This window comes from Bufo gargarizans, chromosome 8 (assembly GCF_014858855.1).
Source record: "Bufo gargarizans isolate SCDJY-AF-19 chromosome 8, ASM1485885v1, whole genome shotgun sequence".
In the NCBI taxonomy this organism is placed as follows: Eukaryota; Metazoa; Chordata; class Amphibia; order Anura; family Bufonidae; genus Bufo; species Bufo gargarizans.
In genome coordinates this window covers 34,204,426-34,448,218 of record NC_058087.1, presented here as the reverse complement: position 1 = coordinate 34,448,218, position 243,793 = coordinate 34,204,426, and the positions used below count along the sequence as shown (strand labels likewise).

Below are 243,793 nucleotides of genomic sequence, written 5' to 3'. Positions count from 1 at the left end.
TTGGAAAAAGTGTACAGCATTAGCTTCTAATTTATCAAAACATTCTGTAAAAAATGTCAGGTTTTATCACCTATCAGTATTAAAGGGGTTGTCCCATTACAACTTATTGGATAAGGGATAAGTGTCTGATTGGGGGGGGGGGGGGGGTCTGACCGCTGGGGCTCCTGATGATTGGAAGGGGCCTGTTGTCCGCTGTTTGAATGGAGTCGCAGTCACGCATGTGCAAGCCCCACAAAACTGAATGGAATGGCGGACATCGATGTCTGATGCTCCATTCAAGCGGAAAGAACGAGCCCCCTGTTCTCACAATTGGGGGGGGGGGAGAGAGATGACTTAATAGTGACGCCCCCATGGAATTACAGAGTTGGAGCTCTATTGTACCCTATAATTTCTGCACACACCCCGGGTTAAATCCTTGGAATGTTCTTCATCCTCTTCAGTGAATCCTTGCAGTATACAGACTTGAACAGACGCAAACACAAGTTTTCTAAAACCTAGGTTTAATAAATTAATAGGTGCATGCCAGATGAAAAATACAAAAATACATTAAAAAAATGAAACACTGCAGCCTGAACAGCCGCCACCACACAAACTGGTCAGTAAACACTGTAAAAACTCAAGCTCTTCGTTCAAAAAAATAAAATAAAAAATAAAATAAAGGAACCTGCCGCATTATGCAAAAAGAAAAAAAAGATCAAAGGGAAAAGAAAACCGTATGATACAAATGTCCTTAAGATAACTGCTTCACAAACCCATTGTCCTAATAGGATTATGCTGAACATAAAAGAGAGAGAATCACAATAATGTCACACCAGGGGACAAACATGCGGATTTACAGTCACGACCCGTTTAGCTAGAAGATATCTCTTTAAGGAGAGCTCCGACAAAAACGGAGACATACATGCAGCCATTTACAATTTCTGTTCCACTGTAAACACGGAGCGTTAATGGCAAAGAGCAGACATTACTGCCTTCACAACAGCATTGATTGCCACAGCTAAAACAATATAAAAAAGGCCTTATCTTCTGTCCTGTGTACATAAAAAGCACTAGTAAAGTGTACCCTTAAAAGCCTTGATAAAGTGGAGGCCAAAAGTGCCTCATGCCTCAGTGATGTGACTAGCTCAGACAGGCTGCATGCTTATAAATTCTTCAGCCCGTAAGACATTCAACCTCCAGTTCCCCATGCTTCTGTGATATTTCTTTTTTTTTAGGGAACCGGGAGGAGGAGATCTACTACATATTGTCTACAAGATGGCAACCTCTAGAAGGTGCTTCATGCCTCATTAAGGTCACTGATTTCTACACTGACAGATGGTTTCCTGACTACTAACAGAGACCAATATACGGTTGCCCCACTACACACAGGTGACGAGTACACTGTAACGGTATGCTGTAGGGGTGTGCATTTCCTTGCTGTAAAAACAACCCTTCATCTTCCGGAATACTGCTTGGGTAATTTCCCCTCTTCAAAATAAAATGTCCTCATTCTTGATGAGCATTTCCACCACAAGTCTCTGATAACGGATGTCGTTTAGTGCTGCCATGGCATCGAGCTCAGGCGCCCGCATTAGAGTTGGTCCAAACACTATGCCAAGGTTCTCGGCGTTCATTAAGTTGTCCTTCTCGTGAAGAGTCACCCTGAGGGGAGATACAATGTAACATCTCATTAAGCCTTTCGCGAATCTAAATGAGGGGTTATCTGTAGGGCATTACCGGTAAACCAGAACATGTGAATACATCCACTTGTGCCCCCAAAAGCATAAAGTACCTTTCAGTTTTAGTTCATCACAGGCGGCGAGGGAAAGACCTATCATGGGTGGCTGGGACACAATCTCATGGCTGTCACACAGATTCCCCGAGGACGTATGCGCGCAAAACAGAGTGACTGTCAGCCATAAAGGCCAAGGCAATCCTGTCTAATGAGATTGCGGTAATAGGGACCGTCATGATGAGGTGTAAGAAAGACGGCATTACTCTAATTTCACATAGATTTACTTTAATAGAAGGGAAAAGCCAAACTAGGCATCTCTGCATTACCGTCCAGAAACCGGTTATCTGGAGAGAGCTGGTCAGAAACATTTAGATATTTGTAGGACAAGGTCAATTATCATCATGTTATATTGCTGCATTTCCTATAATTGTGGAAGCGAGATATCTGCTTGGAACCATTCCTCTTCAGACTGCAGTGGGGGGTTTTGCTGTCGTCAGGAGCCCCTTTAAACACATGAACCAAACAGAAAATGGACCGGAACATGAAGGGGTTGTCCAAAGGGCTGTTCATTGTACCCAGCCTTAAAAAGGGCTGTCTCATGCAGAGTCTGGATTCTCTATCCTCCAGAGATTAGCTTGGAAACCGTGTCTGACCACAAATACAACGTAGCATTAAATGCCCGAAATTCCAAGGAAAGGCCGATCGCATAAATGGGGCAACAGTTCTGATTCATAGAGGGGGTTATAGGAGTGGGATACAGATAGAGGTTGTAGTCCTGAAACAACCCTTCAAAGGGTATTCCGGGATTATCAGCTTGATGGCCTACCTCAGGATAGGTCACCAATATGAGATTGGCAGGGGTCTGACACCTGACACCCCCACCGATCAGCTGTTTCGGGAAGCCGTAGTGCTCACTGGAGTTCTGTTGAGCACCACTGGCTTCCTCACAGCTTACCAAGCACAGTGCCGTCCACTGGATAACGACTGTGCTTAGTATTGCAGCTCAGCCCCATTCATTTGAATGGAACTAAGGTATACCTAGGCCATGTGAACGTGATGTCCCATGGCCTAGGAAGAGGTGGCAGCGCACACTGGAGCACCGCGGCCTGTTCGTACAGCTGATCAGCGGGGGTGCCAGGACTGATTTTGATGATCTACCTTTAACCTTCATAGGCGGTGCCATCAGTAAGGATAAGTCCATGTGGCATAGATGAAGTCTAAGGTAATTTACACCACAATTTATAGAGACAGGGTTTTTACGACCCCCATCTGCACGGAACATGAGCATGCTGTGGATTTTTGCAATGCACAGGGTGAGACCTCTTGTAGAACGCACAAGCAAGAATCGAATTCTCTGCAGATTTGTGGAAATGATCCACTGCATCCAGACTTCCTCTAAACGTAAATGCCATTCATAGCAACATTTACGCAAGACCATGTGCTACCTAGTGTATAGATACTGCCTTCTGTCTGATGGAAACATCCAGGGATCACTCACTTCTGAGTAGAGTGACCCCAAGCTGAGCTATGGGGCAATAAAAACAGAAGCGATTTTTTCATTTTTCTGACGGAAGACAAATATGGAAAACACAATGCTAATGTGAATAAGCCCCTCCAGTTAGAACGATATGGTGCATTTTAGAATCCCCAGAATGGGACACCTGCTTGGCCCAGATAGCAATGAATTTCAATCAATCTGCTACTGACAAAGGCTTGCCAAGATCGAAACCCCCCCCCAAATGAAAGTAATTTAGCTTTTTTTTCACAACACATTTACAATTTTTTTTTTTTTTCAAGGTGAAAGATAGTCATACAATTTTTTTGTTCAATTCTTACAGTAACATGTGCCCATTAGCTGTTGGTCTTGGCTCTATTAGAACACAGGCTAATTCTGTTATCTTGTCCGCAGCACATACTCTACAACGGGACTGCGTGCGATGATAAAGAGAAGGGATTACAGAAAACCTATGGTGTAGCTCAGCGTGACCAAATAGCAGATAAAGCTCTGAGAGCCCTGGGAATCTGGCAAACCGAAAAACTGTTTCACAGCCAGTGGGCATGGAATCGTTTCCTCCTCCTGGGTTAGGACTAAGAAGGGCTTTAAAGCTGAAATACTGTTCAAGTTTAAAAAAAAAAATGTTCCGCCATTTGATGTGCTTAGATGTATTTACCTCTTCAGATGGGCCATGAGATACCGCAGCGTTTCACAGTGTGCAGGAGGTAGCAGCTTCAAAGCTTCATGAAGAGCTTCTAACTGTGCATCCGGGTCCACAGCCTCTGAACAATCAAAGAGAAACTGGGGTTAATGCACAGATGAATCTGAGGCGCTGATGAAAGGTATCTGATAGGGCATATAAATGTTAGAAAGGCGGAAAAGAAAGCAATAGCGCAATGTACACTGTGTGCAATAAAACTCCTCTATATATTCCTCATAAATTTATTAAAGGGACACTACCGTCATTTTGTTCCTCACATAGTAACAGTCTGTATGTGAACAGTCTATCTATTTTATTTTTAACAAAAATATAGGTAGATGATTTTCTGGACATTATTTTAAGTCACTCCACATATTCTACTTTCTGTCCTGGCTCTTTAACACCCTACTTTTTGGACTTTTAGGACGGCAAACAGTCCCTCTTGACACTCCCGGTCCACTGCACATCATATATTAGGTTTTTCCACAAGCAGTCTGTGCATCTAATCTGAATTCTATGGCAGCTCCAAGCTGCTGTAGATTTCTGCCTTCATTGAAGCCAGAAAACTGGCGTAAATTAAGTTAAATGTGCCAGGCCCACTGGCCTCGCCTAATCCCTGCCCCCTTTTCAGAAAGTGGGGAGTGTGACATACGAACGTCACTTGCAATAATATGTTGTCACGCAGCGTTGGCAACTTCTTTCTACCAGAAAACTGGCAGAGGGAGATAATAAATAATTTTTTTTTTGTTAAAGGGAACCTGTCATGTGGATATTTGATTATAATCTAACTAATTATATACAATCATTAACTACTAAAAAGTGCCTTAGATGTATTCACTTACTGGTGTGACAGATGGTTACCTCATAATATACACACAAAGATGCCGCATGCTAATGAGCTGATTCGAGTCCAGCGTGATGTCATTGAGTCCAGCGTATATTTAATTCAGAGCTATAGCCACTCCCCTGCCCACCTGCTGCTGATTCCTATGGAAACAAACTGTCATTCAGCAGCAGGTGGGCGGGGAGAGTCAGGAGCTCATGAATATTCATGACTCATCATTATCAGCTGGAGCTTTTCAATACAAGATGTTGGCAGATTGACTGGGTCAATTAAAGAAAGTGACCCAGCATTTTGCTAAGAGAATCAGTCACTTATTTATGTTGCCCTTGTTAGGACACCATAAAACTGGTGACAGATTCCCTTTAAGGCTCAATTCACCTTAGTGTTTTGGCTTCCATGTCAGGCTGGTGATGCCCAATGGACCCCACTGACTTAGGCTAGTTTCCCACTAGCGTTGTGAGATCCAGCGGGCCGTTTCGGCAGTGAACAGCCTGCCAGGTCTCTCTGGATTGGGCATTGCCAGAAGCCACTGCCGAAACAGCCTACCGGATCTCACAACATTTGTGTGAAACTAGCCATATAATAAGGTCCGTTCTGTCACAGTCTTCGTTGTTTGACGGGAAAAAGACCACTGCATACAGCAAAGCTTTGATGGACTCTATAGCGGGGCCTCTGACCCAGATGCGAACAAAACCTAAGATGTGCCTATCATTTTGAGATCAAAACACCATGAACAATGTGGAAACTTGGAAACAACCCTACAGCAGTGTGGCCAATGTCCATCTATCATATACCGTATGTAGCTGGCAGGATTTATGGGGTTCCAGAGCGAAGGACTTGGTCACAAATACATAGGTTAAGAGCCTTCTGGCGTAAGGATCACAAAGTTAGTATGAGCATGTTGTGTACTTACTTGCAGACTCGAGGAACTTGGGGTAAGCGTCATAGGTTATCAGTGGGATTGGTAATTCCCTGAAGTAGAGTTTCAGTGCACCAGTTATAATGTTAATGTCTTCATAGACATTTACAGATATATCAGCCTTCTCTCCATCTGCAAGGAAAGACAGGGGGTCAACATAATACACTCTTTAAATTATTAACATAATGTAATGCTGAGGCTAAGTTTGCTTTCATAGGCTCTGTTTGGATCATCCATGGCAGATCCCATTCTTCGATGGAAAAACACAGCTGCCCACAGTGCTATTCTTTCCCTCACGATGCCTGACACAATGGTGGAAATCCGACTGACCCAACTGTAATTCAGCGGGATTTGCCAGTCACTGGTAGCATCCATCGCACATTGAATTTGGCCACAAGTTGTGTTCTCCATGATGGAAGCCAAGAAGCAAGTGTGAGCAGAGCCTTAAAAGCCATGTCCCTCTTCACAAGCAAATCATTTAGATGGTCTCAATGAACATGAAGCAACTCCACAACATGTTGTAATTGAATAATTCCTATAGTTTCCACACCTCTTATGCAAACCCATGTGTCTACGTGGTAAGACAAAAACCCTGTGAAGTCTGGTCCCTTCCATGCGTTACAAATTTGCTAACATACATTTGGTGGATTAGGAAGAAGTAGGGGACACGGGGGAAGGAATATATAAACTGCAGATTCTGACTACAGCAGGGCTCTTTCTTGTTGTCTGTTACCATGGAGACAATTTGGTCTGCAGCAACCAAAACAAAAAGGACATTTTGAATGAAATCCTATTGCACAGTTGCTTCCAAACCAATGGCCAGATCATAACCCATACAGTTGAAAGGTCTTCTCATTCTACATAATCTAGAAGCATGGCTACATACAGTGACTGATAATCTACGGCTGACCACTGAAAACATTTAGATTATTCTTAAATCTTACTAGTATTTGTTAAAAAGGAAACCAAATTACCTCTGTCAAAGGCCATTTTGGCATCTTCAATGAGATCAGTAAAACCTGATATTCTGTACAATCCTTCTGAATTCAACCCTGTTGAAACAAATATTTTTGTATTTATTTTATGCACTTATATAGCGCTACTATATTCCGCAGCGCTTTACAGACATTAGCATCACTTTATCCCCAATGGGGCTCGCAATCTAAGGTCCCCATCAGTATGTCTGTGGAGTGTGGGAGGAAACCGGAGAACCCCGAGGAAAAACACGCAAACACGGGGAGAACATACAAAGTAATGTGAGAATAGGGCATTTGCTTGTGGCTTTCATATACTCTTTAAAGCCTCATTCACATGACCATATTTTTGGACCACAACTGATCCGCAATTTTTGTGGATCGGAAGCAGACCCATTCATTTCAATGGGGCCGCAAATAATGTGGACAGCACTCCGTATGCCCATTCTGTGTCCCTGCAAAAAACATGTCCAGAAAACAGATGCAACATGGGCTTTATCCGTATTTTGCGGACCGCAAAATACATGCGGTCGTGTGAATGCAGCCTAAATGTGAATGTTTTCCAGATATGCTGCAATAACGTACAATAAATCATTTCATCATGTATTATTAGAGACAGCTTATTAGGTTGCTTTCACATATAGATTTCTGGTGGCATTTTTCTGCACTTTTAGTTGTGATTTTTGCATCTGCATCTTTTGCTGCAAAAAACACCAGCTCCAGATGTTAGCTGAAGGTCTATAGGAAATATGAAAGGCAGGCCACAAGAATGTTTTATTGCTAAGGGCAAAGTTTTTTTATTTGTCTTCCTTCTTTTCAAAAACGTGGCATGCTGGAGCTCTTGGCGTTTAGAGGCGTTTTAGCCACCACCTTCTCTATAGACGGAAAACGCCAGAACTGTAATTTACTCCTAGTCAGGAGCTGGAATAGATTTCTGGCATAATGTGTGGCAGTTTTTTGTTTTTTTTTTGAAAGTGGTGAAGCTGTCACAAAAAGCTAAAAGTCAAAAACATTGCAAAACAACGTTTGCGACAAGACGTGTGATTTCTTGATGCAGGAAACTGGCGTAGTGCTATGGTAAATGATACCCACTGTGTGCAAAAAAATGGCACAAAAACTAAAGCAAATAATGCAGGTCCGTAATTCCATTACTCGAGGGGGTTTTACAAATAAAAATACACCAGAGCAAAATCATGCAGGTAAAGACCCTTACAGTGGTATACACGCAAATTAAAGGGGTTGTATGGGAATAACATGGCTGCTTACTCTTGTCCATGGGTTGTGTCTGGTATTGCAGCCATGCTATTGATTCTAATCTCATACAACCCCAATAAAAAAAAAATCTTCACAAAATACAATCTAGAACACCTCCTGGTACACTACAGGATGAGAAGAGTCCGCCTCACCTCTAGACTCGATTTCTCTTATACACATGTCCACTACCATCGGCCTTTTTGAGTTGTGGGCTTTAACCAATGTAGTGAGGTCACAGCTGTAAACTTTCTTGACGTGCTTCAAGTCCGGCTTGCAGTCATTTGGAACCATCTTAGAACATTGCTTGTGAACATTCAAACCACAATCTGGAAAGGAAAAGCAAGGACATAAGTGTCTCATTGATTTACATGGGAATCCACACAATGAGTGCACACAGCGCGTCTTTTTGCACAACCGGAATAGAATTCTGTAGCACGGAAAAAGGTTCAATGTCCGTTCTCCAAGGGGTTTCCTCATGGAGACAGAAGTGTGTAGCCACAGACAGATGATCCCCATTAAATGGGGCTAAACTGCATGTGAATTCTACAACAACGAGGGTCAGCCACAGATTCCATAGCAAACACAGATCGGATTTTCCCTGATGAGCATTTCCATCATGTGAACATGCCTTAAAAGGGTTTTCAGAGATCTAAATACTGATGATTCTGGATAGGTCATCAGTATCTGATCGGTGGGGGTCCGACACCTGAGATCCCCCGCCGATCAGATGTTTGAGCAGGTACCGGCGCTCCTGCGAGCGCCCTGGGCTTCTCCATGCTCACCAAGCACAACGCCGTACAGTGTATAGCGGCTGTGCTTGGTATAGATATATAATATATTATAAACAGGATGCTAAATATTTAGGGCTGGTTAATAAGCTTTTTTTTTTTACTGCTGCCACACAGTGCCGGGAAGGCCTTGGCATCCACCCAGTTGGCAGGACACATTGAAATGTCACAAAGTGTCAGTCCCAGGGCTGGAGAGTGAAGGATGACAGCAGATAATTATGAACACTTAACATTTCGTGCAAAGCAAACGCTAGATATGGTTGCTACTAACATGCAACATTTTCCATGACCTATGATGTAAAGTGACTTCACACTGTTTACAGGTGACACAACAAAGAGTCTAAAGGTTAAATTTGGGCATAGAAACAATGGCATCCTAGCTGAAGTACAAAAAAACAAGACAATGGGAAAAGTTGTGTTTTTGACATGACGCTTCACTTGCATTGTAGATGTCCTCAGAGATAAGGCCCTGTTCACATGCCCATTATCTCCATTGTAGATGTCCTCAGAGATAAGGCCCTGTTCACATGCCCATTATCTCCATTGTAGATGTCCTCAGAGATAAGGCCCTGTTCACATGCCCATTATCTCCATTGTAGATGTCCTCAGAGATAAGGCCCTGTTCACATGCCCATTATCTCCATTGTAGATGTCCTCAGAGATAAGGCCCTGAAACCCAACATGGACAACTGGTTATCTCCAGGTCCTCCAAGGAGGTTTTCAAACTCCTCTTCAACCTTGAAGTTCCGAACCAATATAAAGGGGCTGTCTCATGAAGATGGGCCAGCGATCAGCCGATCTCACAGGTTACGCTTCTATAATGCCCAGTGTTATCTCCGGAAACTCGCAGTACATCCGGCTAAAGGTTACCCACCTCAACTTCCAACACTTTCCCATGAAATTCTAATACATCCACAGTATAGTGCAGTGATGGCTAACCTCTGGCGTTCCAGCTGTGGTGAAACTACGACTCCCAGCATGCTCCATTAATTTCTATGGAGTTCTCAGAACGGCCATGCAAGTGTACATTTTGGGAGTTGTAGTTTTACCAAAGCTGAAGTGCCGGAGGTTAGCCATCACAGGTGTAGTGTATGGACTTCTTCTACAGCTCTGTTCACACAACCTTATGTAAACTGCCTGCAGATGCCATTTCAGGTATGATGGGAATAGTAAAGGCTTGTAATGTGTTTATGGCAGTAGATGACCTAAAAAGGCCATGAATTAAATAAAATATATGAGCACATTTACATTACGCACGTGAGTAGGCTGGAGAATTAAAATGCTTCCACATCAGCTGACATTGCTGCTGAACCGCAGGCTGCAGATGGCTCTACAACACAGAGGTCTATGAATAGAACCGAGCTTCAGTCCTATTGAACTGGGAACTAACCATCCCGGAGGCCTTGAGGACTGGAAGGGAGAACGCTTTCGTGGCACGCATCATTAGGTACAGGTTAGCAGCCATGATGTCCTCCTATCCATGGTCACAGACCTTAAAGGGAACCTGTCACCTCCAAAACACATTTTAAACCAACATCATTACCTTACAGTAGCCCCCAGTGTGTTCCTAATCATGTTTTTCATTCCTCCACTGGTTGTTGTATACTTTATAAAATGCTATTTTAATCTGCATTTTCGCTATCCTCAGAGTCAGCTTTAAGTCAAGGGGGCAGCGGCCTCCTTGCTTCAAGTCAAGCTAAGCCCGCTCCTTACACGTCCTCCCTTCACTGTGATTGACATCCTGCTGTGAGGCTGGGATCGTGCAAGTCTCACGCATGCGCAGTGCGCTCCTGGTCACTGCGCAATCCCGACTCCCGCACTCAGCCGGCCGCTTTCCTCTCTCAGCGCATGCGCCCGGCGTGCTCGCGCGATGGAAAAGCCCGGCGCATGCACCAAGAGAGGAACGCGGTCGGCTGAGTGCGGGAGCAGAGATCACGCAGTGACAAGGAGCGCACCGCGCATGCGTGAGACTTGCACGATCCCAGCCTCACAGCAGGATGTCAATCACAGTGAAGGGAGGACGGGCAAGGGGCGGGCTTAGCTTGACTTGAAGCAAGGAGGCCGCTGCACCATTGACTTAAAGCTGACTCTGGGGATAGCGAAAACACAGATTAAAACAGCGTTTTTATAAAGTATACAACAACCAGTGGAGGAATAAAAAACATTATTAGGAACACACTGGGGGCTACTGTAAGGTAATGATGTCGGTTTAAAATGTGTTTTGGAGGTGACAGGTTCCCTTTAAAGAGGTTGTCCGGTTTTCCCATATTGATGTCCTAGCCTCAGGATAGGTCACCAATATCAGATTGGTGGGGGTCCGAGCTTCTGGCACTCCACTTACCCCCTGGATGGTGCTTTTTCTGGTTATTCCCATCTTGTCCATGAAAGGCCGAGATTGGAATAACTCTTTATAGTTATATCATGGATCCTGAAAAAAGTTCTAAACAGCGGTGCAGCCCCTTCATTCTCAGGTTGGGGGGGGGGGCAGAGGTCCACATCCCCTAGGATTACAAAGTAGTGATGGCATACCCTAATTTTACAAGGTGGGAACATGACTTTAAAGTTTTGAACACCGTGAACCCATATAGGGGTGCTGGACTACACTTCCAAGTTTGCTTTCTGTAACGAACTAACCATGCTGTCCAAATAGTGTGAACTCCCATTAGATGAGCCGTGCATGTGTCTATCCATTGAATGTTCTGCACCACTTTCCATAGAAGCGTATATCCTGCCGAAACATTTTCTCAATCTGTTCATTCTCAAACTCAGAAAATGGGATTCAGGATAAAAGTAGATGTACTGTACGCCAGGAACATAAACACAGATGGTGCAGGGAAGATGACATAGTCGGCGCCATCATCCCTTGATCTGCAGCATGCGGTGATACCACACACGGATATGTTCTCTTCTTCGTGGTAGAATCGGAGATGGTCTGTGTCATTGGGACCTACATCTCTTCTCTACACCCTATGCAATTTAGATGTATCAGAACTAAATGTCTTAACTCTTTATAATGATGATGTATAATTCATAAGCAGAAAGTCGGGATAAACTTGTCTAATAATCCTAATGATCTGTGCCAATGATTAACTCATTTCTGCTATACCTGAACATGCACGGTAGGTAATATTCTGTACGGTTATGCAATCTGCAGTGCTGCGTTTTTCTGCGCTGGACCTTTACAGCATCATGGCGGCAGTCTTAGACATAGACATCCATTTTCTATGTGCTCAGGCACTGCCTTAGCCCCGCTTCCCTACAGTCCTGTATGACGGAGAAAGGCTGTACACTGCTCAATGCCATCTTTCATTAGAAGCATTTCTCAGGGTTGGGGAATTTCGTCATGCTGTTATTTTAAAGGTCAATCACTACAATAGGCAAACCTGCTACTTATTTTACAGTTCAACAGCCCAGCAAGAAATTAAAAGACTATATTGTTCCTTGAAATTAACATATAGTCTCAAGGTCTCCTGGCAAATTAGTCTATTGTCATTCAAACCCATTGCTTTTTGGCAGGACCGGCCGACAATCTAATAGTGTGTGTGGGGGTCTCCCAACTCTCACCCGAAAGATGATTCACCAGTCCTGTCAGCAGCCCTCTCCTCTCTCCACATTGCAACAAGCGGGGTTATCGAAGAATCTATAACGGGATTTAGAATCCATATCGGGATTCTTTGATAACCCGACGCCGAACTTAAAACACAAGTTCGCTCAACACTAATGAAGACTTTTGGGACAATTTTTTCAATTGGTTTTTATTAGAAGTTTTCAGCAGTTTTTGTGGTGCATGTGCTTAAAAAACACTCTTTGAGAACCGTCACTAATGAGGAGTGTCAGCCGAAGTGAAGCCTTATCTCTGATCTCCTGACCTCATAAATCCTCATTATAGGTAAACTCTGGTAAAACTGATAAGCAAATGGCTTAAATCAGTGCTTATGAGGTCAGGAGATCAGAGGTATAAGGCTTCACTTGAGGGACAGAATGCAGATAGACTGATTTTTAAACACATGCATCAAAAAAACTGCTGACAATTTTTAATAAAGACTACATGAAAGAAAAAAAAAAAAAAAAAATGACTTTTAGCCCCAATGAGTAAAATACAGTCATAAAAAATGGCCAAAGGTATAAAACTGGACATCCTACTTTGCATATGAAAACCTATTTAGAAAAATATGGCAAACCTAAAAATCTACAGTTTGCCCCGTTAGCCACATATGAGTACCACTGCAGGTCATCCCTTTGAATAACCAAATAAATCCATTTGGGGACAGAAGCAGCACATTCAATGCAAACTCTGTGTTATGCCTAGTCCAGGCCTGAGGGGGGCGATGCATGACCTGCAGATTCAAATAACACTAAAGAGAGGATCCACGTGTCATGGCCCATACTGCTAGAAGTAGGCACAGCAGGGGTCAGCAACCTATGATACACTACCTTTTGTATAACTACAACTCCCAGAATGCTCCATTTACTTCTATTAGAGTACCAAGGGCAGAACATCAAGTGTGCATGCTGGGAGTTGTTGTGGTTGCCGATCCCTGCTCTACATATTGCACCTGTAGTCTTCCTATAAGTTAAACATTAAAGAGGTTGTGCAGGCAGTATATATTGATGACCTATCCTCAGGATAGCTCATTAATATCTGATCGGCAGGGGTCTGACACCTGGGCCCCCCGCCAATCAGCTGTTTGAAGGGGAGGTGGCGCTCTATGCAAGAGCTTCTTCCTCTTCATTACACTGCCCATCGTCATAGAAGTGCAGTGCAAGTACAAGTCCTCGCTCCATTCACTTGCACTGCCGATACACGGGAGACAACGTGTAGTGTAATGAAGAGAAAGCAGTTATTGCATGGAGCACCGCCTCCTCTTCAAACAGCTGATTGGCGGTGGGCCCAGGTGTCAGACCCCTGCCGATCGGATACTGATGAGCTATCCGGAGGACAGGTCATCAATGTATACTGCCTCCACAACCCCTTTAAGGCTGTTTCGAAGCTGCGTTAGAGAGGATTTCCCAATGTATCACTCCAGCCGACGCCATTCTGTAGGCATACAGTGGCATCTGTCGCCCTTAGGCTCTCATCTTACTGGATGCCTCTGTATAGAGGTGCACGGCAGACTGCACTACTGCATACAGCAGGAAATAAGGAATACGGGTGTAGACAGCCTGCCGGTGGCTCTGTCAGGTGAATGGGAGCCTATGGATACACTGGAGGTCTGTGCCAGGAGCTTACGGCAAATGGACACAGCAAAACGCAGTGTGAACGCAGTCTTATTTTACCATGATAGTTATTTTTATCCCATTGCATTTCCAAGAGATGCCGCCATACATACCTGCACATTTCACTCCCTGAGCAATCAGCCCCCACATGAAGTTGGCACAGTATTCACACCAATGAGGACCCCTGAATGTGTGTACCTGGAAAAATGCAGAATATAATTACAGTACAGAAAAGTTCTTTAAATGTCAAATCCTACATAATGTCCCTCAATAAACACAGCGGGCTGCAGACTAAAATCAGTTTCAAAGCTGTGCAGTGAAGGCTGGGAGTAAATTAAAGTGAAGTCTTTGTACGATCACAGTATAGGGGATCATTAGAAATGTCAGTAATAGTCCGGGTCAGGGAGCGGAGAGGGAGGCTGGCTGCAATGTAATATAGACTCATGTAATCAGAGCAAGAACGGCTGCTTACATTGTCCATTCACCCTCCCCCACTAGTGTATAGTCCCTGCTGGGACTGTGGGTGAAGACTGAATAATACCTGACATAAATTCACCGGGGCTTTTTTTTTTATATGTATGATGGCGCATTGGAAATCAAGCCATTACTCCAGCTAACACAGTGCAGCAGAAAATGTGATTATATGGTATATTTTCATTGCTGTCAGCCTCGTGCATCAACAATCAGCAGATTTTCAATCTCCTTGCTGCCAAAGGGAAAGTGAGTGCATTTATATTCATTGCCTTCCTAAAGCCTCTGGCTGTCGAAACCGAAAAAAAAAAGTGACATTCAAGCAGTGAACTCCACTCAATGGCTTCAGACACATGGAAAGTGGCATCCAGGTCGAATGATGCTGACAAAGTAAAATATCAAGATTGCACCGTGATAAGAACACGACTACAATCATTAGAAAGGACACAAACCAACAGTAAACCACGGTCTACATAATGAGCAAACCATAGACAGCCAGGATGACAGTGCCCACCCCTGCAGAGCCAGCATGGAGTAACAAGAGCTTGAGGGGCTCCTGTGTGTAGCTAAATTGTTATGTTGGAAAGTTGAAAAAATAATGTACAAAAAATAATAATTGGGCCACAAAATTTTTGGGATTACATGCCTAGAACAGCATTTCTTGTTTTAGACACCCTTTTTTTGGCTGTGTCCAATAAAGGGGGTATGGTGAAGCGGGAAAGGGGGCCTTAAGAGGAGACAATGTGTGTCAAAATTGCACTGCAAAGTTTTGGCGCAAAGTAAGCCAACTTAGGTAGGTGAGTGACAGCTTATAAAAACCTGTTTTTTGGGCTAATTGAGCCACAAGCAGGTTTAATAAGGGCAGTTTAGGATTCATGTTATTAGCACCGACATGGCCATATGTTTAGCTTATAGGGCACAAATCTGATGACAGAGTCCCTTTAAAGAGCATCTGTCAGCAGATCTGTACCTATGAAACTGGCTGACCTGTTACATGTGCGCTTGGCAGCTGAAGGCGTCTGTATTGGTCCCATGTTCATATGTGCCCGCATTGCTGAGGAAAAGGATGTTTTAATATATGCAAATGAGCCTCTAGGAGCAACAGGGGTGTTGTCATTACACCTAGAGGCTCTGCTCTCTCTGCAACTGCTGTGCCCTCTAAACTTTGATTGAGAGGACCTGGTAGTGAAGAGAACAAAGCCCGATTTAGTGCAGGGCAAGGGAGAGCATCGGAGCTCATGTCAGAGGGGATGAGTGGGGGAAGCAGGGGATAAGTCTGGGTTCTGGGACAACCCCTTTAAAAGTTTTTTTTACAAGATTTTTTTTTTTTTTACTGGTTACCTAACCTCTGAATAGGTCCATCAGTATCTGATTGGTGGGTGTCCGATCCTCACGACCCCTGACGACTAGCTGCCTTCTCGCAGTTCACCAAGCACAGCTCTGTGTATTGTACAGCGGATGTGCTTGGTATGACAGCTCAACCCCATTCACTTGAATGGGGCAGAGCTGCTCCTAGGCCACATGACACATGAAAGTGTCACCACTCGGCCTGGGAAAAGCAGTGAGAAGGCCGCGGCGCTACTGCTAACGCCGCTGCCTTCTCAAACAGCTGATTGGCGTGGGTTCCAGGTGTTGGACCGCCACCAATAAGATATTGATGACCTATCCAAAGGATCATCAGTAAAAAAAAAAAAAAAAAAAAAAAAAAAACCCCTTTAAAGGGAACCTGTCACCAGGATTTTGTGTATAGAGCTGAGGACATGGGTTGCTAGATGGCCGCTAGCACATCCGTAATACCCAGTCCCCATAGCTCTGTGTGCTTTTATTGTGTAAAAAAAACGATTTGATACATATGCAAATTAACCTGAGATGAGTCCTGTACGTGAGATGAGTCAGGGACAGGACTCATCTCAGGTTAATTTGCATATGTATCAAATCGTTTGTTTTTTTTACAGAATAAGAGCACACAGAGCTATGGGGACTGGGTATTGCGGATGTGCTAGCGGCCATCTAGCAACCCATGTCCTCAGCTCTATACACAAAATCCTGGTGACAGGTTCCCTTTAAACAAGAGGGGGAGGCACTGGGCACTGTTATGGTGGAGCAACCGAAGTGGGCCTGCCCACAGTCTACTAAAAACTTTATCTGTATAAAAATAAAAAGAATTTCTCCGCATTAGAGAACTGGATTTTGTCAAGAATGATATGGTTACGTTTTAACGCACCTACCCTACATGGCGTTATTCTTTGAAACTGATTTTGGGGGTGACAGACTCCCTTTAAGTGGCCCTCTTCTTGTATGTGCATAGCTTTTGCACAGGACTATGTCCCTATAGTTTTGTGTTCTGCCATACAGTGCGGTGTACAACATTGGAGGCATACAGAAGTACAGCACAGGCCCATAAGGTTGTATGGGTGAGGTAATACCACTTCCAGCATCTTGAAACTTGTAAGGAGTCGTAATGTGGCAATGTGCATGAAGCCAAAGGAATAGCGGAATAGATTTTACTTCCAACCCGACAGAAGAAAAGATCCCAAGTAATGATATTAATGCTGACTGGGAAATAAGACTGAAGCGTCCACTAGGCCTCTACAGATGCTTCATGGCACGGACTTTGCCTTAAAATTATTCTTCATCTGCGCAGAGCCTGGTAGAGGCATTGCATCCTTTCTGTCCCGCTTGCATTCATCACTGCAGTCCATATTGTACGCCATGTCAATGCATTGATTTCCACTTGGAACTCAATGTGAAGAGGCGATCATCTGGACGAGCTTTACATACAACTTAAACCAACAAAACAAAAATACTAAAAAAAAAAAAAGGGATTAAAACCAACCAGCACCAAATGTAGAAGACTGAGCAACGGGCAGGTCTCTAGATCTGTACATAACGAGGGTCTGCCATTGTACATGGAGACAGAAACATGGAGACAGAAACATGGAGACAGAAACATGGATTATGATAGCTGGACCATCAAGTGTCAGGCTCCAGTGGGGATCCAATATGCTCCATTCAATGGCAGCTGTGTCCTCCGTTTATTAATTCAGATGAAACGCTGTGGCCCATTTACTGTACGACGGACAGAAAAGACCCCAATCTGTCATTTGGCGTGTGACCAGGGACAGATTAGCATAGTTATTAATATGCCGTACACTCACAGATTATGTCAAGGCCCATTAGAATGTGAGAACCTCATTGTACATCGGGAGAAAATGTAATTTACATTACACTAAAGACAGTATCTGCCAGTGTCAACTCATTCAATAGACACTTGTAGGCGACTGAGGACACTTCATTAATCCCCGAGAAAAGCCAGACAAGAGCCCCAGACCATCTGGCAGATCTATGTGGAGCAGCATATGTTATACTAAATGACTGATCTGATTAAAAATGACTAAAAAAAAAATCATTAGAAAAAGAAAAATGATCAAGCCTGAGGAGAGTTCCTGGATAATTGCTCATTACAGCAAATCCGATTATTGATCAAGCTCTATAACATGTAATATATAATCTCACCTATAGATCAATGCATTTTCTACAGTCAGGTTGTAAATTCAATAGGCTGCGTCCACGGAAGCCCTCAGCTCTGCAAACACAACCATGACGTTCTCCTGTCACTTTAAGCTGGCCATACATTTTGGTTAACTGGTGGCCAAACACCTCTCTCCCACATACATGCTCACTCAGTTTAGCCAACTTTTATTTATGGGGAGAGATTGGGCATGTTGAAATCCAACTGACCGATCCTACTCTCCCATTAGGGGAGAGGCGAGACACCCTCACACATAATATACGGCAGGCCGGTCCTGCAGAAATTGGCAGGTTTGGTTGACATTATAACGTCTATGGCAGGCTTTAGGCTGATGAAGAGCACAAAGCCATATTTTTAAAGCTCAAGTCCTGTACAGGCACATGGCTCAGGTAGTTAAGAAGCCCCCGCACCTAGAAAATTCCTGGTGTTACCTTCTCGGGTTTTCTTGAGACTGATGGGCATGGACATTCTTGTGGCTTGGGCAATCAGATTGGTTTACTTACCACCAAAGTCTATAGTAGTTTAACTAGTTATTATATCTCGTCTATGTTTATAGTTATATTGTAGAGCTGAACTCGTATAGCTTTGTGTTGCATTATCATCACTTTCAGACAATGCAGTAGGTTTAGCTGCAGTGAAACCACAGATAACATGGTGCCAAAGTGTAAACTCCACTTCGTGCATGTGGATATGCCTATGAGATTGTATATGGATACCAAGACTCCAGCAATCCCAACAATGCTAAGCCATGAAGGAGGTCTCCATTAATACGCCCCCTGATTATGATTGTTTCTCTACAACCTATACTATTTTGTACATGCGTATAGTCTTCCAATGTAAAGGCTAGGATGGCAACACCTTATAAAATTAAAATTCAACAAGAACAGATAAAGATAGAATAGAAAAATATATGAAAGCAAACTAATATAAAATACAACAAAAGTAGAGAGAAAGGTCATGCTGAAAGTACAACCTCATGCGAAGTGATGTCTTACCTTGAAGTTGTGGACTTTCTCATACTTGGGAACCTGTTCGTTTTCCTTAAGTGTCGCTCTTCTTACGAGAGACGTTAGCTGTGAATAAGCAAACAGTTTCAGAGGTTGCCATAGTGTAGCAGAAGTCTTACGAGAGTTCAGCTTCATGCCCAGCGCAGCCGCCAACAGATTCTGCTGCTGGCTTTCCTGCTTTTTGGGATTCCAACCAGATTTCATGTGTTTTAGGTCGGACTGTGACTCTTTAGATGGCATTTTGAAGAAATGTAAAGGAAAAAAAAAAAATAATAGGAAAAAATTCTCTCTTGTATTAACAAAATAAATATAAAAATCTGCAAAAATACTCTATAGGAGAATAAATGATAAAAAAAATAAAAATAAGACTACAGTGTCTAAGGGCACATCCTGCCAATAGGCTTTAACAGAAAGTCAAGGCAAACGACAGCTTTTCTGGGGTCTTCTCGTGATCTTGAGACAGATGCTTATCAGGAATGAGTATAGGAAGTGTGCATTTAAAAGATGCCAAAGTCGCCTTGTTTCCATTTACGAATCAGATACAAAAATATATGCAAAAACACAATGTCCGTATGGATTCAACAGCCCAGGAGGTGAATTAGAAGTGCAGCTCAGGAGGATGCTCAGGGAGTCTGCAGATATCAGCTTAGTGAATGAGGGAAAGGCGGAGGGAGAAGGGGCTTAATAGTCACGCTGCTTTACACAGACCACAATAAGAGGACATCTAACCAATGAGACTGAGCAGCAGCCCTTATGTATTCATCTACTTAGAATCCCACCCCCGTTTCCCCCCTACGCAAGACTTTTTTTTTTTGATTGCTTAACCAGAACAGAGCTGAAGCACTTGGAAAATCTAACAAAAATATGGACTGGAGGAAGTGTCTGCCATGAAGGGTTAAGACGAAGGACACACAGAACAAGTCGCAGGGATGGTAGTGAGCAATGGATGAGTAATGCTTTCTTGTATTGTAAACCCTTGCTTGCTCTCCATCAATTCTATTTACAGCCATCACGGAAAATCCCAAGAAAAGGGACTAATTCTGGTAATGAAAACACAAAGAGCGATAACCTACGGCTTTTAACCTTGCAAACATCCCATGTTACTATTTAAAGCTGACGGCTTGAGTATGGTCAAGAGCGTCTGATCCAAAAGAAGCCCAAAATTATGCATAGTGCATCTTCGTATATAACATCCAAAGAGCGATCACGGAGGCAGCATGTCCGGTGAAAATCCCTTTATTGGGAACTGCTTACATGCAAAACGTGTTTACAGAAAGGTTGCTACGTTTCGGCTATCAAGGTGCTTGATAAAGGCTATGCTATAGCCGAAACGTAGCAACTTTTCTGTAAACACGTTTTGCATGTAAGCAGTTCCCAATAAAAGGGATTTTCACCGGACATGCTGCCTCCGTTATCGCTCATTGGATTGTATACGCAGGAGCCTCTGTGGATCTAGGGCTCCAGGTGGGCTGCTGCATTCCGGTGGACCGCAAGATCTGGCAAGTGCGACTCCCTATTGATGTATTGTATTCTTCGCATATAACACTAGGAAAAACAGGCAGTCTTGAAGCGGCTATTAAATCTGACTGCAGTTGTAAATTACCATATGCAACATAATGTATACACTCATGTATACAGTATGTAGTGTGCATGATGAAATTTCATGTACAATATAAAAATATATATTAATATTTATTGACTTTGAAAATTTGACACGGTCACTGATTAGCTGTGCCTTTTATCCATATGTTGCGTTTCAGATGTTTACCTGTGAAACATACTTCACATCGTCAGTTGGGCTGAGCCCCATTCAAAATATTACTGTCTTCTATATTGTGATATTGAAAATCTAAATAAAGATTTTTACAAAAAATAAATATATATTAACCTCTAATATATAAAATTGTTAAAGTGAACCTGTCGCCATGAAATGCAGTGCAGTCTACAAGCATCATGTTAATAGAGCAGGAGGAGCTGAGAAGATTGATATACAGTTTTGTAGGGAAAGATTCAGTTAAAAAAAACGTAAAATTTAAATCTTTGCTCTTTCTGGGCTGTCCTATCTGTGGACTGAGGGCAGCATGGTGCCTGGCAGTGCTGGGGTCATAGGTTCGAATCCGACCAAGGACAACATCTGCATGGAGTCTGTATGTTCTCCCCGTGTTTACGTGGGTTTCCTCCGGGTTCTTCAGTTTCCTCCGACACTCCAAAGACATCCTGATAGGGACCCATTGGGGACAGGTGGACGCTAATGTCTGTAAAGTGCTGTGGAATATAGTAGCGCTATATAAGTGCATAAACTAACTAAAATACCTGTGTCTATACACTCATACAGGGAAGACTGTCAATCACTGAAAGGACCGCCCACATGACTCCTGACAGAATCAGTAGACACTGTATCTAAATGAATTAGGTTCGACTGAATCTTTTCCCATAAAACTATATATCAATTCCGCTCAGCTCCTCCTGCTCTATAACCTGCTGCCTGCATATTGTACTGCGTTTTCATGGGTGAAGTTTCTCTTTAAGTTTGCCAAGAAGTGCAAGACATAAGAGAAATAATGATTAACCTGAATTGCAGCTAATGTCTGTATAAGGCAGCAATCTCCCCTCCGGTTCTGGTGCAGCTTGGGGCGCAGCTCTTATTACAAGTTTTTGAGATGACGCCAGAAGTGGATTTATGGGGAATGGGGAATATAAATGAAGGATTTGTACTTCTTCCTGCTTGATCCACTTCTGGCTTTTGGTCAAAAATCTACATTCTCAAACTGCATCGAAAACTTTGGCCCCGATTCATTAGGACCAGCGTCTGGTAGACCGGTCTTGAATGGGGCCTGCGCTGCTGGAGGAGCCATGTAATTTATGATGAGGCATAGGCCGTCTATACGCTGGAACGAAATCTACGGCTATGGCTCGGAGATGCTATAGATTTCAGTAATTATTTACGCCAGTTTCTCATGTAAATAACGATGAAAGAGTTGGAGCTGGACGGTCCTGCCCGCTTTATGTAAAATTGGCGAGGGTCATGTGAACTACTAATTGTCACTTGAAAAATCTTAATGGCATTGAAAAGTCACAAATCTGGTAGATTTGCAACTTTTCTATGATGAAAACAGGCATAGGCCATGTTTTCTGTTCTTATAATCAGTCAGAAAAAAATAAAAATAAGAAAAAGATCCTTTATTTTAAGCATCAGTTGTGCTCATTTTGCATCCATTTTGTCAGAGGTCTGTTATTTTAGATGAGACAAAACGTCCTGCATGCAACAGATGCTCAAAATAAAGGAAGACAAAACAGTGATGTGAACCCAGCCATGGGGGGAATAATGAATGTGTGCGATTCCAGCCTTACAGGACTCCTCTATGCAACATTACTACAACACATATAATTGACACAATGAGATGAAAAAAAGTTATAATATTGTAAGGGCAATCAGTACTTTCATTTCTTAAAGAGGTTTTCTGGGATTCTCTTACCTCAGGATAGGTCATCAGTATCTGATCAGTGGGGTCTGACACCCGGTGCCCCTGCGGATCAGCTGTTGGAGAAGGCAGCCGTGCTCCTGTGAGCCCCGCGGCCTTCTCTCTGCTTTTCCTAGGCTGTGTGACGACACGTTTATCGGTCACGTGGCCTAGCAGCAGCTCAGCCCAATTCAAGTGAATGAGGCTGAGCGCGATACCAAGCCCAGCCGCTATACCATGTACGGCGCTGTGCTTGGTAAGCTGCCAGAAGGCAGCGCGCTCACAGGATCACCGCTGCCTTCTCAAAACAACTGATCAGCGGGTGCCCCGGGTGTCGGATGCCCACCGATCAGATACTGATGACCTATCTGGAAGCATGAAAGCTGCAATATGAATGGTTGTTGTGGGCAACAAGGCCAGCTTTTCTGTTAGCATTGATAAAGGAGTATGTATATATACACATACATAAAATGTAGGTTGTATTGATGTGGAAATACTGAGCAGTTATTTTCATAAAAATGCTGCAAAGAACACAACATAACCCATACACTGCAACGCAGTGCTGTAAAACCAGGCTTAGGGCACTTTCACACTAGTGTCTTTCTTTTCCGGCGCTGAGTTCTGTCCTAGGGGCTCTATACGGGAAAATAACTGATCAGTTTTATCCCCATGCATTCTGAATGGAGAGCAATCCGTTCAGGATGCATCAGGATGTCTTCAGTTCAGTCATTTTGACTTTTCAGGACGGAGATAATACCGCAGCATGCTGCGGTTTTATCTCCAGCAAAAAAAAAAATAAATGAACACTTGCCTGAATGCCAGCATTTTTTCCCCATAGGAATGTATTAGTGCCGGATCTGGCATTTAAATTGCCGCATTGACGGATCCAGTATTCTGGTTCTGCGCATGCGCAGACCTTTGGGGATGCACGCAGGCCTACACCGCTATACATGGTTGCGGTGTATTGTTATTGATACCCTGGGTGCACCTTGCCACATGAGCCCTACTCATCTGATACTGCTTAATTTTGGGGGGATACTCTTATGGTCTGGAGCTCACTCTGTTTTTATACAATTTTTGTAACACTGCCGTGTTCCCATTACTGCTGCTTTTTTGTACTTTTTATTGATGTACTGTAAATGGATGTCTAATAAATGAATTTATTGATTATAATTATTTGTGTGGAAGCTTTTTGAGCATTTTAGGTGATATACGAATAACTCCATGCGAGATATTTATGATAATTACTTTTTTGGTGTTTTAGCGCTTCAGGGTAGGCAGTTGTCACTTTACAGAAGAGAAAATGGAAATGAGCCTCATTATTACACGTAGAAATCTATAATGAGTCTTATGGGAGCAGTAATTAGGGAAGTGAAACATGAAGAAGTGGAGGCACCAAATCCATACAAGGATCCTCTTCATCCAGCCATAATTCTATGTACATGTAGGGATTTTCTATACGGAAATCTGTCTGTATTCTGGGATTTTCAGGGTTCAGCATTTGCATTGGAGAATTAACAGTTTAAAAAACAATTGCACATCATCAAATCATAGCAAAGCGTTGCAGGTAACATCTGTATCCATCACGACACAGTATAGGAGGCTGCATGGAGGCGCGCGGACTCCCTGCAATATGATGGGTTTCCATGCTATTCTTCCTAAAGCTGACTGTGCAATATTCAACAGCTGTCGGCCAAACGACTGAGAGCTCTCTCTCCCGACTCTCCAGCCACATACACATTTAATTTGCCAAAAGGGGGCAAGGAGAAAGCCGCCACTAGAAGTATCTCCTAGGAGAATAAAAAGATCGGGCAAAAAGAATTCACTTCTCTCCCCTAACATCATCGGTCAGGGAAGGGCTGGGAGCTCCCCATACACATTATATAGGCTACTTTCACACCAGCGGTTTCCCTTTCCACTTTTGAGATCCGTCAATACCGGAGGAAAACGCTTCAGTTTTGTCCCCATTCACTGTAAATGGAGACAATAATGGACTGAATGGAAAGCACCAGAATGTATTCGGTTGCGTTCCTATCGCGGACAGAAAAACGCTGCAAGCATGGGGACGGATCCGTTTTCTCGGACACAAAAGAGAACGGTTTTAGTGCCGGATTAGTCATGGCTGTCTCAGGGATAATACAACCGGATCCGTTCATAACGATGCAGCCGGTTGTATTATCATGACGGAAGCGTGTTTTTTTTTTTGTTCTTGTTTTTTTGCGGATCCGCAAAAAACGCAGATATGAAAGTAGCCTTAGGCTATAGGCTGGAACCCTCTTCTTGGCGGGTCGGCCGACAATATACTAATGTGTATGGGGGCCTGAAATGTATCGATTCCAAGGGAGAATGGCCTTGTAACACAGCATCTGATGGAACATGAGAATGTTCTTCATGGTTTCATATAATTCCAGAGGTAGAGAAGAGCCTATACAGTATATCCGGAGCAATCATACTCTGGTCTATCCATTACAGCAAGGTCACTGAGGCCAATATATACTGGTAAAATTGATTACATTCTTTCACACTTGGTTTAGTAGTGCATCGGGTTTTGTCCGGCCGAATCCCGAATCGCACAGCTGAGTCAGGGCATACCATGCTTTTCTCCAAGGTCTCATGGATTCTCCCTTAATTATTACACAGAAATACAGTGAAGATCATTTGTAAATTTTAAGCATTTATAAAGCTTTCTAGCAAATAATTGGCTTGTGCTGCTAATCAATTAAGTGGGAAAATCAATAATTCAAAGCAATAACTAAACTCCTGCCAATTGCACGGCTTCATTGTCGGGAAATGGCACTGCTCCAAAGACGGCTCTCCCGGCAAGGCGTCCAGACGTTCCCCGTACAGCCGGCCAGATTAACTGGATGCAGACCAGCAGCAGTTAAAAGGATAAGATCTCTTGGCATGCTCCCTACAGAAACAAGGTCTGCTCTGATTTCGTGGACATGGTTAGTCATACTTCCTAACCCGCCCTCTATCCGTGCTAACAATCTTTGGGAAACGGCTGAGCGATTGCAGATCGTACAAAATAAGGACGTTCCTTCTTCCCATCAGAGTTCCTTTAAGATTCCATCGTCTTCATGTCTAGTACAGGTCTTCAAAACATATTACAAATCATTCTTCTGGCCTGTACACGCACGGAACAATGAGGACCTGAGATTGGAAGCCCCGGGAGAGGAAGTCTGATCTAATACTTTATACACCTGGACATTGTAGGGTTTCCTAAACGGTATTTTCCAACACAGCATGTTATATTGCTAAGACAACCCCACTCTGGGTAAAGCATAGAGCTTTCTACCTAAATGCTATTTTACAGAAATAAATGGTCTCATGAGTCACAAAAGAGATCACTCCAAAAACAGAATAATTCTATTTAAAAAAAAAAAAAGTTCTAAATAATGTCAAAATGGATAATAAAAATACTTTAAAAGGGGTTGTGTCATGAAACATATTCTACATTTTTCAAACCAGCAACCGGATCCGAATACTTTTGCAATAAAAAATGTAGTATAGCCAGTAAGCTATTCAATAAACTGTATTGGTATAGCGCCACCTGGTGTTTGTTCTTTTCCCTATTTTTTTTTCATCTCACTGAGCTAATCGAAAATGCTCAGTTTAAGGTACCTTCACACTTGCGTCAAAGTTCCGTCCTAGGGGCTCAATACCGGAAAAAAAAACCTGATCAGTTTTATCCTAATGCATACTCAAAGGAAAGCAATCCGTTCAGGATGCATCAGGATGTCTTCAGTTCAGTCCTTTTACGGTATTTGGACGGAGAAAAAAAAAAATGCAGCATGCTGCATTTTTCTCTCCGCCCAAAATACCTGAACACTTGCCGGAATGCCGAATTTGGCATTTTTTTTCCATTGGAATGTATTAGTGCATTAAAATTGCCACATTGACGGATCCGGTAAAAAAATTAATACCGGATCTGTTTTTTTTACGGATGACACCGTAGAGACGGATCCATCTACAAATGGTATCCGTTTGCATACAGATTGCCGGATACGGAACTGCCTGCCGGAATCTAGCAACGCAAGTGTGAAAGTAGCCTAAGGCCCCTTTCAGACGATCGAGTTCCACACTCCGGACTCGCAGCGTGAGTATGCAGCAGCTTCCGTCCTGTCCTCCTGAGCACTGCCAGGGTCGCATAGCTTTATATTGATTTATGATGCTATGTAACCCTTACAGTCCTTACAGCATTATGTCACTGTCATCCAATATATTCCAGAACTGTAAGGGTTACATACCATTATAAATCAATATAATGCTATGTGACCCCATCAGTGCTGGGAGGTCAGGACGGGAGCTGCTGCATACTCACACCGTGAGACTGGAGCGTGGAACTGGCTCGTCTGAAAGCGGCGTAAATCTTCAACTGCCACTAGCCATATGTTCTGATCTTACAGGGAGGCACTGCAGCAGAAAGGACATGTCCCCCTGATCTGCCAGGCTGAAGATTGTGTGAGCTTAATGGGGTTGTCCCACGAAAAACATTTAGTATTTTTCAAACCAGCACCTGAATATAAATAGCTTTTTAACTGCATGTAATTAAAAAATGTAGTATAGCCACTGAGGCCTCATGCACACGACCGTTGTGTGCATCCGTGGCCGTTGTGCCGTTTTCCGTTTTTTTTCGCGGACCCATTGACTTTCAATGGGTCCGTGGAAAAATCGGAAAATGCACCGTTTTGCAGCCGAGGCCGTGATCCGTGTATCCTGTCCGTCAAAAAAATATGACCTGTCCTATTTTTTTGACGGACAACGGTTCACGGACCCATTCAAGTCAAAGGGTCCGTGAAAGAACACGGATGCACACAAGATTGGCATCCGTGTCCGTGATCCGTGGCCGTAGGTTGCTTTCATACAGACGGATCCGAAGATCCGTCTGCATAAAAGCTTTTTCTGATCTAAGTTTTCACTTCGTGAAAACTCATTTCCGACAGTATATTCTAACACAGAAGCGTTCCCATGGTGATGCTGACGCTTCTAGTTAGAATACACTGCAAACTTTGTACAAGACTGCCCCCCTGCTGCGGCACCTAAAGGGGTTAATTGTACTATCATATTCCCCTGTAAGAGATCAGGGCTGCCAGGCAGCAGGGGGCAGACCCCCCCCCCCTCCCCAGTTTGAATATCGTTGGTGGCACAGTGTGCGCCCACCATCGCCCCCCCTCCCTCCCTCTATTGTAATAAATCGTTGGTGGCACAGTGTGCCCCCACCATCGCCCCCCCCTCCCTCTCTCTATTGTATTAAATCGTTGGTGGCACAGTGTGCCCCCACCATCGCCCCCCCTCCCTCCCTCTATTGTATTAAATCGTTGGTGGCACAGTGTGCCAACCACCATCGCCCCCCCCCTCCCTCTATAGCAGTAACATTGGTGGCAGTGTGCGGTCTCCCATTCCCCCCCCCATCATTGGTGGCAGCGGAGTTCCGATCGGAGTCCCAGTTTAATCGCTGGGGCTCCGATCGGTAACCATGGGCAACCAGGAAGCTACTGCAGCCCTGGTTGCCATGGTTACTTAGCAATAGTACAACAGTAGAAGATTCATACTTACCTGCTTGCTGCTGCGATGTCTGTGACCGGCCGGGAGCTCCTCCTACTGGTAAGTGACAGTTCTTTAGCAATGTGCCGCACAGACCTTTCACTTACCAGTAGGAGGAGCTCCCGGCCGGACACAGACATCGCAGCAGCAAGCAGGTAAGTATGAATCTTCTACAATTGTACTATTGCTAAGTAACCATGGCAACCAGGGCTGCAGTAGCCTCCTGGTTGCCATGGTTACCGATCGGAGCCCCAGCGATTAAACTGGGACTCCGATCGGAACTCCGCTGCCACCAATGATGGGGGGGGGGGGAATGGGAGACCGCACACTGCCACCAATGTTACTGCTATAGAGGGAGGGGGGGGGCGATGGTGGGCGCACACTGTGCCACCAACGATTTAATACAATAGAGGGAGGGAGGGGGGGGCGATGGTGGGTGCACACTGTGCCACCAACGATTTATTACAATAGAGGGAGGGAGGGGGGGCGATGGTGGGCGCACACTGTGCCACCAACGATTTAATACAATAGAGGGAGGGAGGGGGGCCGATGGTGGGCGCACACTGTGCCACCAACGATTTAATACAATAGAGGGAGGGAGGGGGGGCGATGGTGGGCGCACACTGTGCCACCAACGATTTATTACAATAGAGGGAGGGAGGGGGGGGGGGCGATGGTGGGCTCACACTGTGCCACCAACGATTTATTACAATAGAGGGAGGGAGGGGGGGGCGATGGTGGGCGCACACTGTGCCACCAACGATATTCAAACTGGGGAGGGGGGGGGGGCTGCCCCCTGCTGCCTGGCAGCCCTGATCTCTTACAGGGGAATATGATAGTACAATTAACCCCTTTAGGTGCCGCACCTGAAGGGGTTAATTGTGCTATCATATCCCCCTGTAAGAGATCGGGTGCTGCCAGGCAGCAGGGGGCAGTCTTGTACAAAGTTTGTAGTGTATTCTAACCTGAAGCGTCCCCATCACCATGGGAACGCCTCTGTGTTAGAATATACTGTCGGATCTGAGGTTCACGAAGTAGCTCATATCCGACAGTATATTCTAACATAGAGGCGTTCCCATGGTGATGGGGACGCTTCAAGTTAAAATATACCATCGGATTGGAGAAAACTCCAATCCGATGGTATAAAAGAACTCCAGACTTTACATTGAAAGTCAATGGGGACGGATCCGTTTGAAATGGCACCATATTGTGTCAACATCAAACGGATCCGTCCCCATTGACTTGCATTGTAATTCAGGACGGATCCGTTTAGCTCCGCACGGCCAGGCGGACACCAAAACGACTTTTTTTTCATGTCCGTGGATCCTCCAAAAATCAAGGAAGACCCACGGACGAAAAAACGGTCACGGATCACGGACCCACGGACCCCGTTTTTGCGGACCGTGAAAAAAACCTGTCGTGTGCATGAGGCCTTAGTCAATAAAATCTATCTGTATAGCGCCACCTACTGTTTCTTCTTTTTTCCTATTTCTCTGTCCACCTCAGTAATATCGCTATGGGGAACCCACATGCTCACCAGCCTAATCTTCTGTTAAGCTAGTTTCACACAGCAACAATCTGCCACGGATATAGTCATGGAAAATGGCTATTTTCCGTGGCGTAATCCGCAATCATAAAACCAACAGCAGCTTCCCAGTGACTTCAATGGGAAAAATGCACATGTGCACATGTGCACATGGTGGCGTTATTATCGGCCACCGATTTGCAATCCGTTTCAGAAGTGGCATGTTACATCTTCGAAGCCGATTTTAGCTGCATTACCCATTTAAGGGTCCTTTCACACTAGTGTTAGAGTTTTCCCGGTATTGAGTTCTGTCACAGGGGCTAAATACCGGAAAAAAACGCTTCAGTTTTATCCTAATGCATTCTGAATAGAGAACATTCCGTTCAGTATGCATCAGGATGTCTTCAGTTCAGTCACTCTTACGGTATGTGGCAGGAGAAAATACCGCAGCATGCTGCAGTATATTCTCCTGCCAAAATTCCGGAACACTTGCCAGAATGCCGTATCCGGCATTAATTTCAATTAAAATGTATTAATGCCGGAGCCGGTACCAATGCCGAATCCGTTTTTCCGGATGACACTGGAGAGACGGATCTGGTGTTTCAATGCATGTGTCAGCCGGAGCCGGATCCGCATCCGGAAACAAATGCTATCCGTTTCGGATTTCCGGATCCGGCAGGCAGTTCCGGCAAGTGTAAATAGTTAGCATTTTTGTGCATGTCTTTGGCAGCGGTTCTGATGGCAAAAATGCGCTGCTCACAGATGCAAATCAGCCTACTGACCTGCCACTGTTTTATTTATTTTTACACAGCAGATTTTTGCCACATTAATATAGGAGGGGAACTGCAGCAGAGAGGGCATGCCCACTGAGAAAGGACATGCCCCCAAAGCTGGCGGCTTGAAATATATATAGTAGAGCTATTGGAGAAATGAATGAGGAGATCTCGGGATCCATGTGAGGTACAGGGCTGGTTCACGGACTGTCATGTACTATATGATGTCTGTTATTTTTCACATTAATCAAAGGATAACCCCTTTAAATGCCAGGCTATTGATATACCTGCCATCAGGTGTAAATGTGTTTTCTGGAAATTAAATACTGATGACCTCTCCTAAGAAGAGGTCATCAATAGGGACTAGCGAACTTCTGTTTTAGTAGTTCACGTTTGGGTTACCTCAGAATTGGGTTATGGATCCCATGACCACGGATCATAACTTATCATGGATCCATAACGCAATTCTGCGGTAACCCGAACTTCTAAAACAGAAGTTTGCTCACCCCACCAATCAGCTGTTTAAAGGGTGCCAGACAAGCAATGTGGCCTCTCTTATGTGCTTGGTATCGCAGCTCAATCGCATTCACTTGAATGGGACTGAGCTGCAGAAAGGCCACATGACAAAGGGACGTGACATCACAGGTCTCACCCAAGTCCTGTGGCCTCTTCAATCGGCTGATCGTCAGGGGTTCAGGGAGTGGGACCCCTATCAATCAGATATTATTGACCTATCCTGAGGATAGTTTATCAATATTCAAGTCCCTGACAACCCCTTTAACAGAACGCAGGGGAACCTCTATTAGGTGCACATGTCCTATCTGTTCTGGATCTTTTAGTGAGATGGTTGGCTTCCCGCGCTGCATAAGTGTCACATGCTGTAAATGAACCATTTTTGTGCCTTGGTTCTGAATACTCTAATTCCATATACTGTCACGGCCTGTCACTGAAGAGACCCACCGATGTAAGGGGACTAAGGGGGCAATCTACGAATAGATATACGCCACTTTTGTGGTGTATATCTGGCGCATATGGTGTTGCACGCCATGTTGCAGCAGAATCTGCGACTTCTTCCTCGCTCACGCCACGTATAAAAAAAGTGGGTGTGGACGGGGCGGCAGGCCAGTATCATTCATCATTTTCTACGCCTGGTTTAGGTGTAGCAAATGGTCTAAATGTCAGACAGCAAGGAAGCTCTTACATTTAGAATCAGTGGTGGATACGCCGCCGAAGTGATGTAGGGGTGCTGGCCACCGCCACCTGCGCAGGGGCTTATTAAGACCGGCGTCTAAAATGACCCTAAATGTCCTTTTACATGGACTGATATATCAGGTAATAATCGGGACAGCTAAATGTTCCCAATAATTGACTAATTGTCAGTGGAGATCAGGGCTGCCTTTACATGCAGCAATCACCTTCGTTGAATGGGGACAAGCAATTGATACAGTAATCACTTGTCCCCATACAGAATCATTGTTCCCAGGCAGCCGGTCACAGTTTACACAGCACAATCTGCTGCACAGGAACAATGACATTTGGTGCCGGTATAATGACGAGATCACCCGAAAAGTCAGCCATGATAAATACATATAATGAACTCAAAACATTACGATGGTTCTTAAATTGTGGCTCAAGGATTAGCACTCTACCCCTGGGCTCAACCCCAACCATGGACAACGTCATTGAGTGTGTAGGTCCTCCCTATGTTACGGTGGGTTCTCTCCAGGTACCACCGCATTCTAAAAACATGCTGAAAGAGACTATCCAACCCCTAAAATGCCTCCCCTACTGCCCGGGCCCCTCACACCGATTGCACTTACCTTGCTCCCCGGCACTATCGTGCGAATAAAAAAAAACATCTAGTGACGGGGGGCAGCCAATAGCAGGCCACGACGCTAGGGAGGCTAGTCCCCATCGTGGCCTGCTATTGGCTGCTCCCCCCCGTCACCGGAGGTTTTCATCCGCGTAACTGGCAGAGGCTAGCAACAGAAGCAAAGCGGTTGCTGGGGAGCAAGGAAAGTACAATCAGTGTGAGGGGCCCAGGCAGTAGGGGAGGCATTTTAGGGGTTGAATAACCCCTTCAACTGGATTTCTATAAAACTGACCTAGTTTATTTTAGATAGGATAGATGGGCATCATTAAAGGGGTTCTGTAGTTTGGTCCGACCCTGGACTCCCGCCGATCAGCTGTTTGAGTAGGCAGCGGCGCTCCAGCAGCGCGGCGGCCTTCTCACTGTTTACCGCAGGGCCAGTGACGTCATGTCTAGTATTACTGGCCTGGTCGGGGCTAAATTCTGTTCACTTGAATGGAGCTTAGCCCCGCCCAGGCCATTGATACTAGTCGTGACGTCACTGGGCCAGCGGTAAACAGCGAGAAGGCCGCGGCGCTGCTGGAGCGCCACTGCCTTCTCAAACAGCTGATCGGCGGGGGTCCTGGGTGTCAGATCCCCGCCGGTCAGATGCTGATGATCTATCCAGAGGATAGATCATCAGTTAAAACAAACTGTAGAACCCCTTTAAGGATCGGGACTAAAATGAATAAAAACTATCTAAGTAATGTGCTAAGGAATAGGTTAATGCTACAAATGCAATAAGTTACCAGTAATAAAAACCTGTGGATTGATATTTCAACCCCCTGCCGTAGTAATCAGCGCTAACATGCAGACATTTTGACATTAAATCATTTGTAAACTAGATCCTTAGTTATCTGATAATATACTAAATTATGTTTTACACAAAAGAAGGTCAAAAGTGACAAAATTTGTCTAAATCTAAAATTACATAGGAAATTCCAATCTTTGCGCCTACAGTCAATCTTGAAAAAAACCTTCAGAATATTGCACAAGCAAAGAATGTATCTTATCAGAAAGGAAGAGAAATGAAATAAGGCTAAGACTTCGGGAAAGGGAGGGAGGTTTTTCCAAGACACTCAGATTGCGATGCCATTTTAATCCACGTTTCGCAAAAATGACTGATAATGATAAACAATAGCTGATAATAATCGACACTATAATAAGAAGAATTCCCTTCTCTGCACTACATGTCCTCACTGAGGCCATCAATCACTCGCTGAATGGCAAGGTAGGGGATCTAGTGAGTAACCCAGCCAGATCTGGAACACTTTGATGACCATGCAGGGTGTGTGCACGGACATACAGACTATGAGATGGTTGGCCACAATATGATTCTAGAGCCAGATGCAACTTGTGGGCCTCTTATTTCATGGCTTTTATCGCCATAACACCATGACCGGTACATTTCCTGTGGATGGCTGTATTCTAATGCTTAATAGATTCTGAATATTATCAGACAGTAGACCAGATTTACTAAAAATCTGTGCAATCTGTCTACAAAGTGGCACAGTTTTGGTGCAATCAGAGTTTCTACACTTCCAAGAAAGAGAACAATCTCACCAGTGCCACATATTGGAGGCGACTCCCTATGAGTCAAGAGCCAACTTTCCAACAAGCCTTGGGAAATAGCAAGGGAATATACCCAGGCCAGATATCCATCTGTAGACAGATGTTTCGGGGTGCTTGCCCCTCATCAGTAGGGGGTAAGATTCTGGCTGGCCGGGTGCGGCTTAGGCACGGTGCTGAATCTTCTTAAAGAGACCAGGTCTCTGTATGCAGAGTTACTGGCAATGCTCCATGGGAAACAACTTGCTAGACAAAGGGTGGGGTTTAGTGGGAAGAGGTGGAGTTTCACAAGAAAGGGGTGTGGCCTAAGATGCAATGTTTTGTGCTACAATTCTATTTCAAAGTAAGCCATCCAATAGTCTGTATAGAGCTAGTGCTCATTCACACGACCGTATGAATGGGTCTGCATCTGTTCCGGGGTTATGCAGACCCATTCATTTCAATGGCCGTTCCAAGGCCCCGCAAAAAAGATAGAGCATGTCCTATTCTTGTCCACAATTGCGAACAAGAATAGGCATTTATTTTTTTTATCAACCGGTGTGCGGTCTGCAAAAGACTACGGCTGTCTGAATGAGCCCTAAGGGTACTTCCACACTTGCGTTGTTTGATTCCGGCAGGCAGTTCCGTTGCCTGAACTGACTGCCTGATCAGGCAAACGGATGTCATTTTTTCTGACTGATCGGGCATTTTTCGGACTGATCAGGAAAAATGTATTGCAATACCGGATCAGTTTTTCCGGTGTAATCAGGCAAAACGGATCCGTTTTTTTTCTTCTCATCTTTAAAGGTCTGCGCATGCGCAGACCGGAAGGACGGATCCGGCATTCCGGTATTTTGAATGGCACCAATACATTCCTATGGAAAAAAAAAGCCGGATCCAGCATTCAGGCAAGTCTTCCGTTATTTTCGCCGGAGATAAAACCGTAGCATGCTATGGTTTTCTCTTTTGCCTGATCAGTCAAAATGACTGAACTGAAGACAACCTGAACGAATTGCTCTCCATTCAGAATGCATAGGGATATGCCTGATCAGTTCTTTTCCGGTATTGAGCCCCTGTGACGGAACTCTATGCCGGAAAAGAAAAACGCTAGTGTGAAAGTAGCCTTTTTAGACAGAAGTGTCTATCCCTGCATCCAACCTGAGCCCCTGTGATAAATTTGGCACAGGTCTAGACAGCCTGTCTAAGTTTTTGCAATTTATAGGATTAGGAAATCTTGGCCAGTGTGTTTTAAAGAGCTTAATATATCGCCCATTGTAAGGGCAGCATATTATGTCTACAGGTTCATACTCCTAGTATCTAATATGGCCCGTTTGACTCCTAGGAGCACCAGATCCATAGCCATGAATCTGGTGTAATTACGCCCCCTCAGGCAGGTGCAGGCTACTAACAGAACAGCAGCTATATTTTACTGCCCTTACATAGGGAGGGGTATAGTAAGTTGACAGATCCACAAATTAGAACTGGAGAGGTATATTGTTACAATAGCAGATAACCGGTTCCTAGGGAGCCATAAATATTTCATGTACGTAGATGTTTTAAAAATTCTGCTGGTTGCCACTGGAAAGACTTCGCTGACAGACATGTAACCTTAGTGGGGCACTGTGTGACTGGTCAACGATTACAACGGCTTTGTAGCAAATAAATAAAAGGCAAGAATGACAATAATAACAGAACGTCTCTTTACCGAAGAATCAAGTTCTGGAACAGTTCTCGGCATGCACGGGCTGGCGGTTCTTAAACAATGTGCAATTTCCACAGTTCTCACAGGTTATCTGGCTGTGCAGCAGTGTTGGGCTACTTTCACACTCGCGGAAGAGTAACCCGGCAAAACCTATGCCAACTGATGGCATTTGTAAGACTGATCAGGATCCTGATCAGTCTGAAAAATGCCTGATCAGTCTGAAAAATGCATTGAAATGCTGGATCCGGCTTTCCGTTGTGTCATCTGGAAAAACGTATCCGGCATTTATTTTTTTCACCTTACATTCCTAAGGAAAAAAATGCCGGCCTTCAGGCAAGTCTTCCGTTTTTTTTGGCCGGAGATAAAACCGTAGCATGCTGCGGTATTATCTCCATCCTGATCAGTCAAAAAGACATCCTGATGCATCCTGAACGGATTACTCTCCATCCAGAATGCATGGGGATAAAACTGATCAGTTATTTTCCAGTATTGAGCCCCTAGGACGGAACTCAGCGCCGGAAAAGAAAAACACTAGTGTGAAAGCACCCTTTACAGGCCAAGATGTTGCTTGAAAACAACTCTCCTCACACTTCACTTCTCTAACTTACCTAGGTACAAGCAACCAGAATCAGGGGTGTGCAATACTCTTTCCATTATGCAACCATTGGGCGCCCCCCCTGCACATCAGAGTTCTGCACCTTCTGTAGGTTACTTTACTCATGGCTGAATCCGCACTTTCTTTTCAGGATCCAGGTTCTCCGTAGACACCCTCGGTCTGCCATTAATACATGTCCAGGCTCCTGAGGTTTCTATTCTCCTAGACAACATGTCTGTGAAGCCCCTAAAGTCTTTTAGACAGCTTCTCTTCACACCTTCACTCAATACTGGAATGCTTTACTTCAACATGTTGGCATTTCTTTGACTGATGTTTATCCAGGGCTGTGTCTTTCTGCATCTGCTCACTACACTGTCTAGACATCCACTGTCTCACACTACTCTCTCTCGCTCTCTGATCTCGCTCTCTGATCTCGCTCCTCCCTATGGGGAGGATGGCACGGCCGCACCTAGCAACTGGTCGCTACGGCCGAACTCTAACTGCCTCTTTCACAGGAAAATGCATAAACACAATAAAGCACAATTGGAAAGCCTTTAGCAGTAGATCGCATGCTGTTATCCTAATTCTACACCCACTATTATACTAGCAGATAACATCTTCCCCTCACAGCAGCAATAAATAGACGGTGGGTTCCCCATCTATACTGGAGTCTAATCTGTCAGTGCTGACCGCTACAGAAGGATAGTATTTTCTGTATTTCATTTTCAATTGCACAGTACTGGCGAAATGAAATAAGAAAGAGTAAAAAAAAAAAAACACCCTTTTCTAACAGGAGTGTTACCTTAAGAATACAATAACATTGCATCTGGAATTCATCATTCTTGAGGTTCCTGGATGTACTGCACAAGGCCGTAATTGACTTCAATTACCAGACCAGTAAAGAACAAAAGGATTTTCCCTTGAAGAAACACAGGCACAGTATTTATTGCTGCTAGTCAACTGGGTTTAACAACATTTCCCAATAGGTTTTTTTACATGACCGGTTACGTTACTGCTGACATCTATAATTCGGAAACCGCTTAACATACACTAAATGATAATGCTTGTATTATATTTACCACAATTAATCATAACGCAGCAAGTCAATTGTAAACCATAGAAATCACATTGATATGAACTGTAATGATAATGTAAGTCTATCTCTCCTACCCCCAACTGATGAGGACAATGTCCCAACAGGATGTCCATGGCCATAAAGGGTGATCTCAGATGTTCTTGTGAGAAAATGAAGGGATTTACTAGCTGCTTATATGGCTCTTGACCTCTTATCCATCAATCTGGAATTTTCATCATTCGAGCCTTAACAGATCCTCTGTTGATGTGGACTCCACTCATCAAGGAGGGCAAATTTTTATAAGCAAAGGCGGGTTTACACAGTCCGAGAAGCAGCCGATTAAGGCTACATGCACAAGACCGTATGCGTTTTGTGGTCCGCAAATTGCAGATACGCCCCAAAAAAAACGGATGACATCCGTATGCCGTTAGTTTTTTTTTGCGGATCCATTGTAGCAATGTCTAAAATGGACAAGAATAGGACATGTTATATTTTTTTGGTGGGGCTACGGAACGGATATACGGATGCGGATAGCACAGTGTGCTGTCCGCATTTTTGCATTTTCTGCGGACCCAATGAAATGAATGGATCTGCATCCTATCCGCAAACTAAAACGGAACGGACAAGGAAACAAACAACGTTCGTGTGCATGTAGCCTAACGAGAAGGAAGCGTTCGTTTCTGAGAACAGGCTGCTCGTTCAGTGGGGGTGAAGCACTGCCTTTACACGCAGTAATCACCTCCACAGTGCGAGAACGAGCGATCACTACTGCAGTCATTCATCCCCATACAGCTGCATTGTTTCTGGGCAATACTGCTTAGATAGCACGATCTAATGGCCAGAAACAATACTTTAGTTGCCTGCATCTTTAGATGGGCAGATTATCGGGAACGTTCGTCCCCGATAATCTGCCCGACAATTGGGCAATGTAACCTTACCATAAATACACAAGGTAATGATTGGGAAATAACTGTTTCCAATTGCTGCCTGCTTGTGTTGGTTGCTTTTACATGCGGCAAGCATCACCTCTGTATGTGGATGAATAATCGCTACTGTGATTGTTCATCCCCATTCAGTTTCATTGTCTGTTGGCAGCACATCGCCCTGACAAATGAGTGTTTTGTTTGTCAAGTGATCGGCAGCACATCTACACGGGCCAATTATGGGGAACGAATACTCGTGGTAACATTTATAGTTGGCCAGTTTCTTAGCCCATGTGAAATGTGTCTTAAAGTTATATTTGTCTGCTTGCTCTTAAATATTAAAGCAGATATTCTGTAGGCTGCAATGCACCTAAGGCTACTTTCACACTCGTGTTTGGTGCAGATCCTTCTTGTATCTGTACAGACCGATCCGCACCAATAATGCAAACGCCTGTATCCGTTAATAACGGATCCGTTTGCATTATTCATTAAAAAAAGTCTAAGTCAAAACAGATCCGTCTTGACTTACATTGAAAGTCAATGGGGGACGGATCAGTTTTCAATTGCACCATATTGTGTCAGTGAAAAACGGATCCGTCCCCATTGACTTACACTGTAAGTCTAGACGGATCAGTTTGGCTCTGCATAGTCAGACGGACACCAATACGCTGCAAGCTGCGTTTTAGCGACCGTCTAAAAAACACAACGGAGACCAAACGCAGCCAAACTGATGCATTCTGAACAGATCCTTATCCATTCAGAATGCATTGGGGCTGAACTGATCCGTTTTGGGCCGCTTGTGGGAGCCTTGAACGGATCTCACAAGCGGACCCAGAAACGCCAGTGTGAAAGTAGCCTGAGACATTCTCAATGTCTTCTATACAGAACTGTGGTCTTGTCCTATACCAGCACCGGTCTATCGAGGAATACAGCACAGCTACTGAACAATACCAGGTCTAGGCCTCGTTATTAATATACCTGCAGAAAAGTACAGGTGTCGCATAAAGTGGAGAAGTTCTATTAGATATGGTGTTTATGGTGGACCTTGTATGCAGAATTATTATGAAAAAAGTATGATCCAACATCTGCAGCCTTCTCCCCGAGAGCCAAATGAACATATGAAAGTCGTGTTTTTTTTTTTAATCTGTTCACTTTTTGGTGGTGCTGTATGCCAGTCTCTATAGCTGTGGGGGCACAGCCTTGCAGCAGGCTGTTATTGGGCTCCCCCCGGCGGGCAGTGTGTTGCAGCGACACTGGCCACTGTGCAGTTCTATACTTTATAGTAGGGACCCACTTAATAGAGGTTGGAGTACAGTGGCAGGTAGGCTTATACAATCTGTTCAAGTGGACGAAGTGGATCAGCATTTACTTTTTGATGCTAATAAACCTTCACTTTATTGCCATAAACAAAATACAGGCAGAGGCGACACGTTTCGGCTAAACTGTTTTTTTCAAACAAGATGCTGGTTTGAAAAAAAGCTGTTAAGCTGAAACGCGTGACCTCTGCCTGTATTTTGTTTATGGCAATAAAGTTATTACGATCAATAAATGAGTGCTGATCCATCACTTGTACTTGGATGTATGGGCCTGCTGCAACCCAGGATTCGAGCACCACTTGCACCGGACAAGACAAATAACCTGGAACTCAAATAGAAGCGAATACATTTTTATGAGCTGTATAAAGCAGACTAAAACTGAGCCATCAAAGGGTTCTAATGAAAAACACAGGCTTTCCCATCGAGGGGGTCATTCATCTATCTGATGGAACCCTTCCTGTTCAACAAGGAGTAGAAAGTCATTTCCCAACAGGTTTCCTGCCTTAGAATTGCCGTTTACTCGCTGCCGTCATTGAAGGTATGGGTGCTTAGTGTGTAGCGTTTCAAAATAAATCTTCATAAAACTTTACCATTTCATTAATAACTAGGCATGAACCTACTTATGCAATGCAATGATTTAGATTTTGAATAACACAAATTAAAGGGAACCTGTCACATTGAACATGGTGTCTGAGCTGCAGGCAGCAGGTTATAGAGCAGATTGATAAAGTTTTATGGGAAAAGATTCAGCAAAACTTGTAATTTATTCATTTATATTCCTGCTCATACTGGTCTTTGAAGTCAAGGAGGCGGAGCTACTGATCAGTGATTGTCAGCTCTCTCTGTATACACAGTCATAGAGGGAAGACTGTCAATCACTGATAGCTCCGCCTCCTGGACTTCAAAGACCAGTATAAGCAGGAATATAAATGAATAAATTACAAGTTTTGCTGAATCTTTTCCCCATAAAACTTTATCAATCTGCTCAGCTCCTCCTGCTCTATAACATGCTGGCTGCAGCTCAGACACCATGTTTAATGTGACAGGTTCCCTTTAAATTACATAAAAAATCAGTGCAATACATGCATAGACATAATGCATTTATTATAGATTTCCTACAGGCCAGGAACCTGCTAAAGGACATGCTAGCAGGGGAAATGAATTATTAAACGGTAAAGTGTATTAGGTTAGGCTACTTTCACACTTGCGTTTTTTGCGGATCCGTCATGGATCTGCAAAAAAGCTTCCATTACAATAATACAACCGCATGCATCCTTCATGAACGGATCCAGTTGTATTATATGTCTTCTATAGTCATGACGGATCCGTCTTGAACTCCATTGAAAGCCAATGGGGGACGGATCCGTTTTCTATTGTGCCAGAGAAAACTGATCCATCCCCATTGACTTACATTGTGTGCCAGGATAGATCAGTTTAGCTCACCTTTGGCGGACAGCAAAACGCTGCAAGCAGCGTTTTGGTGTCCGCCTCCAGAGCGGAATGGTGACTGATCGGAGGTAAACTGATGCATTCTGAGTGGATCCTTTTCAATTCAGAATGAATAAGGGCAAAACGGATCCGTTTTGGACCGCTTTTGAGAGCCCTGAACGGATCTCACAAACGGAAAGCCAAAACGCCCCCATTGTCTTATAGGTGTGGGTTCCAACGCTGGGACCCGCACCTATTTTAAGAACGGAGCCCTGCAAAGTGGTGGCTGGAGTCCAGTCCGGCCACCACCAAGCTGGCTCCCCATAGAAGTGAATGGGATCGCACCTTGCATGACCGATCATCGCTCCCATTTACTTCTATAGGCCCAACGGAAATAGCTGCGCCAGTGCTCGGCCATTTTCGGCAGCCCCATAGGAATGAATAGAGGCCAGCTGCGCATGCGCAGTGCGCCCTCCATCACTTTCAGGGCTCTATTCTCGATATAGGTGCGAGTCCCACAATGAGGGCATATCCTAGTGATATTCCCCCGTTGTCTTAGGCTACTTTCACACTTGCGTTCGGGGCTCCGCTTGTGAGTTCCGTTTGAAGGCTCTCACAAGCGTCTCCGAACGGATCCGTACTGCCCTAATGCATTCTGAGTGGATGCGGATCCGCTCAGAATGCATCAGTCTGGCACCGTTTGTCCTCCGCTCCGCTCAGCAGGCGGACACCTGAACGCTGCTTGCAGCGTTCGGGTGTCCGCCTGGCCGTGCGGAGGCAAACGGATCCGTCCAGACTTACAATGTAAGTCAATGCGGACGGATCCGTTTGAAGTTGACACAGTATGGCTCAATTTCCAACGGATCCGTCCCCCATTGACTTTCAATGTAAAGTCAAAACGGATCCGTTTGCACTATCATGAACATGGTCATGGTAATGCAAACGGATCCGTTCTGAACGGAGCCACCGTCTGCATTATTATGAGCGGATCCTTTCAGAACGGATCCGATCGAACGCTAGTGTGAAAGTAGCCTTAGATGAGACAACCCCTTTAAGCAACGACAAGCATTTTAGGGGAATAAAAGTAGTCACAGACTTTAGAAAGAAATTATGACCATTGAAGGATCTTTCCATAAACACAATTGCTCAAACTGCAGAAAATGCACGTGTATAAAGGGAACATTTCTGGATATCTCAAGTGCTGGTGGAAGCGATATTCATCACTGATCGCTGGGATCTCTAATGGCAGCAATGAACAGGCAGACTAGGCCAATTCAGGTAACAGCTATTGAATAACTATGATATTTACCGCCAGTGTCTGCTGCATGGTGGAGAAATCAGCGCGTGCATCCGATATTGTGCTAGAAATTGAACATGTGATTAACCTCATTTGGATCTGGATGAATTATCATAATGTCATTGTTTTTTTTTTTTTTTTTTTAATTAATACAGGTCTAACCACATCAAAATTACCCAGTAATGCAATTTCTAATCCACAACATTACTCTAGCTTTAATGGTTTGATTCAGGTATGGCCCGTCAATTAGAAATAATCTGCATGCTCCTTCTTCGGCCGCGCTACATTGTGCACAGGTATATAGGGTATGTCCAGACGTAGAGGATGGGCTGGAGATTTCACACAGTGGACTGCATGCAGAAAATCCACAGCGCTATTTCACCCGCTACGTAAGAAGGCAGCAGTGTAAAAACTGACCTGTGTTGCTTGCGGTTTGCCATGGCGGATTTCACACATTGCAATGCAAACTGTGGATCCCATTGCAAATTTTGCAGAAGAAATTCTGCAGGATATGGCTGAAACCGTATGCACCCGTAGACTCAAAGTCATGACTTAGGGGAAGCCTGGGCTATGCATTGTAGATTTTAGTAGCTAGTTTTGACAACTCCAGGAGCATTTTCTTTTTCCCTTTTTGTGTTTATTGGCAGTGGGTTCGCAGTATTTTACAGTAAATTTGTAAAGCAGGGATATTATTATTGACAGAGCTCTGTTATATGTGGATTCGCGTTAGTGTCCGACCCATTTACAATAACTCCACTGCTATCAATGACTCCACTTCCTGGGGTCGGTTGCCCCATACTTGTCTTCATGTGCAGTTCCACTTGGATCTAGTTTTTCCATAGAAGTCAGAACTTTACTTGCTAAATTCTGATTCAGCGCGCTTGTATCCTGTTTAGACTGCCATGGCCCCAGTTATTTATATTAGCGCAGAAACAGTCCAGCGCTTTACAGACATCATTTCCAGTCATTATATACTGAACATGTAAAAGCACAGGGGAATTTATTTATTTTTCCCACACGATTGCAAGGTGCTGAAGGCCGAAACACAACCTGCTCTTCATACGTGTCCAGTGCGGGGTTTCTAAATAATCTTATACTGCCTCCAGGTATAGCATCACATTATCTGAAGTGATGAGCAAAGGATTCAAAATTCGATTCAGCTGCTTCGCCAGATATTACAAAAAAAAAAGAACTTTGTCACGAAGCGCATTTCTTTGTAAGTAGTGGTTGCAATTGCGTCGCTCCCTGTCATTGTACCCTTCAGATGCCACGTTCATACTTGCCCTCCTCCATTTGATCGCAAAGAACCGGCCGCCGCCATCTTGATTGAAGATCTAGCACGAAATCTTGCGCCGGGGCGTGGTGACATCATACGTCACCACACACAGGATTTCGTGCAAAATCTTCAATCAAGATGGTGACGGGATGAGGGCAAGTATGATTTTTTACTGCCATTCAGGGAAAATCGATTTGCTACCACAAAGCACGAGGAAATTCGGCTTCGAATTTTCCCTGAAATTCGGATCGAATTCCAGTTAGTGGAGTTTTATTCGCTCAACACTAATTATCTGTATATAGTCTATAGCAGGGGTAGGCAACCTCCCGCACTCCAGCTGTTGAGAAACTATAGATACATAGATAAACATAGAAATGAATGGCGCATGCTGGGAATTGTAGTTTCACAACAGCTGGAGTGCCGAAGATTGCTGATCCCCGGTCTATAGTAATGAACCAGAAGGTAGAGCCACTGGGTCATTACTGGAATTGACAAGGGCCTAAAGGACTACCAACTCTTCACCTTTAACCCCCACACAGAAATATGGCGTTACCCATAGGGAACACCCAGTCCTTGAATAGTTTCCAATAGCAAAACCTGAACGGACACCACTTTTGTCTATTTCCATCATGTATGCAGCACTCCCTTACGGTATCTAACCAAACCCTTGATGCACTTCTCCTTTCTCTGCCACATCTCCAGCACTGCCCTAACCACGCCCACCTAGTTGATAGCTCCTCCCACCCAGCTGGTTACAAAGACACTCCCCTATCACTGCCCCTGTTGCTGCTCTGACACACCTAGGCAATAAGATAGATCTGTACGGACATGGTCATGTGACCACAGCTCAGAACTGGAGATAGGAGCAATTACGCTAACTTCATAAATGATTATTTTAAAGCATGCTGATGCAAAATGGAAATCCCCTTTAAACCACTACTCAGTCTTCTAAAAAGCAACAAACTTTACACACAAATAGTAGCATTTTAGAAGGTGATGCTGCCAGATACAGATCCTTTGTCAGGTAAGTACTTACAGGCGGGCAATATACATTCAATAGCTCTCGGGCGATCTCCCGACTCCCTCTGAACTCCTTCATATACATGGTGGTGGCTTATCTCCCGGGAGAACAAAAGGATCAGGAAAAATATCCATTCCACCCGATCCTTCTCTCCCCCAACATCATCTGTCTGGCAAAAATCAGGAGCTCCCCATACATAATAAACTGTCGGCCAAACCCGCCGACAACAATACGCTAATGTATATGGGGGCCTTAACTGATGAAGGATCCAGACCGGAAAAGCAATGTCCTCTATGCAACAAGGAGAGAATAAATAAAGAATATTGACCTGAAAATTGAGTGATATGGCTCATTAACCTGGCAGCTGCGCCAAAAGGTATCCAATCGAGATTACTCCAACACACCTACAAGTGCATCTGTCAGCAGTTTTGTACCTATGACACTGGCTGACCGTTTACATGTGTACTTGGCAGCTGAAGGCATCTGTGTTGGTCCCATGTTCCTATGTGCCCACATTGCTGAGAAAAATATATGCAAATGAGCCTCTAGGAGCAACAGGGGCGTTGCCATTACACCTAGAGGCTCTGCTCTCTCTGCAACTGCCACATCCTCTCCAATTTGATTGACAGTGCAAGGCACTGTAATCATTATTACACCTGGACCTGTCAATCACAGTGGAGAGGGCATGGCAGTTGCAAAAGAGCAGAGCCTCTAGGTGTAAAGGCCACGCCCCTGTTGCTCCTAGAGCCTCATTTGCATATAAAAAAAACATCATTTTTCTCAGCAATGCGGGCACATAGGAACATGGGACCAACACAGATGCCTTCAGCTGCCAAGCGCTTGCACATGTAACAAACCAGCCAGCTTTATGCAGGTGACATCTCTGGAAGAAAGCCGCTGACACTCTAGAGTTGTGCGCTTGCTATTCTGGCTACCCATAGGCATCTAGTAGATACATGTACCTACCTGACATTTAAATGTCTCATGACAGTGGTACTTAGAAGTGAATGCTGCCTGTATTATGAACTGTATTTTCTGTTCATGGAATTTCCATACTACAAATAATAAAATGTAAAAAGTCATAGAGAATGAGGTCTACTTCAAGAGGGTCTCAGCCTGATACCCTTCCCTAGTTCTTCTCCCATGGTTACAGAGTCTTGCATAAGGGGTTTCTGGACAGGAAAAAGTCTTTGTTCTACTGCCCTTATTTCTTGGAATCTGAAGTGTACGGACTGCCATGTGTTATCACTTTCTTATAAACAAAGAGCCAATTTAAGGCTTCTGCCCTTAATACATTGAGGCATAAAAGCAGAAATGTACTTTAGCAGACACAGAAGACAAGGGAGAGCTTTTCATCTGGCTTACATAACCAGTTCTTGGAATGTGAAGTCTTAATGGGATAATGTTAGTAAATAGGGCTTGGAATGCTATATACAATATGTGACTGCAAGCGAGCGGTCCCTGCGTTATCTGCTGGAAATACAGTAACCTAACCGAAGATCGAGACCTCGTTTATATTTCATCAGTCTTTCAAAAGATGGGGCTACTCAAGAGTATTTATTGTTACAAACTCCTAGTTCACAAAAACGGCAATAACTTATTTAGTGGCCCATTCGTTCCAACCACCAGTAGTAGGTGGTGGGGTCTTCTAGCTTTCCAGTTGGTTAACCATCATCTACGGGGTCTTCGGGTACTCAGAAAATGATTACATATCCTCTCGATAGGTGTTCAATATCAGATCAGTGGGGGCCCACAACACCACCAATCAGCTGTTTTCGGGACCCTGCTGGCGGCAGAAGGTCGAGGCCATATTGGGGTACTGCCGCTCAACTCCCATTCAAGTGAACAGGAGATGAGTTCCACTACACTGGCACCAGAAAGTATACACTGAACAGTGCCAGAAAAAATAAGGTTATGCCCACTGTGTATTGGCCATGCAGGGGTACTGCAGCTTAGCTGTGATTCAAATAAATGGGAGCTAAACTGCAATATGCCAGCTATGGACACTGTATAGTCAGCGCCTTCAGTCCACTGTAAATGATAAAGTACATGGAAGATAGACTATATTGGACTGTAGTATTCAGGGTAAATTGCCGTGTTGGCACTTTGCAGTAAATAAGTGGGTTTTGGGTTGCAGTACTTTGGGCACTCGGTCTCTAAAAGGATCGCCACTACTGACCTAGTAGAACATACGGACAAGTTGCACTGCCCCAATAACTGGTCCATGTGAATGGACTGTGGATATACAATTTGACATTTCATTTAAGATACAGAACACGTACCTCCGAAGCCTAACAACCCAATTACATCCTAAGTTGTTTTGATCAATATCAAAAATAAAAAGTTTACAATTTTATATTTTCTAAGCTGCCAGGTTCTGACAGTCGAGAACTAGTCATGTGAAAAGATTTCTCGTTTTATATCCATAATGAACAGAATAATTTATAAACTGGTAAACTTTTCACTACTGCTAAAAATATCCAGAGACAGTAGATGCTGCAAAAACCAGAGATGTCAACTTTTCCCCAAAATGCTTGGCAAATCTTCCGTACCTTTCATGTGCTACTTGACTGGAGCCAAGCAGAATATAAATGGGTTGAACTCCGGAATCCGACTTCAAACGCAAAAATGGACATTTGTCTCTATTTAAAGGGGTTGAGGCTCAACATTAAAGGAGTTGTCCTGTCTCACGATACTGATGACCTGGATAGGTCATCAATATTAGATCCGTGGGGGTCCAACTCCTCCCCCCCCCCCACAATTATCTGTTGGAAGAGACTGTGGCTCTTGTGTGAGCACTACATCCTCTTCCATCGTTACCAGCACGCCGTCTAGATTGTACTCAGGAAGTTGTAATTACACTGCACTACCACCAGGAGGATGCAGTGAGCCGTGGCCTCTTCAAACAGATAATCAGTAGGATTGCCGGGAGCTGGACCTCCACCGATCTGATATTGATGACCTATCCTGAGCATAGGTCATCAGTATCATGAGACTGGACAACCCCTTTAAGGTATCACTTAGCCACAGGCTGGTGGATAAGCATATGATCGGTGGTGGTCCAGTCTGCTCTTATGAATGGAGCTGCATATCAAGCATCTGTTCCATTCATTCTCTACGGAGCTGCCAAACACAACACTAGGAAATCTCTGTCAGCGGCAAAATCCGCACCAAAAGCAGATGTTGTTGCAGATTTCGGTGAGAAAATACTGCAGATTTGCTCAACCTTTGAATTGCACTTGACATGTCAATTTATATGGTGGGTTTCTAGTGCAGATTTCTTTGCAGAGCAGTCTCCACTGAGTGTGGATGAAACCTGTAAATCTCCTCTGCCTCGCTACTACCGTATACGTTATAAGCGTTGCACTGCACATCAGGAATTGAAAGCGAAACCTCTACAGCAGGCGCTCATAACTGGCACAGTAGGCGAGGATAAAACATACACCTCAATATGGAGGTACCTTCCTATGATTCACTGATCCTAACTAGAATTCAGAGGGTCGGTCTATCACAAGCTGTAGGTGTTACCATTCTAATTAAAACACATATTTTAACAAATATGGGGCATAAGTAGCAAAGTAACAATACCATACATATTTATTTAGTTAGTTTATTTTACACTGGTATTAATAGGACCGGATTGATGCAGAATTATCATATACCATGGTTTATGGGACACCTACATAAAAGTATACTGCTTGTGAGGGTATGACCACATGGCAATACGGCACAGTCCTAATCAGTTATTGGAGCCCGCTGCAGCTCATATGACTGCGCGTCCGCATCACAACTGCGTCATTTTGGCACTGTGGGGTCATACCTTTAGGGCAGTGATAGCTAACCTCCGCCACTCCTGCTGTGGTGAAACTACGACTCCCAGCATGCCCCAATGATTTCTATGGCGTTCTGAGAACAGCCAAGCAAGTGTACATCTTGGGAGTTGTAGTTGTATGACAGCTGGAGTGCCGGAGGTTAGCCTTCACAGCATTAGGGCGCATTCACACGAACATGGTTTGGTTCCGCATCCGAGCTGCCTTTTTTGCAGCTCGGATGCGGACCCATTCACTTCAATGGGGCCGCAAAAGATGTGGACAGCACTCAGTGTGCTGTCCGCATTTATTGCCCGTTCCGTGGCCCGCAAAAATTATAGATCATGCCCTATTCTTGTCTGTTTTGCGGACAAGAATAGGCATTTATATAATGGACCGCCCTTTCCGCAAATTGCGGAACACACGTGGCCAGCATCCGTGTTTTCCGGATACGCAATTTGTGGACCGGCAAAATACGTCACGTTCGTGTGCATGAGCCTTAGGGTGAAGAAACTTCAGGAAGAAATCCCAAAAACAAATATGCTACCATAAAACTTTTTTAAATCTTCCTAACTGGTTGGCTCGATCTGTGTTCCATGTGTTCTATTCCTCATTATACTGCAATTCTATTCTCCTAACAAGTGCTGGATTATTAGATTTTTTAGGATTATGAGATTACATGGGGTTTCCTGGCTTTATTTTTCAGCACCCTTATTCATGAGAAGCATGAAGCCTTTTCAGAGATGCGTTTCAAAAAATCCTAATACAGTTTAAATACTGTAAGTGGTGCCCGAACCCTTACATCATTTACCGCCGGTCTTGTGTAATATATGGTGTCCAGTACATAGCACAGACAGGGAAGAAGGGGGAAGCCATGTCTAGACATGAGCCTTGCTTACAAGAACCTTCTCAGTTTTTTTTTTTCAACCTTGGACATGATGAGATGATTTTGTGAGCGATAAGTGCACGGTCAGATCACAATGCCCCCAAAAATAGAAGAGACATTAGATCATAAATGTCAATGGCGGGGAATCTCGGCACTTTAGAATTCATTAGACGGAAAATAACACCCTGTCAGGAAGCAGCCGAGTTGATAACCTTCTTAAAACTAAACAAAAATCTAAGTACATGGAGACTAAATACCCCCAGATAAGATTTCACATAATCAATTACTCCACTTTTTTCAAAAAAAGTTAATACAAGACTTACCCTCTTCTCTACTAGAGAGTCTTCCCCTGAAGACTCCCTCTCGCCCTGCTCTTCTTTCACAGCCGGCATTTGTTTCTTATGCGTCGGCTCTCTGTTTAACGTGGTGTAGCCTATATGTTCGTAAATTGGATTTATTGTCATCTTGGCGATGTACTCGGCTGCTTTCGTCTCAATGTACAGAGTGATCAAGCCATCAGTCACAAGGTCATGGATGGATTCAAACCTCTTCTCTCCCACAAAATGTTTCCCGTCATAGTAGAGCCTGAAGTTTCTGGTCTGGTTTCCAAATCTGCCTCGATAAAGAAAGCATTGTAAGATTTTATTTTGAGACGTGACTTTTTACCATTTTTCAACTCAGAAGATCTTTTTCCTTCTAAGAATGTAACACTCTACTATGGGATCTGGAGCAAGCCTGGTAACTAGAGAAGACCGTGGAGTCGTTTGAACAAGTCAGTTCAGTAAATGTGTCAAAAAAAAACATATCAGTCCATCGGAGGGAACTGTGGCGTCTTTTTAACAGTCTGAGCTGAAGATGCTGCATGTTCTTACAAAAAAAACGGTACTATTGCAGTCAATCAATACAGTGAACTGTTGCAGACCGAGAGCTCAGCGGTCTGGTCATTTACTAGGAAAAGCCTATTCAGGGTTCAGCTTGGCTCCCGTGCCAACAATTACACTGAAAAGCATCTGCTGCCAAAATCTCAGCAAAATGGGACAGAACGGCACAAGGGTAAGTATTCTTTATTTTTGGAGGGAGGCCAAGCGCTAACTCTTTGGTGTTTGACAAAAGGAGCTCTGTGGTGAGCCTGCTAAAAATCACGCTGTTTTTCAGAAACCTTTCATGTCCTTGCTGAAAGACATAAGTAGTGCGACACGGTGGCTTCGACATCCTAAAAATCTATTTTTCTAAAAGGCCACGAGTCTTCAAATGGAGCAAACAGCTCAAAGAGCGACGATATATATCCCTGATTATCATTTATAATAAATCGGAGAAAATGTGCCCCTTGTGGACATTCACCCCCTGAAAAGCCACTAGGGCGGCCATAGGTTAAGTACTACTAGACAAGTAAAGAACATTTACCGTAAATTAATGTTTTAGTCAAATATTTATATACAGCTCTTCACAAATTTGGTAAAAATGCAGTGGTCCACCATGCTCCCCGACACCTCTGTGGAGAACTTGGAGGCTGCTGGACTTAAAAAAAAAATGAAAATACATAAATATTATTTTATAATATATTCAGAAATACCTTCATTACTTAGAATGGCTCGTTTTGTCTAGAGGGCAATTATTAGGAGAAATAAAATGGCCGCCGTCCTATCAGTACACACAAAACCTGTCCTAATCACACAGGAGGACAAGTTTCTTCACCACAATGAGCCATAGTGCTGCCTCATCCTCCTCTCTGCTCTGCTTGTCAGGAATCATGATCCTGAATACAGGTGAATCTCTGTGTGAATGGAGAAGATGAGGAGACATGAGAGGAGGGTGAGGTGTGGATAATGAGCAGCACCACTTGTTTACAGTCTCCATTACCACAGCCTGTCCTGTCCATCCTCTCTGTACTTCATGTCTCCTCATGAACTAAATTCCCCAGAGATTCAGCTAAAGTTCTTATCATCTGTATTCAGGATCATAATCCCTGACAAGTAGAGCAGAAAGGAGGAGGAGGCAGCTCTTTACCTCAGTGTTGTAAAGTAACTTGTCCTCATGTGTGATCAGGACAGATTTAGTGTGAACTAATGGGACAGCGGCCATTTTGTTTCCCCTGATGATTGCTCCCCAGACAAAACAAGCCATTATAAATAGTAAAAGGTATTTGAGAATATATTTATTATAAAGTAATATTTAAGTATTTTCTTAATTCCCGAAGAACCCCTTTAAATGGGTTGTCTCACTTCAGCTAATGGCATTTATCATGTAGAGAAAGTTAAAGGGGTTATCCCATAACTAATGTAAAAAATGAAAATCAAGCATCAACCTCTTTCTAAGAAAGCTAGAACCAGCCCTGTACCTCACATGGAATCAGAGATCTCCCCATCCATTGCTCTATTAGATTTATATCAAGTGTCCTTTCTGCTGCAGCTCAGGGGCGTGTTCATTCTGCTGCAGTTCTCTCCCTATCACAGCTCAGGGGCGTGTTCATTCTGCTGCAGTTCTCTCCCTATCACAGCTCAGGAGGCGTGTTCATTCTTCTGCAGTTCTCTCCCTATCACAGCTCAGGAGGCGTGTTCATTCTTCTGCAGTTCTCTCCCTATCACAGCTCAGGAGGCAGTTGATGGATGAAACTGAGCATGTGCGGCCATCTCAGCGAGCAGGACAAAGAAAAACAACTGCAGGTAGTGCTATACAGATACATTTTATTGAGTAACTCAAATTTTTCATTACATGCAATTACAAGAGTATTCAGATCCAGGTGCTGGTTTGAAAAGTGTAGAATATTTTTCATGGGACAACTCTTTTAATACAAGGCAATTACTAATGTATTGCGATTGTCCATATTGCCTCATTTACTAGCTTGATTAATTTTTCCATCACATTGTACACTACTCGTATTCCAGGGGTTACGACCACTCTACAATCCAGCAGCAGTGGTCTTGCTTGCACACTATAGGAAACTGCGCCGGCCTCTCTGGTGGCAGGGACCGTGGCAGCACACAAAGGCATGCATGAGGAGCAGCAGCTCGTGTCGTGGCCACCTTGTATCAGTGTTGCAACGGTGGCCGTAACCCCTGGAAGCAGTTTATAATGTGATGGAAAAATTAATCCAGCCAGCAGAGGAGGCAATATGGACAATCACAATACATTAGTAAGTGTCTTGTATTAACTTTCTCTACATGGTAAATGTCATATGCTGAAGTCAGACAACCCCTTTAATAAAGACATTTTTGTTTTATAGCTTGTAAAAAATTTAAGGAGAGAACAGATGTAGCATTGCACATGGAATCTGCAAAAGTGCAGACTGAGGCAACATGGTAAACATATATATCTGTATATAAAACACAGCTGTATGCCGTCTGCATACATGATTTACTTTCCGAATAAATACAGGAAGCGCATTAATAAAACAATAAAGCACGAATGTAGCTGAATCAAAAATATGTTGTGTCCAATCAACCAGGACAGGTTCTTTAAAGAAAATGACATCTACATTACAGAACACAGCACTAAATCTAATATAGAATATTCAAATCCATAAACTGGAAAACAATGGCTTGCATACATGAATTTTATAGAAAACACAATGTAATTAGGTCTGGAAGCAGAAGCAAATCCACAAGGGTACAGGATCTTAGGAAACCAGCCAGTCCATATACTACCTGCAGACGTCAGGCACAAAACAGCTGCTGGTCACCCAATGACATATTATGCTTACAAGGCAAGGTAGTGATGGTAGAATAAATTTTATTAAAGGGCATCCTGTCAGCAGATTTATACCTATAATGGTACTTTCACACTAGCGTTTTTCTTTTCCAACGCCTGAGTGCCCGTCCTAGGGGCTCAATATCGGAAAAGAACTGATCAGTTTTATCCCCATGCATTCTGAATACAGAGAAATCCATTCAGGATGCATCAGGATGTCATCAGTTCATTCACTGAACGGCGTTTTGGACGGAGGAAATACCGCAGCATGCTGCGGTAATATCTCCGTTCAAAATTCTGGATCAATTGCCGGAATGCTGCATCCGGCATTAATTTACATTGAAATGTATCAGTGCCGGATCTGGCATTAAAATACTGCAATGCCGAAAAAAAAAAAAAAGAACTGGGTCCGTTTGTCCGTATGACAAACGGAGAGACGGATCCGTTCTTTCAATGCATTTGTGAGACGGATCCGCATCTGGATCCATTTACAAATGCTGTCCGTTTGCATGCAGATTGCCTGATCTGTCAGGCAGTACCGGCGACTGAACTGCTTGTTGGATCACTCTGCCGCAAGTGTGAAAGTAGCCTAAAACTGGCTGACCTGTTACATGTGCATCTGTGTTGGTCCCATGTTCATATGTGTCTTAAAAATAATGTTTTAATATATGCAAATGAGATTCTAGGAGCAATGGGGGTGTTGTCTTTGCACTTTGACTGACAGGGCCAGGCAGTGTAATCATCATCCCGCCTGGGCCTGTCAATCACTTTATGATCATCATATCATCAAGGACACCTTCTAGTAAGGATTGTCCAAAGTAGGCAACCCGTGTAACTTCTGCATTGGTGCAAATGCATGCTAAGTGCATAAGGGTAAGATGGTGTTCCTCTAGAGCAGGGATGCTCAACCTGCGGCCCTCCAGCTGTTGTAAAACTACAACTCCCACTATGCCCTTCTGTAGGCTGATAGCTGTAGGCTGTCCGGGAATTATGGGAGTTGTAGTTTTGCAACAGCTGGAGGGCCGCAGGTTGAGCATGCCTGCTCTAGAGTTAGGCAGTGAAGGGTGTTCGTTAATTTCATTTATTGTATGTTGATTTGCAATAGAGTTCATTCTGGATGACTGGAGTATAGAACATATATGTTAGAGGTATTCCTGTGAATTTTCTTTACTTAGTTTGTAAGCAATCAAAATATTTTAATATTTTAATGAAAAATCCAAAAGAAGAAAATGTTAAAATTTCACTCCCAATTTCTCAGTGAACTACAAATAATAGGGAGTAGAAACCATGGTAACATGAGACTGTGATAACCACTGAAGGAAGAAAAGAACAAAATGATCTGGAACACAACAACTACTTTTTGAGAACACAAATAGTTTTTTTTCCTCCTCCTACCAACAGAACTTTGAAGACTCAAACAGAAATCTTAAACATTTCTAGGTGAGCATATCAATCCTTCATTAAATGGATCTGTCAGCAGATTTGTCCCTATGACACTGGCTGACCTGTTACATGTGCACTTGGCAGCTGAAGGCATCTGTGTTGGTCCCATGTTCATATGTGTCCACATTGCTGAGAAAAATCAAGCTTTAATATATGTTAAATGAGCCTCTAGGAGCAATGGGGGCGTTGCCGTTACACTGAGGATCTGCTCTCTCTGCACTTTGATTGACAGGACCAGACATTATGACGTTTACACTGCCCGGCCCTGTCAATCAAAGTGGAGAGGGTGCGGCATACTGTGAATTCGGTAGTCCAAGACACCCCCTGCTGGCCTCATGCAGGGGTGGATTGGCCATAGACCTTAGAGGGAAATTTCCTGATGGGCCGATGCCCACAGGGCCGCCCAAGCCCCCATCTCTGCCGCTGGCTGGGTACATAATAGGCTGGTGGTAATTAACTCTGTCAGCTGACATGTCCTCCTGAATTCAACAATGTCCCGCATCTCCCCTCCTAAGCACCCTGATGGCCAACTCAGGAGGACAGCTTTTGGGGCAATATATTGTGCGGCACTGTGGTATGTGTATTTTGCTCTATCGTATTGCTGACCGCCCTACTTTTGTTTCTCTGCCTCCTGTCTATTTAGACCCTCCTACAATGTGGGGCCACTTTTAGGTATTTTTTTTCCAGGGCCATCTTAGGCCCTCCCATCTGCCGCTGGCCTCATGTGAGCAGTTCCGGCCAATCCAAGACCAGGCTGGATAAGCAGCGAGCGTCTTGAACTACCAATGCACAGTACACACCAGGTAGTATGGGAATCGATGGATCTGCAGTTAAAAAGATGGGCACCAGTGGGGTGCTAAGTTCTGCATTTAATGGGATTATTATTATTTTTTTTAACCAGAGGGTCAACTTTAAATTATTTCTGATTGACAAAGGACAATGTGACAACTTTCTATATGAAGCTGTTAAATGACAATATATTACACATTATAGCGGGCTGTCTTAGGTCCCATGCACATGACTGTATCCTTATTGCAGTCCACAGATCTGCAAAATGCAAATACCTCCCTTGTGCTTCCACATTTTTCTCACTCCCATTAGTAGAAATGACTATTCTTGTCCACAATATGGACAAACGGATGCGGACAGCTCATGGATGACATCCATGTACTGTCCATTTTTTTTTTCTTGCAGACCCATAGAAATGAATGGTCTATGCGTTCGATCAGCATAAAATGCGGATCAGACAAGGATGCTAAATATGGTGGTGTGCATGAGCCCTTAAAGGGGTTGTCTGAGGACAGAGAATGGGGGCATATTGCGAGGATATGCCCACCATTGTCTTATGTCTCTATAATCGAGAATGGAGCCCCGAAAGTGAAGGAGGGCGCACTGCGCATGCGCAGCCGCCTTCCATTAATTTTCTATGGGGCCGGCAAAATAGCCGAGCGCTGGCTCCACTATTTCCGTTGAGCCCATAGAAGTGAATGGGAGCGGCGGCCGGTCATGCGCGGTGCGCTCCAATTCACTTTTATAGGGGGCCGGCTTGGTGGTGGCCGGACAGGAGTCCTTCAGCCACTACCTTGCGGGGCTCCATTCCAGATACAGGTGCGGGTCCGCACCTATAAGACAATGGTGGCATATCCTAGCGATATGCCCCCATTGTCTATGATGAGACAACCCCTTTAATAGGATATTACATACTGCCAAATGTCTAAAATTGGGTGTACTGATAATGCCACTGGTTTACTTTTTATTATACTTGGCATTGGTGACATATTGTGCTACAACCAGGTATGAAATGAATTTTCTGAACTCTTCAACTCTCCAGCTTACTGTCCATTTCATAACCATTACTTTTATATAGTGAGACTGTGGACAGTTTTTCATTTATAGCTTCACTTGCTCTGAGGAAGATCATAATTTAATTTTAGTGCTTGGGTCAAAGAAGGGGAAAACGTAAAGTTTCCAGCTTAAAAATCAGCGTCTTCAGTACATTATAAAAAGTTGATTATAGTCCGTGCTGTTAACTACAAAGCATCTAGCTGAAATCCTTAAAGAGCACCCGTCAGCAGGGTCCATCCTAATAAACAGGGCATAAAGCTTGGTAATGTTGCTCCTTGCTGAGTAAAGCAATACCTTAAAGGGGTTGTCTCATCTCAGACAATGGGGGGCATATCACTAGGCTATGCTCCCATTGTCTTATAGTGAACGGAGCCCCGCAAAATGGTGGCTGGAGGACTCCGGTCTGGCCACCACCAAGCGCTCTCCCTGTAGAAGTGAATAGGACAGCACCGCAGCCTATTGTCAGGCAAGGTTTATCCCTTGTAATAGAAACTCAAGGGATATGGGGGCAAATCAGAGCTAGCTGAGCTTGATAAAAAAAACTAACAAAAAAAAACAACCCTGCTTCTAAACATCACAGGAGAGTCCTGCTTTTGCTCCATATCGACTTTTTCAGTTTTCTAGAAGAAAATAAATATAGTGGGAAGTAAGGTCAGTGCACACATTACTGGCAGACTTCCATAGAAGGGATACACCGCCCTGCTTCTGAGTGAAATGCATCTAGCTGTGCAGCTGAAACAGGGAATAATATGGCTGAAAGAGACTTTAGGAAAGCCCAAACATAACTGTTCCTTCACAGTTATGATTGCACAAAGCAGCATAGCCATTATGAAAATGTTTTTTGAAAACTCAGGTAAGTTTTAAGGGACATTTTTGATGGTGAGATTTTGATTTAAGCTGGGAATCTTGACTGCACTACAAACAAAATGCAAAAGCTCCTTCCCATCTGCCCACTTCTATGTACAGAACACTCATTACTTGCTCTGTATCCTATGCCTTACACGATCCAGCAAATCACGACTATTTGCCTGTACAGATCTGAAACATTAAGGTGGTATTACACTGCCCGATGTTCGGACAGCGCGAGCACTAATGGATGATAGCGCATTCATCGGTGCTCGTTTGCAGTGGCCTGATTACACAGGCCAAAGCAAACCCAATGTGGAAGGTATGATTGCTGTCACAGTCGTTCATCAATTATTCTGCTCTATTCATTATAGAATTAGGACTCCCTAATCCTGATAAAAGATGGTCAACCACCGATGAACAAGCATATGTGCGTTCATCGGTTGATCAACTGCTCAATTATATGAGGCAATTATCGGGAATGAGAGTTCCTATGAAGGCTTGTTCCCGATAATTTGCCTGGTTATCGTGCACTCTGATCGGGGCATTAGGCACAGTACTCAGTTCCTCGTAGGGGCCGTATACATGGCTGATTTTGTCCCCGGAATTTTGGAATACACACAATTCCGGTAGGTGGGCATGTGGGGTCCGCCCCCCACTGCTTTTAAATCGGAGGCTGCAACGCAGTTTGCGGCCCAGCGGTTAAAAGTAGGGACAGTGTCAAGAAGGGACCGTCACCATAAAATATAGCTAAGCCGCGAGCGGGTCAGGTGGCATCTGAAGGGAGCAATCGCTGATCTGCGGCAGTATATGCCTGTGTGTACGGGCTCATATAAACGCAGCACGTACTTGCTGGCTATAATTGCATTATAAGCAGCCCTCCAGTCAATGAGCTGGTCAATGCAGATGACACATTACCCATGGCAATACTTCCAGAACCATTAACATTTGATGTGTTTCAGAACCTTCTACAGTGAGGAGCTCATATTATAGCAGCGTGGGCAGAATAATACATGCATTACTTGTTACATCGTATTACAGTACATTCCACTGTCTTTACAGAGCGAGCCTTGGAGATGCATTACATGTGATGAACAGGAAAGACGTGAGTGTGGCTTATGTTTTTCTATATATCCATGTGACTGAAGAATCACGCCATCACTTCTGATCCAGCTAGTCTGCCATTCCCAAGCCACTGCGCTTCTTTAACAACTGCTAGATCCTATCGTCACGTAGACAGTTTTCACGTAATGAACGGCGCTACTACTAGCTTACAAATACACTGACAGAAGGTCCTTACTGAATTTGCATACTCGTTACTCATTAATGGGCCATAGACAGCTTGTCGCTGCAGCCTGATGGGACAGTGTGAGGTCAGGTGAGAACTGGGCCAAGTGTGGCGGAAATAAAGAGGAGATGTCCATGTGATAAGGGAAGGAAGCATTCGCTACAGCGGAGCACAGACCGATATTTCACAAGCCAGTGTGCGATATATGAACTGCTGCTAACTTTTAAGTAGAGATACTGAAATTGGAAACATAAATGAGAGGCAGCACTAAATTTGTCCTCAATATCCTTGACATTGGATACACCCTCCGGCATTTGACTCCCGAATAGAGCTTACAACCCTCATCATCACAACCCAAAAGGAATAGAGATCCCGAAATCAGAGCAATCCACCCCACTAAATAAATAAAGAAATCCAGACAACGTGTAACAAACATGACATAAAACATCAATAGTAACAGAAATCGCATTTCTTACCTCAAAGCTAAGGTATATGTTCCAGGTTGTCGCTGACTTTCACGAATTAGGTAACTGCCTTCTGCAACGCTCAGTAATTGGTCGGTTTCTTCCCTTGAAATCATACCAAAAAACCTAAAGACAGCAATAAACACGAGAGATCCCGGTCAGCCGACGCAGCTTTTCTGTGCTCCACAATTCAGACCTTGCATTATCATACAGCGGCCACTCGGGTGACAATGGCCGCAAAATACAATATTTTCACCGTACAATGGCCTCTACTGGGACATTATAACGGGAAACCATATATAACATACAATATCACATTCATGTCTGATCGACTGGAAGATTAACTGGCAAGACACCTGTATCACTGAGGCCCTGACTGTCTAGTACAGGGATCAGGCAACCTTCGGCACTCCAGCTGTCGTGAAACTACGACTCCCAGCATTCACACTTGCTTGGCTGTTCTCAGAACTCCCATAGAAGGGAATGGCGCACTTCTCTCTACAGTACAGTACGGTACTAAGTGTTGTGTACTGGTCTTTACCTGTCCCAGGACACCAGGGGAGGACACTCCATTTATTTTTTCCTGATATACTGTCTACTGTACCGGACCCTGAAGAAGCTCCCGCCCTCATTATAGAAGGTGATTTGCAGCTTCCAGCTATTTTTGTTGACTGTTGTATAAGGAGCAACTAGCTTGTCTGAATTATAGTTCTGCAGCACGGTGGCTCAGTGGTTAGCACGGTGGCTCAGTGGTTAGCACGGTGGCTCAGTGGTTAGCACGGTGGCTCAGTGGTTAGCACGGTGGCTCAGTGGTTAGCACGGTGGCTCAGTGGTTAGCACGGTGGCTCAGTGGTTAGCACTGGAGCCTTGCAGCGCTGGGGTCTTAGGTTGGAATCCGACCAGGGACAACATCACCTGTACTTTGTATGTTCTCCCCGTGTTTGGGTGGGTTTCCTCTGTGTTCTCCAGTTTCCTCCCACACTCCAAAGACATACTTATAGGGAACTTAGATTGTGAGCTCCACTGGGGACAGAGAGGGATGCTAATGTCTGTAAAGAGCTGCGGAATAGGTCAGTGTTAGGCCTCATGCACACGGCCGTTGTGCGGCTGTTCCGTGCAATGGGGACCGCAATTTGCGGTCCCCAATGAACGGGCAACATCCGTGCAGCCGGCCGGACCCATTCAAATTGAATGGGTCCGTGGTCAGTCCGCACCGCCCAAAAATATAACATAACATGTCATTTTTTTTGCGGTTCAGAATAACGGAAAGGAACACCACGGAAGCACTCCGTAGTGCTTCCAGTTTTCTGTTCCGTGACTCCGTTCCGCATCTCCGGAAGTGCGGACCCATTCAAGTGAATGGCTCTACATCCGTGATGCGGGGTGCACACGGCTGGCGGCCGTGGATTGCGGGACGCAATACGGCCACGGCCGCACAACAGCCGTGTGCATGAGGCCTTATAGACGTGCGTTAAATAAATTAAATTAGTTGTCTGCCTAATTTTCACTTAATTATTCAGAATTGAACACCTTGAGGGAGATTTATCAAGATTGGCGTTTTTTGTACCTGTCTTGATATTCCCTGCGCTGCCGGAGAATGCGCCTAAGCTATGACAAGGTGCATACCTCGGTCATAAATTAAGTGCATTCTCCTGCAGTTTGTGCCCCTAACCAGAAATCTACGACAGCTCAGGTGCACAGGGAGTGATAAATCTCCCCCTTGCGTTTTGAATTGAATAACTACAAATAGGCCGCCATACAATGCCACAAATGTCTATCTGCCGCCTCTTCCCCTGGCCGCAGAGAAACTTATAAAGGAGCCTCATCCTGCTGACAGTTTTTTTTTTCTTTTCCTTTTTTATAATACAGTGTTACTACGACTGCTTATACCGTCAGGCAGGGCGCGCTCTCCCTGCTGTACCACACCGCAGGTGATTATAGCTATATATATATATAGACAGTAATTATACAGCAGAATCCGACAAGAATAGGGACCTGATGGGTGTCGAGATAAGGTTTAGCAGAAGGTCTTAGAAAAGATTGTACAATTCAGGCTATGCTCACATCTCCTTCGCATCCCGCAATATTTTCCCATCAGAGGCGCCTGAACACAACCTTAGCCTTGGCCATGAAAAACGGACACACTGTCAGCATTTCATGGCCATTTTCCAAACATTTTTTAATCCGATTTCTGGCCGTTCTGCATCCGTTTTTAATGGCCTTTAAAAAAGGCCATTAAAAATTGATGATTTTCATTGGCTTTTTTTATTTTATTCAAATCCGCTGGGAGCGCAGGTCCTTCAGCATCAAGTGAGGAGCGCCTGTCCATGCACGTGCAAGTGGATGAGGTGAGCATTTTTTTATTTTTTATTTTACCTCCTAAAAGGCCATTTTCCACTAGTGTACCCGTTGTAATGTCCGTTAGATGGGTTCACTCTTGTCTAAGCAGCCATTAAAAACCATTCAATTCAATGAGGTCCGTCTGGACGTGAAAACGGCCAAAAATAGGACATGTCCTTTTTTCTGGCGGTCGCTATTCACTGGCTGTTAAAAAAACAGCCATGTGAATAACCCCATAGATTGCAATGGTTCTGAAAATTGTCGTGTAGATGCAATGCAATGGTCCTGTGAATGAATTCAAAATGGACAGGCAAAATTTCCACTACTATAAAGAGCAATACAAATTAATTATATATAAATAAATAAAAACTATGAAAAGCAACTTTCACATGTATTTCGGAGTGGAATATTCACTAAAATCCATGTGAAAATGTCTTATCTCGCTTCTGTGTTTACAAGAACCCCGATCATCATGCAGTCCTGTGCCACACAGAAGCGTCGGATTATTTGGATCAGCGGTTACATAGAAGAAGGAAGGTCTACTCACTCTCGTCCATAATACTTTGGTCTGTTTTCCACCTGCAAAATAAACACATGAATAAATTCTGATGGTCTACTGAACGTGGGTTTTCATCTACTGGTACCATTGTCAAATATCACCTGGAGCCCTTAAAGGGATTAGATCACCTATGTTTTATTTACAAATTTACTAATTAAAATCAGAAACTGAGACATATTTTTTCTAATCTGCTTTTATTTTTGATTGTAGATTTTTATATTATATTATCCGAACAGGATTATGGGGGCAGCCATCTTGTCTGAGCTGAGCTTCAGAGATGTAGCTTTCCAGCAGCCACGTGGACCATAGAAACCCGTAGACTTCAGATGACTCAAGTCTGTTTTTGTCACCTATAGCGAACACTTAGAGCTCAGATTTCGTTTCATATTCTGCTTCTGATAAATTAAATCTATGTTCTCATTAATTGCTATGGACAGCAAAGACGTCCGTGCCCTCTGCTAGGTCCAGTCAGTGTAAAGCTGGATATAGACGATTGCGCAGCCGACTGTCTGGAAGGAAGCGTTCCTTCCCGACAGTCGGCTGCTTGTTCAGTGAAGGAGAGCGCTGCATTTACATGCAGCGATCTCCGTCACTGTACGAGGATGAGGGATCGCTATAGCAATTGCTTGTCCTCATACACAATCATGGTTTCTGAGCAGCAGATCACTGTTTAGACCACACAATCTGCTGCCCAGAAACTATGATCGGTGGCGCCTGCATGGACAACAGGGTCACTTGATGAAGGAGCGTTTCGATCGGTGGCACATTTATACAGGCAGATTGTCGGGAAGGACCATTCGACAGGAACGATCATTCCCGATAATCTGGATGATTATTGGCTTGTGTATATGCAGCTTAAACATGAAGACACCTGGGAGACCCCCACTGATCAGCTGTTTGAGAAGGCACCAGCTCTCACAGCAGCACCGCAGCCTTCTCTCAGCTCACCAAGCACAGTGCTGTACACTGCATCACAGCTCAGCCCCATTCACTTCAATAGGACTGAGCTGCATCTAGGCCTTGTGACCGATGAACGTGTCGTCACCGGCCTAGGAAAAGCTGAGAGAAGGTCGTGGCGCTACTGCGAGTGCTGGTGCCAGCTAATCAGTGAGGATACTGGGTGTCAGACCACCACCAGTCTTACGGAGATATGAATGGGTCACTTACAAGAGAACTCATTCATCGGTACCACTAGGATTTCTTTGCTCTTTACTAGAGATGCTCTCATCTAGGGCTGCAGTAAACGATTATTTTAGAAATAGAGTATTTGATCGATGATTTTTACGATTAATCGAGTACTCTTATAAAAACTCATCAAACCCCCTGCCATCAGTCCCCAACACTCTTCGTTCCCCCCTGTGTGATCAGCCCAAGTGCTTCAGTTCCCCCGTGCCATCAGCTCTGTTCCCCCAGAGCCATCCGCTCTCCACCACCCCAGAGCCATCCGCTCTCCACCACCCCAGAGCCATCCGCTCTCCACCACCCCAGAGCCATCCGCTCTCCCCCACCCCAGAGCCATCCGCTCTCTCCCCCACCCCAGAGAGATCCGCTCTCTCCCCCACCCCAGAGCCATCCGCTCTCCACCACCCCAGAGCCATCCGCTCTCCACCACCCCAGAGCCATCCGCTCTCCACCACCCCAGAGCCATCCGCTCTCCACCACCCCAGAGCCATCCGCTCTCCACCACCCCAGAGCCATCCGCTCTCCACCACCCCAGAGCCATCCGCTCTCCACCACCCCAGAGCCATCCGCTCTCCACCACCCCAGAGCCATCAGCTCTCCCCCACCCCAGAGCCATCAGCTCTCCCCCACCCCAGAGCCATCAGCTCTCCCCCACCCCAGAGCCATCAGCTTCCCCCCCCCCCCCCCCCCACCTTGTGCCAGCAGCTCTTCCCCCTTGGGAAATCATCTGCCCCCCTGCTCCTCCTGACACCGGGAGTGCACAGCGTCATTAGTTGCTATGACGATGTGCACTCCAGGCGCCCAGCCTTAGTCGGACCAACTTACCTTTCCAGCAGGGTTGCCACCGACACTCCATCGTTCCGCGCTGCTCTGCGTCTGACGTCACACAGCGCGCCAGGTCACGACGTGCGTACGTCAGGAGGTCAGTGCAGCGCGGGACCATGGATGTGCTGTGGAGTGTCCAGAGGCCCCTGCTGGAAAGGTGAGTATTGCGGGCCAGAGAGACCACGGAGCGGGAGTAATAGCAAGCGCTTCACTCCCGCTCCGTGGTCACGTGATACAAAATGTATCTTTAATGCAAAAAATTTGCATCGAGGATTTTTTTGTGTGTAGAATTACTCGATTCAATCGAGTAATTGTTTCAGCCCTACTCTCATCAGACATCAGCTTGCAGTGAAAGCTGCAAGATGTCAGAATGATTTTTAATATAGATAAGGACATGGAAAAATAAAAAAAATACACCACCATAAATATGTTCAACATAACTTGACTGACACAACGGGTCATTTTCTGATGTCGCATTCCCTTTTAGATCTGTCGACCTTATATATAAGATTATAATAACATTATAACCAGATAACACTTTTCCCACAGCTCATGCTGGTCTCTAGGGCTCTGTACATGTCAATATGTGTTGGTGTGTCTCCATGAAAACATAACAGATGTAAAACAATGAATTATATGCAAGAACCAAAAATTCCAAATGGAAAATGATTTTGTTTTCCACGGCAAAAATCTGTTCTGTGCAAATTACTATACATTCGTTACAGGAAAATCCAGGAAATATCGACGGATACATTTTAATTTTAAGGGAAACAAATTAGATGCACAGAAGAGAATCACTACTCATTAGTAATAAAGCAGGACAGCCACTTTTTAGAAATATTAAAACGTTTCTTTTAAGGTATTGCTTATGGAGCTGTAATGGTAAATGCACAAGAAAAATCCTTAACATATTACAGTACCCGCCATGTGGACTATAGCAGGTCTCATCAACATGCAGTCTAAAAATCCTCAGCAAGTCAATTTCTACCGAGAATTTTCACCATGAATTTCTTCCCCTTTAAACGTAAAGGGCTTAAAGGGGTTGTCCAAGATTTTTATACTGATGGCCTGATATCGGTCAACAATATCTGAACGGTGGGTGTCTGACTCAGCTGCTATATAAAATGTTCTGGTGCGACGTGGTCTCTTTCTAAACCAGAGATGTCACGTTTATCAGTCACATGGCCTAGACACAGCGCAGTCCCATTCAAATGAATGGGCCAGAGCTGCAGCACCAAGCAAAGTAGCTATACAACGAATGAAGCTACGCTTAGTATGCTGCGAGGAGGCCGAGGCGCTCACCAGCCTCTTCAAACATTTGGTTGGCGGGGGGTGCTGGGAGTTGGACCCCCACCAATCTTGAGGATAGGCCATCAATATCGAAATTCCAAGCAGTCCCTTTAAATCTGCACGTTATACGTTTTGCAGTATATTTAAGGCAAATTCGGCTGTAGGAATTGCGTTGACAAAAATCTACTACAGGTAAGAGGTGGGCGATGGCCAAAAGTCTGGTGGCTATATTTGTTAGTCATTTCAGTATTTTTCTGTTTCTTGGCAGCTGCTATTTTATCAAAAAGTGACAACAGGAAGTCCAGTCAAATGATAGGTAAGCTTGTAATTTTTCATTATAAAATTCTGAAAAGCAGAAAAAAAAAAAAATATGACAGTTTATTAATTTCTGCAACTATAAAAGTGACGACTATAGGGTTGAATTTTACCATAAAAATAAAAAAAAGACGCTACAAACAATGAACGTCAGTATCTATAGAAGTAAAACATAACGCCCCACATTTTATAAGCTGCTTTACCATCTGATTCACTAATTTATGGTCTATTTTAGTTAACTCTAAGAAGATGGGCAAGATGTTGCTTGGCAGCCGGCATAAGCGGGGCGTTACTGAAAGCATAGCCTCTGAATATGCCGGCATCTCCTGCATTTTCATGTAGGCATGTATTGTCGTTTAAGGTGTTCATACACATTAGTTTAATGTTGATCAAAATTGATGATTTCGACCAAGACAAACGTTTGGCTGGTGAGCTTTTAACAGTGAACGATCGGTTCAGCCGAATGTGATTATCGTCTGTAAAAAAAGTCGTCTGCGTTTAATATTTTTGTCGGATAGTTAGACAAAAGTTATTCCATTCAAAGATCGATCATTCATGGACAAAATAGCCTTCTTTGACAGAACGTTCTCAGAAAGATCTTTCAGCATCGCCTGGTCTCATTGGAGATGTACGGGCAATTTGAACAACTGTAACGGCCAGTATGGAGTAAAATGCGCATGGCCATGTCTGCAAACAAGTCCTTCACCAGATGACGGTATGTTCAACCATCAACCAACTGCTATCTATGTACAGTACAGACCAAAAGTTTGGACACACCTTCTCATTCAAAGAGTTTTCTTTTTCATGACTATGAAAATTGTAGATTCACACTGAAGGCATCAAAACTATGAATTAAGGCTACTTTCACACTAGCGTTCGGCTGTCCGCTCGTGAGCTCCGTTTGAAGGGGCTCACGAGCGGACCCGAACGCAGCCGTCCAGCCCTGATGCAGTCTGGCGGCGTTCAGCCTCCGCTCCGCTCGCCTCCGCACGGACAGGCGGACAGCTGAACGCTGCTTGCAGCGTTCGGGTGTCCGCCTGGCCGTGCGGATCCGTGCGGATCCGTCCAGACTTACAATGTAAGTCAATGGGGACGGATCCGTTTGAAGATGCCACAATATGGCTCAATCTTCAGGCGGATCCGTCCCCCATTGACTTTACATTGAAAGTCTGGACGGATCCGTACGAGGCTATTTTCACACTTAGCTGTTTTTATGCTAAAATAATGCAGACGGATCCGTACTGAACGGAGCCTCCGTCTGCATTATTATGATCGGATCCGTTCAGAACGGATCCGATCGAACGCTAGTGTGAAAGTAGCCTAACACATGTGGAATTATATACATAACAAAAAAGTGTGGAACAACTGAAAATATGTCATATTCTAGGTTCTTCAAAGTAGCCACCTTTTGCTTTGATTACTGCTTTGCACACTCTTGGCATTCTCTTGATGAGCTTCAAGAGGTAGTCACCTGAAATGGTTTTCACTTCACAGGTGTGCCCTGTCAGGTTTAATAAGTGGGATTTCTTGCCTTATAAATGGGGTTGGGACCATCAGTTGCGTTGTGGAGAAGTCAGGTGGATACACAGCTGATAGTCCTACTGAATAGACTGTTAGAATTTGTATTATGGCAAGAAAAAAGCAGCTAAGTAAAGAAAAACGAGTGGCCATCATTACTTTAAGAAGGTCAGTCAGTCCGAAAAATTGGAAAAACTTTGAAAGTGTCCCCAAGTGCAGTCACAAAAACCATCAAGCGCTACAAAGAAACTGGCTCACATGCGGACCGCCCCAGGAAAGGAAGACCAAGAGTCACCTCTGCTGCGGAGGATAAGTTCATCCGAGTCACCAGCCTCAGAAATCGCAGGTTAACAGCAGCTCAGATTAGAGACCAGGTCAATGCCACACAGAGTTCTAGCAGCAGACACATCGCTAGAACAACTGTTAAGAGAAGACTGTGTGAATCAGGCCTTCATGGTAGAATATCTGCTAGGAAACCACTGCTAAGGACAGGCAACAAGCAGAAGAGACTTGTTTGGGCTAAAGAACACAAGGAATGGACATTAGACCAGTGGAAATCTGTGCTTTAGTCTGATGAGGCCTCGGAGGTGTACATCTGCGGCAGTCATGCAGATTTAGGGAACACTATCACTGTAACAATGTAAACAAAGACCAGAGAGGCCCACCAGAGCAGCACTGTTGGAGCAGTGGAAGATCTAACAGGTGAGTTTTGGTTACTTTATACCATTTCCTTCCTCTGGCCAATTTCTTACCATCCTGGCGAGCGGATGGATAAGAAAAAACAAAACAAAAAAAAAAAAAACACAACAACATGATATTGACCTCCCAAATCAAACTAACATCATGCAACTGATAACTAACCATGGTCTGTAATGCATACATCTTATAGCAGCTGCTGCTTGTGTAGAGCACTTTGAAGTTATAGATATTCAATGTTTCCATCCATGAAGGTTCAGCAGTTCAGTATATGAGGGATGAATGCAGGAAAACAGCTGTGTTTACCAAACATCGCTACATTAACAAATCAATATGGCAACAAGTATCCATGAAACATACACAGTTATGTCCCACTAAGTAAAGATGTAATGGCTGCAGCAAGGGCCTGTATAGGGCAGTAACATTCATCACCACAGGTACGCGCAGCAGAAACCACTAAAGCCTAGACCAGGGGTACTCAAGTACTTTTTGTAAAGGTCCACATATCCGAGTATGCCGTAGGATGAAGGTCCGAGCTGCAAAACAAAAAATATATAAAGGAGAGACAACACCATTGGCGTGCAGCGCTGCATTATTTTTATTTTTTTACAATAATCCACACCTCCAAGCCCACCTAATCTCCTTTCTGCCGACCAAACAGTAAGAATGTCCTTTCAGTGCCCGCTAACAATAATGATGCCCCTTAGACAGTATGATATCCCTTTAATGCTCCACAGAGTGTGATACCCCTAAGTGCACCCTCACAGCAGGGTGATCCCTTGGTGCCCCCACACATTATGATGCTCCTTAGTGCCCTTGACACATTGCGATGCCTCCTTAGTTCCTCCCCACAGAGTATGAATACCCACTCATAGTAGTAATGCCCTCTCTTTGCCCCTTTCACAGTAGTAATGCCCATCTGTGCCCCTCCACAGTTGTAATGCCATTTGTGCCCCCTTCATAGTAATAATCCCCATTGTGCCTCCTTTACAGTAATAATGCCCCTTAATAGTAGTAATGCCCATTGTACCCCTTCAAAGTAATAATGCACACTGTGCCCCTTAATAGTAATAATGCACACTGTGCCCCTTAATAGTAATGCCCACTGTTCCCCCTTAACAGTAGTAATGCCCACTGTGCCCCTTCACAGTAATAATGCCCTCTTTGCCCCCTCCATAGTAGAAATCCCCATTGTGCCCCCTTAATAGTAGTAATGTCCTCTGTGCACTGTGCCCCCTCCACAGTAGAAATGCCCATTGTGCCCTCTTCACGCCCCCTCCAGAGTAGAAATGCCCATTCTGCCCTCTTCACATTAGCAATGCCCATTGTGCCCCCTCCAGAGTAGAAATGCCCATTTTGCTCTCTCTGTGTTAAAAAACAAACAAAAAAACACAGTAACTACTCACCTTGTCCCATTCCTGAAGCTCACAGTCCTCTCTCCGCTGCAGACACAGATCGCTCTGCAGCACTGTGTGGGCGGAGCTTATGTAGATTTCCAGACCGCAGGCTCCGCCCACACAAGCCAGCCACACAATCTGTGCCTGCAGGCTGAATGGGGGAGCAGGAAGAAGTCTTCCTGCTTCCCCATTCAGAGAGCCGCCGGCCTGAAGGAGGGGAAAAGCGCGGGGAGCCGAGCGGTGAGTGACAGGACTGCAGCTCCCTGCGCTCCAGCAATAAGCGCTTCCGTCTGTATTGATGGAAGCGCTCATTGCTTCTGGACTGTGGCACCCCCTGAGAGCTGGCACCCGGGTGCATGCAGGGGTCCGGACAGCTGGCAACCACAGTCTGGATTCGGACCACGGTCCGCCAGTTGAGTACCCCTGGCCTAGACTGATTAAAGGGCATCCGTTAGCGATTTGTACCTATGACACTGGCTGACCTGTTACATGTGCACTTGGCAGCTGAAGGCATCTGTGTTGGTCCCATGATCATATGTGTCCGCATTGCTGAGAAAAATGATAATTTAAAGAGGACCTTTCACTAGTTTAAAAACTAAAAACTAACTATATCAGTGGGCAGAGCGGCGCCCAGGGGTCCCCCTGCACTTACTAGTATGTCTGACTCCCAGGCTATGAGCTGTGCGCTACAATTGGCAAGCGCTGCAGCAAGGGACAACCCTAATACAGAAACTCCGACCAGTACAACAGAGGGAGCTGCAGACACCGGAGCCTATACCGGGCGAACGGAGCGGCACCCAGACATACTAGTAAGTGCAGGGGGACCCCTGGGCGCCGCTCTGCCCACTGATATAGTTAGTTTTTAGTTTTTAAACTAGTTAAAGGTCCTCTTTAAAGGAGTTTTTCAGGATTTTGATACTGGTGTTTGTAGTGCAGCACCCACGGACGCAAACGGCCACCCGGCAATGCACCAGCCAAACCACGACCGCAGATCCTCAAGAGTCAAAAAGGCTGGGATACAGCTGAAACGTTGCTGCTTAATTTTATGGCACACTTTCTGTAAAGTCCATCCAATAAAGGATTCACCGGAGATGCTGCCGCTACCTCCTTTACTTGCTATCCTCAGGATAGGTCATCAGTATCTGACTGGTGGGGGACCTCTGCTGATGAAGAAGGCGCCAGCTCTCCTGTGAGCGCTGTGGCCTTCTCCGTGCTTACAAAGCACAGCGCCGCACATTGTATAATGGCTGTGCTTGGTATTGCGCTCACTTCAATGGGGCTGAGCACAATACTAAGCACAGCCGCTATACAATGTACGGTGCTGTGCTTGGTAAGCACAGAGAAGGCCGCAGCGCTGTGAGCGCCGGTGCATTCTCAAATAGCTGATCAGCTGAGGTCCCAGGTGTCGGACCCCCACTGATCAGATACCGATACTATCCAGAGGATAGGTCATCAGTATCAGAATCCCAGGAAACCCCTTGTATATATGCAAATGAGCCTCTAGGAGCAACCTTGTCGTTACACCTAGCGGCTCCACTTTCTTGCGATTGACAGAGGAAATCATTCAGGTCAAGGTGCATTCATCCGGCTGCGTTTTCTGCCTCTGTTACATCCGTTATTCAATAAGCATAATGATATTTCAAGGATGAAAAATGGATGCGCCTATCCCCAATTCTTTCCCAGCAGGGAGCTGGCTAAGACACCAGTCCGATAGGAATCCTTATTAAACACAGATCCTTGGTTAAAATACACACCAGCACCCTGCAGGGCGTTCATGACAGATCTGTGAGAACAGGGAGTACTTTTAATTGTAATTGAGAGTGCTGCTCTCTAGTCCATCATGTCCAGTACAGGTTCCCCTCCGAGCTCTTAAGCCTTAAAATCTGTCCAAAACAATTTGCGTTTAGCAATCGTGTTCAGAATTTACAATGCAGATAACACAGATACATTAGATTTTGAAGTGCAACCATCATTTCAACATTTTTCCCTCCCAATACTCCCGTTCACTGCTGGACCCCACAGACTATAATGGGATCCGGCCACTTTCAGTCATGAGTGCCGGGTTTTGGCCACACAAATACTGTCGCACGCCACGTTTTTTTGTCCGGCCGAAACCCAGCACTCATGCCGGGAAGCGAGCAGATCCCTGCTGGATCCCATTATGATCTATTGGGTCCAGCGGAGAATGGCAGTATGCTGGACTCATGCTGGAGAGCAGCCAGATCCCATTATAGTATAAGCAGTCCAGCGGTGAATGGCAGTATCCGGCAATGCCGGAGATGCGAACTTAGCCTTATTTGTCCTATCACAGAAAACGCCTCTTTCTTCACTTTGCAGAATCAACTCCTCATTTCTCCTGCACTGATCACCCACTCTCAATTCACCGGTCCAATCCAAACACATGAGGCGGAGATAAACAGCTTGGAGAGACAGCAAAGAGTTGTATGAACTTTTGTACCGAGTGACATCACAGTGCGCATTAACCCTGCGCTGTATGGCATCACAGTGCGCATTACCCCTGCGCTGTATGGCATCACAGTGCGCATTGACCCTGCGCTGTATGGCATCACAGTGCGCATTGACCCTGCGCTGTATGGCATCACAGTGCGCATTGACCCTGCGCTGTATGGCATCAAAGTGCACATTATCCCTGCGCTGTATGGCATCACAGTGCGCGTTACCCCTGCACTGAGTGACATCACAGTGCGCGTTACCCCTGCCCTGTATGGCATCACAGTGCGCATTAACCCTGCGCTGTATGGCATCACAGTGCGCATTAACCCTGCGCTGTATGGCATCACAGTGCGCATTGACCCTGCGCTGTATGGCATCACAGTGCGCATTGACCCTGCGCTGTATGGCATCACAGTGCGCATTACCCCTGCGCTGTATGGCATCACAGTGCGCATTACCCCTGCGCTGTATGGCATCACAGTGCGCATTACCCCTGCGCTGTATGGCATCACAGTGCGCATTACCCCTGCGCTGTATGGCATCACAGTGCGCATTACCCCTGCGCTGTATGGCATCACAGTGCGCATTACCCCTGCGCTGTATGGCATCACAGTGCGCATTACCCCTGCGCTGTATGGCATCACAGTGCGCATTACCCCTGCGCTGTATGGCATCACAGTGCGCATTACCCCTGCGCTGTATGGCATCACAGTGCGCATTACCCCTGCGCTGTATGGCATCACAGTGCGCATTACCCCTGCGCTGTATGGCATCACAGTGCGCATTACCCCTGCGCTGTATGGCATCACAGTGCGCATTACCCCTGCGCTGTATGGCATCACAGTGCGCATTACCCCTGCGCTGTATGGCATCACAGTGCGCATTACCCCTGCGCTGTATGGCATCACAGTGCGCATTACCCCTGCGCTGTATGGCATCACAGTGCGCATCACCCCTGCGCTGTATGGCATCACAGTGCGCATCACCCCTGCGCTGTATGGCATCACAGTGCGCATCACCCCTGCGCTGTATGGCATCACAGTGCGCATCACCCCTGCGCTGTATGGCATCACAGTGCGCATCACCCCTGCGCTGTATGGCATCACAGTGCGCATTACCCCTGCGCTGTATGGCATCACAGTGCGCATTACCCCTGCGCTGTATGGCATCACAGTGCGCATTACCCCTGCGCTGTATGGCATCACAGTGCGCATTACCCCTGCGCTGTATGGCATCACAGTGCGCATTACCCCTGCGCTGTATGGCATCACAGTGCGCATTACCCCTGCGCTGTATGGCATCACAGTGCGCATTACCCCTGCGCTGTATGGCATCACAGTGCGCATCACCCCTGCGCTGTATGGCATCACAGTGCGCATCACCCCTGCGCTGTATGGCATCACAGTGCGCATCACCCCTGCGCTGTATGGCATCACAGTGCGCATCACCCCTGCGCTGTATGGCATCACAGTGCGCATCACCCCTGCGCTGTATGGCATCACAGTGCGCATCACCCCTGCGCTGTATGGCATCACAGTGCGCATCACCCCTGCGCTGTATGGCATCACAGTGCGCATTACCCCTGCGCTGTATGGCATCACAGTGCGCATTACCCCTGCGCTGTATGGCATCACAGTGCGCATTACCCCTGCGCTGTATGGCATCACAGTGCGCATTACCCCTGCGCTGTATGGCATCACAGTGCGCATTACCCCTGCGCTGTATGGCATCACAGTGCGCATTACCCCTGCGCTGTATGGCATCACAGTGCGCATTACCCCTGCGCTGTATGGCATCACAGTGCGCATTACCCCTGCGCTGTATGGCATCACAGTGCGCATTATCCCTGCACTATGTGACATCACAGTGCGCATTATCCCTGCACTATGTGACATCACAGTTTATATTATCCCTGCACTATGTGACATCACAGTTTATATTATCCCTGTACTATGTGACATCACAGTTTATATTATCCCTGTACTATGTGACATCACAGTTTATATTATCCCTGTACTATGTGACATCACAGTTTATATTATCCCTGTACTATGTGACATCACAGTTTATATTATTCCTGTACTATGTGACATCACAGTTTATATTATTCCTGTACTATGTGACATCACAGTTTATATTATTCCTGTACTATGTGACATCACAGTTTATATTATTCCTGTACTATGTGACATCACAGTTGATATTATCCCTGTACTATGTGACATCACAGTTGATATTATCCCTGTACTATGTGACATCACAGTGTGCACAATGCCTGTATTGTGTGATATTACAGTGCGCATTCTCTCTATGCTGTGTGATATCATAGTGAGCATTACCCCTGTACTGTATGAAATCAATGATAAATATGTCATTAGGAAATTTTAACGTTTTCCTATAGGGCCACTTAGTTACTGGTTATACCCATGTATATAACTATAACATAGTATAATCAATGGACAGCTCATGGTTACAGAGAAAAAAAATTGTTTTGCACAATTCCAAGTATGGCAAATGACAGTGAATCACAAAACTCGCTCATAGAAAGCCATATTCCAGATATATGGGTGAATTCATTACAGCCACACAGAACTGAGATGAGAGCAGACAACTTTACCTTAAAATAGAGATAAGTCTAAAAAACGCCTCTCAGTGTCATAAGAGAATAGTGAGAGAATATTTCTAGGTATACTACTTTCAGCATATTCAAGACATTGCATCCATGGGGAGGGTATTTGCACATTCACAGCTGTCTTAAAGGGGTTCTCCAGGAATTAAAAAAAAAAAATGAAAATACTTACATTTTATTTTATAATAAATATATTCACAAACACCTTTCATTTCTTAGAATGGCTTGTTTTGTCTAGGGAGCAATCATTAGGAGAAATAAAATGGCCGCCGTCCTATCAGTACACACAAAACCTGTCCTAATCACACAGGAGGACAAGTTACTTCACCACAATGAGCCATAGTGCTGCCTCATCCTCCTCTCTGCTTGTCAGGAATCATGATTCTGAATACAGGTGAATCTCTATGGGAATGGAGAAGATGAGGAGACATGAGAGGAGGGTGAGGTGTGGATAATGAGCAGCAGCACTTGTTTACAGTCTCCATTACCACAGCCTGTCCTGTCCGTCCTCTCTGTACTTCATGTCTCCTCATGAACTAAATTCCCCAGAGATTCAGCTAAAGTTCTTATCATCTGTATTCAGGATCATAATCCCTGACAAGTAGAGAGGAGAAGGATGAGGCAGCTCTTTACCTCAGTGTTGTAAAGTAACTTGTCCTCATGTGTGATCAGGACAGGATTTGTGTGAACTAATGGGACAACAGCCATTTTGTTTCCCCTGATGATTGCTCCCCAGACAATACGAGCCATTATAAATAATGAAAGGTATTTGAGAATATATTTATAATAAAGTAATATTTAAGTATTTTCATTTTCTTAATTCCTGGAGAACCCCTTTAAGGATATAAAATCCATATTTCAATCATGATATAGATGTTGGACACCAAGAGTGGAAATCCTAGTACCTGGTTATCTCCTGAGGGGGAAAAAAAGTTGTATTAAATGCTATAGTTCTCTCTGCCACCACTAGAGGGAGCTCAGTGCTAAAGAATGTATTGTTGAGCTCAATGACAGCTGTAAACATCCCTATGCAGTGAGCTCCCCCTAGTGGCAAGTGAAGGAAGATGGGGGGTTATGGAGCTCCTTATGAAAAAAAAGAGAAAAGACCTGACATTTATAATAATTCTGTCATTATTTATTAAAGAAAATTATAGGCATACCTGACTGAGACATCCAATATAATTATATAAGAGAATTACAATAAATGGTTGTCTACCCGTAAGGCACCATAGACCACCGGGAATTTCAGATATTGACCCATAACTCTCCTGTATAGATTAGATTAAGTAAATACTTAAAGGGAACCTGTCACCGGGAATTTGTGTATAGAGATGAGGACATGGGTTGCTAGATGGCCGCTAGCACATCCGCAATACCCAGTCCCCATAGCTCTGTGTGCTTTTATTGTGATACATATGCAAATTAACCTGAGACGAGTCCTGTCCCTGACTGATCTCACATACAGGACTCATCTCAGGTTACTTTGCATATGTATCAAATCGTTTTTTTACACAATAAAAGCACACAGAGCTATGGGGACTGGGTATTGCGGATGTGCTAGCAGCCATCTAGCAACCCGTATCCTCAGCTCTATACACAAAATCCCGGTGACAGGTTCCCTTTAATCTGTGTAGATTAAGTATTTACTACTATACCACTGTAAATCACCAGGAGTAGGATAAGAACACTAACCTCATTCATACACCCTGTACAATCCGGGGCATTTTGCCACCTTAAAGGGGTATTCTCAATGACATGCCATCCTTATTATAACTGGTGGCAGTCAAACCTCTGTGGCCCCCACTGGTCAGAGCTTATTTAGCACTGCATCCCCAAGTTCCCAGTACGGCCTATTCATTCTGATAACACGGCCTGCAGGAATACCTGGGCCATCCACAGAAATCCTTGTAACTCCAAGTCAAGCTTCAAAGTCCATATTTGGGTTTATTATGCTATTACTAACCATAAAAACACCACCATCGCTATACTTACATAGGAAGCTCACATCCTACTGATAGAACATCACTTTATAAAATGGGAATAGCTCTTTAAAATGCCACCAAATGGAATGTCATTGCTGGTTTACACAAACTCCTTTTGATTTTAAAGGCTTTTGTGAACTGGTAATTATCTGGTTAATAAAGTGGTATTTTTTTTTTTTTTATGGAATTTAGATTCACTTTTTTTTTTTATTAACAAAAAACGTGCACAGACCAAAAACATGCTTTTAGATCACGGTATTACTGTCAAGAAACACAAAGTTCCATGATGGTAGAGAAAATTATTTTAGCCTATACTGCCACCTACTGGCAGGCTAGAAAAATAAATCCCGAAAAGACTCACATTTCGATAAAAATGTACGGATCCCAAGGCGGGGTGCCATAAACTGGGCTCCTGCAATCCTGCTGCATACATAATAAAATATTGCTTCCGGCCAGCCTAAGGTGATTATTATGCATAATCCAGGGCCGACCACAATTATAGGTGCTTATATACTGCCAGAACTGCCATCAGGAGTCCCCACTCTCCCTTGACGGTCACGATTCTGGGTACCTACCTCACGTGTGCAGGTAATTCTTCGGGGGTGAGGAGCTTCTTGCTGCAGCTGATACACTAAGGGAGGAATAACACAGTCATTTACATTTTTATACCCAAACCTCAGACTCAATCAAAACATGAACTGTACCTTGTAATGATGACAAGCAATAAACCTGAGTACACGTTTATGGATAATTACTTATAGGGGCAACATCCAATGACCGTCACAGCCCCTCCCAATATCATCAAATGAGGACTTGTGATGTGAAGTCATGAAATAAAAATATCTTCTGTTCCAAGATGACCTATCGCCTCCTCTGACGTGTCTGTCTTAGTAAAGACCTGTATTCCCCATGAAATAATTCTGGGGTATCTTTATCTTGGAACCCTACATTGTGCCGTTCCTCTGTTATTCCTAAAGAGAAATTTAGAAATAAATTCAGAAATGGGTGTTACTATTACTTTAGACGATAAGTGGGTCCCTACAAGTCAACCACTGCTAGAATCTGTCAAGTGGAATAGTAACACCAAGCTGTCAATGTATTCATACATTGCCAGGAGGGATAACAGAGGAGGGGCCCATGAAAAAGTTGCTCTGGAAATATTTTATAATGAATTCAAGCATTAACCAAAACAGACAAGTCAGGGGTGCTGCCAGGTCCTCATTTAGAAGGCAATGCTGCATTTTACAGGGATTCATAGGAGAGATTTGCGTTACTTATGCTCATCGGCTTTATCGTCATCATCATGTTTTACATTTAGCTTCTGGGAAAGAAATAATGGAATAGAGATCCATTACTTAACATTTCCACAAGTTCATCCAAAATATTATCGCATCATTATAAAGTTTTGATAATAAAAAGAGGACCTGTCACCACAAAATGCATTGTAATCTGCAGGCAGCATGTTATAGAGCAGGAGGAGCTGAGCAGATTGACGTATAGTTTTAAGAGAAAAGATTCATTAAAACGTGTAATTTTTACATTTATATCTCATGTTCACAGGGAAGGTGTTATCAGTGATTGATAGCATGCCATGTGTAAAGGTGCATTTAGAAAGCCCAATTATCTGGCAGATTATCAGGAATTAATGCTCCAGCCTTGTACAAACGCTTATTCTAAATAATCTGTTCATGTCATTTATATCTGCTTTTTTCTGACTTCAGTTGTATACGGGGGAGGTGTTATTAGTGATTGATAGCATTCTCTGTGTAATGCTGGTATTACACTGCCAGATGTTCTATCCATCAGTTATTATGAAAGCTGGTTCCCGATAATTTGTCCGATTATCGTGCAGCCTAATAGGCGCTTTTGTGTGTACACAAAGAAAGCTGTCAATTGCTGATAACACCTCCCCCGTGTACAATAAAATCAGAAATTGTTTATAAAAAGGTTTTTCATTTTTTAAACAAATTTGGTTTTGCCGTAATCATATTTAGCCGCAGAATAAGGATGTCATTTTTAGCACACATTGAACGCCGTAGTGTCAAAACCCCCCAAAAAACTTTGGTGGAATTGTGTTTTTTTCTTCCAATTTTACACCAAAGATTTTTTCCCCATTTTCCATTACAAGACATGGTACATTAAAGAGGTTCTCCGGGCTTTTAATACCGATGACCTATCCTCAGGATAGGTCATCAATATCAGATCGGCGGGGGTCCGACACCCCTGCCGATCAGTTGTTTCAGTGTGCACATGCCTGCTCGCTGCAGTATGTCTATGGGACAGTAGCAGACAGGAAGAGAGAAGGGAGACGGCACGTGCGCACTTCAGACGCCGTCTCCCCATAAAGTGGATAGGCAGGGTGCTGGGTGTCGGACCCCCACCGATCTGATATTGATGACCTATTCTGAGGATAGATAGCCAATTCAGTATAATAGAGTTGTTTTTAATTCTATTGTATATATTTTTTCCTTTTTTAGATGGGGAAGGAGGCTTTCGGAATGCCTGTCATGCATGGGTTAATCGGCTATAGCGATGTGAATTCTTACATTACATGTAACATGTACCCCTGGACCGCTCGACATATGCCTTCGGAGTACAAGGAATGACTGAACAAGGTTTGATCTACCGACGATCCTGGTAGATCCCGGTATAGATCCCTTGTCAATGTATGTGGTTGGTTTCTATAGCAATGGAGATGCACCGCGCGGTCACATGGGTGTTGATTGACCTGGTTTCTATAGTGATGAAGATGTACTCGGCAGCCATGTGGGTGGTGAGGGATTACGTTGTCAGGACACATGTCCAGTCAGGTGATTGGGTTTGGATGACGCGTTCGGTCAGGTGACCACGAATGGGACATGTGACCATTACGTATCCCTGTGTGGATAGGAGGAAATCTCGGGCATGCGCATTTTAATGGAGGAGACGCTAGTGTGGATATGCATGGTGCAGGTGTTCCGCAAGCAACCTCCAACTTTCAGGTAATGAACTGTGGTCTTTTTAATTGGGTAATTGATGTGACGGACACGGGAATAATACACTGTATTGGTGAATTTCAATGAACAGGTGTTTGTCTGAATAACGGTGGATCACTATTGGTTGAAGCCGCTTAGAGGCGGTGCCATGTATGGCATATGTATTGTCTTAATGCACTCTAAGTATGCTTGATGAAGGCTACTTGTTAGCCGAAACGTTGCACATTATTGGCGATTTTTGCACATGTTTTTCATGGACCCACTGAATAAATTTCACTTCTGGAGATGCTGCCGTCAATTTACTTTTCTTCATTGATCGAGGAACCAAAGTGGATCTGAGGTCGTGATGGATTTCAGTTTGTGTCTCTACGGTATTGAGTGCTGCTCTGAATATTGTTATTGCTATTCTGAGGATAGGTCATCAATAGAAAAAGCCCGGAGAACCCCTTTAAATGGTGCCATTAAAAAATGCACCTTGTCCAGCAAAAAATAAGCCCTCATATGGCCATGTGAACGGAAAAACAAGATTTTTGTATAACTTACCAGTAAAATCTCTTTCTCGCTCTTTCCTTGGGGGACACAGAAGACCTTGGGTATAGCTCATCTCCATAGGAGGCGTGACACTAAGTCAAAACTGTTAAGCCCCTCCTCCACAGCTATACCCTCAGCCTGGAGAGAGAGGCTGCCAGTTGCGTGTCCAAGTAGTGAAAAAAGGCAAAGTCCAAAAGTGGAACCAACAAGCCAACTACCCAACGGGTAAAACAACTCGGAAACCGTGTAGAGAAAAACAAAGAATGGGTGGGTGCTGGTCCCCCAAGGAAAGAGCGAGAAAGAGATTTTACTGGTAAGTTATACAAAAATCTCATTTTCTCGCCCAGTTTCCTTGGGGGACAAAGAAGACCTTGGGACGTTCAAAAGCAGTCCAAAAGGGGGAGGGACCACAGCACCAAGGCGAAGCACCCGAAGGCATCAAGAAACCGCCGCCCGCAGACCAGGCGGCCCAAGGCAGCACCTGCCGAAGCCAGAGTATGCACCCTGTAGAACGCTGTAAGGCAGACCAGTGACCGCCTCGCACAGACGCATGGCCGAAGCCAAATGCCTCCGGCCCAGGAGGCACCGACAACTCTGGTGAAATGAACGGAGACACCAAAAGCAGAACCCTGCCCTTGGTGCGGTAACCACAGCAATAACCACAGTGAGAAAGCAGAGGAAAGCGGAGGAAAGCCACCCCGGAGGCCACCAACCCGTTGCGCGGACCTCCTAGAAAACCAAGTGACCTAACGTCGACAAGAGCCGGAGATCTCCAAGTAAAAACCGCAAGGCCCAAACAACTCCCAAATCGGAAGAAGTGTCCGTTCCCGGGGGTGGGAAGGGGAGGACGAAAGCCTCGTCAAAATGAAAGACAAACACCACCTTCAGAAGGAAGGAAGAGACGGGATGGAGAACAGCCCTGTCCTGAGGAAAGAGAAGGCCCGGAACAAGAAGGGCCGCCACCCAGGCACCCGCCAGAGACACGACGGCTACGGAAACATAACCGTACAGGACAGAAGGAGTAGAGAGAACTTCTGTAACGGCTCCAAGGGAAAGATTGGAGTGCCAAGAGCCCAGAATGCAATGCCCAGGGCGGTACCCAGGGGCAGTACAAGGGAACCCCAAAGCCGCTCCATGGAAGAGGGTCCTGACAGGCCCAGAGGGCCGGGGAACGCTGAAAGGGGAAGGACAGCGCTGACACTTGACACTTCAAGCAACAGAGTCCCAGTCCCAGATCTAGGTCGGACTGGAGAAAGACAGAACCATTAGGAGCGAACACTAGCGAGCCCGCAAGAGTCGCCTGGGCAAGCGGGTGAAAACCCAATGCGAACAGGCGCAGACCCGTAACACGGGCAGAACGGTCGGCAAAAACTGGTCCCGTCGGCCCCCGAGCAACGTTGTCCTGTAACCACCCGGAGTGGGGGAGCAGAAGGACAGACGGAAAGGAACCGAAGGGTCCGCCCAGCAACCGCCAGAACAAGACAGGCTAAAGTCCATGTCGATGTAGCCACCACAGGAAGACGTCCTACAGTCCCGGTGTGGGAGATCTAATGACAATCTCGACCGAATGGGGGTTCCTCCCAAGTTACAGCCAGAGTGAACAAGGGAGACAGTACGAGGCCAAGAGGAACATCAGAACCATCCACATGAACAACCAAGCTCTCCCCAGAGGGGAGGGCAGTAAAGGAACCGCCACTGAAGCGCGGCCGGGGCAAAAGCCACACCGGAGGGAGCCGAGCCGAACGGGAGCCAAGCAGAGCCGGCGAGAAAAGGCAGTCGAGACAGAGGCCGGCATAACACCCTCCAACCGAAAGGAGGAGTGGGCAACAGGGAAGCCATAGGACAGCTCAAAGGCAGAACCCCGCTCACTGAGACGCCCGGTTCACTGCCACGCAGAAGGCGAGTACCCTGAAGAACCCAAGGTGGAGGTCCTACGGACCTGGGTAAGCGAGCACCCAAGAGAAGCTGGGTGACCATCCCGAGAAAAGCGGCCCGAACCCGGTAGCGGACCAGCCTGAAGCGCAGAGGGGGCGCCAAAAGAAAAGACTCATACTGCACGACACCCGAAGAGGAGGAAACAGTAGCAGGCGAGGGAACAGCAGCCCCGCCAGAGCCAACGCCGAAATCGAGTGGCACTGCAAACGGCACTCTCGACCCAGTGACCACTTGCGCCGGGAAGCGAGTGCACGGGAGAACGAAAGGGCACCTATCAAAGAACCACGAACACTCCCCAGGTGGAAAGGCCAACGGACATGGTGGATGCCGACCAACGGGACCACAATATACAGGCCAAACCAGAGAACGAGCACCACCCAGCTCGGCGAAGTAGAGAGCAGTAGAGCCCATCTACTCATATCTAAAGAATACACCTTTGAATACAATGGCATTCTTTAATGCTTGTATGACAGCACCCAAGGGTTATACAGGTGGACAGAATGATCTCTTTAGAGAAGAGCGCAAGGCCCGTGACAAGCACCACATCCCAAGAGAAAAAAAGGGAATGTCGCAGGAGGAAGTGAGGCATACGTACGAGCAGCCCCGCAAGCACTGAGAAGGCCAACCCACCTATGGGAGGAGAAGGCATACACGGCCCAAACAACGGACAGAGCGCACCAGAAATACCGCTCACTGCAAAAAAATAGTCACCCAGTGAAGGGGATCAGCCACAGAGTCCAACAGTATCAACGGAAGTGCAAAGTGCAACCTGAAAGGAAGTTATGCACAAGACATCAGTATGGCATGCGATGGAAACGCAGGCAGGCCCCCCAGAAAAGGGGGAAACGTATCTGGCAACACTGCAGCTGGTAAGAATGCAAAGGCCCGTCCCAAAGGGGGGATGCCCAAGGCCAGTAACAACTTCAGAGAAGTAGAACATACCATAGTCTGCCCAGAAGGTGACCAATCACATGGCCGCACAGTACCCAGCGGGAATGCAAGAGGTCCGCCCAGTGAAAGGGGGACATGCACGGGGTTATCCAACCATTAAGCGAGTGCGCAATAACCCACCTAACACCGAATACTGTGAGAGTGCAACTACTCCACAATGAAGGAGAACATGCAAGAATCCCGCACAGCATATCACGGACAGCCATGGGTCACGTGAGGGTGCAAATTTTCGCCCATGGATGAGGAGGGCCGTGTATGGCCCGCAACACATCCGGCGAAAGAGCAGTATTCCACCCAGAAAGGGGCGGGGTCACCGCATCCAGCAAAAATGCAAGCACCCCGCCAAGGATGCGGGACATGCACATGGCCAGCAACGCACTGGCGAGAAAACAACCACAGTCAGCGGTGTTGTGCGTATGCCGCCTGAGGAAAGGATACATGCTCATTGCTGGCAGCGATTCCAGTGAGTGCAGCACACCACCCAAGGAAGGGGTCGTGCACATGGCCGGCAGCGAATCCAGTGATAGTGCAGCAATCCACCTATGGAAGGAGTTCATGCACATGGCCGGCAGCAAATCCAGAGAGAGTGCAGCATTCCGCCTATGGACGGAGGTCATGCGTATGGCCGGCAACGAATCCAGAAAGTGCAGCATTCCGCCTATGGAAGGAGGTCATGCACATGGCCGGTTCATGCATATGGCCGGCAGCGAATCCAGCGAGAGTGCAGCGTTCTGCCTATGGACGGAGGTCATGCATATGGCCGGCAGCGAATCCAGAGAGAGAGAGCGCAGCAGTCCTCCTTTGGACGGAGGTCTTGCGTATGACCAGCAGCGAAGCCAGAGAGAGTGCAACATTCCACCTATGGAAGGAGGTCATGCATAAGGCCGTAGCGAACCCAGCGAGAGTGCAGCATTCCGCCTATGGAAGGAGGTCATGCATAAGGCCGTAGCGAACCCAGCGAGAGTGCAGCGTTCCGCCTATGGAAGGAGGTCATGCATATGGCCGTAGCGAACCCAGCGAGAGTGCAGCGTTCCGCCTATGGAAGGAGGTCATGCATATGGCCGTAGCGAATCCAGCGAGAGTGCAGCGTTCCGCCTATGGAAGGGGGTCAGGCATATGGCCGTAGCAAAGCCAGCGAGAGTGCAGCGTTCCGCCTATGGAAGGGGGTTGTGCACATGGTCAGCATCGTATGCGGTAAAAGGGCAGTATTCCGCCTACAGAAAGGGGGTCATGCACAAGGCCAGCCCGCAGCCAGAGAGAGTGCAGTATGCCGCCTATAATGGGGGGTCATGCACATGGCCAGCACCGCGACTGGAGAGGGCGACTAATTCTGCCTATAGAAAAAGGCGGCCTGCACCTGGCCAGCGCCGTACCCCAGGAGAGGGCAAGGGTCCGCCTAGAAAGGGAAACATGTATACCTGGCCAGTGCCACGGAGCGCAACATGCCACCTATAGAATAGGGGCAGGCATACGGCCAGCGCTCTAAGGTCAGGCTGCAGTATCCTGCGCAGCCAACATAAAATACAGATATTTCATATATATGATATATATTCACACTTCATTATTAGTATTATTATATATATATATTTTTTTTTTCTATTTATTATTGTAAAACACAGCCTCTTTTAGGCAGGAAGGGGCCACCATATAAGAGCACAGCCTCACTGAGAGGCTAGCCATCCTAGGGTCTCCTCCAGATTGCAGCCGTCAGCGTCCAAGAGGTTAATACAGATCGGACCTGAGGGCGGTGCAGCGATCCCCTGGGGGCGGGGGGACCTCCGGCGGGAAGAATTCGCGCCTGCGAATGCCCGCCCCCTCCAATCGAGGCCGGAATATTGCGGCCTAGTAGGCCGCGAAGCCGGGGCCTAAAGTTTGCGGTGCTTGGAGGTACCGGCCGGGATCTGGAGGGAGCGAAGCGGCGCATGCATAATACCGGCCGCGGGAGCCCACCCCGCGGGCCGGAGAATCAGGGGGCCCGGAGAAGGAGCCCGGGACAGAACCTTTCTGCGGCGCCCGACCGACCGGAAGACAGCCTCTCTGAGAGCACCTGCGGTCGGCCGGGGTCCGCTGAACACCGCAGTCATGCCGGCCGCGGGAGCCCACCCCGCGGACCGGAAACAAGGGCCCTACGCCGCAGCAGTCAGGAGAGGGCCCTGGCCCTGAGCCGTCTCAAGGAGGGATGCCTGCGCACCGGTAAGGCGATAGGGGGGGATGGGGGACCCTGCAAGGAGAGAGGCAGCTCCCTGGGCGGCATGATAGGGACGCCAGCATAACCCCTCAGTGGATGCACCTATAGTGGAGGGGAGGAGAGGGAACTAATAAAACAAACTAGGATGGCCAGACCAGTATGGGGGTCAGTCAAGCAGGAGACCGGGGTGGGGGGGAGGGGGTCGTAGGGCTGGAGAAGCCACTCTCTCACCACAGCCGTCTTCACCCTCGGTCCGTTCCAGCAGGGTCGCCCCTTCAGCTACTGCCACCGTAGTGGCAGGACGCTGGAAGAGGGACTTGGCGTGCGGGCGACCCTTACGCTGGCGGGATGCAGGGGAGCTGGGCTGCCCTGGTCCACCTTGCCTTCTGTGGGGGAGGCAGCAGTGCGGATGCCGGCACTGGCGCAGCTCAACCCCGGGAGAAACAGAGAGGTCTAGTGCGTCTCTGTTGTCCCGTATTCTGGAACAAAAGAAAATAAAAAAGTAAAAATCAAAAAATTTTAAAAACAACAAAGGAGAAAACAGCCCTGCAGTAGCAGGGAGTGTCTTGCCTCCTTGGACACTAAGCACTGGCAGCCTCTCTCTCCAGGCTGAGGGTATAGCTGTGGAGGAGGGGCTTAACAGTTTTCACTTAGTGTCACGCCTCCTATGGAGATGAGCTATACCCAAGGTCTTCTGTGTCCCCCAAGGAAACTGGGCGAGAAAATACAAAAGCTATGGCAATTGGCATGTGGGGAGGAATGCATAAATGAAAATAGGCTTAGTCCTTAAAGGGGATGTTCAGCGCTGAACCCGGATATAACCATGTATGAGTGGAGAATTGGAGCATTTCCTTGCGCTGCATCACGCAGGGCAAGGTCTGTTTGTTTACTGCCAGTGATGTACTGGGCTTCTCCTCACTATGCTAGGCGGAGACTTCTGCCTAGCAGTGAGCCCGGTGATGTCACCAGCACAAATGAGCGGTCTGTAGCGCTGCCCTAGGCTGTTTTAGATGCGTCTGTTTGTGCTGGTGATGTCGCCGGGCTCACTGCTAGGTGGAAGTCTTCGCCTAGCATAGTGAGGAGAAGCCCAGTTCGCCACCAACAGTAAACAAACAGACCTTGCCCTGCGTGATGTAGCGCAAGGCAAGGGGGGGCATCACAGCAAGGAAATACTCTGATGCTCCACTCCTACATAGTAAATGTTAAGAAGAGGTTATATCCGGGTTCAGCTCTGAACCTGGACAACGCCTTTAAGGGGTTAAAGGGTCTTCTATCTGACAGCTCATTAGTTATATCGGTTTCTGGGACAGCCGACTATCACCAGCTCCTCTTCTGTGATATCTCTACAGGAGAGATGATGGATCTTGTGACATTCTGTGCCACCCGTCACCCTCGCAGTGTTACGAGCCAGGAAGGGTGTTGTCTCTTACAGGCTCTAGTGCTCCTGGTATTATACTTCTGTCTCCTCACATTATTCCATGGAACTCCTGGCAGCGCACATTATCATGACAATAGGACGCCATCGTAATCATCACATCTACGCTTATAACAGAAGAATCTATTCAATTATTGAATTCCTGATTTATAGTCAGATCTCATTATAGATTCCCCAAAAATTATGTTTCCTATTAAGGCCGTGATTTTTAAATTAAGTCCACCATGGAAAGCAAAGACTGTCAGAAGTATTTAGATATTTAGAGTATTTAGATATTTCGATCCTCTTTGTGACAGGGTTTCTACGAGAGCTAGGAGTGATAGTCCGCTCCGGGGGTCCCCCCTGGCACGGTTCTGCATGGAGATTGGATTTGAGGATGCTTGGGAACACCTGAGACAGGGGAAAAGGGCTTTTTCATGCTCTAGCAAAGCAGGTAAATCATTGTCCAGAATAGATCTTGTATTGATTAACAGTAAATATGTGAAACTTATAAAGCGAATGAAATATGAAACAAGGTCAATATCAGATCACTCTCCGATACTAATTGAACTATGTCTATCTCAGGAAAGATATATACCAAAATCTCTCTTTAGATTAAATCCCTATTGGTTATCAGTTATAAAGACGCATGAAGCAATTCGAAATGACATAGGCCGATTCTGGGATATTAATTATGGCTCAACAAAAATTCAAGTAGTATGGGACACCTATAAGGCGTATATGAGGGGATTGATGGTTAGTAATATCACGTACCTTAGAAAGGAATATGGAAAAAAACAGAAAAATCTAGAAGAACACGTAGTGTTGGCGACAGAATCCTTCCAGATGCATAAGACGGAGAAGAATAGGGAAAATATGCAAAGAGCTACACAAATATATGCTAAGTTTTTATTGGATAAGGCCCAACAGAACCTTTTTTTTAAGGGGCAAAAATACTTTACAGAGTCAGGGCGACCTGGTAAACTCCTCGCTAGAGTAATCTCCAATCAACAACCTAAAAAACATATAGATAAGGTTCGATTGAGTGATGGTAGGATAGTCACTTCACAGGGCCTGGTGGAGAAGGCTTTTCTTGACTACTTTGTTGATTTGTATAAAGCTGACTCCAACATTACAGATGATAAGATAGATCTTTATTTAGATAGGATCAAGTTTCCAACAATTACCGAGATGCAAAGGAAAGCACTAGAAATGGAGGTCTCAATTCAGGAACTTGAGGGAGCTATTAAATTATGCTCAACTAACTCCACCCCTGGCTCAGACGGGCTTCCATATGAATTCTATAGTAAATATGAGGACTGTATTCTTCCCAGACTATTGGAGGTCTTTGCTGAATCAACAGAGGAGGGGATGCTTCCAGACTCAATGATGGAGGCCATAATAATATTAATTCCAAAAAAAGGCAAGGACCCTTTAGATTTAGAATCCTATAGACCAATTTCACTGCTTAATGCAGATGTAAAGCTTCTTGCGAGGGTCCTGGCCACAAGGCTCTCCAGGGTCATTTCCTCCATTGTGCATCCTGATCAGAGTGGCTTTATACAAAACAAGGGTACACACCATAATTTACACCGACTCTTCTCTAATATCCAGGCCCCGGGGGGGACTGCCCGCTCCATCCTGTCATTGGATGCTTCTAAGGCCTTTGACAGGGTGGAGTGGCGCTTCCTCTGGAAGGTTCTTGCTAAGATGGGCTTTGGGGAAAAATTTATACGTACTCTTAGGCTGTTGTATAGATCCCCAAGGGCAAAACTGAGTCTCAATGGAATTCTGAGTAGTAGTATTGATCTAAACAGAGGCACCCGACAGGGTTGCCCATTATCTCCCCTGTTATTCGATATTTATATCGAGCCCCTTGCGTTGGCCATTAGGCAGGATGACCAGATTAAAGGATTTGGTACCCTAGGAACACAGGACCGCATCTCACTATATGCAGATGACATCCTGTTTTTTATAGATCATACGGAAATCATTCTTCCTAGGATTATTCAAATGGTTAACGCATTTGGTGAGGTATCTGGTCTCCGAATAAACTGGGCAAAAACTAGTCTGCTCCCAATAGATCCCCTGCCACAAAAGGAGGTTCCTGCTACACAGTTGGATATTGTTGATACTATTCAATACTTGGGTTTGACTATATCGCCTCGGGTTGAAAATTTTGTACAACTCAATCTGATCCCCATAATGGTAAAGATCAGAGCTAAAATAGGAATCTGGCTGAAACTTCCCCTATCCAGAGCTGATCGAGTTTCACTAGTTAAAATGGTGATATTACCACAATTTCTTTACGTGCTCAGGAATACACCTATTTGGATACAAGACAAACATTTTAAACTCATGGAAAGAATAATTAATGATTTAATATGGGGAAGAAAGCGAGTGCGAATTAAGCTGGAATACTTGTATAAATCAGTGGAGTGCGGGGGTTTAAATCTCCCCTACTTTAAAGGGTATTTTATTGCAGCCCAGCTATTGAGGTGCTATGAATCAGAGGACAGTGCACTCCTGGGGAAGCTGGTAACTAGCCACGCTCATAACAATATTTTTACCTTGTTGGAATCCGGGCTTTTGAAGAGCTATGAGCAAGGCTATAAAGAGACTATAAATCTACTTCTGAAAGTGTGGGGTATAACTAGGACATGGTTGAAGGTTAGGGGTTCACTCACATTTACGCCTCTTTGGCATAATTTCTATTTACATAGGTTAGATGATATTGCAGCTGACACTTTTTGGCAGAAGAATAAAATATTATATATTTCACAGGTAGTTAAAGATAGAGAAATTAAATCCTTTAGAGAAATGACACATAATATAAGAAATCTCTCATGGTTTAGGTATTTTCAATTGCGATCTGTACTATCCAGTTTGGACGATAAACGTCTGCTGGAAATAGATAATTTATCTTTTTTGAATGATTGGGTAGGGGGTACACCTTCTAGAATAAAGATTTCCAATATATATAAGTTATTAATTAAGGCACGGTTTAGCGATACACAATCACCAGGACAAAAAGCATGGGAAGCGGACTGCCCGCACTTGCGAGTAGAAGGGTGGGAGAATATTTTTGGGAATCTGACTTCAGTATCCCAGAACTTTAACCATGTCCTAATACAATTTTACATTTCCCATAGACTATACATTACTCCCCTATGGATGAATAAATGCGGGTTGAGAGCCACATCTAACTGCCCCAAATGTGATATTGTAGGAGCAGACTTCCTCCACATGGTTTGGACTTGTCCAGAACTTGTAAAATACTGGAATAGTATTAATAATTGTATTATCCATAAACTAAAAATTCGAATTCCTTTTGAACCTCATGTATTCGTGCTTAACGACTTTTCCAAATTAAAAAATCACAAGTATCAAAAGATCTTTCTGAGCAGAATATTGATGGTGGCTAGAGTTCTGATTAGTCGGACCTGGTTTGCCCGATCCACTCCAGACATAAATATATGGATAAATTTAACTGATAAGGTAAAAAATTACGAGAAAATCATATATAAACGGAGGGAAGTTGAGGACCAGTGGAATAGGATATGGGGTGGCTGGAAGATTGACTAACTGAGGTCATGTTGGTTTGTTTATGGGGGTCCTACCTTGACGCACCACAGACTAGGGGGGAGGGAGGGGAGGGTTTTTTATAAATGCAACTAAAAGATGAACTAACTATATTTATATTTATCTACATTTGGTTGGGTCATTAATAATTGAGGGGTTGTAAAAAATTTTGCTGTTAATGTTTTGTAATTTTCCCAATAAACTTTAAAAAAAAAAAATAAAAAAAAGATATTTAGAGATTAACTAAACCTTTATATGAACTTTTAATATGTTGTCCCTAATGCCCTAATAAAACTAATTTCTAATATACTTTATTAATCAATTTTGTAATTTTATTATACTTTTACTTCCCTAAAGCGCAGCATTCTCTGTGCACTTAAAGGGATCCGGTCATCTGTACTATGCTACCCTCACTGAGCGTATCTAAATGTTCATTGTTTTACCCTAAACATATAAATTACACTTTAAATTTCATTTGCAGACAAGTTCAATAAGTATTATGCATTTTTGTACTTCCCGCCTTTTATGCCAATTAACATAAAAGGGTCCTATCTTACTTGTGTGACCAGAGAAGAGTCATATTTTCAAGCTCTGACTCATCTCGGGGTAATTTGCATATGTATCAAATCGGTTTTATTACACAATAAAAGCACACAGAGCTATGGGGACTGGGTATTGCGGATGTGCTAGCGGTCATCTAGCAACCCATGTCCTCAGCTCTATACCCAAAATCCCGGTGACAGGTTCCCTTTAAAACTCAGTTCTCCGTTCACACAAGGTACTGGGCCCCCTTTTCACGATCAGCATTCAGACCACCACAAATCTGATAGTAATCTCTATCCTGGGGATAACGTCTTACAACCAGATCTCCCCTCTAACCCCTAAAAAACATAGCAATTTTCCAATTTTTTTGTCTTCATTTTTTACTCCCTGCCTTCCTGGAGCCATAGCTTTTTTTTATTTTTCCGTTCACATAGCTGTATGTTTTTGCCCGATAATTTGTACTTTCTAACGGAACCATTTCATAATGCATACAACAAAAATCCAAATAGGGTGGGAAAAAAAAGCTATTCCATCATAGTTTTATGGGTTTCGTTTTTTACAGTGTTCCCTATGTGGTGAAACTGACCTGTTAAAGTCATTCTCTAGCTCAATATGATTACAGCGATACCAAATTTTTATAATTTTTCTTGTGTTTTTTTTTATATTGTGACCCCAATAGCTTTTTTTTTTATTTACGGTATATGTGTATGTGAGGACAATTTTTTTGTGGAGCAATTTGTTGTTTTTATTGATACCATTTTGGAGTATGTGAATCGTCCGTTTAGATTTTTTTTGTAACGCCGTTCACAGTACGGGATAAATATTTTAATATTTATAGCTTGGCCATTTTGGGACATGGCGATGCTAATGATCTTTATATTTGTTATTGTTTAATTTTATATTGGGAAAGCAGTTGATGTTTATCTTTTTTATATATTTAACTTTTTTTTTTTAACACTTACTTTGAGTCCCCGTAGGGGAATTTAACATGTGATCGTCTGATCGATTTAACATTGCAGCCTATAGGAGATTAAAAGGAACCTGTCACCGGCATTTTGGGTATAGAGCTGAGGACATGGGTTGCTACATGGCCGCTGGCACATCCGCAATACCCAGTCCCCACAGCTCTGTGTGCTTTTATTGTGTATAAAAACCGATTTGATAGATTGCAAATTAACATGAGATGAGCCAGAGCTTGAAAATATGACTCTTCTCTGGTCACACAAGTAAGACATGACTCTTATGTTAATTTGCATATGTATCAAATCGTTTTTTTTTTACACAATAAAAGCACACAGAGCTATGGGGACTGGGTATTGCAGATGTGCTAGACGCCATCTAGCAGCCCATGTCCTCAGCTCTATACACAAAATCCTGGTGACAGGTTCCCTTTAACTGCGCTCCTATCAAGCCCTGCCACAGGCATGGCCTGATGGGAACTTCGCTATGGCAGGTCTCTGAGCCTTCAGAAGACCCAAGGCTGCAATAGCAATTAAATGGAGTTATCGCCCATCACAGACTCTGCACCCAGGTGTCTGCTGTGCAAAACAGCAAGCACCCAGTGACTACAACGATCGCTCAGCTCCTCAGCCGGCACCATCTTTTAAGTCCCATTTTGCACTGTACATGTCTTGCGCAAGTCATGAAGGGGTTAAAGAGGGCCTAAAACCTCTTCTGACGCACCGGTTTTGGTAACTACTTGCATTCCCCATGTAATAACAATTCTGAAACATATATTCTTATGTGTTGTGCCATTCTTTTATTTTTCATTCTAGAAGTTATGAATGAAATGCTAACAGTCTAAAATGAAGGTCCAGATGGGCGTTATCAGTTTGGGGGTGTCCCTGCACAGCCTGACACTAGCAGCACTGATTGGATAGTGTAAAGCTGTGCGGCGACACACACCCCAACTGGTAACATACAACTGGACCTGCATTGCAAACTGCTAGTAATTCATTGATAATTTCTAGAAGGAATAATAAAGGAAGGGCACATCATAAACTCATAAGAATAGATAAACAAAATTATTACATTGTTGCACGTACGATAGTTACTAAAACAGACATATCAGGAGCGATGGGTATAGGTTTTCTTTAAGTCACTTTCCTTCCTCTTTTTGAAATAGGAACACGCCTTTAACTGCATCTACATCTGATCATTTTGTCGGTTTTCTCCTTATTCTTGTAGCCTTTACAAAGATTTCCTGTTTGCCTCTGATTAGATCACAATGGCAGCTGCTCCAACACATGTAGCAGCCGACGCGTCAGACCTCGTTTGCTTTCCAGCGTGTGTCAATGTGTTCTTCCCTGGGGCAGAATATCTGATAGCTGGAGTTCACCATACTGAAGCATACTTACAGTAAGATTTCCACACAGGAGGCCTGTACTCATCATTGTCTAAAAGAAAAACAAAATTAGGAAAATCATCAGTTAATCACAGGTTACAATGGTAAGCACATATTAATCAGAAGATGACACAACGCGTTCTGGTAAAAGAGAACATATCTATCTAATGGTGGCAACACAAGACTTGCTTGAAAGTCTCCCATCGGGGTGCACAAATACTCTAGATTTTTGGGACCAGGGATACCTCTCCAGGGGCCCCTTTTTTTTTTTTTTTTTTTTAGAGTGTTTCTTAAGGGAGGAACAAAAATAACAAAACGTCAAAAAAGCTCAATTTAGCCAACTAAGAGAGACCATAGGTCTAACTAACTGGGACAAAGTCCTCAAAAATAAAAAATACAGCCACAAAATGGGATATTTTTAAAAGCATCCTAAAATCTAATTGTGAGAGGTACATACCGTATGGGAATAAAAGGTTAAGGAAAAAACAATGTGGATAAATAGAACTGTAAAGAAGGCAATAAATGACAAAAAGAAAGCATTTAAAAAAAATCATTAAAACAGGAGGGTAGCGAGGAAGCACTGAAAAACTATAAGGAAAATAATTGAATATGTAAAAAACAAATAGAAGCAGCCAAACTAAAGACCGAGAGATTAATTTCCAAAGAGAGTAATACTAACCCTAAAATGTTCTTTAATTATATAAATGGTAAAAAGTATAAATCTGAAGGTGTCGGCCCTCTACAAAGTAATGAGGGGGGAGTTGCAGAGAGCGATGAGGATAAAACAAAACTATTAAATATTTTTTTCTCCACTGTAATCACTGAGGAAAATAAACAGTCAGATGAAATGCAGAATGTAAAAGTAAATTCCCCATTAAAAGTTCCCTGTCTGACCCAGGAAGAAGTAGAGCGGCCTCTTAAAAAGATTAAAATAGACAAATCGTCAGGACCAGATGGCATACACAGAATTAAGTAATGTCATAGCCAGATATTTACAGACTATATACTGACAGGGAATTTCCCACAGGATTGGCGCATAGTAAATGTGGTGCCAATATTCAAAAAAGAGAGTCCAAAAACAGAGCCCGGAACCTATAGGCCGGTAAGTTTAACATCTGTCGTGGGTAAACTGTTTGAATGTTTTCTAAGAGATGCCATCTTGGAGCACCTCAATGAAAATAAGCAAATAATGCCATATCAGTATGGCTTCATGAGGGATCGGTCATTTCAAACTAATTTAATCAGTTTCTATGAGGAGGTAAGTTCTAGACTTGACAGCAGTGAATCAATGGATGTCGTGTATCTGGACTTCTCCAAAGCATTTGACACTGTACCACATATAAGGTTAGAATCTAAAATGAGAATGCTTGGACTAGGAGAAAATGTCTGTACGTGGGTAAGTGGCTCAGTGATAGAAAACAGAGGGTGGTTATTAATGGTACACACCCAGATTGGGTCACTGTCACTAGTGGGGTACCTCAGGGGGTCAGTATTGGTCCCTATTCTCTTCAATATATTTATTAATGATCTTGTAGAAGGCTTGCACAGTAAAATATTTGCAGATGACACTAAACTGTGTAAAGTAATTAACACTGGAGAGGACAGAATACTACTACAGAGGGATCTGGATAGATTAGAGTCTTGGGCAGAGAAGTGGCAGATGAGGTTTAACACTGACAAATGTAAGGTTATGCACATGGGAAGGAATAATGCAAGTCACCCGTACATACTAAATGGTAAAACACTGGGTAATACTGACATGGAAAAGGACCTAGGAATTTTAGCGAACAGCAAACTAAGCTGTATAAACCAGTGTCAGACAGCTGCTGCCAAGGCCAATAAGATAATGGGTTGCATCAAAAGGGGCATAGATGCCCGTGATGAGAACATAGTCCTACCACTTTAGAAATCACTGGTCAGACCACACATGGAGTACTGTGTACAGTTCTGGGCTCCTGTGAACAAGGCAGACATAGCAGAGCTGGAGAGGGTTCAGAGGAGAGATGGGTGGACTACAGTACCCTGAAAGATTATCAACATTAGGGTTATTCACTTTAGAAAAAAGACGACTGAGGGGAGATCTAATTACTATGTATAAATATATCAGGGGGCAGTACAGAGATCTCTCCCATCATCTATTTATCCCCAGGACTGTGACGGGGGGGGGGGGGACAGACGGACATCCTCTGCGTCTGGAGGAAAGAAAATTTGTACACAAAAATAGAAAAGGATTCTTTACAGCAACAGCAGTCTATGGAACTTTATGCCTGAGGAGGTGGTGATGGTGAGTACAATAAAATAATTCAATGGGGAAGGGGGGGGGGGGGGGTCTTCTACCTCACAGGGTTGTTTTTTTTGCCTTCCTCTGGATCAACTTGCAGGATAACCGGCCGAACGGGATGGACAAATGTCTTTTTTGGCCTTATAAACTACGTTACTAAGTAATATTAAATCTAATACATATGAACAAAAGCAAGGTAGAGATCAGTAACATAAAAAGATGGTCTCAATGGACAAAGGTGAAAGAAGGTCCCTGTATTTTTATCCTATGGACACATTTAGGACAACCTAATATAATGAAGGGTTAAAGAGGACCTGTCCCCTCCCTCACGTGTCTGTTTTAGTGACTACTTGCATTCCCCATGTAATAACAATTCTGGAGCATCTATTCTTATGACTATGTTGTGCATTTCCTTTATTATTCCTGCTAGAAGTAATACAAGAATTACTAGAATTTTGTAGTGACTGTCCAGATAGGTGTTACCAGTTAGGGGTATGTCCCTGCACGGTCTGACACTGCCAGCACGCCGCCCCAAACTGGTAACATCCATCTGGACATTCACTGCAAAATGCTAGTACTTTGTTCATAACTTCTGGGAGGAATAATAAAGGAATGGTACAACATAGAGTCATAAGATTAAATGCTCCAGAATTGATATTTACATGGGGAATGCAAATAACTAATATAACAGACAGGTCAGGAAAGGTGACAGGTCCTGTAAGTACTGGTGCTCGAAGAAATACAGACTGACGGGGGCATAGCTAGAAGTAGGGACCAAGAGATGCAATCTTAGAAGGAACCTCAACGACTGCTAGAATAAAGCGGTTGCGGCTACCTACCTGCACAGTGCCACCACCGTCCAGGCACTATGCTCGTAATACAACTCAGTGCCATTCAATTGAAGGCATAAGTAATAAGTCTCCTGCCTGTCCCCATCATCCTACTTTGCCTTCCTGAGAGGAGACCCCTATCTATCCCTTACAAGCACAAGTGATGGCTGCTGCATTGGGGGAAGGGGGGGGGGGGTGTCACTGCTGCTGTAAGACTGTGCCAGCGTGTGCGCGCTCTTCCTCCCTGCAGTACCGATACGTCATGGGGGATGGAGCCGTCCAGTGCCATGCATTCAGCAGCGGGTGGAAGCAGCTGGCTGCCCAAGAACCATTCACTGCAGCAACAGGGTTTTGTCCAGCTCGTCACTGCCCTGAAATCCTGAAAGCGGGGGCCACACAAGCATGTGCCATACAAGTGATAATTAGTTATGGACATGTGACTAACGTACAACTTCTGTCATTGGCTACAGGATGACGAGGAGGGAAGAATTTAAAAATCACAAGGGAATACAGTCCAGGTGCATCCAAGTGCTCAGCCATAAGCTCAGAGCAGTAAGCTCCTGCGCTGCCCCTACTGGACGGAGGTAGCCAGAGTCTAGAGACCGGAAATGCTGTGGTCAGTCCGCCGTCTCATGCACACGCTGCCACCGGTCAGTCCGCCGTCTCATGCACACGCTGCCACCGGTCAGTCCGCCGTCTCATGCACACGCTGCCACCGGTCAGTCCGCCGTCTCATGCACACGCTGCCACCGGTCAGTCCGCCGTCTCATGCACACGCTGCCACCGGTCAGTCCGCCGTCTCATGCACACGCTGCCACCGGTCAGTCCGCCGTCTCATGCACACGCTGCCACCGGTCAGTCCGCCGTCTCATGCACACGCTGCCACCGGTCAGTCCGCCGTCTCATGCACACGCTGCCACCGGTCAGTCCGCCGTCTCATGCACACGCTGCCACCGGTCAGTCCGCCGTCTCATGCACACGCTGCCACCGGTCAGTCCGCCGTCTCATGCACACGCTGCCACCGGTCAGTCCGCCGTCTCATGCACACGCTGCCACCGGTCAGTCCGCCGTCTCATGCACACGCTGCCACCGGTCAGTCCGCCGTCTCATGCACACGCTGCCACCGGTCAGTCCGCCGTCTCATGCACACGCTGCCACCGGTCAGTCCGCCGTCTCATGCACACGCTGCCACCGGTCAGTCCGCCGTCTCATGCACACGCTGCCACCGGTCAGTCCGCCGTCTCATGCACACGCTGCCACCGGTCAGTCCGCCGTCTCATGCACACGCTGCCACCGGTCAGTCCACCGTCTCACGCACACGCTGCCACCGGTCAGTCCGCCGTCTCATGCACACGCTGCCACCGGTCAGTCCGCCGTCTCATGCACACGCTGCCACCGGTCAGTCCGCCGTCTCATGCACACGCTACTGTTGGTCAGTCCACAGTTTGGTGCATATGTGGCCATCAGTCAGTCCACAGTCTGGTGCACACACTGCCATCGGTCAGTGCACAATCTGGTTTGCAGGTAGACTGCTGCTGGAGATACCTAATAATGGCCACATAAAAATAATACCTGGCTCAATTGTAAGATGAAGAAGCATGATCAAAATTTGGAGCTGGGATATTACTACAGGCAGGCAAAGGGGCAGCTCAGAGAGAGTTATAGGCAGTTATTCTCCAGCTTCCATGGCACAAATCACTGCATGCACTGACCCCCCCGGCCGTTGTATCATTCATACTTATATGTATGGGCAACGTTATGGCCGTTTCTGACAATCAAAAGATTTTTTCCATGGCAAACTGCATGTTCGTTCTGCTCTTTACAGCATTGCTCTGTATCTAATCATAATGATAATGATTTTTTGGAGGCTGCAACCCATTATACTTCCTACCAAACTCTGGAACATCAGGAACAATTCCTGCATTTGCTACAACAAAAGGACACCAAAGAGAGAGACACTTCGCATCAGCAACCATGACAGGAGGATCAGTGTCACTTGTGGAAAGGAAGGTGCATTAGAGGTCAAAGGAGAAGTCTCCCACTGCAAGGGTCCCCGAGAAGGTGGGCTTTGGGAGAGGGGAGGTCTGCTCATCTTACAGCCCACAAGCAGCTGTCACCAGGCAAAGGAATGGTTGGTCCTCAAATGATGTATTACATGCAGAATTGTAGCTTGAAGATCTTGGGCCCCATGCAAAACGTTAAAGGGGTATGTCTGGTTATTTATATTGACGACCTATCATCAGGATAGGTCATCAATATCTAATCAGCAGGGGTCCGACACTTGGGACCCCCGCCGATCAGCTGTTTGAAAAGTGCGAGCTCCACTTCCTCTTCATTCCACTGCACTTCTTCTCGGAAGTGCAGTGTAATCCCAAGTACTCGCTCCATTCACTTGAATGGAGCGAGTACTTGTAGTTACACTACACCGCCGCGTAGAGTAATGACGAGCAGTGCTAGCATGGAGTGCCGCCTCCTTGTTAAACAGCTGATCGGCGGGGGTCCCGGGTGTCAGACCACTGCCAGTCTGATACTGATGACCTATCCTTATAGTATTGTGTGTTGTGTGCTTGGGGAGTTTCTGGGGGCGATGCCCCAAATTTACTAACTAAAACATTGGTAAGTATATTAAAGGGAACACGTCACCATGAAAACGCGAAATAAAAGCAGGCAGCATGTTATAGAGCAGGAGGAGCTGAGCAGACTGATACATAGATTTATGGGAAAAATGTTTGCAAAACGTATAATTTATTCATTTAAATTCCTGCTCATTCTGGGCTTTGCAGTCCAGGAGGCGGTCCTATCAGTGATTGACAGGTCTCTCTGTACAGTCATAGAGGGAAGGCTGTCAATCACTGATAGCTCCGCCTCCTGGACTTCAAAGCCCAGAAGGAGCAGGAATTTAAATTAAAGTTCTACTGAATCTTTTCCCATACATCTATATATCACTCTGCTCAGCTCCTCCTGCTCTATACCCTGCTGCCTGCAGCTCAGACACCATGTTCACTGTCACAGGTTCCCTTTAAAGGTTATTACTCTGGCTAATAGAGGAGGGTCCTGAACGCAGAATGCCCTTCTTCTACAGCCATATGCCCTAATATAACAGATATGAGTTGTCCAAACTGGAAAATCCCTTTAAAAACGTATACTGCAATTTTACTACAACGGCTACATGAAAGCGAATGTACTACTGAAGAGAAAGGTAGAGAAAAGTAAAGCAGCGGATGTAGAAGCAGAAGGAGACATTGTAAGATAATAAAATACTGCTCTAGGAATTGACCTTTGTCTTGAGAATTCATAAAGTAGGCTTCGAGGGAAGTTAAAACATCCATGAAAATGTGTTTTCATGGATAAAAAAAAAAAATTATCCATGAAAACACACAAAAGCAGACAACATCATCGCTCAGCTCTTGGCTGCCGTCCACTAAGTGAAACACGGAGCACAAAGCCTTCTGTCGACGCCAGTGATCTCAGAAGATCTGTAATTAACTCTGGTCACAACGGCAGAGGATACGACTCAAGCATGAAATGAAATGGAATTAAAATAACTAACTGTGCTACATCACATAAAGCCAGAAACACCCCAAAGAGAAGGCATGGCCCTCACCGAACACAAAGCCGCGCGGCCGGCCAGAGTCATCGATTATTCCAGACAACAAGACCCTTCAATAGCGGCGACCTTGTACAACCCTCCCCCCCTTAAAGAGACCCTGAGACGTCTATAATGAGGACATCTAATGGAGGCTGTAATTACTGGTGAACTAGCGAGCACTAATGCACCCACTCAATGCAAGCCCCCCGTCAGAAAGCACCTTGCACGTCTGGGCTGACTGACATGACGAGTGTAACCTGAAATGGCGGTACATTACTATACGGCTGCTGTACGATGTTACATAATATAATGTTATCAGTATTGCCTTCTTAAGGTCCCTTTAAGCGGACGATGTACAAGCAGTTCCTTCCCGATAATCTACTGATCGCTAGCGGAGGGGACCGGTGAATTTACATGCAGCGATCTCCTCCAGAGTATGGGAGCAGTGATCGCTAGTGCCATTACTCGCCCCCATATTGTCACGTTGTTTGCCGGCAGGAGATAGTGTTTACACGGCACAATCTGCTACCGGGAAACAAGGATTTTTTGTACTGCACAAACGATCCAATTTCCCGATGAACCTGCGTTTCGCTCGTTCATCAGGTAGTCAGCGGTGCATTTATATCGCCAGATCGTCGCTAACAAGCGTTACTATGAACTCTCGTTAGCGATGATCTGTTCAATTCTCGGCCCCTGTAAAGGGCCTTTTAACAAGGAGATGCCTTCTTATAATAAATTAGAGACATTAAAGGGGTTTTTCCAGCAGTTAGATATTGATGGCCTATCGATATCTGATCGCTGGGGGTCCTACACACAGTACCCCTGTCACACAGCTGTTTGAAGAGACTGCGGTGCTTTCTAGGCCAATGATGTCATGTTCATCTGTCACATGGCCTATTTGCACCTTAGTCCCATTCAAGTGAATGGGCCTGGGCTGCAATACCAAGCACAGCCACTATACAATGTATGGCGCTGTGCTTGGTACGCTCTGAGGAGGCTGCAGCACTCAACTGAGCACCGTGGCCTCTTCAAACAACTGATCACCAAGGATGCCAGGTGTAACGATCAGATATTGATGACCTATCCTGAGGAAAGGCCATCAATATAAGGCCTAATGCACACGACCGTATGTATTTTGCGGTCCGCATAAAATACTGATGACATCCGTGTGCATTATGCATTTTGCGGAACGGAACAGCTGGCCCCTAATAGAACACTACTATCCTTTTCCGTAATGCGCACAATAGGACATGTTCTATTTTTTGCAGAACGGAAATAGAGAAAAACTTCCGTTTTTCTTTTTGGCGGACCCATTGAAATGAATGGTTCCGTATACGGTCTGCAAAAAAAACCTTCCTGTCAGCTTCTTAGAGGGGTTGGTTGGGTCCTCATGGTAACTCATTGTGGTGATGAAGCCAGCCCGTCCGATTGACAGTCAGACTTTCATTTTTAAAGGTGGTTGTCATAAGTGGCAGCTGGCCACATTTGAAAAAAAGTGGATCTCAGACAGAAATGGCTAAAACGAATGCAAAATGTTCATAACGGATGCTCAGAATCCGTTTTTGTCACAGGATCCGTTTTTTTTTTCTTTCTGTTCTTCTAGGGCAGGCATCCTCAAACTGTGGCCCTCCAGCTGTTGTAAAACTACAACTCCCACAATGCCCTGCTGTAGGCTGGATACCTGTAGGCTGTTTGGGCATGCTGGGAGTTGTAGTTTTGCAACAGCTGGAGGGCCGCAGGTTGAGGATGCCTGTTCTAGTGGATGAGAAGGATGGAAAATGAAGAGCTGATGTGAACCCAGCCTAACCCAGACATGTCAGCAGAACTCCACAGGCTGCTGTGAATGTCTGCCTGCAATCTGCTGACTGAATGACAGGCACTGAATAATCTGGAATCCCTGCCAATTTATTATGGGACTGTCCTGGGAGAAAACGGGATAAGTATATATATGGGGAATGGCTGTTTATGCAACTTCCTAACAAACCTGATAATCACGGCCAATCTGACAATGAAAAAAAATATTCACAGCTCCCTGCAGGACGGAAACTGGAGGAAATAATCTGATTTACCGCTAGATTATATAACCTCCCGCCTTGTGCTCGGGGTCTGTTATTTTTCAGCTTGCATCAGCACTTCCTTTCCTGTCAATTCAATACAACCTGAAAACTTTCACTCGCCCTTCCCTTGCGGGGTGAGCGGAGAGCAGAAAGGGAAACACTAAGGAAGCCGCAGCAAACGAGAGAGAAAAACACACAACCTAAAGATGGATTTCAGAAACTGTCAGGCAAAAACATCCAAATAATTAGATAAACCCAAAAGACCTTGAGGAACAGGAGGACGCTGCGAGGAGAGGAGGAGAGCCGTTGACCATACGTAAAGGCCTGGAGACCACCTATTATTCTGAAAGAACCTCAGGTTGTGAGAAAGCATAGTGGTAGCCCAATATGGACACTTATAACACTTCCACATTGACTATTCACCTGCTTTTCTAAAGTCCTAAGTAGTAAGTTATGACCCGAACCTTGTACGCCAAACTTGAAACCACAAGTTCGCTCAATACTAGTCCTAAGGCTTCGTTCACATTTCAGTGAATGATGGATGTGTGCTGCCTGTCTTCTCCATGGAGAGCACACGTACCCATTGACTTTAACGTGTTTGTGTACACATCATGGTTTTCCGGTGACTGTGGAAGGACCATGGAGACAAACAATTTTGGTCCGTGGTGTAGACTAAACATGCTCCGTGAAGCCTGTGGGTCAGCAAAAACCACTGACACAACATGGATGGCATCTGTGTTCTGTAGGTGATTTTTCACGGACCATTGGTAGCAGATGCTCTAAAAATTTATTTTCAGCTGAGCCGTGTCCGTGGAATACGGATGACACAAAGAGGACAAAAAAACTAACAGATTTCTTACCACAGAAATATGCCTCTTTCTCCACAGAGATAACATTTTCTGTCTTGCGACAATAAGATGAACCATCAGTTCACTTCTTCCTCTATAAAGTTCTATGGTCAACATGTAATCGATTCTTTAGTGATCCAACAGACCACCTTGTACATTTGGAAGTGGGGGCGGGGGGGGGGGGCTGATAAGTAGAGAAAGAGGCATTTTCCTCTGATAAGATATATTACAAAGTTTCTTATGTTTACCCATACTATCGATTTATGCAAGCTTTGTTAAAAAGCTAGTGACTATTTCAAGGTCGTAACACGAGTCTAACTATGAGAGAAGCAAACAGTTTTCCAACTATAACTAGCAAACCTATGAAAAAAGAAAATGCCCTTCTTACTCCCCAGTAAACTGTACAATACTGCACACTAACCTAACATAATACTCTGACCATTTCAGCACATCTAAAACAAAACAAGCCTTAAGCATCTGGAGTAAGATCCGCACAAGCTATGGCACATATGCCACAAGCTGGTGACATCTGTGCATGAGATAAGGATCCATAAGGATATCTTCTGTATCAGAAAGGACATGTTTGGCTGAATTCTCATTTCTAGATTAATTGTAAGACACGACTCACAGAACAAGTGCTCAACAACTACTGTACAACCATACGTTTCGAGTGGCATCTTACTCCATGAGACCACGCTGCTTTCTACTAGAAACACCAGACACACTGGTGAGTGAAATAAAGAATTGGATCATGAAACGCATTACCAACAGTCAGTCCGGTACAGAAATCAGTGGACATGAGGTTGCCTAAATGTGCTTTCCTGGATATACAAAATCAGATCGTTGGGGGCTCCTTTGGAAATCAGCTGACTACAGGGGTCGTGGGGTTTCACCACGTGAATGGAAATGATCTTCACCACCGGCGAGCAGCCACAACAGTGTATGGTGCGATGGTGCTCCGGCTGCATACACTGCTTACTTCCAGAACCACAGCTGCCGCTAACAGCAGATGGGGGTGACATGTATTGGACCTCCATGGATCTGATATTGATGACCTATCCTATGTTAGGTGGCCTGCAAGCTGGCCATACGATTCAGACCATTTTGCACAATCATCGTTGCAAAATCATCCTTGATGACCAACGCAGGCTAGTATCTGCCGAAAAAAGTGATCTTTTGTTATACGCCCCAACTATTGGTCTGATTGGACAGAAATTGGTCAAATCTGTTGGTGCAATACAGGCCTTAAGGTGAATTTACACAGCTCGATTTTCAGACAGATCATGAGGAACGACAGTTCCTACAAATGCTCGTTCCCGATAATCTGGCGATCTGAATTTGGTGCCGATCGTCCGCTCATTGGGCGATCCCCTCGTTCATGCATGCAATCATTGTTTGTGGGCAGCAGATCGTGCCGTGTAAACAGCGATCTGCTGCCCAGAAACCATGATTCTGTATGATCCCCTATCCTCATACAGTGAAGGAGATTGCTGCATGTAAATGCAGCGCTCTCCTTCACTGAACGAGCAGCCGACTGTCGGGAAGGAACGCTTCCTTCCTGACAATCGGCTGTAACATCGGGACATGTAAACCCGCCTTTAGGGTGACTGCACACACGGTACAGATTTGTGTGCAGAAAATCCACAAGAAATCTACACCTAAAACACACATAAATCTGCACTATTTATTGCACTTTTGCTGTGTTTTTTTATGCAGTTTTTGATGCGGATTTGATGCAGATCTCACCCTTCCATTGAAAAGGGCGAAATCTGAAGACTGAAAACGCAACAACAGCTGGCATGCTGCAGATTTCAAAGTCCGTAGAGCAGGTCAATTTCAGTACCCAAGAAAAAAGCAAAGTGTACATGATCTCATACACTTTGCTGGTGCTGTATTACACTACGTTTTTTCCGCATGAAATTCGCAAGCATTGTGTGCGGTCAGCTGTAGTAATTTATTTAGGAGAAAACTGGGGAACCACCAACATGGCTGATATCGGAGCTCCCACACAGGCTCACACCCAATTTTGCAAGACGTATGAACAGAAAATCTACATACGGTAGTTTTTTAGCTAGTTATGGAAGAAGTGAATGCATTACCCCATAAATAAGAAAATCTGACATTCAGGGGGCAGGGAAAGCTGAGTGGCAATCATCATGGGAGCTGTAATGGCCATAACCTTATCTCCAAGCTTTCCCCCAAAACAATGAACAATGGTTTTCTGGTGCAATTCTCTTCGATAAGCCCCTTATTACTGCGCTGTGGGGCTCTGCCGCTATATAATTAAATATTCAGCAGTTCCTTTTCTCAGCCGACATCTGCCTGTGCATTGATCTCTAACCCCTAAATGGAATCCCATTCATCACAGCAAAAGTCTAAACAGATAGAGTTCCCTTCTAAAATTGCACTTCTATAAACTGCATTTACTCCATAAACCGGACAGCCTGTTATATAGGTATAATATGGGCGTCATGTAATTTATATTCAATTAGCCTGATTCAAATGTAAATCACATGTAACAAACATCCCCCGACAATACCTGTCCACCCTAATGACACGGGTACTAAAGCAATATACAGCATGGGGGTCATTTTATCCTCATTATCAAAGTCTGGTCTACGTAAGGAGCTCTCGCCGTATAGCTGGTGTCAGAGGGACATAATACTGTCCATATTACAGCTGCAACACCCAGACCCCCCCCCCCCCCAGCGAGTCAACGGAGAACGTTTGGATTAGTAGATTCACAGCAAGTCTGGGGGGCACATTTACTAAGACCGGCTTTTTACGCCAGTCTTAGTTTACCCACTGTGCCAACGCAAGATTCGTCTAATTTTAAATTCTAATAAATTAGAGCGGTCCTTCCACGTAAGAGTTAGTAAATTTGGCGGGCTTGGAGTCCCGGCGTCCAACATGCCCCTGTCCCTCACAACTGGCAAACATGGTGTAAAACCAGCCTTGCGACTAAATATTGTCGCACGGCCAGTTAAAAAGGGGTATTGCGACTATTTTTAGGCTAAAATAGTCACTTAATAAATGTGCCCCTGGGTGTTAATCAGCTGAAAACAGACCCTAAAATGCAGCCACCCGCCCGCAATAAAACTTCGTGAAATCAGCTTGGTTTCTCCAATGATGCAGATTCTTAAAGCGACGGTCCAGGCATACTCTCCCACCTGATCTGACCTCAGGGGCCTCATTTATAAAAACTGCCTAAGAGTAAAACGGTCTTAGTTGCCCATAGCAACCAATCAGAGCTAAGCCTTCATTTTTTCAGAGAAATGAACTGTGAGGTCTGATTGGTTGCTATGGGCTACTAAAGCAGTTCTACCAATGCACGGCACGGGCGGCGCATGAGGCCCTTAAAATACGGACATAACCTAATAATAATTACACACTCAAAAGGGTTTTTGACTGCTGGCACCCCACCGATCAGCTGTTTAAAGCGAGCGCTGCCTTCTTCTGTTTATCTGCTTCACTTTTATAGGAGCTGTCCTACTGAAGTGAATGGGGCGGAGGAGCTGTAATTACACCTGCTCACTGCCGCCATGTGGACGGCGAGCAGGTGTTCGCACGAGCGCTGCATTCTCTTCAAACAGTTTATCGTGGGGGTGCCCGCAGTCAGACAATCCATTGAAAAGTAAAAAACAAAATTAGGTGCTTGCATTTTTTGCACACAGTGGATCTTTTACTAAAGACCAGCGTTTCACATGCAAGTCTTAGGGCTGTTTCACACGAGCGGATGCCGTGCGTGGCATCCGCTCCGTGAAAGGGTGCCAAGACCCGATGCAGACTGCAGAGGCACGGAGCATTATCAGTCATGTTAATGCTCCGTGCCTCTGCAGTCTGCATCGGGTCTTGGCACTCTTTCACGGAGCGGATGCCACGCACGGCATCCGCTCGTGTGAAACAGCCCTTAGTAAAAACAATGTTGGAGGAAGAGCTGACCAGTTAATTCAAAGGATTGCGCCTCAATAGGGCTACATGCACACAACCGTTGTGTGTTTTGCGGTCCGCAAAACACGGATGGCATCCATGTGCGTTCCGCAATTTGCGGAATGGCACGGTCAGCCATTAGTATAACTGCCTATTCTTGTCTGCAAAACGGTTATTTATTTATTTTTGCGGACCACGGAACGGAGCAACGGATGCAGACAGCACACGGAGTGCTGTCCTAATCTTTTGCGGCCCCATTTAAGTAAATGGGTCCGCATCCAAGCCGCAAAAACTGGCGGCTCGGATGCGGACTAAAACGACAGTCGTGTGCATGTAGCCTAAATCTGTCACATCTCCCTCTGTCCATGAGACAGATCTGAAATCTACTCCAGCCACGAGCTGGAGTACGTATATGGTGCAATGTGCGCCAATTTTCTATGAGTCAGTCTGTGCCGCTCCCGCCTGTGGCCTGTCTTCTCTTGCCTACAGCAGACCTATTTTTTTGGAAAAGTGGCGTGGGTGTTGGAAAAATAAAAAGTTGCAAATCTGGTTGCAAAACAGCACTTTTGCAAAGTTTGCAATTTTTCTACATGGAGCTACGGTGACTGACCCCCTGTGTGTCTCACCCCTAACGTTTTCCTTATGGCTGTTGGTAAAAACTGCTAAAGGCAGGCTGCATTTTTTAATTGAAGCAAGAAAGACAAAAAAATAAAAAAAATCCCACCTAATGAACAAAAACACCAGTAGCAAAAAACAAACAAAAAAACACTTCTATGTCCTGCAAAAATGCAGATGCAAAAAACACAAAAGAGCAGAAAAATGCCACAAAAAACAATGGTGCGTATATACTAAGACTCACGTTACAAACACCAGTCTTAGCATAAAGTCAGTTGGCACAGGCCTCTTAATTAATTTGGCACAGTTCCAGGCAGTCTGTGCGCCAGACTTTCAAATCTACCCAAGCTATGAGCTGGCATAGATGTACACCAGTTTCTGGTGTAGATGATAGTAAGTCTGGCGGGTCTTGGGTGGCCACGCCCCTCCCGCTAAGCCCCATCTACTTTTCTTGTCACTTTTCAGGTTCTTTCAGATAACCGTGTCCAGTGTGGAAATCGCGCTCCGTGTGCGAGTGTGGCTCTCCGTGATGGATACTGCTCGTTTCTCAGGAGCGCACGGGATTATACTGAGTGTCTCTGCATGGCCTGTATCTACAGAATTATACTGACAGTTTTATGTCAGTATAATTGTTTAGAAGCAAGATTGGGAAGAGACACACAGCATTATAAATCAGTATAATGCTGTGCGCCCCTGAGAAACAAGCAGTGTCCATAAGGGAGAATCACGCTCACACACGGAGCGTGATTTCTGCACAGGACACGCTCATCTGAAAGAGCCCTTAAAAAGTGAGGAGACAAGTGAAAAAAGTGACAAATTACTTTTTTTCAGCCACAATAGTGGAGGAAACACTTTAGTCCCCCTGTGTGAAACCAGCCTAAAGGATGAAACAGGATAAGGCCTCTTGCACACAAGCGTCGTGTGCCCGTGGCCGTATTGCGGACCGCATACGGCGGGTCTGCAATACACGGGCACCGGCCCGTGTGCACTCCGCATGAATGTGTGGACGGATCACGGACCAATTCAAGTTGGAACGGACCCACAACCGCCGTGTGCAAGAGGCCTAAATCTTTATACTCCCCGGTTTTTCTTTTGGATACAATCTTAGTTCTGAAAAAAGGGTGCAGCGAATAAGTCACATCACCCGTCTTCCGTGGCTCTGTCCTACTAATTTTAGGTGGTCAGAACAGCCTAATTTGCTACACTATTTTACCAAGAATGGAAAACTTGTGGACCCAGCATAAGTAATTAGGGGTCACGACAGAGCTTTCCTGGGTTCGTTTTAGGGTACTTTTCGGATCCGTTTTCCCGGAACACTTAATGCTGGACACTTAATGCCAGTGAATTAATGCCGGATCTGGCGTTCCGGCAAGTGTTCAGTATTTTTGAACTGATGCTTCCTGAGCAGAATGCTCTCCATTCAGAATGCATTAGGATAAAACTAAAGCGTTTTTTCTGGTATTGAGCCCCTATGACGGAACTCAATACAGTACCGGAAAACCATAACGCTAGTGTGAAAGTACCCTAATACCTAGTTGGTATCTAAATAAATACATAAAAGTATCCACAGACAATGAGACTTGTTACAATCACAAACATTCCGACACTGACGCACTGGCAGAATTATTGCGACAGTCACAATATCATTTGCCGATTAAACTGCCCATGGGCTACAAATGAAGTAATTTACGTTTTGTGATTCTATCGTAATGTCTTTCACACTTGCGTTGTTGTTTTCCGGTATTGAGTTCCGGCAGAGGATCTCAACACTGGGGAAAAAAATAATAATTCTGTTCCGTTTAGTCCTCATGCATTCTAAATGGTAAGAGATCCGTTCAGGATGCATCAGGATTAGTGTTGAGCGAAATTATGTTTTAAGTTCGGCGTCTAAAGTTCGGGTTATCAAAGAATCGCGTTATGGATTCCGCTACCACGGACCATAAGTTATTGTCGGTGGTAGCGGAATCCATAACGCGATTCTTCGATAACCCGAACTCGAACTTTAGACGCCGAACTTAAAACACAAGTTCGCTCAACACTAATCAGGATGTCTTCTGTTCCGGCAGCATTCCGTTTTCTGACCGGACACAAAATCGCTGCAAGTTGCAGTTTTGTGTCCGGTCATAAAAACGGATCTGTCACCCTTTGACTTTCAATATATTTAGTGACGGATCATTTTTTTTCCGTTTTGATTTCACACAACTGCAACCTAATGGAACGGATGCATCCTGACATGCAAAATCAAAACAGATCCATTCAATTGCGGTATTGAGATTGTAATTCCGGTATTGGGATCCGGTAGACAAACGCGTGTGAAAGTAGCCTTATACCTCTATCTACCCCAATGCACACAACCGTATCCGTTCGCAAATTGAGGATCTGCAAAACACTGACACCGGCCGTGTGTCTTCCACATTTTCCTGTTCCACACGTCCCATCCTATGTTAAAAATGCCTATTCTTGTCCGCAAAACGGACTTTTTTGTGGAATGGCGGAAAGGACACGTGGTGCTGTCTGCTTTGCAGATGAAATGAATGGGTCCGTATCCGATCCACAAAAAATGTGGATCGGATAAGGACCAAAAATAGTCGTGTGCATGGGCTTATGCGAGAAAAATAATAAAAATGTAGCAGCCATGTCGCAGACTGTGTCTTGCACAAATTACCGTATTTTGCATCTGTGTCCGATCCACTTTTTTTTTTTGTGGATTCCGCATCATCCCTATGTTCGTTCCGCAAATTCTAGAACAAATCCTATTCTGACACGAAGAGTCATTTCTGGTACCGAGAGTGAAGAAAATGCAGAGCGCACATGGAGGGTATCCGTATTTTGCGAATCCGTGGTATAAGGGCTCATGCACACCAACGTATTTTCTTTCTGTGTCTGTTCCGTTTTTTTTTTTGTTGCCGACTGTAAGCAGAACCATTCATTTCAAAGGGTCCGCAAGAAAAAGGAAGTTACTCTGTGTGTATTCCGTTTCCGTATGTCCGCTACGCAAAAAAAATATAGAACATGTCCTATTATTGTCCGCATTACGGACAAGGATAGTACTGTTCTATTAGGGGCCAACTGTTCCATTCCGCAAAATACATACGGTCGTGTGCATGAGCCCTAAAACGTGCAATACGGACGCGGTCGTGTGTAGGAGGCCTAAAACTGCGCAATGATTAGTCCATAATTCAGAAACGGATCATCCTCTGACCGTCCGGAGGTATAGATGAAGCTCATCTCTCCATACAGAGATGGCAGGTATAATAAGTGGGGCGTTATATGAACTCGCGAGGTACGTAACCTGTGAGCGCGGTCACCCTAACCCAGCGATCACTGACCATTAATGGGCCTATAATAACAGATCAGACAAATTGAGGCGCACACGCCCATAGGCAGTGCCTGGAGAGGAAACAATAGACAAGCATGTCTGAAGGATCCCCTCAGCCGGCATTACTGATGGCACCAGCCCTGACCACAAGAAATCCCAGTCCACTCACCAAACAACGTGATCGCCATTGTCAGGCTTGGTCGGGATCCAGTCTTCGGATCTTGGGCTGTTTGCAGGTTTTAGTGCAATGTAACTCCTTCAAGTTGTGCTGGAAATCACTGCAAGACATAAAAGTTACAGTGCAGCAGGGCATCCATCATCATAGCCAGGTGACACATGCCCCGTGCAGGGGAGCAATGGGCAGGGCTGCCTGCAGCGCGGAGGGCACGGGGCGGTGCACTGTTCACACACAGCGGCGACGCGCGATCTGCATAAAGGAGCTAAACAGGGAGGAGGGGGGGACCCGGTGCGGCTCGGGGGGGGGACTCACCCTCTGAATGGGTGACCCTATAGGATCGCAGTCACGCCGCATCCCTCTGGTTCCCGGCCGCCATCTTGCCTGCTCCCCCCCCACATGACCAAGCTTCACTCACCTCCTCAGACAGAGGCGGCGGTCAGGCTGGCGGCTGCCTGCGTTGTCCTGGCAACAGGAAATCCTCGCTCCCTCTCGTCACGTATAATGTCCAGTCTTCTCTCACCTATTGATGTGTAGCCCCCTCCGGGGGAGGACATGGATTATTATTTTTACTACGTTGTATGTGTATATTGTAGACAACTGCTTAAATAGCAATTCCAGGTGGACGCATAGATCAAGCCTGGTGCAGGGCAGTTGCCCATAGCAACCAATCAGGCTGCAAATTTCATAGTTGCAGTGAAGGTTAAAAAAAATACAAACAGCGATTTGATTGGTTGCTAGGGGAAAACGCACCTCTTGGTTTTAGGCTGGGTCTACACAGGTGGAGACATAGATCGAGCCTTGTGCAGAGAAGTTGCCCATAGCAACCAATGAGGTTGCAGCTTACATGTTTGCAGTGCAGGTTAGAAAATTAAAGCAGTGTGATTTGATTGGTTGCTATGGGAAACCGCGCTTTAGTTTCTGACTGGGTCTACACAGAGGACCCACGAATTGACTTAGGCCTCATGCACACGACAGTTGATTTTTGCGTCCGCCCAAAAAAAACGGATGCGGCATCCGTTTTTTTGAGAGGATCCGTTTTTTCCCACAGATCCCTTGTAATAAATGCCTATCCCTGTCCGCAAATGTGAAAACAGTAGGACATGCACTATTTTTTTTGCTGAAGGGAAACACGGACAACGGACGCGGAACACAAACGGATGAACTATCAGCATTTTTTTGCTGACCCATTGAAATGAATGGGTCCCCATCCTATCCGCAAAAAAAACGGAACGGAGGCCAAGAAAAACAACTGTCGTGTGCACAGGGCCGTTTGAAGGAATTTGGGGGCCCCAAGCAAAATAGACATGGAGGCCCCCCCCCTCCACACCTTACGCACGCAAAGCCTACAGGAACCACAGTATAGCCAGTTAAGTTCACCCACACTTTATATAAACAGTGCCATCCACAGATCCCCCCTAAACAGTGCCATCCACAGATCTCCCCCCCTAAACAGTGCCATCCACAGATCCCCCCTCCCCTAAACAGTGTCATCCACAGATCCCCCCTAAACAGTGCCATCCACAGATCCCCCCTCCCCTAAACAGTGCCATCCACAGATCTCCCCCCTAAACAGTGCCATCCACAGATCTCCCCCCTAAACAGTGCCATCCACAGATCTCCCCCCTAAACAGTGCCATCCACAGATCTCCCCCCTAAACAGTGCCATCCACAGATCCCCCCTAAACAGTGCCATCCACAGATCCCCCCTAAACAGTGCCATCCACAGATCTCCCCCCTAAACAGTGCCATCCACAGATCCCTCCTCCCCTAAAAAGTGCCATCCACAGATCCCCCCTCCCCTAAACAGTGCCATCCACAGATCTCCCCCCTAAACAGTGCCATCCACAGATCCCCCCTAAACAGTGCCTTCCACAGATCCCCCTCCCCTAAACAGTGCCATGATGGCACTGTTTAGGGGAGGGGGGATCTGTGGATGGCATTGTTTAGGGGGGGATCTGTGGATGGCACTGTTTAGGGGGGATCTGTGGATGGCACTGTTTAGGGGGGATCTGTGGATGGCACTGTTTAGGGGGGATCTGTGGATGGCACTGTTTAGGGGGGATCTGTGGATGGCACTGTTTAGGGGGGATCTGTGGATGGCACTGTTTAGGGGGGATCTGTGGATGGCACTGTTTAGGGGGGATCTGTGGATGGCACTGTTTAGGGGTGATCTGTGGATGGCACTGTTTAGGGGGGGGATCTGTGGATGGCACTGTTTAGGGGGGGGATCTGTGGATGGCACTGTTTAGGGGGGGGGATCTGTGGATGGCACTGTTTAGGGGGGAGATCTGTGGATGGCACTGTTTAGGGGAGGGGGATCTGTGGATGGCACTGTAGGGGGATCTGTGGATGGCACTCACTGAAGTCACGCGCCTGCACCGCCTAGTGGGAGGAGCAGGCGCGTGACGTCGGTCAGTGAGTGAGCGCCGCCTGCACTGCCTTCTATTACCGGAGCTAAGACAAAGTAAGATATCCAAATAATCCAAGTAAAGAGCTCAACAATGAGCAATGATTAAAGTTAAAGTAGTTACTGATTAGTTTATAAATATACTGCTGTGAGCGGCGTGGCCCTGTATATTCTAGCCCCCAGGCAAGCGTCCCCGTCACCATGGGAACGCCTGGGGGTTAGAATATACCATCGGATTTGAGTTTTTACGATCTCACTGAGCTCGTAAAACTCAGATCTGATGGTATATTCTAACCCGCAGGCAAGCGTCCCCGTCACCATGGGAACGCCTGGGGGTTAGAATATACCATTGGATCTTCTGAGTTACTCAGCTCTGCTTGGCCCCGGGCCAGCTCGGGGCCCCAACCAGCTCGGGGCCCCAAGCAATTGCTTGTTTTGCCTGTTGGGTAGCGACGGGCCTGCGTGTGCATGAGGCCTTACTCGCAGCGGGCAATTGTGGCAGGAATTTGAAGGTAATACTTTCATTAGGCCTCATACACACGACCGTGATATCGTGTCCGCATTTTTTGCAGGTCGGATGCAGACCCATTCACTTCAATAGGACTGAAAAAGATGCGGACAGCACACCGTGTGATGTCCGTTCCGCGGCCCCACCCAAAAAACAGAACCTGTCCTATTTTTGTCTGTATCATGGACAAGGATAGGACTGCTCTATTGAAGGTCAGACATGACATGATCCAGGAGGTCTCTATACCTCTGTATGACATGGTCCAGGAGGTCTCTGTACCTCCATATGACATGGTCCAGGAGGTCTCTATACCCCTGCATGACATGGTCCAAGAGGTCTCTATACCCCTGCATGACATGGTCCAGGAGGTCTCTATACCTTCGCATGACATGGTCCAAGAGGTCTCTATACCCCTGCATGACATAGTCCAGGAGGTCTCTATACCTTCGCATGACATGGTCCAGGAGGTCTCTATACCCCTGCATGATATGGTCCAGGAGGTCTCTATACCTCTGCATGACATGGTCCAGTAGGTCTCTATACCTCTGCATGACATGGTCCAGTAGGTCTCTATACCTCTGCATGACATGGTCCAGTAGGTCTCTATACCTCTGCATGACATGGTCCAGTAGGTCTCTATACCTCTGCATGACATGGTCCAGTAGGTCTCTATACCTCTGCATGACATGGTCCAGTATGTTTCTATTAGTGTTGAGCGCGAATATTCGAATTGCGAATTTTTTTCTCGAATATCGCAATTTCGAGATTTCGCGAATATTTAGAATATCGTTCTATATATTCGCGAATTCGAATATTCGTTTTTTTTTTTTTTTATTATTATATTTTTTTCTTTCCCACTTCCCTAAAGTTGTTCTTACCTGTCCTTTGGTTTCCTGGCTGCTCCAGTCAGTGGCGTTTTCAACTTACTGCTATATTCCATATTAGCTAAATTACAATCTAATCTATATGTATATTTTACGAAATTTCGCAATAGTTGAAATTGCGATGCGAGTAATATAATACGAAATAAGCGCATGAAGATTTCAACTTAGCACTGCTACATCCCATACTAGGCTAGAATATGGAATATAGTAGTGCTAAGTTGAAATCTTCATGCGCTTATTTCGTATTATATTACTCGCATCGCAATTTCGGCTTTTGCAAATGTTCTTAATATTGCTCTAACTTCGTCTTTTAGAATATTCCGAAATTTCATAAAGACGAAGTTAGAGCAATATTACGAAATTTCGTAAAATACACATAGATTGTATTTAAGCTAATATACTGCTATAGTAATATTTTTTAATAGTGTACATATTTTACAAAACTTAAGTTCAGAAGAGGCAAAAAAAAATTAGAGGAAAAAAAAGGGATTATAGCACTATATTAGCTAAATTACAATCTATATGTGTATTTTACGAAATTTCGTAATATTGCTCTAACTTCGTCTTTTAGAATATTCGTAATATTCTAAGAGACGAAGTTAGAGCAAATCACGAAATTTCGTAAAATACACATATTAGCCTAGCCATAGTCAATTAGCATAGGAACGTTGCCTTATACTATCAAGATAAATAATCGCAATACGCGAAATTTTTTTTCGCATATTATTCGCGATAATTGGAAAAATTACGAATATTCGATTTCGACGAATATAACACGAATATTCATTCGAATATTCGCGAAATATCGCGAAATCGAATATGGCACCTCCCGCTCATCACTAGTCTCTATACCTCTGCATGACATGGTCCAGTAGGTCTCTATACCTCTGCATGACATGGTCCAGTAGGTCTCTATACCTCTGCATGACATGGTCCAGTAGGTCTCTATACCTCTGCATGACATGGTCCAGTAGGTCTCTATACCTCTGCATGACATGGTCCAGTAGGTCTCTATACCTCTGCATGACATGGTCCAGTAGGTCTCTATACCTCTGCATGACATGGTCCAGTAGGTCTCTATACCTCTGCATGACATGGTCCAGTAGGTCTCTATACCTCTGCATGACATGGTCCAGTAGGTCTCTATACCTCTGCATGACATGGTCCAGTAGGTCTCTATACCTCTGCATGACATGGTCCAGTAGGTCTCTATACCTCTGCATGACATGGTCCAGTAGGTCTCTATACCTCTGCATGACATGGTCCAGTAGGTCTCTATACCTCTGCATGACATGGTCCAGTAGGTCTCTATACCTCTGTATGACATGGGCCAGGAGGTCTCTATACCTCTGCATGTCATGGTCCAGGAGGTCTCTATACCTCCATATGACATGGTCCAGGAGATCTCTATACCTCCTTATGATAGGCCAGGAGGTCTATACTATACCTCCATGTGACTGTGTCCAGGAGTTCTCTGTACCTCCATATGACATGGTCCAGGAGGTCTCTATACCTCTGGATGACATGGTCCAGGAGGTCTATATTATACCTCTATGTGACATGGTCCAGGAGGTCTATATTATACCTCTATGTGACATGGGCCAGTAGGTCTCTATACCTCTGTATGACATGGGCCAGGAGGTCTCTATACCTCTGTATGACATGGGCCAGGAGGTCTCTATACCTCTGCATGACATGGGCCAGGAGGTCTCTATACCTCTGCATGACATGGTCCAGGAGGTCTCTATACCTCTGCATGACATGGTCCAGGAGGTCTCTATACCTCTGCATGACATGGTCCAGGAGGTCTCTATACCTCTGCATGACATGGTCCAGGAGGTCTCTATACCTCTGCATGACATGGTCCAGGAGGTCTCTATACCTCTGCATGACATGGTCCAGGAGGTCTCTATACCTCTGCATGACATGGTCCAGGAGGTCTCTATACCTCCGCATGACATGGTCCAGTAGGTCTCTATACCTCCGTATGACATGGTCCAGGAGGTCTCTATACCTCTGCATGACATGGTCCAGGAGGTCTCTATAGCTCTGCATGACATGGTCCAGGAGGTCTCTATAGCTCTGCATGACATGGTCCAGGAGGTCTCTATAGCTCTGCATGACATGGTCCAGGAGGTCTCTATAGCTCTGCATGACATGGTCCAGGAGGTCTCTATACCTCTGCAAGACATGGTCCAGGAGGTCTCTATACCTCTGCAAGACATGGTCCAGGAGGTCTCTATACCTCTGCAAGACATGGTCCAGGAGGTCTCTATACCTCTGCAAGACATGGTCCAGGAGGTCTATACTATACCTCTATATGACAGTGTCCAGGAGTTCTCTGTACCTCTATATGACAGTGTCCAGGAGGTCTCTATACCTCCATATGACATGGTCCAGGAGGTCTCTATACCTCCGTATGATAGGCCTGGAGGTCTATACTATACCTCCATGTGACTGTGTCCAGGAGCTCTCTGTACCTCCATATGACATGGTCAAGGAGGTCTCTATACCTCTGGATGACATGGTCCAGGAGGTCTATACTATACCTCAATGTGACAGTGACCAGGAGGTCTCTATACCTCTGTATGACATGGTCCAGAAGGTCTCTATACTTCTGTATGACATGGTCCAGAAGGTCTCTGTACCTCCATATGACATGGTCCAGGAGGTATGCTCCACATTAGCATCAGCAGCAGAGAGTGTACAGGGCAGGGGTCGGCACTATGTGCATCTTGAGAACATCACTATTAGGGCTCATGCACACGACCATAAGTATTCTGTGGTCCGCAGAACATGAATGCCGGCCGACTGCATGCCGTTATTTGTTTTTTGTGCTCCTACAGAAATTTCCTATCCTTGTCCTTGTAACGGCTCTCCTGGCACCCCGACCGGGTACCTCTGTTGATAGATGCTCCCAGTGCCTCCCGAGGACTCCAAGCACTCCGCTCGACACCGATATCACCACAGGAACCAGGAACAGCTCTTACAAGAGCTAGGAGTAATAGCCAGGGGAGTATACACGTATAGCAATCCCCACAGCAACAGCAACTCTTTATTGAGGGCTACCTGCCCGTATTTATGCAGGTCCCCATCTGGTGGACACGCCCCTAGGGGACCAGAAGGAAGACTGTGACACAGGACAGATATGCAGCAATTCAAGATACACAGACACAATACATCCCCACAATGCATCATGGTTTCCTCCTCTCTGCCCTGGAGACACCCGAGGGGCAATTCAATTATCTCTCAGGACAAAGGGAAATCGCCAATACACATGTGGAGACAACAGGACAGAAATCACCATTTAAACATACAAGGTCACAGCCTTACAGTAAACACAGACATTTAACACATCCCCAGAAAGCTCAAGTCTGAGTGCATATTATTAGGTGAATGGCACTCAGACTACACGAATACAATTAAATTAGCTATCTGGGTACCCTCACATAACATAAAATACAATTCCAAAGACAGATTTAAGCTGTGCGGCCGGTCTGTCTTCTCCTTTAAAGTTAGTATGGGCCATAATCCTGAGGCAAGAGGCTGGTAAACAGGCCCCTCCAAAACCCAGTGGCGAGGTTGGTTTCGCCACACATCTCCCCCTCCCAGGGAAGACTAACCAGATACCTGACCTCACGGTCAGTACCTGAGTTAGTCTGGCAGTCCAACCACAACCCAATACTGGACCTGTTGAATCTTGGGGCCTGGCTCTGTTCTGTATGTCCCCAGCTGTTGATTGGGCATCTGCGACTCCTTGCTTCCTTGTGGTTCTCTAGCTTGGAGCTGTAGGTACTTGGTGGGCAGAGGCCGACTGCGCTCTGCCCAGATGCCAGCTCTTCTGCTGGGGTAGCCTGTGGGAAGTACGGCTCTGAAGAAGAGGATGGGGGGGGGGCAGAGGCCGACTGTGTTCTGCCCAGATGCCAGCGCTTCCGCTGGGGTAGCCTGTGGAAAGTCAGCCTCTGGAGAAGAGGATAGAGGAGGGCAGCTCTTCTGCTGGGATGTCGTCAGGGAATCCTATCCCCAGGACCTTGTTGCAGATTGGCTGTGGAGAGGAGGAATCGCTTACCTCCTCCTCCTGGCATTCCTGCAGGGTTGGTGGGGGATCTGAACCAGCCGTCCAGCATCCCGGTAGGCCTGGTGCAGAGACCGCGATCCCATCTGCACCATTGAAGTTAGGGGTGCTGTCCCCCTGTGGTTGGGGATAGAGACCGGTTGTCTCTTCTCTCTTTACAACACACTGCTGCTGGGGAGTCAGACCGACTGTCTCAACTCTCTGTAACGCTGCCTGGTGCTGGGTAGTGGGTGCGACCATCTCCACTCCTAGTAATACTGGTTGCTGCAGGGACGGGGGACTGACAATCTCCTCTCCCTGTGATCCTGTCTGCCGCTGGGGAGAGAGACCGGTTGTCATCTCTCCCTGTAAGTTAAGCTGCCGATGGGGAGTCAGACCGACTGTCTGGACTCCGGGTAACGCTGGCTGTAGTTGGGGATCTGGGCCGGCTACCCAGCATCCCTGTAGGGCCGGTGGAGAGACTTCGGTCCCATCTCTACCTGCCGTCAGGAGGTCTTCCCAGAACCAGTCAATGAAGTTCCCTACCTTGGGAGTTGGTAGGGAAGCAGGGGGTATCGCCGGCAAGTCTTCCCATTTGTAGGAGGGCAGATCTGGCTCTGCTTGTCGAGTAGGTTGGGGATGAACTGAGCTGAGCAGGTGTTGGTAGGTCTGCTCCAGCTCCCACTCCCTTGTTACCAGGTGGGTCATATCTTTGCTCACCTCCCTTTCGTCAGCATAAACATGCATGCCCATCCGGTAGTCGTAGATGTCCCAAAACCTAGACTCCTCCGTGCTGCCAAGATCAATGTCCTCCTCCAAGGCATCCCATAGTAACCCAGGTCCATCATAATCCTCACCCTCGGGTCTGTCGTGCTCAGCCATCCAGGGGGAATGTTGAATGACATGCCACCTTAGGGCCTGGTAAGCATCCTCTAGCCAAAGCTCCTTTCATACCAGGTTCTGGAGCTCTGTTACCCAGTCATCCAGGGGCTGCTCTCCCAAGAGACCCATCCGCATCGCGACACGCTTCTGTAGCCGCTGCTCATAACTGGGGAGACTCTCACCTCGCCGCCGCTGGGCATTTTCCAGGGCATCATACCAGACTTCCTTTCTGTCTGCATCCCTGTAGTATGCGGCTGCCTCCTCCCCCTCATCATAGAACGCTGTCCGAAGACTAGCCAATTCCATCCTGCTGTAGCCAGGGGCGCTGTACGGATACTAGCATTGCCCTCAATATACTCACTGAACGGTGTCTCCGAGCTGCTTCTCCTCACACAAGGACGCCATCCCACTGCTTGCCACCAAATGTAACGGATCTCCTGGCACCCCAACCGGGTACCTCCGTCGATAGATGCTCCCAGTGCCTTTCGAGGACTCCAAGCACTCCTCTCGACACCGATATCACCACAGGAACAGCTCTTACAAGAGCTAGGAGTAATAGCCAGGGGAGTATACACGTATAGCAATCCCCACACACATGAGACGAGGCTCTATGTTGAGTGTAAAACAGCAACTCTTTATTGAGGGCTACCTGCCCGTATTTATGCAGGTCCCCATCTGGTGGGCACGTCCCTAGGGGACCAGAAGGAAGACTATGACACAGGACAGATATGCAGCAATTCAGGATACACAGACACAATACATCCCCACAATGCATCATGGTTTCCTCCTCTCTGCCCTGGAGACACCCGAGGGGCAATTCAATTATCTCTCAGGACAAAGGGAAATCGCCAATACACATGTGGAGACAACAGGACAGAAATCACCATTTAAACACACAATGTCACACCCTTACAGTAAACACAGACATTTAACACATCCCCAGATAGCTCAAGTCTGAGTGCATATTATTAGGTGAATGGCACTCAGACTACACGAATACAATAAAATTAGCTATCTGGGTACCCTCACATAACATACAATACAATTCCAAAGACAGATTTAAGCTGTGCGGCCGGTCTGTCTTCTCCTTTAAAGTTAGTATGGGCCATAATCCTGAGGCAAGAGGCTGGTAAACAGGCCCCTCCAAAACCCAGTGGCGAGGTTGGTTTTGCCAAAGTCCTCAAAACAGACAAGAATAGGACATGTTTTATTTTTTTGCAGGACCGTGGAATGGACTTATGGGTGTGCACAGCTCATGGATGGGCTGTCCACATCTTTTGCGCCCTATTGAGATAAATGGTTTTTTTTGCAGATCAGATGCGGACCAAAACTACGGCCGTGTGCGTGAGCCCTTCGTTAAAGTCCTGACATGCAGGTGTTTATTTTGATCTTACTCGTTTTGTGCTGTGGCTTCACTTAAGTGACAAGTTAACTTGGATGCCCTGTTTTGTGCTGAGTGAAAAATAAAGCACCGTTTGGACTTTTAACCCCTGAATTATGAGTCTGTCACTGCTGACCCCACCGCAAGTACACAATACCTTATAGTACATCATAATTATATCTTTAGAAGTCTTTCATAATTAAAGGGGTTCTGCAGTTCTTTTTAACTGATGATCTATCCTTTGGATAGATCATCAACATCTGATCGGCGGGGGTCCGACACCTGGGCACCCCGCCGATCAGCTGTTTGAGAAGGCAGCGGCGCTACAGGAGCGCAACGGTCTTCTCTCTGTCTCCCTTAGGCCCAGTGATGTCACGACTAGTATCACTGGCCTTGGCGGGGCTAAGCTCCGTTTACTTTAGCCCCGCCCAGGCCAGTGATACTAGTCGTGACATCACTGGGCTTGAGGGATACAGAAGGAAGGCCGCGGCTCTCCTGAAATGCCGCTGACTTTTCAAACAGCTGATCGGGCAGGGGTCCCAGGTGTTGGACCCCCGCCGATCAGATGTTGATGATCTATCCAGAGGATAGATCATCAGTTAAAAAGAACTGCAGAACCCCTTTAAGCATTTATAAGCTTAAAATTAGAAAACAAATTACAATAAAATCACGTTTATTGATCCTATGTTGACAATGGAAATGTGTACCTGATTTATTCTGTGGAAACCGCACAGATTCATGGAGGTTAGGCTGGTTTCATACTAGCATTAAAATATTCTTTTTTTTTTTTTTTTTACAGGATCCGTTGTTTTTTTCCTGTTCTTCTGATGGATCAGAAGAAAGGAATATGAAACTGAGATGTGAACTCTCCCATAGTTTATGGCAATTTGTTTAGTTTTAACCTTTTATTAAAAATAAATAAATAAATCATTTACATTACGTCATATTCCATAGTATTAAGTACAAGAGCTTACATTATCAGTCTCTTTGTGAAATTAAAATGGAAGTAAACCTTTTATAGGATAAAGGGCAAATATCCTTTTACCGGTAAAGATGTGCAGCCGCTCTGTTGATAAATCCATGCATCACTACAGTCAGTCTATATGACATTCAATATGTATACAGGTCTAGACTTTTATGACATGGCTGCAGTAAAATAATTTTAATAGCAATGAATGTTGGAAGATGATACTGTGGCTGCTCGTATAGAGAGTGACACATTTTAAGGGCCACATGAAAAGCTAGCCTGGTCTTTAAGGAAGGGAGGTAACCATTCCCAGGAAAATCACTGTAAGAACAGTGACCATTGCCAAAGAGATTGTATTTAAAGTCATCAGAGATTAGGAAAACATCTATTCATAACAGCTTTTGAATTACATATTCTTGAGCAGAGTACAATAGTGGGTGTGGGGCTTTGTTCATGAATGGGCTAAAAAATCCAATACAGAAGATAAAAGGGGTTGTCCAGGACCTGAAAACTGTTTGAGTATAGCATAGTGTGTGAGGGGGAAAAAAAACCACCCACCTGCTCTGGTTGTCCTGGTTCCTGTGGCTCATCTTCATCCCTGCTGCTTCCGGTCCCTTGTCTGGTGGGGCAGTCCCATAGAAGTGAATAGTGGCGGCCGCGCCTGCACCGTGCACTCCATTTACTGTATTTTTACGGGAGTTCTGAAAATAGCCAAGAGCGCCATTTTCAGAAGTCCCATAGAAATGAATTGAGAGCATGCAGCTGTCCTTCACTTTTCGGAACCTGTTCTGGAGGTGCGGGTCTCAGAGATAGGACCGGCACCTATCTGACTTTGATAGCATATCCTAGTGATATGCCATCAAAGTCTGAGATGACACAACCCTTTTAATATGTAGACAAAGTACTAATATAACACCCAGGGAATTACATTATCATGTCAATGAGGATCAGGACTGGGAAAGATGACTCGGTCATCCACCTTATATTATGGAATCAACTCTGCATCTGTTCTGCTCATCTTTAAACCGGCTCCTATTTCTTATGTCACTTTTTAGTCAGTTTTGTCACTGAAAACTTGCAAAGTAGTGTTACAATGTATTATTTTTGTTCTTATAATTTATTATTTTTGCTATTCTTATTTTTATTTTTAGATAGAACCTTAGTATACTGCATTATTATATGATCAGCCAAGATCTCAATAGTGGATCCACATTGACCCATCTGGACAATGTATGAACTTTGAGTAAATGTATCACTCACTTTCTTCTCTTGTTCTTCGTCGTGAAACACATGAGGTTCATATCCATCCTTTCTTATGTGACTTTGATTTTGACGCCATTCTGAGTCAGAAACCTGAGTATGTTCCTGGGCCTGTGTTGGATGAAGACACCAGTAATTCTGACTCTAATTAGAGAGAAAATATACCTAGACCATGCTCTATATATGGAGGTGAAGATCATTGCTGGTAACTGTGGGGCGTTGAGTTTTAGGTTAGTTCCCAGCTGAAAGAAAAAGTTGTTTCATTTGGTGATCATTTTCCTCCATCCGAGGATATCCCTGATAACCTCTGAATATTTATGACATTTAGTTCACTCTGAGAAATATCTCCTTATGGGTTCAGAGGAAGACACAAGTGAGGATGTTGAGTATGTGGTATTCACATCATCCTCAAAAGGGTTTTCAAAAGTCAGTCTATGCTCTACAAATCCATAAAACAATATGGGTACTTGTCACGCTGGACAGGATACAAGATACACAGAAGACTACCAAACAAGTGTCTAGGCAAGAAGCTGGGGATTAGGGTCACCTCCTGACAAATCCCTACCAGCTTTCCCTAGACTTCTATGCCCACGTTCAGACCCTAATGGTGGGAATAAACGTGTCCCCGTGCCTAATGGTGGGAATAAACGTGTCCCTGTGCTTAGGCTGAAGATTCCCTAAAATCGCTAAGATGGTGAAAGGCAGAAAGAGGCAGCCTGCTCCCTCAGGACTTGGAGGGGGCGGGCGTCTCTCTAAAAGCTTAGACAGAAAACCACAAGAAAAACAAAACCAACTTATCTTGTTACTGAGCAGAAACAGCAAATCCTTCCTTCCTTCCTCTGAGCAAGACAGAAGCTATAACCCGCACAGGACACTGGGAGTGGGCGTAATTTAAACTCATACCAACGACCCCACCCAGTGCACCTGAAGGGAGGCGGATACAGCTTAACTCCAAAACAAAAACAAAAGGCTACACACGTGCTGCTAACCTGGCAGACCTCCGCACATAACCTGAGCAGGGCATGACAGTACTGACCTCCGGACACCCCGGCCCAACTTTATCCGGATGGGATCTGTGAAAAGCCCTCACCAGTCGGCTGGCACTAACATCCACAGCCGGAACCCACATCCTCTCCTCAGGGCCGTATCCCCTCCAGTGTACCAGGTACTGAAGGGAACCCCGAAGAACTCTTGAGTCGAGAACCCTAGAGATCTCGAACTCTAAATTTCCATCAACCAGAACAGGGGGAGGAGGCAATGGCGATGGTTCCACCGGTTTTTCATATTTCTTCAGTAAAGACCTGTGGAACACATCATGGATCCTCCAAGTCTGCGGAAGATCCAGACGAAACGCTACTGGATTGACCACCGCAGATATTTTGTAAGGTCCAATAAATCTTGGACCCAGTTTCCAAGATGGTACTCTCAGTTTAATATTTTTATTAGATAACCACACCAGATCACCCACACAGGTCCGGACCAGTCATACGTCTCTTGTCAGCCATTCGCTTATACCTCTCACCCATCTTCTCCAAATTCACTTGGATCCTCCACCAGATAGAAGACAAAGCAGAAGAAAATCTCTCCTCCTCTGGCATCCCAGAGGAACTAGTCCCACAAAAGGTACCAAACTGAGGATGAAAACCGTATGTGCCAAAAAATGGCGACTTACCCTTGGACTCCTGCCTACGGTTATTCAAAGCAAACTCTGCTAGGGATAAGAATGAGGACCAGTCCTCCTGATTCTCAGCCACAAAGCACCTCAAGTAGGTCTCCAGGTTTTGATTAGTACACTGTCTGCCCATTCGACCGCAGAAGAAAAGCCAAAGAGAACGAAAGTTGAATGCCAAGCCGAGAGCAGAACACCCTCCAAAACCTGGAGACAAACTGCGTGCCCCTATCAGAAACAATCCGAGGGAATGCCATGTAATTTCACGATATTATCAACAAAAATCTGAGCAAAAGTCTTGGCATTGGGCAGACTAGCTAACGATACAAAGTGAGGCAATTTACTAAAACGGTCAACAACCACCAAAATTACTGTTTTCCCGGAGGAACTCGGCAGATCCGTAATAAAGTCCATAGAAAAGTGCGTCCAAGGACGAGACGGAATAGACAAAGGAAGAAGTGAACCAGAAGGTCGAGTGTGAGCAACCTTTGACCGTGCACAGGTTTCACAAGCTGCTACGTAATCCTCAACACTCTTACATAACCCGGGCCACCAGAACCTCCGGGAAACCAGATCAAAGGTGGACTTACCACCAGGATGTCCAGCAAGGACAGTATCGGGATGTTCCTTGAATACCTTGTATCGCAGTCCATCAGGAACAAACAACCTCCCTGGGGGACAAGAATCAGGAGCCCCCTCCAGGGCTCCCAACACCTCCATCTCCAATTCGGGGTACAGAGCGGAGACCACCACCCTATCAGCCAAAATCGGAGCAGGATCCTCTGAATCACATCCCCCAGGAAAACTGCGAGACAACACATCTGCCTTGACATTTTTAACCCCCGGCCGAAAAGTAACCACAAAATTGAACCTGGTAAAGAATAGTGACCATCTAGCCTGTCTATGATTTAGACGCTTGGCAGATTGCAGGTAAGCCAAATTCTTATGATCAGTGTATACCGTAACAGGATGAGACACCCCCTCTAACCAGTGACGCCATTCCTCAAAGGCCAATTTGATGGCCAGCAATTCCCTATCTCCCACATCATAATTACTCTCGGTGACCGAGAGCTTCTTGGAAAAAAAAGCACACAGAACCCATTTGCCAGGAGATGAACCCTGCGACAGCACTGCTCCAACCCCCACTTCTGATCCATCAACCTCCACCACGGATGGCTGAGACACATCGGGCTGCACCAGAATGGGAGCAGACGCAAAACATTCTTTAATAGCCGAAAAGGCCTGCAATGCCTCCTCCGACCAGACAGAGACGTTGACGCGCTTCTTAGTCATATCGGTCAGAGGTTTTACAATGGTAGAATAGTTCAAGATAAATTTTCTATAATAATTAGTAAACTCCAAAAACCGCATCAAAGCTTTCTGATTCTCCAGTCGGTCCCATTCCAGAACCCTCCGGACTTTTTCAGGGTCCATACGAAAACCAGAGTCAGAAAGCAGATATCCCAGAAACGGAAGCTCCTGCACAGAAAACACACATTTCTCCAATTTGGCATATAATTTATTCTCCCGAAGGATCGACAAAACCTGTCTCACGTGATCCTGATGGGTCTTCAGATCAGGAGAGTAAATTAGAATGTCATCCAAGTAAACTACCACGAACCTCCCCACAAAATGATGGAAAATGTAATTGACAAATCGCTGAAATACCACTGGCGCGTTAGTTAACCCAAAAGGCATAACCAGATTCTCGAAATAACCCTCGTGCGTGTTGAAGGCCGTTTTCCACTCATCCCCTTCCTTGATTCTGATCAGATTGTAGGCCGCTCTTAAATCCAACTTAGAGAACACCTTGGCTCCAACAATTTGATCAAAAAGATCGGAGATCAAAGGAAGGGGATACGGATCACGGACCGTAATACGGTTCAATTCCCGGAAATCCAAACAAGGTCTCAGCGATCCATCCTTTTTCTTTACAAAGAATAAACCAACTGCAACCGGAGACTTAGATGGCCTAATATGACCTTTTGCTAAACTCTCGGCAATAAACTTCCGCATGACCTCTCTTTCAGGTTGAGAAAGATTGTAAAGCCGAGACTTTGGCAACTTAGCCCCTGGGATGAGATTAACTGGACAATCATAGTCACGATGAGGGGGCAATTCCTGAGCCCCATCCTCCGAAAAGACATCAGCAAAATCTGAGAGATACTGAGGTAAAGCCGTAGTAGACACACCAGAAATAGATGTGCCAAGACAATTGTCCGAACAAAATTCACTCCAACCAATGATCTGTCTTGCTTGCCAATCTATAATTGGGTTATGTTTTGTCAACCACGGTAAACCTAAGACTATAGGAGCGGGCAAGTCCTTCATGACAAAACAAGACATGATCTCAACATGTGAATCACCCACCCTTAACTGGATACCATGAGCAATATGAGTGAGACTCCTTTGAGAAAGAGGGGAAGAGTCAATTGCGAAAACCGGAATCTCTCTTTCTAAAGTGCAAGTACTTAGACCCAGATTTTGAAGAAAAAGAAAATCAATAAGGTTTACCCCAGCACCACAGTCAATGAATACTTCAACAGCACATTTTCTTGAGTCTAGCGCCACCATAGCTGGAAGGAGAAAACGAGTATTACAGGGAGCTTGCATACCTGCTTGCTCCACCACCCCATTCACACTACCAAGAGTCAGGGATGTTCTTATTTTTTTCTTTAACCACCTCCCGACCGCCTAACGCACGGATGCTTTACGGAAGGTGGTTGATTCATTCCTCCTGGACGCATCCGTGCGTCATCTCGCGATAGCCGAGATTTCCTGTGAACGCGCGCACACAGGCGCGCGCGCTCACAGGAACGGAAAGTAAGCGAGTGGATCTCCAGCCTGCCAGCGGCGATCGCTCGCTGGCAGGCTGGAGATGTGAATTTTTTAACCCCTAACAGGTATATTAGACGCTGTTTTGATAACAGCATCTAATATACCTGCTACCTGGTCCACTTTTTTGCCGCCTAGGTGGGCAAAGGGGCACACATTCCAAAGAGCACCTTTAGAATTTTACAGGTCATTTTTTACACATTTTGATTTCAAACTACTTACCACACATTAGGGCCCCTAGAATGCCAGGGCAGTATATCTACCCCACAAGTGACCCCATTTTGGAAAGAAGACACCCCAAGGTATTCCGTGAGGGGCATGGCGAGTTCCTATAATTTTTTTTTTTTGGTCACAAGTTAGCGGAAAATGATGATTTTTTTATTTCTTTTTTTTCTAACAAAGTCTCATATTCCACTAACTTGTGGCAAAAAATAAAAAATTCTAGGAACTCGCCATGCCCCTCACGGAATACCTTGGGGTGTCTTCTTTCCAAAATGGGGCCACTTGTGGGGTAGTTATACTGCCCTGGCAATTTAGGGGCCCTAATGTGTGCGAAGTAGTTTGAAATCAAAATCTGTAAAAAATGGCCGGTGAAATCCTAAAGGTGCTCTTTGGAATGTGGGCCCCTTTGCCCACCTAGGCTGCAGAAAAGTGTCACATATCTGGTATCGCCGTACTCAGGAGAAGTTGGGCAATGTGTTTTGGGGTGTCATTTTACATATACCCATGCTGGGTGAGATAAATATCTTGGTCAAATGCCAACTTTGTATAAAAAAATGGGAAAAGTTGTCTTTTGCCAAGATATTTCTCTCACCCAGCATGGGTATATGTAAAATGACACCCCAAAACACATTCCCCAACTTCTCCTGAGTACGGCGATACCACATGTGTGACACTTTTTTGCAGCCTAGGTGGGCAAAGGGGCACACATTCCAATGTGCACCTTTCGGATTTCACCGGTCATTTTTTACAGATTTTGATTGCAAACTTCTTCTCACGCATTTGGGCCCCTAGAATGCCAGGGCAGTATAACTACCCCACAAGTGACCCCATTTTGGAAAGAAGACACCCCAAGGTATTTTTTGATGGGCATAGTGAGTTCATGGAAGTTTTTATTTTTTGTCACAAGTTAGTGGAATATGAGACTTTGTAAGAAAAAAAAATCATCATTTTCCGCTAACTTATGACAAAAAATAAAAAGTTCTATGAACTCACTATGCCCATCAGTGAATACCTTAGGGTGTCTACTTTCCGAAATGGGGTCATTTGTGGGGTGTTTGTACTGTCTGGGCATTGTAGAACCTCAGGAAACATGACAGGTGCTCAGAAAGTCAGAGCTGCTTCAAAAAGCGGAAATTCAAATTTTTGTACCATAGTTTGTAAACGCTATAACTTTTACCCAAACCATTTTTTTTTTACCCAAACATTTTTTTTATCAAAGACATGTAGAACAATAAATTTAGCGAAAAATTTATATATGGATGTCATTTTTTTTGCAAAATTTTACAACTGAAAGTGAAAAATGTCATTTTTTTGCAAAAAAATCGTTAAATTTTGATTAATAACAAAAAAGTAAAAATGTCAGCAGCAATGAAATACCACCAAATGAAAGCTCTATTAGTGAGAAGAAAAGGAGGTAAAATTCATTTGGGTGGTAAGTTGCATGACCGAGCAATAAACGGTGAAAGTAGTGTAGTGCAGAAGTGTAAAAAGTGGCCTGGTCATTAAGGGGGTTTCAGCTAGCGGGGTTGAAGTGGTTAAGTAAACCTCTTTGTGATTCTTTCTCATCAACATGTGGTTTAACAAAAGGACAAACAAAAATAAAATGACCACTTTTTCACAGTAACAACATAGTTTATGCAACCTCCTAAAGTTCCTACTACCAGAACGGATAGACACCTGACCCAGCTGCATGGGTTCCGCCCCTACCCCAGAGTTACATGTCATATCACCCTGGGGAGCAGGTGAGACAAAACCACTCACAGAAGGGATCCCTTGCGCGGAGGGAACCTTACACCTCTCTATAATACGTCTATCTAACCGTTCTGCCAAAGACATAGCATTCTCCAATGTATCCGGGTACTCATGAAAAGCAAGGGCATCTTTCAATCTCTCAGATAACCGCTGACAAAACTGACTACGTAACGCGGGGTCATTCCACTCTGACTCAGTATACCATCTCCTAAACTCAACGCAGTAAGCCTCTGCAGTATGTTCACCTTGTAATAAATTACGCAATTTAGATTCCGCCATCAAGACCCGATCTGGGTCATTATAACTTAATCCCAAGGCTTTAAAAAATTCCTCCACCGACCGGAGGGCCAGAGAACCGGACAGCAGAGAAAAGGCCCAGGATTGCGCGTCCCCTTTAAGCAGGGATATGATTATCCCTACCCTCTGACTCTCATCACCAGATGAAGATGGACGCAGACGAAAATACAGCTTGCATGACTCTCTAAAGCGGATAAAGTCATCCACACCCCCTGCAAATCTATCAGGGAGAGCGACTTTAGGCTCCCCATAAATTTGACTTCCTCCTATTGCACCTGATGTCAGAGCATTCTGACACCGTGTGACCGAATTACGCAGATCAGCAACCTCTAGGGATAATCCCTGCATGCGATCAACTAGCGCATCAATTGACTCCATATCAAAACAGCTGAGAAATGGCAGTCTAAGTATTGGCAGGTTATAATGTCACGCTGGACAGGATACAAGATACACAGAAGACCACCAAGCAAGTGTCTAGGCAAGAAGCTGGGGATTAGGGTCACCTCCTGACAAATCCCTACCAGCTCTCCCTAGACTTGTATCCCCACGTTCAGACCCTAATGGTGGGAATAAATGTGTCCCCGTGCCTAGGCTGAAGATTCCCTAAAATCCCTAAGATGGTGAAAGGGGGGAAAGAGGCAGCCTGCTCCCTCAGGACCTGGAGGGAGCAGGCGTCTCTCTAACAGCCTACTCAGAAAACCACAAGAAAAACAAAACCAACTTATCTTGTTACTGAGCAGAAAAAGCAAATCCTTCCTTCCTTCCTTCCTCTGAGCAAGACAGAAGCTATAACCCGCACAGGACACTGGGAGTGGGCATAATTTAAACTCATACCAACGACCCCACCCAGTGCACCTCAAGGGAGGCGGATCCAGCTCAACTCCAAAACATAAACAAAAGGCTGCTAACCTGGCAGACCTCCGCACATAACCTGAGCAGGGCATGACAGTACTATTTATGGAATAATACCCTCCCATCAATATTATATAAGGTAATCAGACAAATTTTTTGTCTGTCATGGACTGAGATGACCCCAGATAGAACCACAGTCCACTACTATATAATAACACACAAGGAATAAAGATATTAACAGATGATGTTTATTTTATTACTGTATTATATCTGGACTCCACTCCAGTCTGCTACATCTTGGAGTACTCTCTGTTCAGTAGACTCCTGGCCCAGGAGCACCGAGAGATCAGGCAAAACCATTACCATAGTCAGAGACAAGCCGAGGGCAGGGCTCATAGAGTTTGAGCAATCAGTGTGAGGGACAGGGCAGGCAGCTCAGCATCAGTACAAGGTACAGGCAGCAGGCAGGTCAGTCAGAGAAGGGTCAAATATAGAAACAGGCAGACTTCAGTATGTAGATAGATAAAATAATAATAGCACACCTTAGCAGTAACCAAGACTACTAGAACCTATTGCTCAGGAACTTTCCCACAGGGAAAGGTGCCTAATATACTATGATATGCCTAATATACCTTTAGGTAGCAGCTATTGGCTGGGGAAGACTGAGGTACAGGAACCCTGGCCCTTTAAGAGCCAGACAAGGTGTACGGGCATGCCCCATGGGTGAAGGGAGACATTGCAGGCAAACAGCAGCTCCTAGACTGCCTAGCGTGGATGAAGCTGCACTGTTCCAGTGGCCATACCTATCAGGGGAAGGCAAGAGGATGCCTATGAACAATACAGGAGGCAAAGTGAACACCTTGGAGACCGTGGTGCTGGCAGAAGAGAGGCAGCAGCGAGCATAACCATTAGCTTAATGTGCAGAATGGGACATTTACAGTATATTATTTTGTATCGCTTACACTGTAGTCTTGGTTTGGGGTCATTTTTCAACCGCAATTTTTAATTTTCTTTAAGCAAACAGGCAGGCTGAGTCATTCTCTTTCAAAGCTGAAGTATATGCAACTTACCCTCCAGCTCTACAGTGCCAGGTATATAAAGGTCCATGGCATCTTCACCCACTAGCTAGACCCCCAGGGGCTGCTAATATAAAGGAAGGACCATCATTACCACGAGTTGACAATCATTACCGGTCAGTAGGTTTTATCATTTGCTTCCTTAGGGTATGTTCACACAATGAATTCTTGGGGCAGGTTTCAGAGTGGATTTGGTGCTAAAAACGTAATACTTTTCAATGGAAGGCCGCGCCACAGTTCACGTGGCCGAGAATTTTTCAACAGCAGTTTTTCAGACTGCGACAATAGTGTACATATCCATTTTTCGTGCGGTTATCGTGTGGACACCTCAGAAAGCTGTGGTGGGAGCCTGCTTGTGGTTTAGTTCCATTCAATGGAGCTAAACCGAGACTGGGACCAAAGCATTCAAAATGAAAAACCACAACAGAAATTTTTTAGACCTTATGTCCGATTTCACACGAATGAGTTCAACGCATTGAACTCGCAGTGTGTCTGCGGACGCTCCTGCCTTGACCTTCCTAGCACTGAAGGGGTCACATAGCATTATATTGATTTATGATGCTATGTAACCAGGGGCGTAACTGGAAGTGACTGGGCCCCACAGCAAATTTTTGTATGGGCCCCCCCCCCCCCCAGCGTGCTTCGCAACTCCTCCCTCCTGTGTAAACCCCACTCCTTTGGCTAGTCACGATCTAGACCAGACAAAGCTGCCACGCCATCCTTTTCCTATAATATATATATATATATATATATATATATACATATATATACACACACACTGTCATATAGTGTCATTGAATAATACTGCTGTGGGGTCCCTTGCTAAGTCTTAAGGGGGGGCAGACAAGGGCCAGGGACGGGGCACAGATAAAGGCCAGGGACGGGGCACAGATAAGGGCCAGGGATGGGGCACAGATAAGGGCCAGGGACGCAGACAAGGGCCGGGGCAGACAGGGGGGGGGCAGACACAGAGGCCAGGGAGGTGCAGATAAGGGCCAGGGGCACAGACAAGGGCCAGGGACGGGGCACAGATAAGGGCCAGGGCCCAGGGGCGCAGACAGGGGCCAGAAAGGCGCAGCTAGTGGCCTAGGGCCCGGGCCTCAGGCCAGGGTGGGCACAGACAAAGGCCACAGGGGCACACATAATGGTCAGCCTCTTCTCTCCTGAAAGAGCCAATGTCACGACCCATGGTTATGGTCGTGACTCTTGTGGCCGCATGCAGTTGCCTGCGGTCTTGGTGTTGTTGTCAATCACAGGTGAGGGCTATAGTATGTTGCCTCACCTGTGGTTGCCATTGGTGGCAACATTGGGTATGTGGCAGCAGAGCAGCCTGAGCGGTTCTAGGCAGCTTGCTGCAGTAGGCATGCGGTTGCACCTGGCAACCTCTCCTTATAGGTGTGCCTTTTATCAGTATGCACGGGGTGTTATATGTGTTGTGTGCACTTCCCCTTTAAGTTGATGTCTTCCCTTCCCTGGTGTTGGAAGGGTTAACTTCCTTCCTAGTGTGTGTGTGCACTGGGTGTGTCTCACTGTGGGTGTGGCTACTTGGCCCTATAAAGCCTCAGTGGAAGGCAGTAGTCAGAGAGGGTGCTTCAGCCATGCTTGCTGGAGACATCCTCCTGGTTATTTACCACCTGCCAGTGAGGGCCACCCTGGTGGTCATAAACGTTATGTCTGGTCTTAGTTAATGGTTTATGTGTTATTGCAGCATATGGTTTACTGGGTTCCCGTGTGATGTCTGTTGTGTGCTGTGTCCTTGGTGTTGGTTGTGGATAGCAGCACTTGCATGTGGGTTCCAGGTTGTGTGTCTGTGGCAGGTAAGTGTGGTACTAGTCTCACTTACCTGTCATTTCCATATGTCTGTTTATGTTCCCTTTTCTATGTAGCTTGGCCAGTGAGACTCCTGTTCCTCCGTGTCTAGGAGGAACGGGTCGTCTTACCCAGCTCCTAGCTTAGGGACCTGCGGATGGTTAGTAGGGACCCGAGGTTCCGGAGCATGAGTCCTCCTACCTTCAAGGTCGGCTCATGCCGCTAGGAGTTAGGGTCAAATTAGGGATGTGTAGGAGGTGACCAGCTCCCTAATTCTCTGTCCTGGCCTTGCAGCGACTCCATCTGCTGATACCGCACGGCTGAGGGTTTTCCCCATCCGTAGCCGTGACAGCCAACCAGCGAGGCACAGGGGCCAAGCAGGGCTGCGCATCTGCGCTGACAAAGGCAACTTGGGCAAAGGGGGCACACAGGCAGCGGGCACAGGGGCCACAGGCCAGGGCGGGCACAGACAAAGGAAGCCCACAGGGCCCAGGGCACACATAATGGTCAGCCTCAGCCACTGCTCTACTAAAAGAGCCAACCAGGGAGCCTAAGGAGGCACAGGAGTCAGGCAGGGCAACTTGGACAAGGGCGTCACAAAGGCAGCGGACACACAAGGACAAGGGCGCACAGACAGGAAGCCGGCACACATACCTGACTGAAAAGTCCAGTGAGTCATCAGTCACTGATGTGCACTGCCGCTCTGTGCTGCTGTGCCGCTCCTGAGTGTAGGGAGGCACAGTCACAGGGGCCAGGCAGGGCAACTTGGGCAAGGGGGGCAAAAAGGCAATGGGCAGAGGGCACACATGGGCAAGGGGGGCAGACAGGAAGTGGGCCCACATACCTGACTGAAAAGCCCAGTGAGTTGTTAGTCACTGATGTGCGCTGCCGCTCTGCGCTGCTGTGCCGCTCCTGTGTGTTGCTCCTCTTGTCGCTGAGCTTTTCTCCCGCCTGCCTGCTGCTTCCTCTGGTCAGGAGTCGGTGGGCGTGCCCGACTGTGCTGTCTGTGCCTAACTAGAACAGAGTAGGAGAGGCCCAGGAGGGATAGGATGATATTGATGATGGACAGGTCACACCATGGTGATGGACCATGTGATAAGCGCAGTGACGTCATCAAAGGTCCTTTAGCCAGGTCCTGAAGAAAGTAGAAAGAAGAGGAGATCCGCGACCAAGTGGATGGGGTGAGTTCAATTTGTTTATTATTTTTAACCCCTCAATGGACATTTTACTAAGCATTCTGTATTAAGAATGCTATTATTTTCCCTTATAACTATGGGAAAATAATAAAATCTGCAGAACACCTAACCCAAACTCGAACTTCTGTGAAGAAGTCTGGGTACCAAACATTCTCACGCACATGCAAAACGCATTAAAACGCTTTGCACTCACGCTGAAAAATTGTGCATTTTCCCGCAACGCACCCGCATCTTGTCCGGCCCTCACACGCGATGCCCGTGTGAAAGAGGCCTTCGGTTTACATAGCCTCATAAATCAATATAATGCTATGCGACCCCATCAGTGCTAGGGAGGTCAGGACGGGAGCTTCCGCAAACACATTGCGAGTTCAATGCGTTGAACTCACTCATGTAAAAGCGGCCTATAACAAGCTTCTCAAGATCAAAAGAAGAGAATGACATTTACCCAGACAAGGCAAAACACTAACAAAGAGCAGAGAGAGGCGAATGAGAAGTAAGTGTGAGCAATGCCTGCAATCATCTGTAATATGAGCCTAAGTAATGACTTATAATCAAAATGGGTAAGGTGTGATCGTCTGTCCGAACATACTGGTGATAATTGCTCCATGTAAATGGAACTAAATGAGCTCTGACCGACTTGCTATATTGTTTTTTGGCGCTCATTATGGGCGGATGATATGCTTGTGTAAATGAGCCCTAAGAATACGATAGGGAGCATGCGTAAATAAATGCTACCTACATACAACACTCTCTCCTGTTACTGTGCGTGTAACATAGGGTAATGTTACACGCACAGTCAATTATAAATTGTTATTGTCAATGTAGGAGATGCAATTATTGAAATCATATTCAGTCCTGGCATTTCTTCCTGGACTTGTAGTTCTGGATTCTGAACACTAGATGGCAGACTTGTACGCAGGGCCACATTTCTTAGCACATAGAAGAGTTTCACTGCTCTGCATCTGTTTTAGGCAGTTCAGTAAAGAATGTTATCCTGTTTTTGAAACATTTTTATGCAACCTCATAAAGTAAAGCCAATGTACTTTCTAAAAATGAATACGGACAGTGAGAACCATTACACAGAGTCATGCTGTATCTGAAGTCAATAGAGATTAATCTGTACCTTCTGTTAAATCAGAAAATTAAAATAACTCTGAAATCATCCCTATATGTATTTTATTTCATGGTATCTGTTCCTAGCTGGTTTTAGTTTTACCCTGTGTCTGATTACCTGGTATACATATTCAGTATGGAAACTCTTGCTTCACTACGAGGAACAAGTTTGTTTTTGTTTACATTTTGAACCATTAATAAAAGATAGTCCTGGTAAAAGAAAAGACAGCAGAAAATGTGATAATAAAAAAACAAAAAACCCTCTCCTCTTGGGTGGTCCCCTGCCCAACTTCTATGCAAATAATCAACAGTTAACAAACAGAATAAGCACCTGCGGAGATGCTGCTCCGAGGCAGAGCCTGTGATCTTGCTTTGGTAATTGGAAAAGCAGTGCAGGATGGAAATTGTGAGGGTCAGGCTAAATTTCCGGCCCTGTCAATCATGTGGCTGTACTTCTTCACCTGCAGAGAAGCCCTGCTGATGAGACAAATTGATTCTTTAGTATCAATTTGCTCATCTCTAATTTATACTTCTGAACACAATATTAACTTATACATCTGTATGTAAGGAGCTCCCCCTAGTGGTGGCAACAGGCAGAGTGTATTTTATCATTTAATTCTGTGGGCAGCACGGTGGCTCAGTGATCAGCACTGTTGCCTTGCAGCGCTGGGATCCTGGGTTTGAATCCGTCCAAGGACAACATCTGGATGGAGTTTCTATGTTCTCCCCATGTTTGTTTGGGTTTCCTTCTGATAGGGAACTTACATTGTAAAACCCAATTGGGACAGAGTGATGCTAATGTCTGCAAAGCGCAGCAAAATATGTCAGCACTATATAAATATAAGTGAGTATAATTTGCATACTGGGATAGTACGCCCATGATGTTCTGGTTCTGCGGTCAGCCTTTGTCCCCTTTAGTATGCTCATGGCTTCTACAGCTGTGTACATAACTGTGAGCTGCCCTGGATAAGGGTGGAGGATAATGGTATTACAGGGGTTGAGGGGGCCTCTGTGGGGTCGCTCATTGCAGAGGATTGCTTCCAGAGATGCCGGACACTTCTGTACATCTAGCAGGTTCTGCACTTATTATACATGGGATATAAAGTTCCTGTTGTAAATTCTAGGAATTAGAAGTCAGAATTCTATAACCAGGTATTCCTAATTTAAGTGTGAAATCCTTATAATGCACACCTCAGCTGCTGCAGGACATCTTTTTGAAGAGGAAGTAGAAGTTTTGGTAATTACTGATTGAGTAACGCAAACTGTTTAACGCAAACAGGATTAAAATACTGAAAAATGTGTTATGATAAATAAACTCTTAAATGCCTTTAACCCCTACAGGACACTGTTTATCGCAGGCCCAGTGACGTCACGACTAATATCACTGGCCTGGGCGGGGCTAAGCTCTGTTCATACTAGTTGATACTAGTCGTGACATCACTGGGCCTGCTTTCTCAAACAGCTGATGTCCGGGACCCCCGCCGATCAGATGCAGAACCCCTTTAAGGACCAGACCATTTTTTGCAAATCTGACATGTCACTTTATGTCGTGATAACTTTAAAGCACTTTTATTTATCCAAGCCATTCTGAGATTGTTTTCTTGTCACATATTGGATTTCATGACAGTGGTAAATTTGAGTCAAAATATTTCATTTTTATTTATAAAAAATACCAAATTTACCAAAGATTTAATTTCTCTGCTTTTAAAACAGATAGTGATACCTCCGAAAATAGTTATTACTTTACATTTCCCATATGTCTACTTCATGTTTGGATCATTTTGTATATTATTATATATTTTTTTTGGGGACATTAGAAGGCTTAATAGTTTAGAAGCAAATCTTAAAATTTTTAAGAAATTTTCAAAACCCAATTTTTAAGGACCAGTTCAGGTTTGAAGTCACTTTGTGGGGCTTACATAATAGAAACCTCCCATAAATGGCCCCATTTTAGAAACTACACCCCTCAAGGTATTCAAAATGGATCTTACAAACGTTGTTAGCCCTTTAAGTGTTCCACAAGAATTAAAGGAAAATGTAAATGAAATTTCAGAATTTCACTTTTTTGGTAGATTTTCCATTTTAATACATTTTTCATAGTAAAAAAGCAAGGGTTAACAGCCAAACAAAATTCAATATTTATTACCCTAATTCTGTACTTTACAGAAACACAACAATTGTGATCATAAACTACTGTACGGGCACACGTCAGGGCACAGAAGGAAAGGAACGCCATACGTTTTTTGGAGGGCAGATTTCACTGGGATAATTTTAAGTTGCCATGTCACATTTGAATGCACCCCAAGAGTAGAAAATCCAAAAAGGGACCCCATAAACTACTGTACGGGCACACGGCAGGGCGCAGAAAGAAAGGAATGCAATATAGTTTTTGGAGGGCAGATTTCACTGGGATAATTTTAAATTGCCATGTCACATTTAAATGCACCCCTAGAGTAGAAACTCCAAAAAAGTGACCCCATTTTGGAAACTACACCCCTCAAGGTATTCAAAACTGATTTTGCTAACTTTGCTAACCTTTTAGGCGTTCCACAAGAATTAAAGGAAAATGTAGATGAAATTTCAGAATTTCACTTTTTTGGCAGATTTTCCATTTTAATCCATTTTCTTCCGCTAACAAAGCAAGGGTTAACAGCCAAACAAGACTGAATATTTATTACCCTGATTCTGTAGTTTACAGAAACACCCCATTTATGATCGTAAATTGCTGTATGGGCACACAGCAGGGCATAGAAGGAAACTTTTTTTTATTATGAAAAACACTTTTTTTTTTACATTTTTTTTTTGCCCCACTCTGGGACCTCAACTTTTAGGTTTGATCCCCTCTACAATGCATTACAATACAACCTGTATTGTAATGCATTGGCTGTCAGCTTTTATGCTGACAGACTGCCTGTGAGACCCAGCCTAAGGTGGCACCTGATGGAGATGCGGAGGGCACCGTACTCTCCGCAAACCCTCTGTATGCCGCACTCAGCTTTGACCGCGGCATACAAGGGGTTAATACGCTGGCATCAGTGTTTCCACCGATGCCGGCGTATGCAACAGGGTCCCGGCTGTCCGCTGATCAGTAGATGTACGGCGCTGGTCCATAAGTCACGTCCGCCAGCGCCGTACATGTACGGTGGAGGTCCTTAAGGAGTTAATTATATGTAATGGCTCGTTTTGTCTAGGGGACAATCAGTGGTGGAGTTAAAATGGCCACTATCAGATTCCTGGACATGGAATCTGTCCTCCTAATAACACTACTGGACGGCCTGTATAAGAAAGCAGAGTACAGGCTCTGTTCTCTGTCTGTATGGACATTGTGTAGCATGAAATTTGCAGATGACATCTGAAACAAGCGCTTATCTGTCTGCCTCAGACCACAGCTAATTCACCTCACCTCGAACACACAAGCTGAAGTGTTTTCTAATGACACTCCTCGCCCACAGCAGTGTGTGTCTGGTCCTCATTCCTACACTTCAGCTTGCCAGAACGAGATAAGGAGAGCTCCGAAGCACAGGGACACAGCTGACCATGTATCTCAGCTGTCATCTGCACATAATAGGGAGCTTCACAGTGCTGATGCAGGCAGAGAACTGAGTTTACATAGGGCTCCTGCTCTGTGCTCTGCATTCTCACACAGGCCGTCCTGCAGTGTAATTAGGAGGACAGATTCCATGCTCAGGAATCTGACAGTGGCCATTTTAACGCCATTGATTTTCGCTTGGAAAACAGAGCCATTATAAATAATTAAAGGTTTTTTTTGAGACTTTAATACTGATGACCTATCCTGAGGATAGGTCATCACTCATCAGTTATAAAATCCTAATTTTTTTTCTTTCCTGGAAAACCCCTTTTAAGAGTCTGCAGCAGGAAAAACTAAAATCTTGCATTGACATAAGTATTCAGACCTTTTACTCAATATTTTGTTGAAGCACCTTTGGCAGTGATTAAAGCCTTGTGACTTCTTGGGTGTAATGACACATAGTTTACACACCTGGATTTGGGTATTTTCTTCTATTCTTCTCTGCAGATCCTCTCAAGCTCTGTCAGATTGGATGGGGAAAGTCAGTGAACAGCTATTTTCAGATCTCTCCAGAGATATTCTTAGTTGTGTGCTTAGGGTCACTGTCTTGTTGGAAGGTGAACTTTCTGCCAAATCTGAGGTCCAGAGCATTCTGGATCAAGTTTTTATTAAGAATATCCCTTTACTTTACTCCATTGAGCATTCCCTCAACCCTGACCAATGTCCTTGCCCCAGCCCCTGAAAAACATCCATACAGCATGATGCTGCCACTGCCATGCTTTACTGTAGGGATGGTATTGAGCAGGTGATGGCAGTGCCTGGTTTCCTCCACACATGACGCTTAGAATTTAGGCCAAAAAGGTCAATCTTGGTTTTATCAGACCAGGGAATCTTGTTTCTCACAGTCTGAGTCATGTAGGTGTCTTTTTTGCAAACGCCAGGTGGGCTTTTATGTGTCTTACTGAGAAGAGGCTTCTTTCTGGCCACCCAGATTGAGTGCTGGAGGTCACTGTGTTTTTGGGAGCTTTCCGTGTCCTTCTCCAGATCTGTGCCTCCACACAATGCTGTGTCTGAGCTCTACAGGCAGTTCTTTCCTCCTCATGGCTTAGTTTTTGTTTTCATATGCATTGTCAGGTGTGAGACCTTATATAGACAGGGCTGTGTCTTTCCAAATCATCTTCAATCATCTGAATTTACCACAAGTGACTCCAATCAAGGTGTAGAAATATCTTAGTTGTGATCAAGAGAAATGAAATGCCCAGAGCTAAATTTCAAGTGTCATAGCAAAGGGTCTGAATACTTATGTCCATGCAAAACTTTTTTCTTTTTTAATAAATTAGCAACCATTTCTAAAATTCTGTTTTCCCCTTATGGGGTATTGAGTGCAGATTGATAAGATAAAACCTTGAATTTTTTTTATTGCATTTTAGCACAACATAACAAACTGAAAAAAGTGAAAGGGTCTGAAGACTATCCGAATGCATTGTACATACTACATGTGCATGTGTATTGTGCAAATTATACACACATTAAGCACATATATACATGACATGTATACATACAATATACATACATCACACACATAAAATACATTAAGCACACATACATATACACAGACACAGTGTATACACATTACACACATATACACTTATATTGCGTGTGGTGAGATGAATCTCTGACCTCAGAAAGTAGCACAGGCCATTACTTCTCTGCCTACTTCTAGGAGAAAGATATGATTCAGCTGGGGTCTAATGAGATCTCTGACTGGGCCCCTGTGGCAAATGCCCCTCTTTTGAGTTTGCCACGAGTACTTGGAGAGGACTACTTGCCAGCCTCTTACCATGTGATTGCGGTCCCATGTTGAATGTACCTGTTTTATGTAATAGCTGCATAGTTATATACGTTCATGTATTTTGCTGTCTTTTGCTACCATGTGGCTAATGGAGTCTGGCCTCTGTCCTTGGAAGATAAGTGGATCACTTCTCAAGGGTCTCCAGGATAAAAGACTGTGTAGTAACGGTTTTGGGCAGAAAAACCATGAGTACAGCCAGGCCAAAGATACTTTTACTAACTTTTGAACCCCTGGTCTAATTCATGCCATTTTGGGACGTTAAATGTCTATGTGTACTATGAAAGGTGGGACATTGTATATTTAAGTAGTGATGTCTGTCTTATTGTCTCCCCATGAGTATTGGCGATTTCCATTTGTCCTGAGAGATAATTGAATTACACCTCGGTTGTCTCCAGGACAGAAGACATTGTGTATGTTCCTGCCTATGATAATCATGTTAACCATTGTGTGCCATAATTATATCACAGGCAGAGGGGAGGATTCTATGTGGGGTGTAACCTTTGTGTTATTGGTTAATGTATATTGGTTGTGGGTGTCTCCCTTGCATGGGAGCAGGGCATAAAAGAAAGTGTAGTTATGAATGCCTGTGTTGCTTCCAGTAAAGTCTTGTTCCAGCATTCAGCTTTGGCTCATGTATGGACTTATTTGCCGATACCAGCGATATCGGCGATACTAGCGATAATAGCGTTTAATTGCTCTGTGGATTATTTGGCTGTGCTTATATAAGGGAAGAAGGGAATACTAGACGGTGACACGGATGATACCGTCACAGCCCCTGTGTAGTATGTCCGCTCCTGTTTCTGGGGCAGGGGCTTAAATGTCCTGATTTTGGGGGGTTAAATGTTGGTAAGGGCTCACGCACGTATTGCAGCCCGCAAACAGCGGGTCCGCAATATACAGCCACCGGCCGCATGTACTCCGTATCACAGATACGGACCCATTCACTTGGAGGCACATTGCTGAAGCCCAAGGAAACACTACTGAATCTTGCGGATCACGGACCCATTCAAGTGAATGGTTCCACATCCACAAATGGCGGCCACACGGGCGGTGCACGGTGTGCACACGTTTGTGTGCATTAGCCCTATATGTGAGGAAAAGCCTGAGTAGCCTGTCCATGGTATGCTCAGCTCCATCTCTGTGTCCCAGTCATGGAGAGGGTCTTCTTTCTATCAGTCAGTCAACCTCACTAAATCGTTGCGAGAGGGATTGGAGCCAATTATTCGGTACTTTAGCAGTTTTGAGCTGTGACATCAATGAGGGGGGAAGTAAGTTGCTGCTTTTTCTACTTTGAGCAACCAAATAGCTGTTAGCCTTGCACATAACAGCGTCTAAAGAAAGGGGAGATGTGAGATGTTTAGCGGTTTTAATGCACATTCAGACACAGAGCTTAAGCAACATTTTGTCTCTAGATATAAGCTATAAATCACTTCACCCTGAGAGCAAAACACTTTTCCAAGATTTGGTAATACGAGATTAGCAAACAGTTTGTCATTGTCACTGCCCAGCATTGTTAGCAATGATCATCTCCTGTCCTTGTGCCCACACAAGCAAAGGTAAACCAATGGATCTCTCTCAATACTTCCATACATATACATGGGGGACAATAAAACATGGCCCTTCTGTATCCTATGGGGACCAATTAGTGCACAATTGACAGGTTAGGTAAAAGGCTGAAAGTGAACAATTATTTTTATTTTTATACCAACTCAACGTTTCTGAAAGGTGTATTCTGGGAAAATATAATCGAATTGTTAAATCAGTGGGGGTTCAACCACTGGGACCCCAAACGAGCCTCACCCACATAACTATAGTGAGGAGTATGTACAGTGCCTTGAAATAGCATTCATACCCCATGACTTTTCCACATTTTATCATGTTACTCCCACATCATGTTACGTCCTGCCGGCGGCCCTGCTCTTCTGGGTGGACGCATATACGCGTCCTCCCGCGATACCCGAGATTTCCTGTGAACGCGCGTGCGCTCACAGGAACGGAAGGTAAGAGAGTGGATCTCCAGCCTGCCAGCGGCGATCGCTCGCTGGCAGGCTGGAGATCTGATTTTTTTAACCCCTAACAGGTATATTAGACGCCGTTTTGATAACAGCGTCTAATATACCTGCTACCTGGTTCTCTGGTAGTCCCATTTGTTAGGATCGACCACCAGAGGACACAGGTAGCTCAGTAAAGTCGCACCAAACACCACACTACACTACACCCCCCCCCCGTCACTTATTAACCCCTTATGAACCCCTGATCACCCCATATAAACTCCCTGATTACCCCCCTGTCATTGATCACCCCCCTGTCAGGCTCCGTTCAGACGTCCGTATGATTTTTACGGATCCACGGATCGGATCCACAAAACACATGCGGACGTCTGAATGGAGCCTTACAGGAGGGTGATAAATGACAGGCGGGTGATCACCCATATAGATTCCCTGATCACCCCCTGTCATTGATCACCCCCCTGTCATTGATCACCCCCCTGTAAGGCTCCATTCAGACGTCCGTATGATTTTTACGGATCCATGGATACATGGATCGGATCCGCAAAACACATGCGGACGTCTGAATGGAGCCTTACAGGGGGGTGATCACCCATATACACTCCCTGATCACCCCCTGTCATTGATCACCCCCCTGTAAGGCTCCATTCAGACGTCCGCATGTGTTTTGCGGATCCGATGCATGTATCCATGGATCCGTAAAAATCATTCGGACGTCTGAATGGAGCCTTACAGGGGGTGATCACCCATATACACTCCCTGATCACCCCCTGTCATTGATCACCCCCCTGTCATTGATCACCCCCCTGTAAGGCTCCATTCAGACGTCCGCATGTGTTTTGCGGATCCGATCCATGGATCCATGGATCCGTAAAAATCATTCGGACGTCTGAATGGAGCCTTACAGGGGGGTGATCAATGACAGGGGGGTGATCACCCATATACACTCCCTGATCACCCCCTGTCATTGATCACCCCCCTGTAAGGCTCCATTCAGACGTCCGTATGATTTTTACGGATACATGGATCGGATCCGCAAAACACATGCGGACGTCTGAATGGAGCCTTACAGGGGGGTGATCAATGACAGAGGGGTGATCACCCATATACACTCCGTGATCACCCCCTGTCATTGATCACCCCCCTGTAAGGCTCCATTTAGACGTCCGCATGTGTTTTGCGGATCCGATCCATGGATCCGTAAAAATCATACGGACGTCTGAATGGAGCCTTACAGGGGGGTGATCAATGACAGGGGGGTGATCACCCATATACACTCCCTGATCACCCCCTGTCATTGATCACCCCCCTGTAAGGCTCCATTCAGACGTCCGCATGTGTTTTGCGGATCCGATCCATGTATCCATGGATCCGTAAAAATCATACGGACGTCTGAATGGAGCCTTACAGTGGGGTGATCAATGACAGGGGGGTGATCACCCATATACACTCCCTGATCACCCCCTGTCATTGATCACCCCCCTGTAAGGCTTCATTCAGACGTCCGCATGCGTTTTGCGGATCCGATCCATGTATCCATGGTAAAAATCATACGGACGTCTGAATGGAGCCTTACCAGGGGGGTGATCAATGACAGGGGGTGATCAGGGAGTGTATATGGGTGATCACCCCCCTGTCATTGATCACCCCCCCTGTAAGGCTCCATTCAGACATTTTTTTGGCCCAAGTTAGCGGAAATATATATATTTTTTTGTTTGTTTTTTCTTACAAAGTCTCATATTCCACTAACTTGTGTCAAAAAATAAAATCTCACATGAACTCACCATACCCCTCACGGAATCCAAATGCGTAACATTTTTAGACATTTATATTCCAGACTTCTTCTCACGCTTTAGGGCCCCTAAAAAGCCAGGGCAGTATAAATACCCCACATGTGACCCCATTTCGGAAAGAAGATACCCCAAGGTATTCCGTGAGGGGCATATTGAGTCCATGAAAGATTGAAATTTTTGTCCTAAGTTAGCGAAAAGTGAGACTTTGTGAGAAAAAAACAAAAAAAAAATCAATTTCCGCTAACTTATGCAAAAAAAATATATAATTCTATGAACTCGCCAGGCCCCTCATTGAATACCTTGGGGTGTCTTCTTTCCAAAGTGGGGTCACATGTGGGGTATTTATACTGCCCTGGCTTTTTAGGGGCCCGAAAGTGTGAGAAGAAGTCTGGGATCCAAATGTCAAAAAATGCCCTCCTAAAAGGAATTTGGGCACCTTTGCGCATCTAGGCTGCAAAAAAGTGTCACACATCTGGTATCGCCGTACTCAGGAGAAGTTGGGGAATGTGTTTTGGGGTGTCATTTTACATATACCCATGCTGGGTGAGAAAAATATCTTGGTCAAATGCCAACTTTGTATAAAAAAATGGGAAAAGTTGTCTTTTGCCAAGATATTTCTCTCACCCAGCATGGGTATATGTAAAATGACACCCCAAAACACATTCCCCAACTTCTCCTGAGTACGGCGATACCACATGTGTGACACTTTTTTGCAGCCAAGGTGGGCAAAGGGGCACATATTCCAAAGAGCACCTTTCGGATTTCGCAGGCCATTTTTTACACATTTTGATTGCAAGGTACTTCTCACACATTTGGGCCCCTAAATTGCCAGGGCAGTATAACTACGCCACAAGTCACCCCATTTTGGAAAGAAGACACCCCAAGGTATTCCGTGAGGGGCACGGCGAGTTCCTAGAATTTTTATTTTTTGTCACAAGTTAGCGGAAAATGATGATTTTTCTTTTTTTTTCTTTTTTCCTTACAAAGTCTCATATTCCACTAACTTGCGACAAAAAATAAATAATTCTAGGAACTCGCCATGCCCCTCACGGAATACCTTGGGGTGTCTTCTTTCCAAAATGGGGTGACTTGTGGCGTAGTTATACTGCCCTGGCAATTTAGGGGCCCAAATGTGTGAGAAGAACTTTGCAATCAAAATGTGTAAAAAATGACCGGTGAAATCCGAAAGGTGCACTTTGGAATATGTGCCCCTTTGCCCACCTTGGCAGCAAAAAAGTGTCACACATCTGGTATCGCCGTACTCAGGAGAAGTTGGGGAATGTGTTTTGGGGTGTCATTTTACATATACCCATGCTGGGTGAGAAAAATATCTTGGTCAAATGCCAACTTTGTATAAAAAAATGGGAAAAGTTGTCTTTTGCCAAGATATTTCTCTCACCCAGCATGGGTATATGTAAAATGACACCCCAAAACACATTCCCCAACTTCTCCTGAGTACGGCGATACCAGATGTGTGACACTTTTTTGCAGCCAAGGTGGGCAAAGGGGCACACATTCCAAAGTGCACCTTTCGGATTTCGCAGGCCATTTTTTACACATTTTGATTTCACACTACTTCTCACACATTTGGGCCCCTAAATTGCCAGGGCAGTATAACTACGTCACAAGTCACCCCATTTTGGAAAGAAGACACCCCAAGGTATTCCGTGAGGGGCACGGCGAGTTCCTAGAATTTTTTATTTTTTGTCGCAAGTTAGTGGAATATGAGACTTTGTAAGAAAAAAAAAAATTAAAATAAAAATCATCATTTTCCGCTAACTTGTGACAAAAAATAAAAAGTTCTATGAACTCACTATGCCCATCAGCGAATACCTTAGGGTGTCTACTTTCCGAAATGGGGTTATTTGTGGGATTTTTCTACTGTTTGGGCATTGTAAAACCTCAGGAAACATGACAGGTGCTCAGAAAGTCAGAGCTGCTTCAAAAAGCGGAAATTCACATTTTTGTACCTTAGTTTGTAAACGCTATAACTTTTACCCAAACCATTTTTTTTTTGCCCAAACATTTTTTTTTATCAAAGACATGTAGAACAATAAATTTGGTGAAAAATTTATATATGGATGTCGTTTTTTTTTTGCAAAATTTTACAGCTGAAAGTGAAAAATGTCATTTTTTTGCAAAAAAATCGTTAAATTTCGATTAATAACAAAAAAAGTAAAAATGTCAGCAGCAATAAAATACCACCAAATGAAAGCTCTATTAGTGAGAAGAAAAGGAGGTAAAATTCATTTGGGTGGTAAGTTGCATGACCGAGCGATAAACGGTGAAAGTAGTGTAGTGCAGAAGTGTAAAAAGTGCTCTGGTCATGAAGGGGGTTTCAGCTAGCGGGGTTGAAGTGGTTAAAGGGGTTGTCCGGGATTTTTTTTTTACAAAACAGTTTACTCACTATTAATAGCTGTTTCAAGGTTCCCCCCAGATGTTTTTATGTATTTTTCGACATCAGCAGGGCACCGACAGTCCCCCACTGATTGTTGACATCTATGTTTATGTGTGCGGTAACTTCCTGCCGCACTGCCTTCTGGGTCCCAGCGCAGAACAGTATTGCGTGGTTTCTGGTGTCTGTCTGCTCCTCCGTGCATCCGCCCCCCTGCATGCCGCCTCCTGCCGCACATATTCCTCCCCCTTAGTTACGCCCCTAAACTCTGCCTCCTTCACTGATATCAAAGCGCCCTGCCCGGTGACGTCACCGGACCTGAGGGGCGTGGCTTAGCGCGTTTTGTTGCCGCCTAGCTACCGCCCATCCATGCGCTCTGAATAATTACTTTGGCTGACGGTGAGGTCACCGGGCGCCTTGCGAAGCGGAAGAAGAGGATTCGATTTGCAGAAAGGGACCCGGTACGTCACTGACTCTTAGAAAAATGGCACTTCCGGCTGAGATTTTGTGAATTGCAAAGGGGGCATCAGAAATGTCTGGTAAATGAAGGACAGGCATTAATGTAATATTTAGAGGACTGTTGTACACATACAACAATGTCCCCAATCCCGGACAACCCCTTTATGCTCAGTCCGATTGCATGGAGAGCGTCTGTGAACAGCAATTTTCAAGTCTTTTTGCTACTCCTGTTATTTTTTGGTATATTTTTTGACATATCTCTGGTATTGTGCATCTGCAAACGCTGTATATGGCAAAACATTATTCTTATTGCTATTTTTATTTATGAGAACCTCACCCTTTGGACCTCCATATTTTTAGAACCTCTACCTCTTTATTTCCCACTCCTAAAAAAACGTACCCTTACAAAAATAAATACATATTTTACTATCCCACATACTGCCTCCCTAGCATTATTGATAGATGTAGAGTGCCGGTTTTTCCACTATATACTTTTATTGTTATAAACCGCCTCCTGATTGGGTGAATCAGTCCAGAACCAGAGCACCTACACATTGTACTGACCAGGTGAGCCACCAATAACCTACCTTCTCTCCTTAAATTTTCAAGTCTTGCCACAGATTCTTAATTGGATTTAGGTCTGGACTTTGGGCCATTCTAACACATGAATATGCTTTGATCTAAACCAGTGATGCTCAACTTGCGGCTCTCCAGCTGTTGCATTGCAAAACTACAACTCCCAACATGCCTGGACAGCCTACAGCTAATACGGCATGCTGGCAGTTGTAGTTTTGCAACAGCTGGAGGGCCACATGTTGAGCATCCCTGATCTAAACCATTCCACTGTAGCTCTGGCTGGATGTGTAGGATCGTTGTCCTGCTGGAAGGTGAACCTCCGCCCCAGTCTCAGGTCTTTTGCAGCCTCTACCAGGATTGCCCTGTATTTAGCACCATCCATTTTCCCATAAACTCTGACCAGCTTTCCTGTCCCTACTGAAGAAAGCATCCTCACAGCATGATACTGCCACCACCATGTTTGGTGGCCAGATTTGTGGAGCACACAACTAATAGTTGTCCTGTGAACAGATTCTCCCTCCTGAGCTGTGGATCTCTGCAACTCCTTTAGGCTGGGTTCATACCTGAGCGTTTTACAGCGCGTTCAAACGCGCTGTAAAACGCTCAACACATGAAAACCAATGCTTCCCTATGGGAATGGTTCTCACCTGGGCGTTTTACAGCGCGTACGATCGCGCTGTAAAACGCCCGACGCATAATCAAGTACTTGAGCTTCTTTGGGGCGTTTTGACGCGCGTTTGTGGCCATAGGACACTGCAGTCAATCACACAAACGCGCGTCAAACGCGCGTTTACTATTACAAAAAACGCGCATAAAAACGGGCGACAAAAACGCGCGTAAAACGCGCGTTTGAGAAACGCTCAGGTGTGAACCCAGGGTCAGAGTGACCACTGGCCTCTTGGCTGCTTCTCTAATTAGTGCTCTCCTTAATACAGAGCCCAGATTAGCCCCAAATTCATACAAACCCTGAATAAGATCCAAAATGTATACAGACCACAAATTCATACAGACCCCCAGATCATGTGGCCCCTATAACCTTTCCCGTAAATGCAGACCTCAGATTAGACCCCAAATTAATGTGTCTCTCACCCCACCATCCCTTAGAGGGCATCTCAGATCAGTGTGCACCCCATCCCTCCCTCAGCTTTCTGCAGACCTCAGATCAAACCCAAATATGCATGTGCCCCTTACTTCTGATGCTTGCAGACCTCAGATCATACCCCAATATTCATGTGCTCCCCCTCCCTTGCTCAGATGCTTGCAAACCTCAGATCAGACCCCAATATTTGTGCCCCCCTCCCTCCCTCACATCTCTGCAGAACTCAGATCAGACCCCAATATTTATGTGCTCCCTCCCTCAGATCCCTAATGAGACCCAATATTCACGTGCCCCCCTCCCTCAGACCTCTACAGATCTCCAATCAGACCCCAATATTCATGTGCCCCCCTCCCTCTGATCTCTACAGACTTATGGTCTAACCCCAATATTCATGTGCCCCCCTCCATCCCTCAGATCTCTACAGACCTCAGATCAGACTCCAATATTGATGTGCCCACAAAGTGTTCTTTTCAGTGCCCAGAATACGCCCCCATCTACAGGTAGCAAAGTGGAAAATTTGAGATTCTTGGCAAATACATTTTGTACAAGATTATTTGGGCCCGTCTGCCAAACGTCAAGGCGATCTCTGTAACACGGGAACCTGACACTAAATGCTACCTGTAATGTGCCATTACGGCCACCATAAAATTCAGGGAGTGCAGGTTCCCCATGCATGCTGGATCCACTCTGCTTTTTCTCATTCTTGGTGCCAAAATGGCCTCCATTAAATTCAGGTAATGCCGGTACCAACATGCATGCAGAGCCCACTCTATACCTCTCCTGATGCCAGATGGCTTCCAATGAATTCAGGGAGAGCAGGCTACAGCTTTAGGCTACATGCACACAACCGTATGTGTTTTGCGGTCCGCAAAAAATAACGGATGACATCCGTATGCCATCCTTTTTTTTTTTTTGCGGAACCATTGTAACAATGCCTAAAACAGACAAGAATATGACATGTTCTATTTTTTGGGCGCTGGCTACGTTCCTTCATTTTATAACTACTTGAAATGAAGGAGTGTTTTTGTGCACACGAACGTTGTTTATTTCCGTGCCCGTTAGTTTTTTTTTGCGGATAGGATGCGGACCCATTCATTTCAATGGGTCCGCAAAAAATGCGGACAGTACACCGTGTGCTGTCCGCATCAGTATGTCCGTTCCGGACATACTGATGCGGACAGCACACGGTGTACTGTCCGCATTTTTTGCGGACCCATTGAAATGAATGGGTCCGCATCCTATCCGCAAAAAAAAACTAACGGGCACGGAAATAAACAACGTTCGTGTGCACAAAAACACTCCTTCATTTCAAGTAGTTATAAAATCGAAACTTCACGGGTGGGGCGCACATTGAGTGTGTGTGATACCAACCAATACCACATGAAATTGAGTTGATGCAACTGTAGCCACCAGTGTGTAAGAATATTCCAATAAAGTCACATTCTATATCTGTTGGAAACCAGGAGCAGTTTCTGTGCACATCCCGTATATGTGTATGTGTTATTTGCAATTTGTACTTCTGGCCACGAGATGGCACATTACACAAACCTACTGCACATCCCGGAGATTTACTCTTTGGCTATAACATTAAAAAAAGTAGCTTAAAAAGTAATTTTTTTGAGGGGGTTTTATTTTTGTTTTGTAATAAAGCTGTAGCCACAAAATGAAAAAAGACAAAACATTTTGCCATTGTGCATAATTTTCCAGTTCTCGAAATATCTTGGCTGCTTTCATTTTAGTTGCTATGGCGAATACATAAGAATTAAAATGATTATGCCGTATAATGCCGCTGGTCTGTTTGGGTCACTGTTGGCCTGAGAGAAAGTTCCTTCAGTCATATTGAGCACCTCTATATAGAGCTTCTGGAAATGACTGGGCACCACAGTAAATTTGTGAACAGGCCCCCCTCCCCCCCAGCAACTTCTTTGAAACCCCCACTCCTGTGGCTAGTCAAGATCATGCTCTCAGATGAGGGCCGGCAGCCGCTCGGTCCATTTTCTACAGTGTCACTGTATATAATATCATTGTATAATACTGCTGAGTGGGCCCCGACAATAAAATCTTTTAGTCCTCATCCTGGGTGAGCCCCTTCTGAGTTTGGGCCCCAAAGCAGCCTCTTCCCTTATAGTTACGCACCTGAACAGGCATACAGAAGAGGGTACAACTACTGTGTCTGCGCTTACAGCATTTAGTACTGCTCCCACTTGCAAAATGACCACTAAATTACACTGGGAAAGATATTCAAATTAGCTTTCTTAAGCCTATCTGATGCCATCAGATGTAAAACATGCTAATTTTCATGTATTTTTCCTAGAAATCCAGAGGAACTTTGACAGGGTTACAATACTCCTCATGCATACTCGGCGCCCTCCGTAAGAAGAAACAGTACCCCAACCAAGGCCTCTCAGGCAGCCAAGCACATCACTTTATAATGTGTTTTACCTGCGGCTTTCCCCCTTTGTAAATGATGGCGTTATGATTAACTAAATGAAAATACAGTAAGAAGCTGTTACACGGAAAATCCCCATAAGTCATAAACATTAATGGTCATGAAAATGGGTAGACGTCTGGCTTTTCACTCCCCTTGCACCTCTATGCCAGCCCTATTGCAGCTTAGTGCCCTAATTCTGGGGCTGAATGGTGACTTTACTGAATGATAGATGGAGTACACAGGAAAATTCCTTGAACGCCATCTGTAGCTTAAAAAAATTGGATAGGTATGCTAAAGTCTTCATGTGACCCCGGCCTAAAGGAATCATGCACAAGGCTATATTATGGCTCAGTTTTATTATGGATCCATGGAGATGGCTTCCTAAGAGGTGCGAGATGGAGCCATGGAGATGACTTCCTAAGAGGTGCATGAGCCCTCTTCTACTGTACCACCATAGAATGGCTTCTAGGGGACAATACCTTTGTACACAAGGAGTCCAACGGATCCTTTACACCAGAAGGCTACATTTAAAGGGGTATTCCAGCTTTTAGATATTAAGGACCTATCCTCCAGATAGGTCATCAGTGTCAGACCCTCACCGATCAGCAGGTGATCGTCTCAAGTGAATGGGAGCTGAGCTGCATTACGCCTCTACTACACAATGCTTCTGGCTCAGTCCACTGTCTTTCGGTACCGATCTGATGTTGATCACCTATCTGGAGGATAGGTCATCAATATCCATAAACTGGAATACCCCTTTAAGGGACCAATATGGCCTCTGTGCACTGTTGTGCATGAACCTTTAGCATGTTCTGCTAGGCCTTTCATCAGAAGCAATGCCAATCTCTGAGAAAAAAATAATCTATTTCAGTTTCACAGTAGTTTGGTCACATAAGCAGCTTTTAGTTGTCCTGGGCTGCACACATTCCCAGGAATATAAGAGTCATGGAAAGTCAAGCCTAGAGATGCTTCTATCAATCAGATAGTTGTCCAGCACTAAAACAAATTAAAATGATGCCATTTAGGCTACTTTCACACTAGCATTTGGTGCGGATACGTCATGGATCTGCACAGACGGATCCGTTCAGATAATACAACCGTCTGCATCCGTTCAGAACGGATAAGTTTGCATTATCTTTAACATAGCCAAGACAGATCCGTCTTTTACACCATTGAAAGTCAATGGAAGACTGATCCGTTTTCTATTGTGCCAGATTGTGTCATAGAAAACGGATCCGTCCCCATTGACTTACATTGTGTGTCAGGACGGATCCGTTTGCCTCCGCATCGTCAGGCGGACACCAAAACGCTGCAAGCAGCCTCCAGAGCGGAATGGAGGCGGATCGGAGGCAAACTGATGCATTCTGAGCGGATCCTTATCCATTCAGAATGCATTGGGGCAAAACTGATCCGTTTTGGACCGCTTGTGAGAGCCCTGAAACGGATCTCACAAACGGAAACCAAAACGCCAGCGTGAAACCGCTACGAGGCTCATTTATTAACTGCAATAACTTTAAGTGAAGCATGAATATCTGCTAGGAGTAGCAGTTGACAGATGAAAGAAGTAGATCCCCTCCATGAAAATAAAACTGCGCACGAGTTCTTAACACAACTTCGCTGTCATCATATTCCACATACTGCCAAACCAGCGTGTCATCCTTCAAGTCAAGTGACCACAGAGACAGCCTCAATCTTGGCAGGGCACACGCCACACAGTCTATGACCAGCACCATAATTTACTTTCTGGAGTGTACGCTGAGGAATTATAGTAGACTAAAAGTATATGACCTCATTCAGTGCAATGGTGAAAAATAATACGCAAGCCATCTCATAACACTAAACTATGATATTAAATCCGACCTCGGTATGAAGTGCTCGATTGATTTCTTCTATTAAAACAGATTACAATATAAATTCTGTACCCAAAAAAAAGTGAACAGGAAATTGGAAATGTGAGACTTGTATTTTCTTATTATAGCCCAGGAGAGAAAAAAAACATGGTGACTATAAAAAGGACTGGTGCCAGAATTATGATCAATGCAAGATGAATGCAATGAGGACATGGCGCTCAATATACTGCATAGACCTCCTTGGAACCTGGAGGGATGACTTACCCCATGGATACCCACTAGGTATTTATTAATCTGTTCACCAATCTTGACAACCAGAGATGCTAGCATAACCACTTCATAACCCTAGACCACCAGGGATGCTGGCATTAAGGTGGGTATTCCCATCATACATGTTTATAGTATACAACAGGATAGAAGTTGTCCCACTGTGGTGACCATCAATAGCCATCCTAGAGCACCCGGACTAATATTATCAATATCAGAAATATTCAGTTAAACCCCCCCCCTTGCTGCCAGGTAAGTATTTCAGTAGTTTTAGGCTGGGTTCACACCTGAGCGTATTACAGCGCGTTCCTACGCGCTGTAAAACGCTCAACAAGGAGAAACCAATGATTCCCTATGGGAATGGTTCTTACCTGGGCGTTTTACAGCGCGTTCGATCGCGCTGTAAAACGCCCGACGCCCCAAGAAGTACATGAGCTTCTTTGGGGCGTCTTGTCGCGCATTCCCGTACATAGACTTTCGGGAACGCGCGACAATGGGCGTTCGCTTGTCTCTGTATGCGCGATTGCAAACGCCGGTACAATCGCGCATACAGAGCGCTCCTTTCAGAACGCTCAGGTGTGAACCCAGCGTTAGAGAATGGAGTATTACAGTATTCAGGTGGTACTGTGACAAAGAGAATGCCATATCTCTCCATACAAGCAATCACGACTGAACATGTGCCTATCACCCCCTGCAATAATAAGACAATGATTGTGAATAAATGCTTTGTTCCTAAAAACTCACTGTGAACGGGCCTGCATAAATTTGCCTTAAAGAGGTTATCCCATGAAAAGTATTATTATACAATGAATAGGGCATTTCAAATAAAGTATTATTCCAATATACATGCACTAAAAATATTGTAATTTTTTTCTGTACGTTTTCCTCTCTGGTAGCGCCCCCTGCTGTTTATTCTTCTGGTCCACCTTTTCCTGCATTCAGAGGTGGACTGACATGCTCAGTAGCTTCCCTGCTAATGTCTCCTCCCCTCAGTGCCGGTGTACTGATCTCATAGAGAGGAGGTGAAGTGGTCCAGACACCTTCCATCCTTCATCCCTACTTCTAAATTCATACACGTATAAAGCTATATCTCTCTCTAGACAGTGGAGAGGGAAATTTGGGAGGTGTTACATAGCCTATGTATCTCTGGGGCTATATGTGATGGAATATTTTGTATGCAGGGGGGAAACAAGAGCAAACTGCAAGGCGTCCTGGAAAATGCAGGTACTCCATGAGCTGCTGCCCACCACAGAAAGGAAACAAACTCCTCCAAATATGTGAGTTAAAAAAAACTTACATTTCTGTAAATTTTTGATTTTATGATTGCAGAGATGTAAGAGGTAAACATTTTGCTCAAACATAAATCCTTCTCATCATAAAATCACAAAAATCAACTAATAACAACATTTTTAAAAATATTCCAAAAGAAGTCAATTGCTTTTTAAAATGTTTATTTCAATGTACATTTATGTGCTTGCCTTCTAGACAGATCATAAAGACATTATGTAAACAATGGAAATACAGTAACCGAATAAGATTATTAAAAATAAAAAAACAATCTTAAATAACGCATTTATTTTATACATAATTTACTCATGCAAACTGTACTAAAAAATGATGGCGTACAGTTTGTGAAATGTTAATTAAATTCAGCGATTAGAAATTGCTACGCATGGACTTGTCGACAAGTTGCAAAATGGATTTAAGAACAAATCATTTACTCGCAGGACACAGATGAACATTGTTTTTCTAATATTGAAACTAACACCATTCACCAAATACATTTTCTCTCCATACTTACAGAATATCATCTTAATTTACAGCTGCGACAATTGTATAATACAAAAAAATGAACTGTGTCAATAAGAGTGTCAAGTGAGACGTGTCCGCGGTAGAGATTAAGAACCTTCACAAATTATCTTTAAATTAGACAACAAATATAAAGCTTTCCTGCAGAATTCACATTTGATGTAGCTGAGGTTGATTGGCATTAGAAGAAAAAAAACAAAAAACATTGTGTATGCCCCTTCAGCTGGAAAATAAAAAAAATGAACAATAAAAAAGGTAGTGCATTGCCTTTACCCTGGATTACTGCAGCTTCATCCAGTGCTTAATGCGTATACATATTCCCTAAGACAAGACAGATGAAAATCAATAAAGTGTAGTTTTGGACCTCCTCAACCTCCTCCCTATCACAGTAGTAGGGCTGTCGTCTTTATTCTGGACCCCCCATAACTGCATTATTGTGGCTATGTAGTCTGGACCTCCCCTTTAACAGTAGTCTGGACCTACCACTATAACTGTAGTCTGGATGTATATTCAGAACCCCCCCCCCTCCCCCGATAACATCAGTAGTCTGCCTGTGTAGTCTGGACCTTCCCTCATAACAGTGGTAGTCTGGTTGTATATTCTGGACCCCCATAACTGCATTATTGTGGCTGTATAGTCTGGACCTACCACTATAACTGTAGTCTGGCTGTCTAGTCTGGACCTACCACTATAACTGTAGTCTGGTTGTATATTCAGGACCCCCACAATAACATCAGTAGTCTGGCTGTGTAGTCTGGACCTTCCCTCATAACAGTGGTAGTCTGGTTGTATATTCAGGACCCCCACAATAACATCAGTAGTCTGGCTGTGTAGTCTGGACCTTCCCTCATAACAGTGGTAGTCTGGTTGTATATTCTGGACCCCCCATAACTGCATTATTGTGGCTGTATAGTCTGGACCTACCACTATAACTGTAGTCTGGCTGTGTAGTCTGGACCTACCACTATAACTGTAGTCTGGATGTATATTCAGGACCCCCACAATAACATCAGTAGTCTGGCTGTGTAGTCTGGACCTTCCCTCATAACAGTGGTAGTCTGGTTGTATATTCTGGACCGCCCATAACTGGATTATTGTGGCTGTATAGTCTGGACCTACCACTATAACTGTAGTCTGGCTGTCTAGTCTGGACCTACCACTATAACTGTAGTCTGGTTGTATATTCAGGACCCCCCCCAATAACATCAGTAGTCTGGCTATGTAGTCTGGACCTTTCATCCTAACAGCGGTAGTCTGGTTGTATATTCTGGACCCCCCATAACTGCATTATTGTGGCTGTGCAGTCTGGACCTCCCTCTTAACAGTAGTCTGGCTGTGTAGTCTGGACCTACCACTATAACTGTAGTCTGGTTGTATATTCAGGACCCCCCCCCCCTCCCGATAACATCAGTAGTCTGCCTGTGTAGTCTGGACCTTCCCTCATAACAGTGGTAGTCTGGTTGTATATTCTGGACCGCCCATAACTGCAGTATTGTGGCTATGTAGTCTGGACCTCCCCCTTTAACAGCAGTCTAGCTGTGTAGTCTGGACCTCCCTCATAACAGCGGTAGTCTAGCTGTGTATTCTGGACCTACCACTATAATAGTAGTCTAGCTGTGTAGTCTTGACCTACAACTATAACAGTTGTCTGACTGTCTATTCTGGCCCCCTCCGTTTAACAGTGGTAGACTGGCTGTGTAGTCTGGACCTCCCGCTATAACAGCAGTCTGGCTACGTATTCTGGCTCCAGACTGCTGTTACAAGAAGGAGGTCCAGACCATATAGACAGATTATTGCTGTGATATGCGTGGTCCAGAATAACCAGGTAGTCCCTAAAAGCAGTTTGGCCGTGTAATCTGCCCCATCACTCCATAAGTGCAGTGTGACTGTTTCATCTAGAATTGTCTGGAGTTGTGATATGTCTTTCCAGCCATTTTAGGTCACTTTTACAGGTAACCTACACTTTAAGTCTGATTTTCATTTAAAATACAATAAATTATTTTAGGTTAAAATATTTCATTTAAGTTGGGTCCGCATTCAAAGTATGAGGAAAAAAATGATGTAACCACTATTTGTCGCAGGTATGCTGCTAAAGTAATCATTTTATATACATAAAAATTGTGAAAAACTGATTCGAAGTCAAGTAAACACTTTCAGTTTCCTAGTGATCCTGGAAATATTGCATTGTGAATGAAAATACATAATGGCACATTGAGAGGACTCAATATCCTGCAGGCAACCTCGATAATGAGAATGTGTACTTTACAATCATCTCCTCCAACACAAACTACCTTACATCATGGAATGTTAGTTATCAATCATCACAAACATAAATATATATTTATATACATATACTTCTATTTAACCTGCAGTCTTCTATAAGCCAGCATCACATTGAAGGCATCATAAAACATTCAGGCATAGATTGCTGGCAAAATCTATGGGCTCCACTCTCTCGCCTTAATGTTTCCTTGCACTCCTGACTCACACATTAAAATAAAATTAAAGGGGTTCTTCAACAGTATATAAATATAGGCAAATAATAGGCAAATAAAACACTACGTTGTATACAACACAACATCTTAATTTGTTGCATCTTTAACCTTTTTCCTGCCAAGAACATCCACACAGAGTGGCCCTTCAATAGGCAAGGATGTATGAAATATGTCCTTGCTACTACTGGCTCTATCGCAGGTGCTATAGCAGCTAGAGAATCTAAGCTTTAAAATAGGACCAGAATCGCTGTGCTAGCCGTGATATAGCCAGAGATACAGTTGGGTAAATTGGGAACTGCATATACCTGCAAGTCTCGCTCATGATCCGATTTCTAAAGGTTTCATCTCTGCCTGTTTCTTAGCTAGCTTAGACTCTCAGCTTTAAAACAAGACTTCTGCTATACAGCCTGAGATAGAGCTTTTAGAAGCAATGATGTATCTCATATGTCCTTGGCTACTGAAGTGCCACCCTGCGAGAACGTATGAGATATGTCCTTGGCAGTGAAAGAGTTAAAAGGAACTCCAGTATGATGAGATCTTCCCCCTTTTCTATAGGCTCCCTAATGTATGCAATTGACTTATGTGCTGTATCGGTCAGGCAACATGAGAAAATATCTGGGCTGCTAGTCTAAAAAAAAATACACAGGAGGAAGCAGGAAAGAATATGGGCAAGTTACTCCACCCCAAGATTTCGCTTAGGAATATGGCCTCCAATTTTTGTTTTGTTTATTTGTAGAAGAGGGCACAAGTAAGGTTGGCTGGCAGGAAAGGTTTTGTGCCATCATGCAAACACACAGCACCCCTGCTCCTGGAGGAATGATTCCCATGATTTATTTTCTTATAGTTATACAGCACCAACATATTCTGCTCTCTGCAGAGGTTGCCATCCCTGTCCCCAGTTGGGCTAATTTTTGTCATATGTCTGCCACACATGAACTCGGGAAAGTTTCATAGGAAGCCAATTAAAGGGCACCTGTCAGCAGATTTGTACCTATGAAACTGGGTGACCTGTTACATGTGCACTTGGCAGCTGTTGGTCCCATGTTAATATATGCCTGCATTGCTGACAAAAATTATGTTTAAATTATTGCAAATGAGCCTCTAGGAGCAACGGGGGCGTTGCCGTTACACTAAGAGGCTCTGCTTTCTCTGCAACTGCTGCGCCCTCTCCACCATAATAGGCATGATAATGTTTTCACTGTCTGTCAGTAAAAGTGCAGAGGACACAGCAGTTGCAGAGAGAGCAGAGCCTCTAGGTGTAACTGCGATGTCCCCGTTGCTCCTAGAGGCTCATTTGCATAGATTAAAACATAATTTTTCTCAGATATGAGGGCACATATGAACTTGGGACCAACAGATATGCCTTCAGCTGCACATGCAACAGGTCAGCCAGTTTCATAGGTACAAATCTGCTGGCAGATGCCCTATAATCTATCAGCATGCTTCATGAGTGCTGGAAGAAATCAGAGAATCCAAAAGAAACCCATGCAAACACACAGAAAAATATTCAAACTCCCTGCTGATGTTTACCTTAGTAAGATTTGAACCCAGGACCTCAGTGCCACAAGGTAACGGGACTAATTTTCAACATAGTACATTAGAAAGCTAGAGTACAGATATAGTAGCGTTAACACACATGCTTTATGAGACGTGTTACCTAAACTAAATGCGTTAAGCAAACACCTTCAATTGGTTTTCAACGGCTTTTGTTTCAAGATAACACGATGAGTTAAGAGTTTGTGTGTTAACCCTGCTACATATATTGCCAAAGAACTCCATCCCAATAACTTAATGGTTTGTCTCTCCACGAGAAATGTATGAAAATTCTGTTACAGGATAATGATCGCGCTTACACAAGAGTTAAGAACAACTCAGCAAATACAATGAAAAATGCAAGTTGTAAAGTCGTCGAAAATAGGTCTTTAGGCTCTTCCTGGCCTTCAAATACAGTAAGTAACAGCTTGGGGAGCACATACAGAGGTGTTGTTCCTGAAACTATCCTGCTTGTTTCTAATAAACTAGCACTCTATGGGATTGGGGTGAGTTTCTTTTGACTATTTTCAGTATGTTTGCCAAAAAGACAAAAAAAAAAAGGCAACTAAAGAAATATTGCACTTAGACTACAACGTCTGCAAATAATGAGCAATCATTTTGTACATTTCAAATGTGATGATGTCCAAACCACTAAAAATTTGTGCAATTAGAAAGATAAAAAAAAAAACATAAATAATGAAAAAAGTATAAGTAATATCCTCCACTATTCTCTTTTCCAGCTGTGCAAATAAAAAAACGGCAAAAGATTAAAAGCAAAATCGATTTTGTCTTTCTTTCTCACGCCTAGTGCATTACGACCTTAACAATCAAGATCAAACGGGACTATGCAACTTTGGTATAACGGTGACATTAGCATAGTTTCTGCCCCCGGATCTCATCCCCGTATTGTTTACACAAAAATAGGGTTACAATTTCTTTTTAACCCCCTAACGTAGGTTTTTACAGAGAAAGGGGTCACATTAATTGATTTGAAGCTAAAAAGTAACTTTAAAACGTTAAAAAAGGGAAATGAAGAGACACTTGCTCCTGAAGAAGGGCAGGACTTGTTCCATAGCGGCTACAACGTAAAACATAAAATGAGAGTTTTTACATTATTTTCACCTCTCAAGACTGGCCTTTTGCTCTTTTCCCCTCTGAAATCGCCAATCATCTGCTAAAACCTGGAGTGGAGCGTGTTCCTAATCAACTTCCTGAAGGCTGCACGGGAGGAGGAGCCAGATTGACGCGGGAGGCAGCTGGTTCTGTACTCTGATCTGCCATCTGGGTGAGAACAGATGTCGCTATTGCTTCTGCCACGGAGGTGGAGCTCACACCATTGGAAGTGCTGATTGAACTGTGCTGGATCGCTTCAGTCTGTGGGCTGCCAGGCATTGAAATGTCTTCTGAGCTTTCGTCTTTTTCTGGATCTACTAAACACACAAAGATACAAAATGTATGTCAGTGTCCATATATACGAAGCACTTACACTATTGTATCTGCCATAGGGTCTATGTACATGAAATTCAACTATTGCATTTTGCCTATTTGCCAAAGTCATCATTCATGCTCCATCATCTAGACAGAACATCTCTCTCTCTTTGGAGGACCCATTATATGGATAGCTCAATGGGAATCATGTAATGCTTCATCTCTCCTGTGGTGGTGCTGCAGTGAACTTGAGTGCTTGCTACAATAGATTACAGATGATGGTTGGGAGTCCAAGCAACATGCCAATCCGTAAATTCACTTATCTTGGAGTGACCTTTATACAAAAAGGGATTCCAAAAGATAGACAACAACTTTATTTCCATATATAGGGCTGGACGTGCCGCCAAAAGCTATCTCCTCTGATTTACAATAGCAAGTCAGCTGAATGGTCATAGGATTTTTGTGGTGAGAACAGGAATAAAATCGACAGAAAACACTTGAAAATGAACCCATCTGATGTTGCTTTCCTACAAAGCGGTTTGCCCACTCGCTTACTAACAAATGGATAATTCACACTAAGTGGTGTTGTCCAGTTTAACGCTACGGATACAATTATGTGTGCTCCTTGCCTAAAAGGATTCAGCTGTTTCAAAACAGCGGTTTACAAAAAATGGTCAAAAAAATTAAACGGGTTATCCAGGAAAAGATATTGCTGACCTATCCTTAAGATGTAGAAGAAAAGAGAAATCCAGCTTCCAAACGACCATATAAATGCTTTAAAGAAAAAACGTGCTAAAATCCGGACATGTACACCAGGTCTCATGAGTAAGGATCTGAATTTGTGGCTCTCAAATGCGTAGACCTGGTGTACATGTCCGGATTTTAGCAAGTTTTTTCTTTAAAGCATTTATATGGTCGTTTGGAAGCTGGGGGTCTGACACCCTGGGCTCCTGCTGAGCAGTTGTTAGAAGACACTGGGCACTCAATTAGCGCCACAGCCTCTTCCTAGGCCAATGATGTCACTGTACATCAGTCACATGGCCTAGTTGAAGCCCAGCACCATTCAAGTGAAAGGGGCTGAGCTGCAATGCCAAGCACTGCCGCTATACAATGTACGGCCCTGTGCTTGGTAAGCTGTCAGGAGGTCACAGTGCTCACCTGAGCTCCAGCTTCTTGGCGGAGTGCGGAGTCTCGGACCCCTGCCGAATTGATAATGATGGCCTATTCTAAGGATAGGTCATCATTATCTTTTCCAGGATAACCCCTTTAAAAGGCACTGTCTCAAGTAGACATCCCCTGTCCATATGTCCTATTAGAGAGACATATAGAAAGAGGTACACCACTTATCCCCCCCCCCCACCCCCCAATTAGCCAGATTTAGCAACTGAGGTGTGGCTAAAACAATAAGACCATAAAAGGTTTAACCTAATCTCAACTGCTATGTCTGGACTTACTCTAAGAAAGGTTTCTGTTGTGGTAGACTAGAGCTGTTCATGTATTACACCAAAGGCCATTCATCTGGCTTTCCCCTTTAAAATCAGCTGCTTGCTATGGGGACCAGGAGCCCGATCTGCAGAGATCTGATAAGCCCTATTGGGAAATACGGACATCATGGAGGGGTACCCTGCTCTCAGGCCTCCTCTCTGAGCCAGAATAGAGAGCCACTGTGAGAGAGGCTTGCACTCTGGCAGACTCCAGCTGCCCAGGTATTTCTTAGATGGCCATTCCGCTGGCTTCCCCTGGGTGATCCTGTTGGTGCTGGGAACTGGATCTGTGGCAGCTTTAAAGAGCATCTGTCAGCAGATTTGTAACTAGCTGACCTGTTACTTGTGCCCTTGGCAGCTGAAGACATCTGTGTTGGTCCCATGTTCATATGTGTCTGCAGTGCTGAGAAAAAGGATGCTTTAATAAATGCAAATGAGCCTCTAGGAGCAACGGGGGCGTTACCATTACACCTAGAGGCTGCGCTCTCTCTGCATATGCCGTGCCCTCTGCAATTTGATTTACAGGACCAGGCGTTATGATGTTTTCACTGTCTGGTCCTGTCAATCATAGTGGAGACAGTGCAGCACTTGCAGAGAGAGCAGAAGGTGTAATGGTAACGCCCCTGTTGCTCCTAGAGGCTCATTTGCATATATTAAAACATCATTTTTCTCCGCAATGTAGACAGATATGAACATGGAACCAACACAGATGCCTTCAGCTTCCAACGGGTCAGCCAGTTTCATAGGTACAAATCTGCTGACAGATGTCCTTTAGGCCCCATGCACACTGCCGTGTTTCACAGCCGTGTGCGGGCCGTGGAACCGCGGCCTGGATCCCTCCTGAGAGCAGGAGCGCACGGCGTCACTGGTTGCTATGACGCCGTGCGCTCCCTGCTGCCGGCACAGTACAGTAATACACTGGTATAGATCATACCAGTGTATTACTGTATTGCGGCGGCAGCAGGGAGCGCACGGCGTCATAGCAACCAGTGACGCCGTGCGCTCCTGCTCTCAGGAGGGATCCAGGCCGCGGTTCCACGGCCCGCACACGGCTGTGAAACACGGCAGTGTGCATGGGGCCTTAATCGGAAACCCCTTTAACATTATAACCCTCCTAGAGAAAACTACAGACCCCACTAGTCTCCATCCCCATTTTCCAATCAGCCACAAGCAGCACGTGTCTTTAGGATGCCAGCTAACTAAACCATTTGCCACGCAGCTTCATTAACGTCCTGCAGCCTCCGACATTTTCCCCTTTCAGATTCGGATCAAATCCAGAAGAAAAGCAAAACACGTCAACCTTTCAGAGATGAATCGGGCGATTCATGTTGTTCTTGAAAACTTCTACTGTAAATTGGTTTAATGGAACTAATGCTGCCTAATTCTAGAGGTGATGTAAACACACCTCGCAATGATTCGATGGCAAATAAAGATTATTTTTCACATTTATGGGGATGCCTTTCCATTAAGTGCAGCGAGTGATGATGCCGGCACCTGACTGTAATGGTGTGCACTCAGGAGAATAAGCAGTATTTAGAGCCTAAATGCCACCAGCTGTTCCAGAGATGCACAAATTAATTGGGCTCAGGGCACCGAAAACATCCACTATTCCGCGCGCTGCATCTAATAATTTAGTCCTTCTGAGCGGATCCTAGAAAGATAATTAAGAAGCCAATGAAAATACATCACTGTAAATTGTAGATGGCAAACGTGCAAATTGCTGTGCTAACCAACAAACATTTTTAAATGGTAAGGTAATGATGATGATGTTTTAACACATAAAAGAGTTAAGGCAAGCGCTGCTATGTTGTAAAGAGACCGGCAATCACGATCCCAGCTGATAGAGCTAGCTTATTTGGGAACAGATTTTACACTAAATCCACTGCAAGGACGCCCCAAAGTAACTTTGCAAACATGTTTTCACTAAATTATTGTTTGGAACTGGAGCGGAGTAGGAAATGATTGTCAGACGGAAACATTCACTTTATTTCAATCCCCAATTTGTACATTTGTTGCCTTAGTATTTGGGAATCGCCATTTAAATGTATATCTGTGGCTTTTTTTTCTCTATAGAATACATATAATATTATTCACTAAATTTAGCAAAATAATTCAAACAATAAAAAAGTAATACATAAATGCTTGATTCTGGCGAATCCTAAGGTTTTGGAACACATCGTAAAGGGGTTCTCCAGGAATAATTCAAAATGGCCACCAGCAACCTGTCTTAGACTGTGAGCAGGGCTGGTTGCCCCCACTGGCGGGTGAGGGGTCGATGCCTCACTACACTCTAGCACTTGCCTATACTACATAGTGGTGTGTGTTCCTGTCGGGCTGCTCAGCCATGATGATATACCGGAGGCAGGATCAAATAATTACCATCTACTGTAGAGCAATGAAGGCAGCTCTACAAGTGGTGGCAACCAGTCCTGCTTAGATTCTAGGACAGGTTATTGGCAGACATTTTAAACTATTCCAGAGGAACCCCTTTAAGCTGGCCATGCACATTAGTCTTTTGTTGGCCGTAACCAGAGAGAACGGAGGGTTCGGCAGACACACTAATGTATATGGGAAGCTCCAAACTTGACCCTGACAGATGATGTCGGGGAGATAAGGATCAGGCAAAATTAATATTTTCACTCAATCCTTTTGTTCTCCAGGAAAATAGGCCGCTGCCAGTGTCGAACATGTATGTGTACGGGGAAGCCGGGAGAGAGTTGAGAGATAGAGCTGTCAGCTACTGAATGAGTATGGGCAGCTTTATTGTGTGAGGGGAAGATGCAGCCATCTATATACAGTGATCCCTCAAGATACAATGGCCAAAAATCCTCAAGTGCAGAGCTTGACATGAGGACATTTTTGTATGGGTACAGCCACATGGGGTGACTGCGGCTGAATTTCCATCATGGACATTCAGCAATGGGTCTCTCTGAAATGCACCTCCTCAAAAGTCACCTGAAATGGGCTGGTTTGTGTGGTGGCATTGGTGCAGGAATCGCTGCAGGTCTTATGCTGCTTTCAACCTTTGCATTGCAAATGTTGAAACCCACATCATAAACTGACAAACTCCGGATTGTGTGGGCCTGTTTCACGCTTGTATTGTGGCTTTCTGGTTTTGAGATCCGGCAGATGATCTCAAAACCGGAATTAAACGGATCAGGGCCATTTAATACATTCTGATGCATCAGTTTCAGCCGGATCCGGTTGTATTAAATCTAAACTGAACAATGTGGGTCAATGGGCGCCGGATCTGTCTTTTACAGCTTTTTCCGTTCCGCAGAACGGACGCAAAACCGATTTTGTGTGTAGTCAAAAAATGCAACAACAGAACGGAATGCATCCTGAACAGTTTTGACCCCATTGACAATGATTGGGGACAAAACTGATCCATTTTGGCCCCGTTTTGAGATCCTCTGCCGGATTTCAGAACTGGAAAGCCACAACACAAGTGTAAAACAGGCCTTATGCTGCAGTTTTTTTTTTTTTTCTGAGTATGGAGGAGATTTCTGAAAATGTGACCCACTTTACTGGTATTGTAAATGCTGTGGATTTTCTGTACACAATTCCACTGTGAAGAATCCGCAGTATTTACGCGACATATACTCTACCAGGACCTTTCTGCCGTGTGATCAGGATCTTGAGAGCTCTACACTGCACCACGTTTTCACTAGTTCTCTGCCTTGTTTGTTGGGTTCCATTGCTGGGACATTGGAGATAGGGTGGATAGATAGATAGATACTTTCTTTTTCTAATTGACGTCCATGTTGAATGAGCACATTTCAGGAACGATTATCTCATACAGCTTAGGCAGGGTGCTGGCTCTTCCTTAAATCCTATGTATGGAGACTTTTTAGCAGTGCTCCATAATATGGAGACCTATTGGCAATGCTCCATGAGAAAACAAATATGCAAAGACTCCCAGGGAAAAAGAAACGTCTCGCTAGCGCCACCTTCTAGAAGTGGCTCCCTAGGAGTCAAAATCTGACTTTTTAACAAGTCCTGGAATATGACAAGGGTAACTAGCCAAGCCAGATATCCATCCGTACACAGCTGTTTCAGGGTGTTTGTCCCTCATCAGTACGGAATAAGAATCTGGCTGGGTGCGATCCCCTGAACGCAGACTAGGCAGGGTGCTGGCTGTCCTTAAAGAGACCAGCTGTGCATGGAGGCCTTTAAGCAGTGCTCCACGGGAAAAAAAATATGCAGAAAGATATCTCCCAGGCATTGCATTCAGCCAGCCAGAACCCTACTGTCACAACCAGACAGCTGAGAAGCTCTGACAGAGGCCTTTCAGAACCTCCTCCTTGAATTTCTGTGTTGTGGTATTCAGCTCCTCCTCTCGTCAGCCTCTCTCAGCTGTCATGTGTTAATTGCTTCCCTTTAAATGCCTCCCCAGAATGCTTTTCTGGGCGGCTTATATTACTTCCTGGAGTGTGTGTGCACGCTGATCTGTCCTCCTGTTTGCTTCAAAGCTAAGTGTACCTTTATCTGTTAATATCTGTTTGCTGGATCCCAGGTGACCCTGACTCCCTCCGTGTCTTGTGTAGGGAGCCGGTGGTCGTGTCCCCTCACTATTGTAGGGTGCTCAGGGCTTTATAGTCAAGGTTCGTGGATATACAAACCTCCACCATTCGGATCTTTGCATAGGCTGAGCAGCCAGGGAAAGTGCCAGGTCTTCTGCAGGGGTCTCCCTTGGTTCCTTAGCTTCTGGATCCAGCGAGTCATATATGCATGTTGTTTTGCCTTGTTTCCTGTACACCGTCCGTGACATTATAAGCCGCCATAACCGTCTCAAGCATGGATCCGGTTTCACTTTTGGCTGAACGCCTTCAGGGTCTTTCATTGGAGGTAGCTGATCTCCGCAGGACTTTTTCTCAGCTTCAAGTGACCGGTTCAGCTGGCGTTCATGGAGTTTGCTCTGAGCCTAAGATCTCGCTCCCGGATACGTTCTCCGGGGGTAGTGAGAATTTTGTGCGTTTTAGAGAGGCTTGCAAACTCCATTTTCGCCTTCTTCCCCATTCTTCTGGTGATGAGGAACGGAGGGTGGGGATCATTATATCGCTGCTCAGGGGTAACGCTCAGTCCTGGGCCTTTTCGCTGCCGGAGGGGGCACGGCCTCTCCGTTCAGTGGATGAATTCTTTTTAGCCCTGGGTCAGATATATGATGATCCGGATCGTATTGCTCTGGCGGAGTCTAGATTACGTCTCCTATGCCAGGGTAAACAATCCGCAGAAATATACTGCTCAGAATTTCGGAGATGGGCAGCTGATACTGGTTGGAATGATGCTGCACTCCGAAGTCAATTTTGCCATGGTCTTTCAGAGGGATTGAAAGATGCATTTGCCTTTCATGAAAGGCCTATTTCTTTGGACTCTGCTATGTCTCAGGCCGTTCGTATTGACAGGAGTCTTAGAGAGAGAGGAGAGATCTCTCCTTCCTGTCATACTCGGTCCCAGGACTGTGCAGCGGTCCCATTCTCTGCGCAGGGGTCTCAGTCGCTGTCAGCCCCTTCTGAGCAGGAGCCCATGCAGCTGGGGTTGATTGCTTCTGACAATAGAAGATTCAGCCCGCATGGGAGGGTTTGTTTTTGTTGTGGAGGTATTAATCATTTGGCAAATATTTGTCCCTCTAGGAGATTCAGGCAGTTCTCTGGGTATAATAAAGAAACAAAGAGGAAAAAATCTTTGAAAAATGTTCCGTCTGTTACTATTGGCAGGGTTGAGGCGGAGATTGAAGGTTTTCCGTTTGCTTGTAGTTCCCGTTTTGTCCTGCCGGCTAGGGTGGCGCTAGAGAGCAAGAACATTTTTTGTGAGATTTTTGTGGATAGTGGAGCAGCGGTCAATCTCATTGATAATCACTTTGCGATAACTCATGGTTTCCAGGTGTGCGCTTTGAGAAAGGATATTCCTGTGTTTGCTATCGATTCCGCTCCACTTTCTCAGAAGTCATTAAAGGGCATAGTTCACAATATCCGTTTAATTGTGAGTGATGCTCATGTTGAGGATGTGTCATGTTTCGTCCTTAGCGGTTTGCCGACTCCTCTAGTGTTGGGGCTACCCTGGCTCACTAAACATAACCCCACCATTGATTGGCAAGCGAGGCAAATAAATGGTTGGAGTGACTTTTGCAGAGAGAATTGCCTCACGACATCTGTTTCTGAGGTTGCTACTAAGACTGTACCATCTTTTCTCTCTGAATTTTCAGGATGTCTTCTCTGAGAGTGGAGTTCAGGATTTGCCCCCGCACAGGGAGTACGATTGCCCTATTAATCTCATCCCAGACGCCAAGCTGCCTAAATCTCGTTTATACAATCTTTCCCAACCTGAGAGGATCGCTATGCGTGCTTATATCTCTGAGAGTCTGAGAAAGGGACACATACGACCCTCAAAGTCACCTGTTGCCGCTGGTTTTTTCTTTGTTAAGAAAAAAGATGGTTCTTTAAGACCTTGTCTGGATTTCAGGGAGCTGAACAATATCACAATTCGTGACCCTTATCCGCTTCCTCTGATCCCGGACCTAGTTTAACCAGGTTGTTGGGGCTAAAGTCTTTTCCAAATTAGATTTAAGAGGGGCATACAACCTGGTCAGGGTCAGAGAAGGGGACGAATGGAAGACGGCCTTCAATACCCCTGAGGGCCATTTTGAGAATTTGGTTATGCCTTTTGGTTTGATGAATGCCCCAGCCGTTTTTCAGCATTTCGTGAACAGCATTTTTTATCATTTGATGGGAAAATTAGTATTGGTGTATTTGGATGACATTTTGATTTTTTCTCCCGATTTCAAAACTCATAAGGAACATTTACGTCAGGTCTTGCTCATCCTGCGGGAGAATAAATTATATGCGAAACTGGAAAAATGTGTGTTTGCGGTTCCAGAAATTCAATTTCTGGGGTTTCTCCTCTCCGCTTCTGGTTTTCGCATGGACCCCGAGAAGGTCCGCGCTGTGCTTGAGTGGGAGCTTCCTGAGAATCAAAAGGCGCTGATGCGTTTTTTGGGCTTTGCCAATTATTACAGGAAGTTCATTTTGAATTATTCTTCTATTGTTAAACCACTCACTGATATGACCAGAAAGGGGGTAGATTTTTCTTCTTGGTCAGTAGAGGCGCGTAAGGCTTTTTCTGATATCAAGGAGAGTTTTGCTTCCGCTCCCATCTTGGTGCAACCTGATGTTTCGTTACCCTTCATAGTTGAGGTTGATGCTTCTGAGGTGGGTGTGGGGGCGGTCTTGTCTCAGGGTTCCTCTCCTGCCAATTGGCGACCGTGTGCCTTTTTCTCAAGAAAACTCTCCTCCGCAGAGAGAAATTACGATGTGGGAGATAGGGAATTGTTGGCCATCAAGTTGGCTTTTGAGGAATGGCGCCATTGGCTAGAGGGAGCCAGACACCCTATTACCGTATTTACTGACCATAAAAATCTGGCCTACTTGGAGTCAGCCAAGCGTCTGAACCCGAGACAGGCCAGATGGTCGTTGTTCTTTTCTAGGTTTAATTTTGTTGTCACGTTCCGCCCTGGAGTTAAGAATGTGAAGGCAGATGCCCTGTCACGTTGTTTTCCGGGAGGCGGGAATTTTGAAGACCCGGGTCCCATTTTGGCTGAAGGTGTGGTGGTCTCTGCTCTTTTTCCTGAATTGGAGGCAGAGGTGCAGGCAGCCCAGTCAGAGGCTCCTGATCTTTGTCCTCCTGGGAGGTTGTTTGTGCCTCTCGCTTTAAGACACAAGATTTTTAAAGAACACCACGATACGGTCCTTGCTGGGCACCCGGGGGTAAGAGCCACACTGGATCTCATCGCTCGGAGATTCTGGTGGCCTGCGCTTCGTAAGTCGGTTGAGGGTTTTGTGGCAGCCTGCGAGACTTGCGCTCGTGCCAAAGTCCCTCATTCACGGCCATCAGGTCCTCTCCTTCCCTTACCCATTCCTTCCCGTCCTTGGACACATCTGTCCATGGACTTTATCACGGACCTGCCTCGTTCCTCGGGGAAGACTGTGATTCTGGTGGTGGTGGACCGTTTTAGCAAAATGGTGCATTTCATCCCTTTTCCTGGTTTGCCCAATGCTAAGACGCTGGCGCAGGCATTTGTTGATCACATTGTCAAATTGCACGGTATTCCTTCAGACATAGTCTCTGATAGGGGCACGCAGTTTGTTTCCAGATTCTGGAAGGCTTTCTGTTATCGCTTGGGGGTTCGGTTGTCATTCTCTTCTGCTTTCCACCCGCAGTCGAATGGCCAGACAGAGCGCGTCAATCAGAATCTGGAGACATATCTGCGTTGTTTTGTGGCGGAGAATCAAGAGGATTGGTGTTCTTTTTTGTCCCTTGCTGAGTTTGCTTTAAATAACCGTCGTCAGGAGTCCTCTGATAAGTCACCATTTTTTGGTGCATATGGGTTTCATCCACAGTTTGGGACTTTCTCGGGAGAGGGGTCTTCTGGTTTACCTGATGAGGACAGATTCTCCTCGTCTTTGTCATCTATTTGGCAAAAGATTCAAGATAATCTAAAGAGCATGAGTGAGAGATATAAGCGTGTGGCTGATAAGAGACGTGTGCTTGGTCCGGACCTGAATGTTGGTGATCTGGTGTGGTTGTCTACCAAGAATATCAAATTGAAGGTTCCCTCCTGGAAGTTGGGTCCTAGGTTTATTGGGCCTTACAAAATCCTGTCTGTCATCAATCCTGTTGCATACCGTCTTGATCTTCCTCAGACTTGGAAGATCCATAATGTTTTTCATAAGTCCTTATTGAAACCTTATGTTCAACCCATTGTACCCTCGCCTTTGCCTCCTCCTCCGATTATGGTTGATGGGAATCTTGAATTTCAGGTCTCTAGGATTGTGGATTCTCGTATTGTCCGCGGTTCTCTTCAGTACCTTGTTCAGTGGGAGGGGTATGGTCCTGAGGAGAGGATGTGGGTCCCAGTGACGGACATTAAGGCCTCTCGTCTCATCAGGGCTTTTCATAGGTCCCATCCTGAGAAGGTGGGTTCTGAGTGTCCGGAGTCCACTCGTAGAGGGAGGGGTACTGTCACAACCAGACAGCTGAGAAGCTCTGACAGAGGCCTTTCAGAACCTCCTCCTTGAATTTCTGTGTTGTGGTATTCAGCTCCTCCTCTCGTCAGCCTCTCTCAGCTGTCATGTGTTAATTGCTTCCCTTTAAATGCCTCCCCAGAATGCTTTTCTGGGCGGCTTATATTACTTCCTGGAGTGTGTGTGCACGCTGATCTGTCCTCCTGTTTGCTTCAAAGCTAAGTGTACCTTTATCTGTTAATATCTGTTTGCTGGATCCCAGGTGACCCTGACTCCCTCCGTGTCTTGTGTAGGGAGCCGGTGGTCGTGTCCCCTCACTATTGTAGGGTGCTCAGGGCTTTATAGTCAAGGTTCGTGGATATGCAAACCTCCACCATTCGGATCTTTGCATAGGCTGAGCAGCCAGGGAAAGTGCCAGGTCTTCTGCAGGGGTCTCCCTTGGTTCCTTAGCTTCTGGATCCAGCGAGTCATATATGCATGTTGTTTTGCCTTGTTTCCTGTACACCGTCCGTGACACCTACTCTGTACTGATGAGGAGCAAGCACCCCGAAACAGCTGCCTACAGATAGGCCATATTGCTTGGCTATTTTCCCTTGTCATATTCCAAGGCTTTTAAAAAGTCAGACTTTGACTTATAGGGAGCCACTTCCACAAGGTGGCGCTGGCGAGAGGGTTCTCTTTCCCTGGGAGATAGCTCTTTGCATCTCATACAGCAGAATTTTGCAATATGACAGCACATTTAGCCATCATAATTGCTGAACACGGGGGCCTCATTTACTGTGCAGATGAATATACATGTGGCATGTTTGCAAGGATATTGGGAAGACATTCAAAGGCAAACGCAGCGCGCAATGCCAGACACTGGGAGCGCCTACATGACATTATGTGGGTTTATCAGATGTAAAGGATAATAGCCTCATCCTCCTCGCAATCATTGTTAATACCAGTCTCCAACATATGCCTATGCCGATCCAATTTGCTGCAAAATGTTATTCTCTAGCCCTGTCAAATGACTGCGCCGCCGCCGAGTAAGATTTATCAGCTCAGAAATGACAAAATCAGCTCCCTAAATATATATGGCAATGGAAAGTTGCCTTTACCGCTCGATTCTTTTAAATTAAAAAATATTGCCTGTTCTGATAAAACCGCTTAAAATGACTACAAGTAAAGATGGAGGCTATTAAGTTTTATCGCGAGCACCTGAGGAACTGTTTGCATGCAATTCCAAATGTTTCTTTATCCTCCTGAATTACTGACACTGGCAAATTAAAATGAAGTGGCTGCATATGGCAGAGACAATCTTCACATTTACAAATATCCCAGAATATCATTAAATCATAAAGGAGAAAGCTGTGGGTTATATATTATGAATGTTGCCTAATGCATTCCCAGCTTTGTTATTTGTTACAAATTTGTGTACCAGGGACAAAATTGGCCATTTACTCCTCGGCAGCAGCTGGTTGGAGCGCCGTATATCACAGCCAAAAAAAGAGGGAGCGGAGGCAAGGCTCAATTAACCTTCCAAATGCCAAAGAGGTGACTTGTCACATTCTGACGGACAGGCTTTCCAAAGCGTCTACTGCCTTCGGTATGTCTTATCGTCGTCACATTTCACAGTGAGGAATTAGGAGCCGCCAGGATTCATATGGAATATAGGGACAATTTTTCAAATCCCAGGTACAGTGGAGTTTTTTTATCATTAGGACTCCGCTGACATGTTTTACAGCCGCGATGTACAATCACATGGAAAATCTAGTTTAAAATTTAAAAATATGTTCTTCCCCTTTAAAATCAATGGGAGGCTATGGATAAATACATGAAATCTGCATTTTATGTATTTTATTGATTTATCTAGCGCGGTGCAGAGAATGTCCTCACTCACATCAGTTCCTGTCCCCATCGGGGCTCACAATCTAACTTATAGATTAACCTACCTGTATGTTTTCGAGGTGTGGGAGGAAACTGGAGTACTGCGAGTTGAACCCACAAAAGCACAGCGAGAACATACAAACTCCATGCAGATGTCGTCCTAAGTCAGATTCAAACACAAAGTGGTTTTCCGAGATTTTCTTACTGATGGCCTATTCTCAGAATAGGTCATGAGTATCTGATCGGTGGGTGGTCCGGCACCTGGGACCCCCCGCAGATCAGCTGTTTGAGAAGGTAGTGGGGCTCCTGTGGGCGCCGCAGCCTTCTCTCTGCTAAGCTTTTCCTAGGCTAGTTACAACACGTTCATGCGTTACGTGGCCTAGAAGCAGCTATCCAAGTGAATGGGGCTGAGTGCAGTCCCAAGCATATCCGCTATACATTGTACCGCGCTGGGCTTGGTGAGCTACGAGAAGGTAGCGGCGCTCACAGGACTGCCGGTGCCTTCTTGAACAGCTAATCAGCGGGGGTCCCGGGTGTCGGACCCCCACCAATCACATAGTGATGACCTATCCAGAGGATAGGTCATCAGTAAGAAAAATCCTGGAAAATCTTTTTAATCACATGGTCCTTATTTTTTATCAGCCAGTGAACAAATTGCTATAAAAATATTAGATATGTCCTATTTTGGGCCATTTTGGCCATACGGACCCCACTGAAATCAATGGGCCTGTTTCTTAACGGCTGTTTAGACAGAAACCCATCTAACGGCCAGGCGTACATTATGAAAATAAAATATCTACCATCGGCCATAGGCGCTCACGGGAACACTCACCCCTCTATGGAGGCAGCAGGACCTGATAGCGTCGTCATATCACATGATCTCAGGTCCTGCTGCCTCCATAGAGGGGTGAGTGTTCCCCATTACTGCCTGTGGTGAGGTGAGTGTTTCGTTTTTTTTTGTCTGCGGTTGGGCATTATACAGTATATATGAGGGACAAAGGGGGCCATAACATATTCTGGGGGCACTATAGAGGGGCATTATTTTTACTGGGTGCACTAACGGGGGAACTAAGGGAGCCTTAATATATACGGGGCACTTTATATACTGGGGGCAGTATGGGGCAAAACTAGAACAATATAGGGGAGTTATTTATACTGGGGGAATTATACGCTCTGAGGGCGGCATTATGTATACTGGAGGCATTATATAAATTCAGGGCAATGCACAGGCTGTAGTTTTAAACTACTAACAATGAAATTCATCGGTTTTTAATGGCAGTTAACGGATGCAAAACGGATTAAAAGCGGACATAGATGCCCAGGAAATGGATGCATACATGGATGCAAAAAGCCATTAAAAGCTAACAGTTGGTGTATTTTAAATTTTTTTTGTGAATGTATCCTAGGAAGGTTTATAAATGAATATTACCTCCATATTCCAAAGAGAAAAGCCTAATTTACTGAAAATTAAAATAAACTAACCTTATTGCCAACAGCATACAGAGCCCAGCTTACATTTCTTAAAATGCCCTGGAAACATGAAAGCAGTGCTGGGATTTATTGGTAGAAAGCTGTGATAAAGTTCTATGGTTGTTATGCTTGTTCGGGAACTGATCCTGATATTGTTGATCATCCCAAATGAATTCAAAGAGTCTAATCTTTAATACTTAGCACAGCCCTTTGCAAGATTGGTGCTGTTTTGGGGGGAAAATCCTTGACTTTAAAAGTCTCTCTTACCATGAAAGGGACTTTTCCCATAAAGAACACTTATCCATAGGACAGGGGACCACCGTTCTAGTGATTTGTGGATTCCCCAGCAATCAGAAACTTGTCCCCTACCCTATAGATAGGGGCTAACATATTTTGCAGTGCAGTACACAGACCACGATTACTCACTTCAGTGTTCACTAACATTTCAATAAACTCTGCATAAATCAATAGCACAGGTGACTATAAGAAACTTTGTGATATATCTTGATGATGAGACATGCTGTCAGCTTACTGAAGGATTAGATTACATGCTGCCCCTAGAAGTATATACAGAGGTTAGGGGGAGGAGGAGTAAGCTCACAGTCTTGCTCGATCTCTCAAGACAGAGACTGTTAGTTGGGGGAAGGGGGGTTGGCCAGGAAAAAACCCTGATAAGTTGAGAAAGAGGCATTTTTCTCTAATAAATTACATTACAAAGTTTATTATATGCTCCTGTACTACTGATTTAATCAAATTGTGTGAAAACACACTATATGGCTACATGCACATGACCGTGCCGTTTTTTTTGGTCCGCAAACCGCGGATCTGCAAAAAACTGAAGCCTCCCGTGTGCCTTCCGCAATTTGCGGAACGGAATGGGCGGCCCATTGTAGACATGCAAAACGGACAAGAATAGGACATGCTATATTTTTTTGGCGGGGCCTCGGAGCGGAGCAACGGATGCAGACAGCACACGGAGTGCTGTCCGCATCTTTTGCAGCCCCATTGAAGTGAATGGGTCCACACCCAAGCTGCAAAAACTGCGGCTCGGATGCGGACCCGAAAAACGGTCGTGTGCATGAGGCCTAATGCTGTCACTGTGACATGCTGCTGGAAACTCAAAGGTAGACAACCTGTGCTGAACAAGTCCCAGTATGAATACCATGTATGTGGAATAAAAGCCACATTCAGATGCTGTGGATCGGCATAAATCGGCAACTTATTACAGTACAACATTCACACACAGAGGGAAAACATGGCACAGATGTTAGAGCATACTGCAGAATTAAAGGGGTTTTCCCATCTCAGACAATGGGGGCATATCGATGGACCCGCAGCTACACTGAAACACAGAAAGTTGTGGAGGATGCACTGCGCATGCGCAGCCGAACTCCATTCACTTCTATGGGGCCGCCGAAAATAGCTGAGCCAGCTGGATCGGCTATTTCTGTCGGCCGCATAGAAATGAATGGGAGCAGTGGCCCCGCAAAGGCAGTGTGCTCCGATTCAGTACTATGGGGAAAGCACTTGGTGGTGGCCGGACCCTGGGAAATCCGGGGTCCTCCAGGCACCACCTTTCCCGCTTCGTTCTCAGTGTAGGTGCAGGTCCCAGGGGCTGGACCCGCACCTATTAGACAATGGGGGCATATCCTAGCGATATGCCTCCATTGTCTTAGATTTTATATCCACAGCATGTATTACTTGCCTTTGCGACCAAACTCTGCAATTACAGTAGTGACAGAGAGGCCACGCTGAGACTTTTAGTCCTACAACAGCAGCAAGCAGTCCATTCTAGGACCTGTGAATCACGACCGTCTATCTCCGACGCGGATTAACATTCGAAACACAAGCCGCCAAAACAGAAATATTAGACATTTAATTCAAGATGCGGAAATCAATTCCGTGTGCAGACGGAATAAATCCCATTACAATAAAATCCGTCAAAACATACATACATATAATTTTTTTATGTGTTTATTTCACACGCTGGAGAAACTTACTCAAGCCTTTTGCATATGTTTATTCTAGTGTATGTGCGGAAACAGGAGCACAATAGCTTTAGGGATTTTTTAACATACAGTACTAATTAAACTACGCTTGGAAGGGGGGGGGGGGAATCTGCAAAATGTTTTAAAGCTTTGAGTGCCAGAGAGACTTACACTGAAGTTAATCATGTGCAGCAAAAAAATATTTCCTGGAGAGCGGCGTGGAGATGAATCCTATTGAGTCGACATGTAAATGCAGCCAGCGCTAACCTCCCCTTATTTTCTATAGTCGATGTTAAACACTGGAAGCGCATAGGAGCTTTCCTATATTGGCAGTATTTCACTATGTAGCCCAAGGCCATGGGTAATGGAACATTACTCACTATGATAGCCAGATTTCTTCTGCATGGCGGTTACAGGGCAATCTTTATGAGCCAGAAGAAGCTGTTTCAGCTGCGCCACTTCATTTCTCAGCAGGGTGACTTCATTCTAGAGGTAAAGGGGAAACTTTCTCTTTAGAACCAAATGAAATAAGTTCTCAAAGTTCATAGCAAAGTAATGGCACCCACACAGGGTTCTGACAGCACCGGAGGAGAACTTCACCCAATGTACAAAGGAATACCTGACAAAATGGACAGACGTCAATTACAGAGGAAGGACATGAAGTTAGAACATACAACTCATTACTGATATTACATTCTATCCATATACGTGAATATGGATCTGCATAGAATGGGCACAGGTCCGCTCTAATATTCTGCCATCTGGCAACCAATACTAACATATACACATGGAGCAGATTTACTAATCGGTCATAGTCTGATTCGTCAAATGATGGTGCACGCCACATTGGCGACTTTTCACTTCTCTCGCCACTTTTCAAAAGTGGGCAGGGCTTATCAGGAGAGGACGTGGCAACAGATTTCCTATCATGTACGTCAGAAATTGGCATAAATGATGAATGAAGCTTTGAATTTCTGGCTCATGGACTGCATTGAAATGCGCCAAATTTATTAAAGGGCCTGTGCTTCTTAAAGGGAGCCTGTCACCTCTTAAAACCATCCCAAGCCGCCAGCAGTACCTGCGAGTAGCCAGCAGTGTGTTTCTGATGATGCCTTTCTTCCTGAAGGCAGATTCAGCAAAAGTACTGAAAATGTTGTTTTATCCCCTGCCCGGCGCGCTTCTCCACACAGGCTTGACGTCAAGGAGGCAGTGGCCTCCTTTTCGTCAAGTCACGGTAACCGCGCCACCTTCGCTGTGACTGACAGCTGGCAGTTCGGCTGGCTTTGCCGAACTCTCTGAATAAGCGCTGTCAGTCACAGGGGAGGGGCAGGGAAGGGGACGTGGTTACCGTGACTTGAAGCAAGGAGGCCGCTCACTCCTTGACTTCAAGCATGTGTGGAGAAGCGCGCCGGGCAGGGGATAAAACAACGTTTTCAGTACTTTTTCTGCATCGGCCTTCAGGAAGAAAGGCATCATCAGAAACGCACTGCGGGCTACAGGCAGGTACTGCTGGCGGTTTAAGATGGTTTTGGGAGGTGACAGGTTCCCTTTAACAAATTTGGCGCATTTTGCACTGATGGACTTTATACAAATGCCAGTCTTAGTATATCTGCCCCATATGTCCAGAGTATTCTCTGAACGCTACTATTAACCAAATAGCAGGATATTTTTTTGCATCGTCTTGGCTAATAGGACCTGTCCGTAAACCTTACATACGGCATTAGTCGGATGACAGATCTACTTGAATCAACATAGGGAATAGCTCCTCGTTCACATCTGCGTTTTTCTTTTACTGTCAGGGGTTTCCGTTGTTTATGATGGTGACTAGTTCCGTATGCAATGCTATTCTCTCCAGCAAAGAGAAGGAAAACTTGACAGAACCATGAAAGCCTCCCAGATGTGAACAGAGCCGTAACCCAGGCCTCACAACCACATGGTGTTTATTTCATAGTCTGCATTGACACGGCCGGACTAGGGGTTAACCCACGATTGTGAACCAAGAGCAGACCCCATCCAAGGAAGCGTTCAATAGGAAAAAGGGCACAAAGAGATGGAAGGTTATGAGCTGGATTAGAATATTAAACTGGAGACGTATACAGCCTCATATGACAAGCAGACGCCAGCGGTTTAGGGAGAGATTCCCAAAAGAACCATCGGCAAGCAATATCACAAGGATTTTCCAAAATTTGTAAAATCTCTATGCTTTATGTCAGATCATCCCCTTATACCCTTTGGACCAATGTAATCATCTTGGCATTTATACATGGCCCTCACTTGGACACACCTTTTAATGATGTGACAGAGGAATGGTATAATATTTTTTTTTCAGTTTTTGCACTTTTTTTTTTTATGTGAACCCCAGCCAGCTGTACCTGTTGGAAAAAAAAACTTACTCCCTGCCGCTCCATCACCTTGGTTCTCTACTGCAGTCTATGTCCTGTAAACTTCAAGTTGGAAGGGGTCACATTTGTCGAGGCAAGCAATGACTGGCCTCAGCGGTGACGGGTCCTCAAGTGGCATGTGACACCTCCAAAGGTTTACAAGACGGGAACCTCTGAGTCCAGTCACTGGATGCAGCAGTGTATGTGACCCCCGTCCACAGGTTTACAGAACGGGAACCAGAAGACCATAGAAGAGAGTCATAGACCCAGAAGGCTGGAGTGAAGACGCTGGGTACAGGGGAGTATGTTTTTTTTTTTAACAGGTGCAGCAGGAAAAACAAATTAGAAGAAATTAGAAAAAACCTGACCAAACTCAAATTTTGTCGGGATCCACCAATGGTCTAATGTGTATGGAGGCCATCTGACTCTCCCAACAGTAGATGTCATGAGAAAGAAAGATCTAGCATTCTGGATTTCAACATGCATGATCCCATTTTACTATGGGAAGAGTTTGACACCCACTTATCCCCTTCTCCCAGTTGAAAAACGTTTCCGGCTGAGTGTGCACGTAAATGAAGGGGATGGCCGACAGGTATTTAATATGTATGGCCACCTTTACCCTATACTAGGGGTATCCAAATAGCGGATCTGGTCCAAATCTAAAAAGTTGACATCAGCTGTCTTGGCGCCCCTGTTGTCCAGACCATCACCACGTGGCCACTATGAACAAATGATAAAATATTCAATATCAAAAATCTACAGAAAGAACCTCCCTATGTAGTAGACATGGTTGTTCATACTCGGGACCATAATAAGTAGTAATTCTAAGTAAGAATCTGAACTAAGGATCACCCATAAATTCCATGCTGGTTAACACCTTATGAGCCTACACAGCACACATTGCAATGCAATTTATACAGAGGTTTTCAAAGAATAGGCATTTTTAATAGGGCAAATATGGCTCTGCTCCAATGGGTTAATTTTCACATAAAATCTTTATGAGCTGTTGAGAACTGGCTGCAAACTGAAAGTAAATCATTAGAGAAGATGGCAAACGCATTGAAAGTGGAGTAGACGGTATAGGCAGGGCAGTAAAACGAATGCATTAAATAATTAGGTTTAATCATGGACAGAACGTTACAGCATGAATTATAGTTCTGAACCCAAAAGGTTTTGTTTAAGGAGGCAGAAAATGTCCCGAAATTGTTTTCAGGGAGATAAAACAGATGAAAGAGACTGCAGAAAATGGATGCATAAGTCCCACCTTCAAATACTCTGGCCATACCTTTCAGTCTGGGGCTACATGGCGACTTTGGCCATGCCATAAATCACACTGCAAATGGTGGTCATGTAGCCCAGCTTGTACCGCAAGTAATGAAGGTGAATAGGGTCGGGCTGCGACTTGCAGGCTGCCACGTCTGCAACCTGGCGGCTGCAAGAAGTCAAGCAGGGTTGGATTTTTGCAACCGTAAGGTCGAGGAAAATTGCAGGTTGCAAAATGACATCGTAAATCAGGCTGTGCTACATGACGATCTTTGGTTGTGTGAAGTGACATTCATACTGCACCCAAAAACATTGTCAGTCAGAAAATCTGCTTAGTGTCACCCAGACAGTGTGTCCACAAACAGTGTCAGCCAGAGAATGTGCCCACAACCAGTGTCAGGCAGAGAACATGCCCACAACTAGTGTCAGCCAGAGAGCGTGTCCACACCCAGTGTCAGCCAGAGAGCAGGCCCACAAACAGTGTCAGCCAGAAAGCATGCCCACAGTGTCAGCCAGAGAGCATGCCCACAAACAGTGTCAGCCAGAAAGCATGCCCACAAACAGTGTCAGACAGAAAGCATGCCCACAAACAGTGTCAGCCAGAAAGCATGCCCACAAACAGTGTCAGCCAGAAAGCATGCCCACAAACAGTGTCAGCCAGAAAGCATGCCCACAAACAGTGTCAGCCAGAAAGCATGCCCACAAACAGTGTCAGCCAGAAAGCATGCCCACAAACAGTGTCAGCCAGAAAGCATGCCCACAAACAGTGTCAGCCAGAGAGCGAGCCCACAAACAGTGTCAGCCATAGTGTGCCCACAGTGTCAGCCAGGGAGTGCGCCCACAAACAGTGTCAGTCAGAGAGCGTGCCCACAAACACCGTCAGCCAGAGTGTGCCCACCTCAAGTGTCAACCAGAGAATGTGCCCACAACCAGTGTCAGCCAGAGAGCCTGCCCAAGCAGTGTTAGCAAGAGAGCGTGCCTACAAACAGTGTCAGCCAGAGTTTGCCCACAAACCGTGTCAGCCAGAGAGCGTGCCCGCAAACCGTGTCAGCCAGAGAGCATGCCTGCAACCAGTGTCAACCAGAGAGCATGCCCACAAACAGTGTCAGCCAGAGAGTATGCACACAAACCCTGTAAGCCAGAGAGTATGCCCACAGTGTCAGCCAGAGAGCATGCCCACAAACAGTGTCAGCCAGAGAGAGTGTCCACAAACAGTGTCAGACAGAAAGCATGCCCACAAACAGCATCAGCCAGAGAGCGTGCCCACAAACAGTATAATCCCGAGAGAGTGCCTACAGTAGCAGCCAGAAAATGTGCCCACAGACAGTGTCAGAGAGGACACCCAGGTGTCAGCTAGAGAGTGTGCTCACAGTAGCAGCCAGAAAATGTGCCCACAAACAGTGTCAGACAGAGGACACTCAGGTGTCAGCCAGAGAGTGTGCTCACAAACAGTATCAAAGAATGTGTTTACAAATAGTGTGAGCCAGAGAACACACTTATTAACAGTGTCAGCCAGAGTGTGCCTAAAAACAGTGTGAGCCATATAGTGCATCCACAGACTCGTGTCAGCCAGACAGTGTACCCACAAACAGTGTCAGCTATAGAGTGCACCCACAGTGTCAGCTATAGAGTGCACCCACAAACAGTGTCAGCTATAGAGTGCACCCACAAACAGTGTCAGCTATAGAGTGCACCCACAAACAGTGTCAGCTATAGAGTGCACCCACAAACAGTCAGCCAGAAAGTGGGCTTCCAAATATTGTCTGCCAGAGACTGGGCCCATAAAGAGTGCCAAGAGAACATGCACATAAACAGTTCCAGTAAGAGCGTGTACATTAGCAGTACCTGCCAGAGAGTGCTACCATAAACATGACCAGATAATACTGTAGGAAGGCGCAAGGGTCCGTCGTTGACGAAAGGTATGTGTCACCGAGGTTCCTGGCCTCGGTGAAGTAAGAGCCGGTATTTTCAGGTGTCAGCGGCAGCTAATGCTGATTGACACTTTACTATTTTAGTATGGCTGTATAGCTGATTCGGGACGGCTCTTACTGGGCGTAGGCAAAGTGCTGGGTGGGTGACTACTCCCCACGTTCCAGGCCAGGTCTTAACTGGCCTTTAAAAAACCCAGCCGTCAGTGTCAGCTGGAAGTGATTACCGCTCTCTGACAGAGGAGCTCTGGCAATCGCTGGTGTGGGAACTGAGCTCTGTGCTGGGCTGGAATGTGGAGACCTGTGTCTTGGGAAAGCAGGCCACCTTAAGCCTGCATTTGGACTGCTGGAGGCAGAACCGTCGACAAGGTGACTTTTTTTATGCACAAACTTTCTACTCGATGTGAACAAACACCAACCTTGCAAAGAGTGTTTTTTGTTTGACCTTATGTGTGAATAAATACAGACATTTGAATTACAAACTTGTACTTTGCCTCTGTACTGCACCCGCTTATCCCAACTACCAGGGCGAATCCCCACAAGGAAGGCTTGCAAATATATTGTAGGAGAAACCTATCCAATAGGTCCCAATAGTTGTTACTCAAGAGGTCTTTATATATATTTAGTGCATGTGTACTGTATATACTGGTAACTAGTATTACAGCAACCATTTTCTAGCACATATTAAAATGCCCAACCTGTTTCTATTACAACTGGTAATTTCCACAGCTAAATATTCCTAGATCTGTTGCACCGCAGGGAACTTGAAAAAATACTTTAACCTCCTCAAGACCCTGCAATATTCCGTTTTTTTTTACTCTGTGCTTTCCTGGAGCCATAACTTTTTTATTTTCCCGTTCCATAAGAAGGAGTGGGGCTGCCAGACATTGGCAAGTGCCATACTCAGCTATAAATGAAAGAAGCGGCAGAGCGCAAGATTGACTGGCTGCCATCAGTCAGACCAGAATACTCCTTAAAGGGAACCTGTCACCGGGATTTTGTGTATAGCGCTGAGGACATGGGTTGCTAGATGGCCGCTAGCACATCCGCAATACCCAGTCCCCATAGCTCTGTGTGCTTCTATTGTGTAAAAAAAACCGATTTGATATATATGCAAATTAACCTGAGATGAGTCCTGTCCCCGAGATCAGTCAGGAACAGAACTCCTCTCAGGTTATTTTGCATATGTATCAAATCGGTTTTTTTACACAATAAAAGCACACAGAGCTATGGGGACTGGATATTGCGGATGTGCTAGCGGCCATCTAGCAACCCATGTCCTCAGCTCTATACACAAAATTCCGGTGACAGGTTCCCTTTAAGCCATATTTACATAACTTTAGAAAACCCCTTTATGCTCTTTGATCAAACTTTTTTTTTAAACATTAAGAAAGTGCAAATCTCTTAAAGGGGTTTTCTGACTTTTTTTTAACTGATGACCTGTCCTCAGGGCCGAACAGGTCCCCCACTCACCCGTTGATCAGCTGTTTATGGATGCCGCAGTGCTCACCGGAACTCCTTGTAGCTTACCAAGCACTGTACCGTACAGCGGCTGTGCTTGGTATCGCAGCTCAGCCCCATTCTATTGAATGGGACTGAGCTGGGTCTAGGCCATGTGACATCAGTGGCCAAAGCTAAATTGTGAGAAGGCCAAGGTGCTGATTGGCGCAGGTCCCAGGTGTTAGACCCCACTGATCAGACACTGATGATCTATCCAAAAAGTCGGAAAACCCCTTTTTTATTTGTTAATTTTTGCGCATCACCAATCCTAAATTGGCATAGATATCTGCTAAAAAGTATGCAGTTTTCTGGAGTAAATTATAGTAAATGTGCCAGGGCAACGTGGCATGCCCCCCTCCGGCAATGCTCATTAAAGAAAAGAAAAAACAAACAAAAAAAAAAAACGCTGTACGTGGCATAAAAAGGGGAAAAGTCAGAGTTTTGTGACTTTTGGCTTTCAAAAGTCACAAAAACGTGATGTTCATCACTTTTTTAAGACAAAAAAAAAATCAGGCCCTCAATGTTTTCCAGTTTGAAGTGTGGCTTCTTCATCCTGACTCTAAAACACCACTTGCATCTTGTTCTATATTACCAGGTATTACTGCTGGTGGTTGGAAATGGCTCTGAATAAGCTTTGCGATATTATGCAGATGAAGAGCTAGTATGATCGAGCTGGCGCACCATTCTACTAGCTAGGTCTGTACCGGCGGATGATTTAGATTGAAGGATTCAGTAAATCAATTATATTAGTGGAGGACACAATCATTCCTGTTATGGTCTACTGCCTCAGTAATATAAATGAAAAAAAAATCTATTATCAATGTCGTCAAAACGAAGCTTTAGCATTTTTTCTTATCTATGGATAATGTTTACCTAGAGCAGACTATAGAACTATGTTCTACTAGGGGTGGGCGATATAGACGATATGCGATATAAACTATATAAATTTGGCCAACCATAGAGATTTGATTTATATCGCCATATTGCGGTAGAACATGGCATGCGCCGCTCTCGGCACGCACCATGTTCTCCTGAGCCGGCACAGTGGAGAAGGAGGGAGTCCATCCCTCCCCACTGTGTGCGGCTGCTGCTGACCACCAATGAGAACAGACTAGGAGGAGGAGGAGGGGAGGGACGGTGGCCACTGCGCCACCAATGAGAACAAAGAGAAGGAGGAGGGGAGGGACTGTGTCCACTGCACAGCCAATGAGAACAGACTAGGAGGAAGAGGGGAGGGACGGTGGCCACTGCGCCACCAATGAGAACAGAGAGAAGGAGGAGGGGAGGGACGGTGGCCACTGCGCCACCAATGAGAACAGAGAGAAGGAGGAGGGGAGGGACTGTGGCCACTCCGCCACCAATGAGAACAGAGAGAAGGAGGATGGGAGGGACTGTGTCCACTCTGCCTAGCCTGCATGTGCCGGCCATATCCCAGGTCCACCGCAATTAACTCCTCAGGTCCTGAGGGGATAATTGCGGCGGATCACGGCGCGCAGTAATAGAGGCCAGGTATGGGATATGCCAAGCACATGCAGGTAGCTACGTTTGTATTCAGGCATATTAACTATATTCATCGGTGGTGCAGTGACCACAGCCCCTCCCTTCTACCCCCCCTCTTCTAAGTATTATATTAATTGCGGCCTCCACACGATTAAATCATTGGTGGCAGTGGCCCCAGGCTGGCAGCTTCTGATCGGAGCCCCAGCAGTGTAATCCTGGGGCTCCGATCGGTTACCATGGCAGCCAGGACGCTACTGAAGCCCTGACTGCCATAGGCCTCTTTCACACTTGCGTTGTCCGGATCCGGCGTGTACTCCACTTGCCGGAATTACACGCCGGATCCGGAAAAACGCAAGTGAACTGAAAGCATTTGAAGACGGATCCGTCTTCAAAATGCTTTCAGTGTTACTATGGCAGCCAGGACGCTATTAAAGTCCTGGTTGCCATAGTAGTAGTGGGGAGCGGGGGAGAGGTATACTTACCATCCGTGCGGCTCCCGGGGCGCTCCAGAATGACGTCAGAGCGCCCCATGCGCATGGATAACATGCCATGCGATCACGTCATCCATGCGCTTGGGGCGCCCCGGGAGCCGCACGGACGGTAAGTATACTGCTCCCCACTACACTTTACCATGGCAAACAGGACTTTAGCGTCCCGGCAGCCATGGTAACCATTCAGAAAAAGCTAAACGTCGGATCCGGCAATGCGCCGAAACGACGTTTAGCTTAAGGCCGGATCCGGATTAATGCCTTTCAATGGGCATTAATTCCGGATCCGGCCTTGCGGCAAGTGTTCAGGATTTTTGGCCGGAGCAAAAAGCGCAGCATGCTGCGGTATTTTCTCCGGCCCAAAAAACTTTCCGGTCCTGAACTGAAGACATCCTGATGCATCCTGAACGGATTTCTCTCCATTCAGAATGCATTAGGATAAAACTGATCAGGATTCTTCCGGCATAGAGCCCCGACGACGGAACTCTATGCCGGAAGAAAAGAATGCAGGTGTGAAAGAGCCCATAGTCAGCTCCCTGCTGCTGTGTGCACTATGCACAGGTCAGCAGGGAGAGTGTGAAGTCCCATTTACCCTAATAGAGCTCTATTAGGGTTAATAGGACAAGGGTTCTAGCCCTTAAGGAGGCTAATAGTTATTAAATAAAAAGTTTAAAAAAAAGTTTAACCCCCCTGAAATATAGAATATATTGCGATATATATCACATATCGCACATGCTTAAAATTATATTGCAATATAGATTTTAGGCCATATCGCCCACCCCTAAAGTGTGCCTTATATGTTAGAGGTCGTCCAGCTTTCACTAAGTGATGGCCTATCCTCAGGATAGGTCATCACTAGCTGATCTGCGGGGGTCCGACATACTTCACCACCCCGGATCAGCTTGAAGTCAGTGGCGATACTACACAGTACTGTCATCTGTGCAGTGGAGGGAGATCGTTACTCCAGCGCTGCTCCCATTGTGGTGAATAGGAGCAGTGCTGCAGCGTCTGCTCTGTCCACTACACAGATGACAATGTAGACTTCCAGCGACGGAGCTGATCAGCAGAGGGATGCAGGGTGCTGCAAACAGCCATCACTTAGTAAAAGACGACAACCCTTTTAAAGCTACTTTCACACTAGCGTTTTAGTTTTCCGGTATTGAGATCCGTCACAGAGGCTCAATACCGGAAAAAAATAAACGCTTCAGTGTTGTCCCCATTCATTGTCAATGGGGACAAAACTGAACTGAACAGAATGGAATGCTCCAAAATGCATTCCATTCCGTTTAGTTGCGTTACCATACCGCAACATGTTGTAGTTTGCTTTCCGTCCTGGGATGCGGAGCAAGACGGATCCGGCATGACCCCCAATGCAAGTCAGCGGGGACGGATCCGTTTTCTCTGACACAATAGAAAACGGATCCGTCCTCCATTGACTTTCAATGGAGTTCATGACGGATCCGTCTTGGCAATGTTAAAGATAATACAACTGGATCCGTTTATAACGGATGCAGATGGTTGTATTATCAGTAATGGAAGCGTTTTTGCTGAACCCTGCCGGATCCAGTGAAAACGCTAGTGTGAAAGATAGCCTAAGATGGATGTACCAGCTCTCCTGTTTTAGTATACAAAACATACAATTCTGGAGCATCTTTCCTTAGTAGACTGCATTTTGCCGTTCCTCTGTTATTCCTCCTGGAAATACAATAACAAATTATTAACTGCAGGTTACCATTTCGTTTGTCGATGGTGTGTGTCCCTATATAGTCCTAATGAGCCGAATCTTCCTAATGACATAAGGATAATATAGCAGCACAGGCAGGTATAGTCAAATAGGCGTACACGATATGAGTCTGGTGAATGGCTATAACTAGTAGTTAGAATTTTTTTTTAATTTCTAACATTAAACTGAAGAGAGAACCAAATTACCTATAGGTACTCATGGGGGGGTGGCTTACACAATGGAGAACTGGCTAAGCCGACTTTTACATGGCTCCCCAGGAATAATGATAACTAGGTTTCGAGGCAGGGGTACAACGTATGGAATACATCAAATGTCTTTCACCTATGCCAAGCACAGTCCTGACACTAAGTACAATGCAAGATCATCCAAAGGAAAAAAGCAGCAGCTCATGGTGTGAATTGCCATGTGAAAGGCAGACCTCCAAACATATTACTTTTACTATTAAATGCAACGTAAAAGTAATCATGGGTCATTACTGCCCACTATGCTCATCAGCTCTGCCGGCACGTCAAGTGAAGAGTTATTAAGGGGAGCGCAGGATTGATTAATGTGCTCACATAAAGAACACTTTAATTATTTCTCTGACATTCAATTTTCTTTACAAGTCATTCTGTTCTTCACAGCCGAAGGTTCTGCTGTTGGCAGACAGAAAGATTTCATTCGCTTACAATCACCGCCAGGGTGGGCATTTTAACCCCTTGCAGTGAATCCATGATTCTAACCTGTAGTCACTTGTGTATGCGTCAGCTGTATTATAATAAGCGGGGATGGAGCAGTAAGGCCCCTTTCACACGGGCGAAATGTCCGTTCGGGTGCAATGCGTGAGGTGAACGCATTGCACCCGCACTGAATTCGGACCCATTCATTTCTATGGGGCTGTGCACATGAGCGGTGATTTTCACGCATCACTTGTGCGTTGCGTGAAAATCGCAGCATGCTCTATTTTGTGCGTTTTTCACGCAACGCAGGCCCCATAGATGTGAACGGGGCTGCGTGAAAATCGCAAGCATCCGCAAGCAAGTGCGGATGCAGTGCGATTTTGAAGCATGGTTGCTAGGAGACGATCGGGATGGGGACCCGATCATTATTATTTTCCCTTATGACATGGTTATAAGGGAAAATAATAGCATTCTTAATACAGAATGCTTAGTAAAATAGGGCTGAAGGGGTTAAAAAAAATTATAATAATAATTTAAATCACCTTAATCCACTTGTTCGTGCAGCCCGACTTCTCTTCTTTCTTCTTCTTTGCTGTGCAGGAGGAAAAGGACCTGTGGTGACGTCACTGTGCTCATCACATGGTCCATCACATGACCCATCACCATCACAGAAGTTCGGGTTTGGGTTCCACACGTGCGATTTTTCTCACGCGCGTGCAAAACGCATTAAAATGTTTTGCACTCGCACAGAGAAATCGCGCATTTTCCTGCGACGTATCCGCATCTTATCCGGCCCAAATCCATGACGCCCGTGTGAAAGAGGCCTAAAGGATTTTTCACGACTTTTTCAAGGGGCGTTTTTGACGGGTGGAAAATCTGCAGCGTTTCACAGGGGCAGCAAAGTGGTTGAAATTTAAAGGGGATGTTTCACTTAGGCAAATAGTATTTGCCATGTAGAGAAAGTTAATACAATTCACTTACTAATGTATTGTGATTGTCCATATTGCCTCCTTTGCTGGTTTGATTCATTTTTCCATCACACTGCTCATTTCCAGGTGTTACGACCACCATTCAATCTAGCAGCGGTGGTCGTGCTTGCACACTATAGGAAAAAGTGCCGGCCTCTCTGGTGGTTAGGTCCCGGGGAAGGCGCATAGGCACTTTTTCCTATAGTTTAGGGGGTACGGCTAACTAACCCGTCTGTCCCATAGGCTGATTTTAATTAGTGCAAGTATTAAGTTGTAGTCTGCTCTCCCTGCATTTATTGGAGGTCATTTGGCACCAGGAGAGGTAAGATACAGTGTGGGCTCAGCATGCATGTGGAGCCCGCATTCTCTGAATTTAAAGGTTGACTAACCTCCATTTTCTTCTTTGCAGTCATGACTTTAGAAATACTGATTCCCTGTAGTGACATTAGGTGGAGGAAGGGAGGCCGTTATAAGCCTCTGTTCACACTTGCATCATGCTTTTGTGGAATACAATATCTCTTTATGAAGAGCGCATTACACAGTGTGAGGAGTCTTATGGGCTAGGCAATGCTCCTCTGGAATTCTGGGAAGAAGGGATGCAAATAAGATCTTAGCAAGGTCTGCGTATTATGCCACCAGATGTAGGGCAGCTATCCTATTAGTCAATTTTCGACCTCTAAAGAGGCCTTGAGACATGAGTCGGATATTAAATAAGCCAGCACCTCATCTGCAGACAGCTGTTTCAGGGTGATTGTCCCTCATCAGTGCAGAGTAGAGAGTACTGGCTTAACCGGGTGATAGGCCTGAAATACAATACCTCCTTATGGAGAGTGCCTTAAACGGCGTGATGAGTCTTATAGGCCAGGCAATGATCCTCTGGAATTCTGGGGAAAAGTGATGCAAATTAGCTGTAAACAAGCTCTGCCTCTAATGCCACCAGATGTAAGGCAGCTATCCTATAAACTGATCTGATCTGTTGTCCAATGGATCCATATGGTCAATTTTTGGGATTCCATTGTCCCTGATGGCAAGAAAAGCTCTGAAGGTTCAAAATACGGTAAAGGCCAGCTGAACCCCTACAGATCTGTTACATGGGGAGGTTGTGAGCTGTGACCCTCCATGAATCGGACTTGTTTTTTTTTTTTTAGCACATCCCATAGATGCTCAAATGTATCGCGATTAAGGGAATTGTCAAGCCAAGTCACCACCTTGAACTCTTTGTTACATTCTCCAAACCATTCCTGAACAATTTTTCAGTGTCGCAAGGAGAATTAGGCTACTTTCACACTAGCGTTAATATTTTCCGGTATTGAGATCCGTCATAGGGTCTCAATACCGGAAAAAAACGCTTCCGTTTTGTCTCTATTCATTGTCAATGGGGACAAAATGTAACTGAACAGAACGGAAAGCTCCAAAATACATTCCGTTCCATTCTCATACCAGAGAGCAAACCGAAACATGCTGCGGTTTGTTTTCCGTCTTGGGATGTGGAGCAAAACGGATCAGTCATGACCCACAATGCAAGTCAATGGGGACCGATCAGTTTTCTCTGAGACAATCTGATACAATAGAAAACGGATCTGTCCTCCATTGACTTACAGTGGAGTTCAAATCATAACGGATCTGTCTTGGCTATGTTAGAAGCGTTTTTGCTGAGCCCTGCCGGATCCAGCAAAAACGCTAGTGTGAAATTAGCCTTAGCCTGCTGAAAGAGACCACTTACTACAATGTTTAGGTAAGTGGTACCTCCCTCTGTCTAACCCCAAAGATGCCACATTTACTATTGGCAGTGAGATCTGATGGGTTAAATGACTAGGATACGAGTTACTGTAGCTCTGATGCCGATAACTGCCGGTGGGTGTCTGCTGTATTACACAGCCGACACCCGCTGCATAGGGAACTAGCTTAGTACGCGAGCCCGCTCCATACTACCGCTTGATGCATATGACGTTCAGCTACATAATATTCCAGTAAGGGATTAAGGTGACAAGACATCCATAGAGGTAGACTATACTTCTAGTTACAGTTTGTCTCTAGTCAGGTGGAACCGGTATGAATCAGAAAAGTACCTATCCCGAAAAGAGGAATTCCTCTGTTTGCTGGGAATCACAGGGTTAACACTTGTAGGGCTCTTAGGTAACCATATGGCTCTTACAAGATTTCCACATTGCGCTAGAATTTTTATTGGCAACAGCTTGTCTATTTTACTCCTTAAGGTTTCTACGACTTCAAAACCGCAAGATTTAAATTAAAAGTTCACGCTTCTCTAAAAAATGTACCAGCCCCCCAAGAAGATAGTGTGACCAGAGCTGAACTCCCTGGTTCTTCCCATCCAATGCTCACACAAAACAATTGTCCTCAGTCGGCACCATCGATGTATACAAATAAGCAGGGACTGATAAACTCCACTTTTAGACCTTGTACAAGGTCTCAGTTGAAATGGTCTCTGTACTTTTACAAAACTTTGCATAAATCAATAGTACGGTACTTTGTAATATATCTTAGGCTCCTTTCACACCTGCGTTCAGGTGTCCGCTCGTGAGCTCCGTTTGAAGGGGCTCACAAGCGGCCCTGAACGCAGCCGTCTGGCCCTAATGCATTCTCAGTGGAGGCGGATCCACTGAGAATGCATCCGTCTGCCAGCGCTCAGTGAGCGGACACCTGAACGCTGCAAGCAGCGTTCGGGTGTCCACCTGGCCGTGCGGAGGCGAGCGGATCCGTTCCGACTTACAATGTAAGTCAATGGGGACGGATCCGCTTGAAGATGACACCATATGGCTCAATCTTCAAGCGGATCCGTCCCCCATTGACTTTCAATGTAAAGTCGGAACGGATCCGCTCAGGCTACTTTCAGACTTAGAAATTTTTTCTAAGTTCTAATGCAGACGGATCCGTTCTGAACGGAGCCACCGTCTGCATTAATATGAGCGGATCCGTTCAGAACGGATCCGATCGAACGCAGGTGTGAAAGTAGCCTAACTCTCTCTCTCTGAAATTTGGGGTGAGGAGGAGGGAAGAAGTGCAGAGAGAAACAAGCAAGAGTCAGGCAGACATAATTCAGCAGATTCAGCAGCTAATAGTAAGTGTTATATCTTAGCCCAAGTGCTTTATTCACATCTATACTGCTCAGTTCTTCTTTATAATGTCCTATATTGCCTCCGCTGTCTCTGTGTGTAGTCTATGGGATCAGCTAGTCTACAGCCAACAACTCACAGACAACTGAGAATTAGAGATTCAGCATGCTCAACCGTCCCTCTTTTCAAATATCTACAGTCAGAAGAAAGTGAGGACTTAAGACCCCCTGTTTAGCGATCATGGCAGTTCCAGCAATCAAACATGTATCACCTATCCTGTGGATAGATGATAAATGTCATTTGTGGGAAAACCTCTTTAAAGAGTTCATTCAGAGGCATAAGTTACAAGCTCCTGGGTCCCAATGCAAAATATCTAACAGCACCCCCTGCCTTTTATGTTCCTTTTGAAAAAGTGGCTTTTGGGCCCCCAGTTTTGTAAAAATAAAAAAATGAAGAAAAAAAGATTGCGACAAACAAATGATTCTTTTTACTGTTTGTATCGCCAAGTAGCAAGTACACAATGAATTCCATGACGAATGATAAAAGTGTCAGCATTTTATACCATCCCTGTGAGGCATGTCTCTGTTTGCTTTAAGGACTGTAATATGTTCTTATAATGAATGGAATAAACAACGCAAACTTTAATTGCTTTAAAAAAAAAATAAAGTATTAAGAGCATTCATTACTGTATGTGTGTGCAGATTCTCTTCCTACACTGGCAGTACCACAAAATAAGTTGCAGTCGGTTATGGGTTGAATTAGCATAATGATCCCCTATCCCAAAAAATACGGTCTCCGAAAGACGGGCTGCAAATAAAGCACACGAGCGAAATGACAGCTGTCATTGGCCCGCCATCTAATTGTGAGATTCATCCTATAAGGCATTTTATTAAACTGCAAACCATTTATATCCTGTCAGCTTTACCAATAAAGCTTTCAGATTCAATGTATTAAACAGTCATTTTTCATTTTTTGCAGGAATTTTAAAAAGAATTCCACTTTACATATGGGAGGGAAAAACATAAAAGGCAGCTTCCTCTACTTTGAAATTATTACCCGTTTATGAGCCTGAAAACACATTACACTGGAATGAACATCCACGCAACGAACGGAAAAATGTACAACTTCACCCTTAATGCGGCAAAGTTTCTTTCCAGGTCATCCGTACCTGTAGCTGCACATTAAATGAACTCAGGTCCTCTGCCTTCTTTTCCAAGGATTGCACCCACACTTTCCTCTTCTGCCTGCACCTGGAAGCGGCAGCGCGGTTCCGTTCTAAAAACTTCCTCCTCTTTTCATCTGGGTCATCGCTTGCTGCTTTCCTCCGACGCCCCCCTGTGCTTTGAGGTTGTGGTGCGGGGGGAGCGGGAGATGCCTGTAACAAACGAGGACAAAGTAGTTTGGTGTCTGGCTGATTTTTTACAGACAACTTATCTCTCTGCATTGGATTAGAAAAAAAAAAGCGAAAAGCAAAAAAAGGAAAATGTGAACATTAAACACCGGAGAGAACAGCTGGTGAAGCAATCTCCCAGAACAGCCTTCTGTTCAGGAGATGTTGAGGAAGAGCACAGAGCAGGAGCGCAGGATTGCTCCTTCACTGCAGAAAGACAGCGTGTGCGATTACAAACATCATAAAGCCACAATAACATATAGCACGCACATTAATGTAGAATGTAAGTAATGCAAGCAATGCTCCCGAAACTGCACGCTTCAAAGGAAGGTGTGTCTCCAGACTGAAGTCAAAGAAAAAGAAACTCAGCAGCAATAGGATCTTAAAAGGGATATGTCAGCTGCATATGCTGCTGAGGAAATTACAGCTAAAGGTTTGTACAGCTGGCAACCAAAGGCACAATAAAATGTTGTACCGTTTGGCTACCAGAAGTGCCTTAAGTCAGTTCATGCTTCTGGTGCATCTATAAGGCCCAGCCTATCCCCACCCTTCAGGCCGGTGTTCGACAAATTGCTGTGCGTGCAAATGTCCCGAACGGCGGGAGAGGACTGTCCTGATGAATGCACCGGACTCAAACTATAAGTCTGTTGTATTCTATCTGTGCTTTTAGTAGCCAAACGGCACGATTTTCAGAAGATAGAATTCAAATTTCAGGACCGAGGACATCTACACTTTCCAATTTCTGAAACACACCAACCAAATTAATAGCTTTATAAGACGTTCCCACCCCAAAAGTGGAAGAAAAATGGCAATGCATCTTATAAAGTGAATCCTAATGAGCATTTCCATTATGGAAGAGCTCATTAATGTGTAGGAGGTGCAGTGAGTGTAGTGCTGCTAGCACTGGTTCCACTCACCGCTCCTTGGTCTCCCTCCAAACCCTGTACTGTGTCCTGACTGTCTATAGTGTCAGGAAGTAATAAACTAAGGCATGCACTATTACCTGATGGTGCGTCTTCAGGTCAAAGTGCAGCACAGGGCTTGGAAGAAGACCAGGGAGCGGTGAGTGCAGGAAGAGCCCACTAGATCAGCAGAGTGGCAGTGCCACCCTGAGCAGGAGAGGTAAGAAAAATTATGTATTTTAATGTCTGATCTGTGGTCTAATGAGGATTGGGGGTCTGATTTGAGGTTTGATCGGGGGTGTGATTGTGTCACGGTAGGTGAGGGAAGGGAAGCAAACCAAAACTAAAGCAACAAAACACAAGGCTAGGCCCCAAAGCTAAGAAACAGAGAAAAGTCACCACCTGACAATCCCTGAGTCTTTCCCTGACTGCTGACAACATGAGCAAATCCTAAAGGTGGAAGTGCTCATGCGCTGGATCCTAAACCTAGCTGAAACTGAAACAAACCCTCAGCTAGGGAGCTGGAGATAAGACAACCAGTTCCTAGCGCTTGGTGCAGGAACCAGCGTCTTCCTGAGGCCTAGCCAGAACACACAACAAAAGGGAAGGAATAGGACTTAACTTAAGACGGACAGGGAGCATGAGATCCACCAAAAACCAGCTGAGAATTCCAGAAACAAATATAAACCGCAAGGAGTATAGTGAGAGGTGGGTATAAATAGCACCACTAAATAGCTAATGAGAAGAACCTGTGGAGAGGTGGGATCCTGCCTAAAACCACAACAAAGAGAAACAGAACAATCTGTCACATAGACTCACGTGTAGTAAGTCAGATTTTCTAAGGCCTCTCACAGGGCAGGGCGTGACAGATTGGGGGGTTTGATCTGAGGTCTGATAAAGTTTGGGGGTGTGATTGGGGGGGTTATCTGAGGTCTGATAAAATTTGGGGGTTTGATCTAAGGTCTAGTAAAGATTGGGGGTCTGATCTGAGGTCTGATAAAGATTTGGGGTCTGAACTGAGGTCTTCTGAAGATTGGGGGGTCTGATAAAAAATATTTTTTCTGATTATCCTCCTCTAAAATCTATGTGCGTCTTATAATCAGGTGTGTCCCATAAAACTTAAAATACGGTACATACCGGTGTTTCAGTAGTTGATGTGGCAGGTTGCTGTAGTGACTGTGGATGAGCTTCCTCTGGCTGAGACTTTGCAGTTCCACTCGTCTGTCCATTGGTGGTTTCACCATTGGTTACCTGAGAATGCTGCTGGGTCAGGGCAGCTTTTAGTCTCTAAAAAGAAGGAGAAAAAATGCTGCTAATAACAACACTGTAAAAATCTAAAGGCTGAGGCCAGTAGGAGTTAAAACATTGATTACATAAATCAGATTATTGCTAATTAATCAAAATATCTTACAATTATTAGTGATGATTGCTTTGCCTATGATACTTAAAATAACTGGTTTCTGAAATCTGCCTCACTGGTCAGACCACTTAGAAGAGAACCATTTGAATATTTGTTACTAGGGCAACATTTGTGATGCCAGACCAGACCATAGGAAAATAAAAACTAAAATCAGCATTTTAGCACTGAGAAGAAAGTATGAATGATACTGTTTTACCCGGCTGTGTACGGTCCGTGAAAAACGGTCTGTGTGATGGCCCTGTTTCCTGGACCGTGGATCATGTGACTCAAACTCACAGCATCATGGTGATTTATGATGCTGTAAGTTCTTGCCCGACCACGGGTCTACTGTACTGTACTTACATAATGCAGTGATTTCAGGTTAGACAGACCACTGTCTATTCGAGCATGCGGCTATCACACAGACCGTTTTTCTCAGCCCGTACACAGCCATCTGAAACAGTATCAGTCATGCTCTAAGATTTTTCTTCTCAGTGCTAAAATGCTGATTTTAGTTTTTATTTTCCTATGGTCTGGTCTGGCATCACAAATGTTGCGCTAGTAACAATTATTCGAATAGTACCAGATGCAGTGGACTGAAGAGATGTCCAGTATGTGCATGCACTATCCTTGCCATCAAATCTAATGGAACGGTTGATAAAGGCTCTAATAGAAGGAACCAACGCTTGTATGAACTCAAGCTTAGGCAGCTTTTACTGGAAAATCTGATTAATAAGGCAGGAAAAGATAGGTGTGCTCTAAATTCTGCAAAAGTCTTTTTTGCTCTTTAGTCTCAATTCTGCCTTAAAAGAAATGTCACAGCTGAAAAATGCCTTACCTATACGAGGACTGGCTGGTGATTAGCTGATCCGGCAGATGACACCTACAGCAGTCAACTGATCTGGTAACCGAAACCTACCATGATCAGCTGATCTGACAGTAGAAGCCTACTGCTATCGGCTGATCCAGCAACTAAAACCTATCAGGATCAGCTGATCTGGAACCCGAAAACCCACTAAGAGCAGCTGATCTTGCGGCATAAACCTACTGCGATCAGCTAATCCAGGCATGCTCAACCTTCGGACCTCCAGCTGTTGCAAAACTACAACTCCCAGCATGCCCGAACAGCCTACAGCTATCAGCCTACAGCAGGGCATTGTGGGAGTTGTAGTTTTACAACAGCTGGAGGGCAGCAGGTTGAGAATGCCTGAGCTTATCTGACAGCGTAAACCTACTGCGATCAGCTAATCTGACAGTGGAAGCCTACTGTTATGAGCTGATCTAGTAACTAAAACCTACCATCATCAGCTGATCCAGAAGCCAAAACCTACTATGATCACCTGGAAGTCCAAACCTACTGCGATCAGTTGATGCAGCAGCTAAAACCTACCGCAATCAGCTTATCTGGCAGCTGAAACCTACCATGATCAGATGATCCAGAAGCCAAAGCCTACCACGGGTTTACCCTAATCGGAAAACGCCATCAAGTTTAAGACAGACTGGTTGCTAGGGACATACTACTGTGTATCTGTAGTAACCAGTCTGTCTCAAATGAATCAACTGTTTGGGGACTTATCAGGCCTCATAAATCAAAATGTCCATACAGAAGAACCAGATTTGTTGCCCATAGAAACCATTAAGGGTTTAGCTGTTATTTCTCAAACCGCTCTGGGAAAAAAAAAATTGAAAAATAGCTGCTTTTGGCAACAGGACACTGTAGGTAGGCACTTTTTCCAAAAACTAACAGGGTGGAGATGCCAGTTTATGTTTTAGGAAAGAAAGATGAAACTTACAAACACTTTACAATGGACCAGCAGACTGAAGAGTCTAAGACCCCTTTGGTTAATAGTACTACAATTGTATAGCAGTAGAATTTGCATAAATGGCATTTCAAAGTAGACTTCAACCTAAATGTCACCAGCTGAAGCCAGCTATAAAGCCCCAGTGTCCTTGCTATCAAGTCCCAATTACAGTTGTTACGAGGCGGCACTAAATTTTACTATTCAATTAGAGTCTGCAAGCACATGAAAACATTAAAAAGCGAACCACGAAAAGTTTACTTAGGGGAAATACATGATCAGAAAATCCTATTGTTTGAATCAAGTTTTTTCTGATAAAGGTATTTTTAAAAATGTTGGAGCATATGTTTTATCTATAAAAGAAAAAGAAAATAAATCTTCCCAGGAGTTATCTCATTATTATAACAGGCAGGATTACAATGAAACAATACCTACATAAATATACTATAGGGTCCACCACTGACAATGTCACAGCTTATCTACTTCTCCTCCCTGCACAGGTCACAGTGCATGCTCACAAGACTTTACCATAGAAGACCATGAGTCACCTCCAAACTTCAGTTTGCTATGTCCAAGTGCTCAGAGATGATGCTCAGGAAAGATGGCTGCCCATTGTTATAAAGCAGATGTGCATCCGCTCTGCCACTAGAACAGATTTGATTTAAAGGGGTTATTCAATTTCTCAAACAGCCCCCCCATCTGCCGGGCCCGTTACAGGTAATATACTCACTCCGTTCCCGGTACCAAGGGATCATGCAAAGCTGTAGTCAGGGACAGGCCAAGGTAAGGGCAGGCAGAGATTATGCAATCTGATAAACAGTCCGAGGTCAGGGCAGGCATCTCAGGGTCAGTATAGACATCAGGCAGTGAATAGTTAAATCTGGAATTCATCTTTTAAATGGCCGTTAAGTCCATTCTATGAGTTGTACATAGTTTAGAACATAATGTAGGTCATCTTCTTTCATCAGAAGCAGTGGTAGCAACAACACATTGAAATATGCTAAAAATCTGATCTACCTTGCCTAGTCTAGATGCTGATAGCAACAACGCCACACAAAAGTTATCATGGGTTTAATCTTGGTTTAGGGTTAGCGTGTTTTTTTTTTTACCTGTTACAGATTTGTCACTTGAACAGATTTGGGGCTACTCCTAAGTGTGTTATCTAAGTGGGCCTTCTGGTCTTCACCTTTTAATCCCTGTGTAGGGGAACTAGCAGGCCGCTACCTCTGCTGATCCACAGGGACCAAGAGACACCGGTATGGAGCACTGAGGGATCAGGAAAAAACCATCGTCATAAACAGGCTGAGGTCAAGGCAGGCAGAGTTCATGAAATCTAATTAATGGTTTGAGGTCAGGGCAGGAAGCTAAGGGTTTAGAACCGAAATCAGACAGAGGTCAGGCAGCGTGTTTGTTGGTAAATGGCAGATGAATGTAGAAATAGCACACGTTTGCAGGACGTTAGCAAACTAGAACCTACTGCTCAGGCACCTTCCCACAGCGGAGGTGCTTTAAGTACCCCAGAGTGACCAGCCATCACCTGGAGAAGATCAAGGTGAACGCTTTATAGGCAGAAAGAGAAAGTGCAAGAAGCAGGAGGGAGGTGATAATCACTGCCCCGGCAGCCAGATCCAATGGGAATCAGAAGAGCAAAGCAATGGGACTGAACCTCAGGAGAATCAGGAAACCGGTGAATACAGCAGCAGCCGTGCAGGAGCCGAGTGGCGACTCTCATGTGCTATTGCTATAACACTACCCAGATATTGTGGTCAAGTGAAGACACATCTTAGTTTATGTGTCTATAGATGCTTTGGCTTGGTTCAGATTTATAGCAGATGCTCTGGCTGGAGCCTCCATCACAAGTTTTAGGGGAAAAAAAGAATAAAAAACTGTTGACTGCAGCAGTATTTTGACCAGCAGAATGCCAGAATCCATAGAGAAAACCCAACAATCATAGTCAATGAGATGCTTCGGGAGGCATTGACATCTCTGATCATACCGCCATTCAGTTGTAGACATAAAAGAAAAGTATGTCAATGCTTTCAGGCCATAAGAATGCCCAAAAAAAACACTCTTGGCATATGTGTGTAACATTATAGGCTGTGTATAGGTTAGCCATATATCCAAACATACTTACCAAACATGGTTTGAACACAGCCGTAGTAATTCAAGAACAACCCATGCTATGGATAAATGGTGTTCAGTTAACATTCACGTAAGGCAGTGAACCCGTTGTTGAATCATATGTTGTAGAAGGACTGCAGGGTGAAGCTGTAACCTCATGCAAGGAAACAGCAGCCATGATTTTTCATCATCTCCTCATGTGCCCGGATCACCCAGCATATACCGTATGGTGCTGCAGACATGAGCTATATGTCACAGTCTCGCACAGTTTAAGAGAGCTGATTAGGTGTGACTTAGCACTGTAGGGCAAAAGGGAGAATAGTAGGTTCTCCCATAAGATTTGTTAAATTAAATAAATGTACACAATGAGATTTGCTTAATCTTTAAACCCCTCCAGTGCAATATTTTGCCGGCCCTACTGGGAACAGTTGAGGGTTAATGGGGCTTACAAAACTCTGCTTACAGTATAATACAAGCTTTAAAGGAGGTGTTTTTTATTTATTTTTTTCAAGTTTATTCGCTCAACAGACTTGGAGAAAAATCATATTGATAAAAGTGCACAGTGGTATAATATTACATACATGGAAATTTTCAGATTATGCACTGTGGCAAGATGGCCCTGGATCACGGGGAAAAACTGCATAACGGCAGTCCTGTATCCATACCCATATCCATACCCACTATGCTAAAGAGATGGCATCAAACATAAACATTAGGGTACGGACACATTGCGGCAAGCATATGCAGCTGAAACCCTGCCCACCCATTGTAGTTGGTTTTTTGGCCACTTGCAGTTGCCACAATATGCGCCTATATTGCGTTTTACTCATTTTGGGCTAAAATGTTCAGCCGTTTCTGAGATACAGGGTTAAAAAAAGCAGTCTGCAGGTTGTCAGCTGTTCTCTGACCTCATACACACTTATTATAAAATCATAAGAATATAAGAATATGGCTTAAATAAGTGTTTATGAGGTCAGGAGATTAGAGATAAGAGCTACACAAGAGTCGTCAAATGACGGGATTCAAAGAAAACAGACTGTGACAGCTTGCAAACAGACTGATTTTTAACCCTGTATCTCAGAGATAGCTGAAAATTTTTAATAAAGACCTACTGAAAAAATAATTTTTAGCCCAAAATGAGTAAGATGCAATCATGAAAAAAAATGTCTCAAAAGGTGTACATAGCCTTTAATGCACCTGAAAAAAGCCAGGCTATTTATTCCTGATGCCTCACAAGAGGTAAGTGACTCCAGGTGTATGGTGGTTATCCCCCTTCATGGCAGTAAAGATACACAGTCAGCTGTTCCAAGCATTCTGTTCACATCTGATGGCGTCCATTGTTTTTAACGGGAGAAATAGTGCTGCATTTATCAGTGAAACCCATTCTACGTCAATGCAGTGCTCCAGATGGCGATCAAAATGGTCACCAATGCGACTTAGAATTAGCAACTGGCGACAAGACTTTTTATTCTTGTCATCTGTGACTAGACCCGCCGCTGTGCTGCAGTTGAATACTGCGGCAGGGCACAGGAATCAATAGTTCCCTGCCCTGCTGACGATCACCTTCATACGACTCAGGCCTAAGCGGTAGTAAATCCTGGCGCAAGCGGATCTGATGACGTCATCGCACGCGCCTTTACCGGGACGCAGCGCAGTGACGTTTGTGTGTATGTCCAGGACACAGGCATTCGTTTTTGGCTTTTTTTCAGTGCCCAGAGGGGCACTGTGGGGGACATTGTTATTAGGGGGCACTGTGGGGGACATCTGGCAACATTTCTGGGGGCACTCTGGGAATTTTTTTTATACTGGGGCACTATAGGGGGCATTACTAAGGATTTTTTTAATATGAGGGCAGTGGGCACTATATGGGGCATTACTGGAGGCATTTTAATACTGGGGCACTATAGCAGGATTTTTTTGTACAGGGGCATTATTACTGGGGGCACTATAATGGCATTTTTAACATAGGGGATATGCCTGCTGGAGGCACTGTAGGGGCATTTATATTACATATTAGGGGGCATTATTTTTGGGGACACTATACAGGCATTATTACTGGGACCACAATGTAGGGTCTTGTTATTACTGGGGGCATTTTAGCCCACACTATTATTACTGGGGGCATTATAATTGCTGAAGATACTATAGGGACATTATTTCTACTGGGGTCACTAGTATTTCAGCAGTATAGTATTTGGGGGCATTGAGGAGCACAGTATTGGGAGTGGCAGCAGGATGACATTGTTGGGACACCAGGCTAGGGAGTTGGGGACACCAGGTGGGGAGTTTTAGTTGAAAAGGTGGGGAGGTTGATGGAAACATTTAGAAATCTAACATGTCTTTAAAATAAACTCTGCAGAGACAAGACGTGGCTGAAAGAATTTATCAGTCTGGGTCAAACGGAGGAGATGAGGAAAGAGAATGTCTAGATGACAGGAGATGTCACTGGATGTAAGAGGTATGCGGTGCTGTATTCTCCTATAGGTTTCTTAGTGCTGGCACTACTGTGACCTATGTCTCACCTCCTCCTTCTCCAAGTCTTTCATTATTATAATTATATGGATTAAAAAAATTTCAGTTTAGGAGCCAATTTTACCTAGGTTTTCTTTTTAGTCTGGAGCACTGCAATAGGGTCCATTGGACACCGCCTGTTGTGTAAAGGATCCAGCACAGCGCTGTGGTTTCCATTTATAATGACGAAGATGTGAATATAGTATTAGGTGTACAGACACGCTTTGACTACTAAGTCACAGACAGTACTGCCCTTTTACACCAGGTATGTTTGCATATTGCAAATCCAACAAATATTTTCATAGAAGATCTGGGGCTATGAATTCTGCTGCGGGATGTGCTGCAGATCTGAACGAGGATCAGCCCCCATCATCATTCCAATTTACTGTATCTATGAAATGATGCAGGCTGGCACGTCCATTGGGGATGGGCTGCTTGTTTGGTTGTATCTTAATTTCTATACATGAATGGAAAGAATTGCTCTTTCAATGCATGTACGGTGGAAATAGGTTATTGAAAATACACCATGCATATAAAATGCTTTTTTCATTAGCGCTTATACATGGAGAATATTCCTACGTATCCTTGAAAACAAACCCCTCAAACATCTGTCAAAATTTGGTAAGGATAGGTCGCTCCATCATCAGCTTACAGAACCCAGGTAATATTCTCCAGGAAGAACTGAAGAAAAAGTCAGATCCATATTTCATATCTGCCACAAAAGCTCATCAGGGTAATAACCCTCCTCCTCCTGGGTGTTATCCGACCATCTGCTGCTCTATTACTTATCTTTATTTTGCAACTAATTAACAGCATAATCTTCTAAATTCAGCAAGTTAATTATCATTATTGTGGTCTTTGCAGCATCATCAGTCCTCATGAAGTCTTGTCTCTCCTCCCCCAGAGGACACGGGAAAATGAAGTAGGTTGGGAGCTGGTCTGTGTGGAGGGGGGTTCATTAGGTGTTTGCTGATGAGCCTGGCATGTGGAGAGGCAGGTCAGGAGAATTCTGCTGAACACAAGCTTCCATGCCGGGCTCAACCAAGGTAATCTAGCTTTCTGAAGAGTTGCCAAGATGCCCTCTGTCAGCTCTCAGTAGAAGCCTCCTGCAGGAAACCTACTGGCATCACACTGTGTGGAAAGATAACTCACAGTTTGTCACAGACGTCTTTACATGGTGGATCCCACCGGGCAGAACTTCATTTCATGTTCTATTGATTGTTCTTCCCTCCCTTCCAGCTCTTTCGGTTAAGTAGAGCACTCCAATATAAAATGCTGAGATGTGCACCTACCGTCACTAACTGGTAAATGACACGCATGACGCCAGGAACTGTCTCAATGTTTTCTCCCTGTGCTGATGGAAAAACCTATAGGTGGAGGCGGATGCTGAAGACTTGGATTTAGATTGATGCTCACCATAACGTCTACAATACCTAAGAGCTAACAGGGTTAACAGAGAGAAGCCTCAAAGGACCGGTACCAATTTTAATCAGACCTAGAAGAAGAATATCTTGCAATAAACAGCAAAACTGATGTTTCCCTGACACAATCCTGAACCATTACACTGGTATAAAGGGAGACGGAAATAGTGATTTTGCTTCCTAATTATGTCTACAGCCTATAAAGAGATTAACCGTATTTTGTCCTTAAAAGGGAACCTGTCACATTAAACATTTAGTTTGATATGCGGGAGCTAGGTTACAGAGCAGGAGGAGCTGAGAAGATATATGGGGGTAAAATTCAGAATAACTTGTAGCCATTTGTTTTAAATTCCTGTCAATAAGAAAAGAAAGAGTCAAGATTAAAATGAAAAAATTGTAAGTTATACAGAATTGTCTTTGAATCCAGAGGAAAAAAAAGCAGACTAGTTTGAGTGCTGCATTTATAAAAGCAGGCAAATAACGCGAGTTTGTTAGCGTTCGCGTGTTTGAGTTCAAGTGCGTGTTTGTATTAAGTGTGTGACTTTAGATTACGTCACTTGAGATTTAGGGACTTTAGGAGGGGACTACAGTAAATTAGATTCTTATCACTGCACTATTTTGCATTTTTCTCTTTTCTTGCGTAATCCCCACTTAGTATGTGTTCCATTATTGACAGCGCAGTCCAGTGCACATCTTGTCTAATGTATGCAGTCCTGGAACAGCCGTTTGAGGGTGCATATCTTTGTTCAAAATGTGAGCAAATTGACAGTTTGGAATCGCACATCGAGTATCTAAAAGGGCGAATTTCAACACTGAGAAGCGTTGACAATTTGGAAAAGAGTTTGCTGCTCACTGAGCAAGCACTCTCTGGGGTAGATGTGGGGGAGGGTGGTAGCGAGAAGGCTCAGGAAAGTGAGGTAGCTAGCTAGGTAACAGTTAGAAAACGGGGTAGAGGGAAGAGTGCCAGGGAGGCTAGCCCGGATCTGACACACCCCAACAAGTTTGCACGTTTGGCAGATGAGGAGGATGTCAGTACAGAGAGATCACTGCTGCAGCCAGACACTTCCTCTGACAGTCAGGGAAATGTAAACTCTAGTAAGCAGGGAACCAGGTGAGCAGGGCAGGCCAGACAGGTGCTGGTAGTGGGAGACTCATGGTGTCAATTATTAGGGGTACAGATAGGGAAATCTGTCACAAAGGCTGGAATCGTTGAATGGTGTGTTGTCTTCCTGGAGCTCGAGTTGAACACATCGCAGAACGGGTTGACAAGTTACTGGGAGGGGCTGGAGAAGATCCAGCAGTCATGGTTCATATCGGAACCAATGACAAAGTTAGAGGTAGGTGGAGCGTCCTTAAAAATGATTTTAGGGATTTAGGTCAAAAGCTTAGGGCAAGGACCTCAAAGGTAGTATTTTACAAAATACTGCCTGTACCACGAGCCACACAAGAAAGGCAGCAGGAGATTAGGGAGGTTAACAAGTGGCTCAAGAACTGGTGTAGGAAGGAGGGGTTTGGGTTTCTGTAGAATTGGGCCGACTTCTCTCTTGGCTACAGGCTCTATCGTAGGGATGGGCTGCAGCTCAATGGGTAAGGGGCAGCTGTGTTGGGAGAGAAAATAGCTAGAAGGTTGGAGGAGTGTTTAAACTAGCGACTGGGGGAGGGTAAATATGTTATAGGATGGGAAGATAGTGCAGATAGCGACTGGGGCAAGGTAATGGGACTGGTGGAGAAATGGATAGAGGGACTAGAACAGTTCAGAAGGAAAGGTGTAGGGTACAAAATATACATAAACATCTTAAATGTATGTATACTAAAGCCAGAAGCCTGACTTATAAAACTGGGGAACTGGAATTAGTGATGTGTGAGGAGGACTATGACATAGTGGGAATAACTGAGACATGGCTGGATGATAGCTATGACTGGGCGGTTAATGTACAGGGCTACAGTCTGGTTAGAAAGGATCGTCAAAACCGGAGAGGGGGAGGGGTCTGCCTTCATGTAAAGTCCTGTCTAAAGCCCACACTCCGGCAAGATATAAGTTAGGGAAAACATGTGGAAAACAGGTTATTGACAAAAAACCAAAGACAATTACCTTTCCCAACAGGACCCAACTAGAGGGACAGCCATACTAGATTTAGTATTAACCAATAAACCTAACAGAACAACAGATGTGCAGGTCGGGGGACACCTGCTAAATAGTGACTATAAAGTAATAACCTTCCAATTATCATTCAAAAGAGTGTTTCGTCAGGGAGGAACAAAAATACCAAACTTCAAAAAAGCTAAACTTAGCCAACTAAGAGAGGCCATAGGCCTAACTGATACAAAGTTCTCAAAAATAAAAATACAGCCACAAAATTGGATATTTTTAAAAGCACCCTAAAATCTAATTGTGAGAGGTACATACCTTATGGGGATAAAAGGTTAAGGAACAAGAAAAAACAATGTGGATAAATAGAACTGTAAAGAAAGCAATAAATGACAAAAAGAAAGCATTTAAATCACTAAAACAGGAGGGTAGCGAGGAAGCACTAAAAAACTATAAGGAAAAAAATTGAATATGTAAAAAACTTATAAAAGCAGCCAAACTAGAGACCAAGAGATTAATTGGCAAAGAGAGCAAAACTAACCCTAAAATGTTTTTCAATTATATAAATGGTAAAAAGTATAAATCTGAAGGTGTCGGCCCTCTACAGAGTAATGAGGGAGGAGTTGCAGAGAGCAATGAGGAGAAAGCAAAGCTATAAAATATTTTTTTCTCCACTGTATTGACTGAAGAAAATAAACTGTCAGATGAAATGCAGAATGTAAAAGTTGATTCCCCATTAAATGTGTTCCACAGTATTGCTGCATAGCAAATGTGGTGCCAATATTCAAAAAGGGTCCAAAAACAGAACCCGGAAACTATAGGCCGGTAAGTTTAACATCTGTCGTAGGTAAACTGTTTGAAGGTTTTCTAAGAGATGCTATCTTGGAGTACCTCAATGAAAATAAGCAAAAAACGCCATATCAGCATGGCTTTATGAGGGATCGGTCATGTCAGACTAATTTAATCAGTTTCTACGAGGAGGTAAGTTCTAGACTTGACAGCGGCGAATCAATGCATGTCGAATATCTGGACTTCTCCAAAGCATTTGACACTGTACCGCATAAAAGGTTAGTATATAAAATGAGAATGCTTAGACTGGAAGGAAATGTCTATACACTACGTGCAGAATTATTAGGCAAATGAGTATTTTGACCACATCATCCTCTTTTTGCATGTTGTCTTACTCCAAGCTGTATAGGCTCGAAAGCCTACTACCAATTAAGCATATTAGGTGATGTGCATCTCTGTAATGAGAAGGGGTGTGGTCTAATGACATCAACACCCTATATCAGGTGTGCATAATTATTAGGCAACTTCCTTTCCTTTGGCAAAATGGGTGAAAAGAAGGACTTGACAGGCTCAGAAAAGTCAAAAATAGTGAGATATCTTGCAGAGGGATGCAGCACTCTTAAAATTGCAAAGCTTCTGAAGCGTGATCATCGAACAATCAAGCGTTTCATTCAAAATAGTCAACAGGGTCGCAAGAAGCGTGTGGAAAAACCAAGGCGCAAAATAACTGCCCATGAACTGAGAAAAGTCAAGCGTGCAGCTGCCAAGATGCCACTTGCCACCAGTTTGGCCATATTTCAGAGCTGCAACATCACTGGAGTGCCCAAAAGCACAAGGTGTGCAATACTCAGAGTCATGGCCAAGGTAAGAAAGGCTGAAAGACGACCACCACTGAACAAGACACACAAGCTGAAACGTCAAGACTGGGCCAAAAAATATCTCAAGACTGATTTTTCTAAGGTTTTATGGACTGATGAAATGAGAGTGAGTCTTGATGGGCCAGATGCATGGGCCAGATGGCTGGATTGGTAAAGGGCAGAGAGCTCCAGTCCGACTCAGACGCCAGCAAGGTGGAGGTGGAGTACTGGTTTGGGCTGGTATCATCAAAGATGAGCTTGTGGGGCCTTTTTGGGTTGAGGATGGAGTCAAGCTCAACTCAGTCCTACTGCCAGTTTCTGGAAGACACCTTCTTCAAGCAGTGGTACAGGAAGAAGTCTGCAAGGTAAGAAAAACATGATTTTCATGCAGGACAATGCTCCATCACACGCGTCCAAGTACTCCACAACGTGGCTGGCAAGAAAGGGTATAAAAGAAGAAAATCTAATGACATGGCCTCCTTGTTCACCTGATCTGAACCCCATTGAGAACCTGTGGTCCATCATCAAATGTGAGATTTACAAGGAGGGAAAACAGTACACCTCTCTGAACAGTGTCTGGGAGACTGTGGTTGCTGCTGCACGCAATGTTGATGGTGAACAGATCAAAACACTGACAGAATCCATGGATGGCAGGCTTTTGAGTGTCCTTGCAAAGAAAAGTGGCTATATTGGTCACTGATTTGTTTTTGTTTTGTTTTTGAATGTCAGAAATGTATATTTGTGAATGTTGAGATGTTATATTGGTTTCACTGGTAAAAATAAATAATTGAAATGGGTATATATTTGTTTTTTGTTAAGTTGCCTAATAATTATGTACAGTAATAGTCACCTGCACACACAGATATCCCCCTAAAATAGCTAAAACTAAAAACAAACTAAAAACTACTTCCAAAAATATTCAGCTTTGATATTAATGAGTTGTTTGGGTTCATTGAGAACATGGTTGTTGTTCAATAATAAAATTAATCCTCAAAAATACAACTTGCCTAATAATTCTGCACTCCCTGTATGTGGGTAAGTAACTGGCTCAGTGATAGAAAACAGAGGGTTATTAACGGTACACACTCAGACTGGGTCACTGTCACCAGTGGAGTACCTCAGGGGTCAGTATTTGGCCCTATTCTCTTCAATATATTTATTAATGATCTTGTAGAAGGCTTGCACAGAAAAATGTACATTTTTGCAGATGACACTAAACTGTGTAAAGTAATTGACACGGAAGAGGACAGTATACTAATACAGAGGGATCTGGATAGATTAGAGGCTTGGGCAGATAGGTGGCAGATGAGGTTTAACACTGACAAATGTAAGGTTATGCACATGGGAAGGAATAATGTAAGTCGCCCGTACATACTAAATGGTAAAACACTGGGTAACACTGACATGGAAAAGGACCTAGGAATATTAGTGAACAGCAAACTAAGCAGTATAAACCAGTGTCAGGCATCTGCTGCCAAGGCCAATAAGATAAAGGGTTGCATCAAAAGGGGCATAGATGCCCGTGATGAGAACATAGTCCTACCATTTTAGAAATCACTAGTCAGACCACACATGGAGTACTGTGTACAGTTCTGGGCTCCTGTGAGCAAGGCAGACATAGCAGAGCTGGAGAGGGTTCAGAGGAGGGCAACTAAAGTAATAACTGGAATGGGGGGACAGCAGTACCCTGAAAGATTATCAACAGTAGGGTTATTCACTTTAGAAAAAAGACGACTGAGGGGAGATCTAATAACTATGTATAAATATATCAGCGGTCAGTACAGAGATCTCTCCCATCATCTATTTATCCCCAGGACGGTGACTGTGACGAGGGGACATCCTCTGCGTCTGGAGGAAAGAAGGTTTGTACACAAACATAGAAGAGGATTCTTTACGGTAAGAGCAGTGAGACTATGGAACTCTCTGCGTGAGGAGGTAGTGATGGCGAGTTCACTAAAAGAGTTCAAGAGGGGCCTGGATGTATTTCTGGAGTGTATAGGTTCTGTTTCTCCCCAAAAAAATTAAAAGTTTCAAGTAAAAAAACAAACAAAAAAACATCATTTTCCTCAAAGTAAAAAAAATTGGTAAAAAATAGGAAAAAAAAGAAAAGTAGACATTAGGTATCGCCGTGTCCGTATCGACTCTACAAAAATATCACATGACCTAACCCCTCAGATGAACACCGTAAAAAAATAATATAAAAAAATAAATGGTGTAAAGAAAGCAATTTTTTGTCACCTTACATCACATCACAAAAAGTGTAATAGCAAACGATCAAAAATTCATATGCACCCCAAAATAGTGCCAATAAAACAGTCATCTCATTCCGAAAAAAATTAGCCCCTACACAAGATAGTCGCCCAAAAAATACATAAAACTATGGCTTTCAGAATGTGGAGACACTAAAGAATAATTAAAAAAAAAATTTTTTATGCTTTGTTATTTAAAACGGAAACAAACAACCAAAAAGAGTTGTCATATTTGGTATTGTCGTGTCCGTGACAACCTGCTCTATAAAAATACCACATGATCTAAACCTGTTAGATGAATGTTGTAAATAACAAAAAATAAAAACGGTACCAAAACAGCTATTTCTTGTTGTGTAAATGTAAATAGAGCAACCAAAAATGTACCCTAAAATAGTACCAATAAAACTGCCACCCTATCCTGTAGTTTCTAAAATGTGGTCACTTTTTGGAGTTTCTACTCCAAAAACCACATGGCATTCCTTTCCTTCTGCGCCCTACCGTGCGCCTGTACAGCAGTTTACGACCACATATGGGGTGTTTCTGTAAACTACAGATTCAGGGCCATAAATATTGAGTTTTGTTTGGCTGTTTAACCCTTGCTTTATAAAACTGGAAACAATTTATTAAAATGGAAAATCTGCCAAAAAAGTGAAATTCTGAAATGTCATCTCTATTTTCCATTGATTCTTGTGGAACACCTAAAGGGTAAACAAAGTTTGTAAAATCCGTTTTGAATACCTTGAGGGGTGTCGTTTCTAAAATGGGGTCACTTTTTTGGATTTTTTTTACTCTAGGGGTGCATCAGGGGGGCTTCAAATGGGACATGGCAGCTTAAAATTATCCCAGTGAAATCTGCTTTCCAAAAAACCATATGGCGTTCCTTTCCTTCTGCGCAATGCCGTGTGCCCGTACAGCAGTTTACAACCACATATGGGGTGTTTCTGTAAGCTACAGAATCAGGGCCATAAATATTGAGTTTTGTTTGGCTGTTAACCCTTCCTTTGTAACTGGAAAAAAAATATTAAAATGGAAAATCTGCCAAAAAAGTGAAATTTTGAAATGTAATCTTTATTTTCCATTAATTCTCGTGGAACACATAAAGGGTCACAAAGTTTGTAAAATCAGTTTTGTATACCTTGAGGGGTGTAGTTTCTAAAATGGGGTCACTTTCGGGTGGTTTCTATTATGTAAGCCTCACAAAGTGACTTCAGACCTGAACTGGTCCTGAAAAAGTGGGTTTTAGAAATTTTCAGAAAAATTTCAAGATTTGCTTCTAAACTTCTAAGCCTTCTAACGTCCCCAAAAAATAAAATGGCATTCACACAATGATCCAAACATGAAGTAGACATATGGGGAATGTAAAGTAATAACAATTTTTGGAGGTATTACTATTATAAAAGTGGAGAAATAGAAATTTGGAAATTAGCAAATTTTTCCAAATTGTTGGTAAATTTAGAATTTTTTTATAAATAAAATTATTATTTTTTGGACTCAATTTTACCACTGTCATGAAGTACAGTACGTGACGAGAAAACAATCTCAGAATGGCCTGGATAAGTAAAAGCATTTTAAAGTTATCACCACATAAAGTGACACACGTCAGATTTGCAAAAAATGGCCTGGTCCTTAAGGCCTCATGCACACGACAGTTTTTTTTCACGGTCCGCAAAAATGGGGTCCGTGGGTCCGTGATCCGTGACCGTTTTTTCGTCCGTGGGTCTTCCTTGATTTTTGGAGGATCCACGGACATGGATCGTGCGGAGCCAAACGGATCCGTCCTGAATTACAATGCAAGTCAATAGGGACGGATCCGTTTGACGTTGACACAATATGGTGCAATTGCAAACGGATCCGTCCCCATTGACTTTCAATGTAAAGTCAGGAGTCCCTTACTTTCACACTTGCGTTCATATAATGCAGACGGTGGCTCCGTTCAGAGCGGATCCGTCTGCATTATATTGTTAAAACATTTCTAAGTGTGAAAGTAGCCTCAGACGGATCCGTCCAGACTTTACATTGAAAGTCAATGGGGGACGGATCCGTTTGAAAATTGAGCCACAGTGTGTCATCTTCAAACGGATCCGTCCCCATTGACTTACATTGTAAGTCTGGACGGATCCGCTTGCCTCCGCACGGCCAGGCGGACACCCGAACATAACTTGAAGCGTCCCCATCACCATGGGAACGCCTCTATGTTAGAATATACTGTCGGATATGAGCTACATCGTCAAACTCATTTCCGACAGTATATTCTAACACAGAGGCGTTCCCATGGTGATGGGGACGCTTCAGGTTAGAATATACTGAAAACCTGTGTACATGACTGCCCCCTGCTGCCTGGCAGCACCCGATCTTAGGGCCGTGATCAGCACAATTAACTCCTCAGGTGCCGCACTATCATATCCCCCAGAGATCAGGGCTGCCAGGCAGCAGGGGGCAGACCCCCCCCCCTCCCCAGTTTGAATATCGTTGGTGGCACAGTGTGCGCCCACCATCGGGCCCCCCCCTTCCTCCCTCTATTGTTATAAATCGTTGGTGGCACAGTGTGCGCCCACCATCGCCCCCCCCCTCCCTCCCTCTATTGTAATAAATCGTTGGTGGCACAGTGTGCGCCCACCATCGCCCCCCCTCTCTCTATAGCAGTAACAACATTGGTGGCAGTGTGCGGCCTCCCATCTCCCCCCCCCGATCATTGGTGGCAGCGTAGTTCCGATCGGAGTCCCAGTTTAATCGCTGGGGCTCCGATCGGTAACCATGGCAACCAGGAAGCTACTGCAGCCCTGGTTGCCATGGTTACTTAGCAATAGTACAATTGTAGAAGATTCATACTTACCTGCTTGCTGCTGCGATGTCTGTGAACGGCCGGGAGCTCCTCCTACTGGTAAGTGACAGTTTTTTAGCAATGCGCCGCACAGACCTTTCACTTACCAGTAGGTGGAGCTCCCGGCCGGACACAGACATCGCAGCAGCAAGCAGGTAACTATGAATCTTCTACTATTGTACTATTGCTAAGTAACCATGGCAACCAGGGCTGCAGTAGCGTCCTGGTTGCCATGGTTACCGATCGGAGCCCCAGCGATTAAACTGGGACTCCGATCGGAACCACGCTGCCACCAATGATCGGGGGGGGGGAGATGGGAGGCCGCACACTGCCACCAATGTTGTTACTGCTATAGAGAGAGGGGGGCCGATGGTGGGCGCACACTGTGCCACCAACGATTTATTACAATAGAGGGAGGGAGGAGGGGGGCGATGGTGGGCGCACACTGTGCCACCAACGATTTATAACAATAGAGGGAGGGAGGGGGGGGCGATGGTGGGCGCACACTGTGCCACCAACGATTTCTAACAATAGAGGGAGGAAGGGGGGGCCCGATGGGGGGCGCACACTGTGCCACCAACGATATTCAAACTGGGGAGGGGGGGGGGGTCTGCCCCCTGCTGCCTGGCAGCCCTGATCTCTTACAGGGGAATATGATAGTACAATTAACCCCTTTAGGTGCCGCACCTGAAGGGGTTAATTGTGCTATCATATCCCCCTGTAAGAGATCGGGTGCTGCCAGGCAGCAGGGGGCAGTCTTGTACAAAGTCTGTAGTGTATTCTAACTAGAAGCGTCCCCATCACCATGGGAACGCTTCTGTGTTAGAATATACTGTCGGATATGAGTTTTCACGAAGTGAAAACTTAGATCAGAAAAAGCTTTTATGCAGACGGATCTTCGGATCCGTCTGTATGAAAGCAACCTACGGCCACGGATCACGGACACGGATGCCAATCTTGTGTGCATCCGTGTTCTTTCACGGACCCATTGACTTGAATGGGGCCGTGAACCGTTGTCCGTCAAAAAAATAGGACAGGTCATATTTTTTTGACGGACAGGATACACGGATCACGGCCTCGGCTGCAAAACGGTGCATTTTCCGATTTTTCCACGGACCCATTGAAAGTCAATGGGTCCGCGAAAAAAAACGGAAAACGGCACAACGGCCACGGATGCACACAACGGTCGTGTGCATGAGGCCTAAGGGGAAAATGAGCCCGGTCATCAAGGGGTTAAGTGCGGAAAATTGGCTTCTATCTCACAGTTTTGTTTTTTTGCCTTTATCTGGATCAACTTGCAGGATGACAGGCCGAACTGGATGGACAAATGTCTTTTTTCGGCCTTATGTACTATGTTACTATGTATTTCCCACAAAACTACATATCAATCTGCTCATCTCCCCCTGCTCTACAACCTGGTCGCACTGCATTTTCATGGTGAAAGGTTCCCTTTAAGTCTACCTGGCCAAAAGCATACATAATCTATGGCATATGATTAGATCGTGGTACCAACTTACCTTAGGTTCATGCACAAGAGAATATGCGTGCCGCCTAGATAAAACAGCGCAGCATTGATATAATCTCTTTATGCACATATTTTGGGGAGAACAATTCATCTCAAACTGAATGTACAGTTGACAAGGGAGAAGAAGACATGTCTCTGTGACCAATAAGGTAATGCATTATATTAGGCCTTTATAGCCACGTTTGGTCATGTGACTGTCACGTTAAAGAGGACCATCCTAAGTGTTTCCGTATGGGGATAAAATGTCAGCAAAAATTGCAAGAATTCTGACATGATTGGGTCGTGGTGCAATTGCCATGGTTTTGCAGTGTGGTTGCAGTAACTTGTGATTTTACTGCAACCAGTAGTCAGTGCTCGGCCCTAAGCTTAAAGGGTTTGTCCCACTAAAAATATTCTACAATTTTCAAACCAACACCTGGATCTGAATACTTTTGTGATTGCATGTAATTAAAAATGTTGCATAACTACTGAGTTATTTAATAAAATGTGTATAGCGCCACCTGCTGTTTGTTCTTTTTCCTATTTCTTTGTCCTGCTTACTGAAAAGGCTGCACATGTTCAGTTTCATCCTTCAACTTCCTCCTGAGCTGTGATAGGGAGAGAGCTGCAGCAGAATGGACACGCCTCCTGAGCTATAATAGGGAGGGAGCAGGACACGCCCCCTTAGATGCAGCAGAAAAGAGATTCCCCTTGAGCTGTCAGCTTGATATAAATCTAGCAGAGCAATGAATGAGGACAACTCTGGATCCATGGGAGGTCCAGGGCTGGTTCTAGCTTTGTTAGAAAGAGATTGCCATGTACTATATGATGTCTGATTTTCATGTTTTACATTAATCATGGGAAAAGCCCTTTCAGGTCAAATTCTACTATACGTAGCTGCCCATATAATCTATGATGCTACAGACATCAGTCAAATCCTCCAATGTCCACAACTGTCCGTGCTCAAACTCAGGGAGATCTACCCAAATCTCAGGTTATTTCTGGCTCCACGGCAGCCTGTCTGTGTCATGGACAGATGATCACATACACAGACCACATTTTGCTGTACTTGCTTTACAGCAGCACATACCTGTCACATCCAGGTGACGTCTCCTCGGATGTAGATCTTCTCCATTTGGTCCGGACAACTTCTCTCAGCCTCCTCATCTCTGCAGAGTGTGACACTCTGACATCTTAGCTTCCTTACATTACTATCATCATCCCCCAACCTGGAGTCCCAACAGTGTTATCCTGCTGCTAGCTGTGCCCCCAATACCCCCAGATACTACCCTGAAGAAAAATTAGTGCCGCAATAGTAATACTGCCCCCTACGAGTGCCCCCATTAGTAGAAGAGCCCTCCAGTATTAATAATGCCCTCACAGAGCGCCCAGTACAAATAAGGCCCCCCCCTATTGTTCCCCAAGTGGTAATAAAGCTCTCTACAGACCCCTCAGTAGTAATAAGGCCCCCCCATAGTACTCTTAGCAGAAATAAGGTGGATCTATAAGTCCCTCCTATAGAGCCCTCAGTAGTAATAAGAACGCCTAATGTCCCCTGGATTTGCAGTGCCACCTGTTGTTATATTCCTGCCTCCACCATTCAGCCCCATGTAAATAACATCACACCATCTCTCCTGCCCCCTCCAACATACAGTCCCGTGTAAATAACACTATTTCCCTCCCTCCGCCATACAGTCCCATGTAAATAACATCACACCATCTCTCCAGCCCCCTCCAATATACAGTCCCATGTAAATAATATCCCTCTCTATCTACAGCCCCCTCCAAAATACAGTCCCATGTAAATAACATCACCTCCTCCCCAGCCGCCTTCAACATACAGTCCCAAGTAAATATCACCCCCTCCCCAGATGCCTTCAACATGCCTTCCCATGTAAACATCACCCCCTCAACATTCAGTCCCATGTAAATAACATAAGTCCCCCCCACCAGCCACCTTCAACATACAGTTCCACGTAAACAACATCGCCCCCCTGAACATTCAGTCCCATTTAAATAACATCACTCCCTCCCTCAGACCCCTGTAACATTCAGTCCCATGTAAATAACATCAGTCCCTCCCACAGCCGCTATCAACATACAGTCCCGTGTAAATAACATCACTGCCTCCCCCAGCCCCCTTCGACATACAGTCCCATGTAAATAACATCACTCCCTCCCACAGCCGCCTCCAACATACTGTCCGATGTAAAAAACATTCCCCTGCCCAAGCCCCCTCCAACATACAGTCCCATGTAAATAACATTATCCCCTACCACAGCAGCCTTCAACATACAGTCCCATGTAAATAACATCACCCTGCCCCAGCCCCCTCCAACATAAGTCCTATGTAAATAACATCACTCCCTTCTACAGCCACTATCAACATACAGTCCCATGTAAATAACATGACCCTCTCCCCAGCCACCTACAACACACAGTTCCATGTAAATAACATCCCTCCCTTTAGCCCTAACATACAGTCCCAGTTAAATAACCACAACTCCCAGCATTGCTCTGCCTCTCCCTTTACTTACCTCTCCTGATGTAGCAGACATCACCTCAGCTTCTTCCCCTCTTCTCTGCCGCCCTCTCCTGCACTGGTCACATAATGGTAACATCATCGCAGGTCCTTCTCAACCAATGATTGTTTTACTGGTCACATGACCTGTGATGCCAGCCACAGGTCCTTCAGCTCTTCCACCGCATTAGGTTCAATTGTATTGCCATCCTGTGGATGGCAATACAGTTATATCTAGCAGGCAGGCAGGACATTCGGGCCTGGGACAAAACATCAGGGGCCCAGACCACAAATGTTTTAACCTAGCAACGCCCCTGAATTACACAGTCCAAAAACCAGACACAACAGTGTGCCAGCCTGCCAGTGTAAATGTCTGCACCTCTGCCAGTGCCACCATCTTGCTGTTTTGGACACTCTGGCTTATGCAAGAAACATTTGCAAATATGATGAGAAAACAAACCAACATGTCCTTATAAGGCCTCATGCACACGACCGTATGTGTTTTGCGGTCCGCAAATTGCGGATGACGTTCCGTATGGCATCTGTTTTTTTTGCGGATCCATTGTAATAATGCCTATCCTTGTCCGCAAACTAGAAAAAAATAAGACATGCACAGTTTTTTTTTGCGGAGCAACGGAACGGACATACTGATGCGGACAGCACATGGTGTGCTGTCCGCATTTTTTGCGGACCCATTAAAATGAATGGGTCCACATTCTATCCGCCAAAAAAACGGAACGGAAACTAAATACGGTCGTGTGCATGAGGCCTGAGAAGCCGAATCCAGAGATCTCTCTGTAAGTCTAACAGGACAGATATTTACCCTGATATAAGAGTTTTCAAAGTGAAAACTGGTGTTCAGTGAGTTGAAGGGTATGATAAGGGCTAATGTTCATACAAAATACCCTTTTATCCTTTAAAACGTCAACTGGGTTTCTGGGTCTTTTATACAGGATAGGCCACCAATATCAGACTAGAGGGGGTCTGATACCCAGCACCCCTGCTGATTAGCTGTTTTGGTGTAGCTCCACCGTGGGCAATAGGCGCCATAACTACGCGGCTTCATCCCCTGTGTAGTGGACAGAGCTGGTTATTGCAGCACTGCTCCTGTTCAATGGGTGTGAAGCTACAGTAACCAGCTCTGTCCACTACACAATAGGTGGTGCTGTGCAGTTCTAGTGCTACTCCCGAACAGCTGAGTGGCAGTGGTGACGGGTCGGCATCACTGTCCTCAGCAATAGACACGCTGCGGCAGGAGGACCAGACCAACGCCAGAGAGAATGGCACTGAAGAAAGAGGTGAGTATGGGACAATTTTCTATTCTGGGCTACTGCAGGGTTGAGATTTTTGATTATCTTGGACAACCCCTTTAATAAACCTCTTGCCTGAAAGTTGCATTATACCGAGACCTTATTATATCGAGGTGTACGCGCTTACTTGCACTTCCATACCGCTATTCTGCTCCATGTTCAAAGAGGTCTATGAGAATCCACGGACTCATTGTATGGACATAAAACGCACACATCTCAATACAGGCAGTCCCCAAAATCTCAGCATACATAGGAAAAATACAGTATACAACAGTTACCAGTTTTGCCTCTGACTGAACAGGTGGTGGAGATGGAGGGCCTGGAATCCCTGGGATCGTAGGCACCACGGTGACGGGTCGGACAATCTATAAAACAGCAGAACATTGAAAAATGAAAAAAATAATCTACAACATTTAGATTTTATTACACAGGCAGCTAATGTTCTAGAGGTTCTTGCAACTTTAAAGCGCAAGTCAGGCCACTCAAAAATCCCTATTAGAACAACCCATTTCCATGTGGGCATATGTCTATCAGAGAAGGGGAGGTCCCCCACATGGGACCGCCTTCTAGTAATCCAGATCAGTAACCTGCTACAATAGGCCACTCCCATTCTGGAGGGTTTAATATGTTGTATTACATGTTCACTCATTTATTTGAATGGGTACTGTGCAATACTAGGTATCCCCACAGCAGCAAGGTTTAACCCTAGTGGGTCTGCATTAAGAAAAGAGATGGTCCTGATAGGACGACCCCCTTAAAAGGAAAAAAAAAGGAAAAAAAAAACACTGCCTTTAAATAACAATTTTAAGACACCACAGTTATACTCATCGGGTTGAGCAAATGTCGTAATGTACTCATCTTACACCGATATCGAAGTGCACATCCTTCTCCATTTATATCTAAAGCTAAATTTTGAATTCGCTTGGCTTCCTGTTATCTCAGCAATGGTGGCAACAAGGCATTCAAGTGCAGAGAGGAGCTAAACTGAAGTCTGTTTCCAATGGCAACCAAGAGAATTTGGAAAAATTCTGGAAATAAAGGAAATATTCTATCCGTGTTATCCAAGTGTATAGGGGGGCATCATTTTGGGGGTTTGCACTTTAGGTCCTTCATATATATTCTCCATTCCTTGTAAATTCACTTCTGGTTATGGCTAAAAAAAATGCATGTATGATTCCGGCCAAACACTCCAACTTAAGGAGCTGTCCCATCTTGTACATTGGGGGCATAATGGCATATCGCTTCGAAATGAAGGGGAAGTACACTGCCACTGCTCCATTGACTTCTATGGGGCTTACAGAAAAACTGAGCCAGAGCTCAGCCATTTTTCGGCAGTCCCATAGAAATGAATGGAGGGGGGCTGCACATGCATTTTGTGGGCTCCGTTCTAAGGATAGGTGCAGGTTCCAGAGGTGGGATCCGCACCTATCAGACATTGGGGGCATATCCTAGCGATATGCCCCCAATGACCAAGATAGAACAACCCCAGTAAGGTCTTTCAGAGAGAACTATTTTGGTCAGGCTTTACAGAGTTTAATGGGTGTACACAGCCTGTAACTCCTACTAATTCAGAGACAAGCCTAATGATATGCTTCAAATGCTACCTATATTAATATGGCTCGATATGGAAAGTAGAAATTAAACATATTCAACATTTATTAAAGTGTAGCTCCGCCTAATGATACCGTATTTTCGGTGGACTCTACATGGCAGCCTGTTACTGACCTCTGGCTGCTGGGGTGGCACAGTATATGGTAGGTATACGAGTATGTTATGTATACTATATTGACCACAGTGTATAAAATCATGGAAAGTGCCTGGTGCCCCTGTCATCAACAAGTATTCCAAGTCACTGATGGTAAAGTGGTGATTTTGTAAATGGCGTCATTTTATGACACTGTGCAGAATCATATTTACAGTGGATATAAAAAGTCTACACACCCCTGTTAAAATGTCAGGTTTCTGTGATGTAAAAAAATGAGACAAAGATAAATCATTTCAGAACTTTTTCCACCTTTAATGTGACCTATAAACTGTACCACTCAATTGAAAAACAAACTGAAATCTTTTAGGTGGAGGGAAGAAAACAAAAAAAACTAAAATAATGTGGTTGCATAAGTGTGCGCACCCTCTTATAACTGGGGATGTAGCTGTGTTCAGAATTAAGCAATCACATTCAAAATCATGTTAAATAGGAGTCAGCGTACACCGGCCATCATTTAAAGTGCCTCTGATTAACCCCAAATAAAGTTCAGCTGCTCTAGTTGGTCTTTCCTGAAATTTGAGGGATCTCCTTGTTAGAAGGTATCAGTCAGGAGAAGGGTACAAAAGAATTTCCAAGGCATTAGATATACCATGGAACACAGTGAAGACAGTCATCATCAAGTGGAGAAAATATGGCACAACAGTGACATTACCAAGAACTGGACGTCCCTCCAAAACTGATGAAAAGACGAGAAGAAAACTGGTCTGGGAGGCGACCAAGAGGCCTACAGCAACATTCAAGGAGCTGCAGGAATATCTGGCAAGTACTGACTGTGTGGTACATAAGACAACAATCTCCCGTATTCTTCATATGTCTGGGCTATGGGGTAGAGTGGCAAGACGAAAGCCTTTTCTTACGAAGAAAAACATCCAAACACACATTTTGCAATAACACGTCGTAAAGGGAGTCTGTCACCACATTTTAGCATGTTAGACCGTTAAAATAGGGTTATGTGATCCAGCCAGAACATAAAAACGGTACCTTTGTGGTAGAAAACGGACTTTTCAATTTGCAGAAAACGAACTTATAAGATTATCTTCTGAGCCCTCTCAAGTGCCCAGGGCGGTCTCTCAATCCTCGGAGCCCCAGGCAGGCACCTCCTAAACGGCTCATAACCCCGCCCTCCGTGCGCCTCTGCCCACCCGTTTACTCCCCTCCCCTGTCCCTTTCCACTGCGGCTGTGCGGTACAAGTCGTAGCGGGCGCATGCGCAATGCGATGCCCGCTCCTGGCAGGGCATCGCAATACCTATTGCTCATGCGCCCGCTACGATTTGGACCGCACAGCCGCAGTGGAAAGGGACAGGGGAGGGGAGTAAACGGGCGGGCAGAGGCGCACGGAGGGCGGAGTTATCAGCCGTTTAGGAGGTGCCTGCCTGGGGCTCCGAGGATTGAGAGACCGCCCTGGGCACTTGAGAGGGCTCAGAAGATAATCTTATAAGTTCGTTTTCTGCAAATTGAAAAGTCCGTTTTCTACCACAAAGGTACCGTTTTTATGTTCTGGCTGGATCACATAACCCTATTTTAACGGTCTAACATGCTAAAATGTGGTGACAGACTCCCTTTAAGTCTCCCAAAAGCATGTGGAAAAAGGTGTTATGGTCTGATGAAACCAAGGTTGAACTTTTTGGCCATAATTCCAAAATATATTTTTGGGAAAAAACAACACTGCACATCACCAAAAGAACACCATACCCACAGCGAAGCATGGTGGTGGCAGCATCATGCCAAGGGGCTGTTTGTCTTCAGCTGGAACTGGGGCCTTAGTTAAGCTAGAGGGAATCATGAACAGTTCCAAATACCAGTCAATATTGGCACAAAACCTTCAGGCTTCTGCTAGAAAGCTGAACATAAAGAGTAACTTCATCTTTCAGCATAACAACGACCCAAAGCATTCATCCAAATCAACAAAGGAATGGCTTCACCAGAAGAAGATTAAAGTTTTGGAATGGCACAGCCAGAGCCCAGACCTGAATCCGATAGAAAATCTGTGGGGTGATCTGAAGAGGGCTGTGCACAGGAGATGCCTTCGCAATCTGACAGATGTGGAGTGTTTTTGTAAATAAGAGTGGGCAAAATGTGCCAAGTCAAAATGTGCCATGCTGATAGACTCATACCCCAAAAGACTGAGTGCTGTAATAAAATCAAAAGGTGCTTCAAGAAAGTATTATTTTAAGGGTGTGCACACTTATGCAACCATATTATTTTATTTTTATATTTTTTCTTCCCTCCACCTAAAACATTTCAGTTTGTTTTTCAATTGAGTGGTACAGTTTATAGGTGACATTAACGGTGGAAAAAGTCTCATTTTTTTACATCACAGAAACCTGACATTTTAACAGGGGTGTGTAGACTTTTTAAATCCACTGTATCTGATGAGTTCTACCTTAAAGCGGTTGTCCACCTTTCTTGTACTTTTTTTTTTTTTTAGAACCCCTTCCTCAACGTGATCAGACCTGCAGTGGTGAACATACTTACCTGATCCCCACCGTTGGTTTCCAGCTTCATCGCCCCACCTTGTGCTTCTCTGGTCCGGTAGCTACCCATATCAACATCCTGTTTCATGTGGTTCACATGACCGCTGAAGTCAATGACTGGCTGCAGCGGTCACGTAACAGCGGGAATCAGTTAGTATGCCCACCATGAGGGTCCAGCCACACTCGGGGTGTGGGGATGGGGTCAGAAAAAAGTACAAGAAAGGTCGACAACCCTTTTAAAATTAAAATATGTTCAATCTGAAAAAATATACCAATAATCAGATCATTATTAAAGTTATTTGGGCAAAATACTATCTTCAGTTCCATTTTAAAGCAAAAATGCAGGGACTGGCCACTAGAGGGCGATCTTTACAATGAAAATCTGAAACGCAATTACAAGGGAACTCAAACAAACGATACCGGTATATTATATAGATATGTATAGATAGTATATACAAAAAGACAGATCTGCGGGGACTGGATTCAGGACCATCAGTGGTTATAGTCAGTAATATTATATATTGTGGATACTAAATAAATTCTGCTGCTGCAGCATGGAGAAATTAAGGGGTCCTTCTCTATAGGTGCCGGGCAACATAATTGGAAAACACTAGTAAAGGAAATTGTGATCATCTAGTATAGTGCTTATTCACACAACTGTATTTTAATTAAACAGGGCAGAGGATGAACCTGTCCAAGTCATTAGGGCTATTGTGACAACCTTTTTTTTTTTAAACAGAATTTTGTGCCTGATCCGAGACGCTCACTGCAGATCCTATTCTTGTCTATGATTTTGCAGATCAAAATAGACATTTCTATTCATGGGAATGAGAAAAATGGGATGCACACGGGAGCTACTGCTTTTCACGGATCCAGATTTCTAATGGAAAATCGGACCCCCAGTTATCAATATTCTCTTAGGTGTATATTAGCAAAAGTTCAGTTCTGAGCTATGGAAGCTCACTGCAGTGAGTACAAAAGTCACGTGCAGCAACACATATATATATATATATATATATATATATATACACATACATACACAGTCTTTTTAGTAATGATCAGAATTATGTGTTTTTACAGGGAAGAACAGAACTCGCTGGATTCAGGGTAAAAGGCCCCGGTTCTGCTGTAGTATCCAAACCTCTGATCAAAGTGACCGAGGGGACTGCCGCAGTACTAGGACATTATCACCAGTCACCACAGTTTTCCAGTTCTCGGTTTTCAGCCAGTACAAAAATGTGACAACCCGTCAGCTGTTGCAGTGGCCACACACACTGGGTCACATCCTGTATGATCCCCAGCCATGTCTGCCACCCCCCCCATATGTAGAGCTGCTCGCTCGTCAGTATTCCAGAGCGGAAGAGATGCTTGTGTTTGAATGTCGCCCTCTCTACTGTGGTTTATGGGGATGTGAAACATTTGGCTGTTTTTGTAACTCTCGTAAACTACAGCAGACATAGGCTTGTGTATTAACCCTACACTCTTTCCCTGGAGTGCCAAATGAGGCAGCAGGGGACCCCAATCTCCAAATAAGAGCAAGTTTCAGAAATGTAATCCTTTCATCAAATATTTATGGCATATACTGTCGATATATATTATTACGTTTTATTGTGGCCCTTAGGAGTGGTGCTATCTAACAATGTGGCTCTGGGACCAAGAAAGGTCGTGCAACTCTGCATTAGATGAACATTGGGCTGACAATTCCGTCTTGTTTTACAGAACTGTGAAATCGACTTGGCTTGCCCGCCGTGTCACTAGCCCGCCGCATCACTAGCCCCGCCTGGCGCATCACTCCCTTGCACGCCCAACCTGCTGATTTTGGTGGGACAAGATATCCATCTGATGTCTAGGCTGTCCAGATTATCCCCAATGGCAGATGTCGGGAGAAAGAAGGACTGAGCATGTTGGAGTTCAACATACTTTGCTCTCCAGGGAGATAAGCTGCACACTCACCCTCCCAGCAACTATCTAAAGGTGTAAGCCCACCTTGAGGGTGGAGGAGACACATGGAAGTTGCATCAGCCTTACACATGTCACCAACACTGACAGCTACTGCTCATTCTCAGACCTTCTCATGTGCCCCCATGAGTACCAGGAGATAAAGAAAAGCCATTCGGCTATGTACAACCCCCTCCCCGCTGCTATCTCTGAGGCATTTGCCATTTTCAGACAGTTTTTGATGCCATCTTTTAATGCCAGCGTCAGGAGTGGAGCATAAAGTTTTATATCTACTCTTTTTTTTTTTTTCTTCTAAGATCTGCTCTGAATTAAAAAAAAAAAACATTAAAACTGAGTGTGTGCAATGATCCTGGCACTGAGAGAAGGCAGGGTAAGAGCAGAGCCGACACAGCCAAGAGCAGTGCTGTGTGAGGAATAGCAGGGCAGTCATCTACGTGAAGGACTTACACACGTTCTACAGCAGCAAAAGAGTTAGGAATTTTTAATGACGACTATTTGGAATGTTTCTTAAATTTTCAAACTAGAAAGCAATTGAATAATAAAAAAGAAAATTAGCACAAAGGCGTCAATAGCCTTTGCTAGCAGTAAAAGGCAAGGTATACAATAGAAGAAAACTGAAAATTCATATAGTGAAGGTAATCACCAATATAGCGAAGTGATCACCAATTCATATGTTAAGCCACAGAGAGATTTGAAAAACCGAATGCGCACTGAGCACTGAATGCTTGATTCATGGACATCCTGTTAATTAATACCAAGCACAGCGGCTATGCAATGTACGGCGCTGTGCTTGGTGAGCACTGAAAAGGCCGTGGTGCTCACAGGAGCGCCGGTGCCTTCTCAAACAGATGATCGTGGGGGTCCTGGGTGTCGGACCCCCACGATCAGACCGGAGGATAGGTTATCAGTATTTAAATCTCAGAAAACCTATTTAATTCCTGGAAAACCCCTTTAAGCAACTCCAATGAATTATTCCTTGTACCTTTGATGTATTGTGGTATATAATTTCATTTCTGGCATGCCGAGAGAGACGGTTAGCCTTTAACAAAAACTGCTCCATGTCAACCCAAAAGTATATGTACATAATGACATCAACGCAGCAAGAAAGAAAGAAAGAAAGAAGCACTAGAGTCATTTCCGTGGTGCACTTTAAATGGGAATGGCATGGTGTGATGGACACGAGGGAAATGAGAGAAGAATAACGTGAAGACCGTTCTATCTACACAGTAAGACTACAAGGAGAATTCACACACATACAGACTTACTGGGACTGAAGCAGGTATGTGTACATTGGAATTTGTGATTGAGGCAGGAATAGCAACAGGCATGGTTTGTCCATTAGGTAGATGTAACAATAGAGGAAAAGGTGCTGGAACTGGTCTGAGGATAGAAAAAAGCAGGGTGCCAACCTTAAGAAAACAAGTCAACCACAGACTTGGCAATTTAGAAAATTTGGGCATATTAGCCACGATCAGGCGAAATTGAACAGAACATTTGTCAAGTGAAACACACTTAGAAATCGGCTTTATTCCAGAGTTTATCAACCCTTCCCCCGTTATACTCCCCTCGTTGGCACAGACCCTCAGATCCCCTGCTGCCTCAATGCAGACCTTCAGTGTAGCCTGCTGCATTACTTCATTGCCAAGCGGTGACAGCCATAGGCTTCCTAAAAACCTGCACAGTGCCGAGAGTTATTTCCTGTGCAGGTTCCCGGGTGGCCTATAACAACTACTGCTTGGAAGCTGACAGAAGGAGTCGTTTTTAGGAGATGCCAGGGGATCTTTCCATCAGCAATGACCTGGGGGTGCTAAAGCAACTAAACTTCAGGAAAAAGCCGATTTGGCAACTTTTGCCCACAAGTTTACTTTAATAATTCCAAAGATACGAGACGAATACTAATGTTTGTCTACTACAGCAGTTCAACATAATAGTTCAGAAGAAAAGAACATGTTCACAAAACTCTGCAGTCAGATTACTATCTTATCTCTAATTTAGGGGAGCAAGAACGTCATATGGGGTTATTTTTCTACACCTTGAATTTTATGTGAATGCAGCCTTTGAAGGGCTTGTCCCACTAATAAATATTACATTTCAGACACTTTTCATTTGGAATAAAAAAATAAAAAATCTTCAGTGTCATTGCTTTTACATACTTATGGCGCCCTCTACTGTTCTTCTGATTCACTCTCAGAATGTCCACTAGACGTGTCCAATGCTGGTGGCCACACATGCTCAGTAGCTCAGTCCCACCCCTTTTAAAGTACAAACCAGCCAATAAGAATCAGCATGCTAGAAGCGTCTTGTCCTCACCAGCACTGGACACATTAGGCGGCTGTTCTGTCAATGAATCAAAGGGACAGCAGGGGGCGCAATAACAAGTATGTAACAGCAATTTCTCAATTTCAACTGGTTCTGTTTTGCATATTCTATCATTAACCATCTCGTTAAAATAGCCTGAACTTTTGATATTTCCTTGGGACATCATTCCTGATCCTGATAGTTGAACGCCCAGCGGGTCCTGGAAATCCAGGACTATCAGAATTTTGTTTCATAAAATCTTAAAATAAATCAGTGACTTTAGATTTTCCATTTAGATTTTCGACATGCTAAAAATACTGGAGTAAATGTAAGGCTACTTTCACACTTGCGTTCAGAGCGGATCCGTCTGAGACGGATCCGCTCATATAATGCAGACGGTGGATCCGTTCAGAACGGATCCGTCTGCATTATATTGTAAAAAAAATTCTAAGTGTCAAAGTAGCCTCAGACGGATCCGTCCAGACTTTACATTGAAAGTCAATGGGGGACGGATCCGTTTGAAAATTGAGCCATAGTGTGTCATATTCAAACGGATCCGTCCCCATTGACTTACATTGTAAGTCTGGACGGATCCGTTTGCCTCCGCACGGCCAGGCGGACACCCGAACGCCGCAAGCAGCGTTCAGGTGTCCGCCTGCTGAGCGGAGCGGAGGCTGAACGCTGCCAGACTGATGCATTCTGAGCGGATCCGCATCCACTCAGAATGCATTAGGGCTGGACGGAAGCGTTCGGGGCCGCTTGTGAGCCCCTTCAAACGGAACTCACAAGCGGAGCCCCGAACGCTAGTGTGAAAGTAGCCTAACAGTCTATGGTGTCTGTTAACAGTGCCACAGTTTCAGTACTGGGGACGATGGTAGGGCATTGAGGGTACTCACACTATGGGTCTGTTAGAAGGTGGCGCTTGGGTTATTACAGTGCTGGATGTTGGTGAAGGTACCGCTGGTTGAATAATAACACTTGAGTCTGAATTTGTAAGCAGCACGTTAGGAACTTGAAGTGATGGAGGCCGGACTATGGTGGATGTGGGCTGTGCGGTTGGCAATGGCACTTCCTATCAAACAGAGAGGACAATTTAATAGAAGATAAAACGACTGCAGCTTTACAGATCAACAGGGAAAATATCTGGATCATTTAATTTCAACAGAAAACAGATATACAAAGATAATTATCTTTCATCTCATTGGTAGGCAATCACAATAAAAATGGAATTGTCAAGTACCATGTCCCTACCAATCAGTTTGTCCTCCGTTCAATCTTTTACAGCTCTAGTACCTCCGCTGTGGTGGTCCCCACTGGTCCTGCAGCAAATACATTCTGTGCATTCTTCATGTCAATGCTACCTGGTTTCAGCGATGATGCCTGCGTGCAAGGCACATGACCACTGAGACCTTTATTGACTGATATGACATCATCCCTGCAGGAGTGGCTGGAGATTGAATGGGTGAGTATTGTTTTTTTTTCTTATTTTAGGGTCTGGTGCCACAGGCCAAAGTTTGACTGATAACAGGTACCAATCCTAAGTCGATGATATGAAAGAGGATCAGAGCTCAGAAGGAAACCGGACAACACTTGGGGCTTGCCTGAAATAGAAAATAGACCATTACTTACCAAGCAGATCTGGTGTTAAGCGGTGCACTGCCAGTGATACAACGTGTTGTCAATGTGACGTCACCGCTGCAGCTGGGTCAGTAGAGCCCCTCCAGGAAAATCGGACTGGCGGCGTGGGACCTGCTAGGTAACTAATCGTCTATTCTTATTTTGGACACACCCTGAGTGTTGGCAGGTTTCCTGCTTATATTTTAAAGTGTCCAATGCAAAGTGAATGAGGCCGAATGATCGTTATGACAATCATGCGTCGCCCATTCAGTTTGCAAATTGTGAGCAGAGCATTCCCTGTTTATAAAGTGCAATGTTCTCCTGTAAAAACGTTCACCTAAGAAACAAACATTTGCTCTTCTGTTGGACATCAGTGGCACCTTTACATAAAGGAAATTACTGGGAACTTACTGTAAGTTTTTTCGAAGGTTCCCTTGTTTTTGAAAATCACAGACAACCCTTCAAGCAGTTATGAGCACAAATTTTACAGAACCTTGTAGACGATTAACGTGGTTGTGAAGCTGGTAAATACTGAAGACCTATCCTCGAGACAAGTCATCAATATCAGGTCGGCAGGGGTCTGACTCCCGGCGATCATCTATTTTAAGTAGTAGCGGCGCTGGTGCAAGCATTGCTTCTGCTTCAAAATGACCTGCATGTTGTCTCGCTTGCAGAGGCAGTCCAGTTTAATTACAACTGCTCATTCCGTTCAAGTGAATGGGATGATCAGTTGTAATTACACTGCGCCACCTCTGCAAGTGAGAGGACATGCAGGTCATTTTGAAGCGGAAGCAGCGCTTGCACCAGCGCCGCTACTACTTCAAATAGATGATCGCCGGGAGTCAGACCTCTGCTCTTGAGGATAGGTCATCAATATTTGTCCACTGCAAACCCCACTTAAAAGAAAATTGCATGCGTTCAGGTCAAATACTAATAAATCCAAGGCTTTGTAACCTTTTCGTCACTTGTCGTAGACTCTGGATGAGGTAATGGACTGTCCTGATGTGTGGTTTCAACAATAACTGGTTCCTCAATCTTGCTTCTTATAACAGGTGTTACAAGAGGGGAAAGATCCAAAGGCATCTACAACACAGATTGACAAACCTGAAATCTCTTACATACAATTGAGCAATTAAAAAATACAACAACCTGGTGCAGTTACCTGTACGATCTAGCTTGCTCTCTGACACAAAGATTAAATGGGTTTTCTGAGATTTTAACACTGATGACCTATCCTCTGGATAGATCATCAGTATCTGATCAGTGGGGGTCCAACACCCGGGACCACCGCCGATCAGCTGTTTGAGAAGGCACCGGCACTCACAGTAGTGCCACGGCCTTCTCTCAGCTTTTCCTAGACCAGTGTTAACACGTTCATCGGTCACATAGCCCAGGCGCAGCTCAGCTCCATTGAAGTGAAAGGGGCTAAGCTGCGATTCCAAGTACACCCGCTATACAATGTACGGCGCTGTGCTTAGTGAGCTGAGAGAAGACTACAGCACTACTGTGAGCGCTGGTGCGTTCTCAAACGGCTGATAGGCAGGGTTCTAGGTGTCAGATATTGAGGACAGGTCATCAGTACAAAACTCCTGGAAAACCCTTTTAAGCATTACCTAGAATTCCTAGACCTCGGCTAGACTCCATATCCATCTTACCTGCAGCACATCTAACAATGGCCAAGTCATGGAAGATAAATACTAATATACAGTTAGTGATAACAATAGATCATAGTGAATGATCTAATGTACCTTAAAGGGAGTCTGTCAGCAGCTCTGACCATGCTAAACTGCTGGCAGCACTAGCTAGGGGCCAAGGAGGGCAGGACCAATATACTTTTTTGTTGACCTTTCCTTATCAGAAGTAGTGAGAACTTTCATTCTGTCGGGTTCTTTTTTCCTTTCATTCCTTTCCTTCCTTTGGGCCTCTTATTCTTATGTACAGGTGAAACTCAAAAAATTAGAATATCGTGAAAAGTTCATTTATTTCAGTAATGCAACTTAAAAGGTGAAACTGATATATGAGATAGACTCATTACATGCAAAGCGAGATATTTCAAGCCTTTATTTGTTATAATTTGGATGATTACGCCTTACAGCTTATGAAACCCCAAAGTCACAATGTTGAGGTCCCCTTTGCTCAGGGGGTATGGATTAATTAGCTGACGAGAGTGTGACACTTTGAGCCTAGAATATTAAACCTTTTCACAAAATTCTAATTTTAAGCTGCATTAATGCAATTCTTTTTAATTTGCATTACTGAAATAAATGGACTTTTGCACGATATTCTATTTTTCGAGTTTCACCTGTATACTGTTCTGGGGGTGTTTGATTTGTCCAATCCTTATGGTTTCCTAACTGTATAATGTAAGTTTAAAAGTAGCACCATGCCATCTTACTTCAAAAAGCATCTCTATGGTTTTGTGGTTCGAGGCCCTATTAGTTAGAATATGCCCCCCTTGCAGCACACTTAAAATGTTGCTTCAATAGTTGATTCAGTAACTATCTGCCCCCTGCGTGTCTCTACGTCTTTAATTAAAACAATTGTGATTAAAAAAAGGTAAAAACTCCCTACATTCTTTTCTATAGGAGAATTATGCTGCCTATATGAGAAGACATTGATGTGTAAGGACAGACATACTTCCACCAACTGCATCTCCTCTTGTGTAACAGCACAGAACGGTTGAACCAGAGGACACAGCTTTGCGATCTCTCAGATGTCGGTGTGCCCCGGCTCCGAGATACTGGAAGTAATAATTTATGTACCTTCTTAATGTCATCATCCGATGCCTTCTTAAAATCATTTTCAAACGGACTTGCGAGCTCATTAAACAGACCAACTTCTTCACAGTTCTTCAGGAACCGAGTCGGGGTTGGGGTCTGATCTATAAATTAAATGTAACAGAAATAAAGGATTTAAAAACAGCTCTACTTTTGTTGTCTTTGGCTACTTTCACACTTGCAGCAGAGGATTCCGGCAGGCAGTTCCGTCAACGTTGCCGGATCCATCAAAACGAATGCAAACTGATGGCATTTGTGAGACGGATCAGGATCCTGATCCGTATGATAAATGCATTGAAATGCCAGATCCGTCTCTCCGATGTCATCCGGAAAAACGGATCCGGCATTTATTTTTTCCCCCATTTTTTGCAGTCTAAGCATGCGCAGACCGCAATGCCGGATCCATTTTGCCGGAACACTCGGGGCCGGATCTAGCATTAATGCATTTCCGGCAAAACGGATCCGACAAGTGTTCCGGAATTTTGGACGGAGATAAAACCGCAGCATGCTGCGGTATTATCTCCGTCCAGAAAAGTCAAAAAGACTTAAATGAAGACATCCTGATGCATCCTGAACGGATTATTGTCTATTCAGAATGCATTAGGATAAAACTGATTAGTTATTTTCCGGTATTGAGCTCCTAGGACGGATTCTCAATGCCGGAAAATAATAATGTACCAATGATAATTTAGATGAGGGATGGCTCTATTGTTGGAGGAAATGGATACGGTGCACTAGTCGTGACTTAGCTCCCGGTCACTAAAAAGTAATTGTATAGTATTACAGACTGGCACTCGGCAACTGGTGTCACTGCGGAGTGAAATATTTTATTTCCGTAAAACACAGTTATACATATAGATAACGTTAAGAAAGCCAAACATTAAAAATTAACCTTCAAAGATGACCTTAAAAACATAACAATCTGTGGTATATTATAGCTGAGTTGTCCGTCCAGTATCCCGCAGATCGTCACACTCTAGTATTACTATTGTCAGTGTGGCGCTCTCAGATCTGAGCAAACCAGCCATAACCCAACCCCCAGGACGGAACTCAATGCCGGAAAAGAATAATGCTAGTGTGAAAGTATCCTTACTCTCTGTAACCCGTGAATGCATAAACTTAGAAAAACATTGCAAGTCCCAAAATCCACACTTTTAGAGCTATATGGAAAGAGCAAAAATAAAATCTTGGGGTGGGTAGGGCACAGTCACCTGGATCATCCACCCTTTAGTGGCACCAATTGACGGTTACCATAAGGGATGAGCGAACTTCTGTTTTCAAGTTTGGCGTACAAGGTTTGGGTTATCTAAGAATTCCGTTATGGATTCCACTACCCCGGACCATTCTCGGATCGGTGAGGGTTTCACATCCTCCACGAATCAGCCGTTTCAGACTGCTTTGGCGCCGGCGGCTAACAGTGCATTGAGTGGAAGCAGAAGGCTCTGTACACAGTGTCGTTTATGGCGCCGGCATATTATAGCTCAGCTCACATTCAAGGCCACTACACCATGTACAGAGCTGTCTGCCTCCATTTCTGCACACCGTAGAGTTCTCAGCGCTACAGCAGCCCAAAACAGCTGAGGGTGCAGGGTGTCAGTAGGAAATATCTCAGTCATTACCTTGTTTAAAAATAAAATCTGCCCTAAATTCAGGTTTCAATCTTTATTCCTTCATTTATGTCTCAGTAATACATGCTAGATGTGAGGTTTGTGTGTCCAGGATGATGCAGCCTTCACTAGCTGTCATACATCAGTACAGCTTCATTCTTAGACTGTTCTGATTCCTTTTTCCACAGCTTATAAGGGGGATCTTCTCCCTTGTGCTTCTAACAACGATGCTAAAGAGTGTGTGATTTACCCCGTCATCCCCCATGCAGAGTAGATTCTTTCCTCTTACTGTACACTGATACCTAGGCTGTATGATTGGCCCTCTTTCCCTGGAAGACTGCCTTTTGGGCTCTAAGTATCTACACTCTGATACAGCACAGACTGTAGGTCCCTCTACTCTGATATGCTGTGTACAACCTCATCGCTCCCCCTGAAGGTAAGGACCTTTCACTTGTATAAACTATGTGAACTGAGTATGCTGCCATATAGAGCGGCACCCGGGGATCTCACTGCACTTACTGCAGGGAGTGCAGAATTATTAGGCAAGTTGTATTTTTGAGGATTAATTTTATTATTGAACAACAACCATGTTCTCAATGAACCCAAAAAACTCATTAATATCAAAGCTGAATATTTTTGGAAGTAGTTTTTAGTTTGTTTTTAGTTTTAGCTATTTTAGGGGGATATCTGTGTGTGCAGGTGACTATTACTGTACATAATTATTAGGCAACTTAACAAAAAACAAATATATACCCATTTCAATTATTTATTTTTACCAGTGAAACCAATATAACATCTCAACATTCACAAATATACATTTCTGACATTCAAAAACAAAACAAAAACAAATCAGTGACCAATATAGCCACCTTTCTTTGCAAGGACACTCAAAAGCCTGCCATCCATGGATTCTGTCAGTGTTTTGATCTGTTCACCATCAACATTACGTGCAGCAGCAACCACAGCCTCCCAGACACTGTTCAGAGAGGTGTACTGTTTTCCCTCCTTGTAAATCTCACATTTGATGATGGACCACAGGTTCTCAATGGGGTTCAGATCAGGTGAACAAGGAGGCCATGTCATTAGATTTTCTTCTTTTATACCCTTTTCTGCCAGCCACGTTGTGGAGAACTTGGACGCGTGTGATGGAGCATTGTCCTGCATGAAAATCATGTTTTTCTTACCTTGCAGACTTCTTCCTGTACCACTGCTTGAAGAAGGTGTCTTCCAGAAACTGGCAGTAGGACTGGGAGTTGAGCTTGACTCCATCCTCAACCCAAAAAGGCCCCACAAGCTCATCTTTGATGATACCAGCCCAAACCAGTACTCCACCTCCACCTTGCTGGCGTCTGAGTCGGACTGGAGCTCTCTGCCCTTTACCAATCCAGCCATCTGGCCCATCAAGATTCACTCTCATTTCATCAGTCCATAAAACCTTAGAAAAATCAGTCTTGAGATATTTCTTGGCCCAGTCTTGACGTTTCAGCTTGTGTGTCTTGTTCAGTGGTGGTCGTCTTTCAGCCTTTCTTACCTTGGCCATGTCTCTGAGTATTGCACACCTTGTGCTTTTGGGCACTCCAGTGATGTTGCAGCTCTGAAATATGGCCAAACTGGTGGCAAGTGGCATCTTGGCAGCTGCACGCTTGACTTTTCTCAGTTCATGGGCAGTTATTTTGCGCCTTGGTTTTTCCACACGCTTCTTGCGACCCTGTTGACTATTTTGAATGAAACGCTTGATTGTTCGATGATCACGCTTCAGAAGCTTTGCAATTTTAAGAGTGCTGCATCCCTCTGCAAGATATCTCACTATTTTTGACTTTTCTGAGCCTGTCAAGTCCTTCTTTTGACCCATTTTGCCAAAGGAAAGGAAGTTGCCTAATAATTATGCACACCTGATATAGGGTGTTGATGTCATTAGACCACACCCCTTCTCATTACAGAGATGCACATCACCTAATATGCTTAATTGGTAGTAGGCTTTCGAGCCTATACAGCTTGGAGTAAGACAACATGCATAAAGAGGATGATGTGGTCAAAATACTCATTTGCCTAATAATTCTGCATGTAGATTATTATCCCCGGGCGCCGCTCCGTTCTCCCGTTATAGGCTCCGGTACCTTTGCTCCTTAAGTTATAGTAGGCGGGTCTTCCCTTGTCCTGTGGGCGTCTCCTTCTCCTAGGCTGCAGCGCTGGCCAATCGCAGCGCACAGCTCACAGCCTGGGAGGTTTTTTTCTCCCAGGCTGTGAGCTGTGCGCTGCGATTGGCCAGCGCTGCAGCCTAGGAGAAGGAGACGCCCACAGGACAAGGGAAGACCCGCCTACTATAACTTAAGGAGCAAAGGTACCGGAGCCTATAACGGGAGAACTGAGCGGCGCCCGGGGATAATAGTAAGTGCAGTGAGATCCCCGGGTGCCGCTCTATATGGCAGCATACTCCGTTCACATAGTTTATACAAGTGAAAGGTCCTCTTTAACACTGAGAGAAGGGAGTGGGAGAGAGGAGACCTGGCACAGCCAGAAGCAGTGTGCTGTCAGATCTACGTTAAAATCAACAGAACAACCAGCTATGTACAGAAGCTGCACAGACGCTACAGAAACAAAATGGTAGGAAGTTTCAATGAAAACTATTTAGAAAATAAACATTTTGCAATTAGGAAACTTCAATTCAAAGGTATTCATAGGCTTTAATGGTCAAATGTGCAGCGGACTGGGCCATACCTAATTGATACCAAGAAGCCAAGGGCAGTCCAATCAAATTATTAGCGTACAAAAGAAGCACTAACCTGCAACAATTACACTGTCGTTTCGGGCAGGGCCAAATTTCAGTGTCATCTCATGTTTATGCTTATGCACGGCCAAATGATCTTCATTAGTAAAACGCTGTTAATTAAAAACAATATATAATATCAATATAAGAAAATGTTTCCATGCAATTTTTGTTATTTTAAGACACACAAACAGTTCTGGCGGTCACTTACAATTCTACAAATGTATGAGAAATGTTCTCGCTTCCATAGAAACCAGTTATATAAAAGTCTATGTCTGTGACGGCTAACCTCCGGCACTCCAGCTGTGGTAAAACTACAACTCCCAAGATGAAGGGAGCATGCTGTGAGTCGTAGTTTCACCACAGCTAGAGTGCCGGAGGTTAGCCGTCACTGGGTCTAGGTGAATATTCCTTAAAAACATAAAATCCGAAAATATATATATTCACATTCATTTACAGTCAACCCTGCCCCGCTTACATAATGTGTCCTCTCCATAGGGACGATGGGCCTTCACGAAGAGCAGTAAACAGAGATGTGGTGTGGGAGCAAGGAATCTGTGGGGAATTCTAAAGCTAAGTACACTGAGAAGATAAACAGCCCCTTTAAGACATTCTGAAGACAATTTCCAGGGCCTTGGATGTTAGGTCGACTACCCCATGTTCTGCTGCTCGGTGTCTTACCTGGCCGCATCCAGGGGCAGTGCATACAAATGGTTTGTCATCACTCATATTCTACAGGTCCTCGGGATTACCTGTGAGAGACAGAGATGTATTATAAGCACATATGATGACCCACAGTTTTATATATTCAGAAAAACTATAACTTTTAGCACTGTATACATTACAACTTCTTCATTCAGATTTACTTCTGGCTCCTGGATGTGGGAGATTACAATGTGATCATTCTTGCCAAGGGGGTAAGAAAACGACATATACTGTAAAGGGCAGCGGAATATGTTGGTGCTATATAATGCTAATCATTATTACATACGTTTGCTGAACTTGCTATATACTATACTTCTGCCATCTGGTTCTGACCACAATTAAACCTCCAAAAGGTTCTGTGGTCCGCATAAAATAATTCTGGAGCATCCTTTCTCAGAACCGTGTATTGTGCCGTTCCTCCGTTTTTCCTCCTGGAACTGTGGCTATAAATTGACAACTAGGTGTTACCATTTCCCTAATGAATAGGATTAAATCCTATGTCCTCTGTTACTGTTAGTGTTGGCAATGTGAGAATGTGTAGGGGTGCGCCCTGTTAAAAAGGGGAATGGTAACATCCAGTTGACAATTTATTTAAACATTTCCAGCAGGAATAACAGAGGAATATTACAAACAGAAGTCTAAGAAAAGATGTTCCAAAGGTGTTATTTTATGGGGAATACAAGTAGTTCCCAAAACAGACAAGTCAGAAGAAGAGACAGGTCCTTGTTTGTCGCTTATCTTACATAACAATATCTGATACGTTTTAAAACTAGCCCCCAAGGACAGAAGTTGGAAATCTGCTAAAAAGCAGTGTCTTTGCAACAGTTCTTTTCCCTCCTATGCATGTAAAATATAAAAAAAAGCTGTTTCACGATTTGTCTTTACTTAAATATTTGTGTCTACAACTCCTAAGCTGACTTGGGGTATATTCACATGCGGCAGATTTGTTGCAGAAATGTCTCATTCATCTGATTGGTGCTGCCGAGCACATGGATTTCTATAAGCCCTATTCAGATAAATGGAATAGCTGTAGACATTTCTGTAGCAAATCTGCTGCATGTAGAAAAAAATATACCCTTATGTGTCTCCACGGTAACAGACTACAAAGAGACCCTGTGTAGTCTGATCATGCAGTCAATTACTCTTCTATCTGTGCACTAATTACCTGCCAGAGACGCTAACCCATAGGGTGCTTTTTAATCAAGACAATTTGCAACGTTCCTCTTTTTTAAAATTTTAGACGAAGTGAAGCACTTTTTGGTTGCAAAGATGCTATTTTCCAATCACGTTAATCTATCATGTCTCAAAAGCATTTCAGAGTAGAATCTTGGTTGGCCATTTGAATAGTACATAAAAAAAAAATTGCTTCACTGCTGATGATTCCTCCATTCTGTTTTCACAGCCCATTACAAGGAAGGCACATAGGGCGTCCGGTCTTAATAAGCCCTATACCTGGCAGTGGATCCCTCAGAGTCATGAAGAGGCGTCGGCCTCTCCATAACTTCATTGTATCCACCACCACTTCTAAATGTAAGACAGCTTCCTTGATTTCTTACATTTAGACCATTTTTGACGGCCTAATTTAGGCGTATTTCTGTTTAATAAATGACCCCCATAAGCCTACTAGCCCACTTAGGGCTAATTTATTTTTATTTTTTATCAGATAATTTTTATTAACGATTTTCCATTTATACAAAAATAAACATGGAATATCAGCGGCGGATACAATAATGGGTACAAGTAATCTATTTGGATCTGTAGAAATTAATCTAGACATTTTCCAGAAATAATAGTACAAGTGTCAAGGCCCATTCATCCATATTTAATATTAACAGTAACTACCCCACCCTTAAACCATCCCACCCACCACCCTGGCGATGAAACGGGCACAGCAGCCACAATAAAGGTATATTGTATTGGAACACCAACAAACTCTTGATACACTAAGTATGGGCTTCATGTCCAACCGCATCAAGACAGTGTTACCTATCCACCTCCACGCCAGGTCTACACACCTATTCTCCATTCTACAAACCGGATTCCAAAAAAGTTGGGACACTATACAAATCGTGAATAAAAACTGAATGCAATGATGTGGAGGTGCCAACTTCTAATATTTTATTCAGAATAGAACATAAATCACGGAACAAAAGTTTAAACTGAGAAAATGCACCATTTTAAAGGGAAACATATGTTGAATCAGAGTTTCATGGTGTCAACAAATCCCATAAAAGTTGGGACAAGGCCATTTTCACCACTGTGTGGCATCTCCCCTTCTTCTTACAACACTCAACAGAGGAACGCGCTGTAAAACGCTCAGGTGTGAACCCAGCCTTAGCTATAATATCCTGCCGACATACAGTGCGCTGCCTGTGCTCTTCATACTGTGCCCTGCGCTGTTCAGAGCACGTCCTGCGCTGATGAATGGCAGGAAAAGTCTAAGGCATATTGGAACACCATAGACTTTTTCCAGGATGTGGGTGCTCAAAAAGAGGGCTCCGAGTGCCACCTCTGGCACCCGTGCCATAGTTTCGCCACCACTATATTAATCAGGGAGGGTTGGGTCTTTCCCAGGCGTTGGTAGTACAGCCACCACTGCCTCCTTCATTGAAGCTGGCAGTTCCCCATTTTAAAAGGCATCATTAAAGACAGATAGTAGTTGTGGTAATAATAGTTTGGTATATTTTTTAAAACACTCCGCTGGTAAACCATCCATCCCGGGAGCCTTTTTATTCGGGAGTGATTTAAGCTCCGAATCTAGTTCGGTTACTGTCAGGGGTTGGTCTAGATAGGTCGCATTACCCAGCGTCAGTCGTGGCCAGAGAACCATCAGTTCCCCGTATGGACAGAATTTTTGATGGGCCATCCTGTGCCCTGACGACCCTGGCCAATGGTCTGCCAGAGCTTTCTCCAGCCTCAAAATATTTTTGTTTAAGAAAGAAACATCTACGATCCGCATTACGGAGTAGATGTACCTTTAAATCTGTCTGCGCCTTCACAAATGACGCCTCATGTTCCTGCGAGGGATGTACAACAAATCTCTTTTCCGATTCCCTGACTAGGCCCTGAAGCTGTTTTTGAATTTCCCTGTTTTTTGTTTTATGGCGGCTAATCCGCTGAATGTATAAACCACGGATGAATGCTTTACATGCATCCCACGCCACAGATGCCGATCCTATATTATTAGTAAAAAACTCCCTAATCTCCTCTATAATGCCCTCCTCCCCATCCACCAGCTGCATCCAAAAAGGGTTAAGTCTCCACGCACCAACCACAAAAGATTTCCCCACACCCAGCTAAAGAACTACATGTATAGGGAGTGGTCAGATAGGTGTCTTGGCAAATATGTGACGTCTGCTGCAGAGACATCAGATCTGGGGATCCCACAGCTAAATCAATTCTAGATAATGAGTGGTGAGAGCTAGAAAAGCATGAAAACTCGGGCGTTCTCGGATTCCTAACCCGCCAGATATCATGTAGGTCTAGTTCCCGTAATACAGTGGCAAAGTTAGTTTCTCTATCCGTACTCGACCCTCCCATCCTGTCCATCTTTGCAGAAGGACCTGTATTAAAGTCACCTATTATTAAAATGGGACACATAGACAGCTCCTCAACAAAGACCAGGATCTCTTTCAACACTACACTGCTATAAGGAGGAGGGATATATACCGCTACTAGGACAAAGGTGATGTGGTGACAGGTACAGTGCAAGCACACATATCTCCCCATAGGGTCTATACGAGATGAGTGACATATAAAAGGTATAGATCTGTGCACTCGGACACTCACTCCCCTGGAATGCGTGGAAAGTGTGGAGTGGTAAGAGCGACCCACCCATGGTTTCTGTAATAAATGAGTAGTAGTGGAAACCAGTCTCTGATAGATCACTGCAGGCTGATATTGTTGTAACGCTAAAAATATCGCAGCTCGCTTGGTTGTGTCTGCTAATCCCCTTACATTCCACTCTACTATTTTAATTTTATCAACCATAATCCCCACATTGGTGTTCCCTCCGCCATCTACCCCAATCCCACCCGATCCCAAACCCCTAATAACATCTTAAAAAAACTAATATTCAGTTGTCTGGAGCATATACCAAACAGTTAGCAGCCTAACAAATACATTTAGGGCAAAAATATTTCCCTGTAGTCGGACTCCTGCTTATTTATTTACAAACCGGATTCCCAAAAAGTTGGGACACTATACAAATCGTGAATAAAAACTGAATGCAATCATGTGGAGGTGCCAACTTCTAATATTTTATCCAGAATAGAACATAAATCACGGAACAAAAGTTTAAACTGAGAAAATGTACCATTTTAAAAGGGAAAAATATGTTGAATCAGAATTTCATGGTGTCAACAAATCCCCAAAAAGTTGGGACAAGGCCATTTTCACCACTGTGTGGCATCTCCCCTTCTTCTTACAACACTCAACAGACGTCTGGGGACCGAGGAGACCAGTTTCTCAAGTTTAGAAATAGGAATGCTCTCCCATTCTTGTCTAATACAGGCCTCTAACTGTTCAATCGTCTTGGGCCTTCTTTGTTGCACCTTCCTCTTTATGATGAGCCAAATGTTCTCTATAGGTGAAAGATCTGGACTGCAGACTGGCCATTTCAGTACCCGGATCCTTCTCCTACGCAGCCATGATGTTGTGATTGATGCAGAATGTGGTCTGGCATTATCTTGTTGAAAAATGCAGGGTCTTCCCTGAAAGAGATGACGTCTGGATGGGAGCATATGTTGTTCTAGAACCTGAATATATTTTTCTGCATTGATGGTGCCTTTCCAGACATGCAAGCTGCCCATGCCACACGCACTCATGCAACCCCATACCATCAGAGATGCAGGCTTCTGAACTGAGCGTTGATAACAACTTGGGTTGTCCTTGTCCTCTTTGGTCCGGATGACATGGCGTCCCAGATTTCCAAAAAGAACTTTGAATCGTGACTCGTCTGACCACAGAACAGTCTTCCATTTTGCCACACTCCATTTTAAATGATCCCTGGCCCAGTGAAAACGCCTGAGCTTGTGGATCTTGCTTAGAAATGGCTTCTTCTTTGCACTGTAGAGTTTCAGCTGGCAACGGCGGATGGCACGGTGGATTGTGTTCACTGACAATGGTTTCTGGAAGTATTCCTGAGCCCATTCTGTGATTTCCTTTACAGTAGCATTCCTGTTTGTGGTGCAGTGTCGTTTAAGGGCCCGGAGATCACGGGCATCCAGTATGGTTTTACGGCCTTGACCCTTACGCACAGAGATTGTTCCAGATTCTCTGAATCTTCGGATGATGTTATGCACAGTTGATGATGATAGATGCAAAGTCTTTGCAATTTTTCGCTGGGTAACACCTTTCTGATATTGCTCCACTATCTTTCTGCGCAACATTGTGGGAATTGGTGATCCTCTACCCATCTTGGCTTCTGAGAGACACTGCCACTCTGAGAAGCTCTTTTTATACCCAATCATGTTGCCAATTGACCTTATTAGTGTTAATTGGTCTTCCAACTCTTCGTTATGCTCAAATTTACTTTTTCCAGCCTCTTATTGCTACTTGTCCCAACTTTTTGGGGATTTGTTGACACCGTGAAAATTTGAATCAATGTATTTTTCCTTTAAAATGATACATTTACTCGGATTAAACGTTTGATCTGTCATCTACGTTCTATTACAAATAAAATATTGACATTTGCCATCTCCACATCATTGCATTCAGTTTTTATTCACGATTTGTTTAGTGTCCCAACTTTTTGGGAATCCGGTTTGTATTTATTTATTTTTTCTTTGTTTTCTAAGAAGGAGGACAATAACACATGCAGGTACAAAAACATCAATATGTACATAAATGTATTGCAAATTCTACCACCGCAGAAAAATACATAACACTAAAAGATTAAGATGTCAATAGACCAAGAAACAGAAAAGTAAAAAAAGAAAAAAAAGTACTAATGTCGTCCCCCCCCATATTCCCACCCGTACCTCCCCGCCCCACCACGGTTGTCGCAAGGTTAGTGGGCGACTCCCACCGGCTTTCTATTATCCGTTCGCACGATGGCCATTCTTAGCAAGGCAATCCTTATCAATCCCACCCCAGCCAAATCCCCTCCCATAGGTTCCGTTGTTTTCCCGCTTTGTATTTGATGCGTTCAAATTATTCTGCGCATGTATCTTTCCCATTCTTCCAGGACTGGGACTCCTGCTTATTAACAAAACTTTCAAATACATAGTGTGAAGAAACAAAGCCAGTAAGCATTAGCACTGCTCCGACCTGCCTCCTGAAGAATACAGTCTGCATCCTGCGACAATCAAATAGATCTTACATTTTCCAGCTGCTCCCTTAATCTAAGGCATATATCTTCTACATTTCTATAATGTACAAACTCCTATCAGAATAGAACAAGAGGACACAGAGGTAGTATATTATTCTCATCGGACACGATCCTTGACCCTCATAGGATCCATTACAGTTCCTGGAACTTGTAGAAGGTGCGTTCATCCAATGTTCGCTGAGGATTTAAGAGAGCATTCGTTGGCCTCCAACCATTGCGCCGCATCCATCGGTGTGTGAAATATGCAGGTTTCTCCATGCGCCACCACGCGGCGCTTGGCCGGGTATAACATAGAATAGGGAATTTTTAGGTTTCGAAGACGGCGTTTCACATCCTGGAACTTTACTCTTTTGCGCTGAACCTCAGCAGAAAAATCTGGAAAGATAGAAACTTTATTTCCGTTGATTAAAAGTTCAGGATGATTTCTGGCTTTTTTGAGAATGATGTCTTTATCCCTAAAGTGTAGCACTTTCATTAAGACTAGACGAGGGGGGGGCCCCCGGTGGTGGAGCATGGAAAGGCACCCTGTGTGCTCTTTCAATGGCAAACAAACGTGATAGAGAGTCCTTGCCAAATTTAAGGGTTAGCCAATCTTCAAAAAAAATGCCACTGAGTCAGTCCCTTCTGCTTTTTCGGGGACCCCAATCAATCCGAGGTTGTTTCTCCTTGTATCAGTTTTAGACATCAGTAGTGTCACATTATGTATAATTCTGCCGAGATCCCTTTTCCCAGGGGGCAATTACATAGAAACATAGAATGTGTCGGCAGATAAGAACCATTTGGCCCATCTAGTCTGCCCAATATACTGAATACTATGGATAGCCCCTGGCCCTATCTTATATGAAGGATGGCCTTATGCCTATCCCATGGATTTTTCCACAGGGAAGTGACGGTCCATTCACACGTCCGTATGTGTTTTGCAGATCCGCAAAACACGGACACCGACAATGTGTGTTCCACAATTGCGGACAGGAATAGGACATGCTCTATTTTTTTGCGGAACGGAAGTGTGGAACCGCAAATGCGGATAGCAAATTCCGGCCCCATTGAAAATGAATGGGTCCGCACCTGTTCCGCAAAATTGCGGAACGGATGCGGATCCATTTTGTGAACGTATGAATGGACCCTAAATCCCTGCACAGACAGCAAATCCCGACACTTATGCCAAATCTTGTGTATTCGAGTAAGTGTAGGGTGTCTCCCCAACTTATCAGAGGCCACTTTGTTCCAATAGGACCACCGGTGAGTCATCTTCTATAATGGTCCTCAAATTCTCAATTGATCCTCAATGGTGCTCACTCTATCTTCGACCTCTTTGATCCTCTCAGTGACCTGCCTAAGATCTTGCCTGACGAGGGAGACATTTTCTTGCAAGCTGCCCATGTGTGTAGTGAGAATAGCCAGTGAACTGCTGTACAGTTGCAAAGATATCTTTAAATGTGGGTTCTACTCCATCAGTAGGAAAGTGGTCAAGCTTCCAAGGATTATCCTCTGTCGCACAGGAAAGACCCTGTTGATCTATGGCCTTTTCCCTCCCTGATTGCTGAGCCGCCAATCTTGGGGACCTGAGGCGCACAGTCAGCGCTCTCAGAGGGGTTTATGGATGTTTCCCCCACACAGTTGGTAGGGGCGCCTGATACATTTGGAGGGGGCACTGAGGATGAGCTGGGGAATTTGCCCAGACGGGCCGCAACCTCCGTGGCTCTCGCCTCCGATGCGGCGCCATCTTGCCTCGGCGGTGCAGGAGTCCCGGCGTCTCTCTGCTCCTTCTCTTTCTTGCCCGCGCGCTTCATGTTGGCGCAGGCGAGGTCCGCAGGGGAGTATTCCGAGGGCAAGCTAGGCTGTCAGCTAGCAATATAGCAGGAAGATGGAGGATGATTGTAGGAGGCAGGACGGGAGCCTCTCAGTATCGCGTCCTCTTACATGCCCGACCAGGCCACACCTGGGCTCATTTTCTATGCTCAATAC

At 44.8% G+C, this 243,793-nt stretch overlaps 2 protein-coding genes and 1 long non-coding RNA gene across 3 annotated transcripts in view; all 3 read right to left on the bottom strand.

Annotated features, from left to right (window-relative positions):
* Positions 1–483: 483 nt before the first annotated feature.
* Positions 484–110,203, bottom strand: CHN1 (chimerin 1). Its single transcript, XM_044303370.1, has 14 exons — positions 110,129–110,203; positions 109,808–109,916; positions 92,183–92,221; positions 76,282–76,337; positions 61,407–61,438; positions 58,532–58,645; positions 49,270–49,558; positions 18,904–18,981; positions 14,019–14,103; positions 8,053–8,226; positions 6,647–6,724; positions 5,667–5,804; positions 3,886–3,991; positions 484–1,641 (listed from the first exon to the last, which is right to left on the bottom strand). The coding sequence occupies exons 2-14, from the start codon at positions 109,824–109,826 to the stop codon at positions 1,470–1,472; spliced, it is 1,380 nt and encodes a 459-aa protein (XP_044159305.1). The 5' UTR covers positions 109,827–109,916; positions 110,129–110,203; the 3' UTR covers positions 484–1,469.
* Positions 110,204–154,674: 44,471 nt separating this feature from the next.
* Positions 154,675–158,604, bottom strand: LOC122944895. Its single transcript, XR_006391067.1, has 2 exons — positions 155,732–158,604; positions 154,675–155,693 (listed from the first exon to the last, which is right to left on the bottom strand). It is a non-coding gene; the product is annotated as an uncharacterized LOC122944895 (long non-coding RNA).
* Positions 158,605–158,904: 300 nt separating this feature from the next.
* Positions 158,905–243,793, bottom strand: part of ATF2 (activating transcription factor 2) — an 85,353-nt gene continuing 464 nt past the window's right edge. The window contains exons 2-12 of the mRNA XM_044303583.1: positions 235,471–235,541; positions 234,806–234,902; positions 230,401–230,519; positions 228,593–228,721; positions 226,918–227,093; positions 224,989–225,103; positions 217,803–217,889; positions 195,271–195,420; positions 193,010–193,216; positions 176,717–176,822; positions 158,905–160,507 (exon numbers count right to left, since the gene is read on the bottom strand). Of these exons, the coding sequence (XP_044159518.1) occupies positions 160,281–160,507; positions 176,717–176,822; positions 193,010–193,216; positions 195,271–195,420; positions 217,803–217,889; positions 224,989–225,103; positions 226,918–227,093; positions 228,593–228,721; positions 230,401–230,519; positions 234,806–234,902; positions 235,471–235,518 (1,461 nt within the window). The 5' untranslated portion in view covers positions 235,519–235,541 and the 3' untranslated portion in view covers positions 158,905–160,280. The remainder of the gene's footprint in view (positions 160,508–176,716; positions 176,823–193,009; positions 193,217–195,270; positions 195,421–217,802; positions 217,890–224,988; positions 225,104–226,917; positions 227,094–228,592; positions 228,722–230,400; positions 230,520–234,805; positions 234,903–235,470; positions 235,542–243,793) is intronic.

Excerpts from the sequence above, each read along its gene's own strand:
- CHN1 (XM_044303370.1), bottom strand. Across the intron at positions 58,646-61,406 it reads CCAAAGTATTATGGACGAGA|GTTTTTTGGTATGATTTCAA; the intron begins GTGAGTAGACCT and ends TGCTGTCTTTAG. Across the intron at positions 5,805-6,646 it reads CAAAATGGCCTTTGACAGAG|ATGGAGAGAAGGCTGATATA; the intron begins GTAATTTGGTTT and ends CTTTCCTTGCAG.